Source organism: Agelaius tricolor, unplaced genomic scaffold (genome assembly GCF_023055355.1).
Source record: "Agelaius tricolor isolate 1412-34295 unplaced genomic scaffold, bAgeTri1.0.p SCAF_2, whole genome shotgun sequence".
In the NCBI taxonomy this organism is placed as follows: Eukaryota; Metazoa; Chordata; class Aves; order Passeriformes; family Icteridae; genus Agelaius; species Agelaius tricolor.
The window spans coordinates 29,002,007-29,290,364 of record NW_027269262.1 but is presented as its reverse complement, the minus strand read 5'-3'; the positions used below and the strand labels follow the sequence as shown (position 1 = coordinate 29,290,364).

Below are 288,358 nucleotides of genomic sequence, written 5' to 3'. Positions count from 1 at the left end.
CAGTGAGGTGTTGGTGAGAAGCGACCCCTGGCAAGCAGCTATCGATGTGTTGGGCACTTCACATTAGCACCATAGGTGGTGCCATACATATTTCTTTTGAACACAGAGCAGTTTAAAACCCACAAGTGGAATTAATCTACTTGTCTTTGCTTATTTTCCTCTCTCCTTTCCTATTCTAGGAGAATCCTTACAATTTGTGGCTAAGAAAAGAGCTTAGATGGTGCTAGGCATCCTCCCTGAATATGAGGAGAGGAAGAGTTACTTTTCCCACCATGGATACTAGAAATAAAGAATTGTTGTATTTGTGCAACCAAGATGCAAACTGCATCTTGAAGAGCCCCAGCTAGAGGTAATCTCACTGTATGCAAACTTTTGTATGTTTTTTTTTTTAAACTGATGAAGTGAGCTTTGACTTCTGACTGTCTTGATTATTCAGAGCATGAAGCTTATTGAAAGCTAAGCTGTTGCAAAAGGCTAATGAAGTGATTGTTCCTGCATCCTGTGGATGTAGCTTGATGACTGGAAAGTTCAGCTCGATTTTTTTAGGACGTGCCTGGACTAGGAATGTTAACTAGCTAAGATAGATTTAATACAGCTGCCTATGATCAAGGAGAGTATAAGTAGAAGCTTATATTCTACCTGATGGTGTTCAGGTTAAAAGGTAATAGGGTAAATGTGACATTGCTTGCTGGCACATAAAAATGGAAGGAAAAAACATCACAGAAAAGCGGCAGCCCTGCTAGTTGCAATACTACGTTTCAAGTTTTAGCAGTTGTGGGGATAGTAAAAAAAAACCTCAATGAACAATTGCTTCTCTGATTTCGTGAAAGATTAATGTCCAGTGCTTCCCTACTTATTGAAAGCAGGAATTTTCTCTTATGAAGTCCAAGCTGCTGTATCTTCTTAACCAGTTTTTGCTGTCTCTGCAACCACTGCAAATGAGAAATGTTTTGGGTCAGAACAGGGGCAAGCTGTGCTTTCCCAGGAGTCATTCTGTTGGTTTAAGTAACTTACAATAGATACATATAGCTGAGTCCTAGGAAAAAACAAATTCTTTTTCTTAAAGTTAGGAGAGTCAAAAAGTGTGTCTGATACCTCATCAAAAAAAAAAAAAAAAAAAAGATGTCTTCACAAGTTTGAGCCAAACTTAAACCATTATTTTTCAATCCTTTCTCTGAAACAAGTGACCGGGCTCAACCTCATGTGCTTCTTACAGACAGGCTACTAATGCCTGTCACCACTGTGAGGAACTACCAGCTCGGTGACAAGTTTTATATGTCTCGTATATGCAGATGCACAGGGAACTTTTGCTTTGGGCTGTAGAGCACAGCCCAGAGACCTGGACTCCCCAGTTTTGTGGTAGACACAGAGACAGGTTATTGAGAGACAAGATAAGAGGTCCATTAAAATGTGATGACAACTGGAAACAAACATGAAACATTGTGAACTGAAGAGGCTCCCTCTGAAGATTTTCTCATCCTGACTCCTTGTCACTTGCATGGCATCACTTGTGTCTGCTTCACAGGAAGGGTTTCTGAATATCCTGAAAGAGGTAGGCATGCTGAGGCTGGGGCAGTGTATTTCTAAGGGTCAGAGCAGCACCACCTCCAGGACTGGAATTTTGGTGACAGGGCACAACAGTGAAGCACAACAGTGCAGTTGCTCCATGCCCTGTTCAATTTTCATTCACAAAAGGGATAGCCACAAATGCCATCCTTCTCATCCCATTGAAAAGATTGTGCTCGTCTTCCTGTCCCTTTTCCTGTGCATGTGTAGAACAGGGTTATTTTTAAAGAAAAGGAAGCCATGCTTAATATTCAAAGGATGTTTTTAGATTCCCTTTTCATGAAAAGGGAGGGTGCAGGTATGGGGAAGCAGAAAGTCTTAAGATAATGTGTTTAGACTTACATGTCTCTGGTGAATCAGATGGAAAGTCTTGCTAGTCAGGATTCTGCAACTGTCAGCATGAGTATCTAGTTCACAAGAAAAAAAATACAGAAAGCAGTTTCTTAGAGAAAAAACCCCAAAACCACACTAACACTTCTGGTGTTGAGATGTCTGAGTGTTTTGAAATCTTTACCCTAAAGGAAGAATACATAATGCACAATTTTGCAAAAGAATTGACAAAATATTTTGATGATGAGAGCTAAATGAGCTCACTTTTGCCTTTTGGGGGGTCTATTCTCATTCTGTTAACATTGAACCCTGTATTTTCATTTTCTTTCCCCCTTCTCCCTTGTCCTGAAGGCCAAAAATGTAACTCTGTGGTTACATCCGAGGTGTAATGCTGAGGCAGAGCAGGAGATAGGTGGGAGTGGTGTCTTGCTGCTCTTGGGTTGCTCTGTGCTTTCCTGGGTTGTAATTTTTCTTGCAGTTGTGCCTCCTGGCATTTCCACTGTTACAGTCACTTCATGAGTCTTTTCCCTCACCAAATCAGAGCAACCACCCACCTCTTTCTGAACTCAAACCAGGTACAAAAGACTGCACCAACTTTCAGAAGCTTCCCTACACCATCTCACTGACTTTATTTCCTCTCTGCTTTTCCGTCCTGTTGCGAAAGCGTTTTCTATCTGGAGCCTGAGCCCTGATGATCGACACCCATGGCCTCATTTGACTTCCTTTCTGACTGAATCACCGTGGCAGGCACAGCTACAGCGTGGGCTGCTGTGGCTGCTATTGCCCACTCAGCTCCTGCTCTCCTTGCCACCCTCCCCAGGTGACACACATTGCCTCAGATCACTCAACTGCTCTTGGCATCAATGAGTTTTGTTGCACCTGCCTGCAAGGCACAACCCTTTGCAAAGTGGCAGCTTAAAGCCATGGCAAAGGCAAGATTGTTTGGTACCAGGATTGGTTCCACATGGCATATAAGTTCCACATTGTTTTTTGACAATGTTTCAAAGGTGTAAAAACAAAAATCCCATCAGCTGCTTCTTTGATTTTGTGCTATGAAGGGCACCAGGAATCTGGACAGATCAACAAGGCTTTTGTCAAGCTAGAAGTACTTATGAAAATCTGACTTAGAATCAGGGAACACTGACCAGGCAAAACTACATCTCTTTCTATAGCAACTTCCTCACTCTTGAGCTGAATTTTGAGTTTCTCCCAAGATGTTCAGTCTTTTTTTTTTTTTTTTTTTTTCCCTCAGTGTAATGAAAACCTTTTAGAAAACTTCTGGGCACTGCAAGCAAAATCTTTTGTGTAGCAGCAAGGGATTAGGTCTTAGAGAAAACCATTAAACAATTGTTTTAAACAGAATTGAAGTGTTTGTATTGGACCACTTTTTGGCACCCTCTTTATTTCTTCTTAAAGCCAGAAGCATCAGTTACCATGAGTACAACTGTGCAAGGCCACAAGCAGCTGCTAAATCATATGAAAGAAATGAAAACCTCTTTTCTGGGCCTAATAGTGGTGCAGATTCTATGATCTTTTAGGAACTTGTAGGGTTAGCAGTAATAATCAGCAGTCCTGTAAAACTTTGTCATAGCTGGCTTAAAATGCAGAGGGAAGAATGGAATTACACCTATCCAAAACAGTCTGCTTTGGGGCCTTTCCAAAAGCTGAGGAATACAAAGAATGAGAAAGCAAATCTTGCATGCTTATATCAAAAGGCTTTCTAGCTGCCACTGAAATATTTGCAGCTGCCCATGTAAACCCAGCCTGCCATTGGCACTACATTTTGATTCAGTGCACAATAGTTAAAATTTTTAGTACAGTTATGCATGATTTTTATTTCATTTGTAGATTTTGCTTTGATAGACACCACGTGCCCAAATTTAAAAAGCAGAGGTGGCTTCAGTTTTTAATTTGCACTGCTGATAAATGATCGCTCCTGCGCTTGACTGGGTAAGTAAATGGAAAGTATCTATGGTAATTTTTCTTCTTTTCTTTTCTTTTCTTTTCTTTTCTTTTCTTTTCTTTTCTTTTCTTTTCTTTTCTTTTCTTTTCTTTTCTTTTCTTCTCTTTTCTTTTCTTCTCTTTTCTTTTCTTCTCTTTTCTTTTCTTCTCTTTTCTTTTCTTCTCTTTTCTTCTCTTTTCTTCTCTTTTCTTTTTCTTTTTCTTTTCTGCTGAGGGTTAGGAACACAAGAATTTCCCTGTGATTTAAAAAAATACTAATCTGCTTCTTTGGTTTTCAGCTTAGCTATATAGTATTGTGTACATAGCACTAATATAAAGTATTGTGCTTTAACTCTCAGTCTTGTTTGTTTTAAAACCAAATAAGAAATTTGCGGAATCTTATGTCATTTTCACCCTGTTTTTAAGTATGAAAATAATGCTGGTTCTTAGGAATTTTCTTTTCTGTGCTTATAGCTTACTGTGCTTTAAGAATGGGCCTAGAATTGACTTGAACTTTGATATCACTCAGCTGAAGTAGGCAGGTAAGTTTTCAGTTCTTTCCAATAAACTGAAAATGCTGAAAAGAGAGAGGAGACAATTTGAATAAAATATCATGGCCTGCTTTTAACTTAGAAATAACAGTGCTGCTCTGAACCTGTAAGTGAGGGTTAAAGAAAAACCTCTGAAAAGGACTGTGGTTTTCTACTATGACACAACAGGACTCATTTCCTGGTGCACAGAAAAGCTTCTCTGGGCTATAAATGTCATCCTCTGCAATTGTGCCATGTGCTGAAGACTTAAGATTGAGAAACTGTTTCAGATGACAGGTTTGACTTTTTTTAAACTGAGATCAGGCATTTGAAGGAAGTTCCTGAGCTGAGTTTGGATCACAGCAGAGTTCAAAACAGAAAAGTGAGGGGGAAGGTGCTGAGCATGTGGCTGTGCCATCAGCCTTGAGTGCATTCAGGGCCACGCAAGTAGCACAAGTGTTTCTTCTTTGTGCTCCCACTTTCTTAACTGTGGACATGTGGATATAGTGTGTTGGCTATGGTTAAAGTAGGCTGTTTAAATAATTACATTTCAGAGACCATAACTCAGCATTTTTTACTCTTGTTCATGTCACACAATGGTCATCATCTGTTTGAAATTCAGGCTTCGTATGGAAATAATCCAGAGTGCAATAGCTGTGTTCTTATTTCGATGTGTTCCTGTTATTTTTTGATACATCTAGTTCTGTCAAAAAAGAAAAAAAGGGAGATTACAGTAGCATTTGGGGTATTTCATTCTCAGAAGCCACCCACAGTATAGCTAACTTCAGTGAAAGCCTGACCACCAGCTACCAAATAAACTTGCATTATTGTTCCTCTGTTTAAGCAGCACTTGCAGTGGACTTTTCCTTCATTTATCTGCATTGTGCTGATACCAGCAGTTTGCTCCCTGTGAGCCTCCTGAGCTCTGTCAGGCAATGTTTCCATCACACTGCAGATGGTTTTGCATGAGGGGTTTGGCAAGGGAGTGTGTCAGTGCTGCCTCTGAGTAGGCAGGATGTATTAGCCAGCTCTTTTCTCCCTCCTTGCCCTATCTCCTGTCTTTTCTCACAAGGAAGAAAACATTGCACAATATGAAGGTGAAGTGTAAACAAAATTGTTATCTTGGGGCCTTGAAGGCTGGGTAGTAGGCTCCTGAGGGAGGTGGTCCCCACAACACATCCATCTTTTCCCAGCTAAACCAAATTTTGCAGGCTGCTGCAATACAGCATGAGCTCCCAAGATTGCACCTGGTTTTACTATTGGCATTCACATAATTTGCAAGTTGCTTCAGGTGGCTGTCTGGGCTTGCAACTGAAACAGCCTTATCTGTTTATTGTAGTGCTCTCAAGGCACTTTTTAAATCTGCTTTGGTTGTTCCCAGAGGTTTTTGGGGGAGCAGGAGTTCTGTCCTCATCCTCTCTTGGCATCCTCCTGCCCTGAAACTGAGGGTGGCTGTTATCTCCCAATGCACCCTTCTCTGAGTGGCAAGCTGGTGGGATGACTGCTGTCTGAAGTCCCTGGGGTCCCCAGAGGATGTAGGCTTGTGCTGCAGAAAGTGGAGGTGGGACCTAGAACCAAAAGTTTTGATAGAGCTTCCTATGAAGATTTATCTGTCTCTTATATATCCATAAAAAGCCAACTGCTTTCAGCATCACAGCTGCCCTCTTCTTGACATTAAAACACCTTTTTTACCAGAAGTCTGTTATATTGTAGATCTGTTCTAAATTAAGATCTGTCTCAAACACAATCTAGCCTAACATCCATTATCAGTTGCTGCTTCATTATTTAATACAGTTCCCATGTCATGAAACTTGCCTTGGTTTGGGTTTGTGCTGGCTTTCCCCCCCCGCCCCTTCTTTGTGCTTCCTTATATTTTAACCAAATGAAGGAAATTGGAGGAACACATTCTAGAAGGAAAGTATTTGGAAGGTGAAGCTTTGTAAGATGTAATTTTTTATTATCATAACCAGATCTTCAGGGTTTATATATTTAAACAGTTGAAATTTTTCTTTCATGCTGCAGCAATGAGAAGGCATTCCCATCCTTTATCCTGTAAAGGTGGCACTGTGTTTCCTGAGCACTGGTACAAATATTCTCTTCTTCATTAATATTAATAATCATCAGCATCAAGTTTCCTTTCTCCTATTACAGGACAGACTCTCCACAACAAACCCCAACTCCCTGACAAATTTTCAGAGCTTGGAACTTATTTTTCCTTCAATACTCTTGTTTCTGGCAACTGACTTGTAACTGTGTGATGGTGTCCAGTTGAAAGTTAATAATCTCATTTGCTTTTCAGAGTGATTTGCAGCAGGCTATGGACAGATTGTCAATTCCCCTTAGCTAGCAGTGCTTGAGATGATCATTTCTGTCCACTGTGTGTTTGCCAAAAATGAAGCAATCCGTTGCATGCTTTCATGCCTTTTTGCTTTTTTTTTTTTTTCTTTTTTCTTTTCTTTTTTCTTTCTTTCCCCATCTATGTAGTAATACTGTCTTGACCTGTGGAGAGGAGCACACCTTGCTTGACTGGTTTTAAGCTCAGCATGGCTTCCTGCTGCAGGATTTTGGAGACAGATGGTCCTGACTGCAGCATCAGACCTGTGCTCCAGGTTGTGTGCAATCTTCAGAAACGAAATTGATTTATCCAGGGATAAGTACAGGTCTCCCCTAGGGCTGCTGCTTTGGGCTCCCACCGCAGTCTGATTCCTTTTCAGGCACTGGCAGTGTCAGAGGCTGGTGAAGATCATCCCTGGATCTGTCACAAACTCAAAGCTGCGTTGTTTTCTCATGTCATCCCAGACCCTTCTTATTGCCTTCCTCTGCCTGCCTCATCTGGCAGTTGCTAAGGTACCACGTGCATCACTTTGCCAAATGACTGAGCTCCTCTTTATTGCTGCTAGCAAGTTTTCACCTCATTTGCTGCTTAAATATTTCCATTCCAGTGGGTGTCCATGTACTCAATACCATAACATTCAACTCCTTCAGTCTTCCAGGTGTGTGTAAACCCAAACTATCCTTCCCATCAGTTTTCCTTAGGGGGGCCTGATGTTTGGGAACTGCACAGGGCAGAAGGTGCTTGGACACACAGCTTTGGTGTCTGGTGAGCTGGTCCCAGGGCACACAAGTGGCTGAAAATGCATTTCTGCCTGATGGACCCCCTTGCTCAAATCAGGCCTCTAGCAGCCAAACCACCTGCTTGTGGCCTCACCCCTGCCTTCTGGCCACTGTACGTGCATGGATTCAGCTGCTGCTCTTTGAGAGGAATATGGTGGGAACAGAATTTATTTTGCAAGCACCAAAACCATTTTTGTGTGCAATAAAGTGCAACGAGTAGCTACAGCAGAAAATAGCTGTAGAACCCCTTTTTGTGTGCATATTAAATATGCTTATACACATGTAAAAACAGTCACAGTATATTAATATGTGTCTATATGGTATTTTTGGTGGGGTGTTTCACAGAGGAGTTATGGTCTGTGCATGATATTTTACGACTAGATAAAAGTCAACTAAGTCACTGTCCATACTTATTGATGAAAATTGTGTGCTGGTAGGTAAAGTTATCTTTAGGGTTATTGATAAATGGCCTGCAAAATGAGGTATATCCAAACAGGCAAACTGCTGTGTATGGACATGTTGAGGTGCAGTCTTTGTTAGTCCACTTGTGTGTGTTGATATCATTAAATGGGCACCTTCATGTTCAGTTGCTGCTGCACACAGGCATAGAAGCAGATTGAGTATAATCTCTTTGTCATTTACTTTGCTAATTGGCTGTTAATCAACGCTCTGTGTGTATTTGGTTCATCTGTGGAGTTTAGCAGTGACATTTCATGTGTTTAGCAAAGCAAGGTGCATTGTTTTGGAGAGGCAGCTGTCCTCTGTGGCTTGTTGGCCCAGCTGTGACCCACACTGGGTGCTGCAGGGTCCAGCTGGGCCTCAAGGCAGCAGCTGAAACTCGCCCATCACAGACCTTTTTCTCTAGGAGTGTCTTTATTCACCTATCTTGATAGGGACTTTTTGTCTGTCCAGGCAAATCTGAGTTTTTTTCAAGATAAGAGATTTATAAATTTTGGGTTATCATACCTGAGGAATACGAGGTAGGAACTTCATTTCTCAAAGTTTGGGTTAGGACAGTGTGATATCAGTGAGGAGCTGTGAATGATAATCACTGTTTGGAGAAGAAAGATGCTCCTGTATTTTGCATATTGACACTGAGGGGAAAAAAATGATGAAGGAGCTTCTTGGGTTCTCTGGGGCCTAGCAACAATAAAGGGAATCTCCAGATGAACAGACTTATTTGCAGCATTGCAGCCCTGTTTGTGTACCCTGAGCTTCACTTCAGGTTGTGTGCAACTTGCAGCAAAGGAATTGTCTTAGCAAGGGATAAATATGGTCTCATGGCAATCTCTCCAGGTAGTCCCTGTCAGCAAAGGTTTCAAGGCACCTCTGTGCTCCATTGCCTTTCTTTCTGCCTTGCTCTGCTTCTCCACACTCTGGCATTTGCAGCTGATTTGTTGGTGGGGTATATGGAGTCAGGAACTGGGAGTACCCTGAAGTGAGGGCAGAGGGATGGCCAAAAGGTTTAACACTTTGGTTGTCTTGGGCCTGAGAATGCTTTTTGTTTTCTCTGTTTCTGTAGAAAATATGGGGAGTCAGGAGTGGTGCTATAACTTTTTCTGGATTACTAATGCTTCTTAAAAAAAAATAAAATCAGAAAAGCAAAATCCTGGCTTAAATCAGGTTTGTTTTGATATTAGCTTCCCAGTGTTTGTTCTCTTTTTCTTCATGTTTAAAAAATCAGATGTTTGCTGGTTTGAACTGAAATCACATCTTCCCTTTGCTGCCCTTGTTGGCTGATTATGGGCTTGGAAGCCCACTGTGATCCCCCTGCTTTGGCTTAGCCAGGAGGAGCTGGCTGATAAATGAGGAATGGGAGTGATGGATCTAGCCTGGAAAATAAATAACTTTAATAACAAAAATAACAAATGTGGTTCAGGGTACAGAGGCTGGATTCCAAAGACCCGTTGGGTGGGGCAAACACAGCCAGGTATAGAGGCACGAGGTCCAGTCACAAACGTAAACTTAGAACATGACCTTATGAGAAAAAGGTCCTGACCAATGGAAAACAAGAACTGGAAAGTTGACCAAATATGGGATAGGATATAGGTTCTATAATTAGCATACTGCTAATTCCCATACCCCATTCTTCCCACCGTGGCCTGGTCAGGTGTCCCCTCCCCTCAGTATCCTGCCTTGCCATGGTTTATGGCCAAAACTCTCTGCAAATGCACCTGAAGCAGGAATCCCAGTTGGATGAGATTCCACAGATTACATCAGCAACACACCCTCAGAAGAGACACTATCTCCTGGAGGGAGGCACTGCACCTGAGTGGTGCTGTCCTCCTTACTGTGCCCCAAAGCCCTGGAGCTGCAGTTCCTTCTGGTTATGTGCCAGGGGTGAGTGCATGTGTCACACACCACCCTGCTCCGACCTGGGCATTGCTGCCAGGGCTCACAGAGACTTCCAGCTGAAGGAGCAGATACTGAAACCCATTGGGGACAAAATCAAAATGAGGAAATCACCTGGTGTCTTCAATAGTGCGTGATTGCAGGGATTTGTGAAGGGGAAAGATCCTTAATTAAAAGCTTTCAGAAGTCTTAATGGAATCAGGTGTCTAAACCTGGAGGTAGAGCTGCTTTTGACTAAATAAGGCATATTGGCCTCACATGCAGAGAAGGAACTCAGTTGAAAATCAGCTCTTGGTTTCACATTGGATGAAATTCTCTAGAGATGGAAAGGGGTTTGAATAATAACAACATTCAAAAATAGCCATTGTTTTTTGAAAGTGCAGGTATAATATGAAAGCATAGTATGGATTATATTGACTCTATCAATGCAAGGTCTGGATGTAGAAGTCAAAACCTGTCAGCACGTGAAGCAGGTGATTGTCTCAAATGCACATTGTCTGCATTGTGCAGGGATGGATGGATGGCTGTGCTCATCAGTCCACATTTCTGTTTAGCTATTGTGCAGGCCTCACATTTTCTCACTTTCCTCCTCCCCAAACAACTTCCATCAATCTGATTTTTGTTCTTTGAATGTTGGCAATGCAAGTTATAGGTGGAAAACCCAAGATAGTAATTTCTTTGTCCATTTTACATCATGTTCTGCTCTCTCAGGTCTTAATCTGCAGTTTGCAAGTTCTTCACCCTGCCTGGGTGTTCCTACACTTGGCTGGAAGTGCATGTTCATATAACCTGCCAAGTGTTAGCACAAGTCCTTCAGAAGGCAAGAGGAAGCTTAAACTGGGAAAAAGTACTTGTAGGAATAGAAAAAAAAAGGCAGACATACCAGGAGCAGGTATAATGCCATACTTTTAGTTCAGTTTTGTTTAAACCAGTCAGATTTTAAGTTTTTTCTAAACCAGTAATGTGCAGCACACTGGGACTAACATAATATCCATGTATCACACAGATTTCTACAGCAGCCAATATTGCACTCATGTTTATGGATGACATAAAATTGACTGTTGTCACATATAGGTGGAATTAGTCCATGGAGGCTTTTGTTGTTGTTGTTGTTGTTGTTGTTGTTGTTGTTGTTGCTGTTGTTGAAGTAGTTCAGAACTTAGTGTGGAGCAATCCCATTTCTCCAGAAGTTGTGGGTGGTGGCAGAGCAGAGGAATTCATGGAGAAGCAATGTGCATGAGACACACTGTGCATCCTTCATATCTGTATTCTACTGAGTAGCTGTTGTTAAAAACAAACCAAAAAAAAGGCTCCAGAGATCAGAAGCAGTGTTGACTTGTGTGTGTGTGCAAGTCCCTTGCTTCCTGCCTTCTCTTTTTGTTGATCAGAGGAACAGCCTCCCTCTCTGTCTATTTATGCCCCTATCTCGTAAGTGGTGTCTAATGGGGATGCTTCATCTGTGGAAACACAGGTATCAGGAAGAGACAGTACCCTGAGCTCATGTGGGCAGAATTGCATGAAGAGAATGTCTTACACCAAACTACTCTGGTGTGGGGTGGTGGATAGACAGAAAGTGTATTAAACTTTGAAGTTTGCTCAGTTTCACGGTAGAAGGAGATGGGCTCCAGAGTTTCAGCTGGGAGCCTCCAAGGGCATGAAGGGCATATAGGATCTCTTCTCTCATCCAGAAAGGAGCAAAAGTTAGAAGCAGGCACCAGACATGATTCATATTTTTGTAGATGAAGTGGAGAGGAATAACCAAAAAATCTGGGAGGAGCTGGCATTACATCACAGGCTTCTAAAAGTAGTTGTTAATCAGAGCTAATCTCTTTAAGGAAGTAAAATGATGAAAATACCCTTGGCTTGGGGATGGAAAATGTCTGTTATCACAGATGTAACTCTCTTTTTTAATTTAGCAATTCACACTCTTTCACCCCCCACCCCTCACCCCCACAAAATCCGTGGATCAAAGGAGCAGAAAGTTGTGGCTCAGCCTCACTGCTGCTGAGGCTTTCAAAGAGCAAGTGAGCTGTCAGGATGCTGCAGTGCACAACCACATCCAAAAGCTGTGATGATATTAACAGATCCTTTCTATCTAGGTTTCTGGGTAAGTATTTTCCAGGGTTTATCTAGGATGGCACTGGGCACCAGCCTGTTTTGACCTGTTCTTTCATTCATCTCCTAAGAAATTCCTCAGAAAGTATCTTGGCTGCTGAGTAAAGGGGAGTTTGTGCAACTCCTTAAAGGGGCATGATGATATTGCTCCCACATAAATGCATCATTGTGGTCAGGAGGTGCAGTGGGTTTTAGGTAATCATTAACTTATGAAAAAAAGTTATTGTTGGAGTGAAACAAACAGGCTTGGTGAGGGTTTGTTTGTTTGTTTGTTTGTTTGTTGGGGTTTTTTTGCTGTTTTCATGTCTCCTCCTCCCACCTCCACGTCCCCCACCCCCCAAAAGTCACAAGTTCATATGGAGTAAAAGGTGTCTTTGTCTTGGTGAAAGGTTGGTGCTTCTGTAACTAAGTATCAATACCATTTTGTGTAGGCAGTACCTGTGATGACTATTTCAGATGGCTGAGGAGTCACTGCTGCTATCTCTGATTCTCTATACTGAAGTCAATCTATAAGAATCTAAACAGACCTAGAGGTGCAAGGCATTAACTGGGACACACCAGTCAATTTAACAGAATCACAAGGGTGATTACTTGTGTTGCAATGAGTAGCAAGCTTTGTAAATGGATTATGTAGGTAATTCTAGCTCTGACTCTTGAGATTTAATGCTTGTGTGCTTTCTTGCCAGCCTCTCCTCAAAATTCCTTACTGATATATGTTGGTAGCAGATTGTAGGTTGGCATACATAAATTACACCTAGAAAATTCCTGCAACCCTCACAGTCCCTGGGATAGCAAAGCCAAAGCCACTAATTTCCAGCTTACCTATGTGAATTATAGAAGACTGAGCTGCCTGCCAGGTGTCTGGGAATGGGATGCATTAGTGAGCAGAGCGTAACGTAGCATGATCCTTAGGTATGGAGTTACCAAGAAGCTCTTGGAGGTTTTGACCAGCAGTATTAGTGTCTTCTTGGTGCCAGACATCCTTTTCCCATCAGCAACCTGGGACTGCTGCCTTCCAGTACTTGCAAAGCTCAGTGTTTCCCTCATTGTTCTATTTGACGTTATCAGCTGACTTACAGGGCATGGTTTGAGTTCTTTACTGTGACTAAAATTACCCTTCCAACTGAGAACTGGAACAGTAGAGACTTATAAACCACTGCAAATAGCCTTTCCCTTCAGTTCTGCTCAGTCTCTGTTACAGGCTCAATGTAAACCAGATGAACAAGTTACTGCATTGCTTTGGCATTTTGCTGGAAGAATTGAATATGCAGGGATTTTTATTGTAGCCTGCACTTCCTGCTGTTTAAAAATATGTGATATAAAAGCAGGGAGCTTAGAAAATATTTTACAGATACTTTTAAGAGGGAACATTGTTCTAGAGAATGTCTCTATCCTGCTCTCCCAAACAGTTCTCTAAATCAAGAAAACAAAAAGCTCAGTTAAAACTTGATATGGCCCAGTGAATTGAATCCCAGTCTGTTGATGGCTCTTTCCCAAATGATGTGTTGTTTTCCTTGTCTCTGTCCTAAAATGTGAAGGTTAAGATGCTGTATTTTTAGGATGTTGACAGAAATAAGTGTGAGTCCACATTATTCAATTAGGATGAAATGTACTGTGCAGTGTTAACAGCATATTCCTTGTATTTTGGCAAGTGGCATGTGGTAAAGTTTGTATTCAGATTTTTCTCATGAGTTCAACTCCACTGTGCTATGTATGATGGAACTAGATTATCCAGTCAAAATTGTAGAAGTTCTTTGCAGTCTTTGAGGCCAGAGAGTGAACCTCCTTACCAAGCAGATTTTAATCCATCACAGCCTTCAGCTACTGCATTACAAACATGCTGCATTCATGGTATGTGGGAATTTATGCTGGTTGTGTGGCATAGTGGCCTCATCTGAAGATGATTGCAAAACTCATAGATTTTATTGGTAACAGGAGGGAATGTTTAAGGAGGCTATGTAAGCACTCCCCCTGGTATTGGTCCATGCTCTTTGTAGTTCTCCATTATCCAAAATCTCCATCGTAAAAATTATGCAGAACACAGCTTTGCCCAGTCCTTTCAGAAATCACTCATACATTGTCTGTGAATTTGTTTAATTACTTTTTTAGCTGGCTGATACTATTGACATCCACAATCTCCTGTGGCAGCAAGTCACAGAAGCTCAGTACCTTCTGTGTAAGGAATAATCTTTCAGCTTTTTTAAGCTAGTTTCCATACAGTTCCCTTGAGTCTCATGTAGTTCCTGAAGTATGGGATTTGGTGAGCAATGGTTTGGCAGTCAGCAGGGCCACCAGCTGTCAAATTACGTCATGATATTGATATTGCACTCTGTGATATCCCCCAGCTTTTCTCTTTGCAAGTTGAAGAGTCCCCGTCTCTCACAATCTCTATTTTTCGGAACCTAAGAGCTGTCAGTGATCACTCCAAGATCTCTTCTCTCAGTTGTAACTGCCTTTTCCAAACTTCACATCCTGTAGGCACAGGTAAGTTATTTTCCTTTAGGTATATTTCCTTGCCTTCCTTGACACCAAATCTGACCTGCCACCTTTCTGCCTGCTCAGCTCTCCTGAGATGATAAAGTTCAGAATGGCATGTGGATCAGAGTCTGTAAACAGGAGAAACTGACAATGAAGTGTGTAGATAAAGGAATTGCAAAATGTTAGTTCTGAGTGTTGACAAACATGCCAGTTGAGTCTGTGCATCAGCTGTGCTTGAGAAACACTGATGGCTGGGTAGCACACCTGTGTTTGTCACAGAGGTCAAGCACAGATAGCCCTGTCCTGTAGATAGGGAGAGCTGGGATCCAGAGCCAAGAAGTACGAGAGGTCTCAAGCCACATCTAGCTGCCAGCCTCAAGATTAACTGGCTTTATAATGTACCTTCTGGACATTAAAATTATTTTTAAAATAATTGACCTAAATGCACTTGCAGTAAATCTGCAAATCTACCTGCTTCTTAAGCTCAGGCTGTTATGGCCACACCATTAATTTCAGAGCTAGCAGTAAACTAATGAGGTAAATTACCCAGTTGGTCTCATGTGACTGCAGGGACCACCCTGGCACAGCAGCCAGCTTTCTTACTTTCCCTAGTGTCCATATAACAGCAGAGCTGAAAGTCTGGCTTTGGTATCTCTGCATTGCACACAGTCTGCAGTGTGATGCTATGTGTATTAATGAGCCCTCAGAAAGCTGGTTGTGATTGGGAAAAATCAAACAAAATCCAGCTATTGCAAATATGTCAGAAAACATTTACTTTTTAAAGCAAAATGTTTGGTTGATATTGTGGACCAGTGTTAGGGGATTATGGAGATGTGTACGTGCTGTCTCTACGCATTCTAATGCCAGGTGCTACAGTGTGCTAGTGTATGAGATGTACTTTAAATTGTGTCTTAATAAAGAGCAGGTGATTAGGCAAGACTTGGGATATGTAAAGAAGAATCAAGCTTTTGTTTGCAGTTGCTGCAATGCTGAGAATCACAGGCTTGCCTGTGGATAGAAGAACATACAAACACCAAACTCAGATTTGCATTACCTAAACCCAGTATCACAGCATGTAAAGAGCTCATTTCTTTAGAGGCATGTTGAAATCCCCAGTTGCAAACTCCCTTTCTAAATGAAGCTTTAGAGGGCAACCTAGGAACCACAGTGCAGTGAGTCTGACTGCCAGCAGCAGCAAGATGATAGAGTTGATAGTAAGGCATACAGCACTGGACAGGTAGATATAAACACAGCCTGTGGGAAGCAGCACAGCTATTTCAAAGGCAACCCAACCAGTGCAGCCTCCTGGGTCCTATTGCAACCTCCTGGTGGCGGTGGTGTCATTAGGTGTGTCTATCAGTAGGGCCCAGGAGGAGGTCGTACCTGGATTTTCAAACAGCATTAGACAATGGTTCACACCAGAGGTTCGTAAAAAACTAAGTTGCTGTGGGACTGGAGCAAAAACTTGGTAATCTTTTTTTTTTTTTTTTTAATAGACAGAAAGCTGTTTAGAGGATGAGATGCTCTCCATTCAAATTTCAGATGCTTTGAAAATGAAGTAGAGTCTTGTCCAAGGCCACAATGAAAAGTCACATTTTAGTTTCCCTGTGAGACAAAATGCTTAATGAATGCTGTGTGGGACAGGCTTTTGGGTGAAGAACCACTGTGTGCAATGTCATCAGGGGTGAGTCTGTGGCCTGTTCCTTGCAGGACTTTAGGGGCATATGTAGTCAGAAGGAAATTGATGGCCCATGGACACACAGAAGCCAAGCACATAAAATGGATGGTTTTAGGCTCAGAGCTGATGCTGATCATGCCACCCAGCCCATCCGTAAAACAGGGGGATGAGACACTGAGACTGAGCTATCAATTAAAAAGATGTAAGGAGAACACAATTTCCTTTCTTTTATTTCTCCTTCCACTATATCCTAAAAGAACCCCTTCCTGGTCATTATTCAGACTCTCATTCCTCCAAATAGCATTAATACAAATATTTCTGAGGTAGGAAAAGGTGTGTAGGAAACTTCAGCCCTGAGGAAAGATGTTCCATGCAGTGGAAATTACTTTTTGCATTGGAAATGTTTGTTCAGCCTTAATGGTATTCACCAATCCCACAAAACAAAGCAGGGAGAAAGAGCAAAGCTGAGTGAATCCAATGCAAGTTTTGCCTATAGGGTTTTTTTCCCCCCTCTTTTATTTGGAGCTGAATTTGATCCATTTTCTTTTATTTGCTGTAGAATAACAATGATCCTCTGCTCCCCCAACAGTAAACATTGCAGCCTGTGAACATCAGGGTTCAGCAAGCAAACTTTGAAAACCCCTTTGCAGGGTAAATGTCAGGCTGTTGTTCAATTAAATATTTTTTAAAAGTGAATTCACATGCAGCAGTGACCTTTAGCTGTGCTCCATGTGCTCCACACACACTGCTGCTTTTTATGATCTCATTTGGTGTTTCATGTCTTGGGCTAATATGAGGGACTGGTGGTCTGCACAGCAGCAGAAGAGACACCTGCAATGCTGGGGTGGGGGCAGAGATGCCTCCTTCCCCCTGCTAGGGTTTGGAGGATGGGGAAGAGGATCAGCGAGAGCCCCAAACCTCACAGGGAAATCTACTCTGAATCTACTCTCCCTTTCCACCTGACACATGCTGGGACTACTTTGGTCTTGGTCAGAGTCCCCTGGGCTTGGGGAGGGGGTGAAATGACTGATCCCACCTGGTATCTTGCCCCCTTCTCACTGGTGGTATCTTCTGTCACTAACAAATTATTCACAGCTGGGGCTCGTATGCTGAAAGAGACAAAAAACTGATGGGGTTTGGAGTCCTGTAAATGAGACTGGGCTGTCTTGACCCCTCCATCTGGCACGGTTTGTTGTCTCACCTGGTGGCACTTCAACATTCAAGTGAGAAAATAACAATTCCTCTTTGCAGGGGGACTGAGAATGGCTTTCTTGACAGGAGGTGTACATGTGCATCCCAAGGGAGCGAGTAACCAGCTGGGAGTGAGTGCTTTGGTTTTGCAAGTTTTCTCACAAAGGTCTGGATTTGCCAGCCCTAAGAAAAATGTACCCAGAAGCAATAAGAATATTCACCTGAGAAAAAAACTGCTTGAATTAAATTAATGGGAAACACCAGTGAAGGTCCAAAGTAATTCCAGAGAGGTTTAGGGCTCTTACCTGCTCTGCAAGAAAATAATCTATCATCCCCACCTTGCACTATAGCTGCTCTCCTGAACTCAGAAGCTTAAAAAAAAAATCATACCTCACTGGAAGCAGGATTTTTTTTTTTTTTAACTCCTGAAGTTACTTCAGCAGGTGATAATATTAAAAACTTTGTGATATCCTCTCACAGATGCATAGCAGATCACCAACCATGGTGAGAAAGAGAGGGAATGATGGCAGGAATCTGGATTGCCCTGTTATACAGGTGGGGACCTGCTGGAGCTCCAAGCTGCTGCCATGCCCTGGCTGGAGACCCAGCAGGCTTGTGTCTATCTAAGTCCATTGGAATGGACTTTTACACAACTGACACCCTTACTTGGCTGTTTGAATTTCCCAGACTCTACCAGCTTCATGTCTTGGTTCTCTTTTGCTATGAGGCAGAGATTTTTATTTTGTCTAGGGACCACACTTCAGCAAATAGGGTTTAATGCTATGGAAACCCTCTACCTTTTGTTTTCTGAAGCATTATTATGTTTTCTAAGACAAGTTCAAATGTGAAGTTCTATATCAAACAATTTCTATTTTGTCTTCCCCTCTTTGCTCTCTATCATTCTCATGATCTGCATTGTTTATATTATGGACACTGTGCAAGCAAAAAACAGAGGAAGCACATCCAGATGCATATATGTCCTTTGATCATATTTAGCCCTAGTGCTCAGCTGTTCCTTGCCTATGGCATGTATATTCTGATATTCCTTAATCCACTTAAAAAACTCCAACCAAAATAGTGCAAATATTCAAAAATGTAATTGCCCTATTCCATGCCATTTGCACTGAAGAGAAAAAGGAAAAAAAATAGTAGTAAAAAAAGGCAAAACTTGCAGAAGCAGAAGAGTTGAAAAAGATCTTCCTGTTGATGATGAGCTAGACATTGTACATATGCATATCTATATTCCAGATAGAGTAACTCTATTTGTGATTTTTTGAAGGATCCTCAGTATAGAATCATTCAATGTTCACTTATTATTTATTCTCTTTTAAGACTTTTAATTCAGATTCAGATTTGCTGTTGTATTTAAGGACATACTAAAAGGAAAATTTTTTCCATTCATATTAGACTTGTGCCTAAATGTGTGTGTGATGGCTCAGGACTTGGGTTTTCCCTCCTATGAAGAGGAGACCTGTATATATTAGTGGCATGATCATAATTTTGGCTCCCAAGTTAGGTTCCCTTTAGTGAAACCACTGCTGGTTTTCTGGAGGTGAATATCATGAGGTACCAGAGTTCATTTGGGGTGGATGGGAGATAAGGGCCTCAAAACAGATGTCTGTGAGAAAACTTCCACCTCATGTGTGCAGTCCTGTCTGACTTACTGAGCCTGATGACAGAATTCCCTCCTCCACTGCTTTTGTGGTCATGCAGCATCATCCAGGGGTCAAAGTAACTGTTTTACCAGCTATTAAGGATGATAGTGGAAAAGGTTTGTGACCAATACTTCCTTTGAATATTATTTAATTGAAGAGCAGAGAAGATCCTTGCAGTAAGAGACACTTAGTATGCAGAGCATCAGTGCCTGGGTCCATTTCCTTTCATTAGCCTTCCTGGAAGCGCTTTCTGTGACTAATGTGACCCTTTTATACAAATTGGGGTCATGCAGTTTGTACCCCCTGGCAGCACCTGGTTTCTAAAGCAGTGCCACAGCAGCTGCTGCCAGCAGGATGAAGGGGGGCTGAGGTGGCAAGGCTGAAGGAATTGGGGCTCATCTCCCCTGGGGTCTGGCAAGAGGGGGGGGAAAAAAAGCAGCTCATAGGTAACAATAGCAAGCTGACTAGCTTAGGGAAAATGTCCAGTTTATATCCATCTTTGTGGAAACAGGACCCATTTCCTAGAAGGTGGTGCCAAGAGGAAGCCAAAACATCTCTGCTGCAAAGGGAAGATCTGGCTCCCTCCATGCCATCCCTGCAGATGTGCTCCTCTGGGTGTCTGGCTGATGAAGTGTGCTAGCAAGAAAAAACAGACTCACATTGTTTGCCACAAATTTAACCTGAAGATCAATACAATACCTTGATTTTCTGTGCTCTCAATGTGACATTCAGAACCTATATTGCAGACCCTGAGCTAGAGCTCCAGTGCATATTTTCCTGGTGTTTTTGTAGATCCTCAAACACATAGTACCGTGTATCCTCAGCCTGAGTTTTCTCCTGAATTGGACTGGTCCTTGGTTTCCCTTCAGAAATGCCATTAAGGTAATTCATTTAAATACATTTTAAATGACCATTCTCCCTTTCTGCTTGTTGAAGCTGTCAGAAAAGCATGTCTCTGCTATCGATACATAGGCTCAAAAGGCAAAGGTCTTGTCTCAGGGTTACTCCTCTTGGGTGCTACAGGTACAGTGCTGAAGTGCTGCCCTTCACAGAGGTTTTTCAGTCACTGCCAGGAATAGCACTTTTCTTCAGGTCAGAACACATTTCAAAATTAAAATTCAGCCTCATTAGTTGGTCACTGGGGTTGTGATTGTGCACAAAGACTAACTACTGATGTGGATATGGAAAAAAAAGCTCTGGACAGATTAAAGCTAGATGTAGAGCAAACACTGAAGGTCTAACACAGTGATTTCCTTGTCCTGTGATGTTTTTCCTAAAAACCATCCTCAACAAAGAGGGTCTGAGAATGCTCACTCAGTCTGGAAGCAGGGAGGGGTATGGGTCTAGGTTAACCATGCAGACTTGGAGAAGAACAGACAAGAAGCCAGACATGACATCATGATAAACTGAATGTAACAAGGGTTTCCAGTGGTATTAATATTAGATGATAATGTTGGAGTGCAGCTGGTAATTAGACAGGACAGCTGCCAAGGCCAGTCATTAGCAATGTTGATCTACTCACTTGAAAACCAGAGGAAAGGTATTGCAGATGTTTCTGTGTCACTTTTGTTTTGGCTGTAATGGACACGATAGCTCATTGCAGGTAAAAAGTTCACCTTCCTGCATAACACTCTTGGATTGTTTGAGTTGCCACAGGATGTTCTTATTTCTTACTTGTTGTGTTTGGCCCAGAACTGTAAATCACAAACACCAGGCTGTGTAATTCTGACTTTTATTACATTAATGTATTTTAAGAGCAGGAAATCTATAGACTCTTGGCTCAGTGCAGCAGAAGCAGAGCATGGTGGGTACTCTGTGGTCAGGAATGTTCTCAGAAATATGCCTCTTGCTGAAAAGGTGACCTTAAGATAATCTTTGCTTGGCTTCTAGGCTGGGAAAGGAAGGACATATCAACCTCTCAGCCCAGGTATGAGCTAGGAATGGATTCTGGGTAGAGGAAGAATTTGTTCCCTAAGCATAAGAAGGGAGGAAGGGAAGGGTGAAAAAAATCATGTTAACTTCAGTGCTGAGACCAGCCCATGGATGCAGGATTCTCTTTGCACAGGGTCATTGCAGTACTCTTAATTGCATAATATCAGCAGCACAGCTGAGATACCAGTGGAAGGCTCCTGATTCCCCACCCTATTTTCTATTTGAGCCCCAGCAGCAGCTTAAGCCCTACCTGCAACCTCTCCAGGAAAAAAATAAACCCCCAAAGTGCACACATTGATAGTTGCACTGAAGTGTTTCCTCAGTCTCTTTCTAGGCACTAAGCCATTTTAAATAAACCTCATGTGTTTTGGGAAGCTCCCCTCCAGCCCCACTGAGTGCCCATTGTGTCACAGCATGCAAAAGAGACCTGCATGTTGTCAGAGACTGGAAAATGTGATCTGTTTCAAGACATCTTGGGGGCTTGGAATGAGTGGCAGGAGGTGGATCAGGCCTTGCTCTGGTGAGAGGTGGTGCCCTACCCCAGACCCACAGCCCCACAGTGTCTGTCAGTCATGGCACACTGGAGGCAGACCCAGTGTCACCCACCTCAGTCCCCAAGAGGCTGAAAGACAAGAAATCCCTCCTGGAAAGAAGGCCCAGGACTTTAAGAAGCCTGACCACAAGGCAAGCACATTGTTCTTTTACCCTACCTTCATCTTGGAGTTTCACATCGCTGCAACCCAGGAGCTGGTAGCTATGTGTCTGGTCTTTTGTATCTTTCATGTCTTTCTGGTTTTCTCCCTTTCTTCTTGTAACTCTCTTCTCATGGAACGGAGCATCAAATGGCTTTAAAGGTTTTCTGTGTTCAATGGGGTAAGTCTATGCTGTGATAAATGATGTTATTTTGTATTTACTTTTTTACCAATATTCATTAATTTTCTATCATTTGCCATTAAAAAAAACTTCTTTTGCAGAAGCAGAAGAGTTGAAAAAGATCTTCCTGTTGATGACGAGCTAGACATTGGTGTTTTTACCTCTTGAAAATATTTGGTTGGAATTTCCTCCTTTGCATCTATCCAGAGCAAAAGAACCTTGGTCTAGCCCTAGGTTTGAGTGATCAGCATGTAGCACATGTGCAGCAGAAAAATCCCTCAGACTTGAGGCTGCCTATTACCAGAATCCATATTACATGTGCAAGTGAACTCACTGATGACCATGATCTCCCTGAGCATGTCATTTTCCACTCTGCTTTTGCACAGCTATTTTAATATGGGGAGAGGGAAATCAGAGAAGCCAGATTGCTAAGCACTAGGTCTGCAGGGCCAGGACTGCTCCATGCATTTGGGCCAGACTTTATACTGCTGTGCCTGGAGAAAAAATTCTTGCCCATGTGAACATTCTAAGCTGAGAGAGCCCTGTCAGTGGCATTCAGCAGGCTGTGCTATATCTGTGAAGTTGCCAGTGAATACAAATATTTGCAGGAGAGGGGCTCAACAAGCATCCATCTTTTCAAAGGCATAAAAAGTGGATTGCTCCTTTATTTTACTACTTCTGAATATCCTACCCTGAATGTACTGCTTTCCTTCAGCTGTGAAAGTGTGCTGGAGAGTCTTGAACATAAGAGTCCTGTTACAGCTCTTGATCCTTCTCATCCATGAGTTCCCTGCCAGCCCAGGAATGCCTCAGGTAAGTAGTGCTGAGCTGCCGGGGCAATTATACCACTGGGATACCTTTTAACCTTTCTTTTAGCTATCATGCACTGGGGGAATTACACTAAACCAGGTCATAATAGAAATGTTGTGAAATGGAACTCGAGATAAGAGAGATGTGCTTCAGTAAAAGTGAAAGTGGAGAGGGAGCAATGCGAGGGGGAGATTTGAACCACATCTCCAGGTTCAGCCTCTGAAGAGGAGAGGCAGTGGAAGCTAATGCAGTGAAATGAGCTGTAACAAAGCCACACCAGGAGTTATTCAGCTGTTCACAAGAATTTTAGAAGAACTGTAATTGGGAAATGATGTGAATATCAAACAAAATGTCACTTGACTGGAAGCCTTGAAAAGAGGGGGAAATAAAAGAAAATGAAGAAAAAACCTGAATTACATGTCACCCTCTTCGACACACTCTGAAAGAGTTCCCTGCTCTCCACTCAGACCTTTTGACACGCTATTGTGTAGCATTGTGTATTTCCGTGTGGGGTGCTTCTCCTTGAAAGAAATTAAAATGATGGGAAAGCTGGCATGCCACGTTAAATAACATCACATGTTTTTCTAGTGGGGAGGAAAAAAAGGAAGAAGTACTATGCTGAGTTCCAAGAAAATAACTGCTGAGGAAATGAGAGCAGCAACCAGCTCGGATCCTGTCCCTGGAAAATAGCAGCCATGCCAGCACAGGGAAACATGGTCTGTATCCTGGCAGGGTTCAGAAGTAGGCTTGAATTTCTTCTGTATGCTGTTTGCTGGTGACCTGCAGGCCAGATTGTCCACATCTCTGATCTCTCCCAGCTGCCCATAATGATTTTCAAGTTCTAATGTTACTGATTTTTTTCCTAAAGTTTGAAATATGTGTCAAAATATCAGGATTGTTGACCACCATTTCTGCTCTTGTTAACTAATATTCGCTTTTTCCTTCTAAATTCCCTGTCTGCCATTCTTCTCTGGGAACAAGTCATCTTGAAAGCACTTTCACCCTTTCTTCTTCCTCATCATTACCCTTCACAGGACCCTGGGCTGGGTCCCCTGAGCCCCTTGATGTTCTCCTCAGCACTCAGAGAAGCATTGTCATTTGGATGGCCTGCAGCTCCTCTCTCTTTAATTTAGTGTGTTTTTGTCTGGAAACTCAAAGAAACCACCTGCATGTAGAAACATAAGGACCCTGTGGGCCATTGAGCCCCCTGCATGCCTGGAGAGGGAAAGAGGACTAGTACAAGATTTACTTTGAGGTTCACACGAGTGAAAAAAATCCTCTTTTCTCCTGAAAGGAGATGGTGACAGCACTGTGGAGAAATTATCCATCAAGAAGATAAGAAGAGCACTCTGATTTTGATTAGACAGAATTTCTCAGTGTCTTCACAGTGCTCCTTCTCATCTCAGATCTTCTGCAATGAGGAGCTTTAAAAAGAGGTTAATATGGGTTTTGCATGCTTTACTTGCTGGGGCTATATGGACAAAAAAGGGGTGATACAAGGCACTGCAATAAGACAGCTGTCAGATAATAGATACAGTATAATATTATGTACATAATATTATATACATTAAATGCATTAGTAACAGATACTACATTTTTAGTAATGTTGTTATGCATCTGTCATGATTTGATAGGAAACCCTTCAGGCAAATATTCCTAAGGGCCTGATGAAACAGATCGGCTGATTTCTATCTGTAAATTGTGGTGATTTTGATGGAAATTTCCCAACTTGTTTTTAAAATAATGTTTCATGTACAGTAAGCATAAGAAAAATCGTGCCTTGGAAAACAACAAAACGCTAATCCCTGTTGTGTTTTTTCCTCACCTTCGTGTCTTCACTATAGAGCTGGGAGACACTTCAAAAGGAGGAAAAAAAGTAAATTCACTCTTTTGCTGTGAATATCAGAAAATGAGGTCTGATTTTACGTTTCCAGTCAATATCTTCTTATTCTGTCTTTGAATGTATATTTTGGTTTTTTGAAATTTGGGGTTTCTGGATGCTTTTTTGTCTGGTGCTGTTTCTAGTCATGTCTAGTGAAGCATCATCTCTAAAGGCAACCCCCCTGCCCCCTTCTCCCATCAGACTGCTTTGAGGAAGAGTTACAATAAAATACACGTGCAAGAACAGATCCACAGGCAAGTGAGTGACTGTATAGCCTTGAGGCAAGGCTGGCAGAGAGCATTTGGTTGAGCCTGAGCAGTAGTCACCAGCTGCCCTGTCAGAGGGTGGCTGAGCAGGGCTCCCTGTGCCCCACCATGTGCCCCTCAAGCACAGAGAGTGACAGGAGGTGACTGGGCTGTCATCACTGTGGGCACTCTACTCCCAAAGAGAGAAGCCCAGTCAAATGGTGCTGAAGAACCATTTTCAGGTTCTCTGGGCTTTTTAAACCATAAATTCAGGTTTAAAAGGTCCAGACCCATAACTTATTTGGGGAAGATCCTGCTGCAAAAAGAAAGCAATAGGGCAGCTCAGCACTAAGAGCCAGCCTCATGCAACCTCTCAGCAGATGATTTTGTTATCTGCATGTTTCTCCCTGCCTTCTTTCCCATTCAGAAGGAGACATGAAGCCATGAAGGTGATTTGTGGCCTATTCTTATTCCTGCTACAGAGAATAAGTGTTGTTTTCAAGTCTGAGCAGGAGCAGGTCTTGTATCTCTCTCAGCTGTACAGCTCTCAATTGTTTTTCTCCCCTCACTTAAGGATCTCACAGAGGCACACCTCAGGTGTACTTGTGCTTTTATCTTTGCTCTCTGTTATTAACGGGTCTAATAGCTAACATTCTTTTGGATGAGACCTTATTAATCAAAGACTGTCTGCTCTAGTAAAGGTCTAATGGTATTTTAAAGCTTTTCTTCCAAAGGCAGAGATTTGCCTGTGAATCGTTAACCAAACGTTCCCCTGGGGCACTCTAGTGTGTGGTCAAGCACTGCCCCTTCCCCTTGCAGGGATGGCTGCTTTTTGGTGGGTCTGAGATGCAAAGGGCAAAATCAAACTGAAATATTAGCTCTGTGTTTAAGTTAAACAACAGCGCTGCTGCAATTCTGAATTCGGTAGCGTTCCCTGAAATAATTTCCTGGGAAAGGGTTTGGCAGACTTTACTTTCCGACTCATACAAATATGAGCTGTTCTTGCTGCTTTGGAGTGACTGAATGGAGGAGGTTTGCACACTGTGGTGTGCTTTTGATTTCCTTTTTTACTTTATTCCTGCATTTTTTCCCCCCATTTTAGAAAACATTATAAAACACTATTAATTCACTTGAAAAGCACTGTGTTTTCTTTTTCTCTGTTATGCTATACAAAGTTTTACCATCAAATATTACCCTTCTGTGGGACTCTTTTCTAGCTGGCTGCATGGCAATGCAATTGAGGGCTTGGCAAATACCAGCAAGTAACTCTTGATGTTACCGCAATGTTCTGAAAAGCTTGTATCAGGATAAAGGGGTTTTCAGCTATGTTTTACCGCAATGCAAAGTGAAAAAGAAATATTGGAGTGTGACCAAACAGTTCCTGATGGTTTTGTTCTTGTGCATCATATGTGCTGGAGACAGAAACTGTTCAGTTTTCAGTGCTACTGTAATGGCTCCCTCTAGTAATGCATTGGGTGTTATTACAAATGGAATGGCAGCACTTGCACTTGGGAATTGAAGCTTTGCACAGCCTGGTAGCAAATTCAGCTACTTCATGTTCTTGTTGAAAAGCCTGATGTGGTGCTGGAGGAGCCCAGGTCAGCAGATTTCACCTGCAGAGGAGGGCAAGAATCCAGTTTTTGGGGAAAGCAGGGGAGCTGGTCTGGGCCCTGGGGTGGTGAGGAGCAACAAGGGACTGATGGAGGATGCAGCAGGCTGCCTTTTGTCCTCTGGGTGGCTTCCCCTAGCTGCTACCTTGGAGAAGGAGACCTGAAAACGGGGAGTGAAAGGGTGGCTCTTTTAGCAGCTTGTTTCCCATCTTCTTCAGCGGGGCACTTAGAAGGCGAGAAAGGGGCCTGTAGTTATTTTATGGTGACTCCTCCTGCCCCTCACTTTGCCTGGCAATCCCAAAAGCTGCCACTTCCCAGCCCGGTGCAGCTGGACACCACTCAGCATTACACCAGGCATCTTGCTGTGGGAGACAGACCTGCCTTTGAATGCCCACAGAAAGACACTGAAAATAGCTGGAAGCATCCCAGGACAAACAGATGAAGTGAATGTGCAGACATGGGGGTAACATTATAAGAGGACTGACCATGTTTATCCAAGGTATGAAAAGCGCTATTATTCCCAAACAAAGAGGTAACCTGAGGAAGCTACATCTGTCAAGGAGGAGCAAATCAAATGGGTTCTCCTCTTCTTTTTGCCATGACAAACTGTGCCAGGGGCTTTGTGAGCAAACAGAAGGTAGGGCCCTGAGGCAAACAGCTAACAGTTTAAGGCTAGACCAAACAGTGTGTGTTTGCAGGTAGCAGTCTGCAGGTTAGGGAAAGGGGAGAGGAGATTAGAGAGGATATAATCTACACTCCCTAGGGGATAGCACACAGGCTAGCCAGATCAGAGGGTTCAGCTATCACAATAAATCTGTTTGCTGTCTATCTGGATTACTGTGTGCACTTTCGGGATGGGTACTGCCTTTGCTTCTGGAGCAGTCTGACCCTCTGACACCCCTGCTTTACAATGTGCTTGGAGGTGAGATAGCTCTGTGTGCTTCTCTCAGCTTCCTGGTGAGAAAATCCCTCAGACTCTGACCTTGAGGGAGCCTGGAGCAGTGCAGAAAACATTAAGCCCTGAGTATCTGATCTAGATATGCTTCCTATCACCTTATTTTCGGAGTAATATTTGCACATTTAAAACTTATTTTTGACTGGAATGTTTGATTTGGTAGCTGAGACCAGTCTTGTGGTGTTTTTTGCTGGGCTCTCAAGTCGCCCTTGGAGCTGGGTCATTCAGGCAGATCACAGGTAGAACAATGTTGCCTGTGTTCAGCTAACCTGCTGTAATGATACAAGCTCTAACCTGTAATGCAATGCAATGCCCTGCAGCCGAGAGATTTTATGCCAGTGCAGTTAAATCAATAAACTTGGTAAGTTAGGCTGGTACAGATATTTTTAATTGCACTCCCTACGGACAGCCTCACAGTTCCAATGTCTAATCAGAGCTGCAAACTATTCAGAGGAGTTTTCTTTGCAAATAGGGTTATGAGTAATCAATAGCTCAGTGTATGTGTGTGTGCACAAATACTCATTTAGTAATTCTGGCCTGTGAATGCATTCATTAACCTGACTGCCTGATGTTACCCCACCCTCCCTCCCCTCTTCACAGACAGGAAAAAGGAATGCATTCATTGATTACACTGCTTTAATTTATTTGCCTAGTTCTAATCTCTGCACAAGATAAGACTGCTGAGAATTGTCAAATTGCATGCTTTGGAGAATTGAAAAGGCCATTTCCTCTCTATTTCCTACATTGTATGATAATGCTAGTATTTTTGCTCTCCATGAAAAACATAGGTTACTGCATATAGCTTTTAAGTGTCACTGTTTTGTGCTAGTATGTCCCATCATTTATGCGCAGAAAAATTAAATAAATAGTTAATACCAATGGAATACAACTGGACTTTGAGTAAATAAACAGAATTACCTACCAGCCCTTGTCTTTGGGAAAGGCTGGTCCCAATTAAATAAAAACAGATTGGTCCTGTTTGATGTATGTCATTTTGATGTTGAAGGTTTATTTAATTACAGTTGTTTTAATTCTGTCTCCTGTGAGTTATTGCTGTATTCCTCCCCCCGAGCTCCTTATTCCAATGTTGTCTGTCAGTGACAGATTGCTCTCTGCTTGATGTGCCTGTTGCTTACTCGTGAGAGTAGGAGAACCTGTGCAGCAAAACTGCCCTTTCTTAGTGGCTGTTGGAGGTGGTCTTTGTTCTCAGTCCTGCAGGATTGCCGTAAGCAGCTGCTGGCTTTCAGGTGAAGCAGGTTCTGGTTTCATTTCAGCAGTGGGAAAGGGAGGCGGCACTGTCAGTGCTGCAGGTGTAGAGCTGTAGGCGAGTGTGGATCTAATAACTTGCTGGAGTGTGGCATGATGCCCTCTCCTGGAGCCATGGCACTGACAGGCCAGCCAAAGGCTTACACTGCAGAGGATAAATTACAGGGAAAGAGACAAATTGCAAGAGGGAAAGAGAAATGAGAGCAAAGAGAAGGAGATGAAGTGATAGAAATTTGCAGATGGAGAGAGGAAGGAGCAGCAGTAAAGGCAGCAAGTAGGGAAGAAGGAGTAACCTTCCATGACCTCAATATTCCCAACAACATGGAGTACCCCAGGCCCCAGCCTTGGCACCCACATGGCCCCAGGCACCTGGAGATGAAGGTGTGGCATTCATTTCACTGTGGGGAGCATTGTGGTGTGGCTGGAGAGCTTCCCCCTTCCACCCTGCCTGCGCCATGTAACAGCTACAAATTGTCCATGAGGGCAGGGATGCTGTGCCTCAGATTATTCCTCAAAACCTTTTCCTGACTTGGCCATGAGTAGGCCCTATTCCTAACCTTCTCTGATGCTGGGTTTTCCTAAAGCCCAAGGGGTCCCAGTCTGGATCAGGGGGAAAGGAAGGAGGGCTTAGTGCATGGTGGAGTCATAACAGTATCCCACAGCTTGCTTTTCTGTCTTCTTATTGTGAGTGCCTTGTTTTTCCCCACGTGGATCTGAAATGCAGCTGTGTTTCCTCTCTGGAAATGATGAGGGCTGGCTGTTTCTGAAGGGGTAGAACAGTGCTGGACATTGTGCTGGTGGGACCTGGGAGCCTTTCATCAGGTTGGATCTGTCTGGAGAGTTATTGGGAGGTCCTGCTTAACCTTACAGCCTGGGGAAGAGACTTTCTGCACTGAACTGGTGAGGAAGCTGAATATCCACAGGACCTCTTGCCTTATCGCCCAGGTCATGAACTGCACAGGGCTCAGACAATAGGAGCATTTCATTTCTGGTTGACTTCAGTGCTCAGATAAGAGTACCTGCATGCAGAGAAGTGCTACACTACTGTGACATGGGAGATTTATTTGTCAAAGTGTCCTGGGTATTTCTCATCAACTCCAAAGTCACGTCAACAGCTCTAATGTTATTTGTGGTTTTTGGTTTTTTTTCCTAAGTGGGAGTAAAATAAAAATCAAAGCAGAAATGATGTCTCCCTGCCAGCACTTGCTGTGGTCAGCCCAGGTGCATGATTTTGAATGTACTGATGGCTATGGTATGTGACAACCCCTTGTAGCCTCAGAATAGCTTCGTGCTCTGGGGAAACACAGCTTCCTCCTGAATGCCATCAGAAGGGAAAGGGGAAAGAGAGGGGGAGTGTTGCAAACACCATTTACATATCTGGGAGATGAGCTCATCCTCTTCTGTGCAAATGGGAATTGAAAGGATCCATGAAAAAAAATAAATTCAATTAGTCTTTTCTGAAAGGTAAAGAAAGCACTGCTTGCCTCTGGTAATGGGCTTAGAGGAGGAGGAAGCTGCATTGTTAATGTGCTGCCAGTGTGTAAACATCTCTCTGGTTTGTAAATGCCCTTTCTTTCTTTAAAGCAAAACCTGCAAAATTCCCAATTTCTGAGTTTCTAGCCTCCTGATCAAGGGGTGTTACTTCTGCTCATCAATTTTCCCTGCCAGCTGAATGACAGATACCCCCTACATTTGGGAACACTCACCACCCACCACCAGCTAGACACTTACCCAAGGAAGGAAATTGTTTAGTCTATGAAGCAGCTCCTCTATTTCCCTCTAATTGCAGCAACTCTGTGTTGGACAGATGGCCAGGTCTCTGCACCATGTCAGGGAAGTTCTGCTTATTTGTCTGTGCACCAAACTTTATTACAGCTCTTCCAGACACATTTATTTTAAGTTAACTTCGACCACTCTGGTGCTGCATCAGAATAAGGCACATCTCCACAGCAGCACCTCCTCCTTACTCGCTCTGTCTGTAAAAACCTTCCTGCTGCTCCTCAAGCAGACTTTGCTTGATGTTTTACTCCCATCTAGTGCTTTCTATTAAAACTGCTGGTGCTGTGTTTCTGACATGGGACTAGTCTGAGCTGATCAAACATCACCTTATTTCTAACCTAGGTGTTCATCAAATTTCTTTCCATCTGGCTATGAAAATCCACAGCTCTTTGATCCTCCCTGGTGTAGTGGAGGTACAGGAAAGAGGGAGATCCTGCAGACTTTTGTTTCTGTAAAAGTCCTTTGCGCCTTTCATTTACAAGACACTTCTTTCGTGATTGTTTTCTTGTCAGAGGAATCTTGACACTTATGTTTGTTTGAAGCAGGTTTCTTAAATTCATTCTTGTTGATATTGATGGGAATGGGAAGGTTGCTATATGAAATAAGAGTGGTGTACTTCAGTGGTCCCTATTGGAACCAGTGTTATTTAATATGGTGACGGTGTTCACAGGGGTTTTCAGGTGAGGGAAGAGATGAGAATGTTGACTCCATGTTCAGAAGGCTTGATTTATTATTTTGTGATATACATTATATTAAAACTATACTAAAAAGAATAGAAGGAAAAGTTTTATCTCAGAAGGCTAGCTAAGCTAAGAATAGAAAAGAAAGAATGAAAACAAAGGTCTGTGGCTCGGACAGAGAGAGAGAGCCAGCTCTGCCGTGACTGGTCACTAATTCCAAACATCCACACAAGACCAATCACAGATCCACCTGCTGCATTTCACAGCAGCAGATAACCATTGTTTACATTTTGTTTCTGAAGCCTCTCAGCTTCTCAGAAGGAAAAATCCTAAAGAAGGTTTTTAATGAAAAGATGTCTGCGACATAATATCTTCATTAATGACACAGGCAAAGGGAACAAGTGCACCCTCAATAAATTTGCAGATCACACTAAGCTGAGTGGTGCAGTTGTCACACCTGAAGGACAGGATGCCATCTAGAGGGACCTAGATAGGCACAAGAAGAGTGGGTCCATGGGAATCTCAGGACGTTTAACAAGATCAAGTTCAAGGTGCTGTACCTGAGTCAGGGGAATGCCCAGTACCAACACAGGCTGGGATTGAACAGATGGAGAGCAGCCCTGCCTAGAAGGAATTGGGGATGCTGGTGGCTGAGAGGCCATCAATGAGCACTCAGCCCAGAAAGCCAGACATGTCCTGGGCTGCATCCAAAGCAGCGTGGCCAGCAGGTGAGGGAGGTGACAGATATCCCACGTGCCTGCATCACTAAAGGCAGTGGGACAGCCCCAGGCTGAATGAGCTGCTGGGCCCAGAGGAAGCTGGTCTGTCTGTCTGTCTGTGATTTCAGTGGGAGACTTATATAAATAAAAAACACTGAAGTCTTCCAGGGAGTAGCTGATGACCAAAGATGTGTCACCCTCTTCAGGTTGGTGTGTCAGGGTAGAACCCCCATGTGGGAGGGAGGTGAGCATCCAGGGCAGCAAGCTGCTGGCATGGTCCCAGTTGTGTGTTATTTGTGTGCTGCTAGTTCCTTACTGTGACTGTGGTTTGTTCTTGTACAATGGTTAGCACATTGATGAAAAGAGCATTAGAGGAGGTGATCATGTGGTGGGGAAGCTGGCAATAAAGCCAGACCCCTGAGGTGGAGGGTGCTTTGTTTTGAAGCAAAGCAGCTTCATGTGGGTTAGTGCTGCCCTGGTGGGAATCCTGCACAAATCCCATCTTGGCTGTGCTGCCCAGGTACTGACATCCTTCCAGCCTGGATTCCTCTCTACTCTGCTCTCTCTCACTATTTGTTTTCTTCCCCATCAGGGCTTCATGGAGCAGGTTGAACATGGAGTAACCTGGTGTCTCCACATGTCCCTGATGTCTCCACTTGTGGCTCCTGATAATTCTGCTGGTCTTCCTGGTGTTGAACTTTCAGTCACACTGAAAAGAAATGATTCCTCATTTTGCACTCATTGATGAACTGCACTGAAAGGTTTTGCTTTTCCTACTGAATTTCTGTTGCTCATTTTCTGTCCCTTGTGCTGCTTGTACCACCAATTGCTCCAGCTTGGATTGACCCAACCTCTGTTTTTTGCTTAGCTAGCAGCTGTTTTCTGCTGAGTGCTTTGTTCCCCTCTGGCACCCTCAAAGACCCCTTCTGCTCATAAAACCTCAAGCTCACTTCCACCTCTGGGTGCTGCCACTGCACTGACCCTAAATTTTCCCCTCATCTTTCTTTTTCCTTCTCCGCATTCCCATTGCATTTGTCTGGCAGCAGGATGCACCCTGCTCTGTTTTCATTCCCCTATTCTTCCAATTAATATCTAGGCAAAGCTGTTTTGCTCTCTTTGTGGTCTGCTCTCTTTTTTTCTACCCTTCCTTCCCTCTCTTCATGGTCAGTTAAACCACATCAATGAAACTTCAACTCTATTCCATCTAGGAGCAGAGACCAATTGCTTAAAGCTATAAAGCTCTGTGTTTACTTAGCATAGCAAAGATAATTTTTCCAAGTAGGTGGTGAGACTGTAGAATAAGAATACTTCCAACAGCAAAAAATGCACAAAGCCAGGAAAAATATTAAGGAATGTTTATAGGCAGATAAATATCAAATACAATGCACTGATTAATATTCTGGTGGGATGGACTTTGATAAACCAGCATGCCATTCTGTAGGTTTTATTTTTAACAGATGGGAGAGAAAAACAACATTTGGTCTAGAGCCTCTGTCTGTCTGAGTGAGGTTTTGCTCATTTTGGGGGCTGCAGCTATTCTAAACATGGCAACTTGATTTAATTAGCTGACTAGGATCCTGCTTTGTCAGGGGTTTTTTGTTATTGTTGCTTTGTTGATTTTTTCTTGTTGATTTTTATTTTTTTGCCTAAATGCACTTTTGCAAAACTGACAGTACCCAGAGCTCCCAGACTTCTCTGGCCAAGTTTCCGTCTGAAATGTGCAAACAGAATAGCTGATGAAATAATACACATGTCCATGCTGGAAACCTCTCTCTTCCCTTTTTTAGGGAAAATTGAATATCTATTGATTCATTGTTTCTACCAGATGGGGAGCACAGCAGTAATTCCTTTGTGTTTTTGAAAGCAGTAGCTTTCACAGAGTTTGCTTCAGTTGACAAGTTATTTTCCCTCTGATTTGAATCTGTCTTTAATGTGTTCTGTTGGGGTATTGACTACACGAACAGACAAGCTCTGATTACAGCTCTTGCATGGCTGCCAAGGTCCTGCAACGAGCAGAGAGCTGATTTAGTCTGTTCCCCTTGAAAGCTCAAGATTTCCTAAGGATGGAATAAAAAGCTCTAGGTCCATTAAGCAGAGAAGCTGATTGTGATGCCTAGGAGAGATGCAAAGGCAGTCAGGCTAGACAACAATGCTATGTCCTTTGAGCATATTTAAGTTTGGCACCATAAAAGGGCTCGTGCCAAGTTCATCTGAAATGTTTGAGGACACTCTTATTGAAAATAGTCTGCTGTCCTAAATAGGAGTTCCAATTACAGCACAAATCCAGCATTATGGGTCTTCTTTTTCTAGCATGCTGTGCTGAGCTAAGCTTATGGGGGAGAAGACAGGGGAAATAACCTGGTCTTACTAAATTTTATTGCATTAATGATGCAATATCAAGTTGCAATATCAGCATCTCCCCAGCTATGTGGAGTAGATACCCACATGGATTGTTGAACCAAGGGAATGGTTTTGGGAACCTGTCTGGCCAGTTCTCCCAAGCCTTGTGTGGCACATGTCCCTGAGTATCCCTGTCCTTTCTGTTGGCTGGTTTCAGTCTCATTTGAAATGGACATCAAAGTCCCCAGATAGCAAAGTCCCTGTTGATGGTCTGGGACCAACCAATGAAAAAAAATCAAGAAGGTTTCAGCAGTGCCTCAGTGTGTGTGATTGCTGGCCAACAGGGGTTTTCAAATTGGCTGCCACTGATGTTTGATGCCTTTGATAGCACTTTGTTAGTGCTATCAAAGGCAAATAGAGCAGGCAGAAGCAGTTACTGCTCCTAGAAGGAGAAGAAACTTTATAGGATATGTCACAAATCCATGGGAAAGAAAGTTTGATGATTTCTGCTGTTCACAGATCAGCTAGAATACTTGGGTGCTTTTTTCTTTTGTGAAAATTCTGAATTGTTACCTTCGTTTGTTTTTTAGTTTTCTGGTTAATTTATTTAAGGTTTAAAGTCATTAGAAAAGACAAGCCAAGAAGAATTTTTGTCCAGGGGTTTTTCCCTCTGCATGTTCTAGATAGCCCCCTTCCCCTCTGAAGTGTTCCCAGTATAGAAACCAAGGGAATAGGCTGCTGGCTGAAGAGCAGCTTTTCCGCAGGGACCGGAGCCATGTGCGTGAACAGCGAGAGCTACAACAGTGCTGAGCCTGGGGAGAAGGTCACAACAGCCCCATAACTACATATTGCTCATTTAGTAGCTTCAGACACAGCCATCCTGCCTACACTGCAGTTTTTCAATGCACTTGAAAACTATCATTGCATATATTTGCATATATTTACACATGTATGCCAGCATATGCCTTGTTTCCTGAACATGGGGGCATTTATTGCCTGGACTCATATGCTTGATGGCAAAAGCATATGAAATCCACTGCCAACATCTGGCTGGTACCAGGAGCTAGGTACTCACTGTCGAGTGTGGGAAGTGCCCCCTTAGCTCCAGCACAAAACACTCTCTGGCCACAGCAGCTTCGTGCAGGCAGAGGGGTCGTGCATGTTCCAGTTATTTGCAGCTTATCCACACTCTGGGTGACCCTTTTTAAAAACCCAAGGATCTCCTCCTAACTGTGCACAAATGAGGATGGGAAAAATGTTTTGGGCTCAAACACAGCCTCCTGGCAGTTAGGTCAGAGAAATACAATATAACTGTAGCTTGGCCCTTTGTATGCACAGTAATTAGATTTTAATTAAAATATCATGTTCTGTTATTTTTTTCCACAGACGGCTGCCTCAGTAGGTGCCCAAGAGAAGAGCAGAAGAAACTAATGAAAAGGAGCGGGACTGTGTAGTGAAAGCACTTTCTGTCTGGAGATCTCTGGCTTTGCTTGCTGGAGAAGGCTGCAAATGCATAATGAATGAGGCAGGATGCTGCAGAAAGACATAAAACAGTCTCAGAGGGGATGCTTGACGCCTTTGTGGAGAACTAGGTTCTACAGCTTGCTCAGCCACAAACTTTGTCTCTCTCCCATAAACAGAAAAATTGACCACAAAGTGCATGATTCTCATTTTCTTTATATCTAAGGTAAGACATACAGGAGTTTTGGAGTTTTTTTAAGAAGACGTAACTGCAGAGGCAGTTGCTGGGACTTTTGTCTGGTTGCTGAGCTACAAGAAAGCTCGGTACTCTGGAAAATAGGGGTCTCAGTCTCATTATTCAAAATTTTCAGGTGCTGTTGTAAGGCCTGTACTTAAGTTTTCCCATCTCTTAGTCTTCTGTTAGTAAACTGAGGAAAGTAATTCTTAGATATCCTAAACTAACTACAAGGAATTCTTAGAATTTGTGGAGTACAAGATGCTGCAGTGAGAATAATTGGAAGGAAAGCATAATTTTTTTCCTGAGGCAGGATTTAGATGATGTAAAGTAAATAAGGATAAGGGATGTGCATTATAGTAGCAGAGCAGAAATAAACAAAAATATTTAGCTGCTCACTGAGGAAGGCTTTGTATAAAAATATCATCTACAATCATGTAATTAAAGACTGCATTTTAACTCAAAGCTGAAGTAAGAAAGCTGTGTGGGTGGTTTTAGCTTTTACATTTCTTAGTCACCGAGTTTCTGCTTTAATAGGTAGCTCTTCAGATGTAGTTGTGTTTGTAATGGCATGGTAATAACTTCCATAACACAAGCTTTACATCACATTAAAAGCACACATCTTACTTTATGCAGCTCAGTAAACAAAATAATCCACTTCTCTTATTGTCACTCATCTCCTTCCTACATCCATCTCTGTTTGTCACCCCTGTGCTCTCTGGGACAGGACACGTGGGTCAGTGTCATGGATTTCCTGCAGATTTATCCAACACCAGTTTATCCAACTGGCACTTGTGCCTTTGGACCTGCAGAGCCTCTCACAACAAATGCCAGCCGACAGTGACAAAGCTGATGCTTCAGTTGCCAGCCCTGCTCTCTCCCCAGCTTTTGAAGCCTCCATGGCATCCAAGGGTTGCACTGGCATATCTTTGCTGAACTTGACAACTATCAAGTTGGTACTGAGTACTGGCACTGCTTATTTTATTTTTTTTTTATTTTTGCTTTGCATCAAGTGCTCCTGAATTCTCCCATTTAATCCCACTTTATTGGAGTTTGTGGTTTTTTTTGTGTAGTTTTCTTGGCATGCATTGCCTTTGTCCAGCTGTGGTTTCTTACAATGATATATGATTTCTCTTTATTTCCCTTGCAGGGAATAAGGGGTGATGAGGAAACAATGCTGGCCAATCACCACCACCCCACAATTGTACTTTTCAAGGCCATGGGGTTGTGTGCACCTGCAGAAGGGAGTGGTGCTAAATGCAGGAAACCTGAAGACAGGATATGTTTTACAGCATGGCATTTAAAATGCAGGATCGTAAGAAATGTTTGCATTTTAAAATGTTTTATCTTATGTTTAAAGGACAGTGTTTCTGGCAGGGGAAAAAATATATAAGGGCATTAAATTGCTTTCTTTGCAGGCAATTAAACAATGAAGCCAGTATGAGGCATTTAAATAATTGTAACAGATGTTTATTGCTAGTGCTGTTTACTGCATCCTATTATTCCCTTTACATACAGGAGAGAAGAACACATGACAAACTATACCATAAAAGAAATTCTTTACTGCTTTGTGAGCAATGTGGCTGTTTCTCTGACTTCTTAATTGAATCACCTTGGGAACGGGTTGGTAATAAATAGTATTTGGAGAGCAGGCAAGTGACTAACTGCCTGAAGCAGCAGCAGCAACTGGTGTGCAAGGACCTGGGCTGGTGGTGAATACCTATGAGTAAACAAACTGCAGTGGGATTGCTCCAAGAGGGATGCTTGGCTCACTCTCCTTAAGGATTTCAGTGCCTCCCACGGCTGTGTGTTTTCTGGAGACTCTCCTTGCCTGAAATCCATTTTGTGTGCTCCATTGAGAGAGAAAGGATAAGATTCTAGGTTCTTGGATGGACTTTTGATAGGACATTTGTAATCCCATGTTACTACAAACCTGCTGTGTGGCTTTTTTGCCTGCACCCCATCCCAATGAGGTAGGGAAACATTTCAGTCTGCCCAAGTTGTCACATCCAGTGTGGGGGTGGATGTTCTCAGCCAGGCCAAAGGTGCACAGAGCCCCGCTGCTTGTGATGACCTCTGGCCTCTGGGGGAGGACTAGGAAATGATGAAGGACAAGTCTGTGTCTGTTACTTCCCCCAGACACTCTGCAAATATTTATTTTGAAGAGCCAGATATGTTTTCTATGTGTTTAATGATGTATTCATTCAACCAGGTAATTAATTTGTGTATTTATCAGTGACTTTTTTCATCCATTCTTCCTTTGAAGAATGTCCTGCAGACATTTAGTGTTCAGAGCACTCTGTGAAGGGCTGTAGGATAGTAAATGCTCTAGAAAAACTCATAAGCTTCCTCAGCTAGTAAAGAAAAGGCTCTACCTTCTCAAAACAAAGAAAAAAATCTTCATCAACTCCCCTCCCAATCCCATACCCCCAAAGTCCTGTAGACATTTTAACTCTTGCCTAGTATCCCTCCTGTTGTCTTATCCCTGGCTTTGACTAAAATTTGAGGAGTTTTTCACTGAGTATTTCTTTTCAACTTTCTGGCTTAGTTCAGTCAAAGCTGTTTCGTGACTTCAGGTCAAATTTGACAAAATTTGAGAGTTGTCAAGAGTCTAAAGGCATTTATATTTGGGGTTTTTTTTCGGAAAAATTTCAGTGTTTTTAGCTTACATAATATTTGGACACAAAGTTTTTGTACTATAAATCATGAAAGAAAGAAAACCTTTGTTTGCCCAGTGCCCTTTGCAGGGAGGAAAGTGGCGCCAACATTTTCTTCCTCACTCCTTTTTCCTTCCTTTCTCGCTCCACCATGTTTGATTTGCCATTTTGACTGTAACAACCTTTTAGACCTTGCTCATTTTTCGCTGTCTGCAACTCCATGTTATGCTAAAACTTACTATATATGTTGCCTTTTATGTGTGTTGGATCCTGTGTCTGGTTCTCTTCCTTATCCCTAGGATGAGTTTTCTCCAGCCCCGGGTCTTCACTTCTTTAACTGGCTATTGGTGAGATGTTTATAGCTGTGGGATCTCCAGGCACAGTCTGTGTCCCTTGTGCCATCACCCCATGCCAGCACTCCCCTATAGCCCCTCCAGTGTGTGTCCCTCTCAAGGCCTCTGTCCCCTCCAATGCATCTTTACCATGGAGTGGTGCATATCTCGTTCTTTTCAGAAAACCTGCTTGTTGCTGTGATCCACCTAAAATTACTCTCGTATCATGCCAAGGTAAACAGAAGTAAAGCAAATTATCATCAGAGAAGCTGCTGTTACAGATGAACTGAGCTTTGATGATGTTTCTGAATTGCTCAGGTCTGCTGGTGCCTGCCCTTTCCTGTGCAGCGTTTCATCCCCAGGCACGCGGCTGTTGCACGCGTGACCTTCACGGGCTCTGCAGCAGAGACACGGCTGCCTGCAAGGAGGAGGGGGAGCACAGGAGGATCGGCCCCAGCTGCAGGATGTGGATCAGTGCCTCTGCTTCTCAGGGTAATCAGGAGCTTTTATGAAAAGTCCTGTCAGTTTGTCAGAAGCCCTTCAGCGGGTTTTGATCTGCAGCTTGTCCTGGCAATGTGAGTGGGTAGCAGATGATAGCTGAACTGGGAGTTCTTAAAGTTTCTTTCCTGTCTTTCTCTTTTGATTATTGGAAGAAGGCTTCACTGGAAAAGCTGAATCATTTCCCAGATGTCTGTGGAAAGACCATATTATTTTCTCAAAGCTAAAGAAATCCTAGTGTAATATCTCAGCTCTGATTTTTGGTTAGTCCTGGGTGAGGCACTGGGCTTCCTTTTGAAACAGAAACCAATCCACATGAATTGGGATGACAGGAAAAGGACTGATGAAGATTGACAGAATAATTTAGAGAAGAATCATCTATTTAAGGATGAGGACAAGCTGAAAGGCTTCCATTGGAGGTTGCCTACACCTGCCTCTGCAGCTCTGAAGGGAATTATCTTCATTGGAGACTCTTGCCCATAGCTTTGGATACATCAAGCAAGAGCCTTACCTGCCTCTGTATCTCTGGATCATCCCCATAAACAGCATGACACCTCAGGGGGAGGTGAGTGGTGTGTGCAGGTCCCAGCTGTGCTGAAGTCAGAGCAAACATTTATGCAGTGGTGGAACCTGGAGTCCAATTCAGAGCAATTAGGTGAGCCCTGGTCTCAACTTGTCTGACCAAGCTCAGTGGTGGCAGCTGGGGACCAAAGGGTGAAAGAGCCATCTTAACCCTTGGCTTTCTCATCTCCACCATTCCCAAACTTGCTAAAACCAGCCTTCTGTCATTTCTCTCCTAAGTGGGACTCTTAGCAACAGCCCTTTGGTATGTTAGAAAGCAATAATCAAATCAGTCTGCCTTCTCACTGGAGCAGAACAAATCCATGGCTGTGTTCCCAGCTGTAAACAAAGGTAAACAGATGTGGGACTGTGGTCATCTCCTTCCCAGCAGGAGGGATTATCAGAAAAACTCCATAAATAATGAAAATGTAAATGGGGCATAAAAATAATTTTTAGATGAAAATGGAAGCCCTTTGTATAGACCCTATCCAGTTGAGGTAGAGAACAATCCCTGGCTCACCTTATAAAATTAATTTTCTTCTTGGTGAATATTTTAAAACTTTAAATTCTTAAGAAATCCCCTGTCATATTTGAGTGTTTGTTTTCCCCTTACTTAAAATGGCTACTTAAAATGAAGAGGTTTTCTTACCAGTGATTACCTTTTTCCTTTTCCTTTTGTTTAATATTTTTTTCCTATTTAGAATGCTTCTTACTCTGCCAGATTTCTCAGCTGCACACTTTCCCAGATTGTATCCCAACCTTTTAGGCACCAACTCATGCTTGTATTTGTGTTTTCACAAGCCGTATCAGAGTAGCAGCCAAGAGGGAAATAGAAAATAATATAAATTTGAGGCCAATACAGCTGCATTCTCAGTTCATGTCTCATCACTGGACATAGAAAACGGTATGTGTTATTATTTCCTATGTACATTGTTATAATCATTGCCATTTGCAGGTTATTTTAGAGACTAAACCTCTCTTCAGGGAAAAAAGAACCAACAAAGCAGAACAACCCACCCTCCTGCTATATCTTCAGTCCCGACACAAAATCTGTTGTGGTGGATTTTATATTGAAATAATGACAGCCTTGAAATCAAGGAGGGGCTGTGCTGTGGCTGAAGTGCTGCTGGGTGCCAAAAACCTCTCTGGAGAGTGTCTCCAGAGCCTCTCTGTGAACTGTGGGTGCCCTCTGGAGTTAGGTGATCTGGGTTTCCCTCACCTGCAAAAATGTACTGCCTCTTGTTTGGGATGGGGAGACTGCCTGAACTCCTGTTCCTGAGCTTTAGATGAAAAGCATGTCAAACTGGGGATGCTTCTGCCACATGTCAACATAGCAGTAGATTTTTTGTTATTTATTGTTGTTGTTATTTTTCTTTACTGAAAATGGTATATCAGAGAACTCCTGATGACTGAAGGCAGATCCCAGATCTCAGGCTAGACTTCAGGAGGAACCTCTACTGGAAGTCAAGCACTGTGCAAGCAGTTAATGTGCTTTAAAAACAAGCACTTGAAAAGAATTTAGGCTGCATTCAGTGTTGCCATAGCATGAGGTTCTAGCTTTTTTGTGAAAGGAGAAAATATAACTGCACAGAAAATCTTGGTAAAGGCACCTAGACCCAAGGCTGCTGTTGTGACCTTATTGAAATTTGTTGGGGAATGATGAAATAGCCGCCAAGAGACTACCCCATCATATGGCTCTTTTTAAAAATAAGTCTTAGAGTGAGGTTTCCTCTTTCCCATGGGCCATGTGGGTTTCCAGTTGCTTGGAGGCTCAGCAGTGGGGCGTGCTGCTCCCAGGTGTCCCTCCCGTGGGCACAGGCAGCTCCCTCCCTGAGCCACCAGGACAGCAGGCATGGCAGCAATCCACAGCCGTGCTCTGTGTCTGTCTGGAGGTGCCTCCTCCTTTTCACAGCCTCTGTGCTTGCACAGCGCTCTGCCGTGGCTGCAGATTTCACTGCTGGCCCCCAGTCTGCCCCAGGAGCATTGCCCACAGCTCCAGCAGCTAGAACTGTCATAATCCACTAGATGAGAAGCATTACTGCCACATTTCTACTGCAGCATTATGGATTATAACAATCCTATCCCTTAGGAAATAGTTCCAAATTTATTTTCTTTCAAAACGGACAGAAAAGTAGAAAATGGTGACTATTTCTGCAGAATACAAATTAAAGAAAAAGCAGTTTGGAAATACCTGTGAGTTTTGACAATATCAAGTTGTTCGATTTTTGTTCATTTTTTTGGTCATGTCCAAATACTAAATGACAGAATGTTTTATAAAATGGATATGCACAATTTTAAAATATGACAGCAGGCAGAATGTAGCCCAATAATCTTATTAACTCAAATTATATATTCAAATATTACTGAAACAAGCTGTGGTACTTGAAACTGCACTCCAGTCCCCATCCAAGCTTCCTCTTTCTCAAACTTATTTGAAGGTAATGTTCCTGTAAGAAGAAAAAAGGCTTTTGTCTATTTTTTTGAGAAATCTTGTCTGGTTTGCTTAAGCATCCGTATTTTACATTTCATCTTTACAAAAACTGGTAAGGATGCTGCCTCTGTAGGAGATGCTCCCTCTCATGAGTGAGTGGGGAAACTTTTTCTTTGGAATGGGGAGAAAATAAAAACCAGTTTGATCCAGACCAAAATGACAAAGTTCTATTTTATTCCTAATGAACTGAACACTGTTGATTGCAACTTGGAACAAAAGAAGTGCTCTTTCAAATAATTTAATTTTATTTCTATTCTGAGCATCCCTTGGCAAAAACAAGACAAATGCAGCAAATGCTGGGTTCAGACACATCTTGCAGGTTGTTGTGGGTTATGATTGCCTCTTCATGCATAAAACTAAATGTGAAATCACCTCTTCTGCTGCTCAGAGCACTTGGAGAACCCCTCATGAGTTTAACCTCCTTTTTCATGGGAGATCATTTGCACCCTCAGGATACTCCCCTAGCAAACACCATGGATCAGACAGTATCCTGGGATGGAGAAATGCCATCTCTCCAGCTAATGGTTTCCAGTATCTGTAAAGCTGTTTAATGTTTATTGGAACAAAGTCTGGAACATAAGGGTTTCTCCTCTGAGCCGAGTGCCCTCACCAGATGACAACTGATCTGGCTCATTGAATGTTTTAGTCTTTGTGGAAATTATATCAATTCCAGCAGGAGGGGAAGATGAAGTAAATTTACCCCTTAGTGACCAGAGCTGTGCTGGTAATGCTGCTCTCTTGAAAAGCTCTGGTCCAGGTCCCCTCTACTCTGGCAGACTTGGGGTTATGCAGTTACTGGATTTCACTTTTTTTGATTCATAGGGGCAGTATGGCAGGGACAAAAAGGACTGCCTGATATTTTTAAGGGAGAAGCAGGAGATTTAAAATATTGCAGTGCTGGCAAGCATTTGGTCTACATGCATTCCACAGGAGTTTCTCCTCCCCTTGGATGCAGAGACACAGTGGAACTCCCATCGTGGCGTGCCAGTCCTGGACCCTTTCCTTCTGCATTTCTGCCTTGGCTGATGCCTGGATAAGTCAATCTCTGCAGTCTCTTTAAGTGATGATAAAGTAAGGTTTGGTGGCAGAAGGAAAAACAGGTAAGTGCTGATTTAATGTCCCAGCCCCTTTTGAGTCACAGGAAGAGAAAATGGAGATGAGAGTTGCATCCCAGGGATGATGAGTCATGGTGCTGATGCTGGTGCTGGAGGGGAGCTGCTCACTGGAGTGAGGCTGATGGCTAATGACTGGCATAAGGGGCTGAATAGATCAGACAGTGGTGTTCAGTACGCACTGACAAAATTCCAGGGAGCTGACCTGCACTGTCCTGTGCCATTTCTTAAGTTTGTATCTTAGGAGATCTGGAGGGAGAGTGACAATTTATTTGTTTGTATTAATAAAAGCTTATTATAGCACAGTGGATTTACACACTGCTTTGCAAACTTAGCTGTGTTCCTCACCCTCTAAGTCTTTCATAGAAAATCCATTGAATAAACTCAATTAATTATTTGGAGTGGAACAGCAGTGAGATGGGAACCATCTAACCCTGTCCTTAAAAGTGATTTTACAGCTACATGAGGTGAATTTGAAGCATTATTCTTATTTGCTTGCATCCTAAAAAGCTGAATTTTTTTTTGCTTTCTTACCTTCGTCATGATATTTTTTTTTGGGCCAGAAACTGTGCTGCTGTCAGGAGCTGACCCCTGCTCTGTCTGACCAGTAGGTCAAGTAATTAATTTCTTTCCTGCACATAAAAAATGCCTTTTCTCGTCTGCGTGCTTCTTGTTAGTACCTCATCTGAGAGAAACATTGCCTGCTTGCTCAGTTTCCCGCTTGAACTCAGACCTCCTTCTTATTCTGATTCAGATTAAGAGGAACACCTCCAACACCTCTGTGTGCCCAACCCCAGGATGTTGCCTGCATGTGGATTTGAAGGTGGTGGAGCAAAGATCAGGGATGTGAGGTGGGCCTCACCTTTTCCCTAAGGCAATCCTGGATGTGCAGAGCCTGCTGGATGGGAAGTTTGGCACATAGGAGCTTTTTCAGTCTCCAGCCCTCATCCTCTGCCCTCCCACCTGCTGTTCTGCTGTGAGACCTTGCCTTCCAGCTATAAGAAAGGGATGATCATCCTCTCTCCTCCCTGCTTGGCAGCAATGCTGGAGTGCAAATTTTGGCTAAGCACCATGACAAACCTTTGCTGGGGCCAAGCAGGGAGGAGAGGACCTAGCAGATGTACTCTACAGGATTCAATTTTGCCATCCTCAAGAACATGGAATAGCAAAGATCTGGCACTGAACTTTAAGCAGTGATTTTTTTAGCCTTTGTAAGGCTGTTGTCTTATAAGGCCATGTCCTGCTTGGATGGTGCCAAGGAAGGGTCTCCCTGTACTGCTCAGAGACCATGGTTGAATACAGAGGTCCTCAGCAGCATTAAGGTAGCAAGACCCCCAGATGTGACCCCAGGGACGTCATGCTGTAATGAACCTGGACTTGGCTTCCCTGCTTACAGAGCCCTTTCCTTTGCCTTAAATAGAGAAAAAGGGATTTGCGTCCACTTAGGGGAAAGGCATATTAGCTCGGGCCCACCTTTGTAACAAGCTGCTCCCAAATTTGGGTCACATTCATGTACAGCAGCTAACTTTGTATTTGGAGGCCACCTGTAGCATTGATGGAAGTGTTTCATTTAAACCAGCATGGCACTGGCTAGCAATGCTTGTGAGAAACATCTCGTGCTGTTAGCAGGCACTGGTCCTGCTGGGAGGGGATTCATTCTGCTGGCTCTGGGAGGCTGGGAGCTCATTGCTTTCCTGGAGGAGGGAAGTGACAGGGGAGGGGAGTTGGCAGCCCGAGGGAGACAAAAGTCTTCTGTGTAACTATCTATCCTCTTGGGTTAGCAGTGTGGTTGCAGGGATGGGAGGATTGGGGTACATGCTGGCTGGGGCTGGGCACAAACAGGAATTTAGAGCCACCACCACCCAGAGCCAGCATTTGAGCTCTGTGTCCAAACCTGATGCTCCAAAGACACCTCGAGCCCAGAAAAGCAGAAAATCCATGTGTGGGTGAGCTCTGTGGGACCCCTGGGCTGCCCTTGTGCTGCCCACCTGATGCACTTTCTTACCAGGCTTGCTGGTTGTGAGGCTGGTGTGAGCTGAGACACGGTGCTATGAGCAGCAACAGCAGCAAATGTTCTATTCTTGTCTTCTCCTCCTGGTACGGTGGCACTTGAGTTTGAACCAAAACTTCTGTAAAGACATCTACTTTTATTTTTTTTTTTAATTCTGTCACTCTAAAAGGTTTTATATCACTGTGATTTATATAAATTGGGTTGTATATCTTCCTGGTGTTTTTCTTTTCTGTCTTTAGGGCTTTTAGAGCTACATTACAGCCAAAAAGAAAGAAAAGGAGAGATAAACATTAATTTACAGGATAAAGAGGTCACCAGAAACATGACCCTACATCTACTGGGTGCTTTTTCTGTGTCCAGGGAATCTCTGCAACAAACAGAACAGCTAAAGAAAATTTGCCCTTAATTGCTGCTTGTTTGCTTGTAAAACCAGGAGCCAATTCCATAACTGTGCAGCAAGAGATCCAAAATGCATTTTCTTGAAGTGGGCTCTCTCCCTGGGTACTTGCTGTTCAGTGAGTTTTCACTCCTGGTTTCAGCGTGCATGAGCTCCAAACCCTGCAGAGGTCAGTCCAAACACGGCCCCACCTGCAAGGGGGGCTGTTGGACCAAACAGTGCCTGAGTGCTGGGGGTGAGATTTGTGCTGGGACAGCTGGGTCTGGCACATGCCCTGTTTGCAGCCTCTGAGTTCAAACCCTTCAATGTGTGACAGCAAAGACAGACTGTGCTCCCAAAATTATTGAAGAGGCTCCCCATAGTCAAATGCTGGACTTTCTGTCTCTCTCGTTGGCAAAGAGGTTACCCTTGCTATGCAGTCAAAAATTGATCCAGAGGGAAGCATTTACCCCCCTTTGACTGTTCAGTATTTGGTCCCTGGATAATATGATTGATATACACTGTGCTGTATATTTTATTAGGTGAAAAAGTACCCACTGAGGCATAGTATCATTTCCAAGGGTGACCTTGTGACAGCGGGTGGCAGCAGCGCACATAAAAATGATAAAAGCCTGGCCAAAATCCCTGGCTGCATAGGTTGGAAAGGTGGCTCAGAAACTGTTGATAGATGGATTAGATTAACTGATATGCCTTGGCTCAGAGGTTCACTTTTTTTTTTTTAGAAAAAAGGCAAATCAGGGAGAGAAATGAATGCAGATGAGCACACAGAAAATCAAGGGAAAGGCAAATGCAGCAGAGACAGAAGGCAGAGTGGTGAAAGGTTTAGTTTTTTTTTTAAATAAAGCATTCTTCATGAGAATATATGGCCAGACTGAGGTGGCATGTTGCTTTGTGCTGCAGAGGGAAACTGGAGTGTAGACTGTACTAAATTGCACATGAGTTTCTTTGTCACTATTAAGTTCTCTCTCTCTATTTCACTTGGTTATTTGTGGTGTGTGTTTGTAGTGAGTTTTCAGGCAGTGTAGATAAATTATCACATTGATTTTTCTTTCTCACCTTTTTGTTTGGTGGGGGGTGGCCAGAGGGGGCAATGGAAAAGGTTTCTGTGTATTATATAGAAAGCAGAGTGGCTGTTAACAACCTGCTGGGTTTAGTATCCACTGTGCAGGAGAGGCACTTGAACCAGAACTTGGAAACCAAATATCTTAAACTGCAGGGCAGCTGAGGGTCTGCATCTGAATTTGCCATTCAGGACCATTTCTACTACCCAATACAGGAATAAAAAATGGAATACTAGCTTCCCAGGACTGTATATATCACAGCTCAAGACAAGGAATATCATAACTTGATGTATTCAGTGATTGATGTGATCATGGTCAATGTAACAGAACTGATTGTTTTTGCAGCTATCATTGCAGTGGGAGCATAGAAGTAACATTTTTTGTTCAGCACCGTTTCGGTTTTCATGCCCTGCTCTGCCAAGACAGAGATATTAAAGGTGAAGAGTGGAGAAAAGGGTTTTAAGCAGTCAAGGGAAGAGAGAAGAGATTAATATTTCTGCTCAGAAGCTGGAGATGAAAAGGGAGAGTTGTGCCCATGACAAACATTACCTTGAGTCACTCACCATTGACAAATGGGTTTGTGGACCAGAAAGTGTCATTTCTCTCTGGGGAAGCGTGGCTTGGCTGGGAGACTGGTGGCAAGGAGTTTAAGTGGATTTGCCTTAGCTAACTTTCAAGAGGGTGGGATCTGCTAGCAGGTTGGGAAACATTGAAGAAAGAAACTTAACCTTCAATTCTGCAGACTCTAAGATATTCCTTAGAGTGTGCAGGAAATAGTGGAAAATAAGTGAACCTCACTGGAAGTGTTTATTTATTGTCAGCATTTGGCAAACTCCCGCATCTAATAATTCTCTCTGACTTTGTTGCTGGCAACGATGTGACTCCTATGAAATCTTTGTTGCCTTATCATTCCCTAGTGCACCCCGAAAAACAAAAGTGCTGTCCCTAGCCAAAGTGTTCATCCAAAAGGTAGTCTCAGTGCACTGTCAGTTACATTGGAGCTGTGCCATGTTGGTACAGTGCGATTTTGGTGGTTTCAGCTTGCGTTGCACTCCTCCATGCACTTTTTCACTTCTCTGCTCTGGGGTGTTGGATATCCATATTCATCATCTTTATAACTTGGGTTTTTGCATGCCAGTGTTTAGGGCCAATCTTTATAGTGTCCTCTGCCACCACGAAGGAGGTGTGCTCTGGGGCAAGCCATCCTTACCTGATTTTGTGGGCAGTGAAATGATGATGATGATGATGATGATGAAAAAGGGGCACAAGTGTGAAAGGTAGAAGAAGGACAACAGGAGCAAGCAGAGGGCTTGCTGCTGGGGAAGTTCATGCCTCTGGCCCTGCCAGCCAGGAGGTTGTTCCAGCACCCTGGGCAAAGTGGCACAAACAGAGCTAAAGCCAGCTCTGTTCCTGAGAGCTCAGCGGTGCTGCTGGCTCTGAGGCTGTTGTGGTGGAGAGTGAAGTTGGGAAAGGAAATGTCTGGGGGTGGCATGGCAGCAAGCATAGCTGTCAGGTTAGCTAGAGTGATGGCATCCTATGAATATTTACTTTCAACTATTTATAAGGCCATGTGTTAGATGTTCTTTATGGTTATTTTAGTAGAATTAATGCTTAGGGGATATTCTCCATGAAAAATATTTCCCGTGAGTGAGTCAAATCAAATAAATAAATTTGCTGCTTGCCATAAAATAGCAAAGGTACACTTAATTTTCCTGCTAGGATGACATCATTTCTATGTCTGAGATGCTAACAAAATATTCCTAGTGCGTACAGTGCTTTGAAATGAGAATAAGTAGAATATAAGGTATTTTGAGTGCAATGAGAAAACTACTGTGAAGGCTGAAAAGAAACATGAACCTTTTGACTTTGAATTTTATTTCAGTTTTGGAATTGTCTGGATTATGTACAGCCACCAAAATCAAAACTGTTGCAGAGTAATTAACATTTCTATGTACATATGCCAAGGAGGTTGAGGACAATAGGAATTCAGATACTGAAATGAAAGCCATCCCTTAAGAAAACATGGGCTCATTACTTGGTACAATTGGCACTACTGCAGAAAAAAAATGAACTGCTAAATGAATATTCATTATGGATAAGGCAAGGTGCTTTGTCATACATTTGGGAGTCACAGTGAGAATGAAATTCTGTTTTGAAAGTAGCTAATGAAAATGCTAGGGAGGCATTGCTAACAGTAAGCATCTTAAAATTTACATGAATAAATAAGTTTCACCCAGGAGTTCAGAAAATATTTACACAATAAGATCACACACTGTTTGTGAGCAAACTGTGAAGAGCACATCAGAGAAGGGTGTGCTCAGACATGAACTTGATTTCATAAGATTGTACCAATTTTTTAAAAAGATACTTTGAAACCACAGGTGAATAAAGTTTGATTTGCCTAGCAATAAATATGGTCTAAAAAGAAAAAGACTTAGAGGAGAAGAGAAACAGGAAACAACTGATGCCTTTCAATATTTTTTTATGGAAAACATGTCCTGTGGAACTTTAACTTTTTGATGTGATTATAATTTCACTGATGATGCCCACATTATGTGCTTCTCATAATGTGTTGGACATCAGACTCAGTGTCACAGAAGATTCTAATTAAAGGTTAGCAGAGGATAAACTAAAAGTAGCACATTTTAAATGGATCAAGCCATCTCACTAATAAATCTCAAGTAGTAAGCCCTAAGGGTTCCCCAGGGGTCATTTCTTGGCTCAGTTCCTTTTGTGTTCCCCTAGTTTTTAATAAGAATATATAAAGTCGTTGTTAATAAAGTTTGTGGATGACATAAAGGTGAAAAATAAGGATAGTCTAGTTCTACAGACTGAACTGAATTACTTGATAAGGCTGGACTTTGCTGAGCTGAATCCTTTTCAATACCTGCAGATTCAAGGTCATGCATCCAGAACTGGAGAATTTAGATCATGCTTACTGTAGCAGAGGCTGCTTCCAGATAAATAGCAAGTGTGAAGAAGACACATGGTAGATAACCCACCAACCCCTGTTGGGATCATCCTGCTGAAAGCTGCTTTGACTGAGAAAATTAAGAAATCTATTACCTTTTTATAGTGTCATGTACAGGACCAGCAAGACAGTTGGTGGAAATCTGCAAACAATTCTTGGAAAATTCTGTTGAAGCAGGAGTGATTTATAAGGAAAAGGACAAGGATTGGGTTAAAACTTGAATTATTCTCAGTTATTGTTTTTCTTTTGTTAGTCCATACTTTTTCCCCACTTATTTAATGTACCTGTTGGGGAGAGGAGAGGAGGAAATTAGTCTCAGGTTTAACATTGGTAGCTTCTTTGTTGTTCAGTAATGGAGAAATACTATTCCTCTATCTAATTCTAAGTCTCCATGACTGTACACACAATTATTCTTTCTATCTCCAGCCTCTCTCTGTAATACTTACTTTGCCCCTCTTTTCCAAGACTGGGCCCAGATGTCGCTATCTGCTATAGAGTAGCTGAAAGTCCAAACCCTCCCAAAAACCAGCAGGAGTTCCGATGCCTGTTATAACCTGCTGAGGAGGTTTGCTTCACAAAGTCTACTGGATCATAAGAACTAGAGACAGGACAGAAAGAGAAAGGATGCACATCCAGCTGAGTTGCAGAGAGCTCCACAGGTGTAGCTACCTTCTACAGTGCCGTGGAAACTAGACAGTGATTGTCACTTCAGTGCTTTTGCTATATATGGCCTGAACCCAGAGCAGCCTAGGAATAAGCAAGAAAAATCAGAGCTGCAGCTAGACCTGAGTGCCCTTACAACCCACTGGTGACTTGTGATGCTGTCTGGATGAGGAGAGGTCTGGTACAGCAGCAATGCAGCCAGCATAGCGCCAGTACAGCTGGTGATGCTGAGTCCCAGAGGAGCTGGGTCCGTATGCTTTGCTCACGTGCACAGCAAGAGAAAGAACAGCTGCTGTGGGCATTTAAGGGCATGAGGGAATTGGTACAAATAGGACAGGGTCTGTATGTCCCTAAGAAAGAGGATGAATAAAAATGGTTTTCCTTAGGAGTAATGAAGAATAAAAATAATATAAGGAAGAATAGCAGAGATATAAGACAGGATAGCACTTCTATTTTCCCTGTTTCATGAAGTGAGAATGATAAGACTAAAGAATTCAGTACTGAAAAAATGGAATACTTACTTTCTCTGCCTGCTTATAAGTGAGCTATAGAGCAGATTGCCATAGTATGAATACTGAAAAACTTTATTAAGCCTTTAGTTTGAATTATTATGCTAATTACTGTAATTTGTGCCACATTATCTTGATATCCCTATGTCTGCCTATGAAGAACACTCAGAGCAACCATAATGACCATTGTTAAAAACATTGAGGGGTGGACAGATCTCTTAAGCCTCCTGTTTCAGAGCTTAAACTAGTCTTCAGCTCCCAGAGATGGTGTGGGTCAGAACATGGCTCACAAGAAAACTGTGAGTGATAATGTGCAGGCCATGGCTGGAGCCAAGGTATGGGACCATTTCATCTTCGTTCTGGTTTTGTGACTTGAGTTCTTAGTTTTGGGCTTGCCTTGCTGATTTCTGATTCCTTGTGTGGTATAAAGTGGCACAGGGCTGTTGGTTTCAGCAGTATATTGCTGGTTGACACAATGTTTTGCCTAGGCATAAATGCATCAATATAGTAATTATCCCTGCTGCATTGGTCAAACATAAAATCCTTTTTCCTGATACCCTGAGGGAGTTTGCACTTAGAGGGAATCTCTCATTCTTTTTTCATCTGAGAAGAAAATAAAATCTTCCACCTGAGATCCAGGGAAAAGGTGTTTCTTTCTAGTTGGATTTCTCTTTTTCAACTGAAATTGAAGAGGCATCTTGCGAGCAACCCGGCAGAGAATTTTGGTCCTGCTGAGCAAGTCTTACTCTTCAGGTCCTCACTGGCAGTCTGCAAGCACTTCTGAATATCTTCTGGCATGTGAGCTCTCTCTTCTCTGGATGATGGGTTTTTTTGAATCCTTGTATTGTGCAAATGCTCTTGCAGGTGGCAGGCATGCTGCAGACAAACCTTTTGATCCTTCAGAATTACCAACCTCTCGTAATCATGTTTTCCAGCTTTGTAAATGTTACCTCCAACACATACAGCGTCTTGTTACTCTCAGATCTTCGCCCTTACTTCTTAATTTCAAACAGCATGGTTGTCCCTGTCTCTCAATGTGCTGCATCACATTTCCCCAAGAAAAAGAGAGTCTTCTTGAAATGATCACTAGATGGCTACACTACCGCACAGGATTCCTCAGCTCTGCTTTTCCAGACCTTCAGACCGTTTCTCTCAGCCCTCTAGTTCACAATATCTTTGGTCTGAATTGCATTTCAGCCACAAAATGCTATTTCCATATCTTCAATTTTCTTCTCAGCAGGTTGCAATATAACTCCACACCATTCAAATTTATTGTACAAAGAAGTCGCTGGGGCTTAAACGGCATCTAACCTCTGAAGCATCTGGTATTGTCCAGGATTGGAAACAGGATCCTGGACTGCCTGCCCCTTTAGCTTGATCCAATAGAGCAACTCCCGTCTTTCTGGAGTCTCTGCAGAAAGCCTTTGGAGTCAATTTGGCGCAACCTAGTGTGTCTATTGACCTGGCTATGGCTGAGCAGCTTCAAAAGCCCAGAGATTTGGGATGAGCATCAGTCCATGACTCAAATGTTAAGCAGTCACCACTACAGTTTCAGAGGATTCAAGGGAGTTTCAGAAGGAGGGAAAAAAAATGTGCTACTAGAGAAGTGTTTGCCTTCCTCACTGCCTTTTTTCTGTCTTTCATTTAAATCAAAGACTAACGCAAATGTTAAACTTTCCAACAGAAATAATTTCTTGCAATAGTTGCCAGGAGGGACCTAAAAAAGACACAGTAGTATTAATTTTTGTCATATATATTTGTGTTCAGATTCATGCAGAATAGAAACGCATTCCTCCTCCGCTAAAAGTCCCTGTTTGTGCCTTTACACAAATCCTCCCACGTTCCTGCGAGTGGTTACACTAATGACATTTATGTAATATCACTGGCTGTTTACAGCTGCGTAGTCTGAACGTGAGTCTGGATATAAATAATGTGATCATCGTCTCCTGCAAGCTGGAGAAATGTTATCTGTGTTTTACAGATGGGAGAATTGAGGTAAGTGGGGGTAAGTGAAAAGAAGCGAATAACTGCTCTCGCCTGCAAGCCGTGGCACCCTGCTACGTTCATGAGGGATGCAGGATGCGGACAGACAGACAGCCAGCCCTGGGATGCCAGCAGGTGCTCGATGGTGCCAACAGCTGTGCTGTCACAGGGGCAGGAAAACAGGGCAGGGGAGCATTTTGCAGAGAGGGGTCTGGTGAAAAGGCTTGTTCTGGGAGAACCGAAACAGCTGGCTGAGGAATAAGGTGTGTGGGGTGCAGTGGCACCACCCCAAGGGGCCAGAAGGGCCTAGAAGGGACTAGAATTTTTCAAGTTGGTTTTGTGCTGGCTGCTCTGGAAACATGACTTGAAAACCAGGGCTGTAGATACATTTATCTTAGCATATTTTCAATGGGAGTCCATGAAGGAGGAGAAGCACCAGAAGAGAATTAACAGAGCTCGAGCTGGGTCTCCCCTGCTGCATGGCTGTTTGGAGCTTGGGAAGGGTGGCCTGTCCTCCCTGCCAGGCTGCTCTGGCTGGGCACCATGGAAGTGATTGCTGCTCACCAGTAGCCCTAGAGGCACCCAGTAGTTTAAAAGGAAAAAAGTAAATCTGGATGGTTTGCCTGTAAGCTCCCCATAGAAAATAAAGCTCCCCATTTGGCAAACATTCAGCCTGTTGTAAAAGGTAAATTGAAAATGCAAAACCCCTTCATAAGTGCAGATGATTAATCTGTATATCCAGAAAAGTGCATCACAGCTGCTTTCTCTGTGTAGGCTGGAGACAAGGATGCCTTTGGCTCTAGAGAGTGCCTCAGCCATTTCAGAGGTGAAACAATTTGGAAGATGAACTTCAAGTTGGCATGCACTGATTTGCTCCCAGATTTTCTGAAAAATACTAAAAAAATGCTATGGCTGGTGTAATTATCACATATACAAAAGTGTGCATGAGAGTTCCTGGGAAACGTTGTGAGTTTGTAGGCAAAAGCCAATATTAATTTCAGATAGTAATCTATAGTAAAAACAGTCTGTTTTCAGGGAGCTGCTTTGCAGTCTGTGCTATTAAAGTTCAGAAGCAAAGGAAGGTATTGATGGGAACCAATATCTGCAATACAGCCATCTCAGCAAAATTCCAGATATGGTGATCAACATTGCAGCAATCATTTTATTTTGTCAGCACAAAGCTATAAATCAAGAGTGGCTAATGAGACACCAGTTAATAACCAGACTGTGGCAGAACTGTATGGACTGCTTTAGACAGCAGCACGTAATTTTGGAAATGGAGCTGGCCCTTGTTTGAAGGGAAAAGGTTTAAAGGCAAAATGGTTCCTTCTGAATCCTCTACTTAGCTGTTGTAAAAATACTGATGTGTTGGCAGCAAGAATGGCTGCTTGGCTTTCACTTTTTCTGTAATTATCATCTCTGACCCCAGATCAGCTGTCAGAATGCCCAGTGAATAGGTTACACTAGAACTCTACTCACCATTTTCCAAGTAACAGGAATCCTCAGTGACTTGATGAGCCCTGTGTGGTTCTTCTAAGAAGCTGATGGCTATGAGGGCTCCCCCTTCTTGCCTCAAGGAGATTGCAACACAAGCAAAGTTCTAACATTGCTAAGGCAGCTTATGCAGCACTCTTCTCTGCTCCATAGCTTTTCTTAGGGATTTCTTTTCCACAAGAAGCCAAATAGTTTTGGCTTTCCTTTATGCAAGAGCAGAGGGGAAAATGCTCTGGGCTAGGAGCATGGCCCAAGGCTCTAATAACCCCTTGTTGCCTCTGGGGCTGCTCTACACTGAGATTTTCCCAGCAACTCTGCCCTTTCACAATTCACAGGCTACACCCCAGCTCACAAACCATTTTGTGGAGAGGTTAAAGCCAGCTCTGGACCACAAAAGTTGTGAGCAATCATCTGTGCAGGAATGTGGTGTCCCTGAGGCCCTAAAACTGACCTTCTCTCCTGGAGCAAACAGCTCCAAGGAGCAGGATATGTACCCGTGCCCCTGCAGTGGGACAAAACTTATCCCAGCACAGGGGCTGGGCAGTACTCCAAATATCTCAGGGAACAAAAATTTAGTTTTTAGTCTTTATTCCACCCCAGAGCCGCCTGTGGATTTCTTACAGCAGCAACTTGGCCTCAAAAACTGCCAATGCGTAACACAGCATTCCATGCACTGCACACTAGGCAATTACTGTGGGAAGGCTGCTCTGTATAAGCAGAGCTGCTTATACAAATGTTACCACACTGGTCAGCTTTCTAGCCAGAAACAGCTCCTTCCTTGTCCTGTGTTAGACTTTTCATCCAAATCTCAGGCCCTTGTTTCACTGGGGTTTGACTTTATTCAGCCTCCATTTTGAGATTAACAGGAAAGTTAATGACAAGATTAAATAATTTTCCTTCCGTTTTTTTAAGTCCCCAAACTAGAGATAAAAGAGGCACTGAATGTTCACAAACATATGATGCAGCTTTTCCCATGATTGTGCTTAAACCCCACTTGAAAGAGGGACTTTTGGAACCATAAAATACTTTTATCTGTAGGATTGAAATTGGGTTAGCAATTTCCTCAAAGAACAGAAGAAAACTGACTGCTCTGGGTCATGCAGTGTGGTTGCATGCCTTTGAAGTAGTCTTTTTAAAATTAATGTCCCAATGCACAGTTAAACTTGCTGCTATTTTTTTTTTCCCTTTTCTGACACTAAGAGGTCATTGGAGTCAGCAAGGTTATTTTTCATCTTGCTGGATAACCAGAGGATGGTGGTGGGGAGCAGGGAAGTGCACGGGTCCCCAGCAGCACCCGACAGTGAGTTTCAGAGGAGCAATCCCCAATCCCGTGTGCTCACTCTGACTTTGGTTATGCGTGAGATGCTCCTGATTCTGGCCACAGTCACTGTCACTGCCGCAGATTTATGTTGTTGTGCTTTCTCTGCTCATTACAATTTTCCAAGAGGAAAAGGCATTCATCAGCTCTGACATCAGACAAAATCTTGTGAGGGCTGTTACCCAAGTCTGTTTGGCAACGAGAGCCCCAAGAAAAGTATTGCAGCTCACTCTGCCCGCATGGGCCATGGTGATGTGTAAAAAAGCATGAGGCTTGAAGTAATTACAGGCAGAAAATAATTAGCTAGCTCCAGTTTCCAGGAGGCAATGTGGTCTAATGATTTAACTCTGAACTGGTGGGCAGGACTCCTAGATCAGAGCTTGGTCCTGCTAATAGCTGTGGGTAAGTGATTTAAATCTGTATTTTGATCTCTTTGAAAAGGGCATGTAACATTGTGATTTCTGGAGTGAATGGGCACCAAGCTCTGATCTCCCTCTCTTATTAAAGGATACACTAGTGAAAGCAGAAGATGAGCCTTTGAGTATTGCAAACAGTTCCTGAGGGAACCTAGAAGTGAAAAATACTGAAAATCAAATGAATTCAGCAATACTTGGAGATAATGGTTTTTAGCATCATTTTGACCCAAGTAACTTCTTTTTTGTGTTCACCTGTTGTTTGTCCTCTAATCTTTGTATTTCAAACCCTCTGTGTCCAAGTCAGCTGGCGATACACCCATGTGCAGTACCTGCTACTGTGTATGCAGCTTGTACTGTACTGACATGTATTCAATAATTGGTTTTCTTGTCCATGCTCTGTCAGATGACTCTGGACTGCCTGGTCTCATTTGGGCTGCCACTGCTCTGATGTGGCGTTCCTTTGCTTTTTCTCATTTTCACCTGCACCGCAGTCCAAGTAAGCTGTTGCGCATAACTGAGATAGGGCAGGGGTTGTTATCATTGTCTTCCTCTGAATACACAGATGCATCCTGACACCTCCTAACTCTCAAGGCCAGAATGTCAATAAAAATTGGAAACACTGTGGCATCATCATATCTCACCTTCAATATAATCCTAGCACACAGCCTGTGGCCTTGGGTACATGGTAGAGGAGTTTTATGACTGTGCTCAGTGGCTTTATAATGGTATATGATGATTGTGCTGTCAATACCTAGCTATAACCTCTGCCTGCTCTACAGATTGTTCTGCTCCCTTAACTGCTGCTCTCCAGCCCTGAGCCCTAAATTTTAAATCTGTGTGAGAAATAATGTGCGTTTGCAAAATTAAGTCTTATATTCCTCTCATTATTAATCATCCCTTCCCTGGCAGCTCCTGATTGTGGCTTCATGTTGCATTAGCATAAATGCAGTGCTTGAGATACACCCCCACCTCGTCCTTTTCTTTCTCTGATTCCTTTCCTACCCTGTAGGCTAAGAAGGGCCATTCAGTCAGAAGGTGTCAGGTGTGAAGTGGTGGAGTTTAACAGGAAAAAAATAACAGAAAAGACTCCATGAACAATGCGTTTATTAGACTGTTTCATGTTAAGAGGGAAGAAAGTACTTTTCAGAGAATGGAGAAGAAAGATTACAGAGCTATGTGACTAGAGCTGAATTCAGATCAAGGTTAGGTACCTTGACACTGTTTCTTGGGTGTTTTTCCTTCCCTGACTCAGGACAGTACTTGAAGGAAAGTCAACAGATAAGAGAGAAATAGGTTTAAACCTAAATTCTGGTCTTAATTTACTGAAGCGCTGGGGAGTTCAGATCTTGCTTCATGCCCAAACTTTGCATGTCATGGCAAATAGTTTGGCTTTCCCCCCCACAGTTTGGATTTACCCCCCCCCCAGTTTTATCCAGCAAAAACAGCAAAAGGGAACATGATGAGTGATGTAATGAGCTGGATGGCAACATCATTTCACCATCTCAGACAGGATGGCAGGCGTCCCTGGGGGCACTAAAGTTCATGGTGGCCCTTGCAGCCTTGCTGGGGACACCTCCAGCACCCTGGGGGCTCCAGCTCAGGTCAAGGCATCCCATCCAAAATGCCCTGCATCAGTCTCTCTCTGTGGGCAGCTTGTCTCCAGCCTGATCTAGGGCCTTTTCCCCTGGATGGATCTTAGACACACAGTGCTGTAGGGTCCAACTCCAGCCCTGCCTCCAGCCCTGGCTGCAGCTGCTCCTAGTTGGACCTGGACCAGATCTTGTATCACAGTTTCACAAGTATATTTATCACAAGTTTACAAGGAAAAACTTCAACAACTTTTTCCTGATTTCCTTATTCTTTGTTTCATTTTCCTAGGGGAAAAATAACAAAAAGACCCACAAAAAACAAAAGAAAAATAGCCTCCCCTCCAAACAAAAAAGAAAAAAAAAAAAGCATCAAAAAACAAACAACCCAAGGAAAGGGGGAATTATGATGAAAAGGAAACTGAATTGAGTTGGGAAGAGAAAGGGGGAGCATAACTACTACTCTTATTTTGCTATATCTTTTCTAAAGAAAAAAAATCTGAAAAACAGCCAAACCCTACACTTGCCCAGAAAAGAATCTATATTACTTTAAAATGTACATTTGGCAAAAGCTTTAGTTTTCATCAGCTCCTTTATTGAAAGATGTAGTCTGCTGGTATAAGCCTATTTTCTGGTATGATAGGCTTGAAATAGGGATGGAAAGTCATATTACCATTTGATAAATTAAAATCTTAGAGATGGAATAATGATGTATGTGTAGAAGTCATGAGGGTCTTAAAAAATATTAAGGGTTTAGCTATTCTAGCCTGCAGCTTGGAACAGTTTTTGTTAGTCCAAAGCTGGGAATAAAAATGCTTTTTTCAAGGGTGGTTTGTTTGCTGCATGCTTGATGGCTAGTTCTGTCTTTTTGGTTTATGAGACTTTATGGAGCCTATTGGAATTTTTTAGACTTTCATTTTCCTTGGAATCTTTCTTCCTTTTATTTCTGTTAGCAGTGGTGTATTATCTTTAGTGTGATGTATTGCTTTTTATTAGATAGCCATATTATCCTTTGTATGACAATATTATTTACTTGGCATTGGCTACTCTAAGACTTGGGTCTAAGGTCTCCTAGCTCAACTCCTGCAAGTGTGAATACGTAGAGGATGGGCTGGTTATGCAAAGAGTCCATGATCCAGGCAGGCACAAGAGAGGAAGGGGCAGCCCTGAGAGGTGAAGCCCTTGGCTGGAGCCAGCACTGTGGGTCAGTGTCAACAGCTGAATGAATTTGGAGCTGTGAAAGAGGGCACAGCATTTATCATCATGTGGGACTTGCTCCACGGTCAGGAACAGCCCAGTGACTGAGTCAGTCCTGAACTGACAGAACTGAAGGAAAAGTACTCTATGGATTAAAAAGTACATCATTTAGCATAAAATTTCTGTTCTATCTCATGCACCTGATAGCATTCACCTTGATGAATATGGGTTTTAAATGTCTGTTGGTGGGTTTTGGCCTGAAATGAGCTCTCTCTAAGTGTGGGTGCAACCACTCTGTGGTACAAAGCTCTGGGGACAGCCAGCCCAGGCCTCTGTGCTGAGACAGGAACATTCTACTGCACTGTGGGCACAGTCCATGTGTCTTCAAGGGCTTGTGGAGGGTTTAACTAAACTATCCAAGCCCTGTGCAGGTAAAAATTACATTCCATCAAGGATTATCAGTTAAACTCTGTGGCTTCTTGCTCATCACTTTGTTATTTTCAGAGATGAGGTCAAGAGGAACAATGAAGTGTGATGGGAGAATAATCCATTTGCTCCTGCTAAAATATGCCTAACGGAGCAAAAGGGAAATGGGCTATTCTAAAGATAGGGAAATAACCTAGCAAAAGAAAGATGGTTTCATAAATACTACTGCTGAGGAAGCAGAAACTGTATTATTAAAAGAATTATTCTTTTGACCTCTAAATAATTCCAAGTCTATAAAAGGCAGAATTTTGTCAATAAATGAGTGTCATTAAGACAGATCCATACAGAAAAAAGATCATAAATCAAAAGGAGGAGGGCTGCTGTATTACAGCACAGCTACAAATTGCTGTTCTGCTCATTTCCGCATTGTTAGAAACCTGCTGATAAATATGAAATGGGCACAAAATGTCTGCAGCTATTTCATCAGCAAAATGGTCCAGCTTTTGAAAATAGATGGAGCAGGTGGCATTAGTTGAACACAGGCCTAGAAGAAAAGACAGTTTAGGTCTCATCTTTCATGAGGGTCCCCACAGAACACTGAATTATTTCCATTGAACTTATTTTCATTGCACCTGGCTTCTAGGAGCACTCCAGCGTGGGCTCATTAGAGTTAAGTGGTAAAGCACGGTGGTAGTGATATCCTTTAAATATTGTACCTGACTAACTCCAAGATTTCCAGGGACAAACTGGGTGCTTAGGGACAGAAGTAGAATGTTCAGGGGTGATAAGCCACTAAGTGGGAAAAAAGGAAATAGACTAAATCTCAGTACACACACTGTTTCAAGCCTCTTGAGTATTTTCCAGAGGTTAAAAAACAAGGCAGAAGGTGGGAAGCTACCCTACTGAACACTCTCAGACTGTTACCCCTATCTCATCTAACATCTCTTGAACAATATATAACATAACGTGCTAGCTCAGTGGGTAAAAGAAAATAATTTTGCTGAGGGAAAGTGGGAGACTAGGCAGGAAAATGGTATGCAAAACTCATGGAATGGAAAGGAAGGAGGGAGACTAGAAAACCTCTGATATGTGATTGAATTCAAGCGTCCAGCCTAGGCTCAGGGACACACTGAGGGCACATGAGCTTACAAGCAGGCATTTTTCCACAGCTGACAGAGGGGCAGCTGTCTTACAGTGTGCCTGGCTGTCTCTGGAGCTCAAACCCAAGTACCACTGCAGTTAATGAGGCTGTGGCTAGTGCTGGATGATGTTCTGGGCCTCCCAGCCTGAGCATCCTGACCTCTCTCCTGTCCTGGTTCTCCTGCTGGCCTTGTGTGGAAGAGGTGCCCCAATTATGCTTGCATGGGGCAGAGGGAAGGAGGACCCAGCCAGCAGCAGGGTGGTGGGGGAAGAGGTGCTGCCATGCTCATGGGCACATGGCAAGAGAAGAGGTGAGGTTGAGGGCAGAAAGGAACGTGTGATGCAAGCCTTGGGAGTTACAGTGGAAAGTGTTTGAGAGGTTCTGAAGTGGCAGGGAATGAGGACAGACAAAAAATGTGCCCTAAGGAGAACTAATGTACTTTGTTTTGCAAAGAGCTTGGCCTAGAGAAAAGTGTGGCTTTCCTCTAGCCTGCCTGACTGCCAGATAACATTTGTCCAATGATTTGGGACCAGAGCACAGCAGCAAGATAGAGATGATATCATCTTCCATTATTAAACCCTGATGGAGGATTTCTTAAATGCAGTCGGTTCAGACAAATGTGTTATTTTTTCTCCTGACGTGTGAGATAGTGAAAAAGTAGGACTTTCTCCTCTGAGTTTAGATTGTGGTTTGTCACTGATTAGAGGAAACAGAACTTCTCTGCACTCAGTGGCTCTGAGCCATCTTCAGGAAGCTGGTGCAGTAAACACACTCTGACAGTAGGAATTAATGTTATAATCATATCAGGACTGTGAACCATAACTTGTTGATGAAGTTGTGAGAAGTGCACTTACCAGATATAGAATGTATGCAGAGCATTTGATGCATTAAATGTCAGATCCCCACAGCCTACATTCCAGAAATAAAAAAGGATAATTAATTTCCATACATCTTGGCACACTCCATTAGAACAGTGACAGCAGAAGCAAATGTTTTTACAAGTAGTTGCTGAAAAATTCTATTGAATTTTGGGAATAAAAACAGCAATTCAGGGTCAGTCTAAAAGTTCATCTCACTCAGTATTTTTCTCTCTATAATGACTAGTGGCAGAGATTTAAGGAAAACAGGAGAAATGAGGGAGCACAAGGTGATTTTTCCTTGATCTTGTCCTACCTTCTAGCAGTCTGTGGTTCATGGACTTCATGTATTTTCATCACATATTCAAGAGCCTGTGTTGAACCTATTTTGTTATTTGTCTCACCATTTTATTTTTAACCTAGTTTTATTTTTGGTGTCAGCAATGTCTCAGATCAGTGATTTTCACACTTATGTATACATGTGTGAAAGAGAAATTCCTTGTGTCTCTTTTTAAACCTGCCACCTGATAATTTCCCCAGTTCCCTCCTACTCCTTCCATGGTGATATATTATGAAATTGAAAACCAGTCCCTTGTTCACCTTCTCCAGACTGCTCGTTAAGACCCTGAACAAGTTTATTTCCAAGTTGAAATGCTGTACTTCATGTACCATGTCCTCTCCTCTGGCTGATCACAACATGGTTTTTCAGTACTTCTTGTGGCAAGCAAGGAAGAGCTGAATTTCAAACCCATTTCTTCCCAGACTTGTTTCCATCTGATAGATAGCAGTCACTCCCATTTGCACCAGCAGCTGGTTCCCTTCCTACAACTTCCACCTGCAGATGGTCGTCTTGATCTTACCTGGCAGCACATCTATCTTTCTGGAAAAGCCTTTTCACTTAGGAACTTCTTATTCTTTACTTGAGTTCTTCTAGAGCAGAAGAGGTTTCCCCCTCCCCAGCCCCCAACCCCATTTTAGAGACTCCTGGAACATCTTTTTTTGAGCATCAGCAAACCCAGAGCAGTATTGGGTAAGCAAAGAATTTATTCTACTTTCTCATTTCAGCCTCTGGAGAATGACTGAAGTCAGTCAGCACAGCTGTGCTAACCTGCCTCAGGAAAGGGGCAGAGAAGATGGAGGAATGCCAAAAAGACACAGAGATATCGGTAAGATGCAATGAACATATAAAAATCTAGAAATGTGCCTGGCTCAGGAAATTCCTGAAGCATGTATAGTGCATGGGAGAGTGCTTGGGGAAAGTTTAGAGGCCAGCTCCTAAGCTCTTCTCTAGATGGAATCTTTTGAAACTCGTTGGATATAAAGTACTTTTGATCCCACCTACTGCAGCTGTTTTTACTCTTAAAACATGGACAGGTCATTGAAGTCATGCTGGGCAGAAGGGCCATTGGACTGGGTGGATGCAGCACTGCTGGGCACAAATGGGGGTAGGGTGGTGTTAGGGGGGGAGTGAGGGTGCTGGGGCCTTTCCCTCCTCTGGGAAAGCTGTGTTAGCATGGTAAAACACCTGTCTACATTTGGGATATTCCCAGCTGAGATTTTCACTGAGATGGTTTTTGGCCTTAGTGGTCCCCAGCAACAATTGGATTCCTCCCTTTGAGGTCTGAGCAGTTTCTTCTGCTGTATTTGTGGACCACCTAAGGGAGAGGGGGACTGGCTGAACCTCAGGGTGGTGCTGCAGGACTCACTGCTGATCTGCTCCTGAAGAGTCTTGACCCAGTTCTCACTTGTAAATGTGGATAAGCCTGTTTGAGCTGGAAAATCTGAAGAACTCACAATAAGGAGCATGAAATCTGTATTCTCCTATGTAATCAGTTTCAAAAACTTCTATTCTTACAGAAAATGGCAGTGACCAAAATATGGTTAATGATCCTCCTGGCACTTAAAGACAGATTTTCAGGAACATAGAGACATTCTTTGGGCTCTTATAACAAATACCTCTGACACCTTTCTAAGTGTTTTTCTCACTGTAGCCCTTGTGATTTTAAGAAGTTTGACAAATAGCCTCTGTGTCTCAGGGCCCATTCAAGTGTTGCTCGATCATGGCATTCATTAATCTTTTACAGACAGAATCAAAAAATAAAGCCACAGTCTACTCTTACTATTCCAGGTTTTGTGTTGTGGTACTGAATGAATGGTAGCAGGAACCATTTTAGTGCATAGGGATAGGTAAGTGTCTCGTTTGAATTGAATGGCAACAAAAAGTTCTGTGATGAAGACTCTTCACATGTCTCAACATTATATTTGTGTTTGTACAAATATTACATTTGTAGCATAACAAAGATAACGCATTAAAAAATAAGCAAGGGAAAAATCTGTGCTTACATACTGAACACAGGATGTATAGGCAAAAAGAAAAAACTAGCAAGGGTGATTATTATTTCAGGGTCAGACTTCTCTGTTCTGCAAGGGTTAATTACTAGTGACAAAATTAATTGCTGTTATCAGAACTTTTATAAACTATGAGGCATGGTGGAAGTGAGGGGCAGAGAAGCAGGAAGGGAGGAGTGTATAGTTACATTGCAGCTAAAACTCTCTTTCCAAGTACTAGCATTTCAGTGAGCAATCAAACCTCTGAACTGGGTCCTGAACTTTGAAGGCTTTTGAACCTGTGTAGGTTTCTGTGAGTAAAACAAATATATCTGAGGTTGTATTGTACTGTAAATTACCTTTTTGAATGATGTTCCTCTCTGTGCACATTACAGCCTCAGCAGAAGTAACCTTTCAGGTGTGTTTCACAGCATAAAACATGTCAAGACCTGCCTCATCCACCTTGTCAGGGGGTTTCCTTGATGACTGCTGGTGGAGGCCTTTGTTCTGGTGTCAAAATCATTGTCTATCTTCTTATCACACCTCTGTGCTACAGAATTGAAAACCATCAACAGGACAAACTGGGAACTTTGCTAGATTCTACCTTGTAATACACTGTGCTCAGAAATGTTAAATTCATCGGCTTAAATGTTCCCATTTGAGCTGTATGTTCTGCAGGAGCATCATTGAATTGCAGAAGTAGCACCTTGCTTTTCTTGACCTTCAGACTCTATTTTGGAAAGCTACCTTTTCTGTGAATTTACTCTTCTAGTCTTCTCTGTTTAGCTACGGCATATTTTTAAGCTTACAGGTAGCTTATTCTTACACTATAGCTGTATTTGAGGCACTAGAGAAAATGTCAAGTTGTTTGAGATACAGCATGTATCACTGTGAACTCCTTGGACTGGTTGTTAGGGCTGTTTCTTGCCTTCTCAGAGAACAGGGACAGCTATGGCAAGATCCAACTTCAAAACAAATAAACGGGCACTGGAAATGACATTTCCTTTGTGTTCAATTACATCCCTTTTTGTTTATGTACATGATACCATGGAAGTTGCTAAGGTATCTTTTGTGCCAGAAATGAATGCACAGAGTGGCTTATCCTGGTGTAGCTTGACTGGTGTCAGTACAGTTGAACTGGAAATGAGTATGATGCATTATATTCCTTTCTATAAGTGGTGGAGCAAGGGTTTACTCCAGATGTGTTTAAGTGATGGAGCAAATATCTCAGCTGTGCTCTGCTGCGTGTTGCTCATGCTGGGGTAGGAAGGGATGGTGCTCACACCCAGGGCCATGGCTCTGTGCTGTGCAGAACCATCACACAATGCTCACTCTGTGGGTCTCCATAGCATTTCCCTGAAGCCAGGGTTATTTGCTATTTGCATCTTTCTAGCTCATGGAAGGTGCCTTGCAGCCATTCCTGTGCACCTGGGCCTGGAGCCAGGAGAAAGCCATTCAGGTTGATTTCTTCTTAAATGAACTATTGTGTGCACCCACCTTGGTGGCAGCTCATGTCAATAGTGGGTCTGAGTAGTGGATTAGAGGGCACAGGGCACGTAAAGACTCTCCCTCTCAAATGCCTTCTCAGCAGATGATTGATGAAGTATGAGAGACTGATTGGAAAGCCTGTAAACTGCCTTTTTCTTTTAGTCCTTTCCTACCTCCCTCTGCTGCCAGCATGTTTTCATGCCTTTCTTACTGAAAGATTAGTTATTCATGACCTGCAGGTTTTTCAGAAACATTTGGCAGAAAGATGAGCACCCATAAGGAGCAGCTGTGGGACAAACTCAACCATCAGGAAAGAAGCATTAAGAGGACTGCTGCAGGATTTTTCTTTTTTTTTATCTTTTCTCTACATTTTTTTCTCCTCCCAGCATGCTTGTGCAATGGCTTTCTGCATCTAAGGCATCACAAGTTAAATTTTGGCTGATGATTTTTTGATGCCCATATGGGGCACTGGCACAAGGCCATTTATTGCTCCAAGGTGCTGAATAACTCGGTCTCATTTCTGTTCTTTGGCCACTGAGGGAAACTGCCCCCCATCCATGGTCTCAGCTGTGAGTTTATAGGTGGATGGCCTCATACTACTGCATGTTTAAATGTGGATAAAAATTTCTGAACGCTTCAGTTTTTGGTATGAAAGAGTCAATATATATAGCCTGGTATTAAAAGGTGTTTAATGATTTTTAGCACAGGTACCTGCAGAAAAATATTGAACATCTATACTCCAAAAAATTGTCTTTTAGATATTTGAGGCAAAAACCAGCTGAAATAATAATTAGGAGACTCCATGAAAAATGAGTGCCTCAGTTGGGATCTGTATAGATCCTGTACCTGGGTTAGGGCAATCCCAGGTAAATATACAGGCTGGGCAGAGAATGGTCTGAGAACAGTCCTGAGGAGAAAGGTTTGGAGGTGGTGCTGGATGAGCCCTGTAGAGCATCTGGCAATGTGCATTTGCAGCCCAGAAGGCCAACTGTGTCCTGGGCTGCATCCAAAGCAGTGTGACCAGCAGGGTGAGGGAGGGAGATCTGCCCCTCTGCTCTGCTCTGCTCTGGTGAGACCCACCTGGACTGCTGTGCCTGGGGCCACCAGAATAAGAAGGACATAGACCTGTTAGAACAAGTCCAAATGAGGCCTCAAACACGATCAGAGGGATGGAGAATCTCTCTTTTGAAGCCAGATTGAGAGAGTTTGGCTTGCTCAGCTTGGGGAAGAGCAGACTGCCTCTGAGAGACTTTACAGCTACCTTCCAGAACTTAAAGGGAGCCTGCAAGAAAGCTGGAGAGGGACTTTTCACAAGGGCATGAAGTGATAGGACAGGGAGGAATGGCTGTAAATTGAAAGAGGGTAGGTTTGATATTAGGAAGAAACTCCTCACTGTGAGGGTGGTAAAACACTGGAAAAGGTTGCCCAGAGTAGTTATGGATGTCCCATCCCTGGAAGTATTCAAGGTCAGGTTGTATGGGTCTTTGACTAACCGGGTCTAGTGAAACTTGTCCCTACCCATAGTGGGGATTTTGGAGTTAGATGATCTCCAAGGCTTCTTCCAACCCAAACCATTTTACGCTTCTGTGGAACATTGACTTACTTTTAGAAAGTCTGAGACGGGACAGCAAATTCTGTCTCTCCCTCCAGAGCAAGCCCCTCTCACAGATCATGACCCCAATTTCTCTAGCCAGAAAATGCTGTCTCAAATGCTCCAGGACTTCTTTCTGTGAGAGCCACATTACAAATGATAAAGCACCTGACTGTCACTGGACACTATTGCAAACAGGGGGAGCGGCCAACTGGCAGAAGAATTTGGCTTCCCCTCCCCACTACTCCCCCAAAGTATACAACATACATTTACATTTACATTTGCTTGGGACAGAGTTTGTTTATCCATTCAGGAAACACAAATAATTCCTCTGTTGTAGATACCCCTTCACCCAGCTGTTTTCTCTGTTTTCTGGATAAGTGGAGGGCTGGCTGAGCTCATGGGAATCCAGGTATCCCACTAGCACTGGCTTCTACCTTGGAATATTCAACCTGTTGTTGTTGTTACTCTTCACGTTTTGATCCATGTGTATTGTCTACGTGATCAACTGCACAGCTCCACTCTCTGTCAGGAGGATTTTTTTTACTAATTAATTCATTTATAGTCCAAGTAATCCCAAGCCTACAGTGAAGACATTTCACCATTAGAATATTTCTAAAAACACTTTTTCAATTATTAGGGATATTTAACTTTATTTGAACAGCTGTAGTACTGACATGACTTGGGTTCAAAAGTGTATATTTGGCATAAAGTCATCCTTCCTTTAATTGCAAATTAGTGTAAATCTAGCCTTCATAAAGCCACAAAGCAGGAAGATGTCAAAGACTATTACACTGCGGTGTGTTAGATTGGTGCGTGAAACATTTGGTAAAGGTTCATCTCAATTATAGCAGGGCAATAGACAGCTTGTGTTTTTTTAAATGGCTGGAAGGGGATTGGGAATGGCAATTAACACCCTATTCACTACCTTCCTATAGCATGGTCCAAATCACTGATGGAAAATGTATGTGCATGCTTGCTCTGATTCAAACAACTTAAGGAACAAAGCCATGGAGTGGCTGGAAAAGTAAATGAAACTGAGAGTGGGGGATAAATACAGACAAGCAAGTGAAATTGTGTCTGCATTTATGTGTGTCCCACGTTCACTTTGTGTTACTGTTGCCCTAAAAGAAATACCAAGGTACTTTACAAATGTGAGCAGAGCTACCTAGCTATGTCATTATTTTTCTCTGGAAATACTTTGCCACAATACTGAGCCAAAATCAGGCCAGCTAGACGTTTACCACCTTTAGAAACCTGGTGGAGGTGAGATGGATAAAAAAGAGTGAGGGCTGGAGGCCATGTAGTGTTAAAAATATACTTAAAGATGTGGCAGATATTTCAGATAATTTTTTTCCCTCTGATTTGGCAAAGCTGTGTGTTTGGTCTTTCAGAACATACACTTCTTTCTCAACAAAGCTTGGACATTTTGGTGTTACAAAAGAGTGTATCCCTTTTCCTTAATAAGTATGATTTTTTTTTTTTATAACATGCTTATAAAAGTTTGAAAATTTTTTAGTCTCTTCCCCACCTGTTTGTAGGTGGTGTGTTTATATAAAGAATTATTGTCCTTCCTTGGTCCATGTGATGTGGAAATTTAATTGAAAATTCAAAGTCTGAATACTTCTAATTCTTACCTTCATATTCAGCTTGCAGGTCTCCATGTTAACTTGCCTGACTGAAATTACTTTTTCCAAGCAGTTAAATGTAGGCCTCCTTGAATTGTTTTTGAAACTTTTCCTAGGTATGTTTTGTTTCAAAACAGGATGAAAATTTCTCAAGACCAAAATTTTCCCTGGTTTTTAATTAATCTCCCCTCAAAAACTGCAGATTTCAACAAAAACACTCTTTCTACACCTCATTTCAAAAGTTCCTTTTGAATTTTTCTGTGCAAAAGCATGGTTTTTTTATTCGTAAGTCAGCTTTACTTCAAAGGCTGTAGGAAAACATCTCAGAAGCCACGGTTCTGTGTGTTGGTCAGCAGATTTGCATAACTTTTCCATCCTGGAGGGAAGATTTTTCTTCTTTAGACCTATGAAGCACATTAGATACTCATGGGGTTTTTTTCCCTAAAAAGTGTGTGTATGTCTAAGTGTGAAAGAAAAAGACTAGAATTGAATGTCAGAGACTGGGTCAGGTTATGTTAGTTCTAGTCTTGCCATGTGAAGTCAGAAAATTACACCCCTAAACAGCAGAACGGTGTGAAGGATGGAAGGCAAGAGTTGTGCCAAAGGGAAACACACAGCTATGCCCCACCTGCACTTGCCTTTCAGTGGCTTCATTAGGGAAGAGCTCTTCCACATTTTCATTCAGCTTGTTACCTCAGCTCCCATTTCTGGGCACAGTGTCCTCAGAGTGACGTGAAACCAGAGAGGAAAATGGTAAGTGAAAAACACTCAATGCTTCTAAATTACCTTTGTTACTGTACTGTTAACTTGGCAACAAAATGAGTTTGGAATAGATCCTGGAGTTTTTAATTGCTTGAGGCAATCACCTTGGTTATTAAGTCATTGGGGAGGATTCAGCTGAGGGAATCATACAGCAATGAGGGGATGCAAATCCATCACTGGTAGGTGTGAAATAATCCTGCTGTATAAAACATTCATTACTTTCCTTTGGGTGTTACTGCCAAAGTCATCACCATAAACTCAGTGGACACAGGGTAATCTTTCTGATGTGTTGCTGCTTGTTATAAAGAGGCGTAGGAGGGTCAACAAACTCTCAACATGATAAAGTATATGCCCTTAAGGGTTGGCACTCTATATAGGAAGGGAAATTAGCAACTGATTAATGAGCTGACAGTGTACCTGTCAATAAGGGAAACAGGACTCAGGTATCTACATTCACCATATGATGCCATTTCTGAAAGTATGAGCAATTTCACCAATACCTGTGTGAGTAAGATAGGGTCTGGTGATCTTGTGTTACAGTGCTTGTACAGCTGTAGAGCACATTTAGAGCAAAATCTCTCTACAAGAGGGAGACAAGACATTTCAAGGACTGAATTAGGCAGAGGACAATGCTAGATTGAGAGCTATTACACAAGCCACAAAAATAAATTAATAAATACATTTACAGAAAGACATCTTAAGCATTATCACTTTGAAGTGTCTGCCACTTGGCAAGCTATTGGTCTCTATTTTCTTTTTCTTTTGTGAAAAGCATGGAAATTCATCTCAGTTTTCACTTGCTATAAACTGGGGTTGTTCTGTGAAAGCCAGAGGATCTCAAGCAATTTAGAGTAGCTGAGGAACTGTGTTATAAATAAGAAGACAACCTCAGAGAACCTCTGAGGCAAGAATAAAAACTGTCAGCAGTCTCCACCTCTTCCTGCAAGGGCTGTGAGTTTGTGGAAGACACCAGAGTATTGGTGACCCTGACCCACACCTCCTTTGGCTAGTCTGGATGTGAGCTGGATGAGGTATTCCAGCTTTTCGGCTTTTCCAGTGCCCCAGGCATTTCACAAGAGACATCTCAGTAAATGAGATTATCCCAAGGCAATAGTGCAACCAGGTGAGCCCTACCCTGTGTGGTCCATCTGAACCAGGCACACTTCACATGAAAGTCAGTCGTGAAGTAGTCATGGTTGAGAATTGTAAGGGCATTGCCAAGACAGACAGAGATGCATGTAGAAAAGCAAAAGCTCTTCACTTGAAATTGGTCAGAAGTGTTAGAACCTACAAGAATGATTTCTTAAGGTATGAAAGCAACAAGGAGAAGCAGGAAGAAATCATTGGCCTGCTGTCAAACATGAGAGGTGAATTTGTTCCCAAAAATGCTGAAAATGTTCTCAGCACATTCTCCATCTCTGGCTTTACCAGCACTATTGTTTTGATAACAAAAATCCAGGTTGATGCAAACACAGACATACCATCAGCTAAAGAAGATATGGTGTGTGAACAGGAACTTTATGGGCCCTGATGTTATCCATCCAAAGGTATTATCCAGCCAGAGGGCTGGCTGACATCATTGTGACGTCACTCTGTATATTCCTTGAGAAATCCGGAGACTGGAGTTATTCCAGAAGATGGGAAGAAGGCTGATACTGCCCCCATCTACCAGATATTTGTAAAGAAGTATTCAGGCATTTAGAGGTCCATATAGTCTTATTTGAGCCCCTGGGAAAGTCATAGAATGAATCACAAAATCACAGAATTGTTATGGTTAGAAGGAACCTCTGGAGATCATCCAGTCCAGGGTGAGATAGAGCAGGTTACACAGGAATGTTTATTACAGGTGAGTTTTGAATGGCTCCAGAAAGGAAAATTTCACAACTTCCCTGGGCAGCCTGTTTCAGTGCTCTGCAGCACTCAACAGAAAATTTAAATTTATGGCCATTGTTCCTCATCCTGGATTCTGCTTTGCTGATCACAAACCCTCTGAGCTCTGCTGTTCAGCCATTCTTGATCCACCTCACTGTCTGTAGATCTAACAGACATTTCCTGAGCTTACATAAGGGGATGTTTTAGGAGACAGTGTCAAAAGCCTTGCTGAAGTTGAGATAGATAACATCCTCTGCTCTCCCCTCATTAACCTTTCCTGCCATGCCATCATAGAGGGATATCAAATTGGTCAAGCATGATTTCCCCATGGTGAATCCATGCTGACAACTCCTGATGACTTTCTTTTACATGCTTGATGACAACCTCCAGAGTAATCTGTTCCATCACCTTTCCAAGGGTAGAGGTGAGTCTGACTGGCCAATAGTTTCCCGGGTCATCCATTTTTTTGAAGGTGTGAGTAACACTGTCTTTCCTCAAGTCAATGGTATCTCTCTTGTGCTCCTGTTTTTCAAAGATGATGGAGAGTGGTTTAGCAAAATGTCCCTCAGGTCCTATGGATTTATGATTGTTAACTGTCTAGCCAATCTCTAGCCCTCTACATCCAAGGGTGAGCTTTTCTTTCTCCATTTTCTTTTCCTCCAAAGGTCTGCGATTCTTGAGAGCTGACACCAGCAGTAAAATAAGGCATTTGGTAATTCTGCCTTATCTGTGTCTTCTATCCCCAGGACACACATCTGACTCAGCAGTGGCCTCATATTTTCCCAATCTTCCTTTTGCTATTCAGGCACTTGTAGAAGCCCCTTTTGTTGTCCTTGATATCCCTTGCCAGGCTCATTTCCAAACAGGCTTTGACCTTCTACATCTTATCCTCTCACACTCTGATGGTCTTCTAGTCCTCCCATTTGTCTTTTCCATTTTTCCACATTCCATAAATTTCTTTCTTCCATTTGAGATTCACTAGAAGCTCCCTGCTCATCCATGCAATTGTCCTGTCCCCTTTACTTGTTTTCTTGCACATAGGGATACACTGGTCTTGAGCCTGGAGGAAGTGATGCTTGAATATTGACCATCTCTCTTGGAGATGGTCAATACTGCCTTTTTCTTCTAGAGCCCTAACCTATGGGATTCTTATAAGCAGGTCTTTGAAGAGGCTAAAGTTGGCTTTCTGGAAGTTGTGGCTTCTAGTCCTGCTCACTGCTTGGCTTCCTCTGTGCAGGATCCTGATTTCCACCATTTCATGGTCCCTACAGCCAAGGCTGCCCCCAGCCTTCACATCTTCAACCAGTTCCTCCTGGTTTTTTAGTACAAGGTCCACTTCTTTGTTGGCTCCTCCACAGCTTACATCAAAAAGTTTTCATCAATGATCTGCAGGAACTTCCTGAACTGCCTGTGCCAGGCCACCTTGTCTTTCCAACAAATATGAGTGTGGTGAAAGTCCCTCAGGAGAACCAGGGCCTGTGACCCTGAGGATACTTTCAGTTGTCCATAGAAAGGTTTATCAGCTTCTTTCTCCTGATCAGGTCACCTACAGTAAACACCCACAGCAGCATCACCCATATTAGCCTGCCTCTTAATTCTTACCTGTAAACCCTCAGCTCATTTGTCTGGCTCTGGGTAGAGCTCAATACATTCCTCTTGCTCTCACATATAAAATAGTTGCCTCTCACTGACCTGTCCTCATATAAAAAAGCTGCTTCTCACAGCCTCTCACTGACCTGTCCTTTCTAAAAAATATATAGCCACCCATGATAGCATTCCAGCCATGTGAGCTGTCTCACCATGTCTCTGTAATTGCAATGAGATCATGGCCCTGCAACCACAGACAGATTTCTATTTCTGTTTATTCCTCATGCTGTGAGTGTTTGTGTACAGGCACTCTAGAGTGGTGATCAAGCAAATGGATTCCCTAGACAGGGTCTAAGAGGAAAAGTCACAAATATGAGCCACATAGAGGGGAGCCTGACACATAAGAAAAGGCTGAGAGGACTGGGTTTGTTCAGTCTTAAGAAAAGAAGGCTTAGGGAGACCTTGTCACCATGTTTCAGCATATAAAGGCTACAAAGAGGATGGACAATCTCTTTTTACAAGGAGCCACACAGAAAAGGTGCAGGGTAATGGATATAAGTAACTTCTGGGGATGTTATGATTGGACACATGAGGAATATGTTTCACAATGAAAACAATCAGCCAACAATAACCTCCCCAGGGAAGTCGTAGATTCCTGAGCACTGGACACTTTTAAGATTTGGCTGGACAGGATGCTGAGCTATCTTATCTAGATCGTGCTGCTGCCATCATTTTGCCAAGAAAAGGTTGGACCAGATAATCCTTGAGGTCCCCTTTCAACTTGGTATTCTACGAATAACAGCAGTTTATTTTTAGAAAATTAAGTGGGCGTTCCAAGCAGCAGTCCTGGTATCCTCAGGAGCTAGCTTCCAATTTAATGTGAATAGTCCCAGCTGTAGAGAGAGCCCTTGCTTAGAAAAGTCCCTTCTGTGTAGGCAACTTGACATACAGAGGCAACTTTTTGTACCTTTTTTAGGGCAAGTGACTTATAAAATGCAATATGCATGAGAAAGGGAGAGAGATGAAAGCTGAATTGTAAAGAAGGAGGAGGTCCTCAAGGCCCCTGTGGTGACGTAGAGGGGAATTCACAAGGTCATATTGGACCTACTTTAAAATGTGCTGATGTGGAGAGGATGATGGGAACTCTTGGGGCCAACTGGGAATTGACTCACTTGTCCCTGCCTGCTGCTGCCTCTGCCTGTGAGTAATATTTGCAGAGCACCTTTTTCTTCTTTAGGCAGCTGGAACGCCTGATGCTGACTCAACTCCAGGGGATGGAAATGTAAGCCAGATTGAAGCCAGAGGTGATTTTGTTTCCGTGCATGGGGTTTTATTTTTCATTGTTTGATTAGGATCACAGCCACATCAAAAGAATTGGAGAAAAAAGAAGGCATGGAATTTCCCCTTCATGAAAGGTCTTTGGGAATTTTAGCTTTACCTGTGGCAGGCGGGAGGTGGTAAAGTTTACAACTGGATGAGCCAATTCATTTCTTCCCCCCTCAGCTCCCCTCCTTGCCATTCCCACACTTGTCTGAGCTCTTTTTGTAAGGAAAAGATAGGGGAAGGTGACTGCGACAGATGAAAGTGATGTTAGTTATGTCAGCTGCTGTTGGAAATGGAGCAGAGGAATCCGCCTACTAAGAAATACAGCCAGAAAATAATCTGTCCCAAAGAGTTACTGCAGTCTCTGCACAGGGCAACTGAAGAAGCTTTTGAAGGACATCTTTTTTCTTATTACAGTAATATTTTTCAGGTTCACAAGGTGAGCACTGTATATGGGATGCAGCTGGCTACAGTGATTAATGGCTCTTTCTGCTAAGAGTTCCTCTGCAGATCCTTTGGCATTTCATGTATTCAGCAAAGCTTATTTCCACTTAACTGCAGTCTCTCTTCGTGGCTCAACATCCATTTGGACCCTTATAAAGTATATCTGCATGCTAGTTAATCTCTGCTGTTGGCAAAAGGTCTGCCTATGCAGCATGCTGCTGCTTCCTCTTCCCTTGCCCCAGGCTTAAGATGGTATCTTCTTATGAACTCGGTCGAGCTACATCAGCCTATAAAATCTACTTTTGAAAATTATATATTGAAAGTAATTTCCTCTGAAGCACTTGTTTGTTTTCATCTTAGAAAGGAAGTGTCATTTGCCACCTTGATACCATTTTCTTCAGGTGCCTTAAAGAGATGTATATTTTCTTCCTACAGACACCTAACAGGCTTTGCACAAGGCAGTGAAGTTACACGGCTTAATATAATATTATCCTAAATGTGATTCATTGTGCAGCAAAATCAGATTGTAAAGTGGAGACAGACAAGCAAGTGCAAGAATCTGCTTTGGAGGCAGAGCCTGCTGCCAAGCAAGAGATGAGGACAGTTTCTCTGCCACGTGAATTTTTCTGGCAGTGACTGTTAGAAACCTGCAGAACTTGATAGGAGAGGCTTTGAAAGCACAAAAGATGTCCTTTATCTGTTTTTCCTCTCTTGAATGCTCCTCTTGTAGTGCTTTTTGTTCCTGCTGCTCTGACTGCCATTCAAGGTGTGAGACCAGTGGAAGAGGGACTGTTCAGGACATTAGCCTCAAGGTGCCTTTTAAAGAAAAACCAGTTCCTGGAACTGTGGGTACAGGAAAATATCTTGTGGCTGAAAAAGAGGGTGATCTCTCTGCTGGTAGGTAGGTGGTAGAGTTGGCAGCTTGAGCAACTGGGTCAGTACCCTGAGTTAGAGCAGAGAGTCTCTGTAGCACACAGTGATCAAGAGGTAGCTGACACAGTCAGTCATCCTTTGGATTCACACACCATTTTTATCCCCACCCTGTCATGGATTTTTCCTTGCTTAGTGGAACAGGCAGGGTCACAGAAAATCGGAATTACAGCTTTCCTTCCTGTCCTGGGTCCAACTCTGCCACTCCATCTCATAGGAATGGTTTCCAATAGTCATTCCTCTCTGACTGTTCCTGATGCCTGCTTTGCAGCTACTGGAAGATGTGCCAAATGGTGCTGTTTTCCATTTTGCCAGTATTATTTCAAGGCACGACCACACTTCTCCATGCTGAGTTCTCTGCTAATTTGGGATTGACCACAATGGCACTGCCCACTCAGGCTCTGTTTTGCTTATAAGTTACTCTCCTTTGCAAAAGTCTCTCTGGATTGCTCCAGGCCAACTTCTCTGTCTTGCTCTGCCTCTCACCTGCCATACAGCTAAATTTGGCTGGTGGGAGATCTGTCTTCTCTCAACTCTATGCCAACTTGTGTCGTGTGCATTCAAACCTCAGCTGAAATATTTCCTCATTTCTGCTTCCTAATTCACCACTTCTTTCCTTGGCTATTATTATTATTATTATTATTATTATTATTATTATTATTATTATTATTATTATTATTATTATTATTATGATGACTAATGTATTGCATCTGTTTCTTTCATCTCTGCTGTCTTCCCAGCCTTCCTCTATGGGTAATTCAAGTGAAGGTGAGCAATGCAGAGGCAGTGAGCATGGTGGCTATTTGGAGATGGAAGACAGTGTATTCCAGAAGCATTAGTACTTGCTAAACACAGGACTGAAGTGCTAAGGTGCAGCTCTGAACACTTGCAGGCTTTAAGGATGGCTAAGGGTTGAGTTTGGTGTCAGATGACTAGGATGAAGAAGACAATGCTGAGAATGAGATACAAGCTCACCTCAGATGCAGAATCCTTTGACCTAGGGTTTAATTCACAGCATTTGTTGGGGCTTTGGTGGTACTTTAAAGATCTCTCCTGAAAATTACCTTTGTTACCATTTGCACTAGCATGTGTGTCTTTTGCACAAACATGGCAGAAATGCTCCTATGTTGGATATCTGTGTTATTGGGAGCCAGAGGAAGGTAACAGATCTGTCAGATCTGACAAAATTTGTGGCAGAATAGGCAAGTCCAACACATTCTTCAAATCACACCTTACAGACTGCAGTGCCTTTGTGTATGTTGCTGCTGAGAGGAGCATGGCTGGAGAGATGAAGTGGGGAGGAAGGTTTCCTCCCACTACTTTCACTTCTGTATAGAGAAGGTTGAGAGTGAACCAGACAAAAATGAGATGTGTTTGCAAACACTTGGCAGACTTTGAAACGAGAGAGTGCCTTTTTTGCGTGCATGCACCTTTTCAGACATGGTTGTTGTGTGAAGGGGAGGCATTGCTCATTCAAACCAGGGTGGAAATTTCAGTCCAATGGCTGGAATTCACATAACTGTCAAACTAAATGAGTCTGGAGCAAATGCAAAGGGGGCTTCAGAAGGTAAATCTGGAAACAAACACCACTACATGTTTCAGGCTTTAAATTGTGAGTCATGAATGTTAAAGACTTGAAGGTATCAGCATAATATGCTCTTTATCCCAAAACAAACAACTTAACTCACTGAGCTCATTTATGTAGGTCTGGTTCTTCTCCCACACTCGGCATCCAGGCAGATGCAGAACTACTTGTGTAAGGAAGAACTCCTTGTATAGGACAGAGAGACGTGAAATGGCTAACACTGAAAGCAGATATTCTTGCAGAGGTGCTCTACCATGAATCCACAATTATTCTCCACAGTCACCTCTTGAGAGTAAATTTACTCCCACAGTGTGTTTGAGAGCCAAGCAAAGTGTATTGAGGTGAAAAGGAGCCCCAATGCGCATACAGCAGGGCACCTCCATGCATGTTGTCTTCTGTAGCACAGAGCAAGGATGAGAGGAGCAGAAATAGGTCCCAGCACCTCTGTGCCTGCACACACCTCCCAAAATCTCATACCATGAGGTCCCCAGGGCTTCCAAGCATGAGGCATGGCTTGCAGATGCAGCTGCTTGTATGTATTCTGAGGCAGTTATTCTGTAATTGGGTTAAGCATTTTCCAGCTGACCCCCTCCAGCTTACCACAAAGCAAGGATTTGCCAGATCTAGAACTCTGGGGAGTAATGTTAAAAATAAAAGGAGTGGCATCCACGGGTCTGGGTTAGCTCCTGAGCTGCACAGATTGCCCTTGGGGGTTCTGCTGGAGTCTCCCAAGACTTTCTGCTATAGTATGGGGGGAACTGTGCCACTGTTTGAGTGTGGTAGAAGCCAGGGGGAGCTGTGGGAAACCGAAGATCGCCAGGGTTTAGCAAGAAGCACTGTCAGTCCTCCCACTGCAGTGGCTGTGCTGGTTAGTCCCGCAGGAGACAGCTGGATCCCCCCAGGGCCCCACTGCTCCTGGAGGCTGGCATTAAACACCTGCTCAGGTCCCTGTCTTCCCTACAGCATCCCTTGTGTTGTGATTTGAAAGTCAGCTCCAAAGATAAGGCTGTGTGATTAGTGTGTCTTTTAAACCAAAGTGTATCTTAATCAGTCTGATTTACTGTCTGATTCAGTACATTAGCTGCAGCTTCCTAAGCTCCGTGGTGTAATGAATATGCATACATTCAACAGTTGCAATTAGCAGGCAGCCACTGCTGGGGAAAACAAACTACCCAGGGCCTAATTCCACCCTTCCCATAGTGACTTCAGTGGGACATTAGCTCAAACACAAGCCCCCAGATCCATCCTACAAAGCAATGGTTAATAGGCCCCGGTGTTTCAAAAACCTATTTAAATAGCAAGGTTTGTGTCAATTCTAATTTTACCTGAATGAGTTTGCCTATTCCTCAGTGACCCAGGCAGGCAAATTGAAAGTACAAAGCACATACAGTACAGTACAGTACCTACGTCAGTGTTTGTTTCGGGACTGGTCATTTGGGTAAGCTGTCTCCTCTCACTGAAAGAAATAAAATTAATTAGCAAACTTCAAGAAAGTAAAAGGGTTAAGCCTTTCCTTTGGGATTCCCAGCAGATAAGTTCAGCACTATGCAATTGTCATGAGAATTTATGAGGCAGAAGCTGCTAGAGTAACTAGGAAAAATATGCACAATTAAAATTATATTCTGTTCTTGTCCTTTAGCTTAACCCCTTGGTGCACCATAAACTGAAATGTTTGTGGGTTTGGTTTTTATTTCCCAGAGGCTTTTCAGACAGCCTAATGCAAAATTGAAGCTATGATTGGTATATTTAAGCCCTGGGTTTAAGTTCTGCTCACAGCCGACAGTGATTTGCAAAGAAACACTTTCACACAGTTATTTCATAAAAACCATTTATATTTAATATAAATCTGTCAAACATTCAAAACCATATGTGAAGTAATTTCAAATGCTTACAGAGTCGTAGAACATTGTGCTTTATTGCATTCAGAAGCAGAAAAAAAGGGCAAGACCTGCAGCAACAGAAATCGGAGCTAAAGCTTATCCAAAGATGAAAGAGATAAAGGGATCCTGTGGCTCTGCACACACAGGAGAGGGAACTGAGTTGCTCCCCTCCAAGGGTCTGCTTCCTCTCAGCATGTGGCTTTTGCTCTCCTGTTCCACCCACACCAACCTCATCCTCTGAAGCTGTGCCTGGGTTTGGGCTGTTGAGATTTGGAGAGGCTGTTGACCTCTTAGTTCATCAAAATAATGCTCCTGTTTCATCTGGTGCTTGTCCTGAACAGAAGCTGCTAAGCATGGATCAATTAATAAGCTCTTTGCAGAGCATGAGAACAGCTTCTTTTCCTTTCCTTGGGAGAGGTACTAGGTGTTCCAGGAGAAAGGGAAAAATGGTGGTTCCTCACAGCATGCTAATGCATCTGAAGATGGCCAAGGAGAAGAGAGGAAGTAGTGCAAGTACTGCCTCACCTAAATATCTTATCCCATTTACCTCCAGCAATATTTCACATTATCATCAAATCTGGCCTGCAAAAATTCAAGAAGACAGGTTTAACTGCTGCACAGCTAAATAGTGATAGGGGACCAGATCAGGTGTATAATAACAGGATATTTTCTACTTAACTGTGGTGATATTAGATTCTTTCTATATGTGCTGAGTCATTGCTCGCATTTATTTATTTTAATAAAAGACAATGGCTACAGCTGTTTAAAAATTAATAAAAAATTGTTGTATTCAAAGCATAGTTTGGTTTGGAAGAGGCTTTTAAAAGTCATCTACTACAACCTTCCTACAATGTGCAGGGAAATCTTCATCCAGAACTGGTTGCTCAGGGTGCCATCCAACCTGACCTTGAGTGTTTTCAAGGATAGGACATCTCTCTGAGGCACCTGTACTAATGTCTCATAACCCTCATTGTCATAATCTAAATCAAGCCTCTTTTAATTTAAAACCCTTTGTCCTATCTTAAGTTTGGCTCCATCCCTTTTGCAGGCCCCTTTTTTGTTCTGGAAGGCTGTGCTATGGTCTCCCCAGAGCCTTCTCTTCTCCAGACTGGATAAACCCAACCCTCTCAGCCTTTTTTCATAGAAGAGATATTCCATCCCTCCAATTTTGTGTCATATTTCAGATGCACAAATAGAGTTGCTGGGGATTTATCTGCATGTCATTTGGAATTGAGAATCCTACAGGATTTTCAGGGCCAGTCTTGATGCCTGCTGTAGTGCACTAATGCTCTTTCTCTGGGGATACACAAGGGCTGGGGAGCAATAAGCTCACTCTGTTGGGTTAGCCCTTTAGTGATGTGTATAGGACCTTGGTGTATCACAGGTAAATTCACCTTGTCCTGAGTTCTGGTCATGTCCAACACCATAAAACAAAAGATAGAAACTGGGCAGTGGTAAACAGCAGGAGCCAAATGGACTGACAAGCTAGGTTGGAAGGAGAAGGAATAGAGCATTGGAATGGGTGTGCACATGCAAATGGCACCCTAAAATTCTGACCAGGCCCTCCACTAATTACAGTCCTTGTATCTGTATTCACACACAACACCATGTATTTGGTCTGCTTATGCCTGGATGTTGGTAGGACAGTAGAAGGAGGCATTTCTTGTCCCTGATTCAGGACATTGGCTTACTTTTAGATTAAAGAAGTGTAGTTTGTGAAAAGAAATATATTATAAGGTATACACTGAATTAATTCCTGAAGGGCAGAGGGAGAGAATGAAAAGAGATGGCTAATGAATACAGCTTAAGAAGGAGAGTTATTTGGCAGATGCAGACTCCTGGTCAATTTGTGCTCTCAAGTAGATGCTGAGATGTCAGCTAGCGGGGAGAGAGATAAAGGAAGGGAATTTAGCTTCATGATTGTGCATAAAAATAACATTAAAGCTGTCCTATAACCCTCTCCCATCCATCTCCTCCAAAATGTAAGTCTGAGTGGTTGGCAAAATCCCTTCAAATGAGCCTACCCTGGTTCAAACACTGGGAAGTGCATTGTGACAGGCTCTTAACAGCAGCAGGCACCACATGTAACTGTGGCTGCTCTTTGTGGATGTGCCGTGCATACTTATGCTCAGCAATGAAACATGTGTATGGTGAGGGAATGAAAAGCAGCCCATGAACTAGCTCCCTTTTTGTTTTCTCCGTGTAAGGCAAGTGGATTTATGCCTATCATGTGCACATACATCACGGGTGTGAGAAACAATCAGCTGGAGCATTTGAAGGCTGTTCTGTGGATTGCCTGCCTGATTCCCTGAGGTGTGCCTTGCTAATTTTGTTCTCCTTTTAGAAAGAATAGTTTTCTTTTTTTATTTGCTTTAGTTTCTCAAAAAAAAAAAGAAAAAAAGAAAAACAAGAAAACCCAGCACATATGAAAAGCATTCTTTTTCTAAAAAAGCAAGTTGCAAATGGAAAGTGGGGGAATGAACCTCAAAATTTTTTCCAATTCTGATACTGTTGTTAAATGTGGGGAGGGTAGTCTGTGTCTCAAAGGTCTTCCTTACAGAATAGTTCATCCCAGGGTGCCATGTGATTGTGGAGCCATCCTCTGTGGATGACCAATTGAGGAATGGTCCTGGGCAGGAGAGGTCACACCCAGGAGGAGTCTTGAGTAGATATTGATGGCTTGCTCTGTCTTCCGATCTTTGCAAAGACCCTTCTGGGAATTAACACCACTCTTGCTGAATGGAGTGGCTTGCTCCCCCTTCCTACCAACCCTGCACAGTGAGCGGCTCATTTGTGCTAGCCAGGAGTCTCCCCACCATCACCTGCAGAGATGCATTATCCCCATTTCATGGTCAGCAGCAGCAGCAGTACTGCCACTCTTTCCTGGTACAGAACAAGCGACTCCCTGGGGACAGTCAGTCAGTTTAATCCATTTCATCCTTAAGGAAAACAGGGCCCCAGAGGCAGTGTGTGACTCGCCCCATTGGTGTGGCAAATCCTTAGTGGCACTTGGAGTGTGTGAGAGCTGAGCTGGTGGGTGTTTCTGCTCGGCACTGGTTTGTGCATGGACCAGCAGGGCCTGCTCACCTCACCAGAGTGATTGTTACCGAAGCCTGCATGGCTGGCTGCTCTCCGTGCTCCTGCACGCTCCCCGTGAATACATATTGCCTGATGAATGCACACCCTGTTGAGTGTTATTGCTTTCTTAATGTGCTGCAATTTTCCCCCCAATATTCTAAGCGAGAATGATTATTGCTGTAGAACATCCTCCCTCCGGTTGCTGCAGCCCATGTTTATTTACAAGAGCACATTTTACATCAGCTGTCGCTCCCGTCTCACTGAAATAGAAGTTTCAAGTTCACAGAACAATAAAAGATATAAATTACCTATCATAATTAACTGAACAGCATGAGCGAGCCTCCAAACACCAGACTTTGTTATGCCCTAATTATACACTGTGCACACACAAGAGCTTAAGCACTGTGTGTCTGCCTGTCTGTCTGTCCTGCTGACTGGTCACTGCCTCCACCCTGATCCCAGCCCAGCAGGCAGCTCTTGGTGCCTCAGTCCCAGCTGGTGCCAGGTTATGCATGCACGAGAGAGCTTGCCCATGCTATCCATCTATTATTGCCATCCTGCACCATCCTCATTGGACCCCATGAGCAGGCCCAGGAGGGGAGGAGGAGAGGGAAGCGTCATTTTCTTTGAAAGGCAGAGTTAGTTTCCAGCCTGGACAGTGTCACCGTGATATTTTCTGAAAAATCCCTTTGCCAGGATTTCTTCTCCTGGGAAGCTGGGAAGCTTCAGCTTCTCCCTGTTTTGCTGCTTTGGAATGTGATTTGGAGATTGTTTATCCAGCATGTGAATTGTTTTAATTTAATGAAAAATCACGGTCCAGCTGTGTCAGACTCTGAGGAGTCAGTCACGAGCTTTCATTATCATTCTTGTTAGGCCTCCTGATGTATCCACTCTCTTTATTATAGCATAATATAACATAACATAACATAATATAATATAATATAATATAATATAATATAATATAATATAATATGATAATAAGCAGCCTTCTGAGAACATGGAGTCGAATTCTCATCTCTCACCTTGTCCCGGGGACCTCACAAACACCACAGTACAGCCTTGTAGAGAAATCATGTCTGCCCCTGAGATTTGTCTCTAGCTCTCTCCGTAGGTTTCAAGTAGCTGAGAGACCTTGTTCTTCTTCTGAAGGGGATGGGAAAATTTCCTGCTGAGTCCCCTGCAGCCTCCCACTGGCTCTGTGTCACACATCCGCTCCAGTGTTTGCCCATACTATGTTCAGCATCCATCATCCTGTGGGCATCACCCATTACTGCCCTTTAGGGACCCTGCAAGCCTCATTCCTCCATGTCTGGTGGGTGAGCTGGTTTAAAGGAGCTGAGCTGGGCCTCCACGGGTCAGGGGCGGTGTTTAACCTCCTGGCAAGCCACTGGTGTGCCTGCAGTTACTTCAGCCCTTCGTCATTTTGACAGGAGGTGATTCCACACACACAGACCCCAGAGGAGAGAGCATTGCTCATTTTTAGGTGAGGGCAGTCAATAAGCCTCTGGAAGGAGAGTTAAAACTTATGTCTTGCTCAAGTTATAGGCTGGAGGAAGTTAGAGACAGGAGGTTTGATCGACTGCAGCCAAGGAAAGCTTTCTGTGCACAGGCACCATGTATTTCCACATCAGGAGCATCCTCAGGAAAGGTCACTGTGCTGAGGAGCTGAATCCTTGCCAGGAGGCTTTACAGGTGTTCAGACAGCTTGTTAACAGCAGGAAACACAGAGAGTGTGAGCCCTTTTGTGGCTCATTAAAAGCCCAGGTGGATGTGTAAACTTGCGTCTGTGCTCTTTCTGACACCGGTCTTGGTCTTTAAAATGTGTGATCTGTATTTAAATCTGTGTAATGTGAACCTTTATTTCTTCTTGAACTTGATTTTTGCTATGAGATGGTGTCATAGTAATGGACCCAAAGCTAAGAACTCCACGTCAAGATGTGAGGCAGCCCTTACTGAAACAAGACATTTGACTGCTCCTATGCCTATCCAGCCAAGCCAACACCATATCCTAGGATGCTGAACACTGTGCCTGTGAGGAGTTATCCTGATAAAACTTCACAGTGAAATTTAGAAATTATAATGCATGAATTATGATTTGTGTTGAATAGGGGTTTCTTGCCACACAGTATGGACATGGAGAGCATGAACTTCTGGCACAGGCCAGAAAGGTCAGGAGAGAGTTCAGTCTGCCCAAATCTTTCACAGAACAGCTATTGCCTTTGATAAATTCTTTTATTGGAGAAAATATGGCACATTTATTATACTTCTGGGGTTTATGATACTGTATTATTTTATTGTTTTATATTAGTACTTTATACTGTAATGTTTTGACATTATTGAAACAAATTATTATTTTCTTGCTGGAGAAAACGACTACTGAAATAATATGTTCTGAGAGCCCAAAAATAATTTTTTATTCAGCTTTGGCATTTCATAGAAAATCTGAGTGCTGCTTTTCAGAAAAATAATATCACACTTCATCTATTGGAATTCCTGACCAGAGCTACTGTAACATTGTACTATATTAACCCTCAAAGGATTAACAAGCATTTAAATCAAAGCTGACTGAATAAATTGTAATGAATAATTTATTCAATTAATTTCTCTTCTGTTTTCTCTTTACGAGTTTGTCTATTAATACATTGTGGTTAATTTAGTTGTTGTTTGAAATATTTTACTAATAATTTCTGTGAATTATCTGATCAGGAATAAAATATTAAATTTAACAGAATGTGTTATTATAATGGAGAATTTGAAAGGGAGTTTTATAGTACCATAGGATGTAGATATTCTTGGACTGCTTCTTGCAAAAAGAAGAATATTATCTGTGACTCACAGGTGCTTGAAATAATTTCTATTTTGACATTTGTTGTTTTCATTGCTATTTGTACATATAAGAAAAATAATATGTAAGAGAGTTTCAAGCTATCAGTGGGTGTTCAAAAACAAGTCATGGGATGCATTTGAAATTCAAATTTTCTTGAATTTTATTTGCAATCATAAGATACATAGCCTCTGTTTATTCTCTGATTGGATGATCTCAACCTTCCAGATTATTTTCTTATGTGACTATTAAATTAGATTTTAAGTCTCAATGTCCAAGAACATCCTAGAATGTTTCAAGGAAAATTTGCTGCCCTAAAGCCACTCACAGGTGTTTTTGCTGTCAGTAAAAACTGATGGAGAAAAAGTGGGGTTTTTTTAATATATCAGGTCTGGAAAGATTTCATATTTCATTTCTCTATTATCATTCCTCAAGCAGTCAAAGGTTTTGTTTTCTGGAAAGACACGCAGTAGTATTTTTCAATGATTAAACTGGCTTTACCCAAGCCAGTATCTGCACATCTATCCACTAGGCTCTTGGTTATGCTTTGAAGCATGGGCTGTTTTTTTTGGGAGATGTCCCTGCTCACTTCCTCCTTTGCACTGGAAAACCTCCTTTGAGCTTGTCCCTCTCAGCAGTGGAGAAGTCACCCATAGTAGGGTGAGCCCGGATGTGTGTGTGTGTATATATATATATGTGTGTATATATATATGTGTGTGTATATATATATATATATGTATGTATGTGTATATATACATATATATACATACATGTGTACAAATATATACACACATATATACATGTATATACATACATACATATATAGATATATAGATATATATAGGAAGAAGAAAGAAAACTTGCTTCCTCTGTCTCAGGGGTGAGTTGGAGGTGTGGCACTTTGCTTGCTGGGCCTTATGGAGGGTTAGCAGGCAGTGGGAGGGTGACAGTGAGGCAAAGTGCTTCCTGCATGGTGGTCATCAGCATCTGACAAACGAACATGAAGGTTTCTAAGGTTTTATCTTGCTTCCGTTTGCTTGCATGAAGTGAGATTGCATTTTTACTCTCTACAAAAATTTTTTGGTTCATTAATAACTCTGCATTACTTTAAAATCTAATTTTAATTGGAACTTTTATAGAAGCTAAGATAATTTTTCTCCCGTTTTCCCCATCTTTCCGTCACTGATGTGAGTAGAAACTCCTCTGTATAATGCTGTACCCTATTCCTACACAGCTGAAAATGGTAGCATGACTCACTGGAGAACAGGGATAAGCTGCAGTATCCCCCCTGATGGTCACTGCATTACTCCTATGCCTAGAATACTTTTCTATCACTTAGTATCTTCCCTCTGTTGCAGCTTGACTCCACCCCCCTGAAATAGAAATGTTTTCCCTCCTAAGACAACTTGTTCCATTTGAAATCACAGCCCAACTGCAGCAGTGATGGGATTGTGTCCAGAGAAGCCTCTTCCTCTCAGGCAGGTCAGGGATGAGGGCCAGAGCCAGCACAAGGACAGGAACAAGGCCTTCACAGAGCACTCCAAGCACTAAGTGTGAGGTGCTCACCTGTGCAGCTGCTGCAGCAATAACATTTCTTCCTTGGGAATGCTGAGATTTTCAAACATAAACTAAAACTGGGTGACACAGTGCCTAAGAAGCAGCTTTGCATCTAACCTACAGCACTCAGACCCAGGGGAGACTCAGCTATGTATATATAATGTCTTTAAGGGCAAAATATTTGCCTTGGGAAAAGCTCTCTTTTTTCCATCATGTTTGATAGAGGATAAATATAGCTTCCAGCTGTAGCCTTCTTGAGCAAAAGACCATCCTGAACACACAGATGCCTGTGCAGGTGTTTCAATTGATTTTGAAGGGCCAAGGCTTTCCCTCTTTCCCTGTTTAATTTGTCTGGGCAGGACTCCATGCACCCTTGGCACTAATTCAATGAGAAAGAGCAGTGTGCTTCAGTAAAAGAGACCTTAGGACGGTTTTGTCAATGCCAATGTGAAGGCAATTTAAGCAATTTTGACTCAAAAAACGGCTAACAACCTTTTCACATACCAGTATGATGGTTTGGGAAAAGTTAGCAGTTTCAGAGTGATTAATAAAAACTCACCTCTCATTTGGATCTTAATTAATTCTTCTGTTACAGGAACTACAGCTTTTGCTGTTAACTGAAAATGGCCTGACCTTCAAATAAAATGGCATGCACCTTGGAAAGAGAAATATTCCTATCAGTGGATGTTGGTATCATGTCACCATCTCTATGTGCTTTTCAGGTGTTGCACATTTCTCTACTGCCAGTTCTGATAAACACCTTACTCTGAGAAAAATCTGGTCCTTAACAGCTCTGGGTTATTCAGCTGTTGTCTTGTTCTGTATGAATGATGCAGCACACAACAGTGGACATTGACTCTGCTCTGGTCATTTTAAATTACTTTTTTTTTGTAAAGAGTTTGGCTTACTCCCTATAATCTTTTCCACTTTGGTATTGAAAGGCATTTCTTCAAAGCTTTTCAGTTCCCTAGAATTCTTTGCTTCAATAATGTAACATAATAAATAAAGAAATTCAGGACATCCCTTCTAACACCATCAAAGCATTTAATGAGGAATGAAAGAGGATTTCTTTTGTTTCTACAATTATGACTACTGAAGCAAGCTGTGGTACTGAACATTATTTGGTTTTTGATAATTTTGTTACTTGAGAGCAGCTTAGACTACTGTGCATACGGTTACAACCCGTTATCGCAGGAGAACATAAGGCAGTGAATGCCACATGAGCAGCAGTCTCATGCAGGCAGGGAGGAAACTGATTTTTGTGGCTAAAGCATTCGATTAGAACATTAAAAATATCTGGCTTATGTTTTTTGGGTCCTTGGAGCTGTTGATTAGGGACGAATCTTCAAAGACATTTAGGCATTCAGCTCTCATGTGATTAAAAGGGGCATCACTGACTTGGTGAGCTTTGTCTTTCTGAGGCTGGTTTCCACCAGGTGATGAACCTTCCTTCATATCCTTCATATATTGCAATTGCAACTTTTGGACAAAAAGCACTTCCTTTCAGTGTGTGTCATTTTATCGATTGCCAAAATAGAGCCAGGGACCGAATATGTGGGGACTTGAGCAAGGATTATACCATACTGCACGGGTGGGTCTGTGTGTGCATGTATTCATGTGCACACTGTCTCTCCAGTAACCTTTTTTGTGCCTTTCTAGCTTTGTTAGCATCGAGGTAAAATGTTTTTCTATCTTTCCTATCTTCTTAAATGGCTCTCCTGACTTCCCGTTCTTCATTTTTCATCTGATTTGAATCTAAGCTATGAAGGAAGATGAACATCTGACTTGCTGGAGAGCATCACTCCTGTGAATAAGAACGGTGTTGAAAGATGTTTCAATTATCCACAGAAACAAGTGCTTTTAAAGCAGTTAGGTCTGTTTCCTTATGGATTTGACTTCTAGTTTTGCAATATATTGCACTGAATAATGTGCAAAGCATACAAAGGGCAAATTGGAGTGCTATGAATATGCTTATGACTATGTGCAATCTACTGTATTATACAACATGAAATTTGTTAAAATGTTAAGACAAAAAATTATTTCAAATCAGGATGACGGAAGCGTCATACGACTATATGGAAAGGCTATGTTTGCATATTTTAATCATAGCTTTTCCCCAGCTTGCTTTTAAAAGGAAATTCTGGAAAATTTCATTTTAGGCAATTCCACACAGCCCTTTGGTTTTGATAGAACTGGAATAACAGAACCTGCTTCCATAAATCTTTTCTCAATGAAGTCTTTATAAAACCTTAATTAAAACACACTGTCTCTACTAGTGCAACAGGAAATCAGATAACAAAGCAATGGCACCCAATATGCTCCTCTAGATGAAATAATTTCCTATTTCATTTACAGCCTTAACGAATGCTTCACTTTCTCTTCATTAAGTCCACATGCATCTCTCTTTGTCCTGGAGATAATATAACTGCTGGCACCACAGGCTGTGCTTATGCAATTGTTATTTGTAAGACCATAAAGCACATGACACAGTGTTATAGGAGCTGCCGTAATGAAATCAACAGCACTGTCACTGTGCTCACAATCATTTACACCACAGACTGATCCAACTGCTGGCAACAAGCAACATCTGCTTTGAAATTCAGAGGCAAGGACACCAAATTCTTCCAGAATTTCACATCATGATAGAAGAAACCAGTAGTCCTAATTATTTTATTTCTCCTGTATGTAATATTGGTCTCAGTATTTTAATTACCAGTGAAAGGAGAAAGTATGTCCAGCCCACCTAACATCTAAGTAGCCAGTGTACCATGAGAAAATGAAAATGAAAGAAAATAGAGCCAAAGTTCATTAATCTGAAAAATTGTCAGTCTTTTTTCTCTTTGTGTCCTGGTCCTGCTTACACTCAATGTGTTCACATATGAGTGAAAAGGAGATTTCAATCAACAGTTTATGCAGCATGTCCAGTTTTCATGCATTCATGTGTGACCTTTTATTTACTCTGCAGGTACAATTGGTTTCTCAGTGACATATACTTTTTTAACTTTTTCATGCTGAGATTGCATTGAAGTGATGCTGCTTTTGCCCCCAGGAGCCACCTCAGGTGACAGGCTCTCGAACCGCAATTTACAGAAATGGTCTCCTGCAGATGTCCTGAGGAGGATAAGGATCTCTTAGAGACTGGAGAAACCGTCCCTGCCACTTAGAGAGGTGGTGTCTTATGGTTCGTGAGCAATATCAATCTCGTGGGCCCTTTAAAGCAATTTCCATTCTTATACATTCTTCACCATTCTCATCTTTATTGTGCTTTTCAGCGGCTCTGCAGGGCTGTGAAGACCCAGGGATTTCTTTCTCAGTAGCAGCCATTTCAGCTTCACTGCTCCTCTGTGCAACTTTGTCTCTCCTCCTGGGAGTCAGCAAAAAGAGCATTTAGCAACCAGGAAGAGCAGCAAGGAAAATGGAGAGGTGAAGAAAAAGGCAGAGAAGGACCAGCCAAGCCAAGGAGCCAGAGTTTCTGTCCAGGCTGGTCAGAGGGCCAACTCTGAGGTGAGTGACAAAGGCAGAGGTTGATCAGCCTACGGTGAAAAAGAGCTAAATAGCAGCAACACCATTTTCATTAACTGGAGATCTGATCAAAAGCCTGACTGGTTCAGTGGAAAAAGGCTTCCACTGAGATCTGTAGATTTTAGATCTGTCCTCCAAATGTGTTCTATCTTTGGTAATTAAAATATCTTTTGCTGCTTCCTGTTCATCTTAGCATCACAGATCCCATGATTCTGTTATGGAAGAAGTGGACTTGCTCATGATTAGCAGGTGGAATGGTGGCAAGGAATTCTTCTACTCCAGAATCTGGCCTTTAAAACTTCTATTTCTAGTAAAGGTATGAGGGGAAGAAAAAATCCAGAGTGGTTCTCAATCTCTTGGTGAGCTTCCAGAACAGCATGACACAGCAAATCCCCAGCTCAGTGGATGCAAAAGAAGTGCTGTTCATTTGGAAACACCATGAAACAGGAGTCCAGAGCTTTATCATTGCCGCTCTGGAAGACAAAATGATGAAAGGAATTGCCAGCTTTCATTGTCACTCCACCAATGCATTCCTGCAACTTCCAGTGTTAAGGAAATGGGAATTTAGAATCCAAATTCCCTTCTGAGATCTCATGAAATATTGTGTGCATTAAGAAAAAGGATTGCAGAATTGTAGCTATTCACTGCTGTTTCTTTGGTCCAAACATTGCTAGGAATATTATTTTTAAGAGGGATAATTTGAGACACAAGGTTTACATGCAACTCTAGGTTTCAGTGAGTAGGACCAAGCATCAAAGCCCAGATCTGAGTCTCTCCACCAGCTGTTGCAGCGTCCCAGACTGTGATCACCCAGGGCTGGAGCTGAGCTCTTGAATCTTGCCCACCAACATCCAGCACATTTTGAATGTCACTGTGATTATGAGCAATGCTCCCAATTACTAACAATAAAAGAAAGGGTCAAGAGTACTTGTTTTGGTGCTCTGTCCACATGTTTTTATGTATCCTGAGTTTTTGTGTAGATGCTGGCAGAGAGCTGAAGGAAACCCACAAGTCTTTTTCTACAAAGTGAGAAATTACAGAGAATAAATCTAGGGAGTACATTAAAAGAACATAAAACACAACAAAACCCTATTACCAACAAAATACTGTCCATCTTTGTCCTGACCATAGAGAAATGAAGCAAACCTCTCTCTTTTCTTCCAGCCATAGATGTTTTCATCATGATCAACAGCTAACACTTTACCACACTCAAAGATATAGCTGGGCATGGAACAGCTGGAGAAACCAAGGGAGAAATAGCTGGAGAAACCAGGACTGCATTGCCATATCCCTGCAGGAGATTCCTATTGCATAAAATATTCCAGTGATCAAGCAGCACTTGCCAACCTGTCGGCCTGAGGGAGAGCTCTGAGAGTGAAAGGCAAGCTCTGCTCTCCTGGCAGCAAAGCTGCAGGTAAACAGGCCCTGCTGATCTGCCACCTGTGGCATTGCTGGGCTTGGCGTGATGCTGAACACGAGGTCATGCTTTTAGCTATTCATGGGCACTTTAACCCATATTTTAACGTGTTTTTTCTTCCATTCTCCTACTTGTCTAGCCCTCCCTCACAGTAAACTACTGCTGCTTGGTGTATGCCAGAGGGAGCAGTCTGTTTCAATTACCATGGCAGCACTACACCTCTGCTCATAATAAATAGCCATTGTGCTCCTGGCCCCAGGAAAAGGCACTGTAAGGAATTGTGCCTCTGGTTTGCAAGCAACAGTTCAATTTCCTAATTGATTTGCATTATTTAAAATTTCACCTATGCCCTCTCAGTTTTCTCTGCCATCTACAGTCCCGAAGATAAAGGTATTGATCCTACTTCTTTAAGGATCCCAGCTTTTCAGGGGCTAAAATGGGGTTTCACATGTTCCAAGATGAATAAGAGCACCAACATTTGACCCACCTTTGTATTAGTCAAACATGCTAAAAGTTCACTGGAAGATTGTCTTTGGTGCAAGATGAGTGAAGCCTCCCCATAACCTAGGAAAGAGAGAGACTTTCTGACTCTGTGGACAGACAGGACAGTAAGAGGGGAGGTGACCTGCCCAGGGCAGCAGGCAGCAGGGCCAGAAATTGAAAGCCATCTCCTGACTGCCAGGCCCATACCTTTCTGCATGTAGGTCTTCCTTCTGTCACCTCAGATTAAAGGGTTGAGCACGACAGGTAAGCATGAGCAGAGGTATAAAATAACACAAGCAAATGTCTGTGTTAGGTTTACTGGCATGTGCTCAAAGTCACAGTTACCAGATACCCTGTGTTAGGATCTCTCTGGATCACTGGCCATAATTTTCCATGTGCCAGCCTGTAATTTCTGAAAACACTACTTTTGCTTCTATTTTTAAGTCCTCTCTCCTATCATTTTCTTCATGGTTATCAGGGCTGGGTAGTTCTGTAAGAGCTAAGTCAGAGTGAGAGAAAACAGCAGTATAGGAGAAAAACAGCAGTGATGGCAAACTTCAAAATGTTTGGAGGTTCAGGCAGAGGTTTAAGCTTATCTGAACCTCTTTGGTGTGGAAATTGATACAGAATTTCATGAAAAACCTCAACTTGCTTGTAAGACATCTGGCAGATCAGAGCTTCAGCTGGGTTTGAAATAACTTGAGAATGACCTTTCCTGCACTGTTTCCATATTTTGTCTTCCTGTCCACAGCAAATGAGAAGTGGCAGAAGCACATGATGGGTTTTGGTACATGGGGGCAGGCTCTCAGTCTCCCCATCCTCTGTCCCTTGTCATCAACATGTTTAAGGGCCCAGCCTGCAAACAACAAAACTCCTAGCCGGCCAAAGTTTCCTTTTTAAGCTTTACAAGAATGTGTTTGGAGGTTGGGAGAGGAAGTATGCAAAGGTGAATAATTATTTTGTGTGAGCGGGCTGATTTGTACAGGGGCCACTGGATCAACTGGAAGTCTCACAATGCAGAGGTGATATCAGGATAAAAACTAATGTGAAACTGTGCAGCATAAATTTTCTCTGACATACATCCCATGCCGCTTCAGAGGAATTGATAGCTCACATGGATTGTAAAAAGAGTACACATTTTGGGCTCTTGTTTTTATGCATGGCTACAAATTCCTGACACTGTGATTGTTGCCCTTGATATGAAAGTTACATGTTATGATTCAGTGGTTTTGGCTCTCCTAGAAAAAGCTCATTAATCACTGATTTTATATGTGTATAATTATTCTGTTGGAAATCTCAATCCATTTCTTTTAATGTGAGAGTCAATAGTTAGAGGGCTCTCAAGTCTATTCATTATAAAACGCTGTTGCCAAGAGTATATAACCAGGCTGCAAACACTTGTTCTAATCTAAAAAATTTGCACAGAGTCTGATAAAGGAGGTAAATTTCAATAATGGAAAAAAAGAAGAGAAAAAAATCCATATGGTTGTTTTTAGTTACATGTCCCTTACTGCAGGAAGTATGAGGCACCCAGCTCTGAAGGCTCAGGATGAGCACAAAGCTACAGTGCTCCTCTCCTTTCTGCCAGCAGAGGGAAAGAAAAGGCTGCTATTATTCCCTCCTTCTTCAGATACTGCAGATGGTTTTCTGTCCCAGGCAAACAGCAGTGCAGCTCCTGAAGCCAAAGTCTGCACTCCAGGCAGAGGCTTCCGTGCCACGAATGCCTGTCCAGCAGGTGTCTTTAATCAAATCCAGGTCCACTCTCTGTTTTGTACAAAAGGTGTAATTTTGATGCATGAGAGGTTCCATTAAACAATGTCATAGTTCCTTCTGCTCTGAAACTTTGCAGTAAGGTAACCCAACCCAAGCCCTGTACCAGGTTCTGGCAGGGAGACAGCTGCAGCAGGAAAAGCCATGAATTTGTGCCAGAGCTGGCACTGGAGCCTCCCTTGCTGTCGCCACGGTTCCTTGTGGATGGTTTGGTTGGAGGAGCCCAGTGTACTTCCCAGATCACTGTCCTCAGCTGTCTGGGCAGGCAGCCTGTGGCTTCATGCACAGTTAAAACAGGAGCATGAGCTTGGGTGGGGAGAGTGCTTGTCTAGAGCATGTTGGTATGTGCATGGATCTGCCTACAATCTGGGGGCAATTTTTGAAGCCCTCAGGACTGTCTCCACAGCTCTGGAACTTATATTAATTTTCTAGCAGAGGGTTGTGTGTTGCTATGTGGAGAAACTGTTGCTTGGATGGATAAGGAGGCCAGGATGATAAAACATTTGAGTCCCATCCAGCAGTGGGAATATGGAAGAGCTCAGTCCCTAAGCCCTGAACACCTCCACCTCCACTGCCTTGTATGACAGAGACTAGTCATGCTGAAAATAACTTTCCCAATTTAGACAGAGAAGTCTCTGGTGTGTCCCCTTACTTTCAGAAAGTAGGCACAAGAGGAACAAGTCAAGTGAGGGGATAACTCTGGCTTCTCAGCATGCTGTTTCTGACAGGTATGGGGCTGTGTGTCTGCTCAGTAACAACAAAATTGGTTTTGTGCAAATCATGAGACATTTCAATACAGCATTGAGAAGCACCTTTTGTGGAACTGGATGCTGCAATTGCATGAGCAGTTAATAATAGTATTCTTAAATGGGCAATGGTTCCAAACAGAGCAATAAAGCACATCAGCAAATAGTTAGGGAAACAGCTGTATTTGTGAGCCCCAGCTAAAGCTGCATATCCCCATGGCACACTGTGCTCCAGGAGCTGTGCAGATGGAAAGCAGGACAAAGCAGCCTTCTGTAGCAAGGCACTGAATTAAAATCTCCCTGAAAGTTTCCTGCTTCTTTCTGTGGATGTTTCTGCTTTATGAAACAGAATATGAGGATCAAAATAATTCAGACTCATCCAGGATATCTAAAGGATTGGCTTGGATGCAGTATGTCATTAACACTATGGGCTACAGAAATGCTCCAGAGCTTGCAGACAATGTTTCTTGGAACTCCCAGATGTGCAGCAAAAGAGGAGGGATGCCTTCAGTGCCGCCCCCAGTTCTTAAGCTCCACCAAGATAATCAGTGTATTGTCACCACAGGCTGTGGCCACAATGTGGATCAGTTTGTAGTGTGCAGTGCCTGGGAGAGCTGCAGAGCCACATAGTCTGGAGGGAAAGGCTTTAGGGAGATCCCACCTCCAAGCAGAGCCTGCTGAAGCTGGAGCTTGCTTCTCTGGGATTATCCAGTCAGGCACTGGAAACCTTCAAGGAAAGACCCTGCATAACCTTTTTGGATAATCTGCACCAAAGTCTGGCTGTCTCATTGGGGAAAGGTTTCTCCTTAAATCCTGTCTGGGCACCCCCTTATTCATTTTATGGCCACAGTCCTGTTCTATGATCACACATCTCAGTGAAGAGCCTGCTCCCATCTTCTCAGTAACCTCTTTGCAAGTACTGGCAGGTTGCTAGTAGATTGGGTTTTTTTCCTCTAGCATGACAGAGCCTTGTTTCCTCAGCCTTATATCACATAGCACAAAGGATTTTGGTGGCCCTCTGCTTAGTTTACTCGGTTGGTCAACTTCCTTGTGTCTGAGGACACAAAGCTGGACAGAATAATTACCATGTAGCCTCACCAGTGCCAGCTAAAGGGGAGTGAAATTGCATTGTTACTCACCATTCTAAATTTAAAGAAAGTCTAGTAGGAAATATTTTTAGTCCTTTGTGATTTAACATTTAGCTCAACCCCAAAATCAGAGCGAAGCCCAGAAGAATCCATGAACTACTTTTTTTTTTTTTTTTAATGTTCCTCAAAGCAATGCTAATAAAAAATTGCTGAAGATGTAAAAAGGATTAAAAATCCTAGTAGTTCATCGACTGCAATTAAAAAATTCTTATCTTTCATTTCAGCACTGCTGGTTCGTTTGTGCATCAGAGACCGTGGGGCTGAGCAAGCATTGCAGGTAAAGATGTGAGCTCTGAGCTATTTTGGGGAGCAGGCATTCTTGCCACAGGACATCTGAGGGAAGGGAGCAGCCAGCTCAGAAAGGCATGAAGAAATAGGATGGCCTAGGGATTGCCAGACTAGGACTCTGAAGGGGTTCCTGAGTGCTGTATTGCTAACAGAATTGTGCCTTTCCAAGGGGGATATTAAACACAGTGCTGCTAGGCTTCTAATTCACCTTGATGGGTTGGAAGGCTTCCTTGTGTAGCTGCTGAAGCCTGTCACTGGCACCTGAAACTGCTTCCTCAGGAATGGCTGAGACTGTGGCAGAGTCAGTAATCCCTCACAGACCAGTAGAAATATTAATATATTTTAATACATGTGTATTTGAAAATGCCACCAGTGAACGGCCAAAGCTGAAAGACTCTGATTTTATTACCCAGACTTTCAGTGATTTTTTTTTTTCTTTTAATCCTCCAGGCAATAATTCCCCCATCTCTTTGCTCCTAAAATCAGATTTAATTTTAATTTTTTTGAGAATAAATTGCTGCAAATCTTTGGAGAGTCCTCAGAAATGTGATAGCTGCTGTGTCAGGCATTTTGGTTGAGGAAATTCTTCAGCTGAGTTGATGGAAAATAACCTATTGCTTGCTTTTATTAACACTTGCCTGATTATTTTTTTCTTCCTAAGAGGCTGGAGCTATAACTGGTCATAAGTTAGTGTTTCATCTAGGCAGAGATTAAGCCAAAAAAGTGTCAAAAGTAAATAGGTAACCCTCAGGGATAATGCTACCTTAATATTGTTGAAGGATTTGAATGTATTATTTTTTGAGATGGTGTTTTTGTATTTCTTCCCATTCTCACTCCTTTGTTTTGAATGCAGACAGGTTATGCGAGAATTTCTGTAACTCACATCAGCTTTCTGAATCTAAAATGAAGCATTTCAAAATTAAAAAAAGGCAAAGTCAGAAAGACTGAGACAATGAGCAGCCCTCTCAGATAATGTTGTTTGGAAGTTGTATTATTAGAGATGCTGGAGCTGAGAGAGGAGAGCGTGTGCACAAATTCCCTGCGTCACTAAATATGACTTTCAAAACCTCATCATGTCTTCTGTAAAAGCTACCATCCTGTCAAACATTTTTGTAGTTGATCTCTTTGTGGCTGAAACTATAAAGAAAGCTCAAATAAAGTCTCAACTATTTTTGCTATAAAAAAAAAAAAGCCACAACATTCTTTTTCTTTTGTCTCCTTGTTCTAAACCCCTGGCTGTACAGCATTTGATCAAGCCTTCAAAAAGACAAAATAAAATTTTCCCTCAGGCGTAGAGCAGTCTTGGGAAGTTTTGGCTCAAGATACAGATATTTCTGCAAAAATGAAAATAAGATCTTGGAAACAAAATCCTACAGCAGCCATAACTGTGCATGGCTATGGTGGGTTTAGCTATATCTAAAAAAGCTGGGGGATTGAAAACATTACTGGAAGACTGAAATGGGGCTGGGAGTTGTAATAAAGGCAGGAGACCCTGAAGAAGCACAGCTCCTTTTCCCCCTCCATGTCAGGATACAGCCATGCAGCAGGAGGCAGGCAAAAGGAGGTGCTTTTGAGTCTTCTGTAGCCTCCCTGGCAAATCCTCTTCCAAAGGGAAATGCCAGAGAGGAAATGCAGCTAGAGTGCTCTTTCTCAACATCATTCAGGCACAGCTCTCAGTCCTGAATTCTGAGCTGATGTTTAGCCATCAAAAAGGTATTTCATACCTGTCTTGACCTGTTTAGCAGTAGGTAATCAGGCAGCCTAGGTAATCAGCTGCTCTCTGTGTGTATGTGAGCCCACATCCCTTTTGGACAGTTACCTGCTAATAATCAGACCTGAGCTTACAGCACAAGATCATTAATGGTTATTAAGTTTTTTGTCAACTCTGGCCTGTCTGATTTAAATCAGAGGTTTAGAAATGATAGCTGACCACCTACATGACCTTCTGCCAAGCAGTTATACCGGTATTTAATATATCAGATTTTTCCAGCCATGTATGTTCCCTCATTTCTGTGTTATTCTGACATTATTTTCTCACCATTGTCTACCTATAATTTTCTTCAATAAACTGGCAGAATTACCATGTCGCTCTTTACACAATAAACTCAGAATTACTCTGTCAGGCTTGAATATGCATTCTTCAAACAGATATCAAGCATTAAAAATAGCAAGGAGTAATGATAAATAATTGGGATAATCTGAATGAGAGATGGCAAGAAATAATGGAAATAATTTAAGGGGAAAAAATCTATTACCATCAGTAAGAAAAAGTAAAGTTAGAAAATAATTGCAGAACCAGTGCTTAGTATTCTTGAGGAACCCTCAACCCTGAACCCTCATACTAGGAATATATCTGATGTTAACATCTATCTCAGGTAAGGCTGTAGAGATTATATAGTCCACAGGTCAATCTCAAAGGTAATTTTGTTCAATGTGTATAAAATTTTGGAGTCATTAAGGTCTAGAAGCCGGAATGCATGCCTCAAATCTGTGTCACTCCCCTTTTCTCTAAGCTATGACATCTGATCTTTGCTTTTGGAAGAAGCATAACAAAATCTCACTCTTTACCTTTCCATTTTGTGTGGTGGTATTTGGGTTGTAGTGAACTCATAATTTTTGTCTTTGTGCCAGAAATGGAGCTACAGACATCAGAAAAAGTGATTGTATGTGAACAGCTCTCAGACACCATTCTGCAATTTTCTCTGTATAGGACATGCAGTGGATGGCATTATTGAAGTCTTGTAACACAGCAAAGCTGTATAATGAAACTTTAATGTCCCAGTCTCTCCTTAAACTCTGTACCTTCACACCTTATTCATTTTTCGCCTTTTTTCCTTTGGACCCTCTACAGTTTTTCTGATTAGGTTTTCTGCTACCTAATGAGGGCTCTCTCTGTGAGTTCCCCTGCCCCAGCATGAAGCAGGTGAGAAAGTCCATCACCCCTCTTCACTATGATCTACTGGCTTTAGCCATAATTTCAAGCAGTGAACAATTTGCTGTCCAGTTTTGTTCTTCCTGAGTGCCTGACATTGTTTAATTTTGGTTTTTCCTTCTTGAAACATCTTGCTTTGTATTGTGTTAGTAGGGGTTAGTGCAGGTTTTGTTTTACATTGGATTTCCTTTTGTTACTTCTCACTTGCAATTCTCTAGATACATATGTATTGCTGTATTTTTGTCCTTTCCCCTCTGTTCCTGAGTGTGCACTTTGCAACATCTTTTGCATTTCTAATGAAGGTATTACTCAGAGTCAAAACTGGGAGGAACCCTGTGAACATCTTGCTCCTGCTACCTCATCAGTCTCTCTGCTGCAGTTTTGTGCAGGGCTCCTTATCACTCTCCCTTCTGCTGTTGCTCTTCCTGTAGGTCTTTTTTAAGCAAATTGTTTATGCTCCTTGGTGAACTTTGTGAATGCAAACAAGCCTGCCCTTTCATGCAATGCTCGCTCAAAACTGACTTGGAAAGATTTAAGCATCTGCTTAAGTGTTGCTTAAAGAAGGGAGGCTTCTGTTCCTATTTAATTACTTTTATCCCTTACCTTTTGATTCTAGTCTTCTATGTATAAAATATCAATAACTCCCTCTAGAATGGATTCTTTCTTTATCCCACATCACTTGTTGCTCATGTTTCCAATGCCCTCTTGAAGTTTTCTAATAGCTCTTTTTGTACTGCTGGGTCGATTATTTTACTGGAGATTGAAGATAAAAGTGCTGGGCAGTAATTGCCAAGATCATTCTTCCTTCTGTGTAAATCAATACTATATTTGCTTTATTTCCAGCCTTTGGGACTTCCATAGTTCTCCATGACTTTCAAAAATAATTGCCAATGGTTCAGTAACTTAATTGGCTAATTCCCTCATCACCTGAGGATGAGTGCAACCAGACCAGTTAATCTCTATGGTGGATATTCAAAATTTCCAACTGTTCCTGCAACCTGCACTACAATAATGCCTATTTAGATAGGATTTTCATTATTTCCCAATTGTTAGATCCTTTTTTTTCTGTTTTATTTGGGAAAAAAAAATAGGGGGTGATTTGGCCCTGGAAGAAATACTGGTTTTTTTAATCTTCCTCTCACTTATTAATGAAACTACTTTCTGGCTGGCTTTCCTTTCCCCTACAGGACATTTGTGAAAGCCATTCTTATTCCCCAGTACTGCTTGGGTTAGCATAAATTCAGCTAGGTTTCTCCTGTCCTTGTCATTTCTCTTTTCTCCTTTTTTCTCCAATTTCTTTTCTATTTGCTGCTGCTCATTTCTGGGTTCTGTTACCTCTGAGCAAAGCAGCTGGCACCACTGTCACTGACCTATTCCTGCAAATAATTGGAAACATAGCTGGGCCAGAAGGATCCAATCCATTACCAAACTCTCTCCTATTTCTCCCTCGCTGACCGAGTATCCTCTCATACCTGGAATTTTTCACTGTCTTTTATTTATCAGCAATGAAAAAGGAATAGCTTTAGGGAGATATTTATGATTGTCCTTCCAAGATACTTCTCTTCCCAAGAGAGCTGTAATAGGCAGGTGTCAAGATTAAGCAAGCCCTGTATTTCTGCTTCCCCTGAGGTCACAGCAGAGACCCTCCCTGGAGGTGGCTGCCCATTTTCCCTGTAATTTGTCACTTCAGCCTCAGCCAGTGTGTGATGTTCAAGCCCAGAGCGCTTTTGTTGTTCTGCCTCTCTCTCATGCACTTGTAAGGGCACTGACTTACATGACCTAGCAGGACTTTTCCATCTTTAACTTTTTAAAATGGTTTACCTTTCACAGCAGTGCTCTCTGACTCTTTTATTTCTTGGTCTTTTCTTTTTCCCAGAGGCTCAGTTTTATATCTCCCAGGTCTCAAAATGTCCTCACTTTAATAAATGATGGCAGTTTACAAGCTGTGCTTTGGACGCTATTCTTGTTTTGCTTGAAGTATTTCTGAATAGATAATTTTCAAAAACTCTTCCCAGATTTAGGGCAGAATTTTTTTCCTGTCATTGTGGTACCAGCTCTCCAACTCATCTCTGCAGCTTTTAGAGTGGGTCATCATGTTGTCCTGAGAGTAATGTAATGTAATGTAATGTGGTATGTCAGACAGCTCACACCACCTGTTTCTTGTTTGAAGCTGCTGCTACCCTATAACTGATTTTTAGGAGGAAAATTGTTTATTCTCTTCTTTGATGTTGTTTCATGTTCATATGCCTCTATTTTACCCATTTTCCTCATGGTGGAGGCTGCCTTTTTTGCTCCATTGACCAGATACTTGGACATGGATACATGCTACCACCTATTGTCTTAGAGAGAGTGCAGGAAACAGGTCTGGGGGAGACCACTATTATTTTCTTTATTAGCTTTTCTACCACAGGCATTTATTGTCATGTTCCTGGCTTCCTACTGTTTTTCTGTGATACAGTCTTCTGAAAACATATGGATAAGACCTTAGAAACATATTACAGGAAATATTAAAAGTACTATCTTGCTACTAAATTCATAATTATCCTTCTTTTGAGAGTACCTTATAAAGACCAAACATGATAACACAGATGGTGTAGTTGGAAACAAGGTGGTTAATTAAAAGGAAAATAACCCCTCACCATTTAATTTGTACACTGTCTAGATTTTTCTGCACAACCACTATCACCCTGCTGCTCCAGGAGCGTCATGCTTTCCTCACCATATTTCTGCATAATGCAGGTTGTGCATCTTGCTCTGACAGAAGCTGTTCATGTCCCCAGCTTTCCGTGCTCACTCACAGATGTTTCACTTCAGATTGTTTAAATTCTATCATTACTCGAAAGAGGAAGCTGAGTGTTTCAGGACCCTGGTAAAGGGATGGCAGTGACTGTCCCTGGTCATACTGCCCAGTCTCTGCTCTTCAGCTCTTTTGTGAGCATTCCCATTAGGTGGGCATTTTTGTTGCCCTGAAAAAAAAAAAGTGGATGAAGTTGGCCTCATCTTCCTTGCATGATTGAAAATATTTTCATGTGTGGAGGAAATTCATACTAAACCCTGAAAACATTAATGAAGGTCCAGCTTGTTAACACAGTAGGTGACTTGCTGTAGTCAGTGGCAGCATCTTTTTCTTCCAGGCAATTTGCTCACTGTGACTTTGTTCTTTATTCCCTGCTGTCTTTTAGCATATCAAGAATAGAATCCTAATTAATATTTGCCATGTTGCCTCACACTCAGCCATCAGTTAGGCTTGAAAACTCCCCATTCTTTAGGTACTCCAACTTGAATTGCACGAGATGTTGTGGAGGATGGCCAAGGGAGAGGAAGGTCCTCAAAAGCTAATAGCAAAGAGAGAACAAGCAAACACTGGTTTTGGGTAAATACCTAGGAGGATGCACACCCTTGTCATGGAGGCTGAAGTCTGCCTCCATGTGCAGAGCTGTTGAAGACACCCCTGGCATTTGTTTCTAGTACTGGTGTCTTTGATGCTAGGATGATGAAAGGATGAAAGGATGATGAAAAGATGCAAAGAAATTTTAAAAACAAGCCAAAAAAAGAGGACAATATGAACACAAAGGATGCCATCCTCCAGGAGTTTAATTATCCAAGAGAAGGTTGGGAGGTAGCTTGAACATGTTCCCTCAATAACCATTTGAGGAGAAGGCTGATAGAAGAGGAATAACCATTTGAGGAGAAGGCTGATAGCAGAGGACTCTTATATTCAGCACACAGTCTGGTTAAGCTGTCCCCTCAGGCACGGGGAGTGATGGCTGGAGCCTGTGTCTCAGTCTTGGCTAGGCTGGTGGCTCACAGGAGAGCTGCGAAGGCCCTGGTGGACTGCTCCTGGTTACACTGCATCTGGCAGGCAGGTGTGCACCCTCCTGGAGGTCATGGTCTGCTGTAGGCAGCAGAGGAGGTGGCTGTGTCCTGCCAGCACCAAACTGCTTATTGGCTGGTTTTCCCTTAGATGTTGCCATCCATTTGAAAGTCCCTCCACAACCAATAAAATCTGCAGCTCAGAGGGATGCATTCATTCAACATTTACTTACTGATGCTGGGTCTGTTTGCCTCTCAATCTATAACACACAAGTGTGTCATATTTAATTTTGTCACACTTATGCCCACATTCCCAAATCTTGTAGCTATGGGCTGCCTGAAAGATAACAATTCCACACCAGATGCGGGTGTTTGGCTAACTTTAATGATGAGACAAAGTGTGTAAAATTCAAGAAAAGCAGGCAAGCCCTGGTCGTTCAGACTTTGCTCTAGTCCTGTTATTTAATGAGAAGGTTCCTCTTTATCTGCTCAAAAATTATTTTCTGCTGCAACACTGTTCAGAAAATAATTTCTTACACATTCTCTCTCACAGCAGGTTTTACGGCTGCATTTGTTTTCAGTCTCAGTCTGATTGCAGATCTAAAATATGGTTCTTTGTTCTTTTCAAACAAAGAAAAAGCCCCTCTGAGCAGAATTTGAAGAAAGAGATCTGCCTTCTTTTAAAGGTGGTTTTGAAAGGTTTTTCAGGTTTTGAACTGTAGAGGAAATGCTAACGGGAAAGTTCCTTTTCTACTGGCTCTAGAACCTTGGCAGGAGCTTAGGGCTTCTATAAGTCTAGGTAATGAACAATAATAATAGTGATAATGACACTTTTGGATGTTCAAAATAGATTCTGTGACAATGTGCTGGTCAAATGTGACCATAATCAAGTCTAATACCATCTTAATTTTTAAGCTGTATAAAAATACAGTTTTGAGATGACATGCCAGCCTTAACTAATCTTCCTGCATAATGAGTTAAGAAATTTAGGCTTTTCTAAATGCCACTTACTGAATTTATAATTTTATCTTGGAATTTGGACACATCAGAAGAGTAACAAATAAGAGCATGCTCCTCAAGAGCATGGGACCTGCTAGCATGTAATTTTAGGTGCTTAAAACACCGGACATTAGAGATAGAGCTTCCCATACTTGAAATTTAATATTTTCTAATTTATCAAAATCAGATGTTTGGGATCCTACTTAAGCAACTAGAATATGTAGACCTCTGTCTTCCAGGACTGGGACAAGTTGTGTGTTTTTTTTAACAGCATGACAATTTTTGTGTGGGAAAGCGTTATCGCACTTGCAAAAAACCCAACGCATAAAAAGTCCCAGTTGTTCTATTTCTTGGCTTAGCAGTTTCAGATATGCCCAGCAGAGAGCTCTTTGTCTCTAAAACTCTCTATTTCCAAGGAATATGCCCCACAAAACTTTAGCAGGAAGAAAGCGCTCATGAGATAGGAAAGGCAAACTATGATATAGCAATGTCCCAGATCTGGCTTAAGCCAGCAAAGAGGATCTCCCTGAGTTAGCATGCTCTCACTCTGATCTAGGCTCCATGCCTGTGACAATTAGAACTTTAGATAGACAGGGGCCACTGAAATCTGGAGTTTCAAGGATAATAAAGGATGTTTACTGAAGTCAGCTGAAAGCTGCAACTCTGTCTAATAAATTCTCTATTAGTAAATTTTCCTTTTCTTGTTTTTTCTTTTTTAATATCACCACAGGGCTCAGGTCTTGGTAATTCACATTTATAAGGAATTCTCATTTTATTTATGGAACATGTTCTGAGGAACACATTCTGAGGAATATCTTGGAACTTTGCTGCAGGGATTCCTTCCTGGCTGCCAATACAAAGCTGCAGGTAATGAAAAGTTCCTGGCCAAACTTTCTATAAAACATGAAATGAAAGAAAAATGTTCAAGTTGTGGAAATTTACATGTAAAGTACAACTCTAATCTTAAATATTTCTCCTAATCTCTTCATAATTCCTGGATTTAATTTGCTTAGCTTGCAAAAAAATGATTAGATGTTTCCCTGCAAATAAAGATGAATTATTCACTTCTCTTCTTGCTTATAAGTTGTTCACAGACCTATATTTATGAAGTAATTTGTAGTCCCTAGCAATCTCTAGCAATCTCCTTGGTGGGAAGCCCAAAGCAATATTACTCAGCAGATTTTCTGCAGTCTTCATTGATCCACTCTTCATGCTGAGCAGGCCATGAGTGGTCACCTAAATTTCAGTCTGTGATCTCAGATCACTGAATGGGTAATGGCTGGTTTTGATAGTGTGATAAAGGAAAACTCTTAGGGAAAGACATTTCTCATATGCAAGCATTCTGGCTCCTACTCAAATGCAGGATTTGCAAAAAACATCTCAAACCTCTCTTAGTATCCATATGCCAAAGCCCAGTCATTCAGAGGCTGCTGTAGAGTAGACAGAAAGCTGCAGGGAGTTGAAGAATTCCCTGAATTCACTCCCATTTTGCTCTAGCTCTGTTTTCCATTTCTGGCCAAGGAAGAAACCCAGGAGAGAAAATGGAGGCTCAGTCTCTTTCTGCTTGCTTGCTCTGGAGCTTGTTGGGAAGTGATTCAGCTGAATGCTGCCATGACAATGCTCATTATCAACTTTACACAGTACACTAGCAAGTTAGTTTTCTTATGGAAAACCTTACTTCGCCACTTTTTATCCTTCTCACCCACGGTCTCCGCCTGAAGGCTGTGATTCTCCCTGAAACATATCAGTTTGGTTCCGTGGCCAACTGAGAAAGTTAATTAGCTGTTTTCTGCTTTTCTGTGCTTATGTATTTCTCTGTGACAGAGTGAACAAATTTGCAGCCAGAATTGGGATGCCTAAGTGATGACATGAGCATCACCATGCTGCCAGCCATACCTGCGATAACGCTTTCCCACACATAAGCAGGTTGGCCACTGAAATATTTGTCTTATTGCCCCCTTGATCTCACCCAAACCTTAAAAGCTGCAGAAGACCCTGGAAAGCAGTTATGCACAGTTTGGAGTCATGCAGAGCTCCCTGTGCACGTCCCTGCCATTGCCTGGTGTTGCAGGCCCTTGCTCTTGCAGCCTGGGCATGCGCGGGGTTTGCTCCTTATTCCAGGAATGCTGCAGCCAGGAAGGCTGAGGAGCAGGATAAGCAGGGAGCAGGTGAGAACAGGAAGGGACTACTAGTCTGATGTGAGGGTTTCATGCTCTACTGAGGAGGAACATGAGGAACACATATTTGCCACAGCTGCAGAATTCTGGCAATTTCCAGTGAATTCGTGTAGTTACTAAGAAAAAAACAGTAGTTAGCAAAGAGCTGAATAGTTTTTCAAGCCTCTGAATTTGCTCAGAATCTGAATTTTATCCCTGCCGACAAAGGTAAAATCTACCTGGTATTAGTGTGGGATGTCATTAATATCTGGGGAGAGTTTAATAACACCAGAACAGATTCATAAACTGATCCTTAGAGATTTGTGCTGGCATACCTCTGTCTAACATATCCTTCTGCCTTTCCATTCTAGGCAGGCTCTTCCTCTGTGTTTCGTGAACACATCTTGCAGGGGGCCAACAGCCCCCTTTTCCAGTGGCACTGGGCAGTCATGGTACCCAGAAGGAAAACTATACTTGGAAATGTTTACATTCCAATTCCTGATTTCATGGATTATTCTGAAAGTTGTATTATCTATTCTGCCTGAGTGGCAGCTGTTTATAAGCCTTGAGGGAGAAATATGAAATATCACTTTCTCTTTCATAAGAAAGATGATCTTATTTATCTGATCTGGGTTTTATTCTGTGCTTTTTATATGTCCTAAAGCACCAAACATAACTTCAGTGCCCCAGAAGTGTTCTGCCCCTTGCCTTGGAATCAGCCCACCCTGCCAGCCTTGCCACACTTCTGACATTTCAAGAGCATTTTGTTCTTACATTGTAATTGAGATGTCCAAAGTTCCCTAACAGAACATGGCCCATCTTCATCCCCTGTAAAAGTGATTGACTGTCCCAGTGATACTCTAGCTGCTCTTCACAACATTCCTGTAGGATGTGTAGTATTCCCATGGAGCAGGTCAGAAAAAACAAGATTTAAAGCACAAATATTCAAAATGTTTTCATATCAGGCATTTAAGCTGACCTGAGTTTTTCAGTTTCAAAGCATGTGTTCTCTCCATTATTCTCAAACACATGATAGAATGAGAGAGAGTGGCATCACTAATTTGTTCACAGCCATGAACTTATTTGGTTATGATTTACAATGAAAATAATCTCCCAGAGAAGAGCATAGGCCATAAGAGAACTGAAAGAAAAGAAAAAAAAGGTTTGATCTATGTTTTAAAGGTGGGCCACTTGTATGACTGTCCTTGCTGTGCAAGTCACTTGTATGACTGTCCTTGCTGTGCAAATGCACTTGGTTTATTCTGGTCCTGGTCCTGCCATCAGCTGAGAGAAGTAGGAGTAAGAGATGTCAGCAAGCCCCAGGCTACCCAGCACATCAATATCTGAGTCAAGATGAGAATACAGCTCTTACCTCCTGGGGCTGTGTTGGACACAACTGCCTCTTCTGTGTTATCAGGAAAGCCCATTAACAGCAACTCGTTTATACCGGGACACGCAGATTTAATTCCTTCTTTCTTCTAAGTCCTTTCCAGTTCTCTGTCACCAAACATTGATTTAAAAATGGACATTTATCTTCCTTGGGCAGAACACTCTCAGGTATTTGCAACCCTCTGAACTTGCTCTCTAATACTGGAAAATGATAATGCTGGTGAATTGAAGCCAGGGATAGAGTTTTTAATAGGCAAATATTACCACCAGATTTACCTGCTGACAGTGAAGTCGACGTTAATGGCAAGTGGTATGAACTAGGAGAACTTTGGGGTCTTTTAATGCTAAAAGCCTGAAGCATGTAGGTTTCTAATTTACAAGCTCCACTTACCATCTACTTATCGGGAGCCTGAGGCTGGCAAATGGGCAAAAATGGATAAAGCAGTTAAAGAGGTGCTGAAGTATTATTAGGTGTGAAGCTCTGAGTGCAAATGCTGTGTGCAATTGCTGCACTGGCTGGGCACAGAGGTGGAGGAGGCAGTCACTGCTAGCTGGTGACAATGTGCTTAGTGGGACACCCACACCTAGTTGAGCGTGTGTTATCGAGGAATAGAGGATGGCAGCCTTAGGATTAGAAGCCAGGGGAACCCAGCAGCAATCAGGAAGCCATTCTTAATAAGATTGGGCTTATGTAAATTTTACATTTTGTCACTGGTTCCTCTCAGGAAGGCAAACTCAGAGCAGACACGCTGGAAATGCTGCTGGGCTGCACAAGGCGGCTGAAGCCTTCACCAGTGCTGTGAAATGTCGGGTGGGAGGAACTGTGCTCCCCTTTTTCTGCCTGCAAACAGCAGGAAAATTCACTGTCTTCCTCCCTGGGGGTTGGCATAATGTGCAATGAGGGGCAGATCTATGTGCCAGATACAACAGGTTCTGTTTTTCTTTGGTTTTGATTTTCCTGGGAGACGTGAAAGAAAAGAGGACATGATAGTATGTGCTTAATTTAACAGAAACGATTTGGCTTCTCACATGAAAGGCACTTTTGAAAACAGGAACATCAGGGTAAGGGGGGAGGCAACTTGACAAGAGGGGAGCACTTAAAGTAATGTGATTGCTTCACAGTGAACAGTGAGGTCAGGGTTATGAAGAAGCCCAAACTGTGTCAGAGCTCCTCATTTCAAACTAATGAACCCCTTGATGACAGCAGCTGGAGTTCCTTGACAAAGGGGATGGACTGTTTGCAGCAAAGTGATGTCAGTGTCAGTAGGAGCACCAAGAGGTTAAAGACAGCAATTTAATTCACATGGACAAGCGTGTCACCTTTCTGGTCAGGAGGGTCTACACAAATTCCTCTTCTAGGTTCAAGTTCAACACTTTATCTTCAAACTATCAAGGCCAAACAGAGTTCAGTTTTACATGCTCACGTAGAAGTTCACCTTTTATTCACCAGAAATATCTTGTTTCATGGCTCATAAATATTAAACTAATATAAATGTAACCTCTGTGGTCTCAGGGCTGATCACGAGTGAATGAATTTAAGAACTAAAATTTCCAAGCTGCAGTTCTCTCTCCCTGTTGTTAGCACTCTGATAGAGGCTGAACAAAAGCACCAGGAACTGTGGCCAGCTCAAATGCAGAAAGGACTCTCGCCTTCATTCCTACCTCCTCCCACCCTGACTAGTGACTCAACTATCACAAATACTCCAGCCTGACTTTGTGAGCTTTGAAAACAGCAATAAAATCACAAACGTTTCCAATGTGCCATTCACAAATCCATGTCCCATGGTGTGAGGGTATGTGGGTTTCTGTGGCACTGTGGTCATATCAGTGCTGCCTTGTCCTTCTTCACTTATTTGTTTTTGCGCCAGCACAGCCTAGAAGTCACCAGTAACAGAAATATCCAAGGGATTTTCTGCTGTAACTTCTGAGATTAAAAACTTGGCTGGGAAAAAAACAGAAGTCATAAGTCTATTTGCCTCACCTACTTACTGTGTGATTATCTGGAACAGCTTGTGAAATTATTTGGAAACCTAACATATTTAGCAGGTAGGGACGAAGACTCTCTGTAAGCTCGCCAAAAGCAAACTTTAATTCTTGGGTTTAATATCAGGGGAGAGCTATACTTCAAGTGGTCTGATGTAAGGCTTTTCTGATGTTTATATGGTGAAATACAACTGAGTCCCATATTTAAAGGAAGAATAAAACAGTCAGAATAAGAAAATTTCTTAGGAAAGCCTCAAGGCCAATGGCCAAAATTCAAAGTTACCCTGACCACTTCTCCTTTGGGTGTCTATATATATAGTTAACTTTGAATCTCAAAAGATCAAATATTTCTGGATGCTTGGATGCTTAATGCCCTCAGCTCTTGCTGTTTCTGTCTGACATTATAGAGCACCTAAGAAATGGGAGACATGCTTCTGAGTATTTCTGCTGCCACATATTTAAACTAGAAAAACTGTGTTAGCTCTAAGGCTACTCTTACTCCTCTCACTTCCTTCTTGCCTCGCCTCTTGTGCCAAGTCCCTTCCTCAGTCTTGCCTGCTCTTTGCAGAGGCAGGACACAGACCCTGCTTCTGCTTTAGGTTTCAAATAGGATGCTCATCTCATGCCTAGAGAAGGCCAAAAAGATGGTCTGAGTAGGTGAGCAGAGTGATAAAAAGTGAAATTAGCAATAAAAAATTATTAAAAGTCCATTCTGTAAATCTGCAGTGGCATTAAAAAAAAAGTCCTGGCAGGGGTTGATGATGTCCTTTGCTGGAAATGGTGCCTGGGGCATCATTGGGCTCTCACATGGATGATGACAGATGTAGAAACCAGACAGGGATGGGAGTATGAGGCAGCTACCGTCCGTCCTCCAGCCAAGCCACCAAACCTGTCCAGCTGGAAAAGACCTTGTGCTGTAGCTGTGTCTCACAGAGGATGTTATCTCCTGTCAAAGAAGGTGAGTGGGGTTGAGTGTCTTTCTGAAGCAGGTCAGCTGCCATGAGTGGCGCAGAAATGGGGTGAGAAGGAAAAGCAGGTGTCTCAGAAAAGGTGTAGGTGAATATGTTGGTACTCTGGTCACAGACTTCACACAGGGAGTAATCCTGAAGTCTGTGTGGAATTCCCAGGCTATCAGAAGATTAGAGCCTCTCCCTGTGCTGTCCTGATGGCCTTTAAGCCTTCCTGGATGAAAACAGTACCAGGAGTCTGATATGGCTGGAGGGTCTATTTTTCTTATAAAGCAGAAGGTGAAGTCCTGACTGCCCGTACTTATTCAAGAGCTGATGGCACTTCCTGCACAGAAAGAGCAAAGGACTTTTGCCCTGTGTGAACACATAATGTCCCACTTCAGTTTCCACGGCACTTTGCTGTTCTTGGCCCAAATAATTGCTCAGTTCTTGTACTGAATAGCAATTGGTTTCAGCTCAGACACAGCGGTATGACAAGGCCTGTGATGAAACATAGCTTAGTGCTGACTTAACAAAGGACTCGTGTCACTGAGGAGCCACCATGGCTGTGGTTTGTATTCAAAGCCTCACAGTATGCTGAGAAAAGCTCCATCAGGCTAGACCTGAAAAGGTACCAGTATGTCTGAAAGTCAGAGGCTGCAACATGTGATAATGAAATGAGCATTCCAGAACCTGGAGCCCTGCACTGGACACCTGTGTGCCTGGGCAGTCCCCTGCTCCTGACAGGGGCTTCCGAGCCAGCATCTGAGCATGTGGCCAGTGCTAACCAGAGCAGTAACCTAGACTAGGGATGCACTTGTGAGGCAGTAGGAGGGTACTTTCATCCGTCAGGAATGACAGTGTTCTTGGGCCAGAAGCTGCTTCCCTGTGTTTTCCTTGAAAACAATGAGCAGAGGTCCTGGAGGCACAGGCTAGAGTTGTTTCTCCAAGAGGCAAAAAGGTAAGATTTCATTTCCTCATTTGTCTTGAAAGAGCCAAATCCACACTAATTAGGAGGTGTAGACTAGAGGTGAGATGTTGTCTGTGTGGGCCTGCCTCCCTCTAAGCAGTGCTGAGAGGAAGATGGGCTTTGGCCACCTGCTGTCCCTGTCTTCCTCTTGTGACTTGGAATGAGAGTGATGAGAGGATGTGACATGAGTTAAACGTGTTCTGAAACCACCTCTCAGATCAGTTGTTTTGTGGATCACAGCTAAATATCCAGTTCCCATGAGCCAGCCATGTGCACTCAAAGCCCAGAAAGCCAATGGAATCCTGGGCTGCATCCAAAGCAGCATGGCCAGCAGGGTGAGGGAGGGGATTCTGCCCCTCTGCTCTGCTCTGCTCTGCTCTGCTCTGCTCTGCTCTGCTCTGGTGAGACCCCACCTGCAGTGCTGCATCAGCTCTGGGGTCCCCAGCACAGGAAGGACTTGGACCTGTTGGAGCGGGTGCAGAGGAAGCCACCAAAATTGTTAGAGGGATGGAGCACTTCCTATGAGGGAAGGCTGAGAGAATTGTGATTGTTCAGCCAGGAAAAGAGAAGGCTTCAGGGTGACCTAATTCTGTCCTTCCAGTACTTGAAGGGAGCCTCCAAGAAAGATACAGAGAGACTATTTGCAAGAGCTCCTAGTGACTGAACAAAGGTGAAAGGACTCAGACTAAAAGAGAGTAAGTTTAGGTTAGACATTAGAAAAAAAATTCTTTACTGTGAGGGTCATGGAGCACTGAAACAGGTTGCCCAGAGACACTGTAGATGCCCCATCCCTAAAAGTGTTTATGGCCAGGTTGGAGGGGGTTTTGAACACCCTGGTCCAGTGGAAGGCGCCCCTGCTCATGGCAGGGGTTTGGAACTGGATGATCTTCCAAGTCCCTTCCAATTGAAACCATTCTATGATTCTATGATCACAGTTGGACATGGAACAAGAGTTAAGCTCAAGGAAGGAGTATTTGAAAAAACTCAGCTCTAGACATCTGAAACACCTGAGTGAGAAAGAAATTACACCTTGTAAGTCAGCAGTCTGGGTGCCCCCTGCCAGATGAGGATTTTTCTATGACACCTTTAGATGCAATGCCATGCAGAGAACTAGTGCTTATCCAGACTTTCAGGATTACCTCGATATGAACCTTTCTGGTGTCTTTTGAAGCATTTGCCTTTTCTTTATCACAGAAAGTGATATTTGAGGAAGGGGATGGTCCTCATGATCCTTTCAATCAAAGCAGCATGCATTACTGTTTAACGAAGCTTGTGACTTGAGGTTCTATAAAATATGCTAAGAGCCTGCATTACAAGATCCAGTAATAGAGGAATTAGCTTATAGTGTACACAGGAGAAAAGCTTTGCTCTGAGACAATTTACAGAGGTTCTGGGAAAGAATTGGCTATAATTTTGCTCTGAAACAATGCTGCTGCTTTTATAGCAATTTTTATTGGCAAGTTCATCCTCAAATGTGTTGTTTTATCATTACTTTTCTATTATTCACAGTGAAAAAATATCGCCATAAAAATATTACTTGCTCCAGTACAAAACTTGGTTACTAAGGTTACTAGATGAGATCTGTTTGGAATGATTTACAGCTCCTAAACACACTTTCCTCCCCAACGAGCTGACTGAGAAGAAGAATCTGCCCTAATAAATTAACCATGGTAAATGCAGACTGACCTACAAATTAAGAAATACAAGGTTAAATACAAACATCGATCAAAGGCAAGAACTATAAATAGATAATGAACTGAAGAAACAATGCCTGCAAAGCAAAAGGCTCCTGGAGTTTTCACGTTTGCTGGCAAATTCTACTTAAGTACCCTGCTCAGCAGAAGAGGAGGATACTGCTTACCTGCATTCAGAGGAAATCTTGTGCAGCAGGAAACCTCGTCACATCCACCTAGAATAATTCAAGAAAAAATAAAAAACATCCCCCATGAAACTCTGGAGGGAAGTTCTGCATAACTTCTGCAGGGCCAAGGCTGTGACCTGACACACAGTAGCACTGCCTTTACTTTCACAGATGAGAAATTGTTGCTTTGATTGTGCATTTGCTATTACTTGTTTTGCAGCTAGTGACATTCAAAGCCATATTTCACAGAGGGGCTGCCTCCTATCTTTCAACTTGTTAGTAGAACTGAAATCTGTAAAAGCAAGTACAGTCACTAACAATGAAACATGTCTCATACAGGCAAACAAGCACATCCCTGTGTGGCATCACAGGTCTATGGCCTCCAGTGCAGTGACACAGACATTCAGTGAGTGAGGATCCAGAGTCACAGGAATGGGGCTCTTCAGGCATTGTTTGGTTTTTGCACTGTTGGCATCCCTGTTCTGAAAGGCAGGTCCTAACCTAAAGCTCTCACCTGAAGTGGGATTATTTCTCTGGAGCCCTATAATACACCATCAAAGGTTTTGGCAACACCCTGCTTCATTGAAAACACGTTCCTTGCTGGAGGTCCCTGAGCCTTCATGGTGGTAAATAATGAATAGACAGATGCCCTTAGAGACACAGGACAGGCCCTAGGGAGGTGAGGAGACTAAGAAATGATCTCTGCTAATTAAAGTCCTGTTTTCATGTAGCTGCCTCTGGCAACAGGGAATATTGTACATAGCTCTGGAAGAGAGGTAGGAGCAGATTTAGAACTAGAATGGCACTAGTCAGATGAGAACATTGTCTTTGATAACCAGGGAGAAAAAACCAAGATGGAAAGGATACAGTTTAATTAGGCCACCAGTGTAATAACTCAGCTGGGAGTGCTACTTGGAAGTGTGCTGTAGCAAACAAGCACCTTTTTTTACCCTTAAGCCTCCCTGCTTTGGAAGGCTCTGTCAGCTTTCCCACTGTCAAGGCCCTGAGGAAACAGGAGCAGCATGGTTGAGGCTGGAAGAAGCCCCTGGAGATTGTCTAGTCCAATGCCCCATGCTCAGTGCAGGATCTGCTGGACAGGTTGCTCAGGATCAGGACTGTTCACAGGCTTCTCAAGACTGTGTCCAGTCAGATTTGTATTACCTCCAAGAACACAGACTTCTTTGGGCAACTTGTCCCAATGTTTCACCAGCTTAACAGTAAAAATGTTTTTATTTCTTATGTTTAAATTGAATTTTTTAAAATTTCAATTAGTGCTCATTCCTTCTTGTACTATCACCAGGCACCACTAAGAGCTTGTCTCCATCTTCTCTACTACCTCCAATCAGGTACTTATACAAAATGACAAGATCTCCCTGGCCATCTCTTCTCCAAGCTGAACAGTCCCTCCTCTGTCAGCCTCTCCTGAGGCCCCACATGGGTTTGCCACAGATTTTACTTTCAATTCCCGGCAACTAAATGTACTTATGAAAGACAGATTTTGCCCTAGAAGTTTCCCACAAGGTGATGCTGCTAGTTAAATCTATTTCTCCTACACCCCACCTCTCAGACCCAGATCTTAGAGATTTCATTTCCTCACTGTTATCAGCTAAAGGCACATCTGCTTTCCGATTCACTTTGGATGATTTTTAAATTAAGCCGGTACTGCACTTGATATTTTGTAATTGGTACACTCTGACTTATCACCTTGGAGAAGTCCTAGCCATGCCCTAAATCCTGATGATTAAGTCAGCCTTTTAATATTATCCCAAATCATTTTATGCAGGTGTGCAATAATAATTTCATGAGGCAGTTTCTTGGCTGTAGAAAGGTGTAGGAGAGCCTGCCTCGGAGCATATTGCTCTTTTTGATGCCAGCCAAGAACCATCTTGTCATTGAGGCATTGCTGTATGTGGTCTGCCTTCCTATCCCTCCTCTGCCAGCTGCTAAAATTTCTTTCTTCTTGTCTCTCCATTCTAGCCAGTTTAGTGACCTTCTCCAGGAAATCAGCTGTCTGGCTGTGCCCTGGGCACACCGTGTTATGCTTGTGTACCTGGGCACTGCTCCCTTGGCTTGTTCACAGCGTCTTGGAGTGGGATTTGGAAAATCACTGAATGTGCCACAGTTCCTCGGTATGCATGGAGGCAATGGCATCTCATCTCTCCTTGACTTGACACTGTTCTGGATGGCAGAACTGAGAAGGGAGGGTTTTTTCCTTTTATCAGAGGAACAGAGTGAGCTCTCTCTTGGGTGCTGCCACAACAGAGTTGATCTCTGAGATAATGCTCTGACCTGTGAGGAGAGGCTGGTGACCAGGTCAGGTATGAGAAATGTCTCACTGTGGCATTGTCCATCCAATGCTTCTGTTTTCTGCTGTCCATCACCCCAGTGTGGAGCTTTCTATCAGGCACAGAGGCAGGGGGTGAAGGGACAGGTAAAGATATTCTGACTGCTCTTTGGTCTTCCCTGATGTGAGTTCTGTGGGCCAAGGTTTCGTATAAATTCCTTCCTGCTGAACCCAACCCTACCTGCCACTGGTCAAGCTGTTTTACACTGGGACAGCTCTTCTTGAGGAGCAGCTGGAATGATCACAAAGAAACAACAATACACCACAACCCAGCAGGGAAAACAGTAGTTCTACATACTGGGAACCTAAATGTTGTTAAATGTTCCTCCTCTTCTACTCCCTGTCCCAAAATGGCAGTTTAGTGGGAGCAAATTGAGGACTACACATGATGAATGCCCATACACACACAGAGACAGCTGAGCTTGGGGCTGGCTCTCGGGATGTGCTTGTTGCTGGCTTGCAGCCTGGGAAAAGCTGGAGGAAACAGTGACAGCTAACAGGAAGCAATGCTTTCAGATCACGCAATTTGGATGCTGCTGTGGTGCCCTCTCACAAAGGCTTTACTTTCTGCTAATGAAAGATGTTCTGAAGGGGGTAAATCCCTTTCTTAACCTACTCCCACATTCTCACAAATTCACGACAGCTGATGGGCATAATTTGTTTTAATTACTTTGGTCCTTAAATGACTTCTCTACCCACGTGTCCTTTGAATTTAAACTACAATAATCAGTGGTGTTACTTGCCTGCATATCAGTCAGCTACCATGTGTTTTAGCTAAGGAATAGCACAGTTGAGGTCACATATTTGTTGAATGAGTTAGGAAATTTATGAACAGGTGTTCAGATAACCTTAATGAATTGTATTACCATAGAACTAATAATTCAGAGCTTTGACTGAAAAAGACAATTCCTCTAGGCACAGTCAACTTAATTCCTCTTTGGTCATGGGACAGAGTGCAACAACCTGCTCATGCCTCACCTTGAGGAGGGAAAGGAAACCATGGTTGGACAGGTGCATAACCCATAACCCTTGTGTGGAAACACATGCCCAGATCTCAGTTTGGCTCTGATGGCAATGGAATTCTCATCAGGCTAGATCTAGATAATGGGGCAGTCAAGGAATATCTACCTACTTCCACCTCTCTGTTTTATTTAGAAAGTGGGGGGTTTTGTGCAGAGTTGCTTTTTTCTGGTCAACAAACATTCATTAGCAAAGAGCAGGTCATGTACCTCTGACAATACAGCCTTGCATTAGTAGAGTAGTGCCCTTGTTTCTCACTAAGGACAAGGTCAGCACAGTAAGAGTGCAGGCTTTGTGCTATCAGGAGTCAGGAGTCCTGGGCTGAGTTCACTTCCATATCTGGATCCTTTTTCTTGGCTCATCATGGCACAAACATGGTCATAACATCTGATCTCTGATAAAAACATTTCAAAATGAGCAGGTGGGAAGATGTCCACCTCTATTTTCAGGGTGAACCTAAAATGCTGTAAGTGTAACAAATACAATGGTGAGGGGATATTTAAAACATAATTGTTCTGAGGCAACAAGATATAAAGTCTGGGTCCTGACCAGATATGATGTAAGCAGCACAGGAAGACTCTGTATTAAAAGCAAACCCTTTTTAGCTGGATGATCAGAGATTACTCATCTTCTGTAGTCTATAAAAGTAAATTTATATACAGGGAAAGCCTCTATAAAGTATAAACAAGATCAAAATGCAGCCTCATTACCGGTTACCCTGGTAAGTGCTGTGCTGCACAGAGCTCTACAGGAGAGAGTTTCTGAGGAGAAGAAATGAGCCAGCCAAAATATTATCTTCTAGGCTCATAGCCCACTGCTTCCTGTCAGTCACTAGATAAATTCTTCCTCAGGATGATTTTCTTTGCCAAAGGGAGCACAGTGCTGCTGTCTGCGATACACTGTCTCAAAAACATGGGTTTCTGTTTATCGGCTCAAGCTGTACTTGGGCTTCTGTCCCTTCACTTGGGTTATCATGTCTAGTTGCTGGCTTGCAGCTGCAAATCAGGTGCCAGAGGAGAGTCAAATTCGATTTGATGCTGTAATTAATTCTGTAGGAATAAAAATGCTTGCAGGAATATGACAGCTCCTTCCGTCTGCAAGCAGTGATGTTAGGTTCCAGCCAGCCTAAAAATACATCATATTTACTCAAATGTAAAGCGTTGGATTAATTTTCAAGCATATTTGTTAACAGCCAAAAGTCTCTGCCTATCACAGTGGAAAAACACATCCTATATCTGAATGCCCAGGTCCTGCTGAATTCCTTCAAGCCCTGTGAAGCAGCATCAAAGGAGGAAATTGGCAGCCACTATTTGGGGTTTTGTGTTCTTTCTCCAGCTAATGCAGAGGTTCTTTTATCAATGAGCCTAGAGGAACCCAGCAGGATTTGCATTCTCATGATGTGGTGAAGGACCAAGGCATGAGGTCAGGGTGCAAAAAATGGGAAGCATTGGATGGAAATGTCATAGGAAGGGGTGTGGTTTGGAAATACAGTATGAAGTGGAAAGATGAAAAAGAAGGCATAGAAGTGACATATAGTCAAATTATAGCTTATTATTGTAGCTCATTAATTTATCTATGTTAGATAATGAGCAAAAAATTCCTAACTTTACCCAAATTTTAGGTAAGCTGGTTTTGTATGTATAATATATGTCTAAGAAGCAGAAATTTGTGCTGTTCCCATTCATGGACAGGCTGTGGGATTCTGTTCCTTCTTGGAAGTTGCTCTTCCAATCATAAGCCAAGGACTAAGGACTGCTTGTCCCTTACACATAAGATGTTGCTATTGGGTCTGCTCTGCTGTTGACTTCTGCTCACGTGAGTTAAACAAAGCTGACATGGATCAGGGCATAGAGAGTTTCTTTGTGGACCTGCCCTAAATCCTGGGTTTCTGTTCCCAGTGAAACTGGACTTGTTCACACGCTTGAAAAACGTTCAATACCAAGGAGAGCCCCTTTTCTCCCCAGCCCTCAGCTGCCCAAAATCTGCAGGCCACCCTGCTGAGCCTTGAACGCAGCAGAGATGCTACAGGCACATTGATGTGGCTGTGATATGTGCCATCCACCAAGGGTGAGGAATGCACTGCTCTCCACATGAAGTTTTTAAAGATAAAATGCTCAGTGTTGATAAGTAAAACAAATAGTAACTGTGTTATCTCAGTCACCCACTGTGTGGAGAATTGCTTGTGATGGTGTCCCATCACTCCACCACTCAGCTTCACCATGCTTTTCAAGATAACCTTGTTTTTTTTAAAAACTAAAAATACTTTTCCTTTAATCTAGTTTGTTTTTTCAACAATGTAATGTAATCCATGGGTCACTGTATTAGCTTTGACATGAAAAATTCGCGGCTGTGATGCATTCCTCAAGAAAGGGGATAATGTAGATATTTGTCACGGTGAAGGTACTAACATACTGATGGTTTGATTTAAAATGGTGATATTTCAAACATCTTATGTGTTTGAAAAACAGAAGAGAAACAGTGTAGGAAGGAAGCTGCTTTTCATGAAGAATTGGATGTTTTGCAGGAAAAGCTCCTTTTACTTTAGCAACTTCAGTGCTAACAACAGCTAAAATTTAGCCATGTGCAATCTAATTATTTTTCCTGGGGTCTATGACTTAGTGACATGCTTAAGATTTGAAGAAAGACAGTAGAGGGAAAAAAACCACACTTTGTTGAGCCATCCCATGATAAAGATGTGCTAAAAAATTCAAGTTTTTTCTCATGAGCTACATATAGACTCCATTGTCCTTTCAGCTTGGAAAGTACAGTCATTAAACATTACCTTGTTCAATTTTTCTTTTATACTTTTTTGCGTCAGTTTGTCTTACCTGTACCTGTTATGTGTTGTTTGTACTGCTTTTCTGCTTCCCTGCATCCCTTCTCTTCCATGGATTTTTTTCTCTTCTCCTGAAGGGTTCCTCATAGAACTGGAATTTCAGCATGGACTCATTCAGGTCACTCATTCAACTTGTTTTCCTCTGTAACTTCTTGCCCACTTTCCCTCAGCATGTCCTGATAAAGACAGCAGCTGTATGACAAAGGCATGCCAGTCTGTTTTGTCCTGCTCCAGTCCTGTCCCCCAGCCCTGACCTCCCCTGTGCTCCACTCCTGCTCTGCCCTATCTCAGTGCTCCTTTCCTGGCTGTCTCTCGCTCCCTTGGGGGGATCCAGCACCCACTGATTGTGGCAGCACACAATGCCTTCTCTCTTTGGAAGGCAGTTTTAGAGGTCAAAACCACTGTAGTTTTTGTGCCCCTGCAGCTCACCAGTGGCAAAGCCCAGCCAAGAGCCCGCTGCCAACGACCTGTGCCAGACAGGAGCTGGGAGGGGCTGGAGTGGGGGTCCCCTTTCCTTGTAATCTCACCTTTGATAAGAATTGCCTTTGGTTAAGACTAGCCTTTGCCTAGAGAAACAGGGACTGTAAATAACAGCACTCATTGGTGATTTTCCTTGACACAACCAGGTGCAAGGGCCCTGTGGATGACCAATATGAATGCAACTTTATTGGGGCTGTTGGTGCCCAGCAGCAGGGAGGCTCAGGTTTCTCTAGGAAGGTTTCTTCTGTTGTGTTTTAGCAGAGTTGTGTTTGGCACTCATGTTGGGTTTTGTGGTTTTCTTTTTCAGGAAAAGTGTAAAAAAATACATCGGTGTATTTTCCTGTGAAGTGCTTCCATCCAGCACAGAACAGAATGTCTTCCTATCACTAGGATGTGCCTGTAACCCCTCCTTGTCAGGGGGTTGTAATGTCATTGTGGAATGGGAGCAAAAGAGCAGTAATGTTTTATTTTAGTCAGAGCACTCTGCAAGCTTCTGCCACTGCAGGGTCCTACCTCCAACCTGCCTCAATCTGAGTGCTCCTGGAGTCACACTCCTCAAGCTTGACCCCAGCCCTAGGTCTCTCTGCTCCCTGCATCCTTATTCTTCTCGAAGAGAAGTATATTCTGTTCAGGCACCTTGTCTTTGTGTGCTGTCTTACCTCTCTTCTCCTACAATAACTTCAGCTCTTCCCACGCTCCCTTCCTCCTCTGTGCTATTTATCTACATCTGTCAATTCTCGTGTCCCCTGCTTCATTGTTCCTCTTTATGTTATAATTAGGATGTCCAGCACAGCTTTAGTTCATTTAATTTAATAATCTTTTATCTTGCTCTTCATTCCTCTTTCTCAGAACCTCACTTCTTGCTGTATTAAGTTAATTCTTCTTGTTGGTTATTTAGCTGTTAATGAAATGAAATATAATGACCATCTATCAAGATCCATTTTCCATTTACCCATGGAAGTGTTATGATCACTTTTGTTTAAAATACAGATGGGCCTGAATGGATCTGAGCAAAAACTAAAATGAAAGAAAACTCACCTCAAGGCTTGTTTAAAACTTCATCTGATTCCAAATCTGTATTTCTGTATCTTCACCCCAGGTCTACATTCTGTTCTCTCCTATAATAAACAATTTCTTTGGTGTTGGGAGGTCACACCTCATTTATCTTACATTACCTGTAGTGCTAGCACAAAACTGAACTATGTAAGCCTCCATTTACCTCCCTAAAACTGAAAACTAGTCACCTGTAAGCAGTCAGTCGTGCTGATTACAGTGATCACTAAACGAGCCACATCCTTATCTTACTTGCTCTCTTTTAGGACTGGAAATGGTTGCATCAGCTTCATTTCTACTACATGTTCCTGCTCTTTGTCTCTGCCTTTTTTCCTTCTAATTCACATTTGTTTTGAACTGAAAATGAAGCATCACAAATTATCTATAAAATTCAGCTACTAAATGTAAGGTACAGACCTTAGGAAAGCAACAGTTTGCTGAACACAAACAGTTTTTCCTCTCTGGGTTTGGGTTAGAGTACCCAAACCAAAGAGATTCATTATAACTCCTTGATTGAAAGGTTTGTATCCTCCTCTTTGTGCTCATTTTCCTTCTGATTACTTTCCCCACCCCAGATGCAACACAATCCATCCATTGCATTCTGGGCAGACCATCAACTTTAAGGATGACTCCCCTACTACACTTAGTGACAGGTGGAGTAATTTCCTTATATCCAAACATCTGAGAGGCAGAGAAATAAGAGAGATAGGACTGAGGGCTCCAAACTGCAGGGGTTTCTCTTTTATGTCACACATTGTAAATATGTGGCACCATCACTGACTCCCAACATTTGTGCCAGCATTGGCTCTCTTCAGAAATTTCATATTAAATTGCTTGTCAAAGGTATAATGGAGAGCTGGTAACTTGTTTCTGAAAGGGCAAGGTTTCTTTATTCTGCCTGCTCTGCCCTGTAGCATCCATGTAATACCATTAAAAATTCCCTTCCTCTAAACTCTGAACAAGAAGAAACTGGACATGTTTAACACATCCTTCCTTCTTTGGCTCTCAATTTTCACACCAAAAATATATCTTTTCCCTTATTTAAACTGCAGCTGCAAGTGTGTATCAGATCACTGGAACCTAGGGATCCATGATCCCAGTATTCCCATGTTCCCATGTGATTCTGGCTATCAAAGCTGCTAAGCATGAATGATTTTGACCTGTCCAGGTTTGCAGGTAAACTTTGCCTCTGTCTTTCTTCACTTGAGATTCTGCAAACCCTCTCTGTTTGTAGACCTGTGCCATAAGGAATCTGATTTCTAGCATCTGCTCAAAATGATTTTTTTTTCTTTCCTACATAGCTTTATGTAGAATACCTCCTCAAAAATCACATTCTCCTCTAAGTATTTTTCCTGTATTACACCTAGAAATTAATTTGATTAATTAATTGATTGCTCCCTAGAAATCAGCCTCCTGTGATGGCAGAAACACTGGGTAATATGGAGCGTGTCTGCTGAGCACTGACAATTGTGGCACCCTTTCTGTGTCTGTAGATTCATGGAGGTTGTGTCCCCAGTTCATCTGGCTGATGATATTTGTCAGATGAATGTGGATATACTTGACAGGTAAAACCTGAGCTCATAGGTCTAGATGCTACAATTCATTCCCAAAGATCCTGACTGCTGTAGGCTATAGAGAAACTTTTGTTAGGAGGTGCTGCAGCCTTGGGATATGAAAAAGACTTAGGAACTGTAAAACTGAAGGACTGGTGTAGGATTGACGGGGGTAGCACGGTCGGGACGGACGGAGACAAGAGATCTCTGAAGCCAGGTCGTGGAACTTGTGGTTTATTGCAAAGGACGTGGGTGCAGGGCCCTGCTGGGAGCTGCCAGCTGCAGCTTGGAGCAGGCCCAAGGGAAGAGAGGGGGAGAGATGATGAGAGGGTAAGAGAGTAAAAGGCAAGAGCTAAGAGACAAGAGGTAAGAGACAAGAGCTAAGAGACAAGAGGTAAGAGCTAAGACAGCGAAGTTCCCGTTACAATGCAATAAATCATCTTCTGTGTTGAATATTCTGATTCTCACTCACCAATCTAGTACAATATACAAATCCTATAGCATTTCCATACAGCCTATAAGAATCACTACATTACCATACTGTGCTACATTTTAAACCCTAAAAACTCCTCTTTGGACCCCTTCTGCCAAGCTGGCAGGGTCTGCTCGGACCCTTGGACCTGCCTGCTTGCAGAGGGTCTTGTTTCATCAAAAGGGATCACCTTCAGTCAGCCACATCGTTGTTTTCCCGTTGTTCAGTAACTAAGGGATCTCAAAGCTTGCTTTCATTTCAATCTCGCTTATAGTTTCCATATTCTCAAAATCTTTTGCCAGGCAATCATATTTATAAGGCTTTCCAGTTTCATATTCCCCAACACACTGGGTGTCTGAGCTCTGCTCTGATGTTTGTGGCACAAATATGGCCAGACCCAGACATGAAGCATGGGTCTCTCTCACTCATCTCCTGCAGTACACAAGGGAGAGAGGGTGCAAGGGTCCAAGGTCTGCATGGAGGGAGGACAGAGAGTTGGCTGAAGGCTTGCCTCAGGAGCCATGCAACCCTTGGCCTGCCCCAGCATGCAGGCAGGGTGTGTGTAGCCCAGTTTTGTCCATGTCAAAGGTCGCTGCCTGGTCCTGGCAGCGTGTGGCACCTTCTCCTGGGGGTGTGCTGCAGGGAACAGCGCTGCAGCCGGCCTGGCAGGCAGCCCTGCCCTGCCCTGCAGGAGCTGGACAGGGTTCCAGCAGCTGGCTGAGCCCATGTCTGTCCCAGCATCTCTCACTGTCCTCCTCGTAGGGCAGGGGAGGTACCAGCTCTGCTGTTGGGGAATGCAATTCCCTGATCCTTTCTGTGCTCATCATCAGGGCATGGATTGTTTCTGCCTGCAGCTTTAATGAAGAAATGATGTCAAGAGACAGCAGTAGCAAACCCAAACCAGCAGCAGCACTTAGCAGGTAAGGGCTAAACCAGCTGTACTGCCATGCCAGCATTTAGCTAAGCAGCGTCCATTCAGAGTGAATGCAGTGTGACTGAGCAGCAAGTTCACCATTTAAAGTGAAAATCAACACTTCCCAGCAGTGAGGCAGATCATTAAACATTTTGTTGCATGAGCCAGCATCACTTTTCTAAAAAAAGTGTCAGGGTGTTCAGCCAAATGAGCAATTCAGTTGGCTTAACTTTCCTGACCACTTTCTAATTTGGTTTTAATGAAGATATAATTAAGAGGTAATGTCAGTAGAGCTGAATATTGTCACACAATAATGGTCTCCTGCTGCTGCATAAATGGTAAATGCAGTAAATAGAGAAGGGAAGCTGGGATGTTTATTTTCAAAGCAGGAGGCATTGATCCTGGGACACTCTTCTGTTTTGATACCTTTATTTCCAATTTGTTATAAAAATGAGCGGCAGCAGATTTAATCCCTTTTGGCCTACTTCACATGAGTAGGAGGACAACTTTCAAGGTGCCTCTGCTGCAGCTGGGATGTGCTGCTGCTGGATGGTAGCTCATGGGTTAGACTAGAAATTCCTCACTTTAACCTGATTGTCCAGTGGTATTCCTGCTGCCAGAGGGAATGCAATTGAGAGCCTCAGTAAGCCAGCACTACAGAATAATTCGGCCATTACAGTGCTGTTTATGAAAGAAAACCACCTTGAGAGACCAGTCCTTTTATTTTTGACTGGCTGGACTTATGATCTTCGTCTCCTCTGGTGAATAACGTCTGCCTTCCAGCATTGCAATAGCAGAAATAAGGATTTTATGTTCTAGCCCATACCGTTCACCTCCACTGCAATTCAGGCTGCAAAATTATTTCCATTCTGAACTTCAGTTCCCATTTTTCTTTTAAGTTTTCGCAAAACTTCTTTGGGGAGAAATTCTCTTCCAAGGCATTTAAGCCAAGTAATGGCTTTAACAGTTCTTGCATTATGAAGGCTGACAAGATATACTATCTCCTAAAGCTAAGACTGTTTTTTCAAGCAGAAAACTGCATGAAATAACTGCAAATGAGACTTATGCTAAAATATGGATAAGTCTTGGAAGTTAAAACTTCCTGTGAAATTAGTACTTGCTGAAGAGCACTGCCTTTGTTCTGTCTGAAATATTTGGTGTTTTGAAAATGCAAACTAATGACAATTTTAGAGCACATGGAGTAAATCTTAAGTGTTCCAGGACACTTAAGAAATAACACCTCTTATATAGTGTTCTTAATCAATAACTCTCAAGGCATTTCTTGCTGATCAGAATAAGGGCTAACCAGATATGGGTTCATTAAAAAAAATCCTGGGTTTTTCCATTCTGAAGTGGAAGCAAATCCAGCCTTTCAAAAATGCTAATAAAAATCAGGAGACGGTTAGCACACCATATGTTAAGCACATCCAAGCTGAGGGGGATTTGCCTTCAAGCCCAGAGTAGGCCTTGCATTTAAATGTGCCCTGACTACTCTGTTGCCTCCAGTCATTTTGCTGCTGTGGTGGGAGATGTTCACACTGGCAGGGATGAGCCAGGCTCCATGCTTTTGTGACTGAGCAGTTGGCTGGAAGATGGAAACAGCCAACTTCTGAATGCCTATCTTGGTTCATACAGGTTTGTTTTGGGTCTGCCATCTTCTGCAAGAAGAAATGCTGCCTCTTCTTCTGTTCCAGTGACATGGTAAAGGGCAGAGGCTTTTCACCTATTTCTCCTTTGTGAATTACAACTTGTGCCAGCTCCCTCCAGTTGCCTTACATGAGCACATTTGTTGTTCCACTTCCAACAAATGGAAATGTTGTTTTCCATTTACTCCTCTGCAGCTGAGGTAGAACACTCTCTCTGATGAAATGGGACATCTCTCCCTGGACCAAAGAAACTTGCCTGCCACACAGAAATTGTTATGACATATATATTCCTAGGGAAGACTTGTTTTGTCATATCACAGTTTTACAGACAGAAAAAATTATTTTACCAACCAGCCAACCCCCAAGTCAGCATCGTAGCATTATCTTCTCAGAGGAAAGACAAGATGTCACAAGCATGAAACCTGTGGTAGAGCTGGATGTAAGACATAAGCTTCCAGTGTTTTACACTTTGCCTTAGACTTGGCTGTGGAGAGCAACTGCAGTATTAACAGCAGTGAGTGTTTTCCCATTCAATGCTGTGAATCTGGATGGCTGCATGATTTTAAGTGTCAGGGGACTACAATTACATTAGGGTAACCCAGTCAGAATTTGGTTAGCATTGTGGGAGCAATTTTGTGTCTCTGTAGGCTGTGGCCAAATCACATGCAGGAGTTGTGTTTAGATAAAGTAAATACTTGTCTAGACAAAGCAAATATTAGGAAGTGAAAGGGATGCAGTGTAATAGGATCACTTTGCCCTGAGTCTGCTTCTGCTGAGACCTCGGAGACCATCAGCTTCCCCATGCAGAGCCACTCCTCAGTTTAAAACTCCTGAGGACAGCAAGAGGCTATTGTCTAGTGGGCTACCTATCTTCTTCCAAAAAAATGGCCTTTACAGCTTACCCATGGTGTCAGGAGCTGAAGGAAATAATGTAGGACTTCCCTAAGCTTTCATGCCTTGGATGCTGCTTGTACTCTTTGGTGAGGAAGTCACCCTTCTCCCAAAAACGCTTCCTCTGGCAGCACTCCAGAGGGCACCAGGAGCCAGTGCTCTGGGCCACCCTTTCAGAAGGACATGTGCATGCTTGCCCAGCTGAGAGGGGAGGATGGTGGATCCAGCAGGAAAAATCTCTGCCTGAGGCACTGTGCAAGCAGCAGGAGGACATCAGTGGCTGTAACACAAAGGGCACCTGAGGCTCCTCTCCCACTTTTACTCAGGCCCAAGCAGAGAGGTGACCATGGCACACTGGTTGCAGGTGGGAGGCAGCTGCCATGCCCTGGTGCTGGGTGCACACCCCAAGAGATCCAGCAGCTCAGAGAGCCAAGGAATTGGCCAGAGAAGCTGCCTGGGCTGAACTCAGCCACCTGGGGGAAAAACTTGAGACTATGGCAGGGACAGAGGAAGCCCTGCCTGAACAGCAAGGGGTAAGATCTGCCTATCCCTAAACCACTGTGACTTGGTAATGTGCTTTCTGCTTCTCTACACCACCACAGGGCTGTCCACCAAAACAGATGCACTTGGCTGGCTGCTGGAAGTAAATCTGGGGAGGGAAGAGCAAAGAGCACCAATTCCCCCTTCACCAGGAAACTCTCAGGATTTCCCCTCACCCTGTGGGAACATTTCAGTGTCCAGTAAGCCACACTATAATTTTCACCTATTGGTAGAAATAAAGATGTTTTATGGTTGTCCAGACTAAGCTATGATAGACTTAAAGTCTAACAAATCATTCCTTTAAAGTCTAACAAATCAATCTCCTCCCACTGTCCCTTTAACCACGCTACACAGAGTGCCAGCTCTTCTTTTAGAGATTACAGGAGAGGGAGGGAACAGCTGTCACCAGCACCTAATGAATGAATGAATGTTGAGCCATCCTATAATTTCCCTCTGCTTGGCTATGAGAACAGGAGGAAAACAAGCAGAGCAGAAATCCTCTGGCAAGAAGCAGTCAGAGCTCCTGAGCATCACATCACACCTGTGGTGTCAGGAACCAGAGCAGTCCCTCTGAAGCTCTGGAGCCGCTGCTGCCTCAGAAAGGTGTTGGATGCTGAGGGAAGGATGAGGAGTCAGTGGAGCCTTGCCACAAAGGGCTTTTTGTTCAAAGGTGGTGCACAACACTGCACATCGTGGTGGAGGGGAAAAGGTGGAGCATTTCCAGTGGGAGATGGTGCATTTGTACAAATCAGAATGCATGCTCTTTTCTCTGTTGGAATATTGTCATTGTCCTTTATTACATTAAAGGGGAACATCTTTATCTCATGGTGATTTGGGTGGGATATGACATTGCCTAATGTAAAGGGGGACTGTAATATCAAGGAGACAACCGTGAAATAACACATTACACACTGAATTGAACAGCAGGCTCATTTACATTCCTTTAATTTGGAAATATGAACATTCAGAAAAGCTCTTCTCCGCTTGCATTCCCTTATTTGGGAAACATGTAAATTACATTTATGATAATTTAGTATTTAACTGGTACAAGCATCGTGAATTCCAGAAGCAAACATTTTAAAATAGGCAGGAGCTGTGCCAGCCTTCTTTGGAAATGTGTGAGGTAAAAGCCACCTCTGCGGAGGGCTCTGAGCGCAGCAATTCCAGCTTCTGGATCCACACTTGCAAATGCTTGTAAAGCAGATGGGACAGCAATGGTGAGGTTGCAGTGCTGGGCCTTTTGTCCCAATCACAGTCCAGGCTTATCACATATGGCAGATGGATTTAATTAATAAAGCTCTTCTGTTGTGTGTGGAGTCATTTTTTGCAGCCTATGGGATCCCAGAATGGCAAATGAAAACGACAGCAGAGGAGCTTTTAGATCAGCCGTGCTCAGATGATGCTGAGAGGCCTCTTCTATGGTAATCCCTCTGCTACATTTTCCAGCCTCTCCTTGGAAACCTTCTGCCAATTGTGAGTCATGTTCAGCTGCTCATCAGTCAGCTTATTCTATTGCGTGTGTAATAGCCCTTATTATGAAGTCATTTCTCTTGTATCTAAATGGGATTGTTCCACTTTTAATCCAAGACCCTTCTTCCATCTCTGCTGCAGGGAAGGTCCATCCTGACAGCACACAAATACAGGTGTTTATCCCAGAGCTAGCTGGGGCTTCCTCCTGCCTTGTGAATTGCTTTCTGCCACTCTCCCTCCCACCTGTGGTTCCCTTCCCCATTCCTGCTGCCCATTCCTCTTTTTACTGTCCTTTCTAGAAAGTGAGGCTTAAAAACATGTGCTGTTCTCCAGCCTTACCCAGACTGAATAATGCTGCACCCATCACTCCCTTTATGTCACATGGCAGATCCCTCTTTATACCCCGGGGACAGGCATTGCTTTCCTCACAATGGGAACTCTTTTCATTACCTACTATAACCCCAAGGTATTTTCCTATAATGATACTTCCTAAATATTTGTGTTGATTATTGTTATTTCTCTCCAGGTGTGCAGTACTGTCACATTCATCAGTATTAAGTAAATTTTATTTTGTAACATCTTCCCATGACTCAGAACATGCCAGGCAATTTTGCAATTGGGATTTGCTATCTCTTTTCACCTATCCATTTCATATTTTATTGCTTTCAGTGCTAGTAAGTTTAAACACAGCATTGCCTCATATAAACCAAATGACCTGAGAACAGAGGGGAATAAAAATATTTGGAAAAATAATTGGAAGCTAAAATAGAATTAAAAAAACAAGCAAACAAGAAGAATACACTCTTTTCTCATGAAATATAAGCATTGGATTTTAATTTTTTTCCCCTGGCCCAAGCTTGAATAAAAAGATAGCAGATGGAAAAAAAAAAAAAAAAACCCAAAAAATAAAAACCTAATATTTTCTTTAAAAAAAATGTTGGAAATATTTGCCAGACCTAAACTTTTATATAACATTTTCATCTGAGTTATGCATCCATTGGGAGCAAAGGTGTTCTGAGTAATTCTGACAGGGGCTGTGAGAAGGCAGTACCTGCTTTTTTTTTTCTGCCTGTTTCACAGAAGGGACAGTACAGAACTTATTGCTCTGAAAAAGAGCTCATCCACTTTTAGGATAGCTCTGAAACATTTGCCTGCATTAATCAGGAGCCATGGCTCAATTGGATTCCATGTGTCTTTGCTGTGCAGAGCAGGGACTGAAGCAAGAACATGCTGCAAACTTCAGTCATCAGCCTTCCCTTGAGCAAAGTTTCATTCAAACAAACAAACAAGATCACCATAACAAAAATACAGAACCACCCAAAATATATCTGAAAACCAGAAATATTTACATACTCATTTCTTGACATTTTGCATAGCCTTTTCTATATTCATGAGCAATTTCCTACACAAACTTGTATAGATGGAGGAGAAAGGACAAGCTGGAGGGAATCCCATCTATAATAAGAAAGGCACAGCTAAAGAGAGGTCTAACTGATGAAAAAAGACATTTCTTCTCAGAGACCCAAGTCCATGGACTGAGCTCAGAGGAAGAAATGAGTCTCATGCCCATTCCTCAGCAATATGCACTTTACAAATTAGCTGTCATGCAGTGTGCACTGAAGCCCTGCCAGAAGAGGTACCTTCTATTGCATGAAGGTGTAAGAAGTTCTGGGCATGGGTTGTCCTCAAAGGGTTGCTGGTACTTCTGAAAATGGCATCAGGTTATGTCTGCTGCTTGGCACTAAAACAGCCCCGATTCTTTCAATGGCCATACAAAGACATGCCCTGTGAATGGCTGACCCACAGATGCCATTATCATCTTGTGGCCAATGTTTTAAAGTTTCAACCTTCTCAGTAAGTCTGCCTTGTACCTGTGTTGCTTATTCCCATCAGGTTTGAGGAACATTGGTTTAGGTTATCCCTAAAGCAAAGAAGGGTACAGGAGGGGAGCCCAATCAGGATTCCTTGATTACCTGAGATTTGCTCTGACAGATTCATTTTCAGTAATTGTGCCTGCACACCTGATTTAGGGCTCCTCAGCAGACAGCAGTGGAAGCTGATTTCTTTGAAAGTAAGTACCCAGCAGCCAAGACTATAACAGATGTTATGGATGGGACCAGTAATTCATTTAACTCTGTCTCAAAACCCCTCTTTTCTATACATTTCACCTCAGTATTCTCCTGGGCAATCACTAGCCCTGCTGAATTTGTGGTTCTCATTTAATTCCCTGACATGTTCTTTTTTAAGGCTTTATTTTCAGCTATTGAAGTACAAGAAGTTGCCTGGAGCCTTGCTTTCCAGAAAGGCAACAAGAGACTTCACCCTTGGTAACTAAAAGGGAATGCTTTCCAATTCAGCGTGAGCATCTCAGAGGGCCTTTCTGATCCCACTTGCACTTTTCCACAATGCTCTGTGTTTCCAATGGACACAAATCCTTTCGTGCTCTGACAGTGGAGGGCACAGTGCTCAAACCAAGCCCTGCCAATAAAGTAGCTTACTCTGTCTTGGATTAGGGACAGTGAACACATCCCTCTGCCCTAGGGTTTCTTAATTTATCTTTCATCAGGGGCTCCCCTGGGTAGGGGCTGCAGGGAGCCAGGGTCAGGGTCAGGGTCAGCCCGAGCAGGAGTCACCCAGGGGACACCAGTGCATGCCCTGTGGAAACAAGCCCTTGGTCACACAGCCCATGGTCACACGGCCCATGGTCACACATTCACACAGCCCACAGTCACAGAGCCCATGGTCACACAGTCACACAGGCCATGGTCACAGAGCCCATGGTCACACAGCCCATGGTCACAAAGTCACACAGGCCATAGTCACAGAGCCCATGGTCACAGAGCCCATGATCACACGGTCACACACTCACACAGTCACACAGCCCATGGTCACACAGTCACACAGGCCATGGTCACAGAGCCCATGGTCACAGAGCCCATGGTCACAGAGCCCATGGTCACACAGTCACACAGCCCATGGTCACACAGTCACACAGCCCATGGTCACAGAGCCTATGGTCACACAGTCAAACAGTCACACAGTCACACAGCCCATGGTCACACAGCCCATGGTCACACAGCCCATGGTCACACAGTCACAGAGCCCATGGTCACACAGTCACACAGTCACAGAGCTCATGATCACAGAGCCCATGGTCACACAGCCCATGGTCACACAGTCTGTGACATCGCTCAGGTAAAGACGCAAGTGCTGCCGATGGCACTTCACCGAGGCAGGCTGTAAATGCACGTAAAGATGCCATAAACAGGTAATCATTCATTTCATGGCATTGCATCAGAACTGTTACTGAAATCACTACAAATTATACCTGCTGTATAATCTTTTTTCCTTTACCTAGTCTATAATTACAGCAGCTCCAAACAAAAAAATCAAAAACCAAAAATCCAAACAGTATTGGATTTTTCTGTCATGATCCGTGTTTAGGTTTTGGCAGGATTCAATTTTAATTTCAACTTCAATGGTAACACTTCATTACCTGTGTTCTTTATTTATAGTTACACACTGCTCATTTAAACTGATGTAAATATTTTTCAACTTGCATCCAGGAAAGTGCTACTATCATTGGTTGAAAGAAAAGCATCTTCTTTCTTTTGAATAGCTGCTGTGATTTAAAAGAGATGGGGTCTACAAATTCATCTACCATCAAAATATTTAGCCCTTAATCTATACAGAAAAGAAATGACAAATACATTACAAAACCCTTCCTGACAGAGCCTGTCCATGCTCTGTTTTCTAAGAATATTGCACAAGGTGATAACATGAGTCACAAATAGCATTCAGCATGAGTTTGAGCAAGCTAAAAAATTCTCTTTTTTTCCTTTGGAGGAGGGAGAAATAAATTGTGTTATTAAAAACAGAGATGAGCTGAGAAAAAAAAAATATTGTTTTAAGTATTTTGTGCATTTAGATAACCCAAGAAGGTCCCAGATGGAATATGAGCAAGTGTTAACAGAAAGATCATTAATCAAGAAATACGCCTACTGGAGACAAATCCCACAACAGCTTAGGAAAACAAGAGACAAAAAGTTATCCCGTGGTTAGATAAGTAAATGGATGTCAGTGTGAGAGCATTATGGCAGAGAGGAAGCAGCATGAGACCGTGAGCAGCTAGGGGTTAGGCATTTCATCATCTGACTCTCCAGTGCCCCAGCAGTCCTGTCCCAATCAGCTGGTATCCAACCAGGGGAAAAAGCTTCCTCAGTCGAGGCTTGCTAGAGAGCATGACAGTGCCCACCAGGAGGAAACCTCTGCTTTATCCAGGAGAAGTGATCCCCAGGACTGCAGTGGGACCTGTGTGGGCACAGACACGAGGTTTCCTCTGACCCCAGTCAGGCTGAAGGAAAGCTGCTGTGGGATGGTGGGCATGTCCCACCCAGAGCTGTCACCTCCCATCCAAGGTATCCAGGTAGGGAGCTCCTTCCCCACCTTCCTCCCCCCACGAGCAGGGTAGTCCCAAGCAGTGTTGCTGGGAACCCCAGTTGTTGCTCAGTAACGCTGAAAGCTGCAAAATATTATGCCAAAATTTTCATGCACAAAGAAAAAGGCCTAATTTTGAAAGAATTTATAATAGCATGGAATAATTGGTCCCTACACACAGGAAAGATGGGAGTTATTAGTTCAGGGCTGCAGAGTGGGGGAAGAGGAGATGCTGCTGTCTTGATAACTTTTTTTTAATTTTTTTTTGAGTGATTTGGCAGAGCTAGCCAAAAAAAGGCAAGGCTGTAACTGTTTTCTCTCATCACCCTAATAATCCTTAGTGCTCTGAGGAAATTACCACCACTGAGCATTTTGCACAAAGTATTTGTGGAACAGACCTTAAGAATTATTGTCAATAAGAAAACAACAGATATTAATGAGCATCTTCCCCCAGCTAGTGTACCAGTGGAGAACTTACAAGTCCTAATGTGCACTAAATTTGAAAAGCACTATTTTAATTACATCCTGAAGAGTATTTAGATCTGAAAGAAAATTCCCAGCTAACTAACTAGGGGATCTGAAGAACAATTGTCAGAGCTGAAATGTCCTCACTTCCCCCCACAAAAGCAACCAAGTCTGTCAGTCTCAAAGCTTTTATTCAATACTCCATTGCCAGGAAATGTTTTTAAATTCACATGAAGGGAACAAAAATAATAGCAATCCTAAATATATAATTAAAAGCTTTATGCAGCAAACAAGACCGACTCTAGGTCACCAGGACCTTAGAGTCCTTGATTTATGCCAGGGATGCAGCCACACAGCAGTACCAGAGAGATTCACAGAATTCACAGATTCACAGATTCACAGAATCACTAGGTTGGAAGAGACCTTCAAGATCATCGAATCCAACCCATGCCCCAACACCTCAACTAAACCATGGCACCCAGTGCTATGATGAGTGAGATGAGTGCCCCAGGACTTGTGTCACAAGATATTGTATTTTTCCACATGCAATGAACAGCTCTATACAAAGTCAGAGGAGAAAACAATCCTCCAAAGCCTCCTCACTTTACAGGTTGGGCAGAGATGCTTCTGTGATGAAGTTCAGTTCTTGGATAGGTCCAAATTAATAGTGCTTTTGGTCTACCCTGAAATGCAATGCACCTCACAGAGGGAGGCAGGCTGAGGTTGTGGACTGAGGGAAGCAGACAGGATGCACCAGTTTGCAGAGATGGTTTTCCCAATAACAGGTGCTCCTCTACCTCTGTGTGCATGCATGAATAACTACAGATGCATGTGAAGATTGGAGGAAGCAAACCATGGCTTCTGAACAGGCTCAGTCTCTCAGCACGTCCTCTGCTGTGTCTTGACACCAGTTCACCTTTGATGGCACAATGTTGGCAGCAAATCTCAGGAAGCATCTGTTTGCCTTGGTAGGTAAATGAGCAGCAGCTGGGAAAAAATGGAGTTCATGTGGGGACAGAGGCATTGAAGAGCTTTCTGAGCTATTGATTTTTGCATGTTCTCAAGGGAGCACAATGGGGAAACAGATTTTGTGTCAGCCCTGGTTACCCAGAAATTTCTATATCATGCCATCCAGCCCAATTTATAGATTGACTGAACCTAGTTAACACCACTTAATAACCATCACAAATGGTTGAAGCAAATGATTAAATATTTTAGAAAAATCTGTACCAAATCCTTGATGAAGGGTTTGTGTAGCTTAGGCTGCTACGCAAAACATTTTGTGTGAATCATAGAATAACTCTAATTGGAAAGGACCCTAATTGGAGAAGGATCACTGAAGTCTCACTTCTGACCTTGCACAGGACACCCCAAGAGTCACACCACATGCCTGAGAGCAGTCTCCAAATACTTCTTGAATTCTCTCAATCTTGGTGCTGTAACCACTCCTCTGGGGAGCCTGTTCCAGTGCCCAGCCATACTCTGAGGGTAAAGCCTTTTTCTAATATCCAACCTAATCTCCACTGAAAGAGCTTCAGGCCATTCCCGTGGGTCCTGTCACTGTCACCACAGAGAAGCCATGAGTGTCTGCCCCTCCTCTACCCCTCACAAGGCAGCTGCACACTGCAGTGAGGTCTCCCTTCAGTCTCCTACAGGCTGGACAGACCAAGTGATCTCAGCTGCTTCTCATTTGGCTTCCTCTCCAGACCCTTCACCATCCTTGTGGCTCTGCTTTGGACGCTCTCTGATTGTTTAATGTCTTTCTCATATTGTGGCACCCAAAAACATCCCCAGCACTTGAGATGAGGCCACCCAGTGCAGAGCAGAGCAGGACAATCCCCTCCCTTCCCCAGTGATTCTGTGCCTGATGCCCTCCAGGACATGCTTGGCCCTCAGCTGCCAGGGCACTGCTGACTCATGGTCAATTTGCCATTGATCAGAACCCCCAGGTCCCTTTCCTTGGCACTGCTTCCCAGCATCTCCTTCCCCAGTGTGTCCGTGCATCCAGGGTTGCTCCATCCCAGGTGCAGAGTCCAACACTTGCCTTTGTTATACTTCATACAGTTGGTGATTACTCAGCTCTCTGATGTGTCAAGCTCTCTCTGCAGGGTCTCTCTGCATCTGAGGGAATCAACAGCTTCTCCCAATTTACTTTCATCAGCAAACATACTTGTTATACCTCCAAGTCCCGTGTCTGAGTTTATGGAGATGTTGAAGAGACAACATGTGGAAGACAATGCTTTATCCCAGGAGAAAACCTGTGGTGGCCATCAGCTGGGCTGGCAATTGCCACCTACATGGCCCAGCTATCCCTTCCTACAGGTGGGTGTTGTGTATCAACAGGGTGCAGGGGTTGTTCTTGTCCAGTTTCCCACTCTGGCCTCCTCCCAGCCAGACCTCAGGTATCCTGAACCATCCAGCTGCTGGGTGGACAGAGGACACAAATCACAGCATCTCCTTCCCCCATAACCCACAGGATTTTTGCTCCTGTCCAACCTCATCCTGTTCATAAAAGCATTGCAGTTACTATAATTTTGCAAGAACTCCCATGATGCAGTTCCAAAGCCCTGTATTCCTTGCATTCCTTACATCTTTCCTTGCAAGCACATGCAGGCAGTGCACAGGCTGCACTTGCCTTAGGACTGTAGCTGCTTCTGCAGGTGGTGCTGTGCTCACTCCCCTGCTGACACTTCTGAACAAAAGGTCCCCTCAAAATACTTCACACGGAGGCGGGGTGTGCAGGATGGCAGCTAATAGCCATTTTCACACAACTGTCTGAGAAATATCTGCACCCAGGGCCAACTCAAAGCACAGCTCTGCCTTTCAATGCATCTCTCTCTGCATCTCTCTCACTCGGCTGCTCACTCAGCTCTAATCATTAGGGCCCGATCACTTCAGCAACGATGAATGTGTTCACGGGGTCTTTCTTGCATCCTGTTGTTCATGAATCATTGTTCCTGTCACACAATAACTATAATTACTGCTTTTCTAGACCTTTGGCTGATTGTCTTAGCAGAAGAAAAAAACAGAACCAGCAGAAAAGGGAGGGTAAGAAATCAGACATCTTGGAAATAAAAATAACCTCCTGCCTCTTGCTATGAAAGTTGTTCCTTTAGGTCAGAGCCCATATGCACACACATGTGCACACATTACTTCCACAGTGCCTGGGGTAGTTGGGTACTTTGTCTAGTTTTAAATTGGCCAAAGTAGATGAAGGGTGGCAGAAGGTTATTTTCAATCTGTTAATGTGTTATGGGAGACTTGCAGCAAGGAAGCGTAGAAGATGGGGGAAGGCAGAGGGAAAATGTGAAACAAGTTTGTTTGAACTGAGGGAGCACATGATGTGAGAATTTCAAAGCTCCTTGTACCAGACTTTTATAGCACCAAATAAAAAGAACTTCCCCCACTGTCCCCCACCCCCCCCTGCTTTTTCTTATTCCCTGAGAGGACATGTCCTTATGTAGAACACAGGAGTCTTGGCTTGACTGAGTCTCTGGTAAAGGGATAAGGGACCACCTCACAACTGGACTTTTCCAGAAAGCTTCTGGCTGGTTACATAGCTCAGCATAACAAGAAGTGTCACCACTAATACACCCAGGAGCTATGGATTTTGCATCACACCGTTAGCCTGCCTGACCCTGGGAGATGGTGGGACCTGACCAGACAGGCAATCAGAGGACATCCGCTTCCCTTGGCAGCTGTCAGATCCCTGCTATTCCCACTCCTTCCCCTATGAAATATCAATTTATTCCTGCTTCTCATGCTTATTCTGTCTTTTTCTCCCTTTTTTCCTTCACTTTATATAAGAGAATTCTCAGCAATTTCAGACAGGTCCAGCTGTGGTTAATTTGTCATGGAGAAAATAATATCAAATGGAGCAGTGCTGGGGAAACAAACAGCCCAGTGCAAAGCCTGCCCCTAATTGATTGATGAAAAGAAAATTAGGGTTGCCTCCAGAAACAATTTCCATGGCAATGGGAATAGAGAGGAAGCTGTGCTGCAGATTGTGGGCGACCCACTGCAGCTCTTTGGCCTCTGAATCGCAGCGGCAGCGAGGGGCTGGCCAGCGTGCCTGGGGCTCCCATCCACAGCCACTCTGGATGCACCAGGATGGAGTTTGGCTTCCTCCTCCCACTCTGCTCCCCCTCAAAAGAAACAGATGCCATGTTTTGTGGGCTTTTCTCTTCCCTTTGGATTTCTTTTGGGGAAAAAAAAAAAAAAAAAGATTTTACTTCAGCTCGAGTACTGATTGCTACCACTTCAAATGGACTGACTTTCTTTTATTTTCTCTGTAACACAGTCTCCTCATCCAGGAGACTTCCCAGCAGGAGTTTTTTCTCTTCCTTCTGCAGGTGCCCACAGCAATTGAGGCACAGTGGCAATTTCTGGGAGTATGCTCTTCATTTTTGATGGTTAAGGCGGTGTACGTTAAAATTGACTAATGATATGGGGAATGTCTTTTGTTTGCTCAACTGGAGATATCTTAAGGAAGGCCCAATTTCAGGGAAGGAAGTTCATTGTAGGAGTCTCAGGGTGGGGAAACACAGTCGCCCACATTGCCAACTGCTTTTGAAAACCTTGGTCATGCAAATTTGTGTGTGCCTTTTGTTTGTCAGGAAGGCCACAAAAACCAAAATCAAGTTCCTGGCAGCTAAATCATGAACAAATGTTACTCTTAATTTGCTGCAGTACAAAAATAACAGTTTACAAATTTTAATAGACCTTAGAGAAAAAACAGCTCAAATAGGAAAAAAAAAAAAAGCTCCTGGACTTGGAGCTTTAAAAAACAAACAAATCCATTTTCATAGTTGTCCATTGGGCACACCTCTCCCAAGTCTTACATTTACCAGAGCTTAGTTCCTGCTCTGTAATGGCTCAATCCTAACGGGAATTCAGCACCTAGGTAGGAGGAGCCATTTCTCAGAGCACAGGTCCTGTCGCAGACTTCACCTCTATGTTTTAAAGCCATGCCCTTTTCAAAGCCAGAATGCACACTGCTGCATTTGGCAACGTTTTGATTGCTGGTTATGACCATGACAGCACCAGAAGAAAAGAAAGACAATGCTGATGTGATTTTCTCTGTGCTGCCTTTGTCTGGCTCACCTCTTTTCCACAGCCATCCGTGAAGTAAATGGAAAGGCCATCACTAAACAGCCTGTCTCCTAATGAGTGGCCTCTTTGTTATTGTCATCAGTACCTGCAGTCTGGAGAACATGTAGAAGAAACTGGCAGAAAGGAAACAGAGAAACAAAGGTCTTTTCCAACCTAAATGATTCTACAATTCTATGATTCTATGACATGTAATGCACCAATTGACCTGAAGACAGATTTCTCTCAAAGCAACATGGAATATTTTTATCTGCCTGCATTTATAGAAATAAATTTTACAGCACTGCTTTTTGGGCAGACAAAAATTAGCAGGCTCTGAGGAGCATCCATATTTCAGTAATTTGTAAAAATTTAACAAGTCAGTGTATCAAAGACATGACTTAAGGGACAGCTGGAGGGATAAGAAGTGGAAACAGACCAGTGCTGAGAATGAAGTTGGGCATTGGCAAAAATTTCTACTGTTTTGCTAAATACCCTTTCAACATCATCAGCTTTCTGGGGAAAGTCAGAGTTTTCTATTGAAAAGCTATTGAACTAATGTTATGTTTGGAGCATTTTCTGGTACTCAGCTTTCTAGTCGGGTAATTAAAATTTCCCACAGAGGGAGAACATGCTCTGTTGTTCTTGCTGTTGTCAATTTTTAGTAAGAAATCTCTCCTCTACCTCCACTGGGGAATGAAAAGTTTGCACTTGATGCAGAGCTAGAGCAAAAGACAAACAAGGAGAATGACAAAATTAGACAAGTCAAAGCACCATGATTTTTTTATCTACTCTTCTGTACTTTTTCTTCTTAGCTTCTTCTCACATTTTTTCTACTTTTCAGGACTCCTCTTTTAGACCATCAGCTTTTTGTACAGGGATTGCTATTGAGTTTTCACACAAGTTAGCATGTCGTGGTCTTGATTGGCAGAGGGTTCAGGGTTACAGCATATGCCAGTCACTGCAGAAAGACAGCTAGAAGGAAAGGTCATCTGGACAGCCCTTTGCTATAGTAAACACTAGAGGAACCCAAACAAGAAGATTGAAGTATTCCAGGCAAAAAAAAAAAAAAAAAAAAAAAAAAAAAAAAGCAAACAAAATTACTCAAAACCGAGTGATTAGAGTGTATCTTCTGAAAGAGACTTAGGCAAACAACCAGCTGAAAACCATCACAACCAGCACTCCTGCTGTTTGACCATTTGTCAGGCCCTGGAAAGTGTTGCTGAACGCTTGTAGTTTTGCTACATGCTGTCTTTAGCTCCAGCTTACAGTCTTACATGCCATCAGCCCCAAGGCAAGCCTACACATTTGCTGGCTGTACTTGAGCAGTGCTCCTTAGCTTGAGCTCAAGCACTTGCTTTATGACCTTGCTAGGTCTGGCTTGGCAAGGCCCTGGTGCTTGTTCATGTGTATTTGTAAGGTAGGCTTGATGCTCAGATGGAAGTGGCATTGTTTCTAGAGAAAACAATAGGGACTAATTGGGTAAGGACAGATCAGGCATAGCACTGTAAGCAACAGACAGGGGCTGATACCACTAGGGTGGCATTTTAAATATACTCTTACATGGTTTATTTGCAAAGAATGAAGATAAAGCTCCAAGAGATGAAGAACTCCACCTGCTTTAGAGATGTAGCTATAGCAACCTCCACATGATTACATTGCTAATCTGCAGGTGTTGAAGAGGCATAGATAGATGCTGTTGAGTAATTCAGCTTCAAATAGATACTTTGATCTGCATAACAGCTTGCATTCATGTCCCAAATATGGATCATTTCCAGTTCTGCAATTCTTTCTTATAAAAGCAACATTTCTATCCTTTATTTTATAGGAGTCTTAAAACTTGTCACTGTTATCTAACAAGGTAATCAGCTCCTTTACTCTTGGGTGAGGCAGGAGTAGGGAAAAGAAACCTTTTCACTGCCTAAAATGCCCAAATTGTTTATTGCATGTTTTGTCCAAGTGACTCCTCAATGGGAACAAAACCAAACAAGAGAAAACTTGTTCTACTTTCCTGTATGCATGATGTACTGATGAATCACTTGCATCTTCACATTAAAGACAGTCTATTCCACTGCAGACTCTGGCAGCAGTACCAGATCAGGTCATGCTTCATTAGCAGCCACAACACTGTTAAGAACATCAAGCCAAAGTCTGTCCTGCTTTACTCTCCACAAGATGCCATTGAACTTGGTGGGTTGCCTGGGATGGAAGTCAAGGCAGAATATGGCTCACCATCAAACAGCTCCAAAGGAACCTGGACCTTTGATAAGCAAAATCTGCAATTCACTGATTCAATAAAAGAAAGGAATTAAAGAGTTCCAAGAGAAAAATGACCCTTCATGTTATTCCCCTCCAATCTGCTGGAGCACTCCTGTGAAAGGGTAGTTCAGCCACACACTCATCATTTCATGAAAGATGGTTAAGGGTATTTGATGAGGCCTCTAAAGTCTATATGACATGCCCCTTTCCCACTTTTCCTTTTTTCATTCTTTTGCCAACTGAACATCCCACAGCCCAGTTGCTCCCCTCGCTCCCTCAAGCACCTACACTGCCTTGCTTCCTGCCCCCATTTCATTTTTGGCTTCACAAGTTTCTGCACAACCACCTTATTTATTTACCTCAATGACTATTCTGTGTTAAAGAAAAACAAATTAAAACAGAAAAGTCATTTGAGATTTGCTGCTTGCGGCATTCACATTCTCTGAAAAAAATCCCTTCACCCAGGATTTTTCTCCTGGAAAGCTGAGAAGCCTCAGAGAAAAGGAAAACAATTCTTACCTCATTTGCTTCTCCTGTGTTTTTGCTTATGTGGAATGTGTTTGGAGATTGTTTACCTACAGGTGATTGTTTAATTGGATTCTGGTGTGACTTGTCTTGACTCATTGGCCAATCAGGGCCAAGCTGTGTCAAGACTCTGGAAAGAGTTGTGACTTTTCATTATTAGCTTTTTAGCATCCTGTCTGTATCCTTTCTGTATTCTATAGTATAGTACAGTATAGTACAGTATTCTTTAATATCATATAGTAATATTGTAAAATAAAGTAATAAATTAGCCTTCTGAGAACATGGAGTCAGATTCATCATTCCTGCCTTTGTTGGGGCATTCCCTGCAAATACAATAGCTGGTCAATGTTGAAAGCTTGCCTTTCTTATGAAGACCATGCATGTGACATGTGACAGTGAAAGCACAAGACCTGATGGTTCTGTCCACAGGAGCCTGTCTCATCTCTTGCCCAGGATGCAGCTCTTTCAGAAAATGCTCTCTTGTTGACAAATTCAGACTTTCTTCATCCCTCCCCACAGCTCCCACTGCCTTTCTGCTGCCTTTACTCCTGCCTCAATGATCCCCTTTCCCTGTCTCAGTGTTCTTCATTTTGTTACAGCCCCAGCCCTCTTCCATCCACTGCCCTGGCCGTCTGGGCTCCCTCTGCCACCAGGAGCCACCAGGCTCCTCCACCTTCCACTCTGGAAGTCATTTCAGACTCTGTCCCTGGCTCCTGCGGCTTTTCCTTAGTGCCATCTACCACTGTGTGACCCTGGCTGAGGGGGTTACTCAGCCTTTGCAGGGCTGGGGGCCAGCTGGAGAGGGGAATCACAAAATTTGTCTTGGATGGAGGGAAGCAGCACGTTGGTTTTTTGTTGTGCTGGTCCTGGGTCTTCTGCACGCTGGAGCCTTTTGCACTGAACAGATTGGTCTTGGCTGGTCACCCTTTGGTAACCACACTTCCCACCTCAGGTGGTCAGGCTGAAACCACAAACTCCTTCTCAGTATGGCCATGTTAATTATACGCCTCTCTTATCACTCCTTATTAATTAAATTTTCCATTAATACTCTGCCTGATATTGATATCAAGTAAACTGGACTATATTTACCTGTGTGTTTTCATTTATGTCTGAATTTTTGCACAGTATTGACACTGAACTATGAGAATGTCCCCATTATTCAAAATATTAATATTAATATTAAGAATTTACATACACAAGCTAAAAATATCCTGCATTGACTCATGTGGGCCATTTTTGTGGACCTTACAATTTAAAAAATGGGTTAATCCTAGTGAAAATTGTTCAATATCTTTCCTAATTAGTAATGTGTCAGCAAATGCATTATTCGAAATAGAAAGCAGAAATAATTGTTGAACAGTTTGGGGGTTTTCTTCATTGTTATTAATGACTGGGCTGTCTTTAGCTAGTAATGAGTCTATGGCATTGATGGTTTTTCTCCTAATATTTATATGTTTTCAAGAAAATCCTTCTTCTAAAACAAAGTCTGACCAGCCATGAAGTTTTTTCTGATGTCTTTAGTATCCCTTATCAATTTTCTACACCTCATAAACTCTTATTTATATGGATTTTTATTACTTCCCCCTTTTTTCCATATGTTGCATATTGCTTTTTAATTCATTATTCCTGCCTTCACTCTTCCACTGAAAGAGAATGTATTTTTCACCAATATTATTCAGCTCCTTTACTGTGAAGTAATGGCTTTTTGGCCATTTAATATGTGCTTCTGCCTAACAATTTTTTACACTCAGTTTCACTTGCAACTTTTTTCCCAGTTTGGGAAAATAGTGTCTTTAACTATTGAGTGTATGTGGCACTTGGAGTTACATCACAGCTTGTCAGGGCAGTGATGGCAGCTATCCCTAGGCAGCCTGTTCTTCCTGTTTCAGCAGGAACTTTTCCTTGCTGAAGGAGGACACCAATCTGCACCAGGACTGCGGCTGCAAAGGGTCTCTTCTCCCTGAAGGACACAGTTTTGGTTTCGCAGGTGTGTGCAGTTTATGAAGCATTCCCTGACACAGAGGCAGAGCAGCTTTGCTGTCCCTGATGTGCCATGTCTGCCATCCCCAAGGCAGCAATGGTGGGAATGTGTCACCTTCCCCCTCACAGCCCATGCCTTGCCCAGGCAGGTTTTACCCAGCACTTTTAGCATCATACAGAGCCTCCCAGGTGTTCCAGCAGGCCACTTACATTGGATTTCTTCCCATCAGGGATTACTTTGATTTTGTCCTGCTTGTTTCCCAAATTCTTCTTAGCTGTCTATAAATGCATGGAAAAGAAGGAGTCTGACGACACAGAGGATGGGAAGGGTCTCTTGTCAAATAGAAACCCCTGACCCACGGAGGCTCATGGGAATGGGAAGCTTGGAGGAAGAAAGAGGCTGGCTCAGAGGTCAGGACAGGGTTGAACTGAACTCTCATTTTTAATCCTTCACCTTGACTGCAAGACTTATCCTTCCTCCAGAATTGCTTTTGAGCTGTATTGCTCCCAGATGTGCAGAAGTGTTTTTAGTGAGCCCAAATAGCCTCTCAGTTATCTAGCTGAGAGGGAAATGTCATATATTGCTGTAGGAAAATCTTAACTTTCTCTCTGTATGTGCATGCTAGTCCATAGCAGAAATAGTTCCATCTACAAAAACATTATTTTGGGAATCAAAATCAGCACTTTTTCTTGTTTGAATGTGCTATTTTTCACTTTGCTTGGCACTTCAAGTGCAAGGTCATGTGGCAAGTCATTACACAAGCAATGTTTATCTCTGTTTGAAGAAGTCTGTCAAGAATTGATTTGGAAATGTTTCGGTAGTGCCTTTTTTTTAACTTGTCAACAGTTCCATTATTCAAAAGCTATTTATGCAAAATCATTTGTTCTACAGGTATTTTCATTTTAATTGTAGAAAGAAGCCTTGGGGCTGGGGGAAAAGAAAAATGAATATTTTTGAAGCAGGAATAGTAATTTTTAAAATTGTAATGCTAAATTGTGTCACATCCACGCCCATGGATTCTATTGGAAATTCAGGAAAATGTTGTTTAGGGATCCCCTGAGGATCACTTGGGCAATCCTTGGTGTTGAAGCTGGGACAGCATCAACCCAGGTCAGTCCAGTCTGTGCACTCACACACACCACAAAACAAGCACACACACCTCTGTCTCTGTGTGCATGCACATACACACCAAATGACAACTTTTATTGGCCTTCACTATTTTTAATAGTATTTAAAGCCTTACACAGGTTGCTGTATCTTAGAAATACAGCTTTTAACACCAGCTGGTTTGAGTCTGCTAAGTGTTTTATCCAGCAGATTAGATTACACACCCCAGGGAACAGAGTGACTTAACCACATTGTACAGCAGGTAAAGTGCTTTGGGGTCTGTGTTGTGTCATTAAGACCAATATGAGGAAGCAGCAAGACTTATCTTAATCTTGCTGATTGCCTCAATTAACACAGTCCCTACAGTGTCCTCCTTGATATCTAATCCCTGCAGTTTCTTGTTCTGTATTTTGCTCTGACAATGTTATCAGATCATTGCTAAGGGTATAAAAGTACATATTAAGTAAGTGAGGATGTGGTAGTTATTTAGAGAAGCCACACGCTTAATTAGCATGGAAATCAAGCAATGGACTATTAAGACTTTCGTGTAAGGCAAGAAATGTACTAGATACTGGGCCTAAAAATAAAAACTTTAAAAAATAAATAAAAGGAAGGAAAAAATGTACAGGAAAGAAGGGTAATTATAAGCAGAATTCAAAAGCTATGTCATTCACAACAACCTGTCTACTCCTGGCAAACACTTTCATCATTTGGAAATAACTCACACAGCAACATAAGCAAGCAGCAAAAAAAGGGGGGTTGTCCTCCCACATCTCACACATCCAAGATGTAGTGAAATTATCTCTTACACTCATGGGACTTTGCCTTATTCCTGGGGCAGCCTCTACTCCCAGAGCAGCCCTGAGTGCATTCCTCAGTCATGCAAAGACAAATAAACATGAAGATTCAGATCTAGGGAACTTGATGGAATGATAATCTATATCTTTCCAGCCAATTCTGCAAGTGATGCCTAGCATAAAGATTGCTATGTTAAGGGAAAAAAAACCAACAACCACCCTAGCTGAGAATAAAAGTCAGTTTAGGAGGCTGACAACCTTGAACTGGCACTGAGTGCTGCTACCAGAAGCAATCCCGTGGCTGAAATTGCTTTCTGCTCTCTGATGTGCCATCTGATGCTCTGGATGGCTTTCAAGCAGTGTCCCAGGGCCAGGATGCTGCAGTGAGTGAGCACAACCATCACAGCAAGAGCACCTGCAGGCCCTTCCCTGGGGCAGCAGGGGAGGCAGGCAGACTCCCTCTCCCTGCAGGTACCCTGCATTGAAACCTCATCTTGAGGATTATGTCCCCATCAACACAAACTCTTTTAGCTCTGAAGGCTCAAAATGAGAGCATCCAGTAAAGAGATTTTCCTTATTTTTCCTTTTTTCCCCATGCCATCTTACCCACAGTGTGCAATATGGGATCATGGTTTGGGGAAGAACGGTGGAGAGTGAAATGTTAATTTCAAACCCTGCATATTTAATCATGTCAATACCTAAATATTTTATCTGGATCAATCTTTAAATCAGTTCATCACTCACTGGCTCGCTGGGCAACTGCCATGAAAGAGCACAGCAGAGGCTCTGATGGTGAACAACTGCTGCGAAGACTTTTTCCTCCCTTCTTTCCTCTGCCAAAATTTTAAGCAATGTTCACCTGTTTCTGAGCCAGGAAACCCACTCTGTCTTTTGTATTGCTTTTCCTAACCAAATACCTGACTGTATGTTGCAGTGAGATGCCAGGGCAGCAACAAAAAGAAATATTTCTGGAAGAGCAACAGATTTCTACTAGTGTAAAAATATCCCATCCTTGCAGCTCACAATGCAAACAACACCTCATTTGCATGTCTGTAGTTTAAATGTAAATGGTCTAAGATAAGTCATTGTCAGACCCCTGTAAATATTGATGACTGCTCCAGGACCTGGTTTGTAACCATTTCTTCCTCTTCTGTCACAATCTGAGGGTGACATATTAGCAGAGATGTGGATGGAGCTTCTGGGAGGGAAAAGAATAGCTTTGCTTAGTGGGTGACAGCAAAAGAAAAGAAGGAAGTTAGGGAGGAAAATTTCCAGATGAATAATGAATTGAGCCAGGTTGGAGACTGGTGAATCTTAATTAGAAATCTGACACATCATCGGCCTTCTGCCTTTGTGCTCGCTGCACTCAAAGGGATGCTCAGAACCAGTTGAATGTCCCTGTGTTCCCCACCTCTTGATGACTGCAGTGCCACTGAGGGAACCTCTTGTGAGACCAGGTGAGATGCAGCCACCCAGGCTGGGGACAACACTACTGCTTCTCTCAGACAGATGAAGGGACAGAGAATGTGCCAGCAAAAATGATGGGAAAAGGTGACTCAGTGGCCACCCCACCTCCCTCCTGAGATTATCAGCAGGTCTGGTGACTTGTATTCAGCTTGTCTATTGTGAATAGATCCTGACACTTCTTCTTTCTGCTTTTATTTTTTTTCCTAATGACAGTTGCAATACTCCTATCTGAGATGTCTTGGTGAAGTGCCTGAAGTTACAAAGGAGGGAGAAAGAACATCAATCTGCATCTGCTCTCTCCTGCAGAGTTGTCATCAGTCATCTTGTCTGGACTAGCAGGTGAGGGACAGTATGACCCAAAGAGCAGCCCCAGAACAAGGAGACAGGTGAGGTCCTCCCAGACTGTGCTGTGAGAAGGTCACGTCCTTGGGCCTCAGTTTCTCCAACTCTAAAATGAGAAAAACACTTATTGTTCCAATTTATTTCATGTCTTAGAGGAAAAGTACTCACTAAGTGCTACGGTTTATTATTCTAATGTGACTGTAAAATCATGATGTCTTTATTGCAAAATGATCCTTAAAACATGAAGCATTAGGATGGTGACTGAAATCATTACTATCAAATTGTTCTGCTTTTGCCCTGTCACATTGATACTTCAAAGTAAAATTGTCCTGTGGGCGTTTGTAAGATTTTATGAGGACAACTTGTCTTTTCAAACCTTATTCAGGAGGGCAAAAAAGCCTCCAGAGGTTTTCTTAATGAAAAAGGGCTAAGGTTTCTGCCTGCCTAATTCTGAAGCTGCCCTTTAATATTTAAATTCCCATTCCCACTAATAATCAGTGTGATGAACAATCAACAAAATGAGTCTCTAATTGTTCAGAAGAGGTTCAGGCAGATGTCTCCCCACCTTGGTCCCACCCAAGGCTGCTGTTCTCACTGAGACATTGAAGGGGGAATGCCGTGGTGTCCCATCCCTCCCTCTGCCTGCAGGAAGGGAGTGAAGGTGTCTCTGCTCTCTGGTGTGAGTGTCTGCTGGCAGGGGCCACTTTTCTCTGCTGCTTTGGGGTGCCTGACACCTAGCACAGGGAAGCCACACTCATGCCACAGCTCTCTTGGGTACCAGCACAGCTGAAATACAGTACAAACAAGATGGCACCAGGCAATGTGCAGCTGCTGGGCTTGTAGAGTGTCTGGTTCTCCAGAACTGCCCTATCTTCTCTGTCCCACAGGCTGTATTATTACCAGGTTAACAAGGGTCCTGTCCCTCCATCCTCTTTCAGACTGGGCTGCATTACAAAATCATGTTTCCTCTTCTGACAAAAAGTCCAAAGGTGTTTCAGTGGTCTCGGTGAGTGCACTCTTTTTTGTGGGGACACACAAGGAGCAGTCTCTTCCTCCATCAACAGCTCCACTGCAACAACTTTCTCACTCTCCTTCAACTTATCACTCCCAGATCTTTCATTTCCTTGCATACACATTTTGTGGATCATGAACATGCTTGTGGATATCTATGGTTGCCCTGTTTTGACCCAATCCACAAGTACCAGGAGGGAAGCTTTCTTCACCTTTTTTTTTTCCCTCAGCCTAGCTATTTAGCAAAAACTGCTACTGGCAAATGTATTTATTTGCTTTTTCACTCTCTCTTTTTTTCCCTGACAGTTCTCCCAAATGACCTTGGGATTTGCTAGGCAGTTTCCAAACAATTTTGATCAAATGAAAGTGGCTTCAAATGCTACGAATACGACAATGAATTAAATATGTCTGGAGTTATTTCACTGGCACAGAACAGTTCTTTCTTGCCCATGTGATTCAACAACTTTTTCCCAACACTGTGTATTTGGAATGGTCCTGAGCTTGACTCTTCTATCATGTCCAGGAATTGCTGGATGAGTGCTGGTCAGCACAGGCCAAAAGGGGCCACCACCATCTTGTGCTTGTGTATACACGACAGTGTGTCCATAGCCACATCTTGTTTTCTTAGATGGACATATCCAATGGGTATGCCTGAAAATTGAACATAGATGAAAGCTAGACAGCAGAGAGCCAGGAACCTACAGCAAATAATCTCTTGACATTGGAGAGCCTGAACACAGGAGACAGCCTCACAACAAACTTGGTTTCATCAGTTTAGGAATGAGTTGATGGTGATTGTGAATGGGGATGCTCCAGGTCTGTGTGGCTGGCCTGACCCAGCGCCATTTGCTTATACAGCCCTGCCCATGACTGCTTCAGAAAATTTGTGGGAATGTGCTGCTCCCAGGCCCTCACATCAGAAGTTTAACAAGGTCACTGGTTGTGGGCAAAGGAGCCGCCTCACCATCCTCTCTGTCACACGGTCTGGGACCCAGCCCTAGATGGTGCGATAGAGGTCGCAGAATGTGCTGTTCAGAAGCAGTGATGTAGCTGGTCCTGATTTGAATGGAAAGAGCCTCTAGTGGGCTGTTACCCCACCACCACCCAGAGTGGGAAGTGCCTGTGGTCCCCAAAAAGGGCAGCCCAAAGGAACTGCACAAACTGGCAGAGGGATCCAGTTTTGAAGTGTCTGAACCATAGAGGACATCCCACATGCCAAGGCTGGTGACCACAGCAAGCCACCAGGTACAGGGCAGGAAGAGACAAGTACTTCTGCCATTAACTCTTCCTCAGGATTCCACAAGTTCATGGCTGGCTCTACAATCAGATTTTCAAAGTCCACATGAGCAATTTCAGATTTTGAGAAGTTACTTTCTGCAGGGTTTCATGAAAAACCACCCCTCCCTCCCCCTGTCCCCCGCTTTTGCATAGGTCTATGATACACAGCAACATCTCTAAATTTAATATCACAAGTGAAGTCCAGTGAAGGGAAGACCCATACTATGGCTCTGAAGCAGCTATTGAGTGTGACTATTGCCTAGTTTTATGGCAAACAAGTCCATTAGCATTTAAATTGATTCTTAACTATTTTCATAGAAATTCACAGCAATATAAGCCTTAAATCCAGGACTGGTAATATTGTGATTTTTATGTCTAATTTCAGATTTCGTTTTCAGTACGATAGATTGTAATTATAAGGCCATGAAATTTCAGAGTGCTGCTTAAAAATGCACAGATTTGTGTTTCACCTTTAATGAGTAAAAGAAAAAAAGGAAAAAAAAGGAAATAAGCATTACCCCATGTCCCTGTGCAAAACTGTTGCCTAACCCTGATATTCTTGGACATAACTCATACAGTGTTGTTACAGGGCTTACAAATTAAAAACCTAGACTAAAGATGTCTTTTAATCTGCGTAAGGATACAAAATATAAATCCGTAGCACTTGGACAATCCTGTAAACTGAATGGCACAGATGTCTGTCAGTGAATACCTATATTCATAGAATCATTAAGGTTGGAAATGACCTCCAAGATCATCAAGTCCAACATTTGGCTGAACACCAGTGTATCAATTAAACCACATTGTTCCAAACTTGGTATAGAATACAGGTGAAAAAGCTTGAATGGCCTCCATCCAGCCTCTGGACACATCCAATAGGGCTCAGCCATCATGGTGCTCTCCATTTGACAGCACCTGCTCCACCAGTGCCTCTGGGGGAAGATTGCAGGAGGTAAGCCACACTGAAAATATGCTGATATTGATGCTGTGTGGACATAAGCAACAGTCTTTGCCTGCTTCAGCAGTGTACTTCAGGCCATTAGTTGCTCTGATGAATTTCTCCACCCATTCTGGAAAGCATTAAAAATGTTTTGTATGGGTACAAAAAGGCAGAACTCAGCATAAGACAAACCTGAGTGGCTTCTCAGTGACCTTTGTGATTGGGAGTATGTTTTCAGTACATTTATTTGATCCTGGTAGTTAATGTCACCCCATGTAAATCCTTAAGAGCTTTGTGATTTTGAGAGGTGGGATTTCTCCAGATGTGGTTTCCATGGCTGAGAACTCTGCTGCCACTTAGGTTGAAATGTGAGAATCTTCAGAGACCAACAAGTTAACAAAAGGACACTTAGCAATATTGCTCCTCTGCTTGAATCTGAATTTAATTAGCTTGAGGAAGATATAAAGGCTGCTTTTTCAGGTGTGAGCTGCTACAAGACCCTGGGGGAAGAGAAAGAAACTATTTAAGGGAAGGAAGTGCTTGTGCTATTACAGCCACAGAAGGCTGAGTTCACTCAGTCCTGCACTGTTGACAAGTGCTGATAATGCCATATATCAAACACCCCTTCTCAGGCTTCTTTGGGAGCTCTAACGTGGAAACAATTTTAGGTGATGAAGTACCACAACACTGTCAATCCCACATCTTCAGTATTGCATTAAAAAAAAATTAAAATAATAATTTAAAAAGGTTGAAAAATATCCTGGTTGAGTATTACTGAAGACATCTGGTTTGGGTGTAAAAAAGGCTAAGTCAAGCTCTACATGTTTCTTATCCATGTAACAAGCATTGCTGCAGGGAATGTAAGGGTGGAGAGAAATTTCTGTCACCAGATTTTATTTTACTGAGCTAAATCTTCAATGCAAAGGGTGTGTTTCTCTTCACCAATAAAAGTTTGACTGTGAACTGAATGTCAACAGTTCAGCAGAGTGCATTTCACTAAGTGCTAAAATCACTTCCTTGCCAAGGATGTATCTGTTAATTAAAACATCAGGCTACTTACACTGTGTTTGATACTGTATCACAGGGGACACTGCACATTTCCCCTCCCACAATTCTTCTACAAAACATAATGAACTTGTAAAAATCACTGTTAAACACCTCAGAAAGTTATGTGAAGAAACAAGTTTAAATCAAGAACTTACAATCAAATCATCTTGATGTGATTTAAACTCAAGGTTACACCCAGGTGTTCCAGGCCATTCGATGCAATCCATGACTGAACCTTTGGAAAGGAGCTGATCCAAATGGGCCTGTGAACCTTGCATCTTTGACTATCTATCTAGTTTATTATAAAATAGAATTAATTTATTTCCATGAACCTAATCCAAACTTCAGTATAGTCAACAGAAACCTCACCACTGACTCCAAAACCAAAACCTATCACATTACCCAAAAAAAAAAAAAAAGCCAAACAAAACAAAACAAATCAAACACATGATGGATTGTTCTGTCTCCACAGAGTACAAAGTGGCTTCACTTTTAATGCTCACACTTCAACTCTAACTCCCAAAGCTGTCTATTTTGTGCTTCTGGAATGTCATATTTATTAAACCATTTTTCATAGGTGTGCCTGGGCAATATGTAAAAAAAACCACCAAGTTTAGGTTTATGCAAAACTGACACCACAGTTCTGGTTCTATGCTCAGGGCTTCATACAGACTGGTGCAGGGACCAAGAGATTCCACATTCCTTCCATGGTTTTAACCAGGGTCAGATTAGGTCCTTCACTTTGAGAAGTCCTTTGTCAAATAGTTCCTGAAATCAGATAGCTGAGGTCTTTCAGCACTAACTTTTTCCTCATCCAGAGATGTTTGACACTGGTTGAACAACACTTCTTTCTCTCACAGCCCCATGAGAGGGCTGGGAAACAATTAAATGCGTCAGAAGGAAAACTTATGGAGGTGTTTGCGCACCCCAAACTAAGATGAAGTGGTCCCCTTCCTAAATGTAGCCAGAATGATTTGACCATAAAAGAGCTGCTACTATCTACCTAAATGATCTTGCTAATACCTCTTTCTTTCAGTGACTACATCCTTTTATATCTTATATAGCTGGTGAACCAAACACATAAACCTTTTCTCCTGATAGCCCATTAGGTATGCTTTTGAGGTACAACCTCAGTAATTACTTCCTTCCAATGTAATTGTATTTTAATTACACATTTAAGGCCAAATTCTTTCCTCATCTATCCCAACTAAAATTCTCTGAAACCTTATTAATTTTAATTAAGTTGGAGTTGATGCAAAATTTCTAAGTGCTCAATTTTGCATTAAAAGTTTCAAATTCATTTAAACATGGATTTAATTTCCACAAGCATTTCAATTGGAAATGTGCTCCTGCGTTTAGTCTTTCAGAGCAATAACATGAAATATATGAAACATAAAGTCCTTTCCAACAGATGATATTAGGACATAGCTAACCTTTAAATATTTCCTCATTTGCTGCAGCTACCTGAGGGATGTTTGCTACAGACTCAAACAGGATTTCTCTCTTATTAACATCAGTAGCAGTGCTGTTCCAAAGGGATGAGCTGCAGCTGGAGATAAACTGTCCCTTTCTGAGAGGTGGGACAGAGTTTATGTCATCAGCCAGTGCAGTAAACACAGAAAGACACTCTGGGAATGGAGAAGATGAACTGCCAGAAGGGACTTGAGCCACTGAGAGCTCAAAAAGCCAGTTTGAAGTGTTTACATGAGCAGGGAATTGGTACATTTAGTTGGCCATGAAAGAGTGAGAAAACATGGAAGTAAAACTTTTCACTGTCTCACTGAAAAAAAAGGACAAGAAGTGGCTTGAGAGAGTCACTTATTATTTTCAAAATAATACTTGGAGCAATTGAACCATCAAGAAAGTTATTTGAAGACCTGACCTGGACACAATAAGACTGTAGAGGGACTCAGTAATTGTGCTCAAAACCGAAAATAAAAATATGAGGCAATTGAGCCTTATGTTTCAGATGTAAGATCTGTGACACTACACATATCTTTGGAGACATTATGGAGCCCCTGATTAAAAACAAGAGCTGCTTGTGGGATTCCAGAGTGCAAGCGAAATTATTGAGAGAAACAGATCCAGCCCTGGAGAGATCAGCCAGCATCACAAAGAGGTGACTGCTGAGCTCTCAGGCAAATGTAACACATGTCACTGGGCCTCCAAAGCTCTCAGGTGAGGCGAGGGTAGTGCCCAGCAATGTCTCTGGAATACAGCAAGCCAGATATGCTGCACAAAGAACCACACAGAAGGGCTGTTTGCAAAACCTTTACAGCCCAGAAGGGAGGCTCTGGCAATCACTACAGCCCACAGCCCACAGTGGGCACTGCAGGATGTGCCTGTGCTGACTCCCAGCATCTCTCTTAGGGAGCCACCCAGTAGCTCCAGCAGAGGTCTGACATTCTTCACACAACATATGGCGAATATGTGGGAGACAGGCTTGCCTGAGCAGAGCCATGGAGCATATCCTCTGGCCTAGCATGACTGCCCACAGCAAACACTGTCAGACAGGGAAACAGTGAACTGGCAGGGAGATAGCCCAGCCAAATCCCTGGCGGGGAGGGAATGAAACAGCGTGGACAGGTCTGTTTGCTTTCAATAACAGGAACGTGTACAGTCACCCCAGCTCATTGCCCCAGCTCCACAGAGACCAGCTTCCTCAGAAGCTTTCCAGGCTTTTGGGAGCCCTAAGTGCAAAGGGGGTGAGGCTACAGGCTTTGATGTGGAACAAAACAGTGGTGAAAAGTGATTTGAGTCTGAATAATGGAAGAAAAGTCTGCCTAAGAGAAATTCCTGAGAGAGAAGTTAAAAAAAGTAGGAGACAGAGCTGGATGTGAGTAAGACAGAAGACATTACAGTCATGTTGGACATGACATGCTGCATAAAATAGTGTGTGACAACAGGTCAGAAGCCTGGTAGGAGTCTCAGGGCTACATCTGTAATTGCCAATTGTGCACAAAAGTCCCATGACACAGAGGGAAGCAGGGTCATATGGATGTCTGTCTGACCCTTCTGTACCCTCTTCACTTTCAGTTCAAACACAGAAAGAATGTGACACTCCCAGGCCCAGAGGGTCAGGGCAGCCTCTTACCAGCCTCTGCACTAGCTTCACATGAATCCTCCATGTCAAAATCACTAGGATTGTCATTTCAAAAGCATTATAGACAGATACAGGGCACAAGAAGCCTGAGAGATTAGAGACTGAAGTTGGAGAAAGCCCTGGAGATGTTTGTTGTGTGTGGTGTCATTTATTGTTATAACCCATGGCATCAGCCAGATGTTACAAGCCCTGCAGTGTGAAAGAGCCCCAGCACCTGATGCCACCCTCAAGCCCAGGAGGAGGTTGCAAAGGCATTCAGCTTGGGAGCTCTTGTGCAGACAGGAGACTCTGTTAGTCAAGACCTCCAATCTGAGACTGCACAGCACCTGCCACACCAAATCACCCAGCCTCAAAAAGTCATCTCTTTTCCTCAGGAAGGGGCAGCCAGGAGCAGTCACACTAGGAGAGAACAGCACCAGATGCTACTGGCAGGGCCAAGCCAAAACTGAAAGATCTCCTACCATGAAACAGCAGAGCTGCAGATGAGTCAGGAAAGAACTGGAGGTCAAAACAGTGCAGGGTGACCCAGGGGCTCTCCTGACTTAGCGGACTGTGAACAATTAAATAGGTATATTTCATCATTGCTTGTTTCATGCAAATGTTTGCTGTTAGTGTGTGTTGTTTGTGCAACAGAGGTATAAAGAAAGGTAGGATGCTCTGGCACAGGACAACTGGATCTATCCTTGTTATACAGCTTACCTACTGACACTTCTGAAAGCTGGTCCCTGGTAGGCACTCTGCCTGATGGCTGAGAAGAATGGCTACAGCATCAAGCACAGCTGTAATGCCTCTGAAAAGAGCTGTTTTCCAACAAGGAGCTTGTTTCATTTTTACAAGCAACAAAGGGCTTTTTGGCTCTTGCTCAGCATGTGTTACCTGACATGCCAGGCATTCCCAGAAGCCGTGAGTAGAGTCAGGCAGTGAGGAACTGCTCTGTGTACTGAGCTGAACTTGCTTTCTCGTTTTTCCAAGTCTTGGCAGACAGGTAAATTTTTTAAAGGTACTTGTTTCTAAATACAACATGTAACTCGTTTTGCTGCAGTCTATCCATCTAGTATTCTGTGCTTGTGGGTACAAAGTTACCAGTACCAGTTAACGTGACTGAGAATTAAAAAGGAAATATGTGCTTTTCTATCAGAGACAGAATGTTTGAAGTTAAAAGATTTCAAGGTATCCTGCAGTTTTGAAGCTCACTGTTCCTTGCCTGCTTAAATAAAGTGAAGTGGAGCTAAATGATACATTTCTGCATAATTGAAAATGCACAAACACAGGGAGAGAGACAAAAAGAGAGAAAACTAACTGGAAGCAGTTTCCCAAGCAAGTTACTTGATCTTGGCCAACAGAACCTGCAGTTTCAAGCCATTTAGGCACTCGGGAAAATTTGCTCTGGATATGAAACACATTTACTCAGCGCCCATCAATTCTGTGCTGCAGCCAGCCCTGGGGAAAGAGAGGTCTCTCAGTGGCTGCAGCCAGCACTCTGGGCAGCTTCCAGTCCTCCTCTCCTGCCAACAGTAAATAAAAGTATAATGAAATAAGAACAGCTAATGCTAACGCCCTAGAGCTGATGTTGGAACGAGGAGTGTGAGACCAGAGAACAGCAAGCAGCCTCTCCTCTCTACTGCAAAGTACTTGCAGCCCAGACACATCCCAAGCCAGGCTGATTTTCTGTGTATCCAGTAGCTCTGAGAGGGTTCTCTCCTCCATTAATTCATTCAGCCTTCTCTCAGGCTGCACTAGCCATCAATGTTTTCTACACAAGCAGCCACACCAAGGAAAAAGAGAACCAATATTCATTTTGGTCATGGCCTCTCCAGTCCTCAGCCATTCCTACATGTGTCCTTGTGTTTACAACCCCATGTAAGGGATAGGAATGAGATCAGCAGCTGCCAGCACAGCCCTGTGCCACAGAAATTTCCAAATAGTGTTCTTTCTCTGTCTCTTAGGAGCACATAATGCAGCTGATACTTCTGCCCTTTTGTTACACCTTTTTCTGTGCATGCAATTCATCTGGCAAATATATATCGAAGTAAATGTAAGAAAAAAAATTAAAATTAAAACCTTACAAATGAGCTCAAAAAACCAAATCAATGTGAAAACTGGTTTCCTGAAGTTTTGTTCCATGCACATAGTATATGTTAGTATTTAGTAACATGCAGAAATTACAGGTGTGACTTCAGCCTTCTAAGTCTTTATGTTAGCTTTCCCTCTGCAAAATTAAAGTCTCTGTGGAGGAAGCATGGCATGAAAGAACTAAGAATTGTGATGACAAGATGGTCAGCATTGACATTTTCCTTCCATATTTTAATTGACAGAACTAGGTAAACATCTTTCCTAAAAGAATGAACCCAAATTGAATTCAGTTGAGTTACTGAGAGAAAGAATGAATTATTTTCTTAATTTCCCTTAGGAAAGAAAATTCTCTGCATTACTCATACATGCCATCAAATTAAAATGGTGTGAAGGAGTACAAGTTACTCAGAAATGAAATGTTGTGGAGTAAATGAAAGGCAAATGTTAAAAATCCTCCTCTGAGCAGCCAAGAAGAAAATTCCTTCATGATACATGTAGGTGACATAATCTTGGGACAGCCTTTCCATAGGTGTGGGCCTTCTTTGCATGTCCCCCAGGAGAAATCTGCACATCATTTGTCAAAATGGCTGTAGATTTATGTCTTTGTTTTCTTAGAAATATGAATCTTTTTATATTCATTGATTTTCAGTCTAGAATTAAACTTTACAATTGTGCTGTACATCAGTCCTAACAGGCTTGCCACAGACTTTCAAGCTCTTTCCTTAAGTTCCTATTTTCTAGCTGAATTGAAGCATGTCTTCTGCAATTAAAAAAAAAAAAAAAAAAAAAAGCAAAAATCAAGCATTGATTTAAACACATCAGGTGTTAGAAAACTGTCAGACAGAATCTGATTCCTGGTCTAAGTTGTCTCATGGTTTTCCTCATGTGGTTCATCGGTCCCTGGGCATCTGTGAACTCCTTCTAATGCAATCATGAAATGTGAATGAGGAAATGAAGTTCTTGGTCTCTACATAGCAATTGACCAGTGTAAAATATCCTTGAAACTTATATTTCCATTGAAAGGAGTTGGAGAATCCATAAATTTTAAAAATTACTTACCTAGTATGTAAAAGTGCCCAGACTAGACCCTTCTGAGAAAGATGCAAGCAGTTTCACATTCCACAGTTATAAAGTAACATGTTAGAAAGGGTTATTGTTCCTATCCCAAGCTCTCATGAAGCTTGTTTATGACTTGAAGTACAAGTTTATTTCACTTACTTTTGGTGACAACTTTTATTCCATGCTGTAAATCAGGGTGGCTTATTGCAAAACACTAGATTAGCCATCAGTTCTCTAAACCCCAGCACTGACAGTATCTGACATCACTTTCTTCAGAATTATCCTTCAGAAAACTACTCATTCCAGCCCATAGTCATGTGTAAGCTGGAAACATTACATAAATATATTGCTTCATAGGTACAAGAAAGTTTGTGTGTGTCAAAAGAAGTCAATATTTGCCCAATTTTCATACTGATATCCCAGCCTTACCTGGTGAGTCAAAGATGGGATGTGTCATGCTGGAAGCTGCCTCCACAGGCACTGGGGAGAAGAGGCTGAGCTGTGACACATTTTCAAATGCACCTTGGTGGACTTGTAATCAGACATCTTTGTGGGGACCTCAACAACTTCCCTTCTCCTCCTTTGTCTGAGGTCCAGTCACTTTTGGTTTTGATCCTTGTACTGGCATGTTTCACTGCTGGGTACAGGACACCTCATCCTCCTCATGTACTTAGTCCTGGTGACATTATTAGACATGCTGGTGAGGCCCAGGCCCAGCCTTTGGGAGGGAAACAAATTTAAAAGTAAAATAGATTTTTAAGTAGGAAGCACTTTTCCCATATTGAAGAGTCACAACAGTTCCAAAATGAGAAGGCATATTTTTAGTGATTAGCTGCAGTTAATCCTAAGAATGCTTTTGGCTTTGTAATAAGTCAAACACAATATCCTCTCCTCCATGGAGAAGTGAGACGTGGGGTTTCAGAGTGGGAGAACAAAAGGATTACAAATGAGGTATTTGCAATAATTCCTCCACAGCGGCTATACACGCTACAAAATATTTCCCCCTAAACCAGAAATCTGCCTTGAATAAAAGGAAGAAAATGACATTAGGAGAAAGAAGTCATATCTACAAACTGCACGTAAATCAGAAGTTCATTAGGGGAGTATGCAGAGAAGCTTTTGGAATGTAATTTTGCTACCAACTAGTTTTCACAAGAGTGAAGTAAGGCTTTCAAAAGCATCATTGCTCTAAGTAATTCAAATTACCTACCCTACCTGATACTATCTCTTCCCACAGAGATTACAAAGCACTTAAATTTTCACCCACTTTGTTACAGAAATCCCCATGGAAGATTTCAATCCATTTGCAAGCACTGCTGTGAGAAGAAAAGAAAAGATACCAGAAGTTTTCAAAATGACTGCCAGCACACCTAGAGTTAAAAGCTTCTTACAAGTATTGTCTCTGTATCATAAAGTTCTTCATTCAGAAATTTACCACTGTGTCACACAAAAACACCCCACTCAGGACCAAAACTCAGTCTACAAGAGTTCAGCTAAGAAACAATAATTCCCGGTGCTTTGTCCCCTTCTTTTTTCTAACACTGAAATAGAAAAGATCCTACGTGTTCTACTCTTTCGAAGAATGAGTGTACTCCTATTATTCAGAATATTACTTTAATTTTAAAACATAAAGGCGTGGGCTTACAGATGAAATTGCTGACGATGTTTGAAGCGTCAGGAGATCTCCACCGCGCGGGTGGCCATAGATGGCTCATGTCTCATTCAGAGGCATGTACCCTCTCCTAGGACATCTCCTGTTTTGTAGCAGTCCAAAGCTTTGCTTTTATTTAGGCTGACCTCGCTCAGGCACCCACAGGGGTGTGTTACAGCAGGGGTCATTAGGGAAGGCATCGCTCGGTTTCTGTCCCTCCCCATAGCAAGCAAGACCCACACTTTGCAGTGTGCAAATGTACTCTGTACTGACAGAAAACTGCTGGGACATCTTATCCCTTTCACAGCCTAGAGGGGAATTTAGGAGTGTGGCTGTGCTTTATTCTGGCTTGCCATGGAGCTGCACCAGACTCAGTGGCTTGCAGAGTTTTCCAGCAAGGTCGCTCCTCAGGGGCACTGAAAGGTTGTTGGATTCTGGCAGGTGAGAGCTGGCCTTGGTTCAATCAAAACCATTTCTAGCAAGGATTTTGTACTGACATACAGGGGGCTCACTACATTCTGCTTTGTGTGATGAAGTTTGAGCAACTCCAAACTAAAAAAAAATTTAAAAAGAAGATGCAGAGGAGGAAGATTGTGTGGAATAAAAACGCCCAAAGAATGAAACTTCCCATAAGTGTTACTGCCTGCTGTGCTTTGAAACCCACAGGTGAAAATCCAAGATTCTTTGAACCAGGAGAGCTTTGCCTTCAGCTTTGGTGTACCCAGGCTTCCAGGTAAAGTCACTGCTGTGCTGTCTTTACAGGTCCTGCAGCTTGACATGCTTGCAAATTTCCTGCAGGTCACAGCAGCTGCATGAGAAACACATGCCATCATGAACAGAGCAGGAGGGAAGGGGCAGCAGGGAAGTTGCCAGAAAATGGTCTGTTGGAAGGTGTCCCATCCATGCATGGAACCAGATGATGTCCCTGGGTGTTGGAATTGGATAGTCTTTAAGGTGTCTCCCAACCCAAGCTATTCTACCATTCTATAAAAAGACACCATTGTGGTAAAGTGGGCAAATGTTGTATTATTGTGTCTGGCTGCTTCCTGTCCTAGCTGCACATTGCTGCCTGCATGAACACACATCTAGATCAAAGCTAACTATGCAACTCACCAGCAGCAAACCAGCAGACAAGGTGACATAATTGGGGTCTCCTGGTGGCTGACAGACATCTGAGAGAGCAACTTGCTCACCAGCTTCTCTGGGGCTGGGTCACGATGGAGTCTCTCAACTCAAAACATGGCCTTTAGAAAGACCTGGAGCTTCTGAAAATGGCTGTGTTGTATCAATAACTGTGGGAATCACAGAGCTAGAGGGCAAATACACAAATGCCTTAAGATACAGCATCCATGAAAAGAAAAAAATAAAAGAAAAGAAAGAACTCAAGAAAGTAAAACAATTCTAGTGTTCTTTCAGCAATGCCTCTTGCATTTACTCCAGCACACTATATTTGGTATGGCTGTTTCTGTAGGAGAGCTACTCTCTGACAAGTCCTCATGTAGAAGCAGCAAACCTCCAGGGAGTTTAAGGCAGCTTTTATTTAGACCCACGCTTTGTTATGATACCAAGTTTAGCCTCAGTCATGCTGCTTACTGATATTCCAGTGTCTGTGGCTGCTCACAAGCTCAGGGTCCACATTTCTTGGGTTTCATTGATTTCACAGCATCACTGCCTATGCAAAACTCTGCTCCTGTTAATCCAAATCTTTAACTGTAGCTCAGATGTCTGGCGATGCAGAGAGGGTGGTGGCAATGACAGCATGCAATGTACACTGATGGGGACAGGAACATTGTGTAGCTGTCAGCACAAAGAAAGGGAGGCTCATCTTGCTGCAGCAATATTTGGGACAGAAGGCTGGAAGATCAATTTAACTCCTTTGATGTGTCATATCTTGCTAGTAAAGGTTTAAATGCTATTTCTGTCTGCCACATTGATTTTCATTGTCGTGGATCCTCTTCCTGAGGTAAAGAATTTCTCTCACAGAAGTTTCCTAAACCTGTTTAGCTTGTGGTGATGTTATGTTTTAAATGACAACACAAATACCTGCATGCGTATATGCACCAGCTCTTATTATTCATAAGAAATCTGTTTATGGCACTGTGTAATTTTAGTATTCCATGACAGCAGCATTTAAATTATGCTTTTTGTTCAAAAAGAAAAAAAGAAAAAAGAAAACAAATCATAATTCATCCAGCTTCCAAGTATAACACCCTGTCCTGTTGCCCCTCTTCCATTAATCTGAAGACTGGGAGGCATTAAGTGATGCAAGACCTTTGAATCTGCCCCCTCAGAAACTCTGAGAGCTCAGAAGACTGTACGTTCTCCATTATTGTTCCAAAATATCAGCTTGCACGCTCCAAAACTATTTAAGAAATACTGATTTAATCATCTACTCCCCCACATTTTTGCAACTGCCATCACTACTGTGGGTGTTAATATGCTGAGTGGGACAATTGTGGTGTTTTGCTGCTCTAAAGAATTTTTTTTTCCTCATAAATTCCAGGAATGGGTTCTTTCTGCTGTTTTAGCTACTTCATGTAACAAATAACCTTTGCAATAGAAGAGTTTGGCTCATCATGCAGATTTGTGTTCTTTATAAGTGGAAAATAATAGCAGAAAGTGTTCCTCCTGTGTCACTGCTTTTATTCCAGTCAAGGTTGATAAAATATTTCTTGGAGAGAAATGCACAAATCAGCCTGCATAGGAAACCTGATGATGATGATGACGACAATGACGATGATGATGACAATGATGATGACGATGATGATGATGATGACGAGCGCAAGTTTGGGGGTGACATTTTGGTGTAGTGCAGTTCCTTCCCGGTGGCACTTGGGATTTGGCAAGTGAGGCTTCGTAGGAGATCAATGAAAGTCCTTAAGGCTGAGATGAAAACCATGCATGGTGTTACTGCTGGAAGAGCTGTTTGGAGGAGACTGAGTGTTCCCAGAATAGTACAGTTCCTTTAGCATAGCTACAAGCAACACAGCAAGCTCCAAAGGGATTCTTTTTTTAGGCTTGGATCTAAAGAGGTGGGGGGGGGGGGGCAATGAACAGTAGAAGGCTGACAATGACAAGCAGGCATTAATTTGAAGGAAAGTAATACATCTACTAAACTCTTAAAGACTAACAGCATAAAGTCTTGGCAATCCCATCACTTTCCCCAAATATAATAATGTCAGGATTTTGGTGTAAGAAAAAAAAGAAAGAGCACAATGTTTAAGACTACAACATAGCATTTTGCAGCCTTATAGTAATAAATGCAACACAATCTGGAAATATATAAAATAAGATCACTTTTTTTGCCTTTTTGTCAGGGGTGAGGTGTTGCAGTCACTCCTGCATAGTCATATACATCAGGCACGTGGTAGCACATGGAGGCCCTGGCAGTGTAAAAAAGCCACTGGGTTTTGCAATAATTGCACTGTAACTTTATGAAATATCCTGTACAATTAGCATCCCACAGCATACTTATTGTTTTGTATGGTCACATGATTTAATGCCCCTGGGCTGCATTTTTGAAGGGATTATTTGGGTGTTTACGTTTTTCACTGCTCCTTGAAGAGCTCACCTTCCTGAGCAGTCTAGTGAATGCAATTCAGCATGTCTCAGCTCCTCCATGGAAAGAAAGAAAAGATCTTGTGGTTAGACCCAGACATTTCATTTTCTTAGGCATCAGGTACTTACTCTCTAGACAGCTTGGTTCTCTGGGTTACAGCTGTGGGTTTCCCTGCTGTCTTGGTCGTGTGCAGAAAATAAAATCCAATTACTTCTTCCATGTGGAGAAGATGCAGAGAGTCAGCAGTGATAGATAGATCCCTGCAGGGCAGAAAGACCCATCCTCTGAAAAATAATGAACCCTGTAGCAAAGGAAAAGAAAAAGAAAAAAAAAAGCTTGGAAAAACACAGCTTACAACTGAAGACCCCACGGCCCTGAGTGAACTGAAGTTGAAAGTTCATGTAGTTTTGAATCATTGCTCGAGGCTCTCTTCAGAGTCAAAGGGATCTCAGTTCATACACTGGTTACACATTTAATCCTGCTTTAGCAGCTGCAATCAAGTCAAAAGTTTTTACTGTTTGGGAGGGTTTTGAGTGAAAGCTGATACCGCGTGTGGCGAGAGAGAGCTTTCTTCAATTCCACAGACCTGAAATAATCAGTACCACAGTGTGAGCTCCACTTCATTCAGATGCAGTGTAGGCCAAAACCTCTTTCCTAATCCTGGATATTCTTCGCAGAGGTGTGAGCCTGAACATTCCTGAAGCAAACACTGGCATTAGCAATCACAGCAGCACCTGAACAAGTGATCTGATTTTAAAAGTGATGAAATGGAAACTGTTGGTGCTTTTTCACCTCTGAACACCAGATAGTATGTTCACAGCTTTCTCTGGATGGAGGCATTTGATATTAGCCACTGTTTTGCAATTTTCCCTCTCTTCCATTGCAAAAGTGGGTGCAAAAACCTGGGTACCACTATTGTTTGCAATAAAAAGCAGTAAATACCCATTCATCACTGCTATACCAAGATCACATTAATTATAAACACAGGTAATGGGCTGTCTTTGATGTCATTGCATTCATTATTAGGATTTCTTTACCTACTGTGGAAATCAGTATATTTGGCGATCTTCTTAATGGAAACAGTTCATTTAGATATGTATAAAATTGTTGATCTTGCAAAACAATGTCTAACTATATATTTCTGAACTTCTCCCTCCTCCCCAAACAAAATTTTGCTAGTTATGTTTGTGGGAAAAAAATAAATCATTCATTGTGTGGCAGAATACAGCTTGGAAAACCTTCCCAATGCTCGTTACCAAACTTATAGATATTGTGATGTTCACTTTCTCTGCTTACCCAGAAGGCTGAAGAGACACTATAAATTCAAGGACCCCCTCCATAGTGCATGTGCAGTGGTGTAAATCACAAGCAGCAGCACACACTGTGCCCTCAGCAAAGCCTGGGCTGAGTGATGACAGCCTTGCCCCCACAGAGGAGCAACTGCATCTGCAGATGGTTTCAGAGAAATCAGAAGGTGGCAGAAGAATAAGACTCTGTGACTGTGGTCACATCTTCCCAGATGTCCTGTATATCAAAATTTTTTTCCTGGAGAAGCTGGCAAATTTGAAACACACACAGAGGTATTTTTCAGCCAGTTTAAGCCATGGAAGGGAAGATTTGTAGGCTATGGAATAGGTGAGTGCAGCTTCAAAAACCTTTACCCTCATTTTGCCTAATGATGGTGAATTTGTTAGCATAAGCTTATTAGGCATAAGCATCTGTTTCCATCCATGATGGACCAACTGAATTGCCTCCAAGGCTGCTGACATTCTCCTCTTAAAAGTCATTGGCAGCAGCTGAGCAGAATCAAACTATGGTGTGTGATTTGTGGAAAGAGCAACCCACCACACACACATCTGTCCAGACAAGTTGCATTGCATAGATCTCATTTCTCTAGGAATTCAGACTCTAAAAATATTTTATTTTTGCCCTCTTTATTCTATGCATTTCATTCAGCTGTGCTTCAATCACTCTCTGCCAGCCTTTCTTGCTCTTGTGAGACTGGAGAAGTCATAAATATGGCAGGTCCCTTTGAGTGTTAATGCTGGATGCTGTCCATGACTGCTGAGCTGCAATATGTGAGCCAGCGATACCACAAAGACAGAGTTTATATTCCTTCCCTATTACATATTTGTAGTGTGCAAATCTGCAGAGCAGAAGAAAATTATAGCGAAATGAGTGGTCATGGGGAAAGTAATCTCCATATAAAGCAGTGCCAGATACCTCTCTGTTTGGGACTCCTTCTATTGGGAAGTTTCCCACCAGGCTGAATGAAGCCTTCAGCCACTGCTGTTCTTTTTTTTTTGTGGCTCAGTTTTGTGCCTCAGTGACAGGGGGGTCACTGACATTGTTTATCCATTATTCATTTAGCAATGCCTCTGGGAAGCAATTTAATGTCATGTATTTTTCACTTACATGAATTGCAATAAACTGGCCTCTTCAAGCTTGCCTGCACTGGGAAAATTTTCTAAGTTCTTTTACAGCCAGCATAGCTTAAATTGTTTGGAGGCTGCAGCAAGGACCTGGTAATAGACAGCAAGAGGTGAGTGATTGTTTTTTACCGACGTGGCTTCAGACTGTGGCACTAGCTACACTTACTAAAACATGAACTATTAAGACTACATAAACCAGAAATATTTTGGCTTTGTTGAAATACACAGTATCTGTCTCCCTTGGACTGGAAATGCTTCTATTACACACACTGCTCATTCTCCCTTGAAAGGCCTGGCTTTCAGGGGAAGATTTTGAGTTTTTCTTGCTTTGCTTTCCTAGCCTTCTTTAAAGCAGGGTATTTTAAGTCAATATATCACTAACAAGCCCAGATGAGATTCCAGTGCCGCCTTTACTGTCAGAATCAAAATTACATGAAGTACTGAATTTTGAGGCAGTGATATGTGTACAGTCAAGAGGAGGTAGATTCTGATCTGGCTGGGTGCAATGCTCCTGGTTAAATCCCATCACGTGCGGGCCTCCGTTGGCACAACCAACAAATTTGTGCACTAATAAAACTGAAGGGCTGGAAAGAGAAAAAATTCTCTCTGGGTCTAATAGGAGGGATGTGAATAAATCATAGCTGAAAACATGGAGCAGAAAAGTTTGGTGGATACCCAAGAGATGGAGACGGTAAATCCTTTGTTAAAAGAAAGCAGCTGAGGAGAAAGAGGAGGTGCTACACAGAAGGGAACACTCATGTCTGTCCTCAAGACCTCCTGACGTGAGCCATATATGGGTCATTGGATGTGGTGGATTAAAAATCCTGTAGTTGCAAAAATACATTTTCTGAAGAAGTGAAATTTTCTGAATTTCAGCCGGAGTCAGATGCACATGCTTCACTCCTTTAGACAGTCTCTAAAAATAGTAGAAGCAAGGTGGGTTGTTACAGCATGAGTCCGAGTCCTAGAGTAAAAACACCTCCCTTGGCATGGGAGGCGTTTCTACCTCAGAATAAGGCATGGCCAGGTTAGGGTAGCAGAGGCCACGCCCACAGAGCCACAATCAGTCAGAAGAGCTCAGCCTGTCCTGGGAGCAGCAGAAAACCCTGCTTTTCCCACAGCTGCTGTAAGCCCTCCAAACTGGGCTTGTGGCATGAGGATACAGGGGCTGTGCTTTGCAATGTGCCAGGAATGAGGACACAGGGGAGAGGAGAAGGCAGGAAAATGTAGTTGTCTCTCAGCCTTTACCCAACCATCTTCCTCCTGAGAACTGATCCAGGGCTCCCTGTGAAATCAGGAAGCACGTGGCCATATGAAGAGGCACTAGGACCATCCCAAAGGAAGGAGAGAGCCTGAGCCTCTTCCAAAGCAGAAATCATATGGTGCTCCCATACCTTCTCAGATGGGCTATGCTCCCATCTCAGGCTACCCCTGGAGTGGGTTTGGCTTCTAGGATTCCCATAGCTTTGGAAGACAGTAAAAGGCAACTGGAACTGTTCACTGACCTCTGCAAAGGGGCTGGTTGGTCACTTTTCCCTCCCCCTTTTCTTTCCAGAGCCAGCCATAAAGGAGATTCAGTAGTTTGTTGGCAATTTTAACCAACTCAGGTTTAAATTAGCTCATGAGGACCTCTGTGTGCACTGAGAGGAAAGTGTCCCAACAGAGGACCATGACCTGCCTGCTGTGGAACGCCTGTGGAAGGAAGTGCCTGCCTCTCTTCTCTGCTCCCCTGTCCCACAGCCAAAGCAGCCTTACACCTCAGGGTCAAAGCCTGGTGCTCAAAGGTAGGGTGCCATGCACAGTCTCCCTTGAGCTCTGCACTGAGTGCAAAGGATGCCTGAGGGCACACAGCACCTTTCCATCATCCCAGAATTAGTTTCTCTGCAAAACAGTTTTGTACTTGCAGACACTTGAGGGTGTCATGTCCCTCCTTCTTCTTGCCTCCCAGAAGCTAAGATTCTCACATAAAATTCAAATGAAGATGGTTTTGGTGGGATACTCAGTAAAAAAAGCATGTTGAATGGTGAGACAACAAATTCTTTCTGTCTCTGAGAAATGACTGTATGTGGTCCTTAGTGCTAGACTGCCCAGATTGCCTGCTATCTAATGAACCCTTATCTTGCCTCTACCAAACATTTGATATAATCAAGGCTGTACACATTTGCTTTAGTCTATTCTTACTTCAGCTGACAGGGTGGTGAGAACTGCCTTACTAGTTCTCTTGAGGCATTCCTGGTGGCTCTCCAGGTTGCTAAATCATCATCCTTGCAGATCCTCTCTTTATTGGTGGCTTAAACCATGCTTCCATGCTCTCCCTCATTTGGATTACAGGATGGGGGGCCAAGGAGTTACTCTGACCACCATGATAAAGGCAGCAGACCCCTCTCATCCTTGCACAGCCACTGCTCAGACTCAGGTTTCCAGTGGGTTCAGTTCTCCCTATGCAGTCATGAAGCTTATGGGCAGCTCAACCATGAACTGTCAGAAAACTTCCCTACATTTTCTCCATGGCAGACAGATGTGTAGGTGGGTTGTAATTTTTTTTTGTCTCAGAAGCCTGCAGCTTGATGATTCACCAGCACAAGCTTTGGTGACTCCTACCCTCCAGTGCTGTTTCCTGCTCTATGGTTACACTGGCTGCCCAGCTGGCAAGCTGAGGGGAAGCCTGCAAAGAGAGGGTGTGTGAGCCAAAGGAGCCTTGCAGTGAACAGAGCAGGCTGTGACTGGTGTGTCATCCACTTTTAATACAATCAGGTGTCCCCTTGGAGAGTGTGTCTCCCATGCATACTGCATGCTAGGCAGTATATTCCTGTGGCATGCAGAAATATGGGAGAGCAAAACCCTTTTGAGGCTTTTTTGGAAGCTGCTTGTCAGTGTCCTCCCATCCTGGCCACAGGGGCTGTAGTTCCAGGTGGAATCACAGATGAAGGTTTTTCCCAGCATGTGGACCATGCTACCCCAGCTTCCTGCTGTGTCCTAACTGGAGGTACAGCTCCAGCCATGGTCCTGTGAGAAAGGGGGAGAAGGTGATCCTGCTCTGCCACGAGCAGGCATCCATCCAGGCAAAGCAGGGAACAACAGCTGCACACCAGTATCAGCCCCCTGGATAAAGGGCAGGTCCTCCCCAGAGGGAAGGCAGGCTGCAATGAACTCTAGGTGGGAATTTGAAGTACCTGTATTATATCCACAAAATATCCACACAATAATAATGGATAACATAATATCAGCTGTGGACTACTGAGGAGAAAACAGCAACATTCCTTCCCAAAAATGCAAGGTTGATATTTTTTATCCAATTTATTTGCTATGCTTAATTTACAATATTTTTCATGTGGCTGTGAAAATACTCACATAAGTGTGAATTGCAAACTCAATTTAAATACCTGTATTTATTTTCATTCTTCCCCTTTCAGTAAAATTTTTGGTGGCAGACAAGCTTCTGATGGAAAATTTTCATACACAGCTCTGGGTTTTATTTTATCTGTTAGAAATTATTTCATAGCCAGATATTGCCTTAATTGTTTACATACTAACTGGGGACAGATAATGTGTAGCCTAGGCTTTATTTAGCAACTTAAACTAAAATGTTACTGAGTAGCTGGTAGACAAAACATTACATTGTAAGGGTTTGGTTTTTTTCCCCTTCTCCTATATTTTACTTTGATTAAAGCTGTACTGAGGTAAAATTGCACATCTCATGCAAAAAGCAATTTACCTCAGCTCTTATTGAAGTTAACCGTACTTATTTGTCCTAGCATAATGTATTTTTCTAGCTGCATTCTAACTGCAGTGCTTTATCATATGAACCAAGCTAGATTTAATCAAATTCAGTTTGTGTTGTGAATTTTAAGACATTTGTTCAATTAGTTGGAATAAAAGCAAAACATTTGGAAGAAAGATTAAAGCTGAAAAATGCTGCTGCTAAGCTGGGCATCCCATGCTCCTTCTGCACCTTTCTCATCCCAAGATACTTCTCATGCTTGAAAAGGCTCCCCAGTCTTTTTTTTTTTTTTCCTTTCTGTTCCTCAGATTGGTGGTGATGCTCATGGGATGGGGAAGATAAGAGTTATTTTCAGGTTTCAACAGTTATTTTCAGGTTTCAACAACCAAGGCTAAGAGCTGGTGGGTATTCCTCCTGTTGTGTCTGTCATGAGCTTTTTCTGGGCTCTGATGGATAGGACCACGTTCAAGCTGGGACCTTTCCTAATGTATTGGAGTCCATCGGGAAGCCGCAGTGCTGCTACCCAGTTCCTCTCTAGACTTTCCTGTGCCCCTCAACTGCTTTCCTATTACTCTCCTTGTTGCCACCTGGTGGAAAAGTTGCCATTACTCACTCATGTTCGTCCTTCAGGTCTGGGTGTGCAGCTCAGTGAGACCAGCACAGAACCTGAGGGACAATGGGGAGAAAGGTCAGACCCTAACACACCTTTCCAGCAAGCAAATTACTTTCTCCTCTCACCTCTCTATTTCTTCCCCTTGTTTGCACCCAGACAAGGTACTTTGGGCTATCAGAATGATTTTTGCTGTGTTGTCCTGCCAATGAAATACAACATCCATTAATTATTATTGTATTACTTTTATCAAGAAAATTTTATGCTTTGTTGTTACTACGTCTTATTTTCCTCATCTTACCTAACATAGCTTAGGCTCTCAGTTTGAATGATTGGAAAAGGCCATGGTAAAAAAAGGGCGAGAAATAAAAATGTCTTAGTGAAGTCAGAGTCCACTCTCTCAACTGAGAAGCGCAGTGTTTTCATATTTCGAGACAGTTTCTCAGACAGCCAGACAAGGTGACATTAAACAAATCACACTAATTACAACACAATTTATGTAGAGAGATTTTACTGGCCTGCTAATGCTTGGCAGGAGCTGTCAACTACTAATATTTCAAAAAAGAGCATTTCCAGCATTCACTTTTTTTTGGTCCTTAGGGAAATGGTGCAGCCTGTTGAGCTCCCTTGTTTGTGCCAAGGGAAGCAGAGCCCAGCCCAAGTGCAGAGGCAGGGAGGGCTCAGAGACCACAGTTCAGGCCATGGCTTTCAGACAGAGTTACACAGACTGTGCTGCCGCCCCAGGCAGATCACTCCCAAATGCACCCCATGCCAAACAAAATCAGCAAGAATTTCTGTGATCCCTGAAGGCTTTGCACCTCTCTGTCTTCACAGATGTCCTGCTGTGTGTGTGTCATGCCCAGAGGTGCAGAGAAGACCCTGCCATTCTGGGCTGGAGACATTTTACATGGCTGATGACACATTATATGACTGAGGAAAACATTGTGCATTAGCTGCCTTATTAACAGACCAAGGATTAAACACTTAGCTATAAAACCTGCCAACAGCACCATGAAATTTGTTTCTCAGGAGACTGTAAAGAGCTTTAAGCTTAAACCTGAGAGATATGCAGGGCTTTACCTCCAATTCACTTAGTTTAAGATTGTGTTCCTGTAAGATGGTATCTCCCCTCATCCAACCCCAGCTGGTGGTTACCTTCATCTTCCCAGAACCAACACAAGGGTATGGGACACCCACTCCTCACCCACACTGGTGGTTAAACACTACAGTTTACAAGAAGTCACCCTAGCCTAAGAAGTGCTCAGGTGCATCATGCTGATTTTGCTGCAGGGACAACAGCAGCCTGGTAATACCAAATGGCAGGAGGGGGAGAAGGCTGGTAATGGCCTCTCACTGTGAGGGTTTTCTGAATGAGTCTCTGGCATCACTGTCTGGACAGACCTCTACTCCATGGCCACTGATCACACACAGACATGGGAGACAGAGAATATTTTGAGCTGGAAGGGACTCACAAGGACCATCAAGTCGAGCTCCTACATGAAGGACCAGTGCGTGGGAAACAAAGCTCTGGGTTAGACCTCTGACTCAGGGGAGAGTGAGGTGCCATGGGGAAGGGTCCTCAAAACCCTGCTGCTTAGAGCTAAATGAGCCCAGACCCTCCCTCTGCTTCTCTGGGACAGCTGGAAACAGATTCCAATTAGATAACCATCTCACTCTCTGGAAAACTAGGAATGCTCTGACAAGCTTTTCCTCATGTGCCCAAAGGAAGATGGTGCGAATCAGTGTGAGCTGGACATTCTCAAATAGGCTGGAGGGTGACATGTCTTGCTCTGGAGGTGGGTTCAGATCCTTCTCCAAAGCTGATTAACTCAGCTCTGTGAATTGGTAGCTGGATGCAGGAGTCCCCACACTCAGCCAAGTTGCTCTCATTCTCATTCCACAGTCATTCATGTAGGCCATGCCTGGTTTTGGTATCGTTTGGAAATGTCTGCAAGCATGGGCATACCTCTGCAGAGCTTGCGCTTCTTTCTGGGCTTCTTATGTTTTGCTTTGAGCTAGATTTGCAAGCAACTCTGCATCTGTTCTTCCAAGGCTTCATGCTGCCCATTGGAATTTATCTCAGTGAGTCCTGGATACTTGTGGAAGTTGCTCAGGAGGTAAGCTGTATTTTTGAGATATAAAGGTCATAAGGACTCTAAATGGTGTACTTAGCATCAGCTGGAGACAGGAACACGTTAAGGGTCCTTGGTGGAGGTGGTACTTTTTGCATGCATCAAGGAAATGGAAACTCCTGCCAACCATAATGGCACCATTAAGTCCTGCAGGACTTGTACACCCAGAGAGCATTTATAAGAGCTACAAAGAAGACATTTGAGGGGAAAGGGCAGGGTACTACAGGGGACAAAGCCTCCATGGGGAATGAATCCTCCTGGCCTCACCAGGAAAAGCAATTCCTGGGAACTGAAGATGATCAGCACCTTGTCTCAGCAAACTCTGGGACTCACACCTGACTACCATCAGACCCTCCTGCAGCACCCACACAGAGAGCTCATTTTCCTGTAGAGCTGTACCTGGTGCCACATGTGATTGTCACTGGCTGAGTATGGGCACCTTTTCACACTTGACTCACAGTTAATGCAGTGCTACAGGCCAACACAGCCCTCAGTCACACGAAAATTCAGCAGGACTGAGAATGTGTATAGCAGGGGAGAGAAATGGGTCAGAAGAGTTATTTCAAGCAGATGTCAAGAAGTGATAGATGCTGGTAGCAACACTAAGTTATCAAAAGGAAACACATATATATATCTTTTCAGAATAAAAAACGAGCATCTGCACTTCAACAGGGTTTAGTGATTGCTAAATGGCTCCATTGTCAAGTGAGAAGCTTTGTGAACAGAAGGGTTTACATGAAGCAGTTGTTGTTTACACCTGAAACTAGTGTACAAATAAAGCCATCATTCTTTGCTGCCAATTCTCCTCTGCTCTGAGCCAGAGCAGCCTGTGGAGCTGCATGACAGCCCTCCCTGCAATTGTTCCTCGCAGGTGTAGCTTTTATGTGTGTTTGCTAATGGTTGTCCAGGTCAACTCACACACTGAGTCCCATTTAATTCAACAAAGCAATGTGTTAAGAAAAGCAGGGAAGGCATTATTCAGAAAAAAGAACTTTGGCCTTGGACAGCAAAAGGAGAGCATGGAGTTAATTTTCTGCTCCTCTGCCCTGCAGAGGAGTCTAGCTTTTTCCAGTGAGTGTCAGGAGAGACCAGGGACAGAGGACACCATGGAAAGAAGTTTTCTTGTGCACCTGCCTCCCTTGCCTTGCCTTCCACAGACAGTAATCACAGCCCCACACACTAAACTTCAACTGGATAAAAACAAAGCCTAAATTGTAAACTACTAAAACATTATTCTGAAATCCAATCTTCTTCTCCCTCCCCATTTCTGTACCTTTTATACAACCACCACCATCATGTCTTTCTCTTGTATCTTTCTCCTTGCTAAGGAAGGACACATGAGGTGCCTTCACCTTGAGAAGATCAATCCTGGGAGTTGTGACCCTCTAGTATCTCTTGCTGCAGCTGCACATCTCCTATGGTGGCAAATCTCAGCTGCTCCAGCAGTGCTGGGGAGCCCTAGGGACCTCAGCTCCAAAATGAGCCTGGAGTGAAAAAATGTCACTGATGGAAGGGATGAGAATGGAACCAAGGGACTAAAACCCTTCTGATGCTCACTGGGTGCTTGCATGACCAGAAGGAGCACAGGGAGGTGGTGGGAAGGGAGGAAAGTCTGAGAAAGGCAATAAAGAGGGGAGATGGGGGCTGGAGTAACCTCAGGAAGAAGGAAATGGAGAAACAGAAAGAATTAGCAAAGCAAAGAGGTATTGATGGCAGTAGGAAGCATCATTATACAGTGCTGCATAATTGTAAGGCAGTGCTGTCACAGCTACACATAAAAAACCCACAAACTGGATAATAGAAAAACTTAAAATGTGCTGCTTAAAACAACAAGTTTGGCCCTTTTTCCTTTCACTTCTCATTGAGGAAGGAGGACTTTGGTCATGTCTTCAGGCCTTTTTTTCTAGAAATTAACATTTAAGAAAACAATTCTCACCAAGCTGTGTGACTCAAAGAACTGGGCACTGGGGAAAACATCAGCTATCACAAACCTTACCACTGAACGGCAAGCACTAACGAGGGGGGGGATTAGGTTTTTCCTGGACCTGCCTCTTTAAGTTCCTGGTAGCTTTGATCTAGCAGCAGAGAATTGACGTGGGAGGACAGATCACATACTCCCTCCTGGATACTTTCCTTTTGTAGTTGCATGTGATGCTGTCATTTAATCTTGACAAGAAATGGGAACTGATGGTTTCTCTTTCTGTGGGGAGCATGGATAGGTCCCATGCAGGCATTCTCAGCCATACACAGATTTGAAGAGGCAGTGGGAAACTGGGTCCAGCCCCCAGCTATTGTGGCTTCAGGAGGCAGCTTTCAAGCCAAGTTATGCTGGGGCTCACTTCTGCCTAGGCACACATGCAGCAAAAAGCCAAGACACAGAACCCTACTCCATCTGTGAAACATCACAAGGTACAGTGTTGCCCCCATGGCAAGCTTTGTTTAGCACTCAGAAACTACAGACAAACCATAAAAGTCTTCAAACTGTGTCTGGGAAAAGTTTCCAAATGGACAAAGAGCATATATCTTAGAGAAATACAGGCTCTATCCAAAGTCCAAAAAACTCAGTTTCCCATTCAAACACCAAGTGAGACTCAGCCCCAGCCTTCAGTTTCACAAAGGCAAATCCAGATCTCTGCATCCCTTTAGACAATGTGAAAACTAATTTGGTAATTTAAAGATAATCCAGATAAAATCAAGCTCATTCTAATCTTTCATCCAATGAGACATTTGATGTATTTCAAAGTTAATATCATTTAAAAATCACTGTGGCTCACTTGTAAGGTCTGAAATCATCACACACATAACAAATCCCTTCATGGAAGTTCAGTTTCTTGGAATTAAATTAGAATGGGAGGTATCTGTGTACACAGATACACAAAATAAAACAGGCAGGGCGGCTTACAGTGATGTATATTGTCTGTAAAGGAATACATCAGTGGTCCCCCATATAAAAAACATCTTTCTATAACTATGGCATGCATTAAATGACACTTTTTTTAATGCATTTTTTTTCTTCTCCACTAAGAAAAAGTGATTTCCCTGGATATCACACTTGCCTGAGCCAAAGCCCATGGGTTGCATTGTCATCTGTGCTGCTGTAAATATTTCTGTTAGATCTCTTTCTGAGGATTCTTCCTCCAAGCTGATGGATCAAAAGCAACAAATACAATATGTCTTCTATTTGCTTCCTTGCTTACAGGTGTTCTGTCTCCTGAAACATATCTGACAATCATGATGAGTATGGGCTGGAAGACATCATCTTTAAATTCATTAAGAAATGCATTTTTATTATAAGTTAGTCCTATGCTAGATTAGACTACAGATCTTTCTGTTAAAGGTAAACCATCCACTTTTCCATTTTACTTTATACAATACTAAATATTTTCTGAGATTTGGTAGATCACCCAAAGCCACAGATACTCACATCAACTCTCAAACAACAAGTCTTCATCATTCCTAAGAATTCGACTTTATCCCAAGCAAAAGCAAAACCAATAACTTTTGCTACTGTGTTCAACTACATTTAAACTATTGACTACCCAAAAGGTTTACACAGTTAAGACTCCACTAGATGTGAAACAGCTCCTGATGATACCAGGTACCACTCTCTAGAGTCATGCTGGCTCTGTTCACCTTTTTCACCCCAGGAAGACAAAATACTCCCCTTCAAGAGATAATGCTACTCATTTGGAAAGATTTTCCATCAGACATGGTTAGCAGAGATTTGGCAGAGGCCCTTGTTGGTACAGTCCCCTGTTTAGAAGCTTTCATGGGCTTGTGTTGAGGCCCTATGGGGCTCTCCATCACACCCCCCATCGCTGAGGGCTCCCTTTCCCTCTGCTCCAGCTCTACCAGGTGACACTGTTTGTCCTCTGTCTTCTCTTCCCCTCTCCCAGAGCTCCACCGGGTGACACTGTTTGTCCTCTGTCTTCTTCCACCTAGGCTTGTATCCAGCATCTGAGAACATTCTGCTGACTGAGTTTCATCTGCACATCGACAGGTGATTTATGGCTGCCTCTGCATGGCTTCCTGGCTGCACCAGCTCTGGTTTCCTACTCAGCATCTTCTTTTTCTTGACCGTGGATGGCAAGAGAAGCCAGTCAGTAAGCCCTTTCCCTTTTCAGCTGTTTCCCAGCAAAAGAAACATTAGCATGTCAGACTGCCAGACAACACACCACAGAGATTCTCCCACATATTGCTTCTTTCTTCCTTTTTTCACATCAAGAGCTAAAGAGGTGGGTGACAGATTTCCAATGGAGGAGGGGGGGAAATTATGCTGAGCACTGCTATTGTGACCTCTCTGTCTTTTACACTTGAGCGGGAAGGGGCCCTGCAGTGAGGCACTAAAACCAACAGCCTATTCACAAAGCCCCTAGGTAATTAGTCATTAAAAAATAAAATTAAAAAAAAAAGAAAAATAATTGCAATCTGCCAAGAGAGAAGAGGGGGCTTTAAAAGGATATACCTTTATAGCCATAAATGACTAAAGAAGAAGAATTACAGGATAATGTACAAAAGGTCAATGCAATAAAAGCAGTGAAAGAGACACCTGAGTTTCCTTGAAGTCACCAGGGAAGCACCTGTGCTCGGTGTGCTTGCTGCATACACATGTAGCTGGATAATTGCTTGGTTAGGAACTGAAATAGCAGCATGCGGGCATCATCCAAAGGAGCAAGTAGACACACAGAAAAAAAAAAAAATCGCCAGTCCAGCCTTGGGCAAAATTTCACTGCATGCAGAGTAGATCAACAATTTATTTCTGAAATTTACACTTTGTAAAGCATAAATAAGCAGGGAGGATCAGCGTGCACTCCAGCAATGTACATACTCTCTGACAGACACTGTGTTTGGCTCACTCTAATGAGGGCAGCCCCAGAAACAAGACTACAGTACCTGCAGGAGCTGTGTGCTCTCACTTTGCTTTTTTTTTAGCACACAGCTCGATTAATCTGAAGGTTAACTTAATTAAGTAAAGCCCATCTCCTTATCAGGCTCTTCTAGGCTTTAACAGCACACCAGGTACACTGAGGCCATTCATTAGGCCTTACAATGTGTCTCTCAGCTAGGTAAATATGTGCTAATTGCATTTCACTGAAGGGTTCAGAAAAAGGCAGATCAGTTAAGACCAAAGTTTTGAATGTATGGCCTTGGAAGTTGTGTAGGAAACCCAAGGAAAATCTGGGTCAGAGAATGAATTCCACAGCACCTGTGGGACCATGGGAGTTGGACAAAGGAGGAGAAGGTGACCAGAAATGAATCCTTGCACAAAACACCAATCTGTGTGCTGCACCAAGATCTTGGGGCTGAGTCTGACTGCAGAAGAAAAAGCACAGCTATGCTGCCCTGCAGCTGGGAGGCCCCAGGGAGCCAAGGGCTCTGGGACACTGTGATAATACAATGCATATTGTTTCTGACCCATTTAAGGTCCTGCTTTCCTCTTAGAAAAAAAAAGGAGAGCTCACACCCATCAGCTTGTGTCACCTCTGGCAGGGTGGTCACAGTGCAAAGCCCCATGGAAACTCAATGTGCCAACACAACCCGTGTCACTGCATCCAGTGAGGAAACCAAGTGACAACAGGCCTGTGCCTCTCTTGCATGCCAATGTGTTGGTGACAGTGCAATATGGAACCCAGGGCAGGGATGCATGCATGTGAACACTGGAGACTGGAAGGAACCGTCTCTTGTTCTTACGTGATGGAGAGTTTGTACTGCTGTCCCGCAGTCATATATACTGCAGAAAAAGAAACCTGAAAGAACTGGACAAGGTCACCAAAAGAGAAAAACAAATCTGAAAGAGGGTTTTCAAGGCATCCTGCCTTGAATCCATGGCCCAGTTACAGTCTCACTGACTGTCTGCACATTGCTTACCTCCATTTTCTTTTCCTATAAAAGACAAATGCAGCACTTATTATTGCAAGGAGTGCAATGCCATAATCAGGTTAAGAAAACAATTGACTGAATGCTGACGTATACTCCTAAAAACTTAATTCTGAAAAGCTTCAGTTGCTCATTAGGGACACTTGTCTTGTTTACAATGTCACTTCTGTTACAAGTGTTTTTAAGAACAAATACTTCTGGGAATGAGAGAAGCCTGACAGTCTTATGAATTTGGCATGAAAGTTTGCCAGGCAGATTCAGCCTTTGTTCCCTTCCCTATTGGTGCTAGTAAAAAAAGAAAGTGCATTGGCCTTGTTTGAAGAAAGAGAAAGAGACAAGAGAAAGAGAAACATGGAGAGAGGAGTGGGGAGGAGGAAAACATGGACCTATGAGGAGTTAGCAGCAGAGGTGAGAAGAGCTGTTTATACATCACTAGTACACTGTCTCTGTTAGCATTATGCCAGTTCTGCACCTGCCTTGAAAATACATTCCTTTCTGCTGCTTAATTACTGCAGTTGCTGAAGTTTCAGAGACAAAAACATCTCGTAATAACCCTATTTTCATCTTCTCTACAGCATTTTCAAGAATGCACCACCTCCCACCCCAGCCAAACCAGTCATATTAACCTTTTCCGGCTTACTTCAGAGCTTCCTTGGGAATTTTTATACTGATTTACATGAATCAAAATGGTTACTTTGAAAGCTGATTTTCCCCATATGCTGCTGCTTTGGATGTAACCTCAGGAGCTGCTTAGGATTTTCACTTTCACATACTAGAACAGAATCCATGTTTTAAGGACACCTTTCTCTCACTGTCATGCTCATATTTACCTCATTTTTAAACAAGAAAACGTTTCTTTTGAAAAAATGAAATTTGTGGTAGTCCCAACCTCTCCAAATTTGTCCTAGAGGAGCAGCTACATGCACCCTGACACTGGAGATCAGCAGCCAATAATTGTGGAAGTGAAAGTGTCTCTTCACTGCCTCATCTTGAAAGGTCTTGAGAACACATGGATTTGCAACTCTAAGGAGTCTCTCCATCTTAACCATTTATGAGGGACTTTAGATGATGTCCATTTCAGTACCTCTGCCCTCAAACTAAATCATGTGTATTGAGCAGCCTAACAGAAGTACCAGAGCTCTGCATGGAGTGCTGACTCTTTTTCTAAAGCAGAGCCTTTGGTATGTGAGGTCAGATTCAGCCAACAACATAGCAGAGGTCAATGATTCAAAAGTGTCCTCTCTAACACAAGAAGGACCCATTTTATTGGCAAATCACCAGCAGCAAGAGATTAAGTTAAGCCTGCAAATAATGAAAGCATGACAAAAGCATGTGTTTTCTCCCCTCGATCCCTTTATTTTGTTTCCTGGTATAAAAACTAAAACCCGCATCCTTCCAGCATTATCCTTATTTTTAGAAGAGCTAGAGTTCTGCCCTGAATTTTGAGAGGATGACTTTGCAGTAAAGAGCCACAGGGTTTTATGCAGACCTCTTGTGGCTCACTGGAAAGGTCAGGAGGAGAAGTGTGCGTAAACCCATGTAGCTCAGGGTGGTATGCCAGCAAGCTGGAGCTGAGAAGTGTATGCTGAGGTAGTCCTGTAAACAATCCTGTAAAACAAAACAAAACAGGAGCAGAGCTGGAGTCACTTTGTTGAAAGAAGTGTAAGTGGAAATATTTTGCCAAGCTGTGTGGGATTGCCAAACCCACAAATGATCTGAGACTCCCTCCCACTGCAGGGCTTGGAAAATGTATTCTGCGTTAAGAGCTACATGTGCTCCTAGAAGCCCATAGTTTAGCCTAAAAGTCAGTCTGATTAATTCATACACAGGCTAGGTGGGAGCAACAGATTAGAGATGGGGGAAAAAAGAAACTAATTAAGGCAAAATACACTTGGGACTTCTGTGGTGGTGGAGATACTGGGTGCTATTAACAGTCAGTGAGATTGATACTGGGGCGCCTTTAGAAAAGTCAGCAGATAATAAGAAACAGCATTAAGAACAAATTGAGGTGGGTAAAATTTACTGCTGTCTCCACTGAGACTGTAAATGGAAAACTTGGAGAGAGCTGGTGAAAATGCTAAAAGAGGCCAAACAAACAAATTCCACTAGCACCAGCAGAGTGGTTTTAAATCATGTCCTTTAATAATCTACCATTCGCATTACTGTAACATGTCATTGCATTATTCTGGTCTGCAAACAATTGTTGAGTTCCCAACTTCTGCTGCCGGAAAAAATGATGACCTGGGGAAAGGAATTTTTGTAGTAAATACCTCAGCATGAATAATAAGATGAGGTTATTTAAGCGACTGCTCCTTGAAAAATTAGCCTAACTTCCTAATAACTGTACTACATAGCCTAAAGAAATCTAATTTTATCTCTGCCTCCCACACAGTAAATCTCCCTATCACATTCTTTCCTTGCTTCATTGCTATTTCTTTGCTTAATAATCACCTACTTAAAAGATCGGGGATAATATTAATAATGGGCAAATTAGATACACAGAAAAACAATGTTTTCTGTACTTTCAGAGATACCCAGCATGATTGTCATTAAACCAAAACCAAGGCTTGAGGAGGGAGCACAGAATCGTAGGCGGGCAGCAGTGGAACAGGGCAAGGACTCTGGCTAACTTTAGTGTTGAGCAGACAACATTAGTCAGCGTTGCAATGCTGAAATATTTAACAACGGGAGCGGCTCTCCCCTTCAGCATTTTTCTCCCATAAACTAATTAGGCTATAATATTATGAGCACTTCCTTTGAGGCTAGGCTTTCCTCTTAGCATGACTCTTGGCAGGCTGGGCAAAGCTGGGTTATCACTGTGATGAAAAAACTGGCACTACATTTTGCCTCAGTCTCCTTTATTATTTTTTTCAAAGTTCTATACAAAGCCACTCACATGCCCAATGGCTCAATCTCATATCCAATTAAGTCAATGATAAAACTCACATTGACTTAAATGGAAGCAGGTTTGCATCCCAAAGGCTAACAGTCAAGGCTTTTAACAGTCAGACTACTAATGGGGAAAGTAGAAAGAGTTAGAAAATGTCATCATCTTCTCTTTTCTTAGGAGCAGTAATTCAAAGTGAATAGAGTAGGCATGTTCGATTTGAAATTATTTTCAGGGAGAAAAAATACGTGGTGAGTCTATTTATAATGCAGTGAATCAGCTCTTCTTATAATACTTGGGGATGGTTCCATGGCACAGAAGAAGGCAGCACATAAGAATTATTGACTCTCCCTTTAAATAGTTTGCAAGGACTTTCTTAGCCCTTACTATATTCAGCCCTTACTATATCACCTAGCCTGTGCACTGCTAATAAAAGGTTTTGGCCAATTAACTTGGTTATATTGGAGTCCACTGCTGAAAAAAGAGCAAAAGACCTGGAGCGCCCCAGATGCTTCCTCAGCACTGGCTTCCGCTATGGACAGAGACCATACGAGGCCAGGGAAAAAGAAAATTTTGTTTTTCTTTTTATAACATTGGCAAAATTAAGCAAAAGGAAGAGATTAGATTAGCAATGGCTGCATTGATGCTAATTTTCTTGCTTGAACAAACATACTTTGGAGCAGGAAAGGTAATCCATAAGTAAAAAAGCCTTTGAAGACCGCCAGGCAGAGACACCCAGCATTTAAATTTCCCACGAACCTTTCAAAGACAGATAATTCCACTCAACCTCCCCAGGCTCAGTGTGATTCCCATTCCTCACAGAGGGCATAGGCACCCACACAGAAGTGCAGCCCTCTGGGAGCAGTGTTTTAGGTGGTGATACCAATTTCTCGTGCCTTCTCCCTTCTCCCCTATCCTGCAGAGGACGAGGGATGCAGGGGTCAGAGAGACTGAGCTGCAGTCCCTAGCACACAGGGGCTTCTGCTGGCAGGGAGTGACAAGGGAGGACATTGCCACCAGGTCAGTGTGCTGCAGAGAGTCAGCCCCCGATGGAGACTCAGCTCAATTCCAGCATGCATGCAGCTGGACAGCTGCCACAGGAGCCCTGCAGCTCCCTGCCTGGCACTGCCCCACTACACACAATGGAGGCATTCTGGGGAGGATGACACCATGGAAAGTTTGGAACCTTCCGCCAGCTGGATTTGGTGTTTCTTTAGGACACCCATGACAGCCACAGCTGTATATGCACACTGTGTGTTGGAACAGGGAAGCCTGGCCTGGCCTGCCCTGCCACAGTGTTGAAAGTATTTTCTCATTATTCTGGGTATTGTTTGTCAGCTGGTGGATGCGTTCCACCTGCAGTTATGTCTTTCATCTCAGTGCCTCTTCTATTCCTTGCTTTTCCCCTGCTAGCAGAGTAGAAGGAAATGTGTTTGCCTTTTGCAATGTTTATTATCAAATTCAAACAGAAAACAGTGAACTGTAGCACTGCCTGAATAACCTGGTGTGATACACCCTCGCAGGAGGGAGAGGTAAAGAGAACAGCATTTGTGAATGACATTCTGTTCAGCTTGCAGGTTTGTAACTCTTCAGAAAAATAGAAATGACTCCTGCAGCAAAGACAGTGAGCAAAGTTACATGACCCATTCCTTTACAGGGAAGCCAGGTGGCTCAGCAGAATTTAATGGAGTTGCTCTGGAGGAACACAAGGGAAACAGGCATCTCTGACATCGGCTCCCAAACATTTGCACCTCTTCTCTCCTCAGCCCATGATCTGGAGAGTACACCTGCACACACCCACACATACTCTGTTTTTGTCTCCTTTTCTGCACTACTCTCTACTTCAAACCTTTTTTGATTGTCATGGCTTCAAAATAGTCCCAGCCTCCTTCTGCAAATAAAGCAGAGATTGTGGCTTTGCATTTCTGTGCCAAATGCTGAGGGCCAATGACATTCCAAACATCCATAAAGTTGAAATAGTAGGTCAGTACAAGTACACACTGCAAAATCTGGAAGAGGAGGCAGTGCAGTCTTGCAGGATGTGGGTTTGGATCTCCTCCTCTTCCTCTGTCCCCTCCTCAGCCCCTGACTCTTCCTCCTTCCCTCCCAGCCCCCTTAGAACAGAAAGACTGACACTGGTGGCCTTTGCCCCCTCACATGCTGCCCTAATGGGATGCCCTAATGGGATACCCTAATCCCAGCCTGATTCTATCGTGCTCCAGCTACACCACATAACCTACAGACCTCCTCTGGGTCCATATAACTCAGAGCTCTTCCCAGCACAGTGATGGTGAGGAAAACATAACAATGGCATTGTGTAGACAATCCCAATTCTCTCTTCTGCTGGCTCCACCAGCAGTTTCTTTCTCTTTGGAGAGCAGAATCAAGGGAGAAAAGCATCCAAAGTGCAGTGGGGCCAGACAGGAGCCTGAGCTTGAGGTGAGAGCACCCAGTGATTGGCACAGCCTGGTACCAAGAGCATGAAGATCAGCAATGCTGCCACAGTGTCACTGTGTCAGCCAGGAGCAGGATGTATGAAGGTTCAGGACACAGCTTGTACTGCCACAAGAGCCACTCTGCCTTTTAAAAAGGTAGGCAACTTTGAAGAATGTCCTCTCACAGCTAACTGGCTTTGCAGGCCAGTGTGAAGAGGGAAAAAAACCCCTCCTCATTTTGCTGCTGCCACAGGCACCAAACACTCACCCCATCACTCCCACTGGGATTCTGTGTCAACCCTCTGTAGGATTTACAGGATTGCTCTGGCAGATCTTGCCTTCCTGCCTTCCTTTGCCAGCAGGGAGGAGGCAAATATCCACAAGTGGCCTGCCTTGCCTGGCCTGGCCCCATTCAAGGAGCACCACATGATTGCCATGCCTCTTCTGCAAGGCTTAATTTATAGGGACAATCTCTTTTCTGACTACTGCAAGCTCACCCAAGGCTCTTAATGGATGTTTCCCCTGAATCATGACTACTGGTAAACATTCTTCATTAAAGTACTAAATTAATCTCTGCTGAATATATGCGACGCAGCCTGAAGCCCACCTCAATCTCCATTAGCTGCATAGCTGCTGAGAGAAATAAGATTTATTTTAGTCAGTAAAGTGAACAAACACCACCTGTGAACCACTCAGGAAGCTGACCTGAGCTAGAAGGTGACATTTTTACTGTTCCTTTTTGACTATAACGAAGGCTAATGGTGCATAGATTATTATATTTCCAGCAAAGATGCCTTTTTCAGTTGAAAATGAGGTTTTTGTCAATTAAATACTCAGTGCATCAAAGACATGTAGACCATACATGTGATAATTCAATTTTAAAATACTGAAAGGAGCTTTAAAGAATGGCACTGTAAATGACAAATAAGATTTTTTTGCGATTTGAGAATTCGCCACTTTTGTTCTCATGCTCTATATAGTGATCACAGACTGATTCAGCCTGCAAATATAAACAGGCTCCTTTGCTTTCTAGGAAAGTCACTGGCTGAAGTAACTTATACAGCGCCACTGTGTTACAGATAAACAGGCTAAGTCAGTTCCTTATCCTGTCAGTATGGAGCTCTGACAATCACTAAGTTCCATGTTTTGAAGACAGATGGAGAAACTCTTTCAGTGAACTACATGGGACTTTCAAAGCGTAAGTAGAGCTCAAATGAAGACAAGGGTGGCTCTTTACTACATCTCTTTTTCACAGTAAATGCAACTCCTGGAAAGTTCAGAGCCTGTAAGAGTGCAGGCCTTTTCCATGTGTTACCAAGCAGGTTTCTGCCAGCAAAGTCAAACATGTATGTTTGGCCAAGGAGACAATGCCCTCCCACTTTGTCCTTCAAGATGTACTGTGCTGGATTTCCTGCACATGGATGGATGACAGTTAAAAATATAGTCAAGAAATATGTAGACCTTGCATTCTGCCATGTCCTCTGTCCTGGGACAGTCTGAGGGTGTTTGAGCCTTAACAGAGCTTAATGACTTTAGTGCTCATTAAATCAGAGTATTATGAGAGTATTCAGAGAAGGAGGAGGAGGAGAAGAGGAATCAGAGAACAGATGAAATCACAAAAGGTTCAGGAATGGATAGGATAGGATAGGATAGGATAGGATAGGATAGGATAGGATAGGATAGGATAGGATAGGATAAAATAAAACTTTAATGTTCCTCACTCAGTCTCCTTCTCTCTCACTACCTGAGAGCACAAGATGAAATCAGAGCCATATGGGGAGAACTGGGATGATCCTGCTGACTTGTACTGATCTGTGCAAGAAGTCAGACCAGACAGAAATCATGTGCAGAGATTCATAACCCAAAGGATGGATAAGAGGGAGAGGAGAGGGAGAGGAGAGGGAGGGGAGAGGAGAGGGAGAGGAGAGGGAGAGGAGAGGGAGAGGAGAGGGAGAGGAGAGGAGAGGAGAGGAGAGGAGAGGAGAGGAGAGGAGAGGAGAGGAGAGGAGAGGAGAGGAGAGGAGAGGAGAGGAGAGGAGAGGAGAGGAGAGGAGAGGAGAGGAGAGGAGAGGAGAGGAGAGGAGAGGAGAGGCTTTTAAAAGAGGTACTTTAGGTCTGTGCGGGAATAACAAACCTTGTGAAGCAGATAAATTAGAGACAGTAAGATTAATGCTGTAGTGATTATTGCTGTCAAAGGCACCTAGTTCCTTCAGATTCCCTGGAAAATCCCTGCACTGCTGCATGTTTCACTGATGGAACTGAGTATGGGCTCTGACTAGTACAGGAAGAAATAGCTCCCACCATTTTCATGCTTTATCCATGGTTTCCATAGCAGATTTGGCAACACCCCAAAGCTTCCTCAGCCCTATACCTATTATCAGTTACGATATGTTACAGTGCTGCATTTTAATTGCTGGTTTTTCTGAGACAGAGGGAGCTGAATCTAAATATATCTCAAGCACCAGCAGTGATATTTAGCACAGCTCCTGTAATCAAGCATTCAGCCACCGCCAACAAATAAAACTTCTCACTTGAGCAAATAGTTTCTCTGAGAAACACCTGAATGTTAGACAAAATTTCTTTTTCTGTTATTTTAATATCATTAGGAGACTTCAGCTTTCTTGATTGGCAGGGTGTGCATGTAAACTGCCAAGAAATTACCCATTTTCGATCACAGCTCTCTTCCTTTTCTGAATGCAGACATTGACAGCTCTAACAAAGATGCTCAGCTAGGAAATTTTCTCTCAAGTAAGAGAAATGAAATATTGCTGAGTTAAACCCACTAATTACAGTTTATAATAACAATACTTCCTGGGGGAAAAAATTAAACTATACTTAACTGCTGGGTTTTTTTCTTTAAACTAGGGGTTTGGCTACAGTCTGATGGCTAACTACTTGTAAAACTCCACTCAGCTGGTACAGTCTAGCTGGCAGACTCCAGAGCAAAAAACTACACCTCTCCCACAGTATAGGCATATTTTTCTGTCAAACCATTTGCTTTGTAATTCAAGTGCAAAACGTAATGTATGCAGTAGGAAGCAAAGTATTTGAGTAAAGATCACCGAAAAAACCCTGAAGCACATCCTTCATTTTGAGTATTTTAAGAAGCTCTTGGAATTTTTGCAAGCCCATGTGGGATATTTTAGAAAGGGAAAAAAACACTAGGTAAAGTGCTTAGGCTGTAGTAAACTTTGCAATTGCAGAAATTTACACCCAGAGTTCTGTTCTTCTATACAAGTGCATGAGTTCCTGTTCTCTCCTGCAACAAATCCGTGGGTCTCTGGGCTAACATAAATCCAGATCTGGCTTGCTCAGGACTAAAGCCCATAAGGAATTGCACAGACGGAAGATAAAAGACGAGAAGCGCTCTTTGTCACGTGGAGATGAGTGTCCAGTTTATTAGCTTGAGACAAGGCACTTCTGGCAGCAGCAACCACCCAAGCAGCAAAGAGGCAGAACCAGACCTGCCGTAGGGTTTTATAGCCCAGGTGATGGGGGCGGGGAAAGAGGACCGTGGCCAATGGGATACAATGGGGAGGGGCGAGGGGAGGGACCACCCATGGGACAGACCACCAGGGCATCTAGAAACCAGGGGGTTATGTGAGGGAGAAACCATGGGAGGGGGAATATACCATCCACGTGACCCAACAACATTTTTTTCAACACCCAGTGCAAACAACTAAATAACTATTTAGTGCAATACAACACTCTCCTAAAGTGTTGACACCTCCACTGCAACAGGAAAGTTTTTCTCACCCCTTTTCCCCTCAGAAGATGTCCAAACATGACTTGCATTTGAGAATACTGAAAGCTGGAGCTCCTGTAGCAAAAATTTTCAATTTTATCAGGTTTTATCCTTCAGGACTGAAAAAAGCGCTGGAGACAGAGACACGCACACAGAGATGCAACAACTGGGCTTTTCAATGCAGTGGGAATCAGCAGGATAATAGATGGCATTGGACTAGCAGTCTCTTGTGGGTTATTTTGCTAATTCATTCTGCTGACTTGCACCAAAGCTCAGGAGATCAAACAGAAAAGTATAAATGGCATTGAAAAGTCAGCCAGTGACTCAGGAGGCTATTTTCTTAATGAAAGCTCTGTCTCTCATTTAAATGATAAAAACACAAAATGTACAGGAAACACTGAGCCTGATCAGAGAAGTGAAGGTGAGAATATTTATTTACATTTCTTAAAAGTACCTTTTTTTTTTTCCCCTAGGAAATAGTAATCCAAAATGGAGTACAAAAATAGAGTACTTCCCTGGTAAGGCAGTCTTCAAAAACTCTGTCATGTGATGACCCAAGATTTACCTCCTGCTATTCTTAACTCCTTGATCAGAGCTTTGTTTTGTGTGTTTTGCCACTGAAATCAGTCATTAGAGGATGGGGCAAAGTCTGAGTGATCAGAGACGTTCTGGAAACATATTCTAAATTATTCAGCTTTTACACCAAAATCTAAATGTGTCTATTGACACATGAGGAGATATGTCTTTGCAGCTTCCTAAAAGATGTCAAAATGGAAGGACTGGAACATGAGTATTTTTAATCACCCTTATTATGTTATTTTAATAACTCGAAATACAAATCCATACTCCTCTTCTGAGTATTTCAGTATTTCAATATATTTTTAATCCATATATTTAAAACATTATATCCCAGTGTGTCCAATAGAATGCAGCACTAAAAAGGAAGATTTCAGTTGGGTACACTTTATTGCATGGGACAAAAAGGCATGCAATGTTTTAAACAAGTGGCAAAATTAAGCCAAAACAAAGAAATTGTGTTGCAGCTCCTACCCAAGATGAGGCACACTCTGAAGTCAGCTGCTGAAAAAAGTGAAACATTTGTCCCAGTGAGAAACAAAAGTTAAGTTCAGTGCTAATCACAGGCATGCTCTCTGCTTGTGAGTATACTTATTCTAGCTCTATTTCTATGGAAAGCTCATACCTACAACAGCTGAAGTACAGATGCAAAACAGCTGAGTTTCAAAAGGACAGATCATGAGATAACTGTGAACTGTTCAGTGTTTAATTCAGCGATCCTAGTGAAATTTGCAGAAAAAAAAAAAAAAAATTAGCAATGTCAGGGCATTGCAAGTACTGTAACTTTTACTACCTGATTCAGAACTTTCAATCTGCATTCAAGATCAGCCAGAAATGTGACATCTGCTCTGGATCTAGGAGAAAGCTTCAAAGGTTAATGCCAAGGATAACATTCCTGTGTCTGCTTCTTTAGATGTTCAGTGAAGTCCCACGCCTGTACCCGTCTCTCACTTTCTTTTTACATCTCTTTCCCGCTGGTTTCTTCTCCTTATCTCAGACTCTGCTGAAAAGATGTGCCCCTCTGGCTGCAACACAAGACACGAGGGTTCAGAAAAGCTCCCATGTCCTGTGTTGTAGCCGGAGGTCTCACAATAGTTTAGAGCAAACCCTCTGGTGTGCAGGTTCCTTTTGCAGCCACAGCTCTTTTCCTGCACTTTTGAATTCAACCTATGCGTCAATCTGTGAAAGAAAAGTGGAGAAGAATGGAAATCAGGTGCACAGATAACACTGTGTGCTGTTGGTACTGTTAACACAGCAAATGGAAAAAGCACCCGAGCAGCTGCCAAGCTGAGGCAGAAAAGCCAAGTTCTGACCTGGAATCTAAAGTTACCATTCAGTTGACCTCAGCAAAGACACACCAGCTCACAGCAGTTGGAATCAGCCCTACTGACTTTGCAGCATGATCTCCAGATCTTGATGGCTGAAAGTATTTCTTTGGCAACTTTGCCAGCACCTGTTCTTTCAATAGTAGATAAAGCTAAGCGAATAATTAGCAACTAATCATGTAGAAACAAATGCTGCCTTTTGTTTCTTGTTTGTAAATTGCCCTTACACGGATCACAACATTTCCAAATTTGTTATGCAGAATTATTTATGAATGCCTTCATAATTAATAATTCCAGGTCTGCAGATCACTCATAAGGAGTTGTGAACATTTGTAAATCACACTGCATTTCTAAATTATATAAGCCATGTAAACCTTATTCCTGATGAGGATAGTTGTCTAATTAACTAACTGATATTGTGGATATGCAGCTCAAGAAAGCACTTTTGGTGAATATTCAAACTTATGAATTTAAAGGGTAGGCATTTCTGAAAGTAGTCTCTGCTAATAAAGCTCAGTACCAAATATCCACAGAAAACAGCCCCTTGAAATGGTTCAAAGAGTTAAATTGCAATTCACTTGTGAATCCAAGCAGATATTCACAGGACAGCATCTTTTTTTACTGTTTGCTCAACTCAAGTCATAAATTAATGCTAACGAAAATATTCAGAGCTGTTGTTGAATTTCTTATGAGCACAGTATTTACTTCTATGTGTTCTTTTCCCTGTGGACTTACATTTTGTTCCCAGCTGAAATGGTTTGAAAAGCAGAGCTTGAAAATCCCTTCATATACTTATGAATATATCTATATCTATATCTATCTATCTATCTATCTATCTATCTATCTATCTATGTGTGTGAGTCAACCCAGTACAATATATTGCTATGCATTCTAATAAAGATCAGCACTTTGAAGCCAGGTGCACAAGACAACATTATTGCTATCTCAGTTCAAAAAATCTGGCAGACTTATTGGTTTTGTGTGTCTGACTCTCCACATATTACTTTTATGCTGTTGCTACTTTAATTGGTACATTTGCTTCTCCAAACAAACTTGAAGTGGGAGAGGAAATGAAGTGTACTTGGCTGCTATTTTTATGAAGATGACCGACTGAATGCCTGTTCAGGTACTCTGTTGATAAGTACTCACATTAACAGAATTAAGCAAATTACATAAGCTGTTTGCTCTAAAATGTCAAACTTCTGTCCAAAAGATTTTGCTTTTTTTTTTAAGCTTTCCTATCTACTTCAAATAAAACTATAAAAGTCACAGCTATCAGTTTGTTCATTTCCAGATTTATCTCGCATGGAATAAAGTATGGTTCAACTGGTCAGACCTCAGATTAGGCAAAGGACAAAGCTATGAATTAAAAGGTCTTTCCCTAGGAGGGCATCTAAAGGAATGCCATCAGTATTTTTGACAGTAACATGACTCTTAATGTTGCCTAATGATGAGTGCAACAGTTTTTAGCTATTAGTCTGCAACTTGAAGAATCCCCAAATCTTTTCATGCATGTATTCTAAGATTTTTCCTACAAATGATATAGTTTATCTAGAAATTAGTTATTTCCAGCCATTTGCCTTTCATATCTCAGCTGCATAGTAAAAAAATACCCAACCACTTTTACATTCAGTGTGAAAAAAAAAAATCATGTTAACCAAGCTCCATCTGTCTTACCAATTCCCTAAACTGTGCCTATATAGGCACTATAAGGAAATCAAAACACGGAGTACTAGAAACTTGGGACCCAGAATTAATCTGCTTTTTACAGAAAAAGTATGTTCAGATAAAACCAAATGATTCACTCCATCCCATTTCTACAGCAAGGAAATTCAAGGTTAGAGCTGAAATTGCATCCTTAAAGATTTGCTGATGCCCTGTGGAAAAAGCATGAAAATATTCTGAGTTAGAGAAGATTCTACTTAATTATTCTGCACTTCCTCCTTTTGTGTCTCCTTGCTTTTGTTCACTGAAGGCATTTCTGAGAGAAGTTAGTCTGAGCCCACAAGGCTCTGTGGAAGGGTCTCATTGCTCTGTGTGACACCTCAGAGAGGAAGCAGGATGTATTAGCAAGCAACCTGCTGTACACAGAGCATCCTTTTACCTGTTTTATACCACCAACAAGGATAAGTTGATTTATGAATAAATAGGAAACCTGCTCATTCCTCAGGGTTCATTTCCCTAGTCTGACAGGGCAATCATCTTTCACTCCATGACTATAAACTTTGAGTCATGATGAATACTGACGGAATGGAGGCAGAGATTTGCAAATCACCTCTTGCCTGGTGTTTCACTCTCCTCTTCCCCAGTGTGAGAGGAAGCTGGAAGCTGCTGTGAAAGATCATTGAAATCCAGCCCCTCAGCCAAGCTGGCCAGTGTAATCCTCACAGTGAGTCACTCAAGAGCCATCGCTGGCAGATATCATGAGCCAGACTGTCATTACTTCTGTGGTTTGCATAAGGAGCAAGAACATAATGTGTTCATATGACCTCAGAGGTGTCCAAGGGGTTCTTTCCCCAGGATGAGGAGATGCCATTCCATACCTAGTCATCAAATCAAACCCCTAAACTGGAGGTCTGAGAGGAATTCTGACTTCCACCACCATGCCCACACATAAAATTCGGTGGCGTGGCTGGACCCAAAGTGAGAAGAGAATTATTTTCCAGTTTCAGAAACACATTACAGGAATACTGAAGCCACAGGATATGAATTTGAACTCAAGCCAGGATGATTTTTCCTCATCTTCAAGCCATTAAATGTAAACCCGCACTTTCCTTTGGATCTGGATACTGTCTTTTCTGCCCATTACTATCATTAGTTAAGAGAGAAATTTCTTGCCTCTGTTGGAATCAATTTTTTTCCCAGCCTCCATGCTTTGTAACAATTTTTGAGCTTGTGACAAATACCCTTTAGTTCTAATTAAATTTCACATCTCTTTCACACCAATTCACGCTTTTCTTTGGAGAGGACATTTTTGCTGGGGCACACTAAAAAAATTTTGGTCATTTTATAGAAAAAAAGATGTGAGTATGTGTTACAATTTATCTAACCACTGTGAATTAATTTGCTGTTTAAAGTGACACTGTGCTAATTACATATCAGCACATTAATGTAGCTGCAGGCTGTAATAATTTCCCTTTGAATGAACAGTACATGCTTCCAGCAAAGTCCTCAAGATCTGTTTTGGAATTCAAGAAAGCAATAATCAATTCTCTTATGCTGCTACTTCAATATAAAGCAAAGAACTGGCTAACTTTATCTTTAAGTAGATCAATCTCTATTTATTAGCAGTAAAACGATTTTGACAAACTCTGCCTTTTCATGAACACAAATTCTTGTGGTACTCAATAGTTACACATCACCTCAGGCAGAATTTGGCCCTCAGTGATCTTAAGTGCTCCACTAGCCTCATCTTCTTCAGATCTGTATCCACAGGGGGCTTCCCCTCATTCCAGACTCCAAAGTCTATAAGCATGCAGCTTGGGACAAGGCCTCTGTGGGTCCTGCAGCAGTTCTGCATTGGCATGGTCATACAGCAGCATTTATCAGTGATGTCTGTTAAACTTTAACTAGCATAATTTGAGAGAGCAAAAGAAAGGAATTTTCTTTTAAATGTGGAAAGCTTTATATGATATTTTCTGAATTAAAGACCACAATTTAAAATAATCCTGTAAATTGAAAATCTATATCTGATGTGGCTGAAGAGGGACTTCTAAACCTAACTGTCTTAAATATAGATTTTAAATCAATATGAGTAGTTTTGGAGCATTACTGTTCAAGGATTTTGTGCCACTGCTGTTAAAGTATTATTAATTCATGCTCTTATCTTTTTCATTTCATAAAGTGTATGAGAGGTTTTTTTCCTCCAAGTCTATTTATGTAGGAACTATAATCCATCTTTTTCTATTTCACCTTGGTATTGTCTCCCCAGATCAAAGTTAGATTATAACACAGAGTGAATTTCATAAATTATTTTGAATTATTTTAGAGAAAAAGAAGAAAAGGGGAAGAAAAGCAGGTTAAAGTCAGAAACACATCACATATCACACAATTTACCAAGAAGCAGTCAAGGCTGCTTGAGATAATCTGCTAAAACTCAGCAATAAAAAGTTTGTTTAATTTCTAAAGATGGCAGATGTCATAAAAAAAATAGGCTGATGCAAAAATAAAGCCTCCAGATTCTGGCAGTTCTGTTTGGATGTCAATGAAAGATAATGTAACCTGTCAAATTTGCAAGCATGTTTTATCCAACCATGATATTCTACCCTCACCACTCAAGCATTACCTTCCAAGAAACATCTGCATCTGCCTGATTATCCTAAAGTAATTCTGATGAAGAGAGCAGGCTGCAAATTAAAAGTGTCTTCCTCTGACTAGTTTTCTCTATCTCCCCTCTTCCCACTTTTTAATCCTTCATTTTTTACAGTCAGCTAATTTTTTCTTGAAAGGTTAAGGAGTTAGCAATTATTTCAATGGCTCTTGCAGCTTTGGGCTAAGTGTCTCATCTGGCCTTTATTTTAAGGAGCTTCCCTTCATTCTTCATACTCAATGTCTCTCAGTGAGCACTGAGATTACTCCAGAGTTGCGTAACTTGGAGCTACTCTGCCTGTTCTTAGCAGAGCATACAAACCATGGAATGGAGATGGCCTGTTGTGCTTCACACTCCATTGAGCTGGGGTTGCACCACCAGGCAAAATTCTAAAGGCTTGTTCTTGTTTTATGCTGATTTAGACTTATTCTCTTTTGGGAAATACTTTTTTATCCCTACATCCACTATGAAGTCTCCAAATGTTTTAATTTGTCTTCTATTAGCCAGCCTTCACTTTCTTTTACCATCAGTTAATACACTGTGGCTTTGCAAAGTTTCAGAGGTTACTTTTTCCACTATATATGTTCAGTTCTGGAAAGAGGCCCAAAAAAGGGCCCAATCTCCACAAATTGAGCATTTATTTTGAGGCTTCTGCTGCCAGTCCTCATCACTGAACTGAGAAAGTTCATATCATATCCCCATGATATCTCCTCATGTTGTTATGATTGATGGATTCAATCACCCTGGCCACTGTGTTTCCGGAGAATCTGTCCAAATTCTGCATCAATCCCCAAAGAAAGCCTGAAAGTCTAAAGCTCTGTTGCTTGTTTTCCAGCTGCACAGCAAACATGCATAAAATGTATGAATCAATAACAATCACAGCTATTTCAAGAGCTCAGAAGGATGGAGCACTGGGTCGAGGTGAAAACGTTTCACCTTGAATTATGTGCCATGTTTCTCTGGCATCAGTTCTTAGCAACCCCATCCCTGTGCAAGCATTCCCTCTTCAGGCAGAGCTAGTTTATGCTGTGAGGGGGCTGCAGTTAATTCTCTAGGTGCTTGGGTAGCACAGAGAAAACTCATCTCCACAGACAACACCAAAACTGAGTCAGGCATTAATTCCTAAACAAAAAGTGTGTTTTTCCCAAATTAAGGAAGAGAGAGTGACGCTGGCCCAGAACTTCCACACAGCACAGAAGAAAACCCACTTTCACCCCAGGACTGGCATCAGTTTGGGAGGAAGGACATCGGCACAAGCTCTGTCTTGTCAGGCAGTGCTGTCCTCCCACAGCCTGCAGAGCCATGCTCTCCTTGCTGGATATCCACTGGCACTGCCAGCACACTCTGCAGTAGGGATGCTGCTGCTTGCACAGTTCAGGCTCCTTTGCCTCCCTGTCCCTGTGGGGAAAGGATGTACAAGGAGACTGTCATGGTCATTATGACAGGCCATAATTTTTTTTCCACTTCTTATTCAGCTGTGATTTCAGCTGTCCTTTTTCCATAGAAATGAGCTTGTGTAACACCATTTGTGTCCTGCTTGTGAGCACTTAACATCATCTTTTCACTGCTTTTCAGGCACCAATTTATAAAGCAGAGTCAGGCAGTTATTCAAACGGACCTAATTAATTAAATGAAACAGCACCAAGGGAAGGCATGTGGACTGATATAAAAGTTTCATCTAGTGGTACCCTTCACAGATACAGTGACCCTCAGGCCAGTGTCTCCATGGGCTGGAGACAGTGCCACTGAATGTTGCTTCCTGGAGAACTGAGCAGCTATTGCAGGTATTTTACATTTGGGAGCTCTGCCACTCCCTGGCTTATCTACAGCTATATGGAAAGTGTGGGCCAAAATTAACAGTGAAAACAAGCTTTTAAAGGTGGAACTGAACAGGCAACTGCTGATATATGTAAAAATCCTTGGCAGATTTAGAGCTGGTGTCCAGAGGGCACCAGAAAATAGGGTTGGACACAGTGTGACTGGTGCGTCACACTGACACAGAAACGAGCCTCCCAGACACCATCAGGCACACACAGCACTTGCCACATAGCTCCTCCCAGCCAGCCCATGGAAAGCCTGTAACTTCAACTTTGCAGAAACTGATTTCCATATTTACTGTTAAGCCACCATCAGTGTTGTCTGAGGTATGTAACTAAACATGCCGGAGAATGGAGCTGATGATGGATTTGAGAGGATCTAAATTTGCCAGTCTGTAGGTGGTTTTGTCCACTGCTACTTCCTTCCAGTACTAAGAACTGACTATTGCTTCCAGAATTAAACACTCTATATGAAGAAATTTTTCTCACAGCATAACTGACAGAAATTTGAAATGAAATTATAATAATGTACAGTCCACTTGCTGTCTAATGTGTGTGTGGGATTGAATAGTACTTTGCAATACATTCCCTTCTTACTGAATTACTCTAACTTCAAACTGAATTAAAGCACTTAGCTGTCACTACATCACTGAACTTTGATAGCTGGATGCATTCCAAAAGCTGCGTCTCCAGTTGCTTTTCTTGCAGAAATTCACAAATAAGGGGGAAAGAAAAGATTTATTTAAAAAGAAAAAAAATAAAAAAGAAAAAGAAAAAGAAGCTTATTCCTCTGCTTCATTCACCAGTCTAGAAAGTACAATTAGGATATAAAGCACGTATCAGGTGAAAACACTCCATCCAGGTGAGGATCTACTGTGGAAGTGTTCCCAGTCTCTTTCTCTGCAGTAGTGCAGCTACAGCTTTGGCTGAAGCTGTGTGTTTAGCTGTGCACTAATCAATACACTCAAGAACAACACCCCCACTGGTAACTTCTGCAAAACCATGTGGATACCTGCTACTGAATTCAGTGCAACAGCCTCTCACACCCTTAGCTCGTATCCCTCTCTCTTCCATTAGTACCAGTTATGCTGAATTGTGTGGGAACCCACCGAACAATGGATTATAAAAATTTATGCTAAATTATTGCACTATACAAATATTGCACCTAGAATCCTACTTCCAGGGCACATGTTAGCACAGGCTTACCTGCTGCTTAGGCAACATAGGCTGTAGCTGTGCTGGTACTGAGTCATGCACTCAGGCACAGCCATTTTGTAAAGCATCCACACTCCAATATTTGCTTTTGAATGGGTCCCACTGTACCATGTGTGTGAAGGAGCAAGGTCAGTAAGAAACTGCACTTGCCAGGTCTGGTGCCTGTCTGCACAGCACAGACTTCCTGCTCTTGTTGCATTTGCCTGGTAGTGAAGGAGGTAGGCAGATAGACAGCCTGATGAAACTGGCTGCCAGGGAATCATCCTGCTGTATTCTCAGTGTCTTTGATTACTCTTTAATTCAGGGAAAATTCTGTGCGAAGTCCTCCTGACTCTGAACAAGCATATGCATGTCTATTCCAGTTCTTACAAACATGAAAGACTATAAAAGAGTATGTTACCATCCTGGCCACAAATGCCCTTCTGCTACCCAGCCTCCACAGAGAACAAATGCTGTCACTTATGGAAGGAATAACACACAAGGCATTTTTTGAAGTTCAGACTATTGAAGTACAGTTTTTGAGCATTTCATATACTTCAATGACTATTCTTACAGCTAACTGAGAAATAAAAAGGACAGATGCCCAAAAATAGTAAGTAACTAGTCTGAGGTCACATACACTGTGGCTACAGTGTCTGGCAAGGGTAGGATCAAAGCTTAAATATTCTCCAAACACAACATGTCCGCTGTACAGGGGTGAGCCTGAAAGCACATTAGCTGTTACAGCTGAGGAACACCCTCCAGAGCGTGTGCCCTGACAAGACCAGCACATCAGTGCACGGCTTTCACAGCCTCCTCACACACATCCCCCACTGCCTGCCTCCAAGGATGTGAGGGACGAGGCAAAGCACATCACCCTTGCACCTACTCTGGACACAACCTCTTCAAAGGGCTCTACATCTATCCAAGACACTGGACTTGAATATGATTTAATGCTTTCCCCATTTCCCCAGGGACAAGAGTGCTTTAGGAAAATCACAAATTTTGGGTGACCTCAGAGCCTCATGTTCAACACTGGAAATGAAATGAAGAGATAACAGAACAGAAGGTTCCCACAGATAGCTGTTGGGGGGGGGGGGGAAATGGGAGGAGGGAAACAGAAAATAAAAGAATCAAGCATTTATACATTTATTACAGGAATCATTTGGTAGTATAGCCTTTGGTTACTCCAGATGCCAACAGCCCTTCTGTAATGTTGTTCATGAAAAGCAGCATGCAAAAAGTACTTTGGCTGGATTTTGTATTTAATTAAAATGGCTTAGGTTGATCAGTAAAAGGCATTTACACAGAGTGCATGTGCGATCTGGGTAAGGTGTCTCTAAATTAATCTAGATTAGAGTTTGTGGTCTGATTTTAATTCAAGTGAATCATCTATAAACTAATTTAAATACAGTAAATGGTGACTAGACCATGCTAAGGATACTTGGTCCAGTGTGTGTTGAGCTTCAGAAGAGATGCTGTCCAGTGATAGCAAACACAGCTGAATGCCAAGGGACATCAGGGAAGTTTTTAGTGGGACACGACATAAACTTGGAACGCTGAACAATTTCTAAAATCAGTCAGGTGAGAGGAGAGAGCTGTAGAAGGTACAAAGGCATGCACACATGATAGACAGTGAGAGTCACTGGCAGTTTTCAGTGAGATGTATGCAGCATTTCTGTGTCTGCATTCTCTGTGTGTGGGAAGCAGCACGAGAGGACCAGAGCAGGTTGTGGTACGTGTGGTACAGGAGGGGAATGTGGTGCTGGGAGCTGATCCCTGTGATGGAGCTGGTGGGGACCTGCGCTGCCTTCATTTTTGCCAGCACTCCAGTGCTAAAATCCACTGAGCACCAACCTCCTGCCAGCTTCAGCAAAAGAATATGTGCTTAAATTATCTTTGAGGATTTGTGTATCAAATGGTATTACTGCTTTCATCTGTCAATCCATCCAGAGAATTCCTCATCTTCAGCCTGGAAAATGCTGATTAACAGAGGTGGGAGAATGTGGAGGTCTGGGAAATTTGTAAAAGAATATATTTGTCTATGCAAAAAAAAAAAAAAAAAAAAAAAAAGGACTAATAGTATTCAGTAAATTAGTTTTCTGAGATTCTTAAGGAGAAGTTTATTTCTCCTTAAGAGGACACAGACAGGTAGAATTATCCCCTGTAGGTGTTTTAGTATTCAGACAGACAGATTACCTTTGTAGTCCTGCATAAAAGACTGCAGGTAAAGGAAAAATGAACTATTGAATAAAAACCTTTTCTGGTGTTCAAGTGTTCAAAACTTTTCCCTCTGGTAAACACTGTTTTTGTAGCTCAACTCTAGGTCAAAAAAGAAAAAAAAAAGAAAGAAAAGCAATCTCTATGACTCCAAATTATGCTCCTTTACAAAACATATACAGAGAACATGCTCTACAACAAATCTCTGTGCCTTGTTATAAGCAAGGAGGCATCAAAATCCATAGTAACAGCATTTATAAGAGAAAGATCAATATGGCATCTGGTATTTCAAAGGCAGAAAATGATTCTATTAAATTTCTACTGGTAGAAAATGCACTAACAAAATATCTAAAACCCATGGTGGGTTTTAGCCTCTCACACTATGCCACTAGATAAATCATAGGGAAACCATCAAAAATTCTCTGTAAAAGATGCAGTAGGACCTGCTTTACCTGCTTCAGATTGAAACAGCAGCTCTCCAAGAGAATATTGTGGCTTAAGACATTATTGAAATTCTCCAATGTGCATTTTATCAGAGCATCTCTGTTGTTACTGGGATGTGGGGGTAAAGCTTAAGATTTTGGGGGGTTTTGCCTTAGGTACCACTGTTCTAATATTGTCTGTGTGTGTGTCTAACTAATTCAGTTGTGCTGCTGGAAAAACAATAAAATTAGTAACAAAGAGTGAAATACTCTGATTTTGATTCCCATTTTAGATACATAAAAGCAAAACCTAAGAAAGACTACAGAGGGTTAGACCAAAAGTCTGTCCACTCCAGCAGAGTATCCCGTTTTTACAGAATTGACATTAAGACATGTCTGAGCACTGTTTTTGCTCCTGGGACTGTTGACAATGTCTCGTTCTGGTGTTTCATAAATTATGGCCATAAGTGGATGGTTATGGAATCATAAGAACAGGACAACCATATGTTAAAATTTGCTAATAATCTCTCTGCCTTCAATGATTTTAGCTCAGGACCTTATTTCTCTGAACGTGGGCTTCAAGTATTTTGCAATGCTCAGTAGATTTATTTTCATGAGCTTCAGTCATCCCTTGTACATTTTTAGAATCTACCATGTCCTTTGGTGAGGACTGTCACAAGTGATCTACCTGTCACGGGAAGAAGGGAACGAGAGAGCCCTAGCCAGTGGGAAGTTACAGTGTCAGCCCACTGGCTGTCAGTGTTGTCATGTACTCTGCTGGAGACTCACAAATGGATCTACAGAGCAAAATAGTTCTGAAATGTGATGATGAAGTAGATGTTGATGGATATATGCAGAGGGGAGTCCCTTAGCATGAGAGACATCAGAGTAGAAAGCATGAAAAGTGACTGCTTAGGTGGCATGTAGGAAGGACCAACCTAATGGGTTTTCCAGCCTCAGACTCTGCCAGAATGGGGGTTCTGTGAATATAGTGCTGAAGAAGAGCTCAGAAGAGCAATATAGAGTCACAGTCTATTTAAAATACAACACAAGACACATACCAATAGGCCGGGAAGAAGTCTAGAGAGTTGTATCTTTGTTCCTTAACCTTTATATAAGTGATAAATCATACGGTTCCTTCATTCTTCATGGGAAATGACTGGATTTAGAGAGAAGGTTAGACCAAAGCACCTGCTCCCCTCTTTCCCTTGGAACCTGTGTGAAGGCCCATTTTGCTGTAATCACTGACCCTTTTTTCAGTCAAACACAAATATGACTATTCACAAGACCTGGAAATAGCTTCAGCTTAGAGTAACACTCAATGCTGAAGATGGTGACATTTAAATCAAGATAGAGACTGGATTTTTAGATGCATCTGAGATAAAAGCATAGCAACTGGTACAGAGCCTTAGGAATTTGTACATTGGTAGTAATTAATACCAGTCATTAACCTGGGAGCTACAAGGGTTGGTGGCGTCTGAAGGCCTCCAGTGGTTGCTAATAAATCCAAGCTTTTATAAAAGGAACAGAGCAGTTATGGATAAAAGCAGTAGGATGGATGTGACAACCAGCAATTTTAACTTATCACCTTGCAGCTTCATTTTTGAAAGCTTTTACTTCCCACTGATTGCAGACTTCCAATTTTGTGTTGTCATGTAATAAATTACAAAAATTTTTTTTTGGCACAGTTCTTCATAGACAAAGTGTAGAAAAATCTTCTTTTTTCAACAAAATGAGTTGAGTATTGCTTATAATGGTGATTATAAGAAGAAATCGGCACCAAAAAGTAGCCCAGAAATCTAGATACAAATTTAAAATTCTCAGAAGCCAGGATATTTAGGTTTAGTCTTTTCTTACAGGAAGATTTTGCTGTGTGTATGAGGGGGATGGAGGTCATTTTGAAAAGCAGATCTTTAACCCTTTTCCTGAAAGCAGAGGACTGTCTAACTTAATGATATGTCTGTAGGAGACCTGAAGGATATCATAGCAGGGAAATGAGCATTCTCCTCTCATCAGGGGTGTGAAGGAGTAGGCATCATCATCCCTGAGGTGGCTGTAAGGGTGGCACCACTGTGCTGATCACTTAAAAGCTGTCCCCTTTCATCAGGAACTGCCCTATTTAGCACTAGGGAAGTCTTGACTCTAACATTTATTAACATTCACTGCCACATTTACTGCTCACTGAGTTAAAATTCTAAATACGTACTCTAGACCAAAAGGTCTACTTGTCTCCTTTGCTGACAGTGCATATGCCTTGATCATAACCATCACAAAATGTCAGTAATGGATGCAAAGAGAAATTGTGAAGCTGGTAAATAGGTTTTCAATATTTAAGTAATTATCTCCTATGCATTACCCACAAGAAAAGGACAAAGGTGTTGTGGGTTAATTAGAGACCTAAGAGCACAAAGAAATAAAAAAAAAAGCTTTACTCAAACCTGCAATTTTTCTAGAGCAGATGTAAAATCAAAAATAGGCTGTAAGCACTGGACTAAAAGGTAAAGTGTTTGCATAAGAAAAGGGTACTGGAATCAAAGATGCAAAGGTTTTGCCATTATTGTCCCCCTGTGGCTGGCTTGCAAAGGGAGCCCAAGGACTGCCAGCTCAACAGATCTCTTCAGGGACACAGAGCTGGTCAATTCCATCTGCTCTGTTCCCTATGAGGTGCGGCATTTGAGAGAGGTCACATTTTACAGTCAGTGCCATTAAACCATTTCACAGTGATCCATGCGCTATAAGTTATAATATATTACTCAGAATATTTTAATCACCTAAAGTTCTGGGACCTCAAAGCACATATTAATTAATGCCTTTTTTAATTAGTTCTGCCTCAGAGAGAGGAAGAAGACAAAACTGTGCAGCCTTATTAGCACTACACTCTAGATCTGTAATTAAATCCAGAACACACAATATAATAAGCATAAGGACTTAAAGCAGTGGAATATTGGTCACCACCACAGCAGCCTCCCACTGTTATATTTTTTTTTTCCTTAACATTATACTTCTTTTTTCCAGTTTCCACAAGGGAAAAGGCAAAAGAGTTCTGCTCCTCATGGACCAAGCTCTATTCTTGCAGTAACAACATCCTCTTTTGTGGAATTATTCTATATTCCATTGTACTCAGAAGAATAAACTATTATTATGAGGAAAAATCTTTTTGGCTACTAGCCACTGTGTATCTGTCTGCAGGCACAGAAACCTCTGTTTTGCTGCCTTCAAGCATTTTGCCTCTTTCACTGTCCAAGAATTGCTGAAGATGCTTTATTTTAAATTTCACAGCTGCTGGTTTCTGAAAGGAAAAAAATGGGTTCTTCTTATTTTCTGTCTCTTCACAATAAATTAACTGTGAGCTGAATGGGCAAGTCAGTGTTCAAAGGTCATCCAGCCAATGAGTGGAAAAGCATCAATACAACACCCAGAACTACCAATCTCTAGCCTCCTAGCCTTGCCAAATGACCAAGCTAGGAAATTCCAATTACTGCTATTCAAGCATCTTCTTATATGCATTAAAGACACTAAAGACAAACATAACTCCAATAAATTGACATTCTAAGTCCCTCAAAGTCAGTAATGGTTTTCCTGTGGACTCCAAGTCTTTTAGGATAGGACCTTCAAAGCCTAATTACAATACTGGGAAAAAAATTATCTAGTTCTGTACTATCATATAGCATTAGTTTTCAACTTTGTTTTGCTTGCAGCTCCTTAAAATTTACCCAACAGGCTTGATTTTCTTAGCAAAGTTCTACAGACACCCGAAGAGTGGTTCTCACACTCTCAGATAGGTGTGGGTCATGCACTGGAAACATTTGCTAAGGGGAAGCAAATGACATTCATGTAAAAAATCCCAAAACATTACCAGTAACTAATACAGGAAAGTTTTGTTGGTTTTTTTTTTTTAAATTTTGTAGTAATTAACAATATTTTTTTACTTTAAATTGCAATAAATCCCCTCAATTTCACTCCTCCTGCTCCATTCCATGGAATTTCTCCAAAGAAATAATGAAGTTGAATAGTTATGCTTGCAGAAATTGCTATTACTTTATCAATGCCCAAGCCAACAAAAGAATTTTTCATGCACCTGCACAAAAGAGAAGGAACTGAACAGCTTTCAAGAAATGTGCTATATTTCAATATATCCTGGTGACATGCAGAAGGATATCTACAATTCTGAAAGGAGTAGAGATGGAAGAATGAGTGGAGAGGGAAATCTTTACACTCATGCTTCTTTGTAATGAATTCACCAATATTAGAACAAATAATGCTGCCTTGCTCAGGAACAATTCTTGGCCAATAAATTTTGCATCCAATTCTAAAACATCATTTTAGTAATTTCTTAAATGCAAACCAATGTTAATGTTTCAGCATTTTTTACACTTAAATGTAATATTTCACTTTATTATTTCCTTCTTTGCATTTGTTCTTATTTTGATTTATTCTATTCTAATTTGTTTTGCAATTTTAAGCAATTTTTGGATATATTTAGTGTTTCATGAATTCTGATGGCTTTGTTAACTGAACCCGACAGCATGTTTAGTGGATTGTAGCAGGTTTCCATCTACTCCTCAGCATCAAACTGTAGAGACATTAATGTATGCCCAAATTAGACCAAAGCAGCAAGTGAGTTTAGACTGGTTTAACCTTCCCCAAAGTTTTAGAGGAGCTCATTAATGTTGCTCTGCACAGCACCTATAGTCTTATAATGAAGACATGATGCAATATTGCTTTGATACTTTCTTGTATCAAAGCACCTTGCAAGAAATTGACTTTTTATGCCCTGTTCTTCGTATAATTACCAGGTTTTTTCATCACAATTCTTAACTTTGACTCCTCCTGTAAAGGCTCCTAAAGTCCTCCTTATATTTTGCAGGTTTATTAGAAGGACCAAGAAGAAAGGAGTGGAAAACAAAAGGCTAAGGTGTCACTAACCTTATTCATACCTATGAATAATGCTTTGCTCCATAAATAATGCACTGAACTCACAGCATATGGTACAGGTGTTTGTTTGCCAGAGTCGATAATATTTTCATAATATATTCATGAATATTTGGGAATTGGGAGAAGACTTGCTTTTCATTTGAAGTTGAAAATAACAAAAGTCAACCAACATTTTATGAAAACTGTTTACAATGAAAAAATACGCAGTTACGTTTGTGCTTCAGTAGCTGAACTCCAGCCTCAGGACTCAGCTTGAGACAAAATCTCATCTCAGAATGCCTTGAATTTGGACAGATGCAAAACTTAACAGGTTCATGGAGACATCTTTAAATAGAGCATAACAGAGTGTTCAGTTTATTGGGGGCAAATGTTACAGACAAATTTCATTGAAAACCCACTTCATTTTTTTGCCCAGCTTCTGCTTTCTTGTTAATGCATATCCACGAATAAATTGTGAAAGCCTAACAAAGATTTTAAGGAGAAAATCAAAGAGAAAACAAGACAAGACAAACAGGTTCAATTCCCTCTGCAGAGCATTTGCAGAAAGATATCAGACTAGATACTTTTCAGTTAGAGAAGAGTAGGGGAATGGACACAAAGACTGACTTTCCACAGAAAGCTGATAGTTGTTTTGGAAATACAGAAAAAAAATGTAATTATTTTTCCTCTCTGCCTCCAGCTTCTTTCTTCTTTTTATTCCTCAAGGAATTAACTTCTTTTTTTTAACCATGAACCCAAGTGCATTGGGGTAACTTAACTTCAATAAATTAAGCAACAGCTGTTCCTTTTAGAATTCCAGTTGTAAAAATTGATTAATTAACTATTAAATATTTCATCAATAAATTTACTTCCTGAATGTGTGCCTGCTGGAATGCAAAATGCTGGACCTACTTTTTTAGCTTTCTACATTCAGGTTAGAGCCAGAAGTGCAAAGCAAATGGAACATGCCAGATGGGTAGTCTGCTGCTGTAAAGAAGTCTCTGGAGCAGCAAAAGGTAATTCAGTCCAGCTTCTGTAAACTACACTTCAGGCAAGATGACTAATAGGAATAATCATGAAATCAGCAATATAAAGGAAAATACAACTTCCTGCAATAAAATGAGAAAGGCCTTCAAAGATAGAGACAAACTGGGAGGTTGACTTTGCAACACCTTGTGGCAATGAGCAGTGATCAAGATTACAAAGAGATTTGTGCCTGAAATCTGGCCTGCTTCTTTCAAGCATAGCAGTTGATCTAATAAAAGATAGTATCTCCTCTAAAACCTTGCCTCTCTTAGATTTTTTGATCAATTCTTATTAGACAAAATAGTGCTATTTCATTTTTCATTGGGGATTTTAAAGAGCTTTACAAAGAGGTTTATAGGTATCACTGGGATTCTTGATGCATGAAGTACAATGTACTACATCCTCAGAGGCTGTCCTTTGTGCTTTGACACTCCATATCCTGACTCAGACACTGAGGTGCTGTTAGATGGGGACAGCCAGGTGCCTCAGCACAGAACACCTGGAAGGCCGATCTGATGAAGCTGGATGAGTGATTTTGCTGGAGATGGAAGTGCCCTTCTTTCCCCCCCACCCTCCCCAACACAGGCGCTGTCCTGAGCTGGGACTTGCACAATTCACCACTATGGACCGTCTCCTGAAGATGGATACTTGAGCCATCCCTTACAAAATACAGAAAACATCCTCTCCAAACATCATGGAGCTCTCACTTGGAATATCAAATTCCAGTTTCAAACACTTTATATATCTGAAAATGTTTGGCCTCTTCTCCTCTATCTCTTGGTACAGTTCATTAATTCTCCTTCTGCCACCCCCCAATCCAATGAACATTTAATCACCTCATTGAAATTGGAACAGTTTGAAACAAGGGAAGGACAATCTTGACTCCCATCACTCTTTCTCAAAGCTTACTCTGAGCCTGTTGTTTAAGGTGCTTCCCCAGAGAGGCAGAAAATGCAAATTCCTATCCACTTAGGCAGAGGTGGGACTTGAAGTGGGAAGAAGTGGGATCTCCCAACTGCTGGATGAGTGCCACTAGACCAGAACTGAGTGTGCCAGTGCCACAACACTGAATCTTGCATCCATTTCTAAGTTTGAAATCCTGACAGATCTGAGGTACAAGACATGCTGAAGTGCTCAGCAGTCTCCAGGCTGGAGACACACTGGGCATGTCGAGGATATAAGACACATCAGGAACATCTTAGCATTAGATGTTTACCCGATAGCCAGACACAAGTGGTTCTGCTCTTTCAGATATATGGATATATAGATTCCAAGCCCTCTATATTTTCTTTTCTTGGAAATAAATACTTTTGCACTTCAGGAACATCCAAGCACCACCACCACCTTCCGAATCTAGCACAGAGCAGCAGACTATGAACAGAAGAGACATCTATAGTACAATTATTCCAGCTTTTTTAATCAATAGCTGACCTGCTCAAGGAGAGCTTGGATACTGTAGAAAGAAAGTGAAACGTGATGATGGCATGAAGGTGTGCTAGGACAAGAAAATGTGGACAAAGCTCTGCATACCTGGGGTCACACTTTCCAAGCTGTCTCAGTTAAGTTCTGGTTTTTTCATATGGCAGTTTCACATGTGCACAGCTGGGAATGACTTCATTTGAATCCATTCCCATTCAAACTGCAGGCACAAACCCTGTGAAGACCATGAATTACACCCTGGACTTTGCACAAATTTCTCTGTGTGGGTAATCTTACATTTATACAAAAGCAGGCTTTTAATATCCTTTTCCAGACAGCTACAGAAATTTCATGGATGTAAGAGACGGACACATTTCGTGACCCTTTAACTAATTATTGTGCTGTTACTACCATTGGTGCTTTCTACATTTGCTGACCTCAGACTAAACTTACATGCCTCTCTTCACATGATTTCAGACTGAGTATGACTTTCCTCTCATATCCATTTTCATTTAACTCTGATCTGTCCCTTTTATGAAATTCTGAGTTGGTTTTCATAGAAATCTTATCTGAAATCAAAGCTCTGTTTCTATGTAACGCTTTGGGATACAGCCTTATCTTGTGCCATTATTAAAAACAGAAAGCTCTTTTATTCAGGTATATTTTTGACCTCTGCTCTTCTCTATTTGGAACAAAGCCTTCAGCCTCATGGCCAAGAATAGAAGCAGCATCATTCAGTTCCCAATTCTATACCTTAACTGCTAGATGATGCTTCCTGTGAGTATATAAAATTTCATTTAAATGCAAAATCTCATTATGTTTGCTTACACTAACGATGTGTTAATATTATTTTTTATATCCTGCCTTTCCTTATGACCTCCCTAGTCCTCCAGGGCTTAGCAGATTTTCAAGGTCCATTACAACAGTGGAAGAAGGTTTATGTGACTACTTGTCACTCAGCCTCTATGTTAAAGGTTCCCAAAGAACAGCTGGGGACATTTATTACACCATAGTCAGCACTGTTTGAAAAAGCACTCTGTGACTCTGTGTTAACAAAATTTCTGACAATGCAGATATTTTAGGAAACAAGCAGAAAAATTTCTAGGATATTACCACCAGCCAAGCACTAGTATTATCCAAGAATTCAGCACTTTCAATATGTGATGAAATATCCAAAAGTACTTTTTTTGCAACCACATGTATAGAATGAGATGCATTCTGCTTAAACAGAGGACACAAATATAGTGTCCTCTGTTTAAGCAGAATATAAAATATAAAATAGTGTTAAGACACTCAATCCCAGCCCATCATAATTACAGTAAAAGAAAAACAACCTGTGGTTCTGTAGATAAAGCTACCAGGTAAGAGGATAAAGAGTTATTGTTAGTATATAGTGCTCTGCCAAAAAATTATGACTAACAAGAAATTAAGAAACAAGTAGAATTTAATAAAAGGCTCAATAAAAGTGGCTATATTGCACATCAATCTATTGCAAAAGCTTTTAATAGTAAAACTATGACTTATTTGTGACTCTGGCTTATTATGTAGGTTGTGAAGATGCTTTCTAAGTGCAGAAGGAAGATAGAAGAAACATGTTATGCTCTACAAAAGCTTGGGTTCTATTTAAAATTTTTTTCAATCAGAAATGGAGTATCTGAGGAAGAGCAATTGTAATAAGTCTCATTATCTTCTGAAAAACCAAGGCATCACAGACAATATATTTGTCCAACAATATAACCATATGTTCATGTTCTTTTGATCAGCAGTAATATTAGCCAGCTAAGCTCCAAATTTCAACAGCACTTTAGTACCCAGCTTTTCATTGCATTGGCAAACAGCCACAGTGAATGAAGTACTCACTACACTGAGAGATGGTCAAAATTGGAATTTCTCTTCTGCAGAAAACTCTGACCCTTCAACATTTGATGATGATCTAAATCAGAAAGAATGTCACTACTTCAGAATTTCCCATTAAACAAATGGCTTGAAGAAAAGAGATTCAGGAATCCAAAAACAAAAGCATTTTGGTAATGACAAAACAATTTATTTTGACATTATTAATGGTTTTAGTTTGATATGGTAAAAAGCTTTGCATCAATTGTATCTAAATGCTGTCTAAACCATTTGGATTACATTTGACGTCATCACAGTAACATGGTTAACATTAATACACAATGTGGAAGGACAAAATAAAGAACTGGAATTACTAAACCTGAAGATTTTTATGGAACTGAAATAATTATTTCTGACAGTTTTCCAAGGATATCTCCACTGTATCTGTTATAAAATCTTAACATATGACTACCCTTCATTCACTGGTAATAAACAGAACAATCCTCCCTTTTCTTGCCCCAAAACAACTCGATTGGAAAATGTGATTAGGTATGGCCTTTCTGAAGTGAGTGGGAGTTCTGGCACTGACATCAATTAAGTCAGAACTTTTTTCACTGATTTCAGAAGGACTACTTGCATACTTGAAAACATGCTAACATAAATCCTGTATTGATCTGGAACCTTAACAACAAAACTTCAAAGGAAATTATCCCATCTAAATCCCAGCTGAGAGCATAGGGCAAGACTCTTAAATATAGTGCATAGACTCTCAAAAAAGCAAAAGCATTGTTTAGCCAGATTCTGAGACCATTTTCCATTAATTTACATCATCTGGAACAACAGCAAAAATAGATTATTTCAAAATCAGTATGACCAGTCCACCAGTTTTAAAGCATCTTCAACCACAGGAAAAGAGGGACGTTATTTTTATCATACACTTAGAAAAAAAAAACATTACTGTTACTGCATTATTAAAATCTGTATACTTATAAATAAGGTAGTGATTTCCAACATGAAGAAGATACTGTTCTCGACAGTCAATACAATAAAAACTAAATCATGTGGTAAGATAAACGAGAGATTTCACCAAATGTGGGCAAATATGCCTCAGGCACCATCTATTATGTGCGCATCTGCCCACAGAGCAGATTGCTATCATCTAGAGTTATCAAAAGGCTCCATGTATTTCTCAGGAAACAAGCACAAACACTCTCAATGAATCATGGTGCTAAATACATGTTCGTCCGTCAGTAAGACATCATCTTCCACCTTGGTTGTGCCTGAGAGAAAATGTTTTCTTTTTTTTTTTTTTGTGTGAATTCAGATAAAAAGAAGAGTTGATTCTCTTCTTGCCTCCTGCCTAATCACTTGAGCATGTGCTTTACTGCAGACTTGAAAGGCCTTGTGGGGCCCTTTCGTTTTGGTACAGGCAGGGCCTCATTGCCAAGCCCATCTACATTGCCTGCTGTAGGCAGGTACCATTTTCTGATGGTACCTAGGAGACAAATTTCTTTGGATGACTGCTGGCCTGGATATAAACATGAAGCTAGAGATCCTTACATCATTTTTTTTCCAATGTAGTCCAAAGAACATCCCCCCTGCTGCAGCTGATGAAAGACTAACATTCATCTTCATCTACCTCCAAAATCAGCTGGTGCAAAGTAAAAGGTGTCCAACAATAGAGAAGCATATTTAAGGGCAAGTAGAAAACAGTATTTCAAGCACAAATCATGCAACACAAATCATTGCAAAATGGCATTGAAATTTTCAGAATGATCACTTAAAAGCCTCTTTGTTTTCTTTAAATGAATGTTTATTTTTGGTGCATTAACTCAGTATTTTGGTATCAGTAGGTGGAATGCATACTTTAAATTAAACTTCATAAGGATATTAGCCAGAGCTTTGCATCTGCATTCATCTAAATAGATGACTGTATTTAATATTGCAGTATAACCTTGCTTAGTTTTCAAAATAAATTTGCAAAGGGAGTGGACTCCTCTGAGGATAATCAATGTGATAGGGAGGGTTTCTTTTTTAATCTCTACACCATTATTTGAAACTGACTAAACCAAATTTGTTTCGTTAAATTACCTGGGAAACCAAATGGAATTTGAACCCTTCTTCCAGGTACAGCAATGTAGTTGGAAACAAAGCTGTGCCACAAAGCAGATTACCCAAAGAAAGTAGTTCTGTCAACCCTATTAAAACTGGCCAGAGTGACTGAACTGTGTTCCCAGAGTGAATACACCACAGAGATGGAAAAGGAGCAGTGATCTCCCAAGTACCAAGGTTTTTAGTACAAGTCCCAGCCATTACTATGGAAAAACCTGCATGGATCCCATTGGATCTCTATTAGAACTATGGCAGCCAGCAACAAGACAAAACAGAGATGGGGAGCAAGTAGGCATCCACTGAAATGCAAGGCTAAGGACCACCTCTCTGTGTTGACAGATGTGATACACCATTTTGACAATGCAATTCCACTGAGGTTCTCTAATCCCCATTTAAGTATTGTTGGATATTTTTAGTGGATTTTCCACATGTTTTAAATGTTCAAGGAATGATCAAGCACCTTGCTCTATCACTGTAAATTTTTACCTATGTTTATTAATTATGTCTATTGACAGCACAAGCATGTAAAGTGTTTAACAATGAGAATTATTGGCTTGGTAGAATGTGCAAAAAGTTCACTAGAAACTCGTGGCTAATGGCCAGAAGTCAACATTAACACAAGCATAAAACCAGAGTAACTGCAAGAATGATTCCAGGCCAATTAAGGTTCAGTAAACATTCAGCATCTGTGGGTTCCTTACGGTTTTTATTAAGCCAGAATGAAAGCTTTATGCACATAATTCTGTACTATTTTTTTCCTTTATGCTTAAAATAAGAAGCTTCTCCCTAAAGGTCTCCCAAGGTCTGAATCCTTCACTACATTTAATCACTTTTGTTGTCTTTCCTTCTTCTTGGCAGCAATTTTGCCTGCGTACTCCTGGGACTGGTGTTGCATTACAGATTCATCAATGATTTGCTGCTTACTCTACATTATCCCACAAGTGCTGAGGCAAACAGTTCCTTGCCAGGATCAAATGATCCTCTATATTTGCCTGCAGTTTAAAATCTTGTTAATGTTGACACTTCTGACGAAAGCTCCACTTTGACACTGGAATGTGTGAAACCTGCAGGCTTTGGTGACTGCCACATAAACAGGTACCCAGGGCACAAAGTTTTTTCTAGGTCCTCTATTAGCCCACAGGGACATAATCAACTTAAGCAACATCCTTACCAGAAACAACGTCAAACAGAACAGCTCACACAGCCTGTCTGTCTGGAGGTGATGATGCTGATTGGTGACAGAGAGACTGCTTGCTAAACCAGCGTGTCTGAGGATTTTGCTCTAAAGTCAATTAACTTTAATGGTAAGACTCCAAATTGCTTCAATGATCTTTGGACCAAGCTCAATAAGAACTAATTAGGTCTCCATTCCAAAGGTTAGTTGTCAGAATTATTAATGGATTTTTGTTTACTTGTTTTTAGTATTGGACAAGAGGGTCTTTTTTAGTTATTTAGAGGAACTGAGATAATTCAGAAAGGCTTAAATTAAAATACAGGTGCCAGTATTAAAAAAATTAATTTCCCATAAACAGACAAGTAAAGAAATTTTACACCCTGTGCAAATGTGGTCCACTTCACAGGGACAAAGGAAACACAAACTAAAGTTACTAACACCTGTAATTTAGTTCTGTGGTATTTACTACACTCCACAGCCTTACTCAACCTTGCATGTGTTTAACATGAGTACAGCTAGGTTTACTATCTATAGCTTCCAGTTCTGACAACAAAGTCTAGGACCAGGGCTGGACTTTTCAGAACTCATCTCATTCCCTCTGCTGAAAACTCTTGACATAGGAGAAGATTGTATGTCTGAAAAACTTACCACAGGAGAGAACATACTTGAAGAAAGACTGTGATGAAGGTTCCTCATGTGGGAGTGATACCACAGCAAATGCCTGTGCAGTCTTGGCACTTTCTACAATTTATTTATTCTGTGAGCAGATCATCACCTGCAAATCAAATTAAGAAATACTCAAAATCTGAAAGTTATAAATTAGACCAAAGTAATTTATGTCATGATTTTCCTCCTACTTTTCCTTCCTTTCTTTTCCTGGAAACTGCAGGAAATACTTGAAGTTCAAAGTACAATAAATATAATCTAATCAAATTGCATTTATAGCATACAAGACAGAAAACAGAGATGTAGTTCTTCACTATGAATTGGTCAGAAAACAAAATGATTTAACTTGAAATGCAGTGCTCAAAAAAAGACCTAAATTCAGTCTTTGGATACTGGAGTCCAATTCTCTCTGGCACTAACAAAATGTCATGTCATTTTCTGGAAGAACAAGGTCTGCACTTTTGCTGCTGAGCTCTGAAAATCTAGTTATATGAGGAGAGAAGAGTCTGTCTTCGTGGTATGGTGGAAGGAATGAGAGAAAAGTCACACCCTCACATGGTGCATACAAAGGCAGAGACCCAAAAAACTCTTCCTGGGGACAGGGACTGCCCTTCTTTCTCCCTGATAGGGACTACACCCCCTGAAATAAAAGGGAGTAAAGGAGGAGGGTTGCTCCACTCTCCTCCATCTCCTATCCACCTTGCAGTCATGAAAGGATTAAGTTCAAATTAATTCTGGCACAGAGGTTTTCCACAGGCTTCCCCACCTGCCCCTTTGCCAGAGGCTTTATCAGCTGAAACATGTGCCTGCTCCGTACCTGTTCCAAGTCAAGGTCACTCACTGTCTTAAGGCAGATGAGACACCAGGATACAATTATGATGTGCTGAAGGTTACTGGATGGAAGTCAGGGTGGGTACAGGAATATGCACACACATAATTTGTTCTGTGCTTGGACACAAACCCTTGGCAACCAGGTTTGGTCTGATGTGATGGGCTGAGGGCTGGGCTGCAGTTCACAGTCTCTTACAGAGATTTAGGCTCACTGTGTAGCTCTGGTGTTTAGAAGCAGTGACACTTGAGCTGAAGACAATGAAGATGTGGGCAAACAGCTTTTCTGAAAATCAGTTTCTCAACAGTCAGAGTCATAGAACCATAGAATGGTTTGGGTTAGAAGGGACCTTAAAAATCATCGAGTTTCAATCCCTCAGACATGGGCAGAGACCTAATCTCTTCCAGTAGATTAGGTTTCTCTAAGCCCCCATCTAACCTGGCTTTGAAGTTTTCCAGGAATGGGGCATTCAAAACTTCTCTGGGCAAGGTCTTGTAATAGCACTGAGCAACAGTTACTCAGATTTCAAATTAACAGAGAGACAATAAATATATTTTGGATTAATATGAAGAAAAATTGGAAGAGCTTAGATGCACTATATCTCTGTGCCAAGTCCAGACTAAAGTCTCAATTAGGATGTGTAAGCATCTTTGCAACCTGTGTGAAAAATAATCACAAAACTGGTATTAAACTATGCCCAGTCAATCAGAATGATCCATAACGTGGAAGTTTTTAACAAGCTGCTGCCCAACATTTTTGACGTGTTTTAAAACAAGCCGTTCTGATCAGCCCTGTAGAAGCGAGTGATTCTAAACCTAATGATTCTCCAAAGAGGAGAAGACATAAAGATTTAGCAACTCAGTAGGCATGACTGCACAGACCTCTGCTGCCAGCTTGGAAATGACAAATGATTTGTTAATGGAGAAGCTTTCTTTTTGTATTATTTTTTTGCCAATGAAGTGAAAACAGAGCATTGATTAAGTAATCCAAACTGAGAAAATACCATCCAAATTGGATGAGAATTTTCAGACCAGCAGCTTCAGACCAGGTTTCAAGGCTTTGAAATATAACTTCTGCTTGTTGCTTGATGCCTAAAGATACCTATCCTGGAGCCACAGACAGTAATTGATGTCAAGCTGACACTGTAGTTCACAGATGAATTTCAGTTGTGTGGGCCACGGCACATGCACAACACTTGTGTGAAAAAATGCTTTCTGTATCAAATGCTACGAACTGAGAGAGAGTATTAATAGAGACATCAACAAAAAAGTTCTCTGCACAAATAGAGTATGGCTGAAGAATACCAATAGCCCAGCATGCCCCTGGCCTAAAATCACCCTTCTCTTCCACCTGTCAGATGAAATCATTTGTACAAAAATTCAGACTGAGCCTTTCACTCACAGTATTAGGTTTCTGCACAGCTAAAATACTAAACTTATATCCTGTGGAATAATTTTACCAAAGTCACCATATATATTCAACACTAAACAAAAACTAGCTGTCTAGAGGTAATTAAAAATATTTTCAGGTTTTTTCCTCTTGCAGAAAAGAATTAAGTTTTCCAGGGGAGCTTTAAATACAAGCTTTGGCACTCACAGATATTAAAGTTTGAGTGACTCATATTCTCATTCCCTTGCGTAGCTACACTACTAGGCTGTATTTCCCTCAATTCATCACAGAATAGGCTATGTCCACAGCCATAAAGCAGAGATAGTGGCATGTCATGGAGCACTAAGTCCAAACAGGAAAACAGGCCCCTAAGTAGAACAGGAGCAATAAGCATCTAAATTGTCATACTCAGAAGGCACTATGGAGACTTATTTAAATTAAAATATGTAATAAATGTTTAAGTTGACTGTTTGGTGTCTGGGGAGGGGGAGTTATTAAAATAAACCTGCACAAAAACATGCCCTTTCACTAAAAATATCCTAACACACCCATAGAAAACTGCTGCAATGAAAAATTTTCACCTTAATCAGGTCAGTTTGTCTGGACAACTGCTGGGTAAATAGCTATGCCATTCTATTTGTATTGCAGCTCATGCTCCAGAGCTCGGAAAAATCAACATAGGCATATAAGCCAAGTCAAAAATATGCTTCATTTTTAACAGACAAGCATTGAAAGAAATGGTATGGGGTTTCTTTTCAACTAGCAATCTTTATATTTTATGCATCCAAAAATTAAACCAGTTATTTTTGTGTCTCTGAATTTTAAATCAACACCCATTATTTTACAGCCTGTTAACAAACAAATTGTCCCTGATATATCAAAATTGCTTTCCTGAAAAGTTCATGCAAGACTACAAATCCTAAGGCTAAGATCCTTTTTTCTGAAAATATTGTTCAGAAAACATGCACAGATACGGGAAGGAGCAAATTTCCCTTACCATGAATTATCAGCCCTATTTAACCTATTATCTCCACATTCTTGATTGAAAAGTTTCCAATTGTTTGAACACCTTTTTCCCTGAAAAAAAAAAACCAAAAAACAAAACGAAAAACAAACCTCAAAACACTAAGAATAAGAGAACAAAGATTTGTGTTGATTGTTTTAGAAAAGAAACTGAGGAAAAAACATTATCAGTGATAAAATTATTTGTATTTTTTTGTTGCTGTTGAAATGAATTACTGAGCACAAGATTTGCTGGTGAGTAACTGCAACACTGGTGCCAGAGGAGACCTTCTTATAGGACTCTTTGCAACACTGTGGTGGTGCCTGAAATTCTATTCATAGTCTGAGTACCATCTTGATCACATTTTCCTTGAAATTCCTTAATATAACATTATGCAAGCACTTCTACGGGATTTGTTGTTCTTCTTTTTGGAAATCATGGAATCATAGAATGAATCATAGAATGGTCTGTGTTGGACAGGATCTTAAAGACCATCTAGTCCTACCCCACCCTTGCCCTGGACAGGAACGGCTCTCACTAGACAAGGCTGCTGAAGGCCTTGAACACTGCCATGTTTGTAGCTCCATGGACAACCTGTTTCAGTGTCTCACCACCTTGACAGAAAGGAATTTCTTCATAATTACAGTTATACAAAAACCTATTTCTTTCTAAATAGAGTACATTGTTTCACTGCCTGAGAGGGAAGTAATAGCTGTGTACATACATGGAATGACACACTTCAAAACAGAATTCTGCTTCCATTTTTTTCTATAGCCCAGGATCCTGCTTTGATGTGAAGATGACATATCAGGTAAGTACTGAAACACATACAGATTCCTCACTAACCTCTCCTGAATCTTTCTGACACACACTCACAGAAGTGACATTCCAGCTGACTTTTATCAGTCAAATTTAGATTCACTGATGCTGCTGAAGTAAATGGATGTAGTTACATACAAAAGAGATTTGAAGGTTTTTTTTTCATTCTCACAGCAAAAAGTTACACTACTCAAAGTAGTTGTGTCCATTAAAAACCCCTCTTTTTTCATTAACTCATTATTTTAAATATATTTCAAAATTTATTTGTAGTGGAAAAAGGATTCATAAGTAGGAACCACAGGAGAGTCATAATTCAGGTCACATTTGTGCAGCTCACCAGCTAATCTGAAAATCTAAATCTGCAGAGACTTTCTGATATCTTCTCAGAACTGTGCATCATATTACTTATGAATAGTCTCAATTCAAAAGAAAGCTTTTAAAATACCAAAAAATATTTTCTGCGTTGTCATCTACTTCTTTGTTCAGCCTGTTCGTCTCTTTTGCTCAATATTTGCAAATTACCAGACAAATTGGGTTTTGACCCATCCACTGCCTCCTCCCTGTAACAGATTAATGGCTAATGCATAATCCCTCTGGATTGGCTACAAAATGCAATGGCTGCAGTGGAGAATATACCACACTTTCTACTTTTACCAATTGCTTTGTGTATGGTGATAGATTATTAAAGTGAAACCATAGGAAGATAAATGAAAATTTGTCTCCTTTTATTCCCAGTATCCTACTGAAATTTCCTACTCCTACTAACAACTGTAGTGGATGAAAATAAGAAAAAACATTCCTGCTACTGAGAGATTGAGAAATCAAGGGGACTGGGTGCAGCTACTGGTTGTGCCCCAGGTGAGTGACACTGGCTTCTTTCACACCTTTCACACCTACCATGAAAATGATGTTTGCTTCCTTTGGTGCTGAATGTATTTTACATATTTCAGTTGCAAGCTCTTTGGGGCACAGTCAGCTGCTAAATATGCTTTTCTACTGTAAGTGCAACACAGCCATGACACATCTTGAGACTTAACAAAAATCCAAGCAATAAGTAGTTACCAAAGATTTTTTTCAGGCAACAATTTAGTTCTGTGAAAGGCCATTTTCCCAAGCACTCAGAACAGTACTTGTACATTTGCAAATCACCAGCATGCCAAACCAAAATCTAATAACACACAAAAGACAAAAATAAAACATGAGTCGATTGGCAAAAAGGCTATTAGAGAAATACTGGGCACCTGAACAAATCCCTGCATTCTTCAGTTTCCAAGCAGTTTCATCTTCCAAAACATTTTGCATTCCTTTTGATACTGCATGTGTATCTCTTAAACAGCTTTTACAGCACAGCTAAAAAAGCCACCGCTGTGAAAAAATGCTGTACCTGGTGAAAGTACTTCAAGGAATGTAGACCCTAATCTGCAACCCTTTTCTCTCACAAATAATCTTCATAGCTTTGATTCTGACATGAGTAGGATTATTCATATAAGAGAGAAGAAAGGTAGGCATGGGAACTTAAGAATTGCACTAACATAGTAAAGCATTGTAAAATGACAATAAAAATGGCATTTAAACTCTCTCGAGTTATGCCTATTCTGTATACAGAAAAGAGAACAATACAGTAAATTGAACAATAGCTTTTACAAAACTGCAGCCAGAAACCAAAAAAATGGAGGTACTGGAAATAAGCAGAGTTCACACAATGCCAAAAGTACTGTCCACAAGCTAGAAACTTCTGAGAAGTCAGGAAGTACAAAGATAAAGTTTGAACTCCCGTGAACTTAACTGATTTCTGTCCTGCAAAGAATATTAAAGCACATAGTAAAAGGCTCTTTGGTAGTATAAATAGGGGGGAAAAAAAAAGAAACACCAAGAAAAAATGCCATGCCACTGTGGAGGAAGGATGGAAAAGAGATTAAAGACAACACAAGGAAGGCCTCGAGTAAGTATATTCCCCCAGTTTTCAATCAGAAATTTTTAGGTTAAATTTACAGACAAAGATAAGGTGAATAATAAGAATGTGGATATGCAAATAGAAACTACCAGAGCTGGCAAAAAACTCAATTCAAAGAGTTAAATGCTTGAAGTCTGATTAATCACCATCTCATACTTCTAAAAATTCCTCTCACGTGTAATGCTGGTTCAGTGACAAATATTTTTAATAGCACCGTCTAGTTGGGAGTGAAACTGAAAAATAGTAGATATAGTTTCTTTACTTACAAAAAAATCAGAGAAGAAAAATAAGAGGAGATGGCAGTTGGGAAATTACAAGCTATTTCATTGGACCTCATTAGTATGAAAGGCTTTAAAATACATTTTGAGAGAGACAATACATAAAGACACAGAGGTAAATGAAAAATGGGATAAAGTGCAACAGCAATTTAGCAAGAGGACACCATATAAATTATCCATATAGTTTTCTTAGATAAGGTAAAAGATTTTGTGAACAAACTAGGTGTAATAGGTCTCATCTTTCAGGACTTTAGTAATGCATTTGACATCATGTTATACACTATTAAGGAATCTGAGGACTAAGACTTTTTGCATAGTTAAAAAACAGCTAAAGGAGAAATAATAGCAAGTGCCATTAAGAAGGGATGTATAAAATCAATTAAGATTAGCAATGGGTCTTCAGCATCCATTCTGGGGCGACTCTTGTCCTTCCATAGCTCTTGATCACTGTGACCTAGGTAGAAGAGTACCTGCCCATTCTAGTATCAGTAGAGTAGTGAAGCAATACAAGCGCCTTGAAGATGTGAGCCAAAGAAATGGGGAAAGCAACAAGGCCTGGGGCAGAAAATGAAAACGTAACATGGGAGATGACCCAGTAAGGACAAACGAGGACTACAGTTGTCAATGAGAGAGTGACAAAACAGGTAACATGATGAAAAAGGCAAATGAGGCCATAGAACATAAGAATGGGGATTTCCAGTAGAACCTGGAAGACAAGATTTCCCATCCAAAGACACCAACAGAGCTGACCTGTTTAGCACAGCAAGAGAAGAACTAACTAAGCATATAACTGCTCCCTAAAAATGCCTTGAGGAAGATATCTCCAGGTAGAAGCAGTATTATCTAATAAAAGGAGCAACAAGAGCAAGGCAGGGAAGGCAGTGTACATGTCACACACTCATCTAGGCTGTACAGAATGGAAGCACCTATGAGTTTCTCAAACACTCTTCCAGATAGAAGAGTGGGGGCAAAATTACAGCCTTGGAGTTAGAGGTTAATACATAGCTGGAAGTATCACATGCTGTAACACCCTCTACAACTGCATGGATCCACTGCTTGCATCCACTGGTCACAGAGTGTCCTTTAGCTCTTCCATCATTAGTGTGGTACTGACATTATCACTGCTTTGATGTTACTGGTTTCATTTTGGGGGACATATCCAACACACCATTCCTTTTTTCACGTCCACTTTTCATTACAAAATCCATGTAAAACTAATTACACAGATAAAGGCTTTTGCGATAATGCAGGCTACTTGCAAGTGAAAATAAATAGAAGAATGAAGAGCCCAAGATTATTTAAACAGCTAGGGCTCACACAAATATGATGTTAATAATAATTAAGTATTTTGTTAAATAATTAATTAATAAGGATTATTTTGTGAAATAATTCAGGGCAAACTGGAGAATTGTTCTAAATTATTAGCTCTTAAAAGAAGTATGTCAGATGGGTGCCCTAAAGAGAAATTTAACAGAAACTGTATTTTTAGAACTTGTGCAGAGATGCATTTCTCCTGAAGAGAGTGAAAATTTGGCACTTCATATGAGCAGAGATGATCTGGCCCAAACATTTCTGTTTGCAGATGACGACTACTATATTATTCACTTTGTCTTGGCACAGTCAGTCAATAGAGGGAGTGCAGCAGAATAAAAAAGCCTTTTTGCTGATAACATTTTTAGCACATTTAAGGAGAAATCTGAAGAACCATAGTAATTTCTACACCCTATAAAATGTGTTGAGCAGAGAGAAAAGGACAGAAAGGACATCAATAGTTGCAAAATACAAAACAAAACATAGAAAGATGTCTCCAAAAAGGGAATGAGAAGTAATAACCTTTAAAATACTTTATAGGAATGTATTTGAAAGAACCTTTCCAGGAAATAGTATCTGTTTACACCCATTAAGTTTACACTTACTTGAAAACAAATCAGTGGATACTATACTAGGGATGAATCTAATCCTTGTATCCAAAATAATAAATTCAAGGGATTAACCAGGACAACAGCATTTTTATCAAACAGAATTCATTTGCATCCATCCTCACGTTACCAGAAAAGTAGCTCTCTCCTAATTAGCAGATCTTGAACATTAACCTTTTGTCTTGACTGCAATCACTTCGATTAGTGGTAATGTTCAGCCTCCTCAAAACTTCTTCTTTCATAAATTGACTATTCCCATGGTAACAGCTGCTACTTTCATTCTACGAACACCAAGAAAATGTGATTTCCCTTATATCACGTTGGCCAGGCTGGGGGTGCAACTTTGGCCTTTGTCAATGCTTTTTTCAGATAAAACTGTTTATTCCAGAAGAAGAGGAAACAGGTGCAAGCACAATTCAGGAAACAGTTGTTGACTAATCCACAAAGCAGGTTTGGCAATGCTTTGAAAGGAAGCTGTCAGACAGCCTACCTGCAATGCCAATGTGTTCTGTGGCTGCAGAAGGGAACGACAAGCACATTCAACAGCAGCCACCAAACTTAAATCAATATTTTCCATGGGTGGTTGTTGTTCGGATGGCATTTTTTTTTCCTTTTTGCTTGTTTCTTCGGTGGCTCCACAAACAGTAGCAAGACATCAGCTTAATAGCCCCTCATGAATAGTTGAGAAATGTAAATCAAGGATTTTCATTCAAAGAACATTGAACTTTAGCCAAAAAGAACATCAATTCATTGCTGAGACGCTGACACAGCTTTAATGATTGGTGTCTTCATCTTCAATGCTCACACAGGTCTATAAACAAAGTCCTAATCTCAGCTGAAGTGAATCCCCAAAGTAGCATCAGCTTCGGTGGGACCAGCAAACATTCACAACAAAGGTACTTTTTCCCCAGCAAGTCATGCGAAATTTTTCTGAAAGTTTATCAAATCTGAGGCTTTCTCCAGAAAACCCATCTGTTGCATATGAACTCATCTGATACCTTTACCTTCTTTGAAACTGATGGTTTCCAAGTCAATCTGTCAGGGTGAGAATGGATAAAGTGAGATTCACATGTACTTCTCCAGCAATTCACTGAAATAATCAAGTTTTCCCTTAGTCACAAATGTAAGATTCTGTCAGAAAATAGAAGTGCAATTTTCCAAACTTAGAATTGCATGTTCAGTTTCTTAAATTGGTCTATAAAATGCATTTTTAATTTTTTTTATGAAATTTTTAGCATTCACATAAAGGACTGGCAGACAGCAAAGAGACTGAAAAATTAAACACAACTCTAGAAGCCTTTATTTTTTCCTTCTCCTTAATTCCTCATTAACCCTTTCAGCACCAGACCAGGTGATTGCTTTCTTTGCCTTACATACTTTTCATTCCAGGCATAACCAATCCTTGTTGTTAATTAGACACTTTGAAAACCTGAACACGTTTTGGCAGCAGGCCTACTTTTTTATCCAAAACTATCAAGTGTTTGAGGACAGAAAAATCATGGGTCTGCTTTTATGAAATTGAACAGTGGCTGAAATTGTGCAACCCACACAAACTCTGCTCATTCCAGCAGATGTTAAGATTGCTTGGAAATGGACTAATTTCTCACCCTCATGTCTGAGCATTTATCATGCTTCTATATCTACAGGTTTTGTTGCCATCAGAAGGTACCAAACCAATTCCAAGAGTAAAGGCCACATCTTCTCCCACTGTAGCCAAAAAGGAAAATGTCACTAGGAATGAATAGGAGGCTGTAAATATATTACAAGCACTAAGCTGCTGTATTTATATTTACATGAGTATCATACTGCATGCCATTCAGACTAAAAACCTCACTGTGACACAGGATCATAATCTAAAAGGGGCCAAATTAAATCTCTCAGTTCTGGGCACACATAGTGGATGTCTGGGTTTGAGCTGGTACCCAGCATTTCAAGCTCATGTTTATTTTCACTCCAGCTCCAAAACAATATTGGTGAATAATCCAGAACTGCTCATCCAGGAAAGAGTCTAAAGGTTTGCCAAGTTCCAGACTACAGTCCATGGAAAGAACCAAGTGCACAGATTTGTCGGCAAGAGATGTCTCTATCCATGCTCAATTTGCACGTGTTCTAGAGTGGTTCTCAAAAATGGAATAACCTTGGGAAAAGAAGTATGAAGGAATTAATTGAACCCAACCTGTGAACGCTACGAATACCCCTCAACTTTAACGCAAAGGAACACCAAAAAATAATTCAAGGTAAGCAAAGAAACCAAAAGTATTTAAAGTAACGAAAAAAGTAACCAAAAAATTACTGCAGATCAATGAGAAGGAGGAAATGGTTGGCAGGAAGGGTTGCCTATAGGACTGGCAATATCATGGTAACAAAATCATTTTAGAGGACAACTTGTGTTCTGATGCCACAGCCCAGTTTTTCAGTCATGCTACAGGCACCAGCATTTTTAAGATATTACACCTACATCCCACAGTAATAGTCTATACCCTGTTTGGTACCTTCCTCTGCAGTTTGGCCCATCTTCCTCCAGGAAGAGGGATGCGACTGTTCCTACATTGGCCCTGGAGTCAGAAGAAGCAGAGGAAGCAAACAGTGCTCATTTTCCACTATCCTCAAGGTTTGTTCTTTCTCTGCAGGAAAGCACCAGAGCAGAGCAGCTGGACCTGTATGTTTTACAAGGATTTGTTGATCATAGAGAGTTCAAGGATTGGATAGCCCCAAGCTGGAAAGTCCCTTACTGCAGAAGGATAGATAGATAGATAGATAGATAGATAGATAGATAGATAGATAGATAGATAGATAGGAGGGGATCCCAACTACAAGGCTTTCCAAATTAAATCCTTAGAGGGTAAGTCCTGGCTTCTCTCCCACCACCCTTGCAACAACATCAGCTCAGATCTCACAGGAAGCAGGCTAGGGAGGCAACCACTGTCCTGACCCACAAGTCCTATAAATCTCACTCTTTGGCTCAGGAATATTAATACAATTGCCATATTTAGTGTCTTTACTATACTTAAAAAAATAAATCCGTAATATGAGGGATTCAGTATGTTGGTTTGTCTTTCCACTTCTTTTAAGTGTCTCCAACTCCTGCAAAGCAGTGCATCACAGGCCCTTCCTACCTAATGCCAGAGAAAGATAAAGAGCATCCCTGCATCGCTCTTTGAGTTTGGAGGCTTTTTGCATGCTTTCACCATCTATTAATGAAACTTGTCCCACACCAATTGGTGAACTAATTGCTGTTGAAGCAGATGGTAAGACACGCCTGAAAAAATATTTGGCATCTTTATTTCATGTGAGGGGAATGTAAGAGGAATTTTATGTATTTTCCATTTCCCGACAGCTGAAACAAAAGTTAAAGCAAGCTTTTACGATCAGCAGAGTTTGAGGAACAATTACTCAGCTCCAGTGGATGCATACCTTGCATCTAGCTCCATCTAATTCCCTCTTCTGTGGTTTATTTGCCTCGTGGGCATGCCATGTGCTGGGGGCTCATGGACTGACAGCATGATATTGAATCTGCTCCAGGCACCGGTGCTCAGAGAGCAGCATTGTGATGGAATTCAAGATACCAAAACCAGGAGCAAACTCGTAAGGTACTCATGATAAGGAGGCAACATTTTTTTCTATATTCCCTGCAGTTATCTTGGACGGATGCTGGCACAGTAACATCCTCAGTGGGAAACTGCTCCTCAGTGCTGACTTCCCAGTGTTGGCCACCTTACATATTCAAATAAAGACATAAATATCTTACATATTCAAATAAATACATAAATATCATAGCATTATAAAAATTAACAACAGCACCAGAGGTCTGTGTGAGGATCAGACCTCAAAACCTGACACTAAGGAAGAGATGCTGCATTGGAGCTATTCAGGCAGAAAGCTCTGCATTTGGAGAAGGAAGAAGAGCTTGCCAATTGGCATTCCAGCAGTTAGTTGCTGGCCAAGATTTTCAAGGTTGAACTTTATACCCGTAGCTTCACAAAGGTCACACTTAGCAAACTGTTGGGGCTTAACAGAGCAAGGATGCATTTGGCTCTTATTCCAAGGGCCTTTCCTTGATATTAATATTGATGACAGTGGAACAAACATCTCAATAGCTGCACAGAAAGGCCAATGCACAAATGTGCTATACTCAACATATGGAAGAAGTCTGAAGCCTTTCAAACCACTTAATGAGAAAGCTGTGGATATCAACACCAGAAGGAAAAATCTAAAATGGGAGGAAGAAGCCTGTATCCTACCATGCTAATTTACATTGTTAGAGAGAAAAGTACATGGCAATGTTAGCTATGCTGAGGATTTTCAAAAGTTGCATTTATTTCTGGTTTTATTTCAAAAATAGTGTTTCAATGAATATGCATCATGCTGGGTTTGTGGCACTGGTAGTGCGTTGATCACCATGGTACCTGAGCACTCAAGCCAATGATTAACCAGCGAAGCAAATGAAACAGAAGCTGAGAAGCCAAAATGCACAGTGACAAGCTCTTCACAGACCTTACGTATGCCACAGCATCTCTGTCTAGAATTCCTTCAGGCTTTCCACTGTCTTCCCTGCTCTTAGGATAACCAGATCTTTTTTTTCTAAACAATGCTAAAGGATACAGAGATCTCAGCCTGGCTCAGGAGAAAGGAGGAGATAAAAAAACCCCAACAAACACACAAACAAAAAAACCAATACATAAATATTTTCATCAGGAAAACATTGCTTAAGCACACAGTAAGAAAAAAAAATTTTTCATTTCCATAAATTGATTATGAATTGACAAACTTTGTTATGTCTGCCCAGCTATCAAACTAGTCTTTAAAACTATTGTCCTGAAGAAAGAAAACAAGTCTTTGCTCGCTAAGGAAATGGCCTTTCAAGGGATTGATGCAGACTATACCTGAACACCACTGTCAGCTTTGTCTAATAATAATGAAAAGAATACATAAAAACATATGACTGTGTGCCTTCTTGAAAAAGACCAGAGATTGCATCAGCCCCTCTCCACGCTCCAAATAAGCAACAAGTTAACACAACTCTGATGATGTTTGTTTAACATATGTGTATACAACTAGTGTGAGCTTTTAACAGCTTGGGATGCTTAAGCAAAGGCCTCAGGATTTCAGAAAAAGAAATCTTCTGTTGAATTATCTACCCCTTGCTGTTTTGTTTTCTGCACAAAGTCTCTGAGGGGCACAGGAAAGTGGAGGGCCTTGCATGCGGGCCAACTTGACGAAGGTTAAATCCTTTCCCTACTGCGGAATTGTGCAGCTATAATACAACCCTCACTGAAGAAGTTTCCTGTTTTCCATCACTAATCAAGGCAATGATACTGCATTCTAATTAAATTGATGTCACGTGGAGTTTTTCCTCTTTACTGTAGCTGCTTCACACTTTGGAGGTAGTTACATCCAGTTTATCCTTTAAAAGAGGAGCAGGTTTTGGGGACAAGGCCCCATTACCAGCAATGAAAACCCAAGTGCTCACTTCCTAGTGCAGTTACAATATATTGTGCCTCAGCAGCAGCAGCAGTTTTGAAGCAGATCCGAGGCACTGCACCATCCACCGATATTTGACTGTGAAACTCTGGATTAAAGCTCACTCTAAGCATCAGCCTGATTCTCTTACCTCTCCTGTGTCTAAATCATATCCATCACTGTCATCTCTAAAGATTCAGTTCCTCTGTGCACTTCATCAGGCATTATAATCGAAGCTAATGAAAGACATGTTTGCTTAGCTGTTGTAAATGGCTTTGAAGATCTTGGTTTCAGCCAGGGTGATGAATTAAGGATGTCAGCTGGGCAAACAGTATAATTTGGAATGAATTTAGCTAAAATGGATTACTGAAAAAGCAATATGGATTTTTAAAATTAATATTATTTCACATACTTTAGCAGTAAATATTTCACTCCTTCTTACCACATGAGTCACCAGGCATAGAACTGGAAGAATCAGCAATGACACCAGCTTTTCAAACACAAGACCAACTTAGGATACTATAAACAGGTGTGAAAAGCCACTTTTCAACTGCAGCAGGGAGCACAACCCTCAAACAGTTTACCCCTCAGCTGACTACATTTCTGCCTAATAGCATTTTTGCTAAGCAGCCTGAACACGGTAATTAAAGCATTTTACGACAAAACTCAGAAACCAACAACTGCAAAGAACTATTTCATAACACTGTTATTTATTAGAAGTACCCAGCTTTTATTTTCCCTGGTGCATTTTCAAATGAATAAAAATAATAACTTAAGGGGAAAGAAAATTATCTTTAAACAGTGGTGGGGTTTTTTTTCCCTCTCCCAGGTAATTTGGAGTCAGGAGGAATCCAAAATAGCAGCATGATTGTTGAAAATTACAGGGTAAGGTTGGAAACCTTTAGAGGTCATCTAGTCCAGCCTCATGCTCAAACTAGTGCCATCTTAGAACAGATCACTCAGACTTAGAAGGGAAAGGAAATAATTTAAAGCAAAAAGAAAGGAAAAAATTAAGTCTTCCTCTACCCCCTTTTTCACCAGAAGGAAAAAAAAATGCAAGGAAATATTTTCTTGAAACGTGTAGTTCTTCTGTGTTGTTTGTAAGTATGACCAACGTGGAAAATAGATTAAAGCTGCCACCTTTGGTTGACCTAGTTCCCTTTCTGCCTTGATGCAGGGAACATTTAGCACAACGTGTGGCAAACTCTGACTCAGTTGCCAGCACTGCTCTGCCACACTGCTGGCCAGAAAAGGCTGGGAATGCTGCATGTTCAGCTCCAGTGACAGGGAAAACGCTCCATATCATTAATTAGCAGTCTGCTCCAAGTTAATTAAGGAATGGAGCTGACAGCTGCTGAAGCAGGTTCCACCCCATCTTTTCCTGAGAAAGCAAGGTCTCCAGGGCAGGGCCTGGACTGCACAGCAAAGAAGAATAGGATGGGGGAACCTTGCAAGATCTCAGCGAAACCCAGATGACTCATCAGAAAGTAAAACGTTTCTATTTTGGCAAGAGGCTGAAATAGCAGCCCTGGGTTGTGCTGCAGCACAGCAATAAATGACCCTAAGTGCCTGGGACAAACTCCTGTGCACACTGATATTCCTAACAGCAGGGGCTATTTCACATCTCATTAAGCAAAGGGGTTTACATGACAATTAACACATTAATTAGCAGCATCTTTTTCACAGGTGAAACTTTGGCTTGAGATTTCAACATTTTTAGACAACTGTTCTGTGAGTGAAAATTAAGGAATGGTTTATTATGACTCAAGTTAGCAAGGATTTACAGGCAGAACTGGCATAGGAGTATGTTTGTCTGTGTACTGAAGAGCACTGCAACCTGGCAATGGCATTTCCCATAACCTGCATGGAAGGAGGGACTCCTTGTACCATCTGCACCCTCCCACTCAAAGCCCAACCCTTGGCATGGGCAAGGTGCCAGGCTGGCCACTTCATGAGCTGACCATAAACAAGCCTAATGTACCACAAAGTCACACAGAGACAAAGCAAGGCCTGGACTTCCAGGAGCAGCAGCTCCCATTCCTCAGCTCCAGCCGCTGACCTGTGTGGCTCCCCACTACAAAAATCCCTTTGACTGTATTTGTATGGACATAACACCACACAGCAACCCTGCTAATGTCACTGAAAATAGGTATCAGTTGTAAGGGCATGTTTACTGCCCTACAGCTTCACATCCTAGATACAGAGTTAATAATTTCTACCAGAGACCACTTTAAAGAAGAGTTGGCGCTATTAAGCTGCATGAATATTTCTCTCTGAGGTTTTTGTTCAACACCATCTTTAATTTCTATTATCTTTTGAGATAATGGATTTACAAGTATACAAGATGTAGAGTACTGGAAATTGAATGAAAGGAAGAAAAAATAGGAAACTAGAACTTGTAGCTTTCAAGATCAGATGGGTTCTGATAGTCATTGGGTCCATTCCCTATCAAATGGATGTTGCCAATCCACAGGATATAGTGGCACGCTTTGTATACGTTATCTTTCACCTCCCTCACGCACATACTGCAAGGAAGCTGTGTTCTAGACAATGTATAAACTAACAAAAAACACACTAATCTTTCACATGTTTTTGGGACTCAAAGCATAGATAAATCACTGTGTCATAGCTTCACCTACGATACCACCTACAAAATAAATCCAAGCTCAAGAGGAACATCAGATAACTTGTCCTTTAATTACCTTTTAAAAGCTGATGGTTTGTTTCAGAATATGATTTATTTATTTTATTTATCAGCCTGCCTTGTTTCAAATGGGTACAGTCTGACTGACCTCTAGGTACCCTTGCATTTGCTCTGTGATATCCCCAGAATGTCAATGCTTTGATTCTTCATCTTTCATTTCCCAAACATTTCTTATTAGTCACTTCTGGTAGTGGTGGCAGCTGAAGTGGAAGTTTATCTTCTGATAATCTGTACTGCTTTAATGGTTCCCGGCATCCTGAGGATATTTTCCAAGTGTTATGGTGACACCAGCTGAGATCTTGGCAATAGAAAAGTGTTTCACATGTTTATTTCCTAACTTAGTCTCTTGTGGTTTTTTCTGCTTTCCCAACCCTCTGCATCCCTTGATTTCTATGGCTTAACACCTTTTGTTATTACTGTGTTCTTAGTTATCTCTTCTCAATATCTTTCTGATTAAAAAGCCTTTGAGAAACCTGAGGGCAGTCCCACTATGCATCCAAAAATCTCTTAATAAATTTCTCCAAACCTTCAAATCACATTTGTCTAAAAGCTGAGCAAAAATCCCCTCTAAAAGGAGAAACAATAGTCACATTTTTATATATATATTTCTCTGTAAACTAGAGTCTAGGAACTATAGCACATAAACCTTGTAAAATGATGAGCACGTTTCAAACAATTCTAATACAAAATATGAGACATAAAACAGGTCACTGGTTTTAGCATGTCTTCAAAATAACATATGCTTGGAAATGCTAATCCTTGTGGCATCACTATTCTCTTTTTTCAGTGAGAAAATGAATCATGCAGTAGCATGCCTGAAAAAGCAAAATTCTCATATAATTTCTATCACTCACTCAGTGTGTTCATGACTTTTATCCAGCTGACTGAACATTTATTATCTCACGTGAAAGAGAAGCTGTGAGTTTGCTCACCTTTGTCACCTGCAGGATCTTTGAAATGCCTCCTCTCCTGTTTCTTCCAAAGAGTACATTTCCGCATCTCCCAGTCGATCCCCGAGTCCACTGAACATGCAGACATCAATAAGTTCTGCTAAGTTATCCTACGTAACTCTGAAGAAAAAAGGACAGACTTGCAGATGCTGCAGAAGGTCTTCTCTACTCTCTTTGAAAATTTCGTTTTCTTGGTGGTCTGTCACAGTCAGGTCTCCGGTAGTAAACTGAACAACCTATCCTCCTGGCTCTTCTTTTCTTCTTTTTTCTTTTCTGTAAACACATAATCAGGGCTTCAAATCCTTTAGGCATCACAAACTGTATTTCTCTATTGCCCTCTACTGACTGCTGGCTCACGCCGCCTTCCCGGAGAAGTGGCGAGCAACAGATCCGCGGTACGCGCTCCCCGCCGCCCTCCCCCGGATCGATAATGATACACGATGACCAAAAGTCAACACAAATCATTCTATTTTTTCCTTTGTTACAAAACACCAGGCAAGATTTACAGCCTGTTGGCCAGCCGTGGTAGCTACAAAACGCTAAACAACAGAAGCGGGAAGCAGTTTGTAACACGGCTCTGCTAACGTGGGCTTTTTTTTTTTTTTTTTTTGGTGAACAAAAGCCAGGAAAAAGTAGAGACAAATGCATTCTGCCTTGAAATGAGGACGAATTCATCCCACTGATGCCATAAATACTGTGCCGAGGATCTGGGGGTTGTCTGTTTTTAAGGGTTTGGTCCTGCCAGCACTGGATGCACAGAAATACTGCCTTGTGATGGGAGTTCTGCAGGAAGGGGCTGGTAGAGAGCCATGAATTTGAGGCCATGGGTTTTGGCCATTTCCCCTTTGTCTCTAGTGCTTTGTTTAGCACATTCAGCACCACACCTAATATGGGAAAGCCTCATGTGACGGGACCCGGGACGAGGCACATCACTCTGAGAGTGGATGGCACTGGGAGTGGCTGTCTGCCCCGCTTTTCGGACAAAGATGATCTATAATGCAAAGAGAATCCGACAAACTAAGATTAAAAAAAAAAGGAATGGCCCAGTGTTGTCTCAGGAGCAGAAGGAGAAAAAAGTGTACAAGCATTTCAGGCAGACTGGAAGACACTGAGAGAGAAAAAAGCAGGGATATAAAGAGTGTGAAAGTGAAGGTGGAGGGGGGGCGAATATAAATGAATCCTTTGCATTGTGTTAGTCATTGCCTAATAAGTACAGCACACGCTGCTTAATCAGGTCGCTCAGGCACTTGTTCTCAAAAGAAAAAGTGAATCCATGGTGCTGGTGCAGATGCTCTGGCCCACCTGCACCACTCCAGGGGCAGGGAGGAGTCAGTTCCCAGCTCCAGGCAAAAGAAAAAAACCCTAGCACATTTCCCTTTATCTAGGCAGCAGCTGGGAAAGCAGTATATTTCTTGCCCCACCATTCTTCCTCCACAAACAACTTCCCTAGGGAACAAATGTGCTTAACAAATTATAGACACAGACCCACCCCTCAAAAAAGTAATGGAATTGGTTTTGCTTACTTATGCTCAAAAAGTACTTTCATTTTCCCTCACCAGTATTAATAAACGGGAATATTTCATTTGCCAAAAAATCTGTTGACTGATGGACACTGGTTGTGTTTTGAATGGATATTACATGACATCTCTGCTCTTCCACTCAGAAAAGGTAGGAGTTCGCTCAAAAATCAGGAGCAAAAAAGCCAGCAACAAAATGTAACATTGAAAGGTTAATTGAAAAATTTGGTTTCATTAAAAAAATAGAGTCAGCAGAGGCCCTAATTGTACCTATTATGAACATTTCATTAACAAGTCCAGATTTATTGACTGTGTAGTAAAGCTGTCTTAAAGGAAGCCTTAAAATTTCTTTTCCCCTTTGCTTTTCTATTTTTAAAGCCCTTGGCTACTCCGTGTCCGAAAATAAGAAATAATTATATTTATCCAAATGCCTTGACAGACTATCAAAGCCTGCTCAGCTGAATACCTCTCCTAAATGAACACCATTACCAATAGATCAAAGGATAAAAACGTCTAGCAAATGAGCAGGGCTGAGGGCATTAATAAAACACACATCGAAAGGTGAAAAGCTGAGGGTTTGGTTTAGGGACTTTTTTGGGGAGGTGCAGGGGAGGTTTTTGGGGGTGTTTTGTGGTTTTGGTAGGGGTTTTTTGGTTGGTTTTGGTTTTTTTGTTTGTTTTGTTTGGTTTTGTTTGTTTGGTTTTGGTTTTTTTTAATTGGAGGACATTTGCAGAGTGATAAAGTCAAGCCTGCAGTCGCCAAAATCCATGGAAAAGGCACCTCCGATAGAGAGCGTGACAGATGAAGTTCAGCACTGCTGAGCATCAGGCGGATTTATGGAGCTGCTGCTGCAGATCTTTCACCTGGACAAGCCCTCACAGAGAAACGCGTGGCGTTCGGAGTTTGGGTTTTGATTTCTTTTTTTTCCCCACAGAATCACATAAAATTGTTAAGATTTGAAGGGACCTTTGGAAATCAGAGGTCCCTTGGAGCAGGTGACGCATTAACGCAGGTGACACAGTCCAGGTGGGACTGACATGTCTCCAGAGAAGGAGATTCCACGACCTCTCTGAGCCAGCCTAAGCGCTCTGCCGCCCTCAACCTAAAGCACCTCTTCCTCATGTTTTTTCTCCCTGAGGTAAAAGTTTCCTTTCCTACCGGAGAAACTTTTCACCTGGCCGGGGACACAAGCGGCTCCCCGGGGCGGGTGTCGCGCTCCGAGGGGGTTCGGGCCGGGCTCGGCTCCCGCGGCCCTTTCGCTCACCCGCCCACCCCTCCGCCGGGCCCCGCTGCCCTCCGGCGCCAACCCCGGCCCTGCCCTTCACCGGGGCCCGCCCCAGCCCGGTACCCTGGAGCTGCGGCCGCGGAGCCGCCAGGGCTCGGCCAAGCGCTGCACATCGCCCGCTTTCCCTTCCTTCCCTTCCCATCCTTCCGGCGCGGCGGGCGCTGGGCGCCATGGGGCGGCGGCGGGTGCTGGCGGCGGCGGAGCAGCTGGCGGAGACCTGCCCGGGAGAGGCGCGATTCCTGCTGTAAGGAACCGCGGCGGGGCCGGGACGGGCGGTGCGGGAGCCCGGCGGTGAGGCGCGGGATGTCCCCGCCCGTGCCGGCGGCCGCGCCCTGACGCTTTCCCTCTCTCCCGTGCAGGTGGACGCTCCGCAACTCCCGAGGCGAGTGAGGGACCCGGTCGCAGGCGGCGGAGCCGGGGCCGGAGGAGGGGGCTCCGGAGCCGGGCGCCCCGTGAGCCCGGCGCGCTCCAGAGGAGGCTCCTGCCGCGGGAGAGCAGCGCAAGGACAGGACAGGAGCATGGGAATGAATGCGGCTCACCCTTTCTCTCCCTTTGCCCCTTGCCCCTGCTCTGCCCCCGCAGGGCCGTGCCTCGGGGCTGCCGGCAGCGGTGTTGAGCTCGCCAGGAAGCAGGGCCAGGTGTCCCTCGGGGGTTTAGGGAGAGGCGCCCGAGTCCGGCTCCGGCTGCAGGAGATAATGAGGCGGATGCCAGGAGCGAGCCTCTTGTTGGGTCTGAAATTTATCTCAAAGCGTTTGTCTCGTTCCTGAGATCGTGGCATTTTCTCACACTTAAAATAGGCAAAGAGTTTTCCGAGACCTTATTGTCTCCGATCTGGTAGAAGATTGTGCCTACATGGCAGAATTGTGAGCCTCCTTTCCTTCACTAAAGATTTTTGGGAAGGAATTGCATTATTTTCAAGAAAATCCACAGTTACATATCGTGTAAACTTGTGCCATGCATTAACTTAGTCTGAATTGTGTACAGCTGAGCACATTCTGATGCTCAGCTTCCTCTTGTGTTCTAGTGTTACCTTAAACACAAAAACATATACTTAGGTAATGTTAAAATTGAAATACACCATTTTAAAGTTTGGTTATAAAACATAAATATTTCATCCTTTTGCCTTTATTTATCTGTAGGTAATGAACGTGGATTAGAAAGGATATGTCCTTACTGCTTCCAGTTCCTGGTTCCTGACAGCTACCGAGTGCGCCTCAAACCAAAGATGAAAGTGACTCCACAGATAGAGAAGGTTCTTAAACGAGAGGCAAAGAATCATAAGCTTAACATGAAACAGACAAAGCTTTTGAGAAAGTACAAGGAGTCAAGAAGCATTCTGGTAAGGACAGTTATTTGAAACTGACACGTACACGATATTTCCCTAAATTTCATGTCCCTGTTTCAGTGGCAAAAAAAAGAAGATACAGAAACCTTTCTCTTAGAAGAGGAGCCCACACATTTCATTTTCACAAGCATAAGACACTTTCTTTTTGGAATAACTTCTATGCATAAATGACATTTTTTAAATTTATCTTCCACAATAGATAGATCATGAAGACAAGACCAGTAAGCTTTTCTGTCAAAAAAATACCTTGTGACCCCCCATGTTAGAGAAGCTACACAAACATCTCATGTACTGCCTTTGTTTCAGTTTATCACTTGATGACCAAATATGTTTTGACACAAGCTTTACTTCATGTGTTTCACTAGCCTCTCATGGCTACATCAGATTATTATTGCCATCTGTATTAATAGAATTTTTTACTTTTGTCTGAATATTACTTTTTATAGAAACTCTTTTAAAACTAAACTACAGAGGTAATTTCAGCTAGTTGATGTTTTTCTTGAGGCCTCAGTTATTTTTCCTAAAAGTACTCAGGAATGTGACATTTAATTACTATTGGAAGAATAATAGTAAACATTTAATCTAGTGTTGCCAAGGTATGTACTGTTTTTAAAACAGGTTATGTGAATGGTTGTTGTAATAAATGAGACTGCACCCTATTGTGCCCAGCAGTTGCTGGTACACTTGGAATTTTCTTGAGTAAGAGTCTTGTGGTTACAGGAGTAAATTTTGTGAAACCAAAAACTATGTAAGAGTCAATTAAAATTTTTAAACTGAGCAATATATCACCAAGGTTTTTGGCTGTCAGACCAAAATAAGATGCTCCGTAAAGGCACTCTCCCCAGATTGTAGATCCAAGTTGAGCTTCAGAAAGGACATCTGAAAAGGTTCTTCACCCAGAGGGTGGTTGGGCAGTGGAACAGGCTCCCCAGGGGAGAGGTCACAGCACCAAGGCTGACAGGAGTTTAAGAAGCATTGGGACAACACTGTCAGGCACATGCTGGGATTCTTGGCATGTCCTGTGCTGGGCCAGGAGCTGAAATTCGATGATGTATGTGGGTCCCTTCCAACTCAAGATGTTCTGTGATTCTTCAGGCTGACATGTTTGCTTTATTTTTCTGGTTTCCTGAATGTTGAGGGTACATTAAGAACTGTCCCTTTAAGCAACTGATGAACAGAGCAGTGTCCTATGAAATGATGACGGGCTCTTAGACTTATTGTGTAACTGCAGAGTGTTTGTTAGGGACACACTGTGCATTCATATGAGTAGTTTAAAATTCAGTTTAAATAGGTCCAGTTTAAACTCTGGGTAATAGTTTGATCTTGGTATGTAATTACAGTCTGCTTTACTTGTGCTTTGTTCAGTTTAAATTTGTCCTGTGGATTATGATTTGTTTCTTGTCTTAAGTCTTTAAAAATGCTGTCAGCAACTGGCAGCTTTCAAAATTAGCAATGTAGATCCCTGTAATCTAATTCCTGAGACTTGTGCAAATGAAAATTCCAGTGTGGTTGGAAATTAATGCAAGCAATAATGTGACAGGTTGAACCTCTGAGAACTTTCTTAGCAAGTAGAACTTGATTTTAGATTGCTTCTGGCATAAAAAGGCATATAACATAGGGACTGTTTCAAGGCTTTAAAAGTTTTTAGAGTTAACTGCTGATCCATTTCAGGGAATGGAAATTAGCTGTGAAGTGCTATGATTAATCCAGTAATTCCTGCATTGTAAAGTGATCACCTCCATTTATATTCCACGCAGTGCTAAGTCACCATGAATGGTTGTTTCCCACCTGAATTTCATTCAGAAGAACTTAAAAATATGTCAATACCTGAGCACTAAAATAGTTAATGCTATTTCTTTTTTTTTTAGTTTGTTAGGCTGACAAAATATAATGTCTAGAGGAAGTCAAAACACTTAACTAAAAATGTTTCATTTCAGCATCTCTAAATGAAATTTTTAATAAACTATCTGAATTTACGCACTTTGAAATGAAGAATGATTTGGTGTAGATGTTTTCAAAACTGCTTAGACGTTTTTGTGACAGTCTTTTGAGTATGTTATTTTTAACCAGAAGCATCACATAACTGTTTTTCTGTCAGTCTAATTGGTGCCTCAGAAAGCTGTCTGGCTGTATTACTTTCATATCTCTTAGTATGAGTAGTTGCCATGGCAGTGAGGAATATCAGGAACGCCTGACAGCCTCTGACTGGGTGATGTGATCAGTTCAGATGCACCTCTCAGCCTGGTGTGCTGCTGAAGTTCCCTGCAGCCTAGAGGTACACAGAGAGAAGAGAAAGTGCCCTTTGTTTAGAACATCCTCCTTGTTGTAATAAGTACTTTTGCCATAATGCAAAGCCTTGGCTTTGTTCACTGAGACTTGCTGTTTTTAGTAAAATAGATGACTGGGTTTGAGAGTTTGGTAATTTAAATATTGTATCCCAAGATTCCCTGAAAAGTGTGCAATATAACTTCATTGGGGGTAGAATATGCTAATGACTTTAGATGACACAGAATGTCAAATTTTTTAGCCAAATTCCCAAGGTATAGGAGTACTCCAGTATACTCACTGTATCTTGTACACTTAAAATACAATTTGCCCAGTTCAGGTGCTGTTTCATGTCTTTACAGGGTTGTTCTCTGTATATCACTGTACAATATTATCTTCAGCAGTATGGGTCCCCTGAAATTAGTTTGTAGGGAATTGGAGTAATTTCTAGATAAACCCAGAGGATGTATTTGGCTTAAGAAGCCTGAATTAAAATATGAGTTACAAAGTGTATCTTTGTACTTTTTAGTATCTCATGTTTCACTTAAGCAAATATTTAATTTGTGTCATGGTATTTGGAGAACAGTTTGAATAATTCTTCTAATGGCTTTATAACATAGAGGTGGAAAGACTGAAAGACAGCTTGATACTTCTTTTCTTCTCTCCATAGCTGGTTACTTGCAAATCTTGCAACAAAACAACAAGATATTATGGTAAAAGCAGGGATTTTCTGGCAGCCAAAACACAAAATTGTGGCACTCCAGGTATCAAATCTAGCCTGAAGACACCAGATGTAAAAATTCAGTCTGCAAAGAAAATGACACCTGTAAGCTGCAGTAGGTTGGGATCTAAAGGGAACAGTCCCTCATCACTTTCCAGGTACCTGTTTCTTTCCTATTTGAAGCAGCCCTTTGCCAAGTAGAGTGTATTAAATCTTCTTGATTTTAGATCAGTCAACTTTAATAAAGTTGAAATTGATAACTTAGTGTATTTCTCAGTTGGTACAGTTGAGGAGATTTTAACTTATGGTTGAGAATTTTAACTTTTCATCCTTTAATATCAAAGACTTTCATGAAATGCCACTGTGTGCAAAGAATACCCAGTTACATTTGTGTCTTTAATGCAAAATGTCTGCCTAAAATTTGCATGACAAAGTAACGCTTCTGACTGTTAATTTGCCATAAAAATACACTATTTCTCTTGGATATTTTTATATTATATTATAGATATATATATTAATTTTAATATAATATAATATATATATTATATTTATATTATATTATATATACTCAAATTATATATGTGTGCTTTCACAGTTACTTTATATTAATTCTTATTTCTCTCCTGTAAGACATTTGAATCTTTTGTTTTTCAGGACACTTGAATCTGGACAGACAACAACCAACTCTGCTTCCAAGACTCCTCGAAATTCCAAATTTCACTTTTCTAAGCTAAAACGGATGCTTGACCTAGAAGAAAAAGAGAAAAACCAGAAGGCAGATTTCAAAACCTTCTTGACTTTACTTTAGTTACATATTATTTCAAAGTAATAAAGATTACAGCAATAAATATTGCTCCAGTTTTAGTAAATCAACAAAGTGATTTCTTTAAAACTCAGGCTAACATTCTGTACCTTGTGGAAGCATAGATCATGTTTTGTAGAAGGAAGATCTGTTTCTAAGGGAAGTGATGGTCTGCCAGAGGGAGAAGTAAAGATAGCCAGTTTAATATGCTTGGGCATCTTGGACATGTTTTGCAGTTTCTGATGCCCCAAAAATTAAAAGCCAGGAATTATCCTTTGAGGAAGCTGATGATGACCATCAAGACCATTTAATTGTCAACATTAAAGATTATCAATTTTATGTTTGGCACAGAGATAAGAGAGGAAATATAAAGTCACTGTTCAGGACTGAGGTTATAGCCTGTCCTGCATACAGTCTGCAGTGAAAGTTCTGCGCGTGGTGCTTCACATTCCCCCCTGAAAAATAGAGCCAGTTAGTTAAAAGCATTTACTTTCTTGGATTTAAAGGTCTGTATTTTCCTTTTCTTTTGGTAGTTTAATGAATAGTTTACTTTAAGTGCCTTTAGACTCAGTGAACACTACTTAAGAAATAGGACCAGCAAATAACTTGGTGGACTGGGAAGCAGTCCAGGGCAGGGGAGAAGAGTTTGTTGTAAACTGTACTTAAGAGTCTCAGAAATTGGCATGTAACCTTTTTATATCTCCTGTACACTTGCACAATAACTGAAGGACTCACTGCTCATTCTCTCTTGTGTACATGTAGGATAAAATGAACTGCCACTCTTTAATCAAAATACAAACCTTGGAGTGTTGCCTTTTCCAGTGTAGAACTTGGCATTAATTGACCTGTTGCTGTACTTACAATCCAGTCCTCTGGAAGAAATACTTCATTTTGTTGATGGAAAATGTTCATTGCACAGAAGTATTTGAAAATACTTATTTTACAATAAGTATTAATAATAATAATAATAATAATAATAATAATAATAATAATAATAATAATAATAATAATAAATTTTCTTATTAAAAGTACACACATTAGGTACTGCTATGCTTCCCATGAGGCCTGTGTGAAACCAGCTCAGGCATCTGCTGTGTTTTAAGGGGCCCCAATGTTAATGTGTTTGTTAGATCAAAGCACGTTTCCCTGTTGACCCTGTTTACAGTACCTCTTGCACAACATCTTGCTGTCTCAAGAGTGCATTCTTTTTGCATAAAACTACAGAGAAGGGATAAAAGACATGAAGGGGGGAGCACAACCAGTGTGCAGAGAAAACTAATGGGTGATCTATCCACAGGATCACAGGACAGCTTGTCTAAACTATGCATTTCCAAAAATGTTTTGTGGGTGGTAAGCATTCTGAACACCAAGAATGTTACCTTTGCAGCACACTATTTGTTAACAGAGATAGAGCCTTGTCATGCTCCAAACAACATCTTTTTTTCTTTGGAATTACCAGAGTTGTCAGATATGTCTAGATGTGTTGTTAAAAGGGATTGTTATTGTGAGCTATTAGACTTTATTCTGGGAACAAAGGGAAAGAAGTCATTCAGTACATGCCTTTTCTTGTTTTACAAGTGTGCTTAAAAATGCTAAGTAGAAATATTATCCAGTGCTTTTACATTATTCCTAAGCCTTCAATGGAGTGTTCTTTCTGTTAACTGGACTTTCACAGAATTGGTGTGCTGAAAGATAGACACACATATGTATAAACATATCTCTATACATAATATATATAGTATATACATACCCACACATTAGAGGCTTACATGCAAGCACAGACTACACACATACATGCAAGTCAGGCACTCTTCCCTTCAGGACACATTACCTTCCTGTACTTGATGAAACACTGAAGGCTGTTGGCTGTGAGAGACTTGCTGAGCTCCCCTCCAAAGCACTGCCAGGCCACATTACTGGCTTTGTGTTTGAAGAGCTGGAAGAAACTCGAGAGAGGAAATGCCTTCTCTGATTTCAGAGAGACTTTGTAAAATAAGAGCAAGAAGGTCTCCATTGAGCATACAGCCCTGCAAAGAGGCATTTGAATAGAGAGTGGGAATTATTTCCCAGCTCACACAAATTTTCCTGGGCAATGGTATGTGTATCACTGGCAGTACTTGTACCACACTGAAAATGTTACAAAGGGTGTCTTAAAATAACCAGCTCAACTAAATTTACAGTTCTAGAGATAGAACCTCAGACCCTTTAACACACTGCTTTCTCACCGAAAACTGTCACACAAAATACAGGGAGTAATAAACCTCGAAATTAGTATCAAACATTTCCTCAGCATTATCACTGAGATGAGATCTTGGCTGCTTCCTGAGTATAGGGAGCAGTTGACATTAAAGCCATTTCCCACCACGAGACTGAGAAGGCAAGCAGGGAACAATAATTTTCAAAGATGTTTTTACAACAATGTTTTATTAAATATGAAAGAGCGTACATACAGGTGTAATTCTGAGGACATAAATTACACAAGGATTACAGGTTCTGTCAGAAAAGCACAATAATGAAACATCTTTACATTTCAAACTTTTCTTGTTAGCTTTTAACAAATAAGTCTATTTCTGTTGCAAACAAGTAATGAGTGCTATTGAACTTTTTCAAATTCCCACAAAAACATCATGCTTAGTAGGATACTTCAACTATTGTAAATATGAAGTCAGAATTAGATTCCTAAATAACACGATGGAAGAGGTTTACTACTTAATCAAGATAAATGACACACTGAAATAGGAGCCGAGACAAAATTGGTCATTCATTAAAAAAAAAAAATTCCACTTCAGACACTGTGTTTAGGTCTGCTTTCTTTACTTGCAGGAATAATCACTGTGATTAAATGTCATGAGCAGAACTGGCCTAAATATTTGTAAATGTAACCATCAAATTTTAGACGTGCTGGTTTTCACTGATTTTCCCACTGAAATAACCCACACCCACAGATCTATTTCCTTATGTTTCAAAAGGCTCTTCTGCAGAGGGCCAACCAAGCCTATGTATGATTTCCACGTCCTCCATGGTCATCTGCACTCCTGGCTACTGCATCCTTCCTACATATGTGTTTAGGTCATCATTGAAGGACCAGACTGAGTTACCACTGAGATGTGAGAGCAGAACTAGTCTGTTCAAGTCCTAACACAATGGTTTTTTTTAAACTTCAGGTAAGCAGGAATGTAATTTCATCATAATGAAAGCTCTCAATTTGACACTCAGAAGACTACTCGGATAAAATACATAATAAGCATGTGGTTTGGGTTGTGTTGCTAGGGATTAACAGAGGTGCTTTAATATATTAATACAAACATTACAGAGTGAATCAGACAAGCTAGTATTACTGCAGGCTGTGGTCTAATTTCCAAAAGAAGTCATGAAACATAATTTCTAAGAATGGCAACTTTTATAACTAAGGACTTCACATTTATTTTTAAAACCACAAAAGTGGGGTATTATTCCTGATATCTTTCAAAACATTCTGCAAAAAACACAGTTTGAGCCTGCAAACACTAGACTATACATACAAGCAGTCCCAGTGACCTCCAAGGTAAGCATTCTCATATGGCAAAGTGCTGCAGGAATATCTTTGCTTTTTTCAGAGAATGCTTAATAAAAGTGCAATATAGTGAAGCAAATAATCTAATTATTATGACTTTATTATTAGACGAAAAATATTCAGATATTTTATAATTGTGCCTTTTGTATGGCAGGCATTCTGCATTGCCTAGAGCCAGACCACATTAGAAGAGATAGGCAGGGTATGCCCACACATTTTCTTTCCCAGGATGGCAACACCCCAAAGCAGTTCTGTGGTACAACCCCACCTACAGATAAAACATTGTGCTGCCCAGTCTCACACTTATTTCTGTTTTGACAGAAGCTGACATGTGGTTTGCTTTTACCTTTCCACCCAGGCATGTTCTCCCTTTTGTCTCTTCGGCACCCTACCCTTCCCCACCCAGCCTCTTTTCTTCCTGAGATGTCAGAAGTATACGTACATTAAGCTTTGGAACCTGAGAATTTGGAGGTATTTTTTGACACTACAGGGCTGCATCTGTACTCTACCATGCTATCTCCTGCTATACTATTACAGTTACAGTATAAATCTCCTAACTACTTGATACCCAATGCCTTTCCCATATAAATAAAAAAAACCTCAGCATACCATTCAGCCATTAATATATGACACTTGCTCTAAGAGTGACATTGCCTTTCACAAGCCCTCTTTTCCAAGCAAATATTGAGGGATCATTTCCAAAACCCCAGCTATGAAAAACTCCTTGAAGTAAACAATTTCACAGTAAAATAAGGAAAAATATATCTAGAAAATAACACTCTCTCCAAATTAAAACTTATAAACAGCAAGAAAAATTTGAGGTTTTTTCCTCACTCTTTTATCAGTTCTACATTACCTACAGATAAGCAATGTTATCACTAGGAGTTATGAATAGGAAAAACAGATCCAGTGAAGTAAATGTCATGTTTTTTTTAAAACATTTGAGAGATCAAGAAAATTCAACAGTCAACTTTATTATTACAACTAATTTCAATTCAGGCAGCAAAAGATTGTTTAAGCTTAATTCCCTATGATTCTGAGTATCCAATATAGGTCTTTCAGTGTAGTCTAATAAGCCTTGTCACTAGACTTATAATCACCTCTGGGCATAAATTAAGTTTTCTATGGATGGAATTCAACCATGAACTCACTATTTATGCCTCTTGTTTTATGATTTGTTTAAGAATTCCTAATAGATTAAGCTGGTTTAATATATACCACAAATTTGGTGCTATTCTTTAGCAAAACTGAGCTTTAACTGCAACTACAATGCACATACATGTGTGTAAAAATTTATGTGATGAGTTTAACATTCTGGAACAGAAATATTTAAAACATTAAAATTGTATCAGAACATTTTCTTATCAAGAATCTACACTGAAAAGATGTCAGTAAGTGTTATTTAATTTTGCATATTACACTTAAGAAACTAAATATTCTGGATTCAATATAGTCACAGCTCTTTTTTTCCTATAGAATGGAAAATTGCCACTCAAAACTGAAATTTTTGGACCTGTAGTGAGCTCTGATAACTATTTTGCGCACTCCTATTTGTCAGTCAGAATTTTTTAGAAAATCAGTATTCTACATTGCATGCTATGGACTTCTATGTCAACAGCTTGTATTTCTATCTTTTCAGGTTTTTTCCCTACTTAACTGAGGTCTTATTCATAGCAACTTCCATGAGAAAAAGCAACTGGATTGAGATGCCTATTTCCAAGTGTATGTATTTTAAAGAGAGTGGTTATTCTCCATTCACATCCTACAACTATTTTAGTGATTTGCCCTGTAGAAGCCAATAACAAGTGACAGATAACTACCTTGAACAATTTCACTCCAGGACTGTTTTGAATTGTTGTGGGTTTTGAAAAAGAAGAACAGCTTTTTGTAAAAAAAATTGATTTCATGTGAGGTGTATTAAACTTGTAAACTGTGAACTGAACTGGTACAAAACAATGCCTGACAAGTGCAAAACCATGGACAAAATGCAATCATAAAACAGTCCTATGATATATCCAACTCAAAACACTTGCAGCCTAGGTTTTTTAGGTCATTAAAATGCCAAAGGTACAGGTAGGCATTTTTAAAATTACTCAATGATTACATGGCTCATTCCGGTGAATTGAAAAGCTGTAACTTTCTGGCAATGTGCTAAATGCCTATCTGTATCTTTAAGTTTTTAAGTGAACTTAAAAGGTGATTCATAGTATGGAAACAAGGATTCTTGACAAATTTAGCTGTTCCCAGACAAATACCACATTTATGGCATGCCACAGAGTTTTTTAACTGGGCAATAGTTTTCTGCTGTTTCAGTTATACACAGGCCTGAACAGTCTCCTCCTGTTGTGGGAGGAGACAAAAAAAGACAATCAAGATTTAGAAATATTTGCTGGAGCAGGTGAAGGCGGGGAGGTGGTAGCCCATGCTGGCCTCCAGGGTTTCTCAGTGGAAGAGGATGTACAGTACAGCTGTATCACCATTTTGTTGCATGTACGGATGGTACATTGTCAAATTTTAATAATGGGCACTTAGCAACTGAGACAGTTTAGAGAATGACCTTTCAATTTAATTAAAACTGTAAAATGGCTTCACATTTCTGGGATTAACCTTTTTAGATGGAAACAGATGTTCCAGAACAGGATTAGATTGCAAATGAATGGTCCCTCGATTTAGAAACTAAGCAGCTGTAAAAAGCTACAATTTCAAAACATAATTAACTGGTCAATTTTATACTTTCTACATGCTGACTTCTAAATGATACAAAAATATTGTAGTATTTTGAGTTGTTTGAAGATCTGCTCAGTGTAACATGATTAATATTTTCCAATAGAAAATTGGTTGTTAGCATTTACTTCAAAAAAACCCACATTGTTTTGGGAGTGGGTAATTTAAATGTAATGGACAGTAAGATCACTTTTAACTTTGCATTAAATTGAATTGGCCTTCTTGCAAACCTAAGCCTGTGATTTCCACGTTTCACTCTCCCACTAGCAATGGAAATGTCTCAAGTTAGAATTATGTTTTGATTATATATTGATCTACATTACATACAGGGTACATAGGAAAAATCTTAGCATTTTTTTTTATAGGGCACCCAACTAAAATCTTTACAAAAGATAATTATTCATTCTTCCATGTAACAGACAGAGATGCCACTTTTATAAATGTACCCTTATGTTCACTCACCAATAAAATAGTAAACAAATCAACTTTTTAAACCATTTTTTATAAATTATTAAAGTATTTTTACTGACACTCTGCAACAATATACAAAAATAATACTACAAGAGTACCGATCGGTCTGGCCTACCCCTCATTCCACAGAAAAGCAGAGGCTATGGGGGGATGTTTGGGAATCAGTCATCGCTGTAGATGTCTCCTGCAAATGGTAGGTGTACATGGCTGCCCGTGACGTTGGGAAGTCGAGAGAGATCAGGCAGGTTCTGGATGCGTGACCTGAGTTCTTTCCGTACTTGGGACACTCTGGCTAACTTGCGTTTGTACTCCTGTAATGTAGAAGAATTCAATATGAGGTTTTATTGCCATTACCATCACTACTACTTACTGCATCTGTGATTTTTCCAAACTTAGTATTCCTTCTGCAAGCTAGGTAAACAGCCTTTAACAGGAGAGAACCCAGAGATTTGGGTATTTAGGAGGCAGAGGTATCAGCTCTAGCATTTTCCCAGCAATGGACTTCAAAAGCATAGCCATGGGATTATTTTGCTTTAAATTCTAAGAATATAAATGCTAAAGGAAGACAATCCCAGCTAATACAACCACAGGCTTTTCTCCATGTAACTCGGAAAACAGGATTATTGTTAAAACTTAATTAAGGATAGTTGTTACACATATTCTACTATCAGTAACAGAGGCTGGAGGGATAAACTTACTGATGTCAAAGAAGTTACTTTCATCTCATACTGCTGAAGTAATAAAAACCAACCAAATATCCCCTAACTAGGCCTAACAGGGCCCACCAAGATGATAAATGACAAGTATTTTGTGTTAACTTTTATAGTAAAAAACATATTACCTCAGTACATTTATAGATTTAACCCTGGGTTTTCAGAAACTTTTTGAATTGGGAACTAAGGATTTCATATTGTGTTGGAATACAGGTCAAACCACTCACAATTGATGTATTTAATGATTATGAGGCCCTTTTCATTTGAAACAACATTATATAAATAAAGTTCAACATCGTAAATCAGTGCACTAGAATATAGTCAGTGGTCGCCTCTTAAGAACACAAGACATAATGGAGAAGAATACCAGCTTTTATAAAATGAAAACAGTTATTCCAAAATGTAAGAAAATCAATGTATATAATTCACAGGAATATTTGAATTTCAAATACTTGGAAACTGTGGAAAGCAGAAGAAACTAAGCACTAGCAGACAAAGCAGTGCTTCATGAAAAAATACCACAATTCACAACACATCAAATGCAGATGCTTCCTAGTGTGGCTGCACGTTTTGCTGCAGCCTAAGAATGGCTGGAAGTAACAACACATAGGTAATCCACACTGGATAATTAGCCCATGGAAAACCAAGATCTCGTGACTATAACCGCTTTTAAATAACAGTGGGGGAAAATTCTACATGATCCAGCAACAGTAACAAATATAAACACTTGATAATTCCAGCAAGTATGAAAACACTGTGCAAATGTCTATAAAAGGTAAGAATCAGGCTGTTTCTTTACAAGCTCTAAACACAATTTTAAATATGTTACTATATTGTTAATAGCATGGAGTAATAAGGAAGAATAATGAAAAAATCTTTTGGTAGTAGAACCCAATGCAGTAGAAAAATGTAGTAAAGAATGTTAGATAATGGGACATGACCAAGATTATTGGACAAGGTCCAACACAAATTTAAAAGGTTTGCAACTACATGACCTTCTTATCAGTGGCAGTAAGAGAACCATGAGATACCTTAAATTCTTAATAAGAATCATTATGGGTAGCTAAAAAAAATTCGAATCTTTACAGAGGAGAAAGAAAAAGTGTCCCTGAATTAGGATCATCAATTTATTGGCATCATTTCTATTTCAAAATCAAATTTTACATGCAGGTTCTAATGAGATACTAAACACAGTGAAAATACTACAGATGCCCAGTCAGTGGAACTGTAAACCCTTAGTGATAGTACCCAGGGTAAAGCAGCATTTATTTTAGGATACAGGTGGCCAAAGAAGTCTTACAACTGTGAGTCCCTTGGTGCTGTGAAAACTTGCTACAGTTATCCAAAAATATTCTCTTTGGTGCAAGTGACTTCAGGACATGGCTGTGGAAATGAAGGTCTGTATCCTGACACTGTACCCCTACACTAGTGCCTTAAGACCACAAATACTTTACTGTTTCATACCTGATTTTACAGCAGCATCCAGAGGCCTCACTGAGCAGACTCTGTGCAAGACACGTAGTCTTTTTCCAGCATGTAAAAGGCCAATCTCAGGCATTCTCACTATGCATTTTAGCCCAGGATGCAGAGACTCCTGACTATTATTTTAGGGAATAGATTTTATGCCAGAAGACAAGACCAGCTTCAGGTTTCATTGTTTACTAAAACAACCATTTTGGTGCTGTACAGAATACCAGTCAACTAGAATCCCTATTTTCAGAAGCAGGATGCTTGGAGATTGCTCACTGGTGACAAGGATTTTTAGGAAGCTAGGTGATCTTGCCTCCACTGTGAAAGATGTACTGCAATACAGAAGAGGATGAGCAGAATTGTAAGTAGAATCAATACACTCAAGAGGCCTAAAAATCATAAAATATATTAACTATAAAATCCCTCCTGCAGTTAATTCTTGTAAAGAGCTGAATTCTGCCCAAGTTTATTCTCTAACAATGAGGAATGTAAAGCTACAAATCAGTATCACTTCACAAGCTTAAAACCTGAAGTTAGGCAAATAGACACAGTCACTTAGCAACAGACCCAGCAGCTATATTCTTGCTAGACTTTACTCCAAAACCTGAAATGTGCCTTATATTAGACTGTCAGTTTCTTGACTCCCTTAAAGTTCCCTTTAGCTGATAATAAATCATTTCCATAACAACATTGCATTTCTGACATCCAGCATTTTCCATATAAATCTGCCTGGGACTTGTTGCCTAGTGACTATCAGCTTGATCAATACTACTAACAGTAGGTTCCTTTTCCTCACTAAGGAAAATGTTCTCATAAATTGTGTCTCCCACATAACACAGTCATCTTCCTCTCACCAACATCTCTGGCGTAATGCACTCTAGGGAGACAAAATTTGTTCCTTAAGCCTTCTCAGAAATATGAAACTCTGAGAAAATTTGCTTGAAGTCTCTACTGCAAAACTAGAGTCAAAAAAAAAAAAAAAAGGTAAGGTTTATAGTTGATTATATTATTGATGCAGAATTCTCTCTGTCATATTTTCTGAAAAATCCCTTCACCAGGATTTCTTCTCCTGGGAAGCTGAGAAGCCTCAGAGAAGAATGAAAACAATAATTATCTGATTGCTTCTCCTGTGTTTGCTGCTTTGGAATGTGGTCTGGACATTGTTTACCAACTGGTCATTGTTTGACTGGTTTCATGTGAATTGTTTTAACTTAATGACCAATCACATCCAGCTGTGTCGAGGCTCTGGAGAGTCACAAGTCTGCCATTATCATTCTTGTTAAGCCTTCTGTCTCTATCCTTTCTCTATTCTTTAGTATAGTTTTAGTATAGTATTCTTTAATAAAATATAATATCATAAAATAATAAATTAGCCTTCTAAGAACATTCACTCATTTCTTCCTCATCCTGGGGACCCAGCAAATACCACACAGTATAAATTACAGAATGCAATTTTAATCCAATTTCAGTAATCCAAAGCATATATGAGATCTGAAACTGCAGGTTAGATGTTCACAGCAATCCTCCTCCACAAAGAGAAAAAATATTCACCTATCCAGAGCACCTAATTTTCCATGACACTCCTGAAACTATTCTAGAAATCACTGGAGATGTCCAGTATTTATGACTGGTGAACAAGTCCAAAAGAGGCCTGATTTTCAAGTACAGTGACTCAGCAGTTCAGAGGCTTTTTTCAAGGCAGCTGCTGTTCACAGTTGGATTCTATTTAAAACCACTAGTCTCTTCTGAAAGGTTTGCTTGTGTATTTTTACAACTGTTATTATTGTCCTGGCATGACCTAAGTAGTCCTGGACTGCTGGAATACAAGTATTAAGTACTCATTACCAACAACACTCACTGTATGTACAGCCTTTACTGTTTTATCATAATAGCATGCACATGTACCTACCACCTTTTTCCTCAGTGTGGATGTTGAGAGTATGACAATGAAAGCAGAGAAGTGGGAACTGGGATATCTAGGTGTTATTTCTAGTATCGTGGCTCCATTAGAAATGCTGGACATTATACAACCAAGTAACAATTTAATCCTGTTTTTGACACTTTTAACTGTGGAAATCCTCATGGAGAATTTCAATTTGATTGTCACTATGATGATTTTAACATAAATTTCAAATTACCCCTGTATAAATAAGGCAAGATTTGAGACATTTACTTCAGAGAGTCAGGGACAGGCAGAAGTATGATGCTTTATTTTGTTACACTGAGCTTAATTTGCATTTCTTACTACCTATGGAGAACCTTACTTTTGGTATATTTGAGCAACCTGATGTTTGGAATTAAGGTCTCTTCAATTTCTCCAGTGGCTTAAGCTAACACTACTTTCAGGCAATATTTGTTTTTACTTCCAGTCATAAAAGCAGGTTTATGAGGTAATTAGAACTTATTTTGCTCATTAGAGTCCCACCAGTTATTACAATTTCCATTATTTGACAGTGTATATGGATATTTTGTGAAAGCAATGCTAATAACATATGGATTTGGAATCCAGATTAATAGTGATTCTCTATCAAAAAGTACCAGGCAAAAAAGCCTAATAATTTTTGTTTAGACATTACAGACATCATAAATAATAAAAATGTGGGCAGGTTAAACAAGCTGTGCACTGCAGAGAATATATTCCTTTCCAAATAAAATAGATCTTTATAAAGATATTTTGCAATAGGAAGGTGCTACAGATAAAAAACTTCATGGATATGCTTTTCCTTTATATCATTGATATGACTTTGAACCTTCATCTGATCACTGATGCTATGGAATGCACCAAAATACCATGTGGTAGAACATGTATAGCAAAGCAAAAATAAAAGGTTTGCAGGAAAGAGAAGTATTTAATCTACACCCTCGTTAGCTAGAGAAAGGTAAGGTGGAAATAAATACTTCAATACAGAAAAACAAAACCCAGACATTTAAAAGGCTTTTAAGGTGTTGAGGGCATGTGTGTACACCAGCATGCATGGCCTGTATGAACACAGTATTTAAAACTGAGATCTCTGACTTTCTAGGTCCATTCCAACCTTCAGTTTCAGGTGCAGATGTCAGAGCTGCATCACAGAGTAAAGGTTTTTCCTGTACTGTGTCCAACAGTGCAGAAACTACTAGAATGCTTCAAAGGTTCAGATGAAAGCAAATGTCATGTGATAGCCTGATATCTAGATTCTGAAGTTCAGAATCACATTATTTATAGACTCTACCTTACCCAGTTTGGGTATTTTTCTGCAAGAAGACTGACGACTAGATTCAGAGGACTCAGGTAAGCCTCACTATCACCTTGGAAAATAGATGAGCAGGGTCAAATTTTGCACCGCCTTTGAAAATTTGGCATGGCTCACATTTGTCAGCAGTACAATTAAAAGCTCAACCTATTTACCAGTGTTTAGGATAAATGAAACCCTGAAATAACTTTAGGAGATTGAACTGATATCCATAAGCTTCACACATGAGGTAGAACTAAGAACAGTTATGACAAGTTTAGGAAAGGATGGACTTGACTAACCTTCCATTGCACACGGCCTACTTCCTAGAAAAGATTTTTCTGGAAGCATGCTTCAACTTTTTAAATATGTTAATATCTAACTGTTTTGCATTTGGTCTTGCCAAGTTTTGAACTAAGTAAATAGCACTGAAGAAATGAGCAACTATGTGGTGACTGCTTTATTTTGTTTTGTTCTATGCACTGCCCCATGCATTATGTACATATTATTCTGTGCATAGATTTACTAATATTCTCAGGTTTTCTAATGGCAAGCTTCACCATTACAAAACACAATTTATTCTTCAGAAACCTTCTTTGAGCTGACAGATGAAAATGAAATGCATACTCTAATTCCAGGTATCTCATTTTTTTTTTTAGTACTTAAAATTTCCAAGAAATTACCACTTCAAAGAAATTTTCTAAGTTAAAGTATTAGAGACTCCTCAGCTTGTCTGCAAGTGAAGCAATAGGAAGCAATCAGCTCAGAAGTTTGAAATCCACAAACTAAATTAGTGGCCATCTGAGGAAAGCTTGATTATGTGACTTTGCCTACCATCAACTGTTATGCTGTGGTACAGACTAGAATAAACTGCAGACTTTCAAACCACAAATTCCTGTCTGGAACAGTAGCAGAAAGAAACTAAGCATTTTATCAGGACACTTCCCATTTGAAGTGCGACTATCACAAATACAGTCTTCTCAATGGCCACAAATTATTCTTCCTATTTCTTGAAATGCAATTTTTGTCCAGCTTCTTCCAGCCTAAACAGTATCTCAAATCTCATTCACTGCAGCCTTGACTCCTGGTCTCCATCTCTATTCCTGGAACATTGCTCCTAGAACCAACCTTTGTCCAGAAAGGATATTCAATGCCTCTCAGACTCCTATCACAGCTCTACTCAGACACAATACAAACACTCACAACTGGTTTTTGACTACCTCTTCCCATTTCTAGCTTTTCTGATTCTGATCTAAATTTCTCCCTCTCCAATCCTGGTCTCCATTTATCAGTCTCTCTATAGTTCTGGTTCCAGTTACACCTGTTTCTTCCCAGTCCTATACTTGGCCTGTCCCTATTCTCCACCTATATAATATCTTTATCAGATCTATTACCTCACATCACTTTTTACTTCCGTTGTCTTAGTCCAAATGAATTCCAGGTGATTTCAGTCCTACATGGTATTACACCCTTCTGGCTGGTCATTCCCTTCTCAGCCAGCTAATCTCCTATTCCCTTCTTTACTGTAATGTCTAGTCCTGGAACCCCTAATCTTCACAGCTTCTGGAGCCAAGTTCCCTATGAACTTATCCAAGTTTTGCATTGGACCCATTTGCATCCAAACCCATTGGATCCCATCTCCCCTTTATTTAGATACATGGGAGCCACGGACAACCACCCATGGAAGAAGTTCACACATCACAGAGAGGAAGTGGCCAAGCAGCACGTGGCCAGCATAGAGAACAACTGTACATGATTGCAACTGCAGAAGCTTTCTTTAGCCCAGGCTGGAAAACTCTCTGGCAGACATCTTCAAAGAAGTTACTAATGTTTTTAATAATCTCTGATGAGCATAATAAAAGTAAGATAGGTTTTTTTCAAAAGGCTAGTAATTTCATTAAATTCAAGTTCATTTTCATTAGTATATTAAAATGCATGTCCCCTCAGAAAAAAGGATTTCCTCATTTTGTAATTTGAGAAAAAACATAAATTACTCAAAGCTAATTTTTAGGACTATTTTATTATAAACTTGTCTTTAGCCTTTCTGTTGAAGATTGTGTTGCCAAAAAGGTGCCCAATGTTTGGAAAAGTAGAAGAAAACAAAACAGGACTTGCAAGCATTCAGGGAGGTGGTGGAGTCACCATGCCTGGAGGTGTTCAACAGGCACTTGGATCTGGTAGTGGGTGATGTGGTTTAGGGGTTAGAGTGGTAGAGCTGGGTGGACAGTTGGGCTGGATTGTCTTGAAGGTCTCTTCCAATCTTGATGATTCTATGAGTATACTTAATTAGCAGGGATATTACTAGGCTGGCTTAGTTTGCATTTATCTCCCCTCAATCATAAAAGGTCCAGGATGATGAATATTAATTTATAAAATATATTACTATATTAAGACATTGATTTAATTAGTCAATCTCTATGAGACTATGATTTAATTTAAAGCATTCCAGGATGGCTGATATGAGCAGCAGCTGAAATGAAGGATGCCTGCTGGAGGTTACACTTAGTCTACTTGTGTTTTATTATCTGATACAGCATTTATTTAGCCATTATAATAAACTCAAAGCTACACACTTCCAAGAGATGCTTAAATTATACTGAATTCTTAAGTTTCGAACACTGGCTGACAAAATGAAGCTTTGGAGAACTTCTGATGATACGCAATCAAGTACTTCAGAACAATTCTGAGTAATTTTCCTCAAATACTCAAGTTGCTACTCTGCACAGGCACACAAGGAATAAAGCAGAACAGTTTTGAAAATAAGAAAAAAAAAAAGTAAATGGCTGGAGGCTTATAGATAGCTTCTTGAAGTTTCACCTATACATGGAAGATCTACATGAAATCCAAATTAAAAGGGTATCAGTGTTTAATTTTAGAAGAATTAAAAATGAGTGAAGAATTTTGATGGTGTATTAGAAAAGCATGTTTTAACAATGCATTTAAGAACAGTTGTGCAAAGTCTTCAGGCTCAAATATTTACTGTACCTAAGAGATGAACTGTAAAAATCTGGATGTGTCAGATGCACATTCCTCAGTTTATGCATCCTTTGCCTGCAGGTCATTACAACAGCCTCAGTTCCAACTTCAGATTTCACATGTGCAACTCTCAACCTAAAGCTCTAAGTATTGAACTGCAAAAACATGGACTGTGTAGTTCATAATTTAGCAGACACAAATGGACATCTTAAAGTATGAAACTGCTGTAAAGCTAAGACTACATGTACTTATTTTGAAGATGAAAGTGAATCTGAAAATGAAGGTTAACACTGCAGGTTAACACTATGAAGGTTAACACTAGGTAGGGATTTATCTATTGCTAGCCAGGTCACAACTCTCTCAGATCTTTATCAAAGACAGATCTAGGTAATGTAGAAGCATAAAACCTGGTTTTATTGTAGCAAGGCTAAGCACTAGGAGCATTCTAATCCAAGCAACATAGAACTTAAAGCAGGGTAACATATATAGCTGTTGCAGTGTAGAACCACTCAGTGTTAACCTGTGGGCAAGAAAGAAAATGAGAAAGTGACCTGAGACTGGGTCAAGCTAATAAATTAGCTTTATTTAGGGTGAAATAAATAAAGGCAGTGAAGATAGAGGACCCCAAATTTCTGCTACAGGTGAGTCCACACTGGTGACCTTGTTCATTTAAATAATCCATCAGCGTAGGGTCTATCTGTGCAAAACTGGTCTTGGACATTTTGAAGAAGTTCTTCCAACTACTTTTTTTTTTTTAGTAATTCCTGTCCATCTTTTCTAAGTTCACAAATTATTCCTATCCAACCCAAACAAGAGCTGTGAAAGCCACCTTAAATTTCAAAATAGTCTAACAGCACATGATTTTTAAAGATTTTTAATGGATAGTTCTCATAGAAGTCAAGAAATGCTATGGGCCATCCAATATGTAATTGTTTCCAACATTCTAATCAATTTTATCAGCTAGACAGTTTCATATTACACTTGTCAACTCATTCTCACAGCTTCATTAAGTAGGTTGAACCATCTATTTTAGATACCTGGATTCTCAAGAGGAGCATTAAGTTAAAGCTCAAACATAAGCATTCCAAGGCCTGATTTGCTTAATGGCAGTTGAATATGCTCAGTGTCAATCAATAATTGAAACTATAGTTTACATGACTAATTAGAGCAATTCTGTAAGACAAATTGTTGACATGCTGCATGGTGAGTTCTGTGTTTTTCTCTCATTTTGTGTGAAGTAGGTATTTCAGATGCTGTGTTTAGCAATGGGGATGGGAGCATAAGAAAAGCAAAGCTGGAAAGGAGAACTACACAGCAGCAATAGATATTTTGATTTACTTGCCCCTCAAACACCCTGCAGGAGTATCTCCAGTGAAAACTCTACTATGCATGAAACAAGCCAAAAATTGCACTTCTTCCACGACCAACAAGATTCATAATGTAAATTTTCCAAAAATGGACATAGATACAAGTTCTATAATTTAAAAAATTGTAAAAAAAAAGTGCTTTTAAAGAAAGTGCTTACCCTCAAGCTTTAGTATTAAAATATTATGACTAGAAGAAACTGCCTTAGAAAAGTGATACCAATAGAGAGCACAGAACAATTCCAAGAAAAATTCACAATGAAAAAGTCCCTTATCAATCAACCAATTTCAGGCAGCAAATTTGGCACACCCACATGTTTTTTACATTTTTTTACCCAATTCCAAATTGCTCAAATAGCTGGTTTTATTTTATAATAAAAAAGGTGGAGAAAGAAGGTGTCAGGGAAGAAATTATGAGAAATCAGAGGAAAAAAAATCGTCTAGAGAGAGAGCAAAACACAGAACAAGTAAACAACATTAAAAGAACAAGGAAAGATATTCACAGTGTTTTCTGCAATTCTCCTTTCCCATTATGAACTATATTGCTCCCAAAAGCCTACAGATTGCAATAACCTGACTAAAAATATGCACATCTTTCTGTGATCTACTGATAAAGCATGTATCACAGGTTAGCAATCACAGAATTACAGAATTTGGTGAGTTGGGAGGGATCTACAGGGATCACTGAGTCCAACTTCTGCCCAGGACTATCCCCTAGAGTCACACCATGGTTCCTGAGAGCATTGACCAAACACTTCTTGAACTCGTCAGGCTCAGTGCTGCAACATCATTTCAATCTAAAGGATCTTAGCTTTTTAAAGCACCTTTCTTTCTTTCAAGCCACCTATAGTTCACTAAAATGATCTTTAAAATCATTATCCTGGTTTATATAGAACTCTAGGAGTATCTGTGGGGGTTTCCATTCTGTATGTCTGTATTCCTATCCAGTTGTGGATGAAATGACCTTGGAAGATCATGAGGAAAACATAATAAGTTAAATGTTGTTACAGTAATTTACTACTAAGATATTTGCAAACAAAATCATGAGTAACTCAGTAAACTTGTTACTGGGGGGAAAAAGCAAATGATTCAAGAAATTCCTTCAGTCTTCATCTTTACACAGTGTCAAAAGAAACAGAATTATACAAAGCAGTTATCACAAATCACTTAAATTCCCTTTTTTGCCATGTGCTTCTTGCATGTCAAAATGCAAGTCACTTAGGTATATTTTCACCAAGTTCATTACCCTGGGTTTCTTGCATGACAGACACTTCAATCTTCTCTATGATTCACACTAAATCTGCTCTCACAAACTTGATACTGCTTTAAATTTGCACCAAGGGTTCTGGAGAAAATCTCAGGCTCTACTTCCAGTTGCACAGCCTAAAATAAGAACTTGTACAACCTCTCTTTTAAAAAGTTGGTTTTTCTGACAATGTCTTAGAAAAGCAGGGCTTTAGCAGATTTGCTGTCCAAATTAATGTGCAAAGTAATGGTATCTGTCTCATTTCACTGGTGAGTTGCTTCAAATTCCCTCAGAAAACAAGATCTGAAGTAGCAATGGAAACAGCACTCTTGCTGCAGAAAAGGGCTTACCACGGTGGCAAACTGAATTGAATACAAATCCAGTATACATGGCTAGTATAGCAATTTAAGAACTTTTTTATTAATTGTCTATCCCTACTTGCTCTTAAAACCTTTAAGGCTGGTCTCTCCATGGACTCATGTTTCCAGATCTCTTGTAAATGTGAAGTCTGAAAGAAAAATAAAAATAAAGTACACCCAGCATCTGATGACAAGGGAAACAAAACCAGCAGGTCTGAACCTGCAGCTGATGTTCAGGCAAGAGCTGGACTGACTGGCTGGCACAGCAAAATCCGCCTGTCAAGACCTGTTTGAGATTTCTGGTGTGCTGGACACGATCTGTGGCAGGCTGGAGTGCGTGTTTATGAAGAACTACACAAATGCCATCTGGATATATGTTTCCAGCCTGCCATGAGGTAGAGGGATTGAGTATTAGGCCTGGGTGTGTCACTTTTCTGTTACTCTGCAGTGCAATGTCATGGGAAAAGGAAACCTTTCTCCATGGAGAGTGAGAAACAACAAAATTATTTACTATTTGGCCATGACTTACAATAAAATGTAAAGATTCGCACACAAGATACCATCTTAAAGAATAACCATACAAGTCACCATGCATTTCCAATTTTTATTTTTTTTTTAAAGGCTTGCCTTATAAAGTAAAAGGAAGTTTCTCTACTGACACCCCTCAAACCCAGGCTAGCCAGGCACCACAGGCTGAAGGGCTCAACAGCCCAAATGAGTCCTTCAGTGACCCCCAGCCATCTCTAGCTGGTTTTTGATGGTGCAATAGCATAGCAAGAGGAGCCCCAGCTGAAAGGGCAAGTAACTGCTGATGGAGCAGAAAGGACATATCTGTCCCCCACTTCCACAGCTAAAAAAAACCAAAACCAAAATCATCTTTTTGCCATTGTTCAGGGAAAGTGACTTGCTCATAGTTACGTTATCAAGAACAGTCAAGACCACAGGATCAAATAAAAACAGTAAAAAAACTCTCCCCACAGTAATTCATGTCTAGGTGGAAAGCTGCAAATGCGTAGGACATATTTCATTATGTTTCCAAATTAACTGAAGTTTGGAGGAGAAAGTTCATTGTGCAACATGGCAAAAGCTGTCTGACATTACATAAAAGCATGCTAGGTACAATGTTGGAAGAAAAAGCATTGTTAATCACACATGTGCCATGAAGAAGTGAGCAACATGCTTTAAAAACCACATCTGTATGCAGCAGCAGAAGAGAAAGCTTGCCTGCCATTAAACATTTTGAGGGACATGAAGAATGTGTCTCCTGAGGAAATTATGTCAGTGAGACTCTGGACCTTACAGCACTCTCAGAATTACACAGTATTCCTCCCTCCCACTGCAGCACTAAGAGCCTGCCTGCTGACCCTCATAACAATTTGTCTGTGCATGTGTGTTTTCCACAGTAGCTTTGTTTTCACTGGAGCTCTAATGAAATTCAGTACTTTCCGGCACCCTCCTCCTACTGAAATTTGGGCACTGGCTCGCATGCAGAAAATAAATATGTTCTAAGTCTTAAATCTCATAATAAATTTATGACTTCTTAAATTAAAAACATATATTCTTAAATAGTAACCTTTATCAATCACATGCAAATCTGGAGTTCGTACTCACCATTTTATAACGCAAGATTGTAAAATCTACATTATGAACATCAGTCTTTATTACTCTTGGCATATTTAAGAGTACCTTCTGTAAACTCTCTTGTATTTTAGTTATATACCTAACGGGATGTTAGCTATTCAGACTCCAGAAGACAATGAATACTCTCAGGTAAATCCCAACCTGAAGTTCAAGTGACCAAGATTATTCTACAGCCCACATACAGGATTTAACCTCAGAAGCCTAAGAATTATTGCTTACTATTTAACAGAAACACAAGGTTGAAACCTACAGCTGTCATTGAGCACGTAAATTTTTCTGATCTTGCTGCATAAGAACATTAATTTTCCACTGACTACAGCAGCTGCTATTGAGCATGGCTTCAAGGATTTGGGACTATGATAGTTGATGACTTGTATATGCACACAGAGAGCGCAGAGGACACTACTGGAATAAGTGAGATGCTCCTAGTCATCAGTGACAGGAATCTTCTCTATCTTGAACTGTTAGAGTTGAAAAAAAGTTATGCTAATACCCATTTTGTGGTTTACATATGGATCAACACAACCATTTTCAACTGGCTTAAAAGCAGTTGCATGATCCAATATTAATAACACTGATTAGCCAAATAATAAAGCAGCATCCTTCTGGGACTCAAAGCACAAAGCACAATAACTCTACTGATGTGTGGGTTAGGGAAAAAAAAGGAAGACCCTGGTGTTACAGAAAACTGGATTCTTCTCTTTGCATAAAGCAGAGGACACTAATCAGCCAGAAGATAAAAAAGTTTCAAGGTGCTCTTTTCTAGAAATGCTGAAAACATGGGTACAAAACAGCTGCAGATTACATTTTCAACGAAATTAGGATGACTTCCCTTTACAGGCACTACAGTAAGGGAATGCATTAACAATCCATATAAATTACAAGTGAGAAGCCAGCTAGGAAACCAAAGGAGTACTGTTTTAAACACTACTGTCTGGAGGATAGCCTAGCCATTTTAAATTTCTTGCTGCTGTGTTCTAAGACAGCACTATCGCACAAGAAATCCAGAAAATCAGGAATTACTGGTTCTTAAGAAGAATGTGTTGTCTGAAAAAGTTCAGGCAGGTTCTCAAAACCAAACCTATGTGTAGTGACTGTACTTTCTGCTTTGGGTTTGCACCTGCATAACTGCTTTATTCCCCAACCTCTCAGCATGAGTATAAAACATCTGCGAGGTAACACTGCTAGAGCAATAATGCTTGATTACTTCCACACATAACAGCATTATAAATAGGGACCTTCCATTCCTACATTTTCAGATAAGCTAAGTGTAGTAGTTGTGTTATCACCAAGAAAACAAATAACAGGTGTACACACACATACAGAATTTAATGGTCTCTACATAAGCTGCATCTAATATCATCCTATGACACATTTCTCTACTGGAAATGGCACTCTATTCACTACATGACCTGTGACAGCAAACACAAGAAATGTCTGGCTTTCAAGATGACATACTAAATTGTTTTGTTTAAATAATCAGTGTATAAAATACTAATTACAGTGGTACAGCTCCTAGATTTAGATCATGTAAGACTAATGACTGTTTAATGTACCACCATTAAAAAAACCCAGTAGCAATAAAAAATTGTCACAACAGAAGTTGTGTCAGTGGAAGACAGAAAATGAGGAAAGAGGAAACCACGATCTACTGGCACTCATCCAGCATCTCTCTCACTAGTTATTATGGAATCATAGATGAGTTAAGACTAAACAGATATGTCTGGAGCTATGTGCTGAGTATCAGTTTAACAAAAAACCTGAGTTCCTCTGGACGACAAATACTCCAAAATAAAAGATGATAATGGCACAGCTCACCAAATTTATCTATCAAATATGCTGGCCTTTTGAGCTACAGCTACCAACTTTTGCCAATGGTTCAATGCAGCTGAAGGCTGTCAATTATCTCCACCAGAAAAGATGTAACTTAGTATGAGAAATTTTGTTTCTAGAACATGTCAAGAATGTAAACTTCGCTTTGACTTTATACTCTCAAATCTTGGGCAATGAAGAGCTCCAGCTTTCACTGTTGAGTCTGGATGTGTAGGACAGCAGCGACAAGGTGGAGGGATGCAGAGAAAAAGGAGTTCTCTATGAATGCAATGTTCTCAGTGGTCTCTGGTTTGGTGCCCATGGGTTGAGGAGAATGCAAAATAAATGACAGTGCACAAAAGAAGAAACAAAGTGATGGGTCATTACAACTAGCAAATAGAGATGTGATGCAGAAAATTATTGATTTCATATCTACTGCCTTTGCAGAATCGTTCCTCCTACTCTGGTAGCTAGTAGCAACCTAGAAATAAATTACATCAAAACTTTGTGTGTTTGAAACATTGCCAAGTGTAACACTCGGGGGAGTTACACCATCTGCTGTCTCCTGCCTTCTACCTTCTTCAGGATCAAAGGGCTCACATTTATTGAGAACATGACAGTTCTGAGGCTTGTCTTTAAAACAGTTATAAGGAGCTCAGTGTTCCACATAAAATCTGAGAACTGTTTAAAGGCATAAATAACTGTGGTAAAAACAATTATGTCCCTCTACCTCCTTTTCTGTCCAATGAAGTATTTGGGCTGGAGTAAAATGAACCTTTGATAGTGACTGATGAAAAACAAAGGAAGAAATACATAATTAAGAATGGAAAGTCATGACAACCTAACATTTGAGGAAATAGAGCCCAATAAGCATGTACTTAACCTGTAGGACCAGTCAGATGTCAATCTTGGTTCTCCACGCTACTTCACATTTTATTGCTACTTTTGACACATTCTTCAAGTTCCATATTCAGAACTGACCTTAAAATAATGGTCTTTTGAAGGGTGGAGTTCAAGGCTCAATGCTATCTCCAACTCTCAATTCTGTTCTTCAAATCTGTTCTTTCAATGTACTAAGCAGCCACTATACATTTTCTACCCTAAATTCTGCCTGCAGCCAAGCTTCAAAACTGTTGCATGTGCTGACTACAAAAGCAATTCTCCACACCTCTACAAGGCAACATAAAAAATCTGGTTTCGATGCATGGGGAGGAAGAAAAAGAAAAACACACCAAAATACAGAGGTAAATGTCTAACTTTTGGGAAGATCAAAAGTTAAATTTTACAGTGATTTCTATCTATTTGTTAACATCAGGCTACACTTAAATCAGAGACTCACAACAATGTTTAAAATACTTCAGGATTTGTGCTAGATAATCTGATGAAACATCGATGAATATCCCAGCCCTTTGGTGCACAGCTACAATAACATCTACAATTATTTTAGAAAACACGTGGCATTTCTCCTACTTCTCTCAGCCCCATTTTAAAATGATGTGTATATTATGGAACATAAACTTAACTATGGAGAGAGAGCATCTCTTCTGCACTGAGAAAAAAGCCTGATTCAGGTAGAGAAGTCCTGGGGAAGATAATGTTCTTAACAGTCCTTTATCTCATCAGAGTCCTTATTTCATCCACTAACCAAAATGTAATAAACTTATCTCTCTTTTAAACTTCACAACGTATTCCTCTCCTATCTATGGCCCTCAAAAATACCATCCTCGCTACACTGAATTAAAGTGCATCCTTTCCAGTTTGGAAGTGCAGAAGTGCAGAAAAAGAAGAAACCAAAATTCCTTTTTGATACTAACAAAATGTTCCAAATGTTTTCATTTAAGTATGTACCATCTCACTTCAAATTCTGAACATCTTATTCAATTTCAAAAAGTTAAAAACAGCAGTTTTTTCTTCTTTTTGTGATGAAGGGGTGTACTCTAGTAGATAATAGGGTTACCATCCTAGTGTGCATAAGGTTAGAGGTTTTTATAATTGATTTGAATTTATAATATATTTCTAAATTACCAACCCGGTTAGAATTTAAGAACCTGCTGTGATGCCAGTTTCACAGATGAAGGAAATTAAATAAAGATGCTTTTGTGAAAAAAGAAACGTAATACTCAATCAGGCAAGAAAATAAAACAGCTAGTGGTATTGGGAAGAACACCTCAAATACTGGCTCCTTAGATTACTTACTTTCAGAGAAACATTGTTTGAATGTTATTATTTCAGACCACTATTTTACACCCACAGTAGTGCCAAATGTTCTAACTCCATCCCAGTTAGTCCAATTCTCCATCCCACAGCAGCTCCCAGACAGTGTGTGCCCTCCAGCTCTCCCCTTTCCACCCCAATATTCCTTGATGTTTTCTACATCACCTAACTATTGTTGTGGCAAAAAGCAGCAGCAAGTTATGGCTGGTTCCATGTGCCATAGGCTGACTAGGATAGACTGAGGGGAGAAGAGCTACTGAAATATTCCTCTGGGCCTCTCTTCTCTTTATGTATTCACAGAATTAATTTCATCAAACTTTTAAGAGCTAATTAGGATTGTTTCCCTGCCAAAGGACAGAATTTATATGACTGGCAGCATAACTGCAACAGTCAAGTCTCACAGGAAATTGGACAGTACCTGAAAGCCTCATGTAACTGCAACTCACTCTTTCCTCTCCTGCCAATCACTGCCAGCAGTAACTGAGAAATACTACAAAAATGTTTTGCCCTCTCTAATAAAGTCAACTTTATGTACTTTTTATGTCAGATACATCTTCATACTATATAAATAAAATGAAATTCCAGGACAACATGGAATTCATTTACAGGATTTATACATCATCCTGAGTTGTTTCTCCACGTTCTGCTCCTCCATATTTCAACCAATTTTAGTCCACAGCATTTCAAACTTTGGGAGTGGAAAAAACTTTACCAACTACATATTAGATTAACACAATATTCTTTACTTTTGGCAGAACTGAAAAATAGCACAACTGCTTCAGTCAAATGCAAAAGTCAATGGACTCTGGCTATTCTTTTAGTTTAGAATAAAGTTTTAATACAAGTGTAAGAACCACTTTACACACTTATCAGATGGAGGTGAGTACTCTGTGACAACGTCCACTTCCTCCTGGCTAAGAAATATTCTCAGCAAGAACAACAGCTGTGGGATACATTGTTTTCTCACTGCTGCTAAAACAGCATCAACTACTCTTACATCACACTGCCCAGAATAACTAGTGACACAGCTCCAAAGGACAAAGAGAGCTGGTATTTCAACATTGTCCTCAGCCTCAACTCACACTTTCTAAGTTGTTCCCTCCGCTCTGCAGACACATGTACCATACCCTAATTAATGAGAGGAATCCAGGTATGAAAAAAAACCCCAACTTCTTAATACATTTTGAAATAAGGTGCCAGGGGAAAAACTAAACTACAGTTGCTACTAACTGAAAGGAAACATTACCCAAAGTTCTGTATTTCACCAATGAGCTTTAACAAAAAGATAGAGAGTTTTAAAGAACTGGACTTTTCAGCACAGTCCAGCTAAGTATTACATTACCTAAGAGTTTTCATCTTTTCTCTTGACCTACTGCACCATGAAGTGGCCTACTATTCTCTAAGCTTTTTAGGAATGAGAGTTAGCTGGTTTTATTTTAAAAGTTTGGGTATTTTGAAGTAAATTCACTAGGTTTACTATATGAAGACATTAGTGTAACTGTGGTGGTTTGGTGGTTTGATTTGTAAATTCAGTTTCACTGTGAGTCCTAATGAAGAGTATTTAGCCTTAGCGGAAGAGATGGATGTTCTCTGCAACATCACAACAAACCCCATGACTAGTTTAGTTGCACCATTACAGAAGATCATAATGAATTTAAACTAAGAGACAGAATAGCTTTGGTTCCTGATTAAAGCAGTTCAACTACTAACTCCTTCATTTTGATTCATGAGCTCAATTTTGACAACAATATTATTAAAACTAAAAATTATTCTGATGCCATGAACGATTTGTATGTATTCTTGAATGTTCTTATTATTTCCAGTGATATTTTACCCATAACTGATGGGCTTAGTAGTAGACAAATTTCAATTAAAGCTCTGGGCTTAAAGAAAAAAATTTTAAAAAACCCATAACAAAACGCAGAAAGCAGCAACAAAAGCCAAACAAAAAACCCGCATAGAAAAGTGCACTGTTCTCATACACTACAAAATGTCAATTCAAAACTAGGCATGTTTCACTCTTAATAATGCTTTTTTAAATGCAAACAGGTTTTGTCATAATGGCATCTATACTTCCTAATCACTTTCCACAAGTTTGCATTTCTTACTTTCCCCTAAGCTGATTTAAAATACAACGTAAAAGGCCATACATTATTTCATTAATAGGCTCTGACAGTATTTGCCGCCTCAGACCATTATGCAAGATGATGAATTATTTTCCTATATAAATGTGAGAACAGTGAGATATCAGCACTCTGCCAAAGATCTACAGTAACTGGATGCATATTTTCTTTAAATGCCATATCACAGCTACTTGCTGTACACCTGAAGACTTTCCTTGCTGTGTACATTCAAATTCTCCAAAAGGTATCAGCTCTGTTCACAACAGCATGAGTGCCACCATGTTTTACACTGGCTTTTACACAAATTTCTTCTTCTATGTAAGTTTGTTAGCCAAAAACCCCCTTATTTATAATAAAGTTTCTAGGTCTTAGTGACAGCAGAAAAATTTAAATAAAAAATTTAAACTGTAAAAGTTGTAAAACAACTTCTGAATATCAGCCCAACAACACAGCTTTTAATGCAGGCACTATTTACAGAGAACTCTAAGGAGAACTGCTGTTGCATAAACTGCAATTATCTTCAAATTCACATGGGATTATTTTCCTATTAAATGAAACTACCAGAAGACACTAGCTAGAGCAATTTTGATTCAGCTTTTTCATACAAGTCATCTCAAATTGTGAAGCAGAGCTTTCCAACACCCTCCCTTTCTCTCTCCTTTTTCAGCCTTAACATTTAAGGATTTTTTGCAACTTGATTATGAATGTTTCCTTAGTAACTCCCATGCAGAAAGACTGATGTTTGTTTAGTCTGCCTAGAATGACTACCTACCATTCAATGTGGTCTTATGTTCCTATTTAAGAGTTTAGAGCTGCTTTAACAAATAATTCCAAAAGCTTCTAATTGTGGGAAGGATACAAGCAGGGTTTACAGTTCTGCTCTGTATTCAAAATACAGATTAAAAAAAATAAATTTAGTAAGTCCAGCAACACAAACATCAGATTTTTAACAAAAATATTTAAACAATAACTGTTGGAAATTAAGTCTTGCAGAAAAGGTAGTTTGAACTTGAAAAACCTCCCTGCTACTACTGACATAAACAGGCACTACAGTATCAGTCTTTCCTACATAATTTTCTTATATTCAGGTTTTCTTTTTAGTTCAGGAAACACCTGATCAAAGCAAAGAAAATATCTTCTACAGAATGCACTACAGAAAAGTCACTTGCTAATCTACAGCTATCTTTCAAAAAACTTAAGTTGAGCACTGATTATTCCATTTACCAATTTCCCATCATCTCAGATGTTTGCACAAGGTTTTACATACCTGCAAAACTTGTTCTTCTGAGGATGACACAAATAGATCCATTCATTTTGGTTACCAGTATCAAGTTTTTGGCTGGCAATAGCCAGGAACATTCTGGCTAGAAGTCTCACAAACAACAGCAAGTCCTACCTAGGCAAATCCAGTATCTTCTCTCAGTATTTTTATAATAAATTCAAAACACACTTCAAGGGTAATAAAGTTCCTGGTATCTTGTGGTATCTCATACATATATACTTTTTTCCCCCTTTCAATAAAAACTAACAGGCAAGTTGCAGAATGAAAGGTAAAAAGATCCCACCCTTAAAAATAATAAGGGTGAAATAGATAAAAAAATATAACAGCAGTAACATGTTTTTTACCTTGTTTCAAAACCAGAATATCCTGAGTATCTAGCAAGGCTTTAAAATGTGATGAACTGAAGCAAAAGGTTATCTTTATTTTACAGGGATGAGCAAAGTACAACCTACAACCTGCTCAATCTGTTAGAAGAGCCAGGATTTATATGCTAATATCTGATACGTCAATTTAAAAGGAGGAAGCCTTCAAGTGTTTCTGCTGCTTTGAATGACAACATTGAGCTGTGAAGTCTAATCTTTCAGGTACACACTGAGTAACTCTATACTATGGTATCTGAGGCTGCAGTTAGTAAGTCACTTTATGAAAAAAGCATATTTATTGCTCAAGTACAGAGAGGTTGTAAGTTTGTTATGAAAATGGGTCAAATTAGCATTATTCTCACAGAATGGGTATAACACAATGAACAAATGCACTGACCATTGACTTTACTCTGTTGTGTTTGACATAAGGGCTGCTGTTCTCCACTAGTCTTGCAAATTACTTCTACAAAACTCTACAAGTTTATCTTCTGTCACTGAAAAAAGTGCTTATGGAAAGAAACCACATCTGAAAGACAGGTCAGCAATTTGTAAAAACACTTAGCAAGCCTACTTCCATTGCAGGTAAGAGATGCAACCTATGTCTTATTTTAAACATCCCCTCACCTTAACTAAATAAACCTTAAGGAGAAACTAAGGAGAAATTACTATTTCAGTGATCACTTAATTCTCCCCAGTCACCTTTGGGTTGATAATCCAAACTACTATCTTACTAAAATTTAGTTTTGGTTTTTACAAAACACAACCCCAGTGCTGGTATCCAGTAAAATATTTGCACTGTGAAACTCTAATGAATCATTTACACTACACAAACCCTCTCAAATGGCCATTCAAATGGCCAACCTATAAGCAAGGGATTTCAACCAATCTACACAAATATCTACACATAGTGGCCTGTTCCTGAATTACATTTCAGTTCATACACAGCAGGATAGAGAGAGCTAGAACATAAAGAATACGCCCATAAGAGATCTTTACCCTGCATTTCTTTCCTAATGGTGAAGACCTACACACATTTCTTTGAAAAACAGTGCAACATACTTGGGACTGGGCCACTACAGAAAGTAAGTAATTTTGGCAAAGGCTCTCCCTCCTTTATTATGAGAAGATGCACAGTCATGTTCTCCTCAGCCCAAGAATATCTGCCTCGACTCAAAAGATTTCCTTCAATATAAGTCATATATTCCCTGAACTGGAAGCTTTGCCAAGTCAGCCTCAATTTTTGAAGCTGCAACCTTGAACAAAAAACGAATACAATGTTTCACCATGTCAAGAGATTACACGATATGGTCTGTTTGTACCTATCAGGTACCAAGCACGTATCAGATCTTAAAACAGTCTTAGTGGGTTTGGATGAACTTTACTGACCACTTCCTGATACCTTCCAGTTACCAGTTCTGTAATCACCCCACTGTTAACGGTTCAGCTCCAAATCCAGAATAACTTAAGAGTTACTGTGCTATGCCGCATTTATGGAGTTGTAGATCACCTTCAATGCTGCAAACTCCACCCCCTAACAAAAGGCAATAAAGGGTTCATCCTAAAAATCTTCAACCAAAGCTCAGTAAAATAATTTAGGTGCTCAGCTGCAAGGTTATGAAAAATGAATCCAAATTACCAGAAGTGGACTTGAAAAATACAAAGTATAATGGAATATATTACCCTAAGTACTCTGTCACTGAGCAAAAAAAACTGACATAAAAGCCAGCAAGGAAAGCAATACACCCTGTGATAACATGAAGGCTAGGGTGAAGGGCAACAGTAGACAACAGTACCAACCCAGTTTGGTATTGCAAAACAAAACTTAAGGATAAGAGGCCTCTTATACCACTGCCAGACCTAAACTGTTTGCTTAATATTTTTGTCTACATTTGAAATCATTAAGTGTGAACTGAACAGGAAAAAGTCTTTCAAATCCAGAGCAAAAGTCAAGGCTGACTAACTGCTTGCTGTTTATCTGTAAAATTCCAAGACAAAATTAAAACCTTTAGGAAGATAAGTCAAGCTATATAGAGCCATAAAAGCTCAATCATGAAATAAATGTGCATAGAACATATCATATTCTCTCAACATGCTAAGAAACCACAATTAAAACCAGATGAGTGAGTGTAAGAATATGACTACTGCTTACAGAACCGTAGAAAATCAGAAATGCAAGATAGCAGCATTAACTGCTTTAATTAAATGCAAGCTGCTAAATGAGAGCAGGCTTCCCAGAGTAGCACTTTCCTCACGAAAGTTTGAAGCTAGTGACAAGATATTCCCAAATTTAAAGTGGCAAACTGAAAGAAGTATGCAAGAAACTATATACCCACTATATGCTAAAGTGTAGCAATACTACATCTTTCCATATGGTCAAAATGAAGGTGAGGTGGTGTCTTGTGATTCCCTACTCACACTTGTTCATGAATCACATAAGATGTCCAACTATCAAAACTTGCATTTGAAATTTAATAAGAGACTAAACACTGTTATCCAGGAGACTGTGGGAGGGAGAGGTAAACACAAAGAAACATGAGAGAACAATAAATCAAGTACTTCTCTTGTTCATGTCACTTTTAAGGCCATATTAATTCTAGAGTAACAAGACAGTCTTATCAAAAGGACATGAGCCAAATCTGGATATCAATTTATGTACCCAATTCCTTGTTCCTGTGTAATATAAAAATCTCATTTTACCCTTCAGTGACACCAAGAGATGAACCAGTATTTTTGTTCGAAAACTAGAGGACAGGCAGGGAGACAGGAGGGAGATACAACACGGAGGGAAAGAGGGGAAAAGTCAACCACAGTAGTAGAAAACAGGAATGATATTAGTCAAAGGTTTCAGGAAAAAAGTTCCACAAAAATATTTCTGTAAAAATTTCCATTTTCTTTAGTAGATAGAATCCTATTTAGCTAGAAATCCTAGCTGGAGCCACAGTATACTGAACCTTAAATATCTATACTGCTTTAAAACTACCAAAAGTGAAGGGAACAGACTCCTTAGCACAATCATAAATTTGAGGGGAGTTCTAAAGGGGCCTAAGTGCAATTACAGAGCACACCTTCTCTGTTACCCAATAAAGTGGAAGTTTTTCTGTTGTGCTTGTAAAGGAGAAGTCCTACATTCATCACTTCTCATTTCTGATCATGTAAACCCAGCAGTGTAAGTTAAAAAGCAAAAGGCTGAAAAAGTCTTGTTTTCACAGTTTTTTCCTCTTGGAAACTGCAGCTTCAATGCAAGCAACCCCCAAACTTCTACACTGGGAATTTTGAATTATTTCACTGAAAGAATGTGAGAGTTTTAGGAACAACGATGTGAAAATTTTAGTCTTCAGGAAAAAGAGATGACACTGGATAAATAGTTATCCATCTCAGGCATAAACTCAGTAATGCTTGTGAGAATATAGATGAAAATAGCAGAGATTTGGTATGAGTAGTTACAGAATTCTTCCTCTTCAAGTTTTCAAAAACAACAGACAATACAAGATTTTGATTCTTAGATTTATTTTTAGCAGGATGTGTTTACTAATGGATGGTGACATCATTAGAAGATAGGTCCATGTCCACCACCTGCAACAGAAGCTAGACAGATGTTAAAGAAAACAATTTAAGAGTTAAAGATGACACTACTTACCCCAAACACACTTAGGAAAGTCACCTACCAAGCAGTACAGCTAGCTTTTGATGCAGAAATAACATTATTTACTTGTTATCAAAATTTCCTGCCAAGTTTTAGCACATACATTACCTTGATTTTGTTGGGAATCACACAGTTCTGTTTCAGAAATAACTATGAGATAGACTCTTATTCTTAAAAAATTAAGAAGATGGAAAGATTGGTTATGCAAAATTACTTACCTGTAAATTATCTTTAGAAGATAAAAGATCTGCAAATTTAGGTCTAAAGCTTCTATCTAATGCTGAAAGCTACTGACAATTCCTTGGGAATTCCAATTCAAATAGTTAAACAAGGTTAACAGCAGGTAACATTTCTAGATTCAACTAAGAATACATCCACTTGTTCCTCACTATACTTGTTTGGTATGGTAAGGAATCAGTAAGGTAGGATCTCAGCATTATACTGACAGATTGGTGATAGTAATTCAGGAAGAAATAAAGACTTTCTATTACAACCCAGGGATCATGTTTTACTTGGGGAAGTATCAATAGCCAGAAGTCTAACACAAGAAACAAGCTTGTTTGAACAAATTAATTTCACCAAAAATCAAACTTGAACAGCAAATCCTAGGGACAGACAGTTCAGGGAAATACATTCTCAAAGAATTACGTGAAAGGCCCTCTCCCAGTTCTATTTCAAATGAGAAGCCAAGAAGCAAGGTTCAATTTGAGCCATGGAATTTCCCAAATCTAAGAACAGGGACTCCTTGCTTCATCTCCATTTCTTAATCACCAAAATAAATCCTACATCTGCTAAGTCAGCAAGCCCTACACACAATATCACTAAGACATCCTAATCTTACATTTCAAAACTTCAGAATGTTTATCAGCCTCTACTTCCCAAACTAAAAAGCACTACTGATAGTGAGCATGAAGTCACTTTACTCATCACTAGTTTAGAAACTCCATTTTAAGGTTCTTGTTTTTTTTAATCTCTTGGCTCAAAGGTCTTTATTAGTAACTAGGTTAACACCATCCTGGCTCATAGTTCTGTATTAGGAAATCATATTTATGCCACACTAATCAGCCTAAAAACATTCTTACAGTGTAATTCAACACCCTAGAACTTCACCAGTTTAAAACAAGCTGCTACAGACACTGAGACTGTCTCCTACTTTTTAAAGAAATACCTCAAATTAGTCCAAAAATGAAACTCTGCTATATTAGAATTAAATTCTTTAGCAGTCTAAATAATTCAGCCAAGAAACCATGTGAAGGACCATAACAGCCCAGTAATATGCAATTGCTTTCTCTCAGAATTATGAATTCTCTGATCTAGCAATATTGGGAAATTACACTGGTTTGTATTTGTTGAAAACAACCAACAAGGGTGGAATCTGTTCACAGCTGTGCTACTATTTCCAATTTCTTTTCAACTGAGCTCTCTTGTTTTACTGAAGGGTAAATCTGTCTGAAGGACCAGGTCACTGCCTTTTGAGCAACTCACTATCCTGGCAGTCTACCATACCTACACAGGATGTAACTGCTGGTAATGAGCTACATAAACAAGTCAGTGCCTCTAGACAACCAGTCCTTCAATGAAATTACGGGAACTTGTCCTTCAAACCCATTACACAGGCAGAGGGAAGGTAGGGCATGTGATGAAAAGCTTAAGGCATCCTGTTCTTTAATCTTCCAGGTTCCATTATGCAGTTGGATCGGTTGCTACTGAAATCAGCACTACTGTGCATGCCATCTATCTTACATGAAGCTGGTTGATATTCTTCCCACAGGATAAACACAGTAAGGTTGAAAGGAAGAACCTTCATCAATTGATTTTCTGTGAGGCATAGAGGAAAGGAAGTAAGTCAGGAAATAAGAGTAGGCTAGGAATGACACAACTGATCTGAATGATGACTTCAAATAAATTACGAACAGCATTTTCCAGAAAAAAAAAAACCAAAATCTGAATCCAAGTTATGAAGCTAAAGGTAAAGAAATCACTAGGGAAAGAAAATGTTCTTCACAGGTATATATGATGAAACCTGAAGATTAATTAATGGTTGGACCATATATGCATATGCTGCAGTTACAGGGCATCATGACTGTTCAGACATCTCCCTTTGCAGAATGATGCAGCTTCAATTCTATTATTGTAATAGCCAAGGTTAGCACTGGGAAGCCACTGACATGAAATTATGGACATATTCTAAATATGTGGAATGTTCCACAGAAGGCTTTACAGTAGTACATGGTAGGAAAGAAAAATAGGTGAATGGTAATAGCAAAGAAAAGAGTAACTTTAGGGATCATTTGCTAATTATGAGCTGCTCATCCTGCATCACTCTTTTATTATGATCTGTCTCGTCATGCTGGTGCTAGTGCTGATAACCAGCTGTGTTAGAGGCTGTAGAAGCTCTAGGTACATTTCCCTCTGTTTAATGGATGCTTGAGGCAGATTAAAAACTAGTGCTGAAAGCTGGAATTAAATTCTTATCCTTTAGCAAATACATAACTAAGACTTAGAACAATGAATGAAAAGAGCATGGAAAGAAAATGACACTATGAAGAATTAAGTTCGTAGCACCAGGGATAAGACTTTCTATCTGCACTACTAAAACTAAGTTTGTAGGTATAACCAAGACTGAAAAGCAGAAAGAGCTGGTTTAGTAGGTTTAGAACACTAGAATCAAACAATGTGTTACTAATGTGCTGGAAGCAAAGACATAACAGTGGCAAAAAAATATCTGTCTTTGTAGAGAAAAGTTGTTCAGGCTAACTAAAAACATTTGCAAGAACAAGCTTTAGTGAAGAAGAGACTAAAACAAAATATTACGCACTTCCAGCTTATGTTCTTTCTCTGCAAGGAACTCTTTTTGACATCGGAGAAAGTCTGATAACATTCGAGTTAGCTGTTTTCTATCATCTATTTCAGCTGCCAACCTGCCATTGTAATCCGCCAGCAACATACATGCATCATCTACCATTTTGGAAAGTTGCTCTCCAGATTCCTTATCTAAAAAGCAAGCAGAGAAAAACAGGTAAAGTGTGATTCCATTATGCACCATTACGTTCTTAGAAGAGCATTTTGGTTACCAGGCCCCCAACCCTCACCTGTTATTCTGTCTAACAGGGACACATCCTGGACCTCTATAGGCAAGGAAGCTATTCTCTGGTGAACTGCTGCATCCCCAGAGGCAGCATTTTCTAGTTCTTGTAATGCTCTAATGAGATCTGTGGTCTGAAAAAAGCATGCAAGATTGAGAACTAGTTTAAATAAACAGATCCTATAACAAAACAGAAGTGTTTTACAATAAGCTTATTGATTTGATGGTAATTTTAGCAGCATTTACAGTATCACCTTTAGAGTAAAACAAAACAAAACCAAACCTTTAATCTCAGCATATCATTGCAGTGTTTCTACTTTTAAAGGTCACCTTTCTACAAGAGTTTTTCATTTAAATTCTTCATATAGGAATACTTATAAACCTTTTCTTCTTGACAGTAGTGATTATTTTACAGTACCTTTCATTTTATTATACATTTTTTAAAATTACTTTTCTTGTTGTTTTGCTTCACTATTGCAAAAGACTGTATCAGTGCACTTCTTCTGGAAGTAGGGCTGATGTTCACAGAAGCCCAGATATCTGCTACAGAGGAACATACTAAATTGTGTTGACTTGAGGACAGTCATTCTTTGCTATAACAAAAATCCTTTTGAGATAGGCAATACTGCAACAAAACCCCACAAGAATTAGAAGAGCTGTAACACTGCAAGGTAAACAAGAATTCCTCACAGCCATCGTGAGTGAAACTTTGGGAAAAATTTTATCGATAAATCCATAACAATCTTATACTCTAATACATGCATTACTACCCTGAGAACTGAATGAGAACTCAATACATTGTAGAAACTACTGCTGAAATCCTGACATGAACAAAGCTGGACATAGAGTTCATACATCTGAGTTTAGTGTCAAACACAAAGTTACAGCACGCCCCCACTGAAAAACTATTATAAGTTTCAGGTGTAGCTACCCTTGCCCAGAAACAGTTCCTCACTGAAAAACAGAGACCATTGAAAAAAAACAGAAACCAAAAAATTTTATATGAAACCATATGTAAGTAGAGAATTTTATAAACATGCTGTTACCTGAGGAGGATCAGTGGGAGAACTTCGAGGTGAACAGTTATTTTCATCAACTTTGATCTGTTCGTATGTGCGCTTCCTCACCTTTCTGTCTCCATCTAAATGAAAACAAACACAACAGTCAGGGCAGTACTATTTCAAACAGGAGACAGAACCTTCATATACTCACAAAATACTTACACAAAGCTTGCCTAAGTTGTTCTAATACATCATTTTCATAAACAGACCTTTCTTCCCAGATAGACAGCACTCGGCCAAGGTGTTTCTTACAACTCTCATCAGACTCACTGTTACAAGGAAAAAAGCAAATATCAGCTCTAGGTAGAAGTATAGCCCTGCTTTATAATTATTTTTCACAGAAAGACTTTCACAGATCTTAGCAATATCCAATCATCAGAAGTCAAATAACTTCAGAAAATAACAAATCCCCATTTTAAAGAAAGCAAAGACCAGTTCAATGTGCTCTAGCAAGCAGATGAAAAAAAAAAGGGCCTACACCAAACTCTTGTTTTTTCAACCTATAAATCTGCAAACACTACAAATAGGTTTATGTTGCTTCAACAGCTGTGTACCACTGTGAAGATAATCCTGTATCAAGACTCTAGCTTCCTCATGCAATGGCATTAGAGGCTGCTGGGGAAAAAAAAAATCATACAACACCCAGTAATGAAAAATGCCAAACTGTTGTAAAACATAAACACAGACAGTAAGCAAGTCTTAGTTTCTTCCTTCTTGGAAGGCTGCCTTCCAAGGCAAAAAGGGACTGAATGCTGATGAATTTACTATCAAACTTCATCCAGCTGTAATAAGACTATCCAAGATCACAAGAACAGTGAATAAATTAAATTAACAAGATTTCAAGTACAGAAATAGCACATGAAGACTAGATGGGCCAGAAGACATCAACTGACCACTTCTCAAACGCAGTGTGAAGGGCACTGCACATACAAGTTTACTGTACCTTGAAACATGCTTAAAAGCCTCCACTATTACTGGAGCAAAGTCTTTTGTAAATTCTGGTCCTTTCCTTTTGCTGTTCTGTATGACATCATTGGCCAAGTACAGGAATGTCAGCTTCCTATTTGGTTTTGCTAATAAAAAGAAAAATTAAAAAGAATTAGAAATTTTATTTCCTTCAGCTAATACCTATATATCCAGGCTCATACTGAATACAAACACCCACTCCCCCACACCCTGAAATCAAGTGTTTTTTTCCCGTTTTCGTTACTGCTTACACCATTTCACATTTTCAGTATTTTCATGTGAAAGACTTTAGTCACTCATTGGGTTTTCTCTCCCTTCTGCTCTCTTTGTCATAGTATGACACAACTTCCATTTAGTGTTATCTCAAAAAACAAACAGAAAAAATCCCCAGCTATTCCAAAGTGTTCTTCATCCCCAAACTCTTCTCAGGTGTTTTCCTGAGCCTTTTACGATTCCTGTTTGGCGGCCTTCATGGATTTCTTCAAAGTACTTCAGCTTCCTTCTAAGCCTGCTTAAATTTCTTACACTCATGAAGTCTTCTGATGAGGCACTTCACAGATCCACTATCATTCATGTGAAGAACCTCCTCTTTTTCAGTCTGAATTGCACTCAATCTTACATAACCACTCCTCATTCTCACATTTAAGCACACTGAACAGTCAATCCCCTCATCAGTGTCCCTGTATCACTGTGATACTCCCCTTCCTCACCTCTGAATTCTTAAAACACTCATGTGCCAGCAGCTGTAATAGCACAAAAATGTTTTCAGAAACCACTTTCAAGCTCCTGTGGTGTATCTCTTCTCCCAGCACCTTAAACATCTTAACCCACCTCTCTTAATGTGCAATAGACTACAAGCTTCCAATTTACAAGCTGCTTCTCCAAATCTATTCCATGTTTTCTAAGCGCTCCTACCTGGGTATTTTCATTTATATTTCATCTAATTTTCATTACTTTACAAGTTTATTGGAGCTGAAAATCTTACTCTAACACTTCTACCCTTGGTTAACACCAGAATACCATTACCACCACATAATCTCAATATGTACACTCCGATTTTAACAAGAGGTTTCTCTTGAAAGACAAGTTTTTCTGCTCTCTCAAGGAAAGCAGCACTGTGGTAATGACAATCCAGGATTTCTTATAATCTATGCAAGCAAATACGATTTGATTTTGTTATTTTCTACTCCATCCTCTCAAAAATGCGGAACTACCACCCTCACATATAAAGAGAAAATTCAATGTTAATATGCTTTCACTCTAGGGAAATGCTTTCGAGAATAAATTTTGCACTAAAGAAAGACTCCTCTGAAGGATTTCTCCTTGAAGTACTGAATTCTTTTCAGTCTCTTGAACAGACATATCTAACAAGTTGGCAGTTCTGGACTGACTGGGGAAAAAAACCCTCTGTTAAACATAAAAATGCACTTTGATTACAGTCAAGGTAAACTAAAGAGTAGGAAACAAAAAAAAAAACCAAAATAAAACAAAAAAAAAAAACAAAACCAAAACCAAACAAAAGCTTGGAAGTGCTGGACACAAGGTGAACTCAGTAGTCTGCTCCAAACACTGAAGTCATCACATGCAAGCACACAGGAAATTGATCTATTTCAGTCAAAATCTGGCTAGTTTATAATGTAGATTTCATAAACTTGTGCTGCTCACTTTCCATATTAAAACCCGATGATAAAACAACACACCTCCTATGTTTCACATAAATCAGAGTTCTGACACCTAGAAAGTTTTGAATTATTCAAAGAGAGAATGTCAGAAAACACATGTTGTCTCATAGGCATAATCAAAAAGTACCTAAAGTCTACCAAAGATGGCCCTGCCCCCTCTCTCAGTTCTTAAATAAACCCAGAATTAGGATTCAAAATCTAATGAAGCAGGCTGTTCCCCATCCTATGTCCTCTGGAACTTCATGCAGGATAGGCCCTTATCATCCATTTCACCAGAAAAAAAAAAACATTTTTTAATCCTCAATGATGTAACCCATTTGTGAGACACCCTAACTTTTTTCTTTCCAATAAACAGCCAAATAAATTGGGCTGGCAAAGACATGAGATGGATACACAGTGACATGAAGTCGGGTAATACTGACTCTCACAAAGCCTAGACACTATCTATTCACTGCAGTAAAAGATTGATGTACCATATTTGGTAAAAGCACCCTAAACCACAGAAAGTCACTTTCAGGCTTATTTCCCCAAGTATTACCTTTTCAGCTTCCTACTACAATTCAACATAAACAAAACTGTGCAGAATGAACAAAAATCCTAGACCCACTATTAAGCTATCTGTCTTTGGTTGAAAATTTTAGTGTTCTACCCTTATTATTCACAAGGAAAATTGTGAAGTAAAATTTAATTCTTCTTGCTGGAAGAATGTGCTGCACAAAATTCCAAAGGTAAAAATTATGCATAGTCTTGAGAAGTGCTCCCTCTCCTTTCACAAATTTCAAGACTTACATACTGGTCTACTGGCACTCTGCCTTACACATGAGACTGAAGGTAACCTCTGGCAACCTGAACTGAAAACATTCTATTGCTAGCATGACTATAAATTGACTAGTGATGTCTGAAACACAAATTAAACTCAGAATCAAATAGATCTGTTTTGGAGAAAGAACTATGTTAGAGCATCTCTCTTCAGTAGCAGTGAAATTCACCCTCCAGCCTGGGGTATTGATAAATCTCAGAACATCAAAATGGATCAAACAGACAATTTTGGAGGTCCTCAACACATGGCAAGGCTAATAGCAAAAGCATTCCTACTGTCAGAAGAAAATGAAAAGAGAAAACCTGTAAGAACCTAGGTTGAAGAAGGATCTGAAAGACACACACTGCAGAATGCACAGTGTTACAAGTAGCCATCTCTGTACCAACAGTACCCTCTGCAAACACAAAACTGCCAAGAAATCATCCGTGTTGGATTGAGTCATCTTTTCAGAAGCTCTGTGCAGTGTTCACATAACTCCTCTGCTTGTTGCAGCTAAACTCACCATGTAGCCACCAAAGTAGCTCCCTGAAGCGCTGGATTCTGAAGTATTTTAATACGTCAACAGTGCTGGTTGGTGTAAGAGCCATATTATGCACAGTACTCTTAAAGCATCTTCAGTCAGAATACATGAGATTGGCACCTTGCAAATGAAACTATGTCTGTACCAAAAATGTATCTGACATGTTTAAATGCCAATGAATATTCTTCAGATAATAATGACATTTCACCAACAATTAGCATACTGAGATATCTGTAGTGGAGACAACATTATCAAGTCTTAGTTTTTGGCAATTCATTCTTCTCAGTAATGCATTTTTGTTAGCCCATTAGGTATGCCTGGCTCTCTAGCAGCTCAGTATTGATGCCTGACATTATTTGCTTTAATCCATAAGACTTAGAGAATTCTTAACACTGACAAGCCACCACTTTAGTGCAAGTAACCAGCATTTTACCCTGAAAGGCAATAAATCAGTTGTTTTCACCAAGATTAGCCCTGACAATCAAAGTCAGCACAATCACCTGTCTTCTCCAGGTTTACCTCCTGCATTTGAAATTGAGCTCCCATCAAGATAGCTAGAAACATGCCCATTAGTTTCATGATGTTTTACACCTAGAGCCAAAACATATTTGCTATTGTAGATATACTAGAAGAAACTACAGAAAAGCACACAAGCATAAGAGATTTCACTTACATCCCACTACAGAGTGTACAGACTGACTGAGCATCTGAAAATGTTACATCAGGCTGTGGCCTTCTGCAGGCCAGCTCTGCTGTGTCAACTGACCTTGAAGGAAAATACCACTTAACAGAAGGGTTTGAAACAGTAAGCATCAGTATGTTAAAATCTCACAAAAGTTATCAGCCCTAAACATTTCATTAGCATACTCAAGTTCTCTAGTATGGATTCAAATAAAGACTTTGCTAAATTGCTTTTGAATTAGTCTGTACACATGCACAAGAGTTTATGAGTGCCACCACTCCTCCCAAAATCTCTGGGACACTTTCTCACAGCATGCTTCACCCCTTTGCAAGAGGAGCTCATGACATCTCTGTAAATACCTGACAAGTTTTCAGGCTTTTTATTACAAGACCAAACATTGTTAAGTCAAGCAGCACTGAAACTTGAGTACAAGATCACTGATCCTTAACACTGTGGAGAGCTAACGTGGGTTTTTATGCAAGCTGATTAAGCAGAGCATCTTTGGTAATATGACTCTAAAAAGCCTCTTGAGAGGCTGCCACCAGAAAAGACAGTTTAAAGACAACATAATCCACAAAAGGCACATTGTACAACAAGCCCTTAACCTTAAAATTCATTAACCTTCTACTAAGAAAAGGTTAAACTAAGCATTCTGCCTTGTGCAGTCACCTGGTGAATTAAATTTACCAAGGTTTGATAATTGCCATGTTTTCTCTTCAAAGAGGGAAATGGGATTGCCCATTGAATGTGTTCAAGGTTTGAGCGTCCAAGTATTTTGACTGGGTTTGGAGACTAGTAACAAAGGGAACACAACACAGCCACTGCTGGGAATAAGGCCACTAGCATCAAATTACCACAGGAATGCCAGAAAGCTGGTCACAGACCAAGGAAACCATTCCAACATAATTACACTGCAGAGGCTTCCCACTGCACTTAGTGCACCCTGAACCACCTGAACATATGAAACAAACCAACTCCTTTCATTGCCTTACCTGGCTGGTAAAATGCCGAGATGGATATGAATCAACTGCAACAACAGCTTCAGGATGATAAAAACACCCTACACTTAAGTTTTCAGAAACAGAATGGTAAAAGACACACAGGTTTGACACTACACAACCCAAATATAATTGTTTTAAATAAAAGGCTCTTATATTGCCACTCTGCTGCTCCTAACTGCAGATCATTTTGTAAATCATGTACACAGCAAATAAGTTCCCCTAACTAGACTCCACAACACCCATTCATCTGAAGTTTTGCCTTTTTGTTGCCCTCCAAACCTTTTGGTGTGGATGAGAAGATTGATGTGGGCATAACCAGTGAAATCCAAAAGCCATAGCTTTGCTTCTTTTAAATAAAAGAAACCAAAATTATTTATTCTCTCACATTGGAAAATGGCATTATACCACCACTAAGTATAATAATCTTACAATCACCAGAAAGAAAAGATTCCTTCTCCTGGCAGAAAAAACTACTCTACATGGTACAGAAAATAATTGCTTTAATCCAGGAACTTGTTTCCTGTGATCCACTTCTCATCTCCAAGTCAATATATCGCAACCACTTTTGGCTGTAATTGTGCTCCAAACTAGCTAAGTATTAGAGTAGTTCAGATGTAGTACAACTTTCAAATCTAATGCTTAAAGTGTTGCTAGGCCTTCTCAATTTACTTACTAAAATCCTCTATCTTCCAAATTTCAGCAGCTGCCACAACAGCCAGTACCTTCAGAAAAACATATTTCATCAATGCAACAGCTATACTGGATGAGGACCCAAGCAGCAGCATATGTCCCAGTAGCAGAAGCTGTAGACAAACCATAAATAAGCAAAAAAGATGTAGCTTCTTACACCACTGAAAGATTTCAACACCAGGAAAAAAAAAACAAAGAAAAAACATAATAAACTGGAACAGCAGGTGAGCTGGAAGAGTCAAGCACTAGAAATACATCTCCCTGTAGCAGCCCAGATGTACCTACACAACTGTGGCTCTCCTAAAGGCAATACACAATGAGTCTACTGACCTAGATAAGCTGTGCAGGGGAGAGAGTGATCAGTGTGACACGGGTGGGGTGACAGATAACAGCCTAAACAAGAGGTCAAGCGATTAAGGAGGATGGGGGATGATCACCATCAGTTTCTGTTACTGACTTATCATTGAGATGCTGTGTGGGCCCTGAAGAAACAGATACTCGAATCTGAAATTAGGTTTAAAGACAATACAACAGTGTCCTGCAAAGAACCAAGACTTGGACATGATGATCCTGTGGGTCCCTTCCAACTCAGAATATTCTGTGCTTACTAAAATATCACTACAAAATAAATACTTAACAAGTAACAGAACTGAACCTGGAAAAGGTAAAAGAAAATGAGATGACAGGAAAAGATTCATATGGACAACTAATTGGAACTCAAAATTAGTCCCCTATTACAAACCTTTAGCAATTTTGGGTTTTCTCCTTTGAAAAAGAACACATTTTAACCAAGTACAGCAAACTGCATATGAAGCCTACTGAACAGGCAGTTACTGTTCACCCTTGAAGGCAGATCCTTTGAATTACGAACTGAAATTTTTAATTCAAAAAATGAACTAACACGTAGCAAATCTCTACAGTTGCAGAGCCTCCTGAAAGCAGGGAGCAAAAGATGTATGCAAGAGAACATACCTGACTTGCAAACAACAAAAAATAATTCTCAAGAGACTCCATCTCAGAAGAGCCTACTCAAAGGTGTTTCTTCCTAAGGGGTTTCCCATCAGCCATTCAGTGACTGCAGGCTTACACAACAAATTTGTATATTATGCCACTACTCAGTTTAAAAAGAAATCCTGTAAGTCATTCCCTTTATGGATACACAAAACTACACAGGGTTAAATGGGCTCACCAGTTGCCTCTTTAAAATGACTGAGGTAATCACAAGTTAATTAATTAGTACTACTTAAATACTGAATAAGCTTATGACTCCCAAGTACTTAACTATTTAACTTTGAGAATTACATTTCATACCTCTGAAATCTAGCTGAAGCAGGATCATTTCCCTCTGTACACGCTTTTCAAGAAAACCTGCTCACAAAGGCATATTGATGATCCATAGGGATGCCAGAGTATGGGACCTGACCACTGCCAAGTAATCCAAATAAACAGAAAGTCACTAACATTTTATGCTGTCTAAATTATAGGCAGATTTGAAAAGCTATCTTTTCACCTCTAGTCCAATGTGGCATAAAGAAAAAGATTATTTGAAATATAGAAGAATCAGAACCAAACATTCAGGAAAGAAAGAGCTCTGATCTTAGGACTTTATGAATAGCTAGAGACATGTTCAGAAAGGCTCATGAAAGCTCATCGATGCAAATGATCTTTTACCAAAACTGAAAGCATCCAGAAAAAAACAATGTCATTGTACTGTGTTCAACCCAACTAGTTATACAACGTTCCTGAAAAGCAGTAGGCTGGAAGGATGGTCTGGAGAGGGGGGTGACAATAAAAAAGGGGATACAATGAAAGGAAATAAAATCTAGAAAGGCAAGGTTCAAGGTTCCAGGACACTACTGGCTAGCAGTAACAGCTGACAACGTCAATAATTTTGATATCCATATTCCCCAAATAGAGGTAATTTTCCTCTCAGGTAGAAGAGAAATCCTGCTTCTGTGGTTTGAATGACAGGCAAGTCAGGAGCCTTAGACTTACTCTAGTTATGGCCTCACTGCCAATATCCTACTTTGTGGTGTTTTATGCACTCACTTCACCACAGGACAGTTGTTTTCCTCTCGTCCTTCCCATGCTGTCTGCTTAGATGACTACTTCCACCTTTGGGGATTAGGCACCATCTTACAAATCTGTGCAGCAATTAGCCAGAAGTTAGTATCAGGTAAATGCAAGCTAGCATTTATGAAGCTCAGCTATTATAAGAAATAGGAAACTAAAATACATCCTGTGTATATTAACTATGGCAGCTTTAAATGAAGCTTTTGATCTTCCAAAACGAAACATTTCACATAGGCCTAAAAGCCCAGAAGGGTCAGGACCCTGAAAGCAGCTAAGCTACTCCTAGCACAGGCAGAGTTTCACATATGCCTTCCACAGACCCCTGAAGGTTGGCATCTGAAGAGAGGTCACACCAAAATCTTACTTTGAAGCAGCAAAATCAGGACAACAACTTCAATAAACAAAACAAAACCAATTATGGCAGTTATTCTCACCTAAAGCTCAAAAGAAGGTTGTTATCCTTGCCTCTCAATACCCAGGTTTCAAAGATTTCATTTCTCCAGTTAGTCAACCAGCACAAGAGGAAAGTTAAAGACTGCCTATTAATATCACAGATTACTATGAACTAATATTGTGCATGATAATTAAGATGAGCAACCAAAACTCTGTGTCTATTTAAATTAGTTTAAGATACCTTCCTGGTATCATTCAAAACCCCGAACAGTCATGTTAATGGGCCCACCACATTTCACATTTCTGGGCTTGATTAGAAGGCCCAGAAATGTGAAATGTTTCAGACACAGATGGGAGATCTGTTCATTTGCTCCTGGATCAAAAAAAAGCAAGCCTGCAACTAACACAATGAAAATTGTTTATGTCCCAAGATGGAATAATGTCACCAAGTCAGTCTTCCTTCAGTCAATACAAAAAAGAATTTTACTCATGCCTCAAAGTTCAAAAGATAACAAATCCCAGAAAAAGAGTATTTTAATAAAACCACAGTAGCCATATTACATGAAACTCAGTGTTTCCTTCCTCTTTCCTAAGTCCTGTAATGGGTTAGTACTGTTTTCTGCTTAGTCTAAAAGATTGAGCCTTCTATTTTTCCCATTGAAGATCCACATATTAGTGAGGCTCCAAAGGAAGCTACTACAAAACAGCATCATTTTGTAGATCGAAGGAGAGTTCCAGTAAGTGAGTTTTCTTTTTCTTAAATGAACCAACTTAAGATCAAGTTATTATCCAGTCAGGTCAAATAAACCCTCATATGCCATTTCTCCCTTTCACTCCCTGAACCACAGTCTATAGCTGCAAGTTCTTTCCTGTTAAATGGAAAGCCACATTAGCATTTAAGTCTGCACGCTAATCACAGCTAAAGAAACTTACGTTTTTATTATGTTAATATTTTTATTAACCATCTGGCAAAACCAGGAAGTAAAAACCACTCTGGATACATTACACTGCTTTTCCCTCAGTGTATTCCCATCCTCATCTGCCCTACAAGAACAGTTTCTGGAAAGGAAACCTGAGTAGACATGGAATTCAAATAGTATTACAGCTAACCATCACAACAGACGATGACAAATAATACGCAAAAAGGCTCCGTCTTGAAAGAGCTGTAATTAATAATGACAACAAAAAGCCCTAAAACCCTGGCTCGCCGGATTCCTTCCGGTTCCCCACTTTCCTTTCTCCTTAAAAAACGGGAGATAAAACACAAGGGGCAGCGTCCTCAGAGACATCTCTTTATGAAGTGACGGGTAAATGGGAAGGAAAAGAAAGGAGCAAGAGAAGTGGAAGGAAAAAAAGGGAGAAGAAACACCTGCCAGCCCACGGTCACCGAGGAACGGAGACCCGACGTTTCGCGCTGGCCCCAACAGTTCCGCTCTCCCCAGGCGCTCAGGCCTATCCTCGCTCTCTCCCCGCCCGCTTCCCCGGCCCCGCAGGCCGCGCAGCCCCGCCGGACCCTCCCTCTCCCCGCACTCCGAAACGGGGGCCGCCGCCGCCGCCTCCCGCCCGGCCCCGCCGCCCCGGGGCGCCTCCGGCGGGCCCTGCCCGGCCCCCCGCTCACCTTTGCGCAGCTCCCGCTCCCACACGCTAACGATGAGCGCCGAGTGCTTGCGGTGGTGGATGAGCCACAGGCTCAGGGTCTGCACGCTCTGCTGCGAGTTGCTCAGCTCCGACAGCTTCCGCTCCAGCGCCGCCTCCGAGAACGCCGACATCGCTGCACCGCGTTGGGCCCCGCCGCTCCGTCCCGTCCCGGCCGGGCCGCGCTCAGTCCCCGCCTCTCGGCCCCGACGAGGGAGGAGCCGACGGACGACTCCCAGCCCTTCCCACCCCGGCGGCAGCGCCCAGCGCCAACAAAATGGCGGCGGCCGAGGCCCGTGGGGAGCCGCGCAGCCCCGCCCCCTCCCTGCCTGCCCTCACTTCCGGCCGAGCGCGAGCTCGCGCTGGGGCGGGGCCGTGCGGGAACGGGATCTCTCAGGAGCAGGGTCAGTCTATCAGCGTCCTGCTCTGGAAAATAACATAAAAACGCAAATGTACATTTGCCTCCAGAAGGCAAACTAGGCCTAACGGTTTCTTTCACCCAGCAGGTTAAGAATAACAGAATCGTTATGGTTGGAAGGGAGCTCTGGAGATCATCCAGTCCAACCCCCTGCCAAGGCATGGTCACCTGGAGCAAGTTAGACAGGAATATGTCCAGAAAGGGAGACTCTGTAATCTCCCTGGGCACCCTGTTCCAGTGCTCTGCCACCCTCACCATAAAGCAGTTCTTCCTCAGGTTGGAGTGGATCTTGCGTTTTATTTTATGGTCATTACTCCTTGTCCTGTCACTAGGTAACACCAAAAAGAATTTGAGACCATCCTCTTGGTACTTGCTTTTGAGATACTTGTATGTATTGATGAGATTCCCCTCTCAGTCTTCCTTTGTCCAGACCAAACATCCCCAGCTGCCTCAGTTTCTTTTCGTAAGAGAGATGCTCCAGCCCCCAAATCATCTTTGTGGCTTCCACTGGACCATCTCCAGCTCCTCATCTTCCTTGTGCTGAGGAGCCCAGAACTGGACACAGCACTCCAGATGTGGCCTCACCAGAGCCAACTAGAGGGCCGGGATCCCCTCCCTCCACCTGCTGGCAGTGCTCTTCCCAATGCATGACAGAATCCCTCTGGTGCCGGCTCATGGTCACCCTGTCACCCACCAAGACTCCCAGGGCCTTCCCAACAGAGCTGCTCTCCAGTGCTGGTACTTGGGGTTCTTCTGCCCCAGGCACTTCCTTACAATACACTTGGGTATATGGTATTTCACATCTGCAGGTAGACACATACTCCACAAAGGTGTCTGGCCTTTCTAAAAGCTGTCTTTTTTTATTTTCGATTTCTGACATTACCAGTATCAGTGACAGAATTCTACTGTTCACTGACAAGATTGTGTGCAAAAATGCTTTGTCTTTGTTTTTGCTCCATAAAGCTTCATTGCATTCTTGCTACTTCTGCTACTTTGGAAATAGTGAATAAAAATTACTGTCTGCTTACCTTTATATTCTTTTCTATATTTTTTTTTATGTCATCTTCAGTCATTTTTCAAGGATTCTCTGAACAGGGAAGGTACTCTGTGCTACTTAACATGAGTAGCATTCCTGATCTTGATGTGAGCATTTCTAGCCTTCCCTGCTGTCCATCTGAAAAACACTTGACATAATTTCTTACTTTAAACATTGCCAAGTGACTGACAATTTCAGAGAGCTATCTGCCTTAACTCCTAAGGTCTATCCTGAATCCTGTTTCTGTAGCTAATAATCATGACTGCAGTTGTCAATATTTTTCTATAAAATTGCACGTGTATTAATTAGAAAAATATGCATATGCCTTACTCTTAGGACATCCTGACAATGGCTAACTATCCATCCTTAAAATGGAACATTCCTATGACCTTTTATACACCCAGTTTGTCCTCATCAAACAATAGAACGCTAGTTATGAACAAAAATATTTGTGGAGTATTTTAAAGAATCATAGAGTGGGTCAGGTTGGAAGGGACCATAGTGGATCATCTGGTCCAACCTCCGTGCTCAAGCAGGCTTATCCCTGAAACATGACACAGCATTGTGTCTGGACAGTTTTTGAGTATCTCTAGTGAGGAAGACTCCACACCCTCTCTGGGCACTCTGTTCCAGTGCTCAGTCACCTGCACAGTAAAGTCCTTCCTCATATCCAGGTGTAACTTTCTGGGCATCAGTTTCTGCCTGTTTGCTCTTATCCTGTTGCTCAGCAGCACTGAACAGAGCCTGAATCTGCCTTTTTGGCACCCTCCCTTTGGATACCTACAGATATTGATGAGATCCCCTCTCAGTTGTCTCTTCTCAAGGCTGAACGGGCCAAGTTCTCTCTGCCTTTCCTCAGAAGAGAGATTTTCCTTAATCCTTAGTCCCTTAATCACCTTTGTTGTCCTCTGCTGGACCTCCGTGTCTCTCTGGTAGTGAGGAGCCCAGAACTGGAAACAGCGCTCCAGATGTGGCCTCACCAGGGCCGAGTAGAGGGGCAGAGTCACCTCCCTTTGCCTGCTGGCAATGCTCTTCCTATTGCACCCCAGGACACCATTGGCCTCTTGGCTACAAGAGCACTCCTGGCTCATGGACAGCTTGTTGTCCACCAGGACCCTCAGGTCCTTCTCCACAGAGCTGCTTTCCAGCAGCTCAGCCCTCAGCCTGTCCTGGTCCCTGAGGTTATTCCTCCCCAGGTATTAAATATTAGACCCCGAATATTTCGGGGTGTGTCCTGCCTGGCTTTGTCTGGCCTCGCTGCTGGACCAAAGGCTTCAGCTGTGGTGTTTTCATCGCAGAGATACCTTTGGCCAGCTGGATGCTGCAGCTGGACACTCAGAACAAACCCAGGCAAAGTAGGAACTCAGTTTACCTCTGGTGGAAAAGATTGAAGTGGCAGTGAAGAGAAAAGAAGCGGGTTCTGTCATAGAGTCTTAATCCAGAGTCTGATTTCAGCATGGTAGACCTCTGAATGTGGTAACAGCTCCCAGACAGACACCCAGCTGTATGGTCTCGTGTCCTTTTAAGCCCCGGGACAGGGGGAGGGAAGGGACAGGTGAGGGCCAACCAGGTGTGAGGAGGGGAAGGCTCAAGGGAGATAGATGCTTGGACAGGCCAATGAGCCCAGACCTGAGGGGCATCTGCCAACCACACGATGCCCTGCTGGAATGTTAAGATTGATGGACAGCTCTTAGGCAGGAGGGCAAAAGGGGGAGGGGGAAAGGTTGGCACACCTGAGGGGGTTGGGATAGGTGAGACAGGAAACCACTGCAACACTCAGGTGCAGGACCCTGCATTTGCCTTTGTTGAATTTCAGAATGTTCCTCTCTGCCAATGTCTCCTGTCGAGGTCCTTCTGAAGAGCTGCACAGCGCTCTGGGGAATTGGCCACTCATTACAGCTTTTTTTTTTTTTTTTTTTTTTTTAATTCCTATCCCTATTTCATATCAGACATTCAGGGAAGGTGTCCCAGTGGATTGGTTTTGGGCAATTTTCCTAATATTTGTTCTCAGTGAAATCTTCGCTTTAAACAAAAAACTTTGGTGAGGGTGAGATGGGAATGTTAGGAGGTTTTAATGTGAATTCTATTTACAAAATCATCCATAGAATGAGTGATTTGGGGGGAACTAGAAAGGATTTTTCAAAAATGCTTTTGACAGAGAAATTGAAATAAGTTGCACAGATCCCTACAGAATTTCTTATTCACTGCCTTTTGATCACCATGAATGAAAGAATCTGTAACATACTGCTATTTTTGCTATGTACAGCAGAGGACACTCTGGCATTAAATGGAACTGACCAGTGAAGTAAAATTAAGACAGAGCTAGAGAGCAAACATGGATGCATCCATTAGAAAACTGAAATATGAATGGTAATCTAGTAACCAACACCCAAATAGCATTTCTTGGAGTCATATGTATTCTGATGTTAGCAGGAGAAACTTTTGAGCAACTATAGAAAAAGAACTATTTCTTTCACACCTAAGACTAGAAAGTTTGCAGCAACAAACAGTAAAATTTATATGGTGAATCAAATAAGAAAAATGAAGAAAAGAAGGAAATTGGTAGAGAATTTTAATAATGTTTGTAAAAATGTTTATTACTCCTTCCTCTGAATCTTCCCAGATTATCAGAACATTTTACAAAAAAAAACTCCTCTGAGATTGGTATTTTTTTGAAATAAATATATTTGAATACTGGAAGATTTACCTTCTGTGTTATATATACTGTATAATAAACTACACTGCAAAATAGAGATTTCACTTTTCCCATAAAATTTTGTAATGCATTTTAAAATTGTAATAATAAGTATTTACTTCGGTAAGCTAATTTAAAAGCTATGCTTTATCCAATCAGTGAACAGAAATCGGCCATGAGGCTTCCTCAAAGCAAAGTGACTCTCCGACAGGAAGCAAGCACAATGGAAGGTTCATTTGTTGCAGAGCTTGGAAAACCTCAGCTTTCATTCAGAAACAAGTCCTACATTATTCACCTGCCTTTAAAATTTCACCCAGACCCACAGGGGCGGAGCTGTCGACAGATGTCAAGTTTTCTCCCGCCCATTCCTGTGTTCAGACTGCAATAGCATCTTCCCCCTGAATTCCTAAGAACAAAGTTCTGTACTGCTTCCCTTCTGTCAGGATAGTCCGCTGTGTTCTCCTGCTCTGGGAGAGAGGAGCCACGTACAAGCGTAAGACAATAACTGTGAATAAATTACTCTTTGGATGTTTTTGTAGATCATGGTACTGCGACGCTCTAGTTAGGAGACGTAATTATAGCCACCAAGAGGTCGTACAGCACTCTTACTTTATATACAGGTTGCAGGCTTTTGTTTCTTATCCTTAGTATTATTCCATGCTTCACTGGAGTTTTTTAGGAACTCTTATTTTACACTACTACACAGAGCAGTAAAACAATCTGCGTATATAATGGTTTCCTAAACATTGCTCATCAGCTATGTGGGACTTGAGTTAAAACCAGCTCTTGCACCAGAACAGATCAGATCTTTCTCTGTATGAGCCTGGCATTTTCTCATTTTAAACTTTGTTTTGTATCTCTTTCTCAAATAGTCTCACCCAGGAGATGCAATAATATTAAAGGAAAAATGAGATTTCTCTAGTTGTATTTCCTGTCTGAGAATTTATATTAGTCAGCACACCAATCACTACCTGGATCTCAAAAATACAACACTGGCAGAGCAGTTCTTTTTTAATCTTCCAAGTGTCTGGTCCATCAAATATAACCATTTCTGAAGTTTCATATTTAAAAATATTTTTCCATCTTTCATGATATGTTTGTGCATCTCACAGTCCAATGCTGTATAAATGTTCCTACTTCCTTACCCCAATAAGAACATGAAAAATGGAGATATGCAGAAACAGGATCCTGAAGTATAACTGTAAAGTGACTCTTAACTGAGTGATGGTAATTCATCTGAGTCATTTATTCAGAAACACTAATCCCCATTTTTTTTGCTTGAATAACAAGAGGACATATGCCTGACAGAAATTAAAAATAAATATATCCATTTATTTTAAAAACCCAAAAAACAGAACTGCCCAAAAATGAACATTAAGAAGTCCTGCAGGAGGAGAACAAAAGAAAGCTTAAATGGAAGGAGGAAGCCTTCTGAAGTAGCTTAAAGGAGCTGCCTGCTGGAGCCAAAAACCCCAGGGTGATTAATCGTGCTTTTACATGAGTTCCTGCCACTAAGCACTTCACCTTTTAATGTAATTCATTAAAGACAGGAATTATTTGCTATTTAGGAGATTAACAAAAACCACTCTCTGAAATATGTATATATGATCCAGCAAAGCATGCCCATATATCATGGGGAAAAATAGATTGAACAATCTGAAAAAAATATGTCCAGCATTTCTATGATTTCTTTGGCCCTCTGTGGAAATGTAAAAATGTTTGTGGGAAGCCTTCCTTTTCCCTAAGTCAGGCATTCAGCCAGACAGTTATGTACATCCGGCTTCTTCATCATTATGCAATTAAGTGAAGTCATTCTATGTAAACATCCACTGTGATTAATATATGGATGCAATCAAGTCCCAGTTTTTTTTGTAGTAGAGAGTGCTGTAACCAAGCAGGAAAGGACTCCGGGGTATGTATTAATTCAGGTGTGCAGAAAGGCACAAAACATTAGACTGAGTAATTTTAAACATCTGAACAATATATTAATGGATCATTCATATGTGCCCTAGAGTGCATATAGCTCTTAGTCACAGCATAAAAGTAAAAAAAAAAAACAAAAAAAACACATTCTTGACAATAAATAATGTTATCTTTCAAGGAAAAGGAAAACACTGCAGAATATTGACATACTGTGTGAAGAACCAACTTGAAATTACAAAAAATGCAAATTTAAATTTGAGTTTAAACCATGGGAGATGGGCTGATTAACTGATTAACCTTT

At 41.4% G+C, this 288,358-nt stretch overlaps 2 protein-coding genes and 1 long non-coding RNA gene across 15 annotated transcripts; 1 reads left to right on the top strand and 2 right to left on the bottom strand.

The window, feature by feature from the left end:
- Nucleotides 1-118,901: 118,901 nt before the first annotated feature.
- On the bottom strand, nucleotides 118,902-228,775 carry LOC139604012 (uncharacterized). 9 transcript variants are annotated; one of them, XR_011683886.1, is made up of 7 exons: nucleotides 228,260-228,775; nucleotides 219,294-220,198; nucleotides 210,955-211,081; nucleotides 162,255-162,427; nucleotides 157,346-157,634; nucleotides 140,706-148,067; nucleotides 118,902-119,095 (listed from the first exon to the last, which is right to left on the bottom strand). It is a non-coding gene; the product is annotated as an uncharacterized lncRNA (long non-coding RNA). The 9 variants fall into 9 exon arrangements; XR_011683879.1 differs by lacking the exon at nucleotides 118,902-119,095 and adding an exon at nucleotides 128,768-140,126; XR_011683881.1 differs by lacking the exon at nucleotides 118,902-119,095 and having other exon boundaries at nucleotides 128,768-146,511; nucleotides 147,306-148,067; nucleotides 228,260-228,765.
- A 2,338-nt stretch (nucleotides 228,776-231,113) lies between these two features.
- CUNH18orf21 (chromosome unknown C18orf21 homolog) lies at nucleotides 231,114-236,258 on the top strand. Of its 2 annotated transcripts, XM_071455003.1 has the most exons (5): nucleotides 231,114-231,323; nucleotides 231,439-231,461; nucleotides 232,219-232,418; nucleotides 235,360-235,568; nucleotides 236,065-236,258. In XM_071455003.1, the coding sequence occupies exons 1-5, from the start codon at nucleotides 231,250-231,252 to the stop codon at nucleotides 236,216-236,218; spliced, it is 660 nt and encodes a 219-aa protein (XP_071311104.1). In that variant the 5' UTR covers nucleotides 231,114-231,249; the 3' UTR covers nucleotides 236,219-236,258. The 2 variants fall into 2 exon arrangements, with proteins under 2 accessions (XP_071311104.1, XP_071311096.1); XM_071454995.1 differs by lacking the exons at nucleotides 231,114-231,323; nucleotides 231,439-231,461 and adding an exon at nucleotides 231,462-231,808.
- A 2,359-nt stretch (nucleotides 236,259-238,617) lies between these two features.
- RPRD1A (regulation of nuclear pre-mRNA domain containing 1A) lies at nucleotides 238,618-282,273 on the bottom strand. 4 transcript variants are annotated; one of them, XM_071454961.1, is made up of 7 exons: nucleotides 281,969-282,271; nucleotides 272,467-272,596; nucleotides 271,686-271,792; nucleotides 271,509-271,603; nucleotides 270,470-270,596; nucleotides 270,196-270,371; nucleotides 238,618-243,271 (listed from the first exon to the last, which is right to left on the bottom strand). In XM_071454961.1, exons 1-7 carry the CDS (start codon nucleotides 282,117-282,119, stop codon nucleotides 243,122-243,124), a joined length of 936 nt encoding a protein of 311 aa, XP_071311062.1. In that variant the 5' UTR covers nucleotides 282,120-282,271; the 3' UTR covers nucleotides 238,618-243,121. The 4 variants fall into 4 exon arrangements, with proteins under 4 accessions (XP_071311062.1, XP_071311070.1, XP_071311078.1 ...); XM_071454969.1 differs by lacking the exon at nucleotides 238,618-243,271 and adding an exon at nucleotides 267,225-267,319 and having other exon boundaries at nucleotides 281,969-282,273; XM_071454977.1 differs by lacking the exon at nucleotides 238,618-243,271 and adding an exon at nucleotides 267,225-267,307 and having other exon boundaries at nucleotides 281,969-282,273.
- Nucleotides 282,274-288,358: the final 6,085 nt, after the last annotated feature.

What these genes read in the sequence shown, in the direction of transcription:
- RPRD1A (XM_071454961.1), bottom strand. Translation starts at nt 282,119, where the DNA reads ATGTCGGCGTTCTCGGAGGCGGCGCTGGAGCGGAAGCTGTCGGAGCTG. An exon ending in GCTTTTAAGCATGTTTCAAG is followed by an intron (nt 271,793 to 272,466) that starts GTACAGTAAACT and finishes TCCTTGTAACAG; the next exon opens with TGAGTCTGATGAGAGTTGTA. An exon ending in CTCCCACTGATCCTCCTCAG is followed by an intron (nt 270,597 to 271,508) that starts GTAACAGCATGT and finishes TGCTTTTTTCAG; the next exon opens with ACCACAGATCTCATTAGAGC.
- CUNH18orf21 (XM_071454995.1), top strand. Translation starts at nt 231,598, where the DNA reads ATGGGAATGAATGCGGCTCACCCTTTCTCTCCCTTTGCCCCTTGCCCC. An exon ending in AGGAGCGAGCCTCTTGTTGG is followed by an intron (nt 231,809 to 232,218) that starts GTCTGAAATTTA and finishes ATTTATCTGTAG; the next exon opens with GTAATGAACGTGGATTAGAA. An exon ending in AGGAGTCAAGAAGCATTCTG is followed by an intron (nt 232,419 to 235,359) that starts GTAAGGACAGTT and finishes TTCTCTCCATAG; the next exon opens with CTGGTTACTTGCAAATCTTG.